This window comes from Engystomops pustulosus, chromosome 3 (assembly GCF_040894005.1).
Source record: "Engystomops pustulosus chromosome 3, aEngPut4.maternal, whole genome shotgun sequence".
Taxonomy (NCBI): Eukaryota; Metazoa; Chordata; class Amphibia; order Anura; family Leptodactylidae; genus Engystomops; species Engystomops pustulosus.
Window position 1 is genome coordinate 106,338,254 of NC_092413.1, and position 233,965 is coordinate 106,572,218.

The 233,965-nt window shown below is 41.2% G+C and overlaps 3 protein-coding genes and 1 long non-coding RNA gene across 6 annotated transcripts in view; 2 read left to right on the forward strand and 2 right to left on the reverse strand.

The window, feature by feature from the left end:
* The window catches only part of DSE (dermatan sulfate epimerase), a 22,100-nt gene extending 5,788 nt beyond the window's left edge, over nucleotides 1–16,312 (reverse strand). Inside the window, exons 1-3 of one of the 3 annotated variants that reach the window (XM_072141738.1) lie at nucleotides 16,155–16,312; nucleotides 2,022–2,490; nucleotides 1–172 (exon numbers count right to left, since the gene is read on the reverse strand). The exon at nucleotides 1–172 is cut by the window's left edge and continues 82 nt beyond it. In XM_072141738.1, the coding sequence (XP_071997839.1) occupies nucleotides 1–172; nucleotides 2,022–2,437 (588 nt within the window). In that variant the 5' untranslated portion in view covers nucleotides 2,438–2,490; nucleotides 16,155–16,312. Of the gene's footprint in view, nucleotides 173–2,021; nucleotides 2,491–5,117; nucleotides 5,259–16,137 lie in introns of those variants that run through there. The other 2 variants (XM_072141737.1, XM_072141739.1) reach the window with 2 other exon arrangements.
* Nucleotides 16,313–48,670: 32,358 nt separating this feature from the next.
* NT5DC1 (5'-nucleotidase domain containing 1) lies at nucleotides 48,671–217,300 on the reverse strand. The gene is made up of 13 exons (XM_072141741.1): nucleotides 217,160–217,300; nucleotides 216,596–216,834; nucleotides 211,092–211,183; nucleotides 209,349–209,420; nucleotides 208,393–208,502; nucleotides 204,449–204,528; nucleotides 202,816–202,897; nucleotides 88,458–88,632; nucleotides 88,121–88,218; nucleotides 85,992–86,110; nucleotides 75,560–75,721; nucleotides 56,427–56,592; nucleotides 48,671–50,793 (listed from the first exon to the last, which is right to left on the reverse strand). Exons 2-13 carry the CDS (start codon nucleotides 216,686–216,688, stop codon nucleotides 50,678–50,680), a joined length of 1,365 nt encoding a protein of 454 aa, XP_071997842.1. The 5' UTR covers nucleotides 216,689–216,834; nucleotides 217,160–217,300; the 3' UTR covers nucleotides 48,671–50,677.
* Nucleotides 142,769–186,612, forward strand: COL10A1 (collagen type X alpha 1 chain). Its single transcript, XM_072141740.1, has 3 exons — nucleotides 142,769–143,143; nucleotides 181,703–181,859; nucleotides 184,179–186,612. Exons 1-3 carry the CDS (start codon nucleotides 143,087–143,089, stop codon nucleotides 186,041–186,043), a joined length of 2,079 nt encoding a protein of 692 aa, XP_071997841.1. The 5' UTR covers nucleotides 142,769–143,086; the 3' UTR covers nucleotides 186,044–186,612.
* LOC140121748 (uncharacterized) lies at nucleotides 217,280–218,624 on the forward strand. The gene is made up of 2 exons (XR_011854173.1): nucleotides 217,280–217,500; nucleotides 218,350–218,624. It is a non-coding gene; the product is annotated as an uncharacterized lncRNA (long non-coding RNA).
* Nucleotides 218,625–233,965: the final 15,341 nt, after the last annotated feature.

Sequence of the window (233,965 nt, forward strand, 5' to 3'; positions counted from 1 at the left end):
TCCTCGCCTGTATGAAGTGTCATACATATTTGCTGAAGCATTTGCAATCACTTCAAGGAACCTCTCTTTTTGGTGTTTGGTTAAAGAATTGTACAGAAAATCATAAGCAGTGGCAAAGCCAACAAGCGAGTGCGCCAAGGGAACCTCATCCCATGGGGAACCTTTTACCAACCTGCAAAACAGATAATACATAGGTTAACATTTTCCCTCATTACTAGAACTTGCATACATTTTTCACATATAGTGGTAGTCACGCAAGGCCACTCATGACTTAGAGGTGCAGAGTAATAGTTTACGCCACAATCTGGTGCAACTTTGTTATGACAAAGGGGCATGGCCTTCCACGAGTGTCCAAAAAGCAGGTGTTGTAGGTCTCCAAGGAGAACACAGCCAGGTGGAGTGTACTCCTCACCCCACGCTTTCCATGGGAAGCATCACAAACCAAGCCAAAAATAGGACCTGCTCTATACTGTGCAACCACCTGGCTTGGTCATTGTGCAATAGACCTCTACAAAGGCCCCTTGATCTGGTCACCTTTTATGCAGCCAGATCACACAGTCATGTGAATGGAGCCATAACTGAAAACTTGCATCTATGCTGTGTGTGACTTCACCTGATCTACCATCAGATTTACTTCTCATGGAAGGTTTCCTTTGTGTGCCTCTGCCCTAACCTGTAATTAAATAACCCTGGAACCCAACCTAGCATGTTAATTAACATGTTACTAAAATACATTTTAACTGCAGAAGCTGCTGGGACAAGGATAAGTCTTAGCTCCCAGTGCTGAGTACACGCCCAGTAGCCTCTGCAGTTAAACTTACTTAAGTAATATGTAAATTAACATGTTAGGTTCCAGGGTTAATTTAATTACAAATTAGGGCAGATGCAGACAGAAGGCTGTCTGATGGTAGGTTTCCTTTAATAACCTGAAGACATAACAGGGGAGATGTGGATTGGGCCAAATAAAAAAAAAAAATTTAAAGAACAAAAACCAAACCACACTCAAGACAGCATCTTAATGATGTAGATTTCACAGCAGCTTTCAGCCTTTGTAGTGCAAAATGCCAAAAGCAGGGAACAAGCAAATCAACACAGCGAAACGGACAGGAAGTCAACAGCAGACACGCCTTATGTGGGCCCAGACAGAAATTCAGCCATTTTTTTATATGGTGCTTCAAAATGCCATAAACAAAAAGGATTGTTCAGATAAAAACTGAAGAATTTAAATATAGAAGCGTCCATACCAACACATTTTCTATCATGAAGCAAATCTATTTTGAAGAAAGTTCATCCAAAAGAAAAAAAAAAAAAAAAAAAAAAAAAAAAAAAGGAAAGTTTTGATTAGATGTGATCCACCGAGAAACACTTTGGGGCTTTTGACATGGAAATTTTTCTCAAGGAACACAATTTAAGAAGAGTCCATATGGTTAAAGAACCTTAACTCAATTCAGGACATCTGGACAAGGCAGGATGGCAGATACATGCAAATTTTATTCTAGACTGCTCTTCTATAATCTGTATATTCAGTAGTGTAATCCAAATGCAAAACCCTCTTAACAAACAAGGAGACTTAATAAAAGTAAGACATGCTGTACATCAACAGGCACCTTATTTCTATGTACCCTCAAAGGAGGAGGTGGGGGAAGTTACCCTTCGAAATGCTTTACTTCAATGGGCTGAAACTCTTAACATTTACAGACTGTGCAGGAAAGGGTAACGTAAAAATTTCAAACATAGTATTGGTGTTGTATCGCTTTACAAGTTTTGCCTGCATTAGCTTGATAAATCTTCCCCATTGTATACAAATTCTTGTTCTATTCAACTGTTAGAAAAGCCATTTGCCAAATTTAAGGGCTACAGAGTTTTAAGGCACTTACCCAACTAATACAAAAAAGTACCAACTGATACATGATGCAAGTATGACCCGACATTCTAAGGAGATCTGCACACATTGCAGAAAAGTCTTCATATCTCGCAGCGAAACCATCTAAATTAAATAGTTAAAGAAAATATGAACCTACCAACTAGGCTGTGCAGCCATTCTCTCCATGTATTCTCGTGCCAGGCCTATGGCTTCAGTATCATCGGGATTTAAGACACAGTACATTGCCAATGCTCCCAGGTTGTTTCCATAAATTTCATTCCATCTGGCAGAAAAGTCCTTTGGATCCCAAGGAGGGAGGTATTCAGTGGGGTTAGTAAGCATTGTATGAGCTGCTTTAGTAATGCGGGATGCAATGTGTTGGTGGGTGCCTGCTGCTTGGGCACGAAGCTTCTCCACTTCACCCTTTGAAAAATACAGCATGGGGTAGCCATCATATTTTGCATTAAGGAATTGGATTTGAGCATCTGTACCCTTCTCTGCACCATGTGCAATGGCACAACAAATCATATATATAAAAAACACACTGGGGGCTCCCCGGGTGTGAGTCCTCATTGTAGCATTAAATCTCCAGACCAGGCACTCTTCCAGCTCATCTTTGATACACCCTGGAAAAAGGACAATATATACATTTAGGTAAGAGTTCAGAAAAAAAAAACCAAACCCACCCACACATAAAACAGGGAGAAAGTTATGCAATGGTTTTACTGCAAGAAAGAGCCAATCGATTGTGCTTGATGCCCCACCAGTAACAATGCAATAAAGTGCAGTATGCATACATTTCAAGATGAAGATAGCTGGAAAGGTATGAGGAAGTCCGCAGCTTTTACCATATTATACTACCCTTCACTCAGATATGAAATATGCCTTCTAGCATAAACCTCCTCCAGGTGAAAACAAGAGGTTAAGAGCAGTGGTTCATAAATAGAGGCGGGGGAAAGGGTTGATCATTTCAGATGCCCCATCATGGGCAAGATAGATACCTAGATTTATTGTGCGCGTGTGTAGCAGCTTACAAAATGAGTGGAGGCTGGAGTGTTTATTAGGAACTAGTTTGCCGGTGTACTATATAGTACAAAAGCAGCAAATACAGTACAACTAAGATTTTCCTAGGATTTAGCCATCTGTAAGTGCACAAAGTCTACTGCTTTCATGTTTCAGAAAAGTACAAGATTACAGCACAGCAGAATGGATGTGGGATTCACACAACAGTAATTTCACAGCAACAAACAAATTTAAATAGTGTTCACACGTTACAGTTAAAACCTGATCAACACCCAAAACCACATCAGAACCGATGATGCATCAATGAGATTTTAACCAACATGTTAATAAATGCTTATGCTGAGTTTGATTGTGAACATTGTACTCTGTAGTAGTGGATTAGCATGCTGCCAATGTATAAAAGCCACCAGACAAACATAGCACATGTATTGGATGTGTGGAAATACCATCCACTAGGCCAATACAGTTTCTGCACTAAACGCATGGGACACAATTATACACTGGTGATAACTGCGCCAGCGTAGGATGTTGCCACTGCATTTATCCAGAGGGGCCGAGCTGGCATAGAATTGCACCATAGCTCTCCCCCTTCCCCATAGCTGTGGCACAAGGGGAGAAATGGGCATAATCCCCATTTCATGGCTTGCATTTGTTTCCAGGCATATAAGGCTTGATAAACGTGGACCCATGTGCTTTTAAGGTGCCTTGAAATCTATCAGTCACGCATTGAACTTTGCCAATGAAAATGCTAAAAGAAAAAAATATTCATGTATGGTATCCCTGTAAAATAAAGATATGATTATTAGGTTATATGGTAAATGTAAAAAATCCAGTACAGAATTGATGCTTTTCTACTCCTGCCCCCCCCCCCCCAAAAGGTCATTAAAAAAAAAAAAAAAAAAAAAAAAAAAAAAAAAAAAAAGCGCCATCACATGGCCCCAATAACAAAAAAAGCAAAAATTTTATAGCCTACAAAAGGGGCCAATGAGGAAACTAAAATCCTGGCAGCTGCAGGTCCATCCTTTCCTTCTGCGCCTCACTGTGCCCCCCATAAAAAAAGAAAAGACCACATGTCGGGGGTCTCTGTACTCGGGAGGAATTGTAGAACAAATTGTATGGTGGGTTTTATCTTTTGGAAAGGTGTCAATTTTAGGGCTAAATGAACGTATAACCGACACAATTTGATCATTCTAAATTTCACCTTCATTTTGATTCAATTACTATGAAGATCTCAAGGGGCTAACAATCTTCCTAAAAGCGGTTTCTGATAGTTTGAGAGGTGCAGATTTGAAAATGGGTTGATTATATAGGGGGTTTTGATACTAAATGTGTAACATTTCATTCAAAACTGTGTTTATCCCCAAAATAGTAAATTTTGAAAATCCGGAAAAGTTATATTCGATTTGTAAGCCGCGTGATAGCAAAATAAATTAATTATCCAGAAAAAAAAAAAAAAAAAACGCTCTGATAAGTAACAGTGTTCAAAACCATATAAAGCGACGCATGTCAAAAAATAAATGAAAATCAGGCTGAGCCTTAAGCTACAAAATGGCTGTCCTTAAGGGGGTTAAAACTCTGCCCTGTTGAAAACAAATTATGCACTGTACTTACATGCTACAGAGACAAGGGAATGTCCAGTTGTAATGGCAGGGAATTGTACAATGCTCAGTTCTAAGAGAAGATGCTCCAGAATCATAAAAGTGTGCTGAAAACTGACATTACAAGCGTAGGTAATGTGTTAACAGTTGCGATTTGTAAATGCAAGTGTCAACAACTGTTTAAATATGCCAACAGCTGGAGAGATTTGCCTGAGTTTTTAAACACATGCATTAAATGCGATGTGTGACCACACCCCAAGTTGTCAACCAAGGCCAATTAGATAGCAGAAATTCAAATGGCCATTTTTTTGGGAACCCTGGTTTTGCACACAGAACTAGTTGCAAAAGCAAGTCACACAGTAAAATTCCTTTTTTGATCATTTAACTGTACAACCTTGACCAATTAGCATTTTACATTTCAAATACAAGTAGATATCTTTTGGTACAGTGAAAATGGAAGTGTAACGTAATCGCAGCACGTGCAAGCTGTGGTATGCACCGTCACCCTGTCAGTACATGATCTAACAAAGCTGGGCATTTCAGGAGAAAATAAAACAACCAGTCATATTCTAGCTTTCATTTTACACTGCAGCCTAGGGAGGGAAGCTGAGCCCACTAATCTCTACTATTACCTCTGGCATAAGGCGTCCGCTAAACATTCCTTCTATGCCAGTGCCATTTTCCTCACTTCATACAGAGCTGGCTGCCATTCCCTCAGCTATAACCTTTCCCCTCTAAAGAATGTTAAGAATTCCCCGTCTTTCCTCTAGGGGTTTCAGGCCGGTTTTAACCTAGAAGAAAAGAAAAAAAACCCTTGAAGTAACACAATTGTTTGAATCAACCAGCACCTTTCTTGGGTGTTCTGTTTGCAACAATTTACAGAGATGCGACTGAAGTGTGAAGCTATAAAACATGTCCCAAGTCTCAACTACTGAGAGATTCATCGCCACATTACAGCAAGGGACTGGAGGCTGCTCTCCTTACCATTTCAGAATGCAGGTTATGTCTGTACTACATAGAAAAAGGACAACCCATTATTAAAAGGAACACATTCGGGGGACCTGAACTTGCAGTTTGCTATGAACCCGGACTTTGCTGTACAGGTCTGCTCATCCCTAGTAATACTTCATGGATTCTCATGTTAAAATACATTTCAATTTGTGACTGATGTTTAAAGTGCAAGTCTATGTGTAAACTGCACATCAAATTCCACAGCTAAATCCCATTGTTTTGTTGTAAAACATTAGGGACAGTCCTTGACTTCAGGACTCCTGACTTAGATGACCTCTGGAAGACAGTCATTTACCGAAAACTTTACCTCCAGGCTGCAATGGTCAACATTAGACAGTTAACAGTGGTGTTTACAGTGAACATGTGATCATATGCATACATGGGGGTATATTTTGCAAGTGTCTGAGGGTAAAGGATCTTAGATGGCATCAACCTAGTCACATGACATGAAGTTCTGAATGGCGAGAGGCATAAGGAGCTGCTGACTAGGTCAAGGAGGCCACTCTGACTTACAGCTGTATACCAGGTAAGAAAACAAAGTTGATTTTATGGGGATGTGAGGGAAAATATTTTAAGCTAAAAGGGTGGCATAAGTGGGGACCTGTTACTAGCTGCATTTCTTAAAAATGTGGCAACAAGTTCTCTTGCTTTAAAGGGAATATCCATTTTTGTGTATTAATAGTTTGTGGCTCCAATGCTGTAATGCTAGAGTTCTCATTTTGAATGTGTATGAGCTATTGTACAGTAGCTACAGAAGACAATTTTGACCTTTAAGTCTCAAAAGCAAGTACTATATGTCAGTATTAGTATAGTAAGTTTTAATGCCCATTCAGGAAGCCATAGGAATTTTTTTTTCTATTCATCTTTTTGCCGCCAAAAATTACCAATTCTAGCATGGTTATTCCAATTTAACCCCTTACCAACGCGCGCCATGCAATTCAATGCGTGTCGGGTGCAGGTACATGGTGAGGGCTCAATGGCTGAGCCCTCTCCATAGCCGGCAAGTCTTTGCTGCATAATCTGTGTGCGCTATATAAATAAAGAATTATTTTAAAGACTTACCGGTAACACATGGGTGTTATCCTGCTGACGGCTTCAAAAAGATGGCGGCACCAAAGAAAGTCACTCCCCATCATCAGGGAGCGGCGACCCGTTGCTATGACAGCCTCAGGTCTTCTGAAGAACCGAGGCTGTCTAGTTATTTTAACCCATTAATTACAATGTGCTAATTGCACATTGTAATGAACGAGGGAAATCCCCATCTACTGCCATACTTTAATATGGCAGCATATGGTAGGATCAAACAGCCAAGGGTTAATGTACCCTAGGGAGTCTGAAAAATAGTAAAAATAAAAGTTTAATTAAAAAAAAATAAAAATCACCCCCCTTTCCCTAGAAGTAAATATACAGTAAAAATCAAACACATTTGGTAACGCATCTAAACATCAAATACAAGATCAAAATATAACAAGTTTTTCACTGCGTTTAACCCCGTAACGGAAAATAGCACCCAAAGTTAAAAATGGCACTTTGATCACTTATTAATTTTTTTTTAAATATTTTTCAAAATGGCAAACGGTTGTAAAAAAAAAAAAAAAAAAAAAATAGCATTGATAGCAGGTTTTTTTTTCGGACTTGCACTTCATTCATGCATGCTTGCTGTGAGCCAGCACAATCTGATAGTGAAGGAATGAACAAAAATAAAAAAAAGTAAAATTGCAGAGTACAGTGCATTTTACACAGTTCCATTGTTCCCTCTAGTGGCCAACAATTGTAAATTAAAAAAAAAAAAAAAAAAAAAAAAAATTAATATCCAAATTAACCTTAGGGCTCATTCACATGGCCACCTGCGGGGACATCCCCATAGATGGCAGTGGCGGTACACAGCAGGAAAAGATAGAGCCTGCCCGCATGGCGGGCATACCGTGTGTGAATGAAGCCTTACCCAAACAATCCCCTACCCGCCAAGGCCCGTTTACAATTTTGTGTTTTAATTTCTCTCCATTTTCAAAAATCCTACTTATTTCTACATGTACAGAGCTGTATGAGGGCATTGTTTTCCGCATAACAAATGCAGTGAAATTGGTGGAAGAAAAAATGAATGCATTTGTGCCATTTTCTTGTGGGCTTTGTTTTTATGGCTCCCACCAAAAACTCCAAATAACATTTCTTTATTTTTTGGGTGTGCAAGATCAGGGGGATACTAAATTTATACAAGTTGTGTTTTAAAAAAAATTCAAACCTTCTGTACTATAAAAAAAAAAAAGAAAACTTTTTCATTGCTTCCATTTTGGTGACTGTATGACCTTCTTGATCACTTTTTATATGTTGCAAAACGGTGTTTCAGCATTTTGAGCACTATTTTCCGTTATGGGTTAAACACGGAGATTAAGGGTGATAGCACACGTTGCATTCTGAATGCGTTTTTTGGGCCGTTTTTAAGCAGTCGTTTAAAAATGAATCTGTTTTTGTCCAGTTTTAACTAAGATAATTGGTCAAACCTGTCAAAAAAATCCATGCGTGCACTTGATGGACTGCTCAAAAACGAGTTCAAAACACCACGTGTGCCATCACCCTAATAGTCACTTTGATAGATTGGACATTTTGGAAATGCGCTGATACCAAAACAAAATTTTTACTATTTTAATATCAATTCAGGGGAAGGGGAGAAGTTTTTTTTTTTTTAAACTTCTTTTTCAGACCCCTAAGGCAGTGGTGGCAAACCTATGGCACGAGTGCCAGAGGCGGTACTCAGAGCCCTTTCTTTGGGCACCAGGGCCATCAACCCCCAGCACACCAGACAGGACTCAAAGAATCCTCCTACAGTTCCAAGCACCTTAAAAGATGCTGCTTTCAATCATATGTTAAAGTGATATTTACTTCACTGCCTGGGAATGTAAGAAGAGGGAGAATGAGTAGACAGGGCCAGAAGGACATTCTGTTGGCCCCACGATTCTCTGTGTACAGAGCGACACTGGAAAGAAGCTAAAATGATGCAAATTTCCCCCTCTTGTCCTCATGAGGCCAGTATGATTGAACGTTGAGAAACAGGGAGCAATAAGTTGCTGCTTTAATGCTGGTACCTCCCAATAATTAAGGGGGGTTTTGGGTTGCAGTTTGGGCACTCAGCCACTAAAAGGTTCGCCGTCACAACCTTGGGTTAAAATACCCTAGGTCAGTCTAATACTAACACACATAGCAAGTACCTGGACGTCAGCGAGTTACATTTATGCCTCAATCTGCAACATGTAAAAGTTTATTTGACGTTAGCTGGCAGCTTAAAGGACACCCGTCATCAGCTCTCTGTTACTAGTCGTGTTACCGCTACCTGTTGGAGCAGCTCACAAGGATTCCATCCCAGCCTTTATGTAGTCAATTCATACAATCATTGTAAAATCATCTTCTCCTCCCCCTGCTCATGTCTGTGTAATGTTTAGTAAAGCATTTCTAGTGTCTGTGCTTTATCTGCTGATATGTTCTGCTATACACGTGTGAGACAGACACCTACACAAGTGTGAACTGCTGTGCTCTGCTACGGAAGTATCTGACATGTTCTCCTATATACATGGCTGTATCCTGGAGCTGTTGAATACACACACACACACACACACACACACACGTTGCAGGGGGTGTGACTGCCAGGAAGTAGAGGCAGCCAGCACCAGGAGTGTCACATCTTTATACAGGCGGTCAGTCATGCACTGGGGGTGTGGCTGTACAGTCCACTCAAGCTGGACAGCCAAATATGCTAATGAGTCATTGCAGATCTCTCAGGTCATTTGCATACAGCTTTAGGACCTCATTGCTCAAGTTTACAGGCATGTAGATGGAAAATAAAGGGATAGGGGGCAATGCTTTCTAATGGCAGTTTACCCTGAAAACTAAATATATTTTCATAATTTGCCTGATTGGTTCTCTAATGGAGCATAGCCCTCAACAAAATTTCCCCAGCACCACGACGGCACCAACCAGAGAGGGATCCGCCCCAAGGGACAGGAAACCTGAGCATAAAAAACGTGCTCCTCCTACCCTGCCTCAGTGGTTTCCTGTCCCTGGAAGGGACCTGAGAGTGCGCTGGATGAGAACCTCTGGTTGGTTCCGCCGGGTGCCCACAGAAACGGGCTCACCGCATCGTCTGGCAGCACTGTTCGCTTCTCTGCCGTGGATATGGCGGCTCCACGCGAGCCTCTCCCTCCTGTTTGGCGCTGCTTCTCCTCCACGCTACCTCTTCAGTATAGCAGCCGGGAGTCGCGCGACCGGAAGTAGTCACGACTTCACTTCCGGGTTGTGTCGGCATACAGCTCCGGCCCGGAGCGAGACGCCAAGTAAGCCAGGGGGGACCCCGGGGGATATAGCCTCCTCCTGGGGATGCTGACCAGAAAAGTATAGAAGAATGTTGGGCCACATTTGTTATTTACATATGTGTATATGTAAATGAGCCAGCAACCAACACATCAGCAGTGAACTGGAAGGGGGTGCGGCCTGGTTTTCAATTTAAGCACCATGCAACAAGAAGCATGCGGTGCTTTCCAGTGCTGGCCAGGAGAATGGCAGACAAGCGTGAGCTCCCTGAACCCCTGAAAAACCCAACTCCGGTAATAGAGGTGTGGTGAGTTACCCGGCTGGGGTGTTTTTTTCATACTAATGTTCTGATGGAAATCCTTTTTAATGGTTTTAGGGAGAAGATACTCCCAAGAAAGCCACAAGGACGACACATCACAGGAAAATCCTGGCGTAAATCAGATTGTTTCTTCCTAAAAAGAGAACAAATAAACTAAGGGTCCAAGTCCTCCTCCGCAACCATCGCCAGATGGATTAGAGATACTATACAGTTGGCTTATGAAGTAGCCAAGAAATCTGCCCCAGAGAATATTCATGCCCACTCTACCCGGGCACTAGCCACTTCTTGGGCAGAGTTTAGACATGCCTCCTTAGATCACACTTTCTTTAAACACTATAGGGTGAATGTGGCGGGGTCTTCTGAACTTTCTTTTGGGAGGAGGGTACTCTCCTCTGTTATCCCTCCCTGAAATTTTTCTCTGAAAATCTCTGGTGCCGTCGTGGTGCTGGGGAAAACAGTAGTTCCTCACCGATAATGATGTTTCCTCGAACCACGACGGCACCTGGTATATTCCCACCCAGGGTGTTCTTTCCTAAAAAGATTTTTTTCTTGGTGTTAGTTCACAGGTGTCGCAAAAAAAAAAAAAAAAAAAAGAAATGAATTTTTACACATACATGGAAATATATATGTTTTCTGATGTACTAACAATATGGCTCTTCCAAGTCTCTGCAAGCACTGAGGCAGGGTAGGAGGAGCACGTTTTTTAATGCTCAGGTTTCCTGTCCCTGGGGGCGGATCCCTCTCTGGTTGGTGCCGTCGTGGTTCGAGGAAACATCATTACCGGTGAGTAACTACTGTTTTTACAGAAGCCAAAAGTCCTTTCAGAGGAGTCTGTGCAAGGGATTTGCATTCAACACTAATTAATTGTAATCAATCGATTACATCAGGCGATGTTTTTACCTGTGTGAAACTTATCCTATAAGATAGTGGTGGCGAACCTATGGCACGGGTGCCAGAGGTGGTACTCAGAGCCCTTTCTGTGGGCACCCAGGCAATCACCAAAGTGGATGCAATCTATCTTCATGGATTCCCTGACAGCCCAGGACTTGCTGCACTCAGTGCCATCTTAAAGCAACAGTGCTGCTTGAGACTACAGGAGGAATGGGAAGGTGTGATCCTGATCCGGATTATCAATGTAGCTTCAGTTCCAAGCCTGTAAATTCTTCCTATTCAGGATACCCTGAATTTGTCACTCTTTCTACGATATTGTTGCTCTTAGGACACTGATACGATTGATAGTAAGAGCGAAGGGAGCAAGAAGTTACTGCTTAAATGTTGGCATTTTGCAATAAATAAGTGGGATTTGGTTGTATTTTGGCACTCAGTCTTTAAAAGGTTCGCCATCACGGCTATAAGATATCAGTCTGCCTATGACAGAATTCTGGAGTAATTTGCACCTTGCACCTGCAATTACATCCCCCACATTTGAGGATTGGAGGGCAAATTCACATGTTCAGTATATCAGATGCAGGGTTTGAAGCCAAAAGCAGGGGAAGGACACATTGGGCACTGTTCACTCCACGACATGGTTGGACATCAAAAACTGCACAAGTGAAAGTACCCTAGACGTTTTTTTAGGCATTTTTGTGGCCTCTGGTAGAGGGGCATGTCCTAGACCAGGCACCAGATGTAAACTAGACAAACAACAACTACTCCAGACATCATTCAGCATGATTTATCAGGCACAGAATAAGAGCGGGGAGTCTAACTTTACACTCTTCTATTCAAGATTTTTTATATATCTCCCCCAGTGATTTCACTGATCTATTGGTATTAAACTTTTTCAGGTCTGTCAAAAACCAAAATCTTTACACTGAACAAATTTGGACATAACATTTTGAAAATCATCCATTTTTCACTCGCCAAACTGATGAAGCTGACACTTTCTGCCATGTTTGTGTAAAAGGACCCCAAGGCTATGTTTGCACTTCACAAAGGGGTATTCTCATTTTGGCAAATTTATGTTATTGCTTGCATCATGAAAAGTTATAAATTTGATATCAATTCCTCAGTTTTCTAGAACTCGGCTTGCTGTCATTCTAGAGAAAGCTTCTATGTTTAATTCCAGTGGACAGCAAACTGTCCATGGTCACAGGTGCGCACCTGTGAGACCATGGCCAGGTGACATTAGTGACATAAGTGAAAGACTAAGGCCCCTTCCACACTAGCGAGTGTGATGCGATGAACTCGCAACGCAAGCTGCCGGGAACGCACGGCCCGAACGCTGCACCGCGGGAGTGAACTCAGCATGTCAGTTCACTCCCGCGGTGCAGCGTTCGGGCCGTGCGTTCCCGGCAGCTTGCGTTGCGAGTGTGATGCGAGTTCATCGCATCACACTCGCTAGTGTGGAAGGGGCCTTAGGGTGGTGACACACATGGCACTTTTAGGCCGTTTTTTGTAGTGCGTTTTCAGATCGGAAAAAACGCATGCGTTTTTGACCAGTTTGAATTAAGATAATTGGTCAAACCTGTCATGAAAAACCGCATGCGTATTTTACTAACTAAAAATGGCCCAAAAACGCCATGTGTGTGCGTTTTGAACATGTTTTTGGGCCCTTTTTAAGCAGTCTGTTAAAAAATTAATCTATTTTTATCCAGTTTTAACTAAGATAACCTGTCAAAAACGCATGTGCCCCAAAAACAGGTTCAACACGCCACGTGTGCCATCACCCTTACCAGTCCCATACATTTCACTGCAAAGGCATTTGGGCCAAGACTCCCCATTGCACCAGTGCTGCACTTGTAATTGCAGCGCTAGCGGTACGTGTGACTGTACCCTGTGGATAGGGCCCAATTTTGAAGCTGATGGTAGATGTACCCATGAATCACTCTGCATTGCCGGCTTTTCATTTATTCACACCCACACTAATTGTATTGCCTGCTCCCGCCAGAGGAGCTGGGAACCGGCCAGTGATATCAGAGCCGCGGCTAGGGAGAGGGCAAGAGCTGCATCCTAGCTCCTTGGCCGGGAGCAGGAGGTACCATTACAGTGCAGGGTGTGAATAAATTAAAAGTCAGCAGTGCAGAGAGGCGCTCAGGTGACGTCAGCCTCTGCACCTCTGGCTAATCTGCATTTTTGTAATATTTTCTTTGTAAATGTGCTGTTTACAACCCAAGGGGGGGGGGGGAACACACTGCATTCAGGTGTGACGCTTCCCTGGCTAGATTTTGCGAACTAATCCTGTTCAGTTTTACTCTAACTCTTTGGAGCTGAATACATCTTTGCCTCTTGGAATTAAATCAAGAATCCCATTACTGCATTTGTAGTAGTGCCTTACAAAGCATAAAATCCTAACTTTTTCTAAGGTCTTTTCAGGTAAATCAAGAATCCAGATTTGAAATCATTAGATTTCAAATTGATTCAATGATTTGAATCAACACAACATGTTCACCAGCCCACAGTGCAAAGGACAGTATTTAGGGTCAGATTGATTTTCCAGGCATTTTTCACCTATTCCATTGAAGAACCCCTGGGCTTTACTAAGCTATAGCAGGCCTGGGAGTCACCTGCTTAAGAAACTACATCTAAAAAAAAACGAACTACAATGTAGCTGATAATTGTAATTGCAACACATGAACAAACCGTAATGGCTTGTCTACTAAATGAAGAAAAAGCACCTCAAATCACATGGAAACTGAACACAATTCTTTATAATGTAGGTTAACTGCAAAATGTTAACAGACCAAGGCTGCATTCACGTCATGTGTTTGTGTTGAATTTTGAAACAATAAGATAAATAATTGCAAAATGCATGAGTTTTGCCTTTTAATATTAATTATTAAGGGCTACTTACAAACCGCAGATTTTTATTGGAACACAAAGGCGTCAGTCCTTAGACCAGTGTACAGTAGAATTAGACAGTTCTCTGCTGCATCAGATTAATCCATGTCAGATGAATCTGGTGCAGAATTAAGGCGATGGCACATGAGGCGTTCTGAACGTGTTTTTGGGATGTTTTTAAGCAGTGCGTCAAAAACCGCATGCGTTTTTGACAGGTTTGACCAATTATCTTATTTCAAACTGGTCAAAAACACATGCATTTTCAAAAACCGCATGCGTTTGACGGACTGGCCAAAAACACATTCAAAACGTCACTTGTGCCATCACCCTAAGGCCGGCGCCACACAGGGCGCTTTGTCTGCGCTTGCAAACGCAAACAAAGTCGCGCCCACCGGGGCGGGCCTCGACCCGATCGCATCGGCGTTTCTATGGAAACGCCTGCGATCGAGAACGAGCCACCGGTGTTTTGCGTTAATTTAACGCGACTTTGCAAGCGCAGATAAAGCGCCCTGTTTGGCGCCGGCCAAAGGGTGGGGACACATGCCGTTTTTAGGCCGTTTTTTAGTAGTGCGTTTTCAGATCGGAAAAATGTGTGCGTTTTTGACCAGTTTGAATTAAGATAATTGGTCAAACCTGTCAAAAACGCATGAGTTTTTTTTTTTACGATCTGAAAACGCACTAACTAAAAAAGGGCCCAAAAACGGCCTAAAAGCACCACGCGTGTTTTGACCTGCATTTTGCAGTGTTTAAAACACATAACAGCTGAGAAGTGGTTTACCCAATTACATTACTGTTTACATTTGTTAACATAACATTTGCATTTACAAAACGCATAGTAAATGTGAACAGTAATGTAATTAGACAAATCACCTCTCCTCAGCTGTCGTTTCAAGCGCAATGAAAACGCAGATATGAACGCACCCGAAGGCCAGCGGCACACATGGCATTTTGAACACGTTTTTTTTGGGGCCACCTACAGGGGATGTACATCTGGCCAATATATGTACCTCATACAGTGACGTGAATACACCCTTATACTACTATTATGAAGAGACATGTCCTGAACTACACCATCATGCTGCCATCGTCTGCCATTTACTAGAAAGTCTTATACAAGTGATTTACTATCCAGCAAAACACAAGTGTATCTCCCCTAGTTATCCAAACACTAACAATCTAATGCCCTACAAACAACAGACTAGGACACCGGTTTTCTGTGAAGATGTGACTTTAGTAGTAATCTGATCAGTTAGTAATTGTTTCTAAATGTCTGACCTCCCTGGTGGGGCTGCCAGAGGTCTCGCCGGCACATGACATGCACACCCTGACTTTACACAGGTAAGGCAGTAAGTGTGTTTCTAACCCCCTGGAAGAGCTGACATGCCTACTATCTGTCCTGGGTATGGTCAGGGTGTGCATTTCTAAATCCCTGGCAAACATCCCCAGCACATGACATGCACACCCTGACCATATACAGGCCAGGTAGTAAGTGTTTCTAGATCCCTGACCTCCCTGGTGGGGCTGCCAGAGGTCTCGCCGGCACATGACATGCACACCCTGACCATACACAGGCCAGGTAGTAAGTGTTTCTAGATCCCTGACCTCCCTGGTGGGACTGCCAGAGACATCCTCAGCACATGACATGCACACCCTGCCCATACACAGGCCAGGTAGTAAGTGTTTCTAGATCCCTGACCTCCCTGGTGGGACTGCCAGAGACATCCTCAGCACATGACATGCACACCCTGACCATACACAGGCCAGGTAGTAAGTGTTTCTAGATCCCTGACCTCCCTGGTGGGACTGCCAGAGACATCCTCAGCACATGACATGCACACCCTGACCATACACAGGCCAGGTAGTAAGTGTTTCTAGATCCCCGACCTCCCAGGAGGGGCTGCCAGAGACATCCTCAGCACATGACATGCACACCCTGACCATACACAGGCCAGGTAGTAAGTGTTTCTAGATCCCTGACCTCCCAGGAGGGGCTGCCAGAGACACCCCCAGCACATGACATGACATGCAAGCCCTGACCATGCACAGATTACTACAGCACACCTATAGTGGAATTGCTTCTCTGCAGAATCCCAAGTCAGTTGTCAAGATGGAGGAAACAAATAGACAGCAAACTCTTTGCTACTACATCCATATAGCAGAGAAGTTGGGGAGTAGAAGTTTGGAGACTGTCAGTGCAGTTACTCTTAGCTCTGCCAGAAATGCCCAGTGCCCGCACTCACCCGGGTCCTGAACTTACTGAACTGAAGCCACTCTCTCCCTCAGCATCCTCAGCCAGCAGCACAGGAAGAATCCGTAAGCTCCTGACGTGCCAGCCAGGAGTGGTCTATAAGTAGCAGCGCTCCAGTCAGGGAAAACTACAAATCCCGGCGTCCCTGTGGAGGGATAGCGCAGACAATAAGGCATGCTTCAGCTGTCTGCCTCAGCCGTGTTGGCAATGAAGCTCCGCCCCCTGCAAGAATTTAACCCTAGTGAGGGAGGGTGTGGGTCTCTGGAAGGAAGAAGGGGAGTCTGTGCAACGTCAGCAGTAGTGTAGGAAGCCCCGAGCTGGATGTGGGAGCCGGGTGTCAGGGGCTGAGGGAGATGACACCACTGGGCAGTTAATATTCCAATATTCCAAATATAGCTTGCTTTTCCATTGTGGCAGTGATAAAGGAGAGACCCGTTTCACTCCAGTCACTGATAAATTATAAGGTATTTAGGTGTCCTGAGGAGAGTAAAAAGTGGGAAGAATAGTACGAAAAATGGAAGGGTTAAATCGATTGGAGCTCCTTGTTCCTCATTTGAGAAATAGATGGGGAAGTCCCACTTCAACATTCATATAAGACGCTACAGAGTAGAGTCACATTCACACCATGGATTTCTGATACAAAGTTGGGGCAAAATGTGGACACAGCCCATTTTTTGCTTTTACGATTCCATTTTTTACTCCCCATTTTAAAAATTCCAATTCTAATTGCTTATGGCAGCGTTTATGTACTGGCTACGAGAAACTAAAACTCAGGCAATTTTGATAAATCTTCAATCAGAGCTCAGCTTTCATTTTATAAACTGCTGTGGGAAAGGGAAAGCTGAGCTCTGACTGGTTGCCCTGAGCAACTAGAACAGTTTTGCTATCAATCAATCCTGACAAATCTACCCTATAATGTCTGCCATGGATAGGAATTGCCACTTTTTGTTGATTTACCAATCTGTACACCACTTTCTCTGAAAGTGGATGTGAAACAGCGCGGGCAGGAACGTGGATGCCCGCTGTATTTACTTTAGGCTGTTCTGAAAAAATTGGCAGATACTACAGCTAAAATCTTTGCCAGGTCTGACATGATTGAAATTTCATCTTGGTAGTGCAGCGCACCTCTGGATTTACTGAGGCTAGTGACACGTGGCGTTTTTGTCATGTTTCTGCTGCGTTTTCGAAAACGTATGCATTGTCATGCATGAATTTTCAAATGTTTGCTACCGTTTGCGTTTTTAAAAACACAATGCTTGATGTGCGGTAATTGCAGGCAGCTGCATTTCAAAACGCAGACCACAAACGCATGCGTGTTCAAAAACACAACCGCTTTGATAAACAGAATGGAAACGCACCTCAAAAAACGCTGGCAAAAAGACCGCAGGGGAGAAAACACCAAGTGAAGACACTTTAACCTCAAACCCATTTAACCCCTTAAGGACGCAGCCTGTTTGCAGGTTAAGGCTCGCAACTTTTTTTTGAAATTTGACCAGTGTCTCTTCCTGTGGTAATAACTTTTGAACGCTGTTACTTATCAAAGCGATTCTGAGATTGTTTTTTCCCCACATGTTGTACTTCATTTTAGTGGTAAATTTTGGCTGATAAGTTTTGCGTTTATTTACAAAAAAAGGAAAAAAATTATGAATTTTTAGAAAAATTTGCCATTTTCGAAATTCTAAATCACCGCGTTTTCAGGCAGATAGATTTACCACCTAAATAACTTGCAGAATAACATTTCCCATTTGTCTACTTTACATTTTCATAATTTTTGAAATGTTTGGATAATTTATTTTGACGTCACGCGGCCTACAAATCGAATAGCGATTTTCCGTATTTTCGGAATTGACTATTTTGGGGATAAATACTGTTTGAAATCAAATTTTACATATTTAGCATCAAAACCCCCTATATAACCAACCCATTTTCAAATCTGCACCCCTCAAACTATCAGAAACCGCATTTACAAAGATTGTTAACCCCTTGAGATCTTCATAGTAATTGAATCAAAATGGCGGTGAAATTTAGAATGGTCAAATTTTGTCGGTTATACGTTCATTTAGCCCTAAAATTTACACATTTCCAAAAGATAAAAAGAGAAAACTCACCATAAAATTTGTTCTACAATTTCTCCTGAGTGCAGCGACCCCCCACATGTGGACATTACTTGTATTATGGGGGCACAGCGAGGCGCAGAAGGGAAGGAGCACCCTGCAGCTGCCAGGATTTTAGTTTTCTGGTTGCCCCCTTTTGAAGGCTATAAAATTTTCGCTTTTCCGTTATTTGGGCCATGTGACGGCATTTTTTTTGCGGGACGAGATGCTTTTTCCAGTGTTGCCATTTTGGGGTTGGTATCACCTATTGTTGAAAATTTTCGAACTTTTTTTGAGGTCATGAGTAGAAAAGCATCAATTCTGTACTGGATTTTTTACTTTTTTTTTTTTCGTGTTCACCGTATAGCCTAATAATCCTGTTATCTTTATTCTATGGGTCGATACGATTACGGGGATACCAGACATGAATATTTTTTCTTATGTTTTACTAAATTTGCCAAATAAAACCCTAATGTGGGGAAAAATCTATCATTTTTGCATCGCTGTCTTCCAAGTGGCATAACATTGTTACGTTTTTGGCTATAGAGCTGGTCGATGGCTTGTTTTTTGCGGGACATGTTGTTCTTTGCAACAATATCATTCTGGAGTACATATGTTTTGTTGATCACTTTTTATTGCATTTTTAGTGGGATATAATAGGTAAAAATCATAATTTTTGGCGGGTTTTTAACGTTTTTTTTTTTACGGCGTTCATCATATGGGTTCAATAGTTATTTAGTTTTATTCTATGGATTGTTACGGACGCGGTGATACTATATATGTGGGGTTTGTGTTATGATTTAGACTTTTTTGAGCGTTATATGTCTCTTTATATGTTTTGGGGCTTATGGGCATTTTTAGTGATTTATAAAGTAATTTTTTATTGAAAAAATTTTTTTTTTACTTTTTTTTACATGATCCACCATGGGATATGAACAAGCAATCATCTGATTGCTTGTTCTTGATAATACTCTGCAATACTAATGTATTGCAGGGTATTATCAGTGCCAGCCTATGCAGATGCATAGGCTGACACTTTGTCTTTAAGATGACGTCACAGACGCCATCTTAAAGGTAAACCCTCCAGGCTTCTCTGGGGTCCCGATCGGACCCCAGAGGTGCCAAAACAGCGATCGGTCCCCCCGAAAACGGTGCGGGGGGGCCGATCGTGGGGTAAAGACCCCCAGAAGGCATGTTAAATGCCGCGGTCGCGTTGACCGCGGCATTTAACGGGTTAAACACCCGCGATCGGAGCCCACTCCGACCGCGGGTGATAGCCGGGGATGTCAACGGTAGATTACCGTTGAAATCCCGCGGCTAACGATGCCGGTTCGGCTGCTATACAGCGCTGAACCGGCATCGTCTCTGCGCAGTAGCTTTACTGCACTGAGCGCTATTCGCGGGACTCAGCGCAGTACAGCTACGGCGCAGAGCGGCAAGGGGTTAAGGCTGGTTTCCCACATGCCGTTTTCATTGCGTTTTTAAACACATCCAAAACACAAATGGGAGGGGGTTTGGCCAAAAAGGCAAATGCGTAGCAACACAGCCTGAGGTGAGGCTGTCAACTCTCCAGTTGACTTGCTTTTCTAAACAAGGATGGGCTTGGCCCAATTGCATATGGTTACATGCAAAACACAGAGTGCTTGTTACTGTTCAAAGGCATTTCAGTAATAACACATATGCAATCGGGCCAAGTCCTTCCCCATTTTGAAACATGTGACTGCAGCAGGAATGTCCTACAAATCAGAGGTAAACTAGCATGTACATGGCAAGCAGAGGGAATTATCACCTCATGTTCCCACAACAGGCCTTACTGTTTGGTGTAAATGGATGTTCTGCCAACAATTACTAATACTAATGCATGTGTAATACTAAAGCTTGTGTGAGAGGGCTCCTTGACGTATTGTCAGTGTTTGAAATCAGACCCTCTTTGCGTTGTGGCGCGTTTTTTGATGCATTTTTGACACATTCCAAAGGATTAAGGGGGTATTCTCGTCTGGGCATTCACCTTCTGTTCCATTAATATGCCATATATAAACATTTCTTCAATTAGATGTTATTAAAGAAATGTACCTGGGTGAAGATAATTTCTCATAAATGTAGTCATATGGTCCCTTAGAAACAAGACTGACTCCATGGATTCCGCCATGAGACACATATGAAATGTCTTGGAGTTACTACATGTCCCACAGCCGTCCTGTGGTAATGATTACTGAAGCCAGGTGGTCAGGCAGGATTCAATAGAGCATGTTTGGCCACCGCTGCCAAAATGTGAGGTGGTCGTAACCGAGGAAGCTATCTCGTTTCTAAGGGACAATATGACTACATTTATGAGAAATTATCTTCACACAGGAACATTTTTTTTATAACATCCAATTGAATAAATGTTTACATATGGCAAATTAATTAAAATAAATGTAAATGTCCAGATGGGAATACCCTATAAGCCTTGATCACATGCTAAAGTTACATTACGTTTCCACTGCATCTGATAAAACTCAATGTAACCTCAGCATGTGAGGTTGAAGCCTTTGGAATGAGTCAAAAACGCATCAAAAAACACAACACAGAGCATCGTTTGAATGCGCCCTTACAAGACACAGACACTTTTTTCTTGTTCATTTGGGGTCTTTATAATTTATTGATTGAAAATTATCCACTCATTCTGAAGAGGAAAAAAAAACCTATCATTTTGCTCTGTGTAACAAATGGCATAAAGAACATATTACCTGTATTTTGCAGGTCAATATGATTTATAAATATACTGTATATGTTTTGTTTTGCTAGTGTTATACTATAAAAGCACACATTTTTTTCTTGTATTTTTTTTTTGTGTGACATTCTATAATTTTCATTGTCCGTTTTCCAATTATCTTAATTAAGATAATTGGTAAAAACGGGCAGAAACGGATACATTTACAGAAAACACTTTACTTGCATACCTCCAAAAGCCAGATCTTGTTTTTGTTGCATTTACAGAGATGTATGAGGGCTTGTTTTCTGGGGGACAAATTGTACTTCTTAGTGTTAGCATTTAATACTCTTTGCTATGGAGTGGGAAGCAGAAACATTCCAAATGCAGTACAATTGACAAAAAGACACACATTTACACCATTTTTTACAGCTTTTGCTGTATGATGTGGCCCAAATGACACATCCCTTTATTCTTTGTGTCAGTATAATCATGGAGATAGCAAATTTATATAGTTTTTCTTATGTTTCAATATAATTTTTTTTTTAAAGAAATAAAGTGATAAGTCTATAGAAGTGGGGGCACCGGGTTGTTATAGAATAGTGGAGTAGGGCACTAGAAGATCCTAATCTATCAGAATGAGGGCACACACTGGCCCACATTTACTAAGGTCCGTGCGCCACTTTTCTGTTGGACTTTTCAGTGCAAACTGTTTGCACAGGTATTTCGGTGCTCAGTTCGACTGTGCGCCAGATTCATCATGCATAATCCGGCAGAATTTTGTCGCAAGCCCTATGTTAACCCCTTCCCGCCGCAGCCCTTTTTCGTTTTTGCATTTTTCACTCCCCACATTCAAAAATCTGTAACTTTTTTATTTTTCCATGTACAGAGCTGTGTGACGGCTTATTTTCTGTGTAACAAATTACACTTCAAAATGGTGGTATTTAATATTCCATGCCATGTACTGGGAAGCGGGAAAAAAATTCCAAATGCAGTGAAATTGGTAAAAAAACGCATTTGTGCCGTATTCTTGTGGGCTTGGATTTTACAGATTTCACTGTGCGCCCCAAATGACATGTCTACTTTATTCTTTGGGTCGGTACGATTACGGGGATAACAAATTTATATAGGTTTTATAATGTTTTCATACATTTCAAAAAATTAAAACCTCCTGTAAAAAATGTTTTTTTTTAGTTTTATTGAGTTTTTAAAATTTTCAAAATGGCAAAAAAGTGCCATTTTCAACTATTCTCCGTTATGGGGTTAAACACAGTGAAAAACTGTTATTATATTTTGATAGATTGGGCATTTTGGGAGGCGGTGACACCTAACTTGTTTATGATTTTTACTGTTTATTTATATGACTTCTAGGGAAAGGGGGGGGGGGGGTGATTTGATTTGGCAGTATATGGGAATGTTCCTCATTATTCATTACAATGTGCAAATCTGGAGGACCACACCTAAAAATTAGAGTGCTCCTTTAAGCTCATAGCATCATATAGTATGATCATTTAGGCCCAAAACAGATACAAGTCTGTGACTGCATCAAAGTGATCTTTATTCCTAGTGATTTAGCCATAAACTAGGTACATCAGCAGAAGTCTATATGGATATTACTTTATTATAACCAGTCCTATGGTGCATTATTCAGGCCAGTAGCAGACACATCTTCAGTATGTGACTCTTCTCAACCTCATGACTCCTTAGGTCATCTTTATGCAGTGTTTAAAGTTCTTTTTCTGTGTAATACTGAATCTTGCAGAATATAGAAGGACATCATTGAGATCCTGCCCCTTTCCTGGATAACAGGTTGTTGATCGTTTGGATAAATTTACATATATTTTTTTATCAAATTTTTTTTGTAATTTTATATTTTTAGTCTTAAACAGGTTATTTGCTTATCTAGATAAGCTTTGTAAATAATACATCAGTGGTATAAGGAAGTAGATTTTTTTGGTTGTGCAAGAATAAACACATTATACAAATTTGAACGTATTATGTTGCATGTGGTTTGTCTAGTGCTGCTATGGTGGATAACTATGTGTTAGTGTACTTATATAGCCTGTACTTTGTTATAAACCTCTGCCCAGATACCATAATGCATTTTGTCAACGGAGAGCAGGCACCATATTTTGGTTTGTGTGGTTTTTCCCTCTCTGGGTTAGACCACATAAGTACAGTCCATGGACTGTAGTAAATTAACCTTTTCAATGGATTAAGTCAGCCTAACGACTGTTAACTGAGCAGTTACTTTCATTTAGCTGTATTTTTGTTGATCTATACAGTAGATTTTGTGGTGCAAGAGTAAAAACCTACCACCTTTAATTAATAATAATTCCTTTATTTATATAGTGCACACAGATTATGCAGCGCACACAGAGCTTGCCAAATTGGTCCCTGTCCCAAAGGGGCTCAAAATCTAATCAACCTACCAGTATGTTTTGGAGTGTGGGAGGAAACTGGAAAACCCGGAGGAAACCCACGCAAACACAGAGAGAACATACAAACTGTTTGCAGATGTTGACCTTTTTATTTTTAAAAACTATGTAACGTATAATCCATTTGCTTAGTGTTTGCAAAAAGCTTAGCATCTCCATTAAGAGTTCCAGAAGTTTAGAAATAAAAAGTTGTCAGAGAGCATGTGTGGTATGATGTAGCAGGCCGCGCACATTCCCCCAATCCCACCATATGTAATGGCCCACTGGACGTGTCACTTAAGAACCTTTACACTTCAGATGATCCTTCATTATGTAGGTAAAATACAGTCGACTATATCCTATATTCTATGTGGTCCTATATGAAGTTGCCTTAAAGGGGTATTCCCAAAAAAAACAAAATTCTTAAATATACTTAGGATAATAAAATAATATATTCTCTAATTCAGTGCTATTAACAAAAATACAGCATTTCACAGATATAATTTCAACCTGTCTCTATCAGTCCTGTTGCTCCTGGATTTGACCATTACTCCTTTTAGATACCTCTATTGAATAGCTTTTCTTGTCTGAACACTGCAGTGCTCTCTTCCTCCTGTCCCTCCCCCTGCATTAAAAGACCAGCTCAGACACAGGCACTTTCTGCTGGTAAGCAGTGTGCAAAAGCTTACTCTACAAGCTACAGACAAGATAAGGCCTTGATCCGAGGGGAGGGGGAGGCAGAGGCATAGCAGGGCTGACTGTGTGTTATAGGTGATCTTTATTGTGTAAACATTGCTAGGGGATTCAAATTTGAGAACTTTCTTTCATGGGCAAACCCCTTTAATAATATATTCATTCCTTTTAATAATATATTAATTCCTTGGTATCAATTCATTGGCCATTTACTGGTAATGTAGCTGTAATATTATCTGCCTTGGAAGGGAGGGGATGATTGTTAACAAATCAGAACTGTTGTGTTATTTATGTCAGTCCTGATTTACGCTGAGGTCCCTTTTTGCTCTTTGCACATGGAAATTTATTTATACTCCCTATGGTTGTAAGTTTCCAGATAGTTAGGAGTTCTAACCAGACGCAAGGCCTGGGTAATCCAATGGCATCAGTCCTGCTGCAGCTCTGAATTACTGTTTCTTGTGCACTTGGAGGTTTCGGTTGACGTTTCAATGACTCGGTTCTTATAACCTCTTTCCTGGAATTTGATTTTCAGTTCTTCAGCTTATTCTTCAGATTATTCTAAGGTCTCATCAATGAAACATATTCTCTGTACTAGAAATTGTTCAATAGGAATACTGGTAATTAATTAAGGTGGGTGAGAAGATGTAGCATGCAGTAAAGAGTTGGTAGAAGTCTCTTTCCTAAATTTAGTCAGATACAAGTCGACGTCAAATCAAATGAGAGATTTCCATTTTATGACGGCCCATTTTATACGTGTTGGATACTAACTTGCCAGATCATGAGTATATAATTTATGTATCTGGCCCAGAGCTATACATTTTCCACCTCTGGGACCAGATCCGTCAATAAGAGCTTTCCCATAACCCAAGAAATGGATTTGCTTATGAGGGCGCACAAGATGCCATTCCTTGGAGTTATAAAAACAACAGATTCCTTGAACATAAAAATACTGAGGGTCAGGGCAACATCAAGACGTTCCAAAATCATCTCCCATCTCCCCATTGAGTCCTGAACACTCAATGTAGAATTTACATGCCTCAAGCTCATCATGATGTCTAATGGACATGTATGATGCTTGTACATCACATGTGATGATAATCATTGTCCTGGTCAAACTGCAATCTATCCATCTTATTGAGAATATCAGTAGTGTCCTTGTATATGAGGGCAGTGATTCACCTTTGGGCAGAAGTACCAGTCTATAAACCTACAGATGGTTTCACACAAGCTCCTAACCTCTGGGACAATTGGCCATCCAGGGGGCTTGGGAAGTTGCTTGTGTACCTTAGGGAGCATGTAAACACATTCCACCCTAGGGTATAAGGGTAGTAATCTATCCATTTTTTTGGGGAAATGATTTGTCTCTTGTCTCATTTGTCACTTGTTTCATGATGAATTCCTTTAATGCTTGAAGGGTTTCTTGTTCACATTCTGGATCCGCAACCCCCAGATTACTCCCCTGATAAAAGGTCATTTTTTTAGATAAACTTTCTGCCAAACAGATAGAAAACTTCAATCACTGAAAACAGGATGTTGATTCTTTCTCTTCAGGTAAGATCGACGTTAAGGTTCCTCTTTTGGGATCTCGTAACATAATTTTCTCTGCTTGTATGTGACTGTGTAGATTCCCCACCCAAAAAGGAGTATGATGATAATAATAATTCTTTATTTATAAAGCGCCTACAGATTACACAGCACTGCACAAAGCATGTCAAATCGGTCCCTGTCCATAAGGATCACAATCTAAACAACCTAACAGTATGTTTAGGAATGTGGGAGGAAACTGGAAAACATGGAGGAAACCCACGCAAAAACAGAGAGAACATACAAACTCTTTGCAGATGTTGACCAGGGTGGGATTCGAACCAAGAACCCCAGGGCTGCAAGGCAGAAGTGCTACTCACTCAGCCACTGTGCCGCACTATGATACTGATATTGTTCTTGACCTGCCCCTATACAGGTTTGATGCCACGTGTAGACTCTGTTCACATTCTGTGAATCCTTTTGAATTTCTTTGTCTTATTTATTTATTTTGGGACTCCCATGGTTTACAGTTCTCTTCCAACTCCATCTCAAAGGTTGGACAACTCTCCAAGGACATTTGTTGCTTCAGTTGACTCTGGAGGGTTTCAATCTCCTTTCAATATACTTTAATTTTGTCATAGCTTTTCAATGTGTGATGTATTAGTACATCACACGTTGGCTGCAGGTCTATGGAGAGGGCTTGTAGCTGAGCTCTCTCCATACAATGTGGGTATTGCTGCATATCGCAGTATACACCCACTGGTAACACCCACAATCGGTTCTGGCACTGATTGCCGATGTTATCCCTTCCATAGTTAAAAAGCCAGCAGCTCATGGGTGCCACTATGTTAGCTAAGATTGTCACTCCCTGTGACGGGAGCGACGATCTGTCTACATGACCCGAGGATGTGTGATTTCTGACTATTTGTTACAATGTGCCAGTGGCACACTGTAATAAATGGTCAGTAAAATCCCCATATACTGGCATACGGAATAGCCAGCACCAATCAAGAGAGCTGATGCACGCGTTCCCGCCTCCTGACTGCTGCACCAGGAACAGGAGCGTGGACAGGTGAGTTCGAGCTGCGGGGTACAGGGGCCCAGAGAGGGGCACGAGTGAGGCCGAGACATGGGTCAAGGGAGCACCCGTGACTCCTTTTTTTTGTACAGGAGGTTTTAATTTTTGTAAATGTATGAAAACATATATAAATGTAGTATTCCTGTGATCGTATCGACCCAAAGAATATAGGAGAAATGTCATTTGGGGTACACAGTGAAGGCTGTAAAAACCAAGCCAACAAAAAAAGGCACAAAAATGTGTTTTTACACCAATTTCAATGCATTTAGGAGTTTTCTCCCACCTCCCAGTACAGGGCATGGAATATGAAATACCGGCACTATGAAGTGCAATGTGTTACGCAGAAAACAAGCCATCACACAGCTGTTTACTTTGAAAATTAGACTTATAATTTTTGAAGGTGGGGAGTGAAAAATGGAGCTGCAAAAACAAAAGAGGCCTGGTCGTTAAGGGGTTAACAGTCAACTCCATAGTTAATTGTATAAGAGAGAGGGAACAGTAATTACAAATATATACCCACCACTTGCTGAAACCATCATTCACTTGCCCATGCAAAGGAAATTTGTACTCTCAACCCCCTAGGGATCAATTTTTTGAAGTAATCATTTTCTAGGGTTTTCCATCAAAATTTTGTACTCTTATGTACCATATTCTTCAGAGAGTTTTGTATCTATTTGGGTCCTCATTAGAACTAAAATGGTGTCTGCTGCCATAAGCCATAGCAATTTCTTAGCCCAAAAATCCATGCCTGGCTCACCAGACACTAGGCACATTTACTTACCCGGTCCACGGAGTTCACCGAAAGTGCATTGTCTGACGATAATGCACTCTGCCACGAATCTCCTAAGATTGTGCGCCCGATATCCTGCAAGAGTCGCTTCCCCGTTTCTTCTTCCTGGTGTATGTAAGTGCATTGTCTTGTGACACAATTTGAAACTTAAATCCTGCGCTCAGTCCGAATCAGTCAGATCGTCCGATGGTATGCCCTCCGATTTCTGTTGCATGAAAGCCAGCGCAGCTGTGCCAGAATACTATAGCGTGCAACACAATCCCAGCGCAAACCCCTGTTAAATACTTGTCAAAGCTGTGCAAATCCCGAAAACAGGGCACAGTCCAACAAAAGTAAGCAGCGCAACCCTTAATAAATAAGCCCCAATATGTGATATAGGAAGACTACCAAACCAAACAATCATTGAAGGTATGAATAAGGATACACCCCTAAGCACAAACACCAAAAAAATAAAGGTACCACAATAAATACCCTTAAATTATAAGTCAACAAATTTACTTAAGCAATAAAAATTGCATACTATATAAAGACATAATTCAATAAAAAAAACATAGCAAGGAAATTCTATAAACCACTATCCATAGAAGATGCACATGACCCAAGAGGCATGGAAACCGCCAACAAAATAATGGCGCCAGTACAGAAAAATGCACACACAAAGGGTATATAAAAAAGGAAAGGGTAAGTATTATAATTAGGATGGGCATATTACCATGAACATGACTAACTAGAATAAAAAGAAGTTAACACATGTGCCATAAAATAAAACCACTCACAAAGTGCAAGTGCAACATTCATAACCATGCTAAAATAATAACTACATACAGAGACAATGGCCAATTCATATACACAAACAATTATGTGCAACAACATTGACAATAGAGTAGATAAGGAATATATTTTGTTAGTGGTTACCATGTCTATGGGTCACGTGCAGCTAAGCAGTTACATGACCAGTGGGCTACACGGACTGTGTCAGTATTGTGACACTGCAACTTCGTGACTGACGTAGTTTGCACAGATACACTTGTACACAATTTTCATTTCATTTCATTTCGGTAAGTCAGGTGCTATTATTTATGATACTGCTAATGGTTACCTCCTTCTTAAGTGTTCTGTTTGCTTCTGATAGGTGCAGTGTTTTGTAAATATGGTGTGCACTAAGTCTTAGTTAGACCACTGGAAGGAGTAGCGTGATAAAACATCCTGATATCCTTCTTACTTCTTTACAATTGTTGGTCCAGGTAATGGCTAGAGGAAGCGCTGCTTAGCGATAAACGGCCCTTGCCCTTGCCGCATGTCGGTGTCCTGGATCGTCTGTGTTTGCATCCATAAACGTTGAAGAGATCCCATTCTTCTTTTATCTTCCTTAACTTTTTTGGGGGGTGTGGCCGAGCGTAAACCCGACGGATTCGGAAAAAACGCAGCATTTAAAAAAACAAAAAGTGTCACCTGGTGGACGTCAGAGGAACTACCTTACTGAATCACCGGAAGACCCGAATCCACCGCAGAGAACGCGCCACTCGATCGCGAATGGGCTGGGTAAGTAAATCTGCCCTATTATGTGCAATATTTTTTTTTATTTATAGCAAGGGGGTGGCTTATAGAAGGAGAGGTACTATATAGAAGAATACACAGTATAGAAAGTAAATGATCTGTAACTGAGGTGGACTGCTGTACAGTAGCAGGTGTTGTAAACATAGGCCAGCAGTGATGTGATGCGTGAGCTTCATAGAAATTTTTTTACATGCTTGGACAACCGCTCAGCAATCTCATTTAGCTCCATAGAGATGAATGTAGCAGAACGGACATGCGCGGCTGTCTGCTCCACTCATCCTGGTGAGCTACGAGGGGTCCAACGAAGGTACCTCGGACCCTCCATTCTCTTGATCTGTGGGATATTCATCACTGAGACCCTCACCGTTCAGCAAGTTAGGCCCTATCCATAAAGGGGTTTTGCCTTCGCATGGATCAACATTGTGGAAATGACTAAATATTTAACTATGAAACAAGAAGCTTGTAAATAAATACAACTCTTCGTGTCCTTGCTGTCAGATTTCTTATGTAAACAAGCTGTAACACATGGTGGCAAAACATGGATACAGCAAAAGATATTGAATATTTGCATATTTTTCATATTTTCAGTGCCACTTACTGGGAACTAAGTAACAATCAGCTTGAAAATATGCGAAACAAAAAAATGTGATGAAATTATGTGCAGTCTTTATTTTTTATTTATAGCAAGTTGGTGGCTTATAGAAGGAGGGCAATAGTATAGAAGGGGAGATACTATATAGAATAAGACACAGTATAGAAAGTAGATGGTCTTTAACTGAGGTAGAGTGCTGTACAGTAGCAGGTCAGGGGTTGTTGTAAACAGAGGCCAGCATTGATTGCGCTGCGGATGAATAGGAGCGGTGGAAAAGGTGAGTATAAGATTTTTATTGTTTTAATAGGCTCCCCAAGTCTCATATAGATTTTTTTTTACAAGCTTGGACAACCAACCGTTCGGCAATCTTCCACAGCTCCATAGAGATGAATGGACCAGAACACACATGTGCGGCCAGGGCCGATTCTAGGGTTTTTGCTGCCTGAGGCGAAAATTAAAATGCCCCCACTTACTTAAATTACATACAGTACCCCATATAAACCATCCTCCCTTTTAAATACAGCCCCCTCCTATATTTATATAAGATACAGCCCCCTCCCATATAATGCTTCACCCACACGTTATATTATATACAACCCACCTTGATTATATAATGTGTAGTTAAATTATGGTTAAAAGCCACCCCCAGGTTACAGAATGTCCAGCTCACTTCCCATATTATATAATATACAGCTCCCTTTATTATATAATATACAGCCCCCTTATTTTAAAATAAGCAGATACTGCCCCCCGTTTATTTAGATATACTGCCCCCCATTTATTTAGATATACTGCACCCCATTTATTTAGATATACTGTCCCCTGTTTATTTAGATATACTGCCCCCCGTTTATTTAGATATACAGCCTGCCTTTTATAAAAATAATAAAGCAATCCACTCACTGTGACTCCTGTCACGCTCCCCCGCCGGCGTTCGCGTCCTCTTCCCGGGTCTTCGGCTGGCTTGTGCTCTGTGAAGGGACGCAGGCAGCATGAAGTCATCGCACGCTGCCTGAGTCCTCCAGAGCAACAGAGTGGCACGGACAGAAGGATCTGTGCCAGCGCCGCTCTGTACTTCATTCTCTTAAAGAGACAGACGTGATTGATTTTTCATGTGGGTGATTCGGGCGGCAATCGCCACCCGAATCGCCCACATTATGGCCCCAAATTTCGCCGCCTCACTCAGAGCTCGGGCATCCGCCGCCTGAGGCGAGATTTTCATCTCGCCTCATGACAGATGCGGCCCTGTGTGCGGCCATCTGCTCCACTCTGAGATATGAGACCCCCTTATTGAGACCCCCTCCTATCAGCAAGTTAGGCCCTATCCACAACTTGTTTGGTGGGAAAACCTCTTTAATGTTGGACACAATTTACGCAACAATCTATGGAAGTTGGACTTTTCATGTTATCAAGGGATTTTTCTGATTACCACATTTGGAAGAATGTTTCCCCTAATATAGGAAAATTCTTGCCTAAAGGGGTTTTGCCTTCCTATGGATCAACACTGTGGAAAAATATAGATTGGAATTGATGGACTTTTTTCTATATTACTTAATGTGTAACTATGAAACAAGAAGCTTGTAAATCTTTGTGTCATTGCTGTCAGATTTCTTATGTAAACAAGCCGTAATACAAGATGGCAAAACATGAATATAGCTAAAGATATTGAATATTTGCATATTTTTCATTTTTTCAGCCCTAGTAACTGTCAACTATGTAACAATCAGAAACAGATTTTTGTTCCTGTTGTGATACATTCAGTAAATCAAGGTTATAGTAAAAGATATTGAATATTTGTATATTTGTTTTCTTATTGCTATCATAAATTTCTATGTAATTTCTGTTAAAGGGGTATTCCCATGAAGACAAGATTCTTAAATATACTTAGGATAAAAAAAATAGCACATTCTCTAATTTAATGTTATTAATAGAGATGAGCGAGTATACTCGTCCGAGCTTGATGCTCGTTCGAGTATTAAGGTACTCGAAACGGCTCGTTGCTCGGACGAGTATTTCCCCTGCTCGAGATCGAGCATTTAATTAAAAAAACACAGTGAAGAACAATGAAGAATAGAATAAAAACAGTGAACACAGTGAACACAGGATCATTTAAGTGAAAAACACAGTGAAAAACACAGTGAAGAATAGATTACAGATGTTCGGCACATCTGCTTACTTGTCGGGAGATACGCGCGGAACGGTGCGAACAAAATAGCATGTGAAGAACACATTGAAGAACATGGTGAGCAGCACAGAGACACCAGGGAGCAGCACAGAGACACCGGGGAGCAGCACAAAGACACCGGGGAGCAGCACAGAGACACCGGGAAGCAGCACAGGCAGCGGCAGGCACGGAGGCAGCACAGGCAGCGGCAGGCACGGGGAGCAGAACGGGCAGCGACAGGCACGGGGAGCAGAACGGGCAGCGGCAGGCACGGGGAGCAGAACGGGCAGCGGCAGGCACGGGGAGCAGAACGGGCAGCGACAGGCACGGGGAGCAGAACGGGCAACGACAGGCACGGGGAGCAGAACGGGCAGCGGCAGGCACGGGGAGCAGAACGGGCAGCGGCAGGCACGGGGAGCAGAACGGGCAGCGGCAGGCACGGGGAGCAGAACGGGCAGCGGCAGGCACGGGGAGCAGAACGGGCAGCGGCAGGCACGGGGAGCAGAACGGGCAGCGGCAGGCACGGGGAGCAGAACGGGCAGCGGCAGGCACGGGGAGCAGAACGGGCAGCGACAGGCACGGGGAGCAGAACGGGCAGCGGCAGGCACGGGGAGCAGAACGGGCAGCGGCAGGCACGGGGAGCAGAACGGGCAGCGACAGGCACGGGGAGCAGAACGGGCAGCGGCAGGCACGGGGAGCAGAACGGGCAGCGACAGGCACGGGGAGCATAACGGGCAGCGGCAGGCACGGGGAGCAGCACGGGCAGCGGCAGGCACCGAGACAGCGGGGCAGCGGCGCAGAGACATCGGGAAGGGCAGAGAGATCGGGGAGACTTCAGTGGAAGAAGAGGAGCGGATCCCGGGACAGCGTATCTACCGACAAGTAAGCAGATGTGCAGAACATCTGCAATCTATTCTTCACTGTTTTTCACTTAAATGATCCTGTGGTCACTGTTTTTATTCTATTCTTCACTGTTCTTCACATCTGCTAACTTGTCGGGAGATAATATACGCGCGGAACAGTGAAGAATAGATTGCAGATGTTTGCATACATCTGCTAACTTATCAGAAGACATTCTTTTTCAGTTAAATAACACATTTTATTCCCGAACCATGGTCCCTTTGAAAAATGCTCGGGTCTCCCATTGACTTCAATGGGGCTCGTTATTCGAGACGAGCACTCGAGCATCAGGAAAAGTTCGTCTCGAATAACGAGCACCCGAGCATTTTAGTGCTCGCTCATCTCTAGTTATTAACAAAAATACAGTAAGCCACGAAGTGAAAAGCGTAATGAAGTAGGCACATGATGGAAGTAAGGGAAACCAGCCTTCTTCTTCGGATACGCGGCAGTCAGCAGGATTGTCCAGTTCCGTTGCTCCTTGAGATCGGGTCGTCTTGACATCTGCAGCAGCCACTGCAGGTTGAGGGCACAGGAGCGTCCATGCGGCAAGGAGGAGCGGATTAAATGCTGGACAGGCTGGCTACAAGTTGTAGTGAGCTTAGTCCCGCCTCCAGTGACATAGAGGAGGTACCTGTGAATGATGATGATGGAGTTGAGGGGCGGTCACCTCCTTCGCCAATGAGAGCAAGTTCTACAAGTACAGGTAGAGCTCCCACACGGCTGTCATGGTCACTTGCTGTGGGCCCACAGATCGGCAAGCCCTCTGGTGCTCTGGAAGATGGGAGGAGGCAGAATCCAGAGCTGAGTGTTGCACCCACGGTAGCTTCAGTCACCACGAGGTCAGGTGAGGTTTCCACTCGTGGAGCAGGGGACACTTAGTTGTTTTTCTGGGCAGGTTCAGAACGTTTACTAGTGTGTGTCCAAGATTTACTGGGCGAGGGGTGTGGAGTGATAGACAGGTCCCCAGTCACTGTCAGGCAGGCAGGTGCAGGGCACAAACCAGCAGGGTCATTGATGGGGCTTAAAGATGCATTGGTTAGTGTTGGTGGCTCCAATGTGGCTGAGGGGACAGGCTATGGCTGAGTCAATGGGGGTTATGATGTTGGGCAAGGTGTGTATGGTCGATAGGGCGCATTGCAAAGTTAACATGTGCCTTTTAGAGCCCCTGGGGGTCCATTTGAAGTAGGAGGTGCAGGAGAAGGTATGAAAGGGGGAGTATGGATATATTCTCCTTGCTCCCTCTTTAGAAGTTTAACTTGGGGAAGCCAGATGAGAGGAGGAGTATTGTCACTGCAAGGTCGGCCGAGACGGTCAGTTTAAACACAATTGCTCGGGTTGTGGGGTATCACTCTGCCTCTTCCGATGTTTTAGAAAAGGAACAGGCAGGCAGGGCAAGATTTACTTGAAGAGGGGCTACTCTGGTGACTGTGGAAAGGATGGACCTGTATCTCGAGGCAACCCAAACAAGGTATTGAGGGGTGTAGGAGTTTCATATCCTATGCTCATTAGTTAGGGGGTCGGGTGAACAGCGTAATTTAATTTCAGCAAAAGGTCACTCCGAGGTGGTTGGGAAGAGTTCATTTAGGGCAGATGACAGGCCCCTCTTATGAGCTTTATTTGGGTCAGTGGTGTGCGGGGAAGTGGCCCAGTTCTTGGAGAAAGGGTTAGTTGCCAATTTAGCATTGCTTGAATTGTTCCCAATTGTGGGCAAGTGGAGATCTCGAGTGAGAACACCTCTGAGGACCCCTCATTTCACTTTGTTTAATAATGTCTTGTGTATTCTTTAGGGGATTAGGATTAGTTGGAACCACAGAGGCAGAGTTAGTGTTCCCTAGTCAAGTAAGCAACTGAGTGGACCAAAACTGTAATGCAGTAGGCGCATAACTGGGGCAATAATCGAGCTGGGTTTCAGGGGTCATTTAAAGTTCAGTTGGGAGGGGGTTATTTATTTTAGAGCAAAGGCATACATGACCATGAACAGAGGGTTTATAGTATAAACACTGTCATGTGTGAAGCATCATTCACTGGAGACAGCTGAACTGGAAAGATTGCCAGCTCATTCCACTTTATTTTGAGTGATCTTGTTGACAAAATACTGATATAAAAATGCACTAGTTGCACTTTTTATGTTATCTGTATTTTGTCACAGCAACACTGATGCAGAAACATATCTTGTTTAATCCGTGGTTTGAGTGGTTTTGCTAAAAAAAACTATTATAAAATTCAGGACTTTGGGAAAGCTGGGTTGTATGCTGGCTGCTGTTCTTAAACACATTACATGGAGCTTCCTGAACTGTCCAGACAGGACTAATAAGCCTGAGCTGAATGACTCATAAACAGCTGGGTAATGGTGCAGTGATTGATTTCTTCTGCCTGTCAGGGACATCACAGGGATAACATCATTCTGTGCAGCAGTGCATAATTAGAGTAAGAGGAGAAGCACTGAGCCAGCCACAGGAGCGACAGGGTCTCATTATCATAATTTTATGATTGTTTTTTCATCAAAACCACTCATTTCAGGGATTAAACAAGCTGTTTCTGCATCAGTGTAGCTACATCATTTTCAAGGTATGTTTGATTCACAATGCATAAAAACAAATAGTAGAATTTCTTCTAAATGACAATGGGGAAGTGGAGATCTTGAGATGACAAAGTGAGAACGCCACAGAGTTCCCCCTATTTTACTTTGTTTAATCACTTTGTATTTTAAGAAACATAAGCCCATGTGACCTTTACAACTTTATACAGTGTCTTGTGTGTTCTTTAGGCGATTAGGATTAGTTGAGAATCACAGCAACATAGTTAGTGACCCCCTAGTCAAGCATTGCACAGATATAATTCAAACCTGTCTCTATCTGTCCTTGCGTTTACAATTTTGGTTGCACCTGGATACAACTATAAATCTTTTTCCTATGTTTGGATTTTTCTCATGTAAAGCTTTTCTTATCTGCACACTGCAGTGCTTTCTGCCTCCTTCCCCACCCCCCTGCATTACAAGACCAGCTAGGACACAGGCACTTCCTGCCAGCAAGCAGCAGTGTGCAGACACTTACTCTACAAGCTACAGACAAGATAAGCAGAGCTGACTCTGTGTTTTAATGATTAGGGGAGTTAACACAACTGAGAGTGTCATTGGGGCAAATTTACTTACCCGGTCCTGTCGCGATCCCTGATCCAGACGGTCTGATGAAGATGAAGTCCGGTGCGATTCACGTAGCTCATGTGCCCGATTTTCTGCATGTGTCGCTTCCCCGCTGAAGTCCGCTGGAGTTCACCTTCTTCTTCCCGGTGTTCGTAAGTGCGTGTCTTGCGTCACAATTTGAATTTTAAATCCCGCGCATAGTCCGAATCCGTCGGCCACGCCCCCGATTTGCGTCGCATGAAAATCAGCGCCCATGTGCCAAAATCCGATCACGTGCGCCAAAAAACCCTATTAAATCATCAGGAAACCCGACAAAAAAATCTCATGGATCCCAATATTTCTGATCCGTTTCATCTCTGTTTTTCTGTGTGTCAGATGCTAGTAGAATGTTCATAAGATAAATAAAAGCACAATCTAAACACATTGTCAGCACACAGCATCTCATAGCACAGCGGAAACATAAAGGGGCAGATTTATCAAGTGTCTGAAAGTCAGAATATTTCTAGTTGCCCATGGCAACCTATCACAGCTCCCCTTTAAAATATTCATGAGCACTCGTAAAATGAAAGCTGAGCTGTGATTGGTTGCCGTGGGCAACTAGAAATATTCTGACTTTCAGACACTTGATAAATCTGCCCCAAAGTGTCTACTCAGTGTCCCTGCCCACACTCTTGAATTTTGCACTGACCATCACTGAGTGATAGGAGCTAAAACAGCAATAAAACTGAGTAAAATTGTATGGGGGGGGGGGGAGTGTTAAAAATTATTTTTATTGCGTATACATCACTAGGGGATTAAAATTTGAGAACTTTCTTTCATGGGAAAACTTCTTAAATGTTTTTTTTTAATCAAGCTGTAACTCAGGTCAATAAATGAAGGTTATAATAAAAGATATAGAGTATTGATATATTTGTTTCCTTATTGTTATCATATGTTTCTATGGTAAACTCTTTAAAGAGCATGCCAAATATTCTGCATTGACAAATGGAATTTGCCACCTATATCTCATTGATGGTTGATATAGCTAGAAATATGTCCATAGTTGGTACATTTTTGTCCTCAAGAAGAATTTGTCTTACAAAGTTGTGAGATTCCACATTCTTCTAGGTACATTTGTACGTTACTAAGTGACCTTCATGTAACATTTATTGCAGGCAACATTCCACAATAAATATATTTTGGCAAATGAAAATATGTAAGTGTCTTAGACATGGAATATACACAGAGAAGAGGCTAATAACATTTACAAATCTGTATTTTCAGAAGCTCATTGGAATCTGGGAGGTAATGTCTGAGAGACATACAGGACTTTTCAGTAAAATATACATTTGGATTTAACTTTCCATGCCAGAATTACAAGAGCAGTATCTTTCGGATGAAACTCCACCATCACATCCTATATCGCCTACAGGAGAAGTGATTTACTTTACTGATCATATTAGCTGAGTTTATCAGGATAAATATAATATTCAGAGATGTGGCAAGATTAAATTCCAATCTTTTATGTATCTCGCTTATTCTTTGTTAAATTATTTTCTAAACTAATCCTCTTTATAATGGCTTAAGGATATTACATTTTCATTTCAGATAAATGTAGGCCTAGGGTTTTTATTTAGATACAACCCAGTAATCTTTAATGTCTGAGAGATAATGTTGGGTTTCATGGTAATACATTTATTTTGCTGACAGATAAGATGGATTAGCAACAATAATGCAATGATTTTTAGGTAAAAAAAACAAAAAAACACTAGTGGTAGATATATGATCTAAATATTGTATATATTAAGTATACAAAATGTGGATCTGTTTACACAGTAATTTAGGTTATTTGTATGTGGTAATAAGACATTTGCAGGTGGCTTTCCTCTTGTCTGTGGCAGGGGTTCCACTCTTTTGTTCCTTTTATGGATAAGAACAATAAATTTTATGTAAGATCCACACGTTAAAAATGAAGGATACCAACATGACCAAAAGATCCCCTTGACTATGACAATGTCCCTCGGGCTTAAAAGGGTTGTCCAAACTATTCAAATTATCCCCTATCCATCAAGCTGAACAGTGAAGGTTCAACTGCAAGCACTGCCACATATCAGGAGAACAGTACCCTCAGCATTCTAGAGATTGCTCCACTAATGGGTGAAGTGGCAAGTCAAGAAAATGTCCTGCTTTATTCAATAGTATTGGAGCAATAGAAATATATACCGTAATTTCTGGACTATAAGACACACTTTTTTCCCCCCGAAAATGGGGAAAAAACAGTGGTGCGTCTTATAGTCCGGATGTAGCCTACTGCAGGAGGGAATGGAGGGCACCTGGCTGCGCTCTGCAAGCTGATGCTGGCAGTAAGCACAGCACTTCACAGTGCTCTCCTCCTCTCAGCCCTCCGCTGCTGGAGGGTATGGAGGACGGCAGCCTGCTGCGCTCTGCCAGCTCTGCCTTCCTCAGGGCGACGATATAAAGCTTTGTGGCAGAGCAGGAGCGCAGCAGCAGTGGAAAGAGAGGGGGTAGGAGAAAGGCACAGACTCTGGCCAATCCCCGCTCAGCTTGTAAGTAGCCCGGGAGGCTCAGAGTGAAGACTGCCGGCAGTGTGTGAGAAGAGGATCCTTTACAGTGCAGTGTCCCACGGAATCAGATAAGTGCTCCCTTCCCCCAGGTCTCTGCTCTAACACTCTCAATCCCTTGTTGCCTGGTATGTATAGGCTGCTGTTTGGTAAAGGTACCTTACCCCACAGACCAAGCTCTTGTGGCCATTGTACAAGGACTGTCACCTCCTGTGTCCTCTCCTCCTCATAGATTGTAAGCTCTTGTGGCCATTGTACAAGGACTGTCATCTCCCGTGTCCTCTCCTCCTCATTGATTGTAAGCTCTTGTGGCCATTGTACAAGCTCTGACATGTCCTTTGTCCCCCTCCTCCTCATAGATTGTAAGCTCTTGTGGCCGTTGTACAAGGACTGTCACCTCCTGTGTCCCCTCATCCTCCTCATAGAGTGTAAGCTCTTGTGGCCATTGTACAAGCACTGTCACCTCCTCTGTCCCCCTCCTCCTCATAGATTGTAAGCACTTGTGGCCATTGTACAAACACTATCACTTCCTGTGTCCCCCTCCTCCTCATAGATTGTAAGCTCTTGTGGCCATTGTACAAGCCCTGTCACCTCCTGTGTACTCCTCCTCATAGATTGTAAGCTCTTGTGGCCATTGTACAAGCACTGTCATCTCCTGTGTCCCCTCATCCTCCTCATAGATTGTAAGCTCTTACAGGCTGCAGTCATGCTTGACCATGGTATGTAAACTGTTAAGACTCACAAGACGGCATCGATCGCGGGTGTTAGAGCACAGTGTAATATACAGCTGGCACTCACTGCTTCAGGTGCCTGCTCCTTGCCACACAGACATACTATGACATCCAGGTGCAGGAAGGGGCCAATAGTCAGTAGATAACAGACAATTGTTTGCAGGCTGTGCATCATTGGGGATTGCACCTGACCTATCTTGCGCAGCCCCATAGAAGTGATTAAGGGTGTCTGCTAGCTGTAGATAGTGGGGCACATTTACTAAGGGTCCACAGCCGCAAATCCGCTGGGGTTTTCCCGAATATTTCCGCTTTGCGCTGTATTTCACGGGATTGTGGCGCACGCGATCGATTTTTGGCGCAGTCGCGCCGACTTTCACGTGACAGAAATCGGGGGGCGTGGCCACCGGCCAACCCGAAGGATTCGGAAAAATCGCGGAATTTAAAAAGCCATTTGTGTCTCAAGATCAAGCACTCACATACACCAGAAAAAAGCAGGTGAACTCCGGCGGACCTCGGCGCAGCGGCGACACCTGGTGAATATCGGCGCACGGACCTTAGTGAATCCCAGCAGAACTCGAATCAGCACCGGAGAACCCGCCGCTGGATCGCGACTGGACCGGGTAAATAAATGTGCCCCAATATGGCCAACATATGTCCTATGTGAACATGTAGGCTAATGCCTTTTGTACATTTCCCCAGAGCTACAGTCTGTCTTTATTGATATTTAGAGATGAATTCACAATTCATCTGGTTGCTAAGGAAAACAGTCAACATGTAGATGTCACTTCCCAAAATGCAAAGCTTCACAGAATCTGAGCAAATATAAGCATGATCCAGATGTGGCACACAGGACTGTTTTACATAAAAATAAAGGCTTTATTTTGGTCTCAGCTGTAGTGAAATGGCTGGTAGTGGGGAAACCTACCTGATACATAGTTATTCTTATAGCTGCCACCACCTTTTGTATTACACCGTTGCTGGTGACTAGACCATTCACACTGCATACAATATTACAGAAACTGATCAACTCTAGAGAAAATGACGCCCTATACCAGTGATGGCGAACCTTTTAGAGACGGAGTGCCCAAACTACAACCAAAATCCACTTATTTACCGTGAAGTGCCAACATAGCATTTAAGCTGTAACTTATTGCTCCCTGTTCTTCCACTTCTTTCAATTGTATCGGCCGCCTAATGCCACTAATACAGTTGAAAGAAAGAGGGCAAATAGATTCTCTCCAGGGTCTCTCTGTACAGGAAGAATGGTGGGTCTAGCTGGATGACCCCCAAAGATAATGCAGTTCTGTCATCACCTTCTCACTTTTTCCTGCAGTTCCTAAAAGCCAATGAAGTGTCGCTTTAAAATAGCGCTGAGAGCAGCATCTCATAAGTTGCCTGGGACTGCAGGAAGATTTGGTGGATTTGGTCATGTTTGGTGCACTCTGTCCTGCAGTGATGGCCTGAGTGCCCACAGAAAGGGCTCTGAGTGCCACCTCTGGCACCCGTGCCATAGGTTCGCCACCACTGCCCTATACTAATGTGTAAAACATAACTACAGTATATCCTTGCACTAACTAAAGACAGTATATGTAAAAGAACTGTCATCTATTAATAATATTATGCCACTTCGCATTTTCAGAGTAGCTTCCTTTTTCCAGATAAAACTTGAGAAGCAAACCATCTGGAATCAGTTCCCCTTGGCATCATATTTCCTGAAAGCGGATGTTTCACTTTACAAACACTATTCTAGTAAACCCACCCCCCACACTACTACAAGCTGAGGGTTATCCAGTGAAGTTCCACATTTGCCTGCTAGCAATGAAACAGTATCATGACCTTAAAACGTGCACGCCATTTATAGGAGTTCATAAATAGCAACAGGTTTGACTTGTACTTTGTAAAAAAGACGTGCAAAATATAATATCCCAAAACTGAACTATTTGTGTCCTGTCATTTAAGAAAATCTACTATCAAAATGAATCATTATAAACCAGGGACACATACTCATAGATCCAAGCACTGTTATTGTTACCCCCAATAACACTATTCAGTCACTGTTTCAGGTGAACCATGATCATGTACTTTATACAGAAGTCAGTCCTTATGGATTAACTTATAAGGACAAAAAATGTTTCCATTTAATTAGCTTGGTTACTACTTATCCGCCTCATAATGGAAAATAGCACTCAAATGTCATTTTGCAACCCATATAATGCAATACAATACAAAAATGTTATGGATTTTTATAGGTGGGGAGTCAAAAATGAAAACTTAAAAATGTAAAAAGGCTGCCCCCTAAGGGGTTAACAACCAGGCATTTTTAGCAAATTTTTTTTTTGGTATCCTAAATAAATTGTTCCAAAGAACTAGTGCAGAATCAACAAATGTTAAAGGAATATTCCCACATCCTCAGGATAAGAAAATAACACATTCTCTAATTCACTGTTATTAACAAAAATACAGCATTTCACAGATATAATTCTAATCTGTATCCATCAGTCCTGGTGTACAGGTGGTCCCATACTTAAGGACACCCAACTTATAGACAACCCACAGTTACAGACAGACCTCTCTGACCTCTGGTGAAGCTCTCTGAAAGCTTTACTATAGTCCCAGATTGCAATGATCAACTGTAAGGTGTCTGTAATGAAGCTTTATTGATAATCCTTGGTCCCATTACAGCAAAAAATGTTTAAACTCCAATTGTCACTGGGGCCAAAGTTTTTTTTTTGTCAGGATTTACAATTATAAAATATACAGTTTCGACTTACATACAAATTCAACTTAAGAACAACACTCCGGACCCTATCTTGTACGTAACCCGGGGACTGCCTGTATACAATTTCGGTTGCCCCTGGATTTGAGAACTTTCTTTTGTAGACAAACCCCTTTAAAGATTTTTCTTTACTTATTTATAGTATATTTTTACATTTTCAAATTAACTTAAAACAGCAGTTCTCAACCAGGGGGTTGAACGACCAAAACACAGGGGTTGCGATTCTATTACATTTTTGCCACGATTCGCGGCAAAAACGGAGTAAAACGTGTGTAATAAGCACTCACTGCTTGAGGACCTGTCGGCTGCTGCATGGGGAAGCTGGAGGACCTGTGGTGATGTCATCATCACATGACCCTCTGGCTTCTCTTCTATACAGACTCCTGCAGAACAGGACTGCTCTGCCCACAGTGAGGAGAAACTAGAACTTGAAGCAGCAGGGGGGGGGGGGGGGGGGGGTGCAAAACTGGGGACAGGAAGGGGGGACCAGAACTGGGGCAGGAGGGGAAGCACTAAAACTGGGGGCACTAGAACTGGGGGCAGGAGGGGGGGGGGCAAAACTGGGGGAAGGAGGGGGAACTAGAACTCGGGGCAGGAGGGGGGTAACTAGAACTGAGGGCAGGAGGAGGGGTAACTAGAACTGGTGTCATCGGGGTGGGGGGCTAGAACTGGGGGCAGGAGGGGGGGGGGCAGCACTGGGGGTAGGAGGGGGGACCAGCACTGGGGGCAGGAAGGGGGGACCAGAACTGGGGGCAGCAGAGGAGGGCTAGAACTGGGGCAGCAGGGGAGGGAGGGGGAACTAGAACTGGGGGGCAGTATTATAGTAGTTATATCCTTGTACATAGGGGGCACTATTATAGTAGTTATATTCTTGTACATAGGGGGCAGTATTATAGTAGTTATATTCTTGTACATAGGGGGGCAGTATTATAGTAGTTGTATTCTTGTACATAGGGGGCAGTATTATAGTAGTAATATTCTTGTACATAGGGGGCAGTATTATAGTAGTTCTATTCTTGTACATAGGAGGCAGTATTATAGTAGTTATATCCTTGTACATAGGGGGCACTATTATAGTAGTTATATTCTTGTACATAGGAGACAGTATTATAGTAGTTATATTCTTGTACATAGGGGGGCAGTATTATAGTAGTTGTATTCTTGTACATAGGGGGCAGTATTATAGTAGTAATATTCTTGTACATAGGGGGCAGTATTATAGTAGTTATATTCTTGTACATAGGGGGCAGTAGTATAGTAGTTATATTCTTGTACATAGGGATCAGTATTATAGTAGTTATATTCTTGTACATAGGGGGCAGTATTATAGTAGTTATATTCCTGTACATAGGGGGCAGTATTATAGTAGTTATATTCTTGTATATAGGGGGCAGTATTATAGTAGTTATATTCTGTACAAAGGGGGCAGTATTATAGTAGTTATATTCTTGTACATAGGGGGCAGTATTATAGTAGTTATATTCTTGTACATAGGAGGCAGTATTATAGTAGTTATATTCTTGTACATAGGGGGCAGTATTATAGTAGTTATATTCTTGTACATAGGGGGTAGTATTATAGTAGTTATATACTTGTACATAGGGGGCAGTATTATAGTAGTTATATTCTTGTACATAGGGGCAGTATTATAGTAGTTATATTCTTGTACATAGGGGGCAGTATTATAGTAGTTATATTCTTGTATATAGGGGGCAGTATTATAGTAGTTATATTCTTGTACATAGGGGCAGTATTATAGTCGTTATATTCTTGTACATGGTTTGGGGTCACCGCAACACGAGGAACTGTATTGCGGGGTCACAGCATTAGAAAGGTTGAGAACCACTGACTTAATAAACTTTGTAAATTAATTCCCTTTTCTGTGACAATTGTTTTCATATATATATATATATATATATATATATATATATATATATATATATATATTTATTTATTATATATAGTCTATAGGTTATATTGGGGAACTATGACGATGTTACATTTTTTTCTTACAAGTTTTCCACTCCAACTGAGGCATCTATAATAATGTCTCGGTCACTTATCTCTTTATGCTCAGTCCCTGGCTTCCCGGCACGCCCGTCCACGCCTCCTAGGGTCCGTCTGCTCGTAGATTTAAAGGGCCAGCGCACCGCTGATTGGCGCTGGGCATTTCCTGCATATGGATAAAAGCTGGCCTCTCCCAGTATTCCCCGCCGAATTTTTGTGCCTAGTGCTTCTGACAAAGCTGTTCAATGCGTTTTGCTGAGTTTTCGAATTCCCGTTGTGACCCTTTTACCATCATTGACTCCAATCCTGTGCTGCCGGTCCTGACCTACCACTAGGTCCCCAACTCCGATCCTGTGCTGCCTGTCTCAACGTCCTGCCTGTGAGTTTGCCTTAAGATTCTGTACTTCGCCTTGGCCGCAACCGCAGACAAAGTCGCGCTTGTGGAACGACCTGGTGGTACAACATATCCAATCTGCTTTGCGGCAGGCTCTGGTGAAAACCAAGTACCACTAAGACTCTGGTCCCAGTTGTCAGCCTATGTCATCATCCGCGGTGGTACAGAGGATCCACTACCACTGATCCTGACAAATAACCCCAGCCACAGGAGGAAATGACCTCTGTGGGGGAAGGTGTCTGAGCAGAGCTTTATTGGGTTTGATCAGATCTAGCGATTCCCGTTAACTCTTTCAGACCAGGTGACCACCTGATTGTCTGGTCTATAGAGGCCTACATATTGCTAATGTAGTTATGTATGCTATGTAGTTAGTATAGGAGAAGGCAGAAGTGGTAATAAACTACTTCTCCCTTCAGTCTCTGGCTTTCTCCAACAGGCCAAGGCCCAGTCATGTGATCTCTGCACACTGTTGTTGCAGACTCGGGCCTTATACCAACTAAAGACAGGGGGCAGACGGCATCTAGTATATTTCTGATATGTTGCTGTACAGCAAAGATTTTATTTTCTAAATCTTGAGACCTTATTAAGAGCATATGACTTTTAACCCCTTAACCCTTAGTAATCAGCACGCGGCTGCTGCGGTGTTCAGAGAGGGATCACAGGTTGAGCCCTCTCCATAGCCGGTGAGCTTTGCTGCATATTGCAGCAAACACCTATCGGTAACACCCCCGATCGGCTCTAGCAAAGCTGGCGATGGCATTAAAAATCTGGGGGGCCGCTCCTTGTTGGCTCGTCGTACCGCGAGACATCATCGGGGAGCGTCAATCTGTAACTATGACCAAGACCTGAGGCTGTCTCATTTGAATGCATTTATTACAATTACAATGTGGACTGCTGGTTATATACTAAGGGCATGGGCTGGCAGGCTATATACTGGGGGGGATAGGTGCTGGCTGTATACTAGGAGCAGGTGCTGTCAGTCTATATACTGGGGGGTAGGGTCTGTCAGGCTATATACTGGGGTACAGGGGCTGCAGGCTATATACTGTGATCAATGCATATCGGCTTATACTCATATACTGTAACAACGGTTGTTCCCGGCACTTAACCCTGTTATGGAAAATTGCACCCATATGAATATGGCACTTTTGTCCATTTTGCAAAATATAAAAAAATCAATAAAACGTGATTAAAAGGCTGTACAGTCCTCTAAATGATATAATTGAAAAGCTCCATACACTGAAGTATGAAAAAGTTATCAGCGCCAGAAGACAGCAAAATGAAGAATCATTTTTGTACAGGTTTTAATTTTTATAAATGTATAAAAACATTATAAAACCTATATAAATTTGGTATCCCCGTGATCGTATCATCGTGAACATGTCATTTGGGGTGCACAGTTAAAACCCAAAAAAAAGCCCACAAGAAAATGGTGCAAATTCATTTTTTCAACAATTTCATTGTATTTGGAAATTTTTTCCTGCTTCTCAGTACACGGTATGGAATATGAAATACCGTCACAATGAACAACAATTTTTTATACAGAAAAATAGCCTTTAAATGGAAAAATACAGAAACTATGGATTTTTGAAGTTGGGGAGTGAAAAATGAAAACGCAAAAATGAAAAAGGGCCAGTTCATTAAGACAACTTTTATTTATTTTTTATGTCACAGCCTTTCAAAAACTATAACCTGTTTTCTGTGGAACAAATAGCACTTTCTAGTTACACCATTTAATATTCTGTTCAACTGGAAAAAGAAATTACAATAGCAGTGGGACCAGCTGTATTTTTTATTGATACTATTTAGGGAAATATATGACATTTGATCACTTTTAATTGAAATTTCTATATGTTTCAAAAAATGACAAAAAGGCGGCATTTTGACCATCTAGGTATTTTTTTCTGCTACAACATTCACTATATGGAATTCTTATTTATATTTTAATTGACTGTGAATTTTAGACATAGATACACATAATTTGGTTGTATTAGTTTATTTTTTATTTGCATTCTAGGGAAATGTTGTTTTTGAACTTTTTTTTTAACTGTTATAAGGGTCTCAAACATGCATTTTTGATTGCTTGTAGTATAATTGTAAGCTGCATTTCCCATAAGATATGGAGCAACAGACCATGCAATTTTTGCAGTGTAGAACAGGGCATTATACTGTAAAGGAGCTGCTTCTATTAGTGAATAAAGGAATGGGACTGCAACAATGTTTATGTATGAGGTATAAATCTCCACATGAATGCAATGATCCAAGTTTTCCTCTTCTGGCTTGTCTTGTTTCCACAGTCCAGCCTAGTGTCATCACTCTGCACATGCACTTTGCCGTCTTTCATTTCTGTGGTTCTGATGTACCAACTGGATGAGCCACTTCAGATTGAGGTGTTTTAATTTTTGTGAGATTATGAGGAATTTTGGAGCTCCTCAAGGAACGGTTCTTGCTTCTTTTTTGTTCACAGTATATACCGCAAACTTTACAAACAAAACCAAAGTGACTATTTTATGAAAAAATATTCCTATTCAATGTTAGTTGTTTAAAGAAGGAGGGTGATGACTTATCATATAGGGCGACTTTTGAATCATTTTCAAGCACTTGGGAGTGTTCCTAGATGATACATTAACTTGGCAAATCAATTTTGACAAGTTTTATAGCACACAAACAGAAAATGATTAAGAAGGCTAGCTCTACAGTCGCTATGCCATGGGATAGTTGGGAGTCTGTGCTGCTGTGTCTTAGAAGGTTGAAAAAACTTGAAGTGTCCTTAGTGATGACTCTCATCCTATGTACAACACTTTTAGTGATCCTTTTATACAATTAAAATGTAGAATCAAGAGATTTAAAATTGTTATGTGCCAACAGCTTTATGTTATGCCAATCTTTCAGGATGTGTAGGCAAATATGGTAATTACTGTGAGGCATCATACAGGTTTCATACCTTTCACTGAATTGTGCTGACAGTTTTATGTATTAATGTCATTTTATTGTGTTAGTCTATTTATGGATTTTGTGTATTCTTTATGTATGGTGCAGCTTTTAATTTTCCCGATGGGGATAATAAAGTTTCTTATTTATTCTAGAAATTGGAATTTTCCATTGTACTACACAAAATTTCCATTTATGAGAGTAGAGACCAGAGACTAAGAGTTAAGTTTTGTAGTTGTGTATACAATTAAACACTGGGGCTCATTTATCAAAAGTAGTGCAAACTTCACTATGTGCAGTTTGCCTGTGCAGTGTGCACAGTCTTCATTAATCTGGTGCCGCCTGCACTGCTCGGGAAGTTTGCACCCTAACCATACGGTGCAACACAATTCTGTCGCTTCACTGTATTAAATGTGGTCCTCTACCTGAACTTTACTTTAGGTGCAGAATTTTGTGGCGCTTTGTTCACAGTGCAGTCACAACACAAAACTGGAGCAAACACTTTTATAAATATATCTGCAAGTTCTTTTAAGTGCAAAGTCATACAGAAAACTGGCGCAGGCGCTTTAATAAGTGTGGGCCACTGTGTTAATACAGGCGGTCCCCTACTTAAGAACACCTGACTTACAGACGACCCCTAGTTACAAACGAATCTCTGGATGTTGGTAATTTACTCTATTATAGCCCTAGGCTACAATAAACAACTATAACAGTTATCACAGCTGTCTGTAATTAAGATTTATTATTAATCCTGGTTCTTATGACAATCCAACATTTTTAAAATCCAATTGTCACAGAGACCAAAAAATTTTTTCTGAGGTTACAATTATAAAGTATACAGTTCCGACTTACATACAAATTCAACTTAAGAACAAACCTCCAGGAGGTTTGACAAAGCGCTATATGCACGAAACAGGCTGTTACCTTGTGGACCCCGGCGTCCTCAGATGTCTGCTTTAACGCTTGAATAAAGGAATCGTGGATTGAGAAAAGTGAGTGCCGTTCTGTTCTTGGACTTTCCAAACCTCCAGGACCTATCCTGTACGTAACCCGGGGACTGCCTGTATCTCACTCCAGTTTTGTATTCTATATGCTGTTAGAACTGGGCATCACATCTGTTGCTGGAACTGTGGAAATCTTTTGCATAAAGCTGTCATTTACATGATCCATTAAGTACTAACAAGGCTGAATTAAGTGTAAATTATTGTGACAGATATATTTTCAGTAACTTCTTGATATTTTTAGATTTCCCAGTTTAGGGTGGAAGGAAAAACATTTCCTGTAATGAAGCTGTATAAAACACGTTTTTATAAACAGACAAAAACAATATCAACTTGTTTATTGTGAAAACACTGCCGTACTGTGAAGAAACTCAAGCCAAGGAAGAACTCAGAAGTTTTGTATGTGGGGAGACATTGTAAAGGTCATAGGTGTGGATCCTCCTCTATCATGTTTATGAATAAAAGAATACATAGTATGCAAATTATCAGTATACGATGTAGTTTTATTTTGACCATCAAGCACAATGAAAATTAACACCATCAAAAACAATTTTGTTCTTGACATCACAACCACCTGGTAAACGCTGATATTGGTTACATTTATAGAAAAGTATACAGTATTTTACACCGATTTCTGAAAATAATATACCACTCGCCATTACTAGTCCAGTTACACTGGAGTCTACAACTGCTGCTCTTTGCTAACACACTTGTATACATCTGTCATTGGCTCCCTCTTTGTAACACTGTAAACCATGTAGTATATATATTTTTCTGTCGTATGGAACTGGGGAAAGGGTCTGACCACTGGGAGTCTCAGTGTGAATAAATCCTGGTTCCTCTGCTTGTAAAAAAGGCAGTGCCTATAACAACGCCCTGTGGGCCCCTGGGTGCCTCTTGAATGGAATAAAAGGGTGACGGCTCAATCAACACTCGATTAAATAATGTGTGAATAGACAAATCTTGCGCTCATAAATTATTTTATCTTGCACCTAAATTGGATGCTGCCTGGTGGATTCAGTGTGCCCCTCCTTCTATCCAAGAATACATATGGCATATGGATCCATTGATTCCTATGGGTCTGTTCACATGTCCATTTTGTTCACTGATGTGCAGACTGTAAGAAAAAAATTGTAGTATGGAACCTCAATAGAAGTCAATGGATCTGCAAAAAACGGACTGCAGGTGACTTTCTTCTCACATGACGCTAGGCAACCAGTTGAGCTGGGCAAAAAATACAATAGCAAAGCATCCGTTTTTTTTGAGTATGTAAAAAAGTGGATAACATACGATGTTAAAAAAAACAGATGCGAATACAATACAGACTTTTTGCAGACACACAACTGCCAATCTGAATGAGCCATTAGTTTCAGCTATATGATGCTGCTAACCGATGGCTGATCCTAAACATGTGATATGTGATATGTCTGTAATTGGAACGTTCCTATTCTTGTACTTCATTTGATGTTGGCACCATTTCTTCAACACTGAGCTACTTTCCTAGCACATACATGGAACCTTGGAAGTTGGGTCTGTATCCCTATTGCCTGCCTAGTTCGTTTGGGGAGGGGTTATATGTAGGTGTATTTTTTCGACAGTACCTTAATAAAAATTATCTGATTAAAAAAAGAAATGCTGTGTGACTTGGGGAGAGCAGTCACAGAGGTCCCACAGAATATAATATCCTTTGAGTGAGCATGAGGCACTTAGGAGCACTAGGGGACCCCTATTTTCCTGATTACTGGAGGTCTATGTAAAGGTGATACGTTTCTACAATGAGAAAACAACTATAAGACAAAAAACCATACAGGCATACTACAACAAAATACACTTTATATTGCCAAACATTTGGAGAATGGTAGGTTGTACGATTACTAGATGTAAGGGGCACTACCAAACTCACACACTGAATGTAAAGCTGAAAAGTCTGAACAGTCTCAACGCTTCTATTGCTGACAAAGAGAATGGTAGTATCTGTGATGGAACATTTCTTTTTAAAAATTGTGTACAATTTCTGCCATAACTGTAATACTGTTGCTAATTGGGAGAAAACACCAGCACTATGCTGCTACATCTGGCATTTCAGAAGTATATCGGACATTTTTGTTGTCCTGTACAAAGTCTGATACATGAGTTAATGGACAAAGAAAGCTCAAAGTCCCAACCATTTCCTTGTACATGACTAATGTGACTGTATGCGCCGCAACACGATTGTTGACCAACACTAAAAACCTTGTACTTCCACTTCAAAACTTGGATTTTTACAAACTGTGGGTCACAAATTTTCTCCAAAATTAATACAAAATACTGTTACAAAACATTTGGTTCGTCCTACTTCTTATCGACTAACTATATATGGAGTCATTTAATAAAGACACACTTGTCTTGAGAAGGCATATTCAACCAGAGTTGTTGATTCACATGAAAGTTTAGAACAGTTACAGCCATTAGAGTAGTCATGTTGAGCCTACTATTACTAGTAGTGCTATTTATGCTGCAGCACCCTCTGTGCTCTGAGACAAGAGGATTGCAGGAGGCTGGGGGTAGTAGCCATCGATGTCTGAAATGCCGGAAAATCTGGTAAATTTATAATCCAGAGGCAAATCTGGGAAAAAAAAGAATAAATATGATTAATGCGCCATCAAGTACTTGAATGTTTGTATCACAGCATACTCCAGTCCCAGAGAGATTACTACATGCTTGTAAAAAACAACAAACTATTCTCACTCCTTGCTGAACGATTTCTAAAGATATATCCCATAACCACTGACATTGCAGAAGAAGTAACCTTTTTGTATTCCAGCTATAAAAACCATATTTAAATGATTGTTACCAATGGTTGGAACTGTGGTTTGTAGCCTGTTATGAGGTTTTCTATCATGCTACAATTCTATGGTGAATAAATATTACTAGCTCAGTTTTAGACTTCAAGTATTTGGCATATTAGAGGGTAGGCCTTAAAAATCTGATTGATGGAGGAGCGTGGCTTATGGCCTCACACCAATAAGCTGTTCTGGTTGCCACTTGGTTGTGTATGGAGGGGCTATTGCTCCATAAATTGGTGATCACTGGGGTCCCCAGTGTTACTTCTACTGATATGACTGTGGTAAAAGGGGACCTGGAGTAACAGGAACTCAGATGCTGTTATTACTACAACTAAAAAGTGTGGGGTATCTTACTGAGAGAACATTTTAAGACAGGGTAAGATTTGTACTCAATACTATCACACAGGAAAATGGAAAACTGTTATGAAGGGGAGATAGAGAAATGTATATGAAACATGTTGCAATTGCTTTGCATGAAGTTGGCCTTAGAGAGTCCTGCAATATCGCTAGCTCACAAATTTAAAGGAGCTGGACATGAAAATAAATATAATTTGTTAAGGAGGAACTCCTCCCCTCTATCACATGGAGTGATGCTATTCTGTATTTTATGGCACATTTATGATATGATATATTCCAGAACTGTTTCCGGACAATGCATATGTAACCAGCATGACTATTATGGCCAAGTATCAGAAGAAGATGCGCTATGAGGCACCATGTCTTTCATTAATTTTAGAACAAAGCCTTGGGGTTTTGTTCACAATACATTTCATTTGAGTCTTTCCTTTGGTGGGGAGTCTCAAGGGAAGAACAGCTGCAGCCGGTGTCTGTCTCCTCTTCTTCACACTCATGTAGCTGCGCCCCCCTCCCTGTCATGTGCATTGGGAATTCATGAGGAGAAACATGCACACACAGGCTGCAGCTGCCCTTCCCCCAGGACTCACCACACACTGCTGGCAGGGAGCCAGGTTATGTGAATTAAACTTATATAAATTACTGAAATGATTCAGAATGCTGAAAAAGCGTAGCATAGGCTATTGGGATCTGTCACCAGCTACAAATGACATTCCTAGTGACAGTTCAGTTTTACATTAAACTCCTGGTCCCCACTACAATATATATTGGGCCACTTTCTTCATTGATAGAGGGACATATGTGTCCCATCAAGCGCAAAACCAGATTTTTTTTAAATCTTGAAATAAAATAAGTAATTACACATTTTCCATTGTAGTTCTATATATAACTGGAAAAGGTTTAAGTTGCCACATAAAAACACATTCATGTTGTTGAAAAGGCAAAAAAACTAAATGTTTCCTTGCATCTAAAGTACATTCTCTGGCCCAAAAAACTTTAAATGACTCCCTGCGACTTCCTGGAAACCACGCCTAGACAAAACATCTTGTACCATAGTTGTTGAGCATTGTCATGGCATTGCCTAATTTTGTGACAGTCAAGATGAATCATTTGGATTTTATCAGCAGGATGAAATGCATTTCTGAGCTCGCATTGATAGAGCTTCTTGGTTACGTAATTTTGCTTTGCAGACTCACATCTGTTTTAGAAATAAGCCCACATGTTTTAGACATATGTCCACTCTCCACATATTGGTAACTCTGCTTTTATGAGATTAATGAAATTATTGCTCCACATTCCTCATAATGGAACAGGTCTGAGATGTGTCAGTTCATGGCCCAGACACAGAAAGTTATTGTTGTCACCATGAGCAGATGTAACCACTATATGTCTATTGTATATATGGATTGCAGTCTGCAGGTTACTGACAAAAAACACTGTGTAGGTTCTCACAGCCGAAGGCTTCTGAAACAAAGAAATCAGCCTAGTCCCAGGTGTCGGATCCCACAGATCACATACTGGGGGCCTATCCTTGATTATTATGACCACCATCACTGACATCAGGGGCACAGAGAAAGCACAAATGCATGTGTCATGTTCAAATTATGCTGCTATATAAGGTGGGGTGTCAGCATGTTGCAATTATTTGGAGGCAATGCCCAATTTACTTGAGGTTAAAAAAAGCTTGTTCATCGAATCCGATTTGGACTGGAGTACTGACATTAAACTAGCCTTACCTTGGGTTGCTTTATCTGATAAGTTATGTTTGAAATGGGGTAAATCCTACAAAAATAAACAGCCAGCATCCAGTATTATAGAAAATCAGAATGGTGGCGTCAGTTATGATATGGGGAATGTTTTTTTTATGTGTTATCTTTTTCCTCTGATACCTGGGACATATACCAACAGGGAAATATAACATGCCATGTCATGAATTGTGTGCAATGGTTTACAGAGCAGGACCAAGATTTCCAGCTTCTTCCATGGAATTATAATTTCCTGATTGAGCACATTTTATGACCACCTTGATATCACAAACCAATCAGGAACTTTCAGACGCACTGCAGTCTACATGGCTTCAAATACCTATAGTTGGCTTCAACTATTGAGCATTTTACAGAATCACTCCCAGAGTGTCTGACTACTAGCCATGCTGTCACGGACAGTCATTCTGGATCTTAGATGGTGGTCGTCATAATATAACTCAACTAAGTAGATAATTCTCTTATAGTAACAAAAAACATCCTAGAAACCATAATCCATAAAGTTGCCCAACTGTATGTATCTGCACAAACAGTTTGGTAGAAAATATATTTTCAACTCGTGAAATTCAATCCATACTATGTTAAACATTCCTAAATTGTACACAGATGTGACATATGTAAGGTCTGGGACCTTCATCAAGGGCCATAGTGATTTCATTTCGATGGCATACATAAATCTCAAACTGAAGGTGAATCTTCTCCCTTTATTGTGGTATGTTGCACACTTTTGCTTGTTATTAAAATCGTTCCTATTTTTGTGATACCATAACTAGGGGATGCAGTGTAACTTTCACAATTATGATGTAAGGGTGTGCAAAAATTTAATTTCTACTGCTTACTTCTAATATATTTATTAAAAATGGCAGGAAATAGGATTTCATGTAATAATAACCCTTTCATACAGCTATATTCGTCCTAAGTGCACAAGCCCTGTGCAGGGACGCTTATAAACGTCATGAAAGTGGCCATCTTCAAACGACTATATCTCCTGGACCATGGCGCCTACAAACATTTTAGAGTTATATTAAACAAAGAATCTCCCCTTTAATATGATATATGGATATGCTTAACAGAACCAGAGATACCCACTCTTAAAGTGGTACTAAAACATTTGATATTTATGTACAGCTTTCTATTCGCGATTGTAACTTTGAGAGTGGATATCTCTGGTTCTGTTAAGCATCTGAAACCTCCCCCACTGGGGCCTAGCCTTTTCTTGTGACCTGGAGGCAGCCGAGGCCCAGAATAACAGTGTGACTGGCTAGTGCGACCTTGTGCACGCTGTGGTCATGGTGCTTGGTATGGACCTGCCTACAGCCTGGCAGGTCTCCAGCAGGTGGTGTGTGCAAGAAATATGGAGGGAAAGGCGGATACAATGGTATCTCCCTGGGGGAACCCCTGAGTGTCTTTAAGATGAATCCCTAGGTGATGGATGAGGAAGCCTGTGGTGTTAAGCAGCCTGAATCCAGGGATTAGACGTAGGCAACGTTGTGCAAATCAACTTACAGCAGGTTTAGCAACAGATTCCGCAAGCTGGGTGAGTCAAGGAGAGCTAGTTCACAGGAAGGTTACACACAGTCTATTAGCAGCTTCAGGCTGGGCTTGTAGAACATGGAACTGAGTCCGGGTGGTGGATCTCAGCTCTGGGCTTAAGTCGCTGGACTTGCCCTGGGTGCTAAGCAGGGACCTGAAGCATCTGTGGTTCCTGGTATTAGGACACTGGCTGTTGCAGCACTGGCATGTGTTGCTCATTCCTATTCTCACTGCTCAGACAGACCATGAGGTCTGGTTCTTTCAGAAGACCATGACCTAAGATATCTGACGTTCTGACGACATCTGTGCTTCCACCTACCAGGGGTTTATATACTCCTGGTCAGGTGGTAGCACTTATCCAATCAGCTTTCAGCTTGCTTTACAAGAACATCATTGGACAATAACATTCCACAGTTTTAACTCTTGCCTTTCCAGGCAGTGGCTACAGCTGCAATCACTAAGTTCTCCAGTACTTCCTAGAGAGGTGATCAGTCTCCCTAACAGCTCCTGACATGGAGGGCGCTATTCGCAACTACCACCTTGCCTATGCATTGGCAGGGTGTTGCACATCCATGCACAATCCATTCGCGTTCAGGAGATATAGGTGTTCGAAGTGTGCCCTCCATCAGCTTGTCAGCTGGAGGCAGAATGTAGAAGAAGTTGCAGGAGACTTTCACTTTGCAGAAGCATATGCACCCTCTGCATCTCTAGCTGAACCTGGGAAAGGGTGATGGGATGCTGTACCTATTCATAACATATCTTGGTAAAAGTTAATACTTATTAAAAAAAACCCTTTATATTCTGCGCATAGCAGAATATAAAAAATTCAGGCACCAATGACCATCAGTCACAAAAGGGGTTGAAGGGGCCCCAAGTTTAAATGTTATCTAACATCCACAGGATAGAGGTAACAATCTGATCTGTGGTAGTCTAAACACTAGGACTTCCACCAATAGCGGGAGTTGCAATATTTCTAGTTTCAGGTTCTTCTGCATTATATAGCTAACACTGTTATGTATAGCTAATTGGCAATAAGCCACAAGTCTTTTCCAAATATCCAATTTCAACAGTGATGTAATCCTAGCGCACCCTGCTGATGCCAGCTAGTCTACGGATAAAGATGGTTAGGGGTGAAGGCTTCCTACATGCCAATGTACCTGCTAAACTGTTAGCAGAACTGCTGACACGTTTATAAGGAGCTTCATTTCAAGTTTTAATTTTGTGTCCCTTTAAAAGAATTGTAAAATGTTCGAACACATGGCTTTTATCACAATATTTTTTATTGTAGAACGGAGTGTGCATTAAGCACATAACAGAGAAAGATTTTGGTCCAGGACATTACCAACAGTAGTGAAAGGATGAAAAAATGTCCTTTGGGGCACTAATAACTAACAAAGATATACCTACAACACAGAAAATAAAATAAACCATGTCAGAACAACGGAAATAATGGGGAAACTATAGGTAACGTGAAATGCAGAAGTGGGGGGCGGGTGGATGTCACAATGAATATCCGATACATAATCCCAACATGGAGACCGTATTGCCAAAATTTGTCATACCTATCTTTTAGAAAGAACACATGAGAAACTTATATAATCACCAACACCTATGTTGGGCACTTTTACATGCAATTTCCCAGATATGTGCCCATTGAGGGTCAGTGAGAGTGGTTCCTAAATACATTTCCCACTTAAGCAGCCATGTTCTGTTAACATATACAACCTCTTTAACTTGGCCATCATGAAGATGAAAGTACTTACCTACAATTGCCATAACACTTGGGATAGTTATTGTGCTGTAATTCCTAATACTGGAACAGCACCACGTAACACATGAGGTATCTTGTGAGCTCTTAGATCCGGCAATGCAATCTGCAAAGTATGATCCCCATTTTCTGGATATAGAATAATTTTCTTGTGATGGGCTCTAGAACAAAAAGAACAAAATAGCACAGATTACGTGCTGTGGAATGATACATAACCTCTCTAAAAACCAAGTTTCACAAATAAATCCACACCAACTCATTTTGTAACAATACAAAATTCTCCTTGAAACAGAACAGCTGAAGTGTTATCATGGCTAACTCGTTGTTCCACTGCAAGGAGGGACTATGATTCAAGGAGTTCCGGCACTGTGCCTGTTCCGTGGAATCCGGCCAGCGCACAGCCCGGTTTTCTTGGGCTGAGTAAGGCCAAGTGCACCAGATTTCGCTCTGTGTTTCAAGTGTCTTTCACAGCCAATTTGCGTCAGTCTGGCATCCGTTTTTCACAGATCCTTATGAACATTAGTCTGTAAGTGACATGTAAAAAAACTGGTTGTGACTTGGACATAATCTACTTTTTAATGGATCGGTCACACATTCTGTGGGCTGTGAGCACTTATCCATTAAGAAGTATTGCATTTAGTGCATCTGTATACCGTCAAAAAAAGACGCCACACGAATGATTCTTCTGTGCATAGAGGTCGCTATCAGCACTGCCAGCATGAACACTGAACACAGCCACTGGAGCAGGAGCTTAGCAGTGATGATCACTGGGACATACCTTTACAAGTATGTCCATTTGAGGTTAATAAAACAAACTAAGATCTTATTATTTTTTTCCCTGAAATAATCTGTATAAATACAATATAATATACAGCTTTGCATTCTTACTAGTTTACAAGGTTATATGTAGTAATGCCATATGTCACACTGAAATGCAGTCACATGTGTAGCCAGCAAGAAGTTCTGTTAATAGAAACCCTCCCACATATCACTCCGTTCTATTAACTTCACCCCTCACACTATTCAAAACAGCAGGTAGGAAGCTTGTTAACCCTTTATGTATTTTATAGAAATTCAAACAAAATGAAGGAATATTGTGCAGAGGACACCTCATATGTGGGTGTAACCCACTGTCAGGGCACATGGCGGCGTGGAAGGGAAGGAGCCATTGAGCTTCTGCAGGGCAGAATAGTTTTTAGTTGCCATGACGTGTTTGTAGAGCCCCTGAGGCCACATTCACATGTGGCATTTTGGTTGCTCCACCTGCGATCTCACATTGAGGTAAGATTGCTTTTCCTCCCTGTTCAGTTATTTTGTTGATTCTTAACTAGGATCTATATTTGGCAGGTAATGTTCAAATCTGAGGATATCACTTGGAATAATAAATATTGTCTCGTCTTTTATTTTAAACAGAGAGTCATCCTACAAAGGTTACCTTTCTAGAATGGCACCTACAGTATATTTCATCATTATAGTGTATACCTAATACCTATAGGAGCACTGATATAGAGTTAGTTACCTCACGCATGCGCGTATTGTTTTCAGCGTCTATTGCTACACAAGCGCATAGTGACTTGTTCAACAATGAGGAGTCCCTCTATGGCGCATGGGTCACTACAGCCTATTGGTAATATGACAGCTATTGGACATGGACGAGTGACGCATTAATGTTTCACAGTGCTGTCGATAGGAGGAGGAGCTATCTGCATCATCAATGACGTGTAGTGTCATACCTCCGGCTACGCTGGATCTGACTGAGTTATTGACAGGGGGATGGTACCTCTCAAAGTTTATACATAGAAGCACTAGACGCCGCATGCCAGCATAAGCCCAAACCCCTTATGAAGCAGAGACCTCGGCAAAATATGTGAGCGCGAGTGGAGCCTTTCGATTGAGTTTCAAAACGCAACCAAAATGTCATATGTGAACGTGGCCTCAGGTACCACAAACCTTTATCCCATAGAATTTATAAACTTTTTATCGTATAGTGGGCATTTTAATCCCTTGCCACTGATGGGCTTTTTAAATTTTACTGTTTATTGCTCCCAACTTTCAAAATGCAATAACTTTTTTATTTTTTCATGTACAGAGCTGTTTGAAGGCTTGTTTTCTGTGTAAAAAAATGTTTCACTTCCTAGTGACCACATTTTATATTCCATTCCGTGTACTATGAAGAAACCGCATTTGCGCCATTTTCTTGAGGGCTATGTGTTTACGTCTTTCACTGTACATTCCAAATGGCATCTTTCATATACTTTTTGGTTTGGTACGATCACAGGGATACCAAATTTATATAGGTTTTATTTGGTGTTAATAGATTTTACCAAAAAAAAAATTACTTTTACCATATTCTGACTCCAATAACCTTTTCATACTTAGGAGTACGGAGCTGGCTAAGGTATTATTTTTTTCCAGGACAAGCTGATGTTTTCATTGCTATCATTTTGGGGACTGTACGTACGATCCTTAGATCAGTTTCAATTACATTTTTTATGTGTTGCAAAAGGGTAAAAAAGTGGTGACTCGGACATTTGAGTGCATTTTTCCGTTGCGGGGTTCACCGCCGGGAATAACAGTTTCTATATTTTTATAGATTGGGAATTTTGGGACATGGTGATACTCAACATGGTGTGTTTTTTACATTTTTTTCCACTTTTTTTTATTATTTATTGTTTTATATGTGTTAGGGGTTTTTGGGACATTTTAATGAATTTTATTTTTACTATTTATTTATTTTTTTGTAGTTTTTTTTACAATACAAGAATATGAACTAGTGATCATGTGATCACTAGTTCATACTAATGGACTGCAGTAACCATGTATTGCAGTGCATTAGAAGCGTCATAAGAAGTGCATAGGCAGCTACTTGGTCCAGTCAGGGGCGTGAATGTATTACCATTTTACTCACAAGTCCTAAATTAGACATAAACTGTAATTTATTATTAATCTGTCAAAAATCACCCATTACGCCTGTTTTTCCCTTACATTGATAAATCTGTCCCTACTTGTTAAATCATTTCCTTCCATAAATGTAGTTGTCCATTTAAAATGTTATATTTAGCTGTGTGAATCTTCCCTGCTATTACCATCAAATAGCGCTGCCTTTGCTTTTACAAAATTGCTTACTCCAAGGAGACACACTCATTTTTTATATTAAATATCTTCAGGAGCTATAGTAGTTGTTTTTGTTCACTTTGGCAAGTACATGTCTTGCAGCTGCAAGAAATCAGTTTCTGCCCTGTGTCTCGTGGGCGTAGTGCTATACTTGAAATAACTAGGAGAACACTATTTTGTATTAAATTTGGCTAGAAAACTCCACTGGAATGCAGAAATAATACTAGCTTTATTGTCACAAAGATGACACTCAAATTTTAATATTTGGGTCTCTAGCAGGTCTTAAAGAGAAACGGTCACTGGCTGTATTTGTGAAAATGTGGGGACAGGTTCTCTTTAAGTCCCCCTAGAGCCCTATTAACTGACACCCTTCCTTTAACTAAAAATTGTCTCTTCACATCCTCATAAATCAATTTTATCTTATATTACCTTACATCAGAGGGGGCTTGCCCTGCTTGAGCGGCCCCTCGTATGTACAATTCCCTTATCAATCAGGAACTAGGAGGCAGAGCAATGCAAGTAAGTCATGAACATGCATTGCTTCATTGGACTCACGTCAGGCGAGTTGCATACAAATTTACAAATTGATTTTGTAATATTGAATCTATGGAACATTTTAGGGATAATGGCGATGCTTTTTAACCGGTTCACGACCGCCCACCGTGTATTCACCGTCCCTGTGAATGGAGAGGGCTCAGCCCGTGAGCCCTCTCCATAGCCAGTAAGTCTTTGCTGCATATTGCGTGACGTCATCGGGGAGCGGCGATCCGTCGCCATGACAGCCTCGGGTCTTATAGTATGGCAGTATACGATAGCATCAATCAGAGAACCTAGGGTTAAAGTACCATAGGGAGTAATAGTAAAAAAAAAAAAAAAAAAAAAAAAGGTTAAATAAATAATAAAAAAACCTAAAAATTCAAATCACCCCTTTTCCTAGAACTGATATAAATATAAATAAACAGTACAAACCATAAACATATTTCGACGCGTCCGAAAATGCCAGATCTATCAAAATATACTGACGATTTTTAACTGCGTTTAATCCCGTAACAGAAAATAGCGCTCAAAGTCGAAAATGGCACCTTTTTGCCATTTTGAAAAATATGAAAAAAATCTATTAAAAGTGATCAGTCATATAGTCCTAAAAATGATATAATTGAAAATATTATCAAATATCCCAAAAAATGACACCACCCAAAGCTCCGTATAACAAAGTATAAAAAAGTTATTAGCGACAGAAGATGGCAAAAAAAAAAAAAAAAAATTGTACAGGAGGTTTTAACCCCTTAAGGACGCAGGGTATTTTTGCTAATTTCTCGCTCTCCATCTTCAAAAATCCATAACTTTTTCATTTTTCCGTGTACAAAGCTGTGTGAGGGCTTATTTTGTGCGTAACAAATTTTACTTTCCCATGATGTTATTTATTATTCCATGCCATGTAGTGGGAAGCCGCAAAAAAATTCCAAATGTGGAAAAATTGAAAAAAACTGCATGTGCGTCATGTTCTTGTGGGCTCAGTTTTTACGACTTTCACTCTGCGCTCCAAATAACAACTCTACTTTATTCTTTGGTTCGGTACGATCGCGGTGATACCAAATTTATACAGGTTTTATTGCGTTTTAATACATTTTCAAAAATTAAACGAATGTGTACAAAAAAGAAAAATTTTTTTTTGCCATCTTCTGACGCTAATAACTTTTTCATACTTTGGCGCATGGAGCTGTGTGAGGTGTCATTTTTTGCGAAATGAGCCGACGTTCTCATTGCTACCATTTTGAGGACTGTGCGACATTTGGATCATTTTTTATTACATTTTTTATGTCATCTAAAAAGGTGTAAAAGTCGCGTTTTGGACATTTGGGCGCCATTTGCCGTTCCGGAGGTCACCGCCGTCAATAACCGTTTTTATATTTTGATAGATCGGGCATTTTGGGACGCGGCGATACCTAATGTGTCTGTGATTTTTACTATTTATTATATTTTATATCAGTTCTAGGGAAAGGGGGGTGATTTGAACTTTTAATATTTTATTATTTTTTTACATTTTTTAAACTTTTTTTTTTTCTTTTTTTTCCCACTATTTCTTAGACCATCTAGGGTACATTAACCCTAGATGGTCTGATTGCTCCTGCCATATACTGCAATACTACTGTATTGCAGTATATGGCATTTCTGCTCACTATACATTACAATGAGCCACAGGCTCATTGTAATGAATATGCAGAAGCCATGTATCCTCGGGTCAAACGAAGAACCGAGGTTACCATGGCAACCGATCGCCGCCCCCCGATGACGTTTGGGGGAGCGGCGATCGGAGGTAAGATGGCGGCGCCCATGCGCCGCCAAATTTAAAGTGCCACCGGCGACTTTGCAGGCGGCAAAGAAAAGGTTAACACCCGCGATCGGTGCAAGCACCGACCGCGGGTGATAGCGATGTGTCTTTGCTGCGATATGCAGCAAAGCCCATCTCTGTATGAAGAAGGCTCAGCCCGTGAGCCTTCTTCATACACCCTTCATAGCTCCGTGGCGGATATATCCGTCACGGAGCGTGAAGGGGTTAATTTTGTAAATGTATGTAAACATTATAAAACCTATACAAATTTGGTATCCCCGTGATCGTACTGACCCAAAGAATAAAGTAGACATGTCATTTGGGTCACACAGTGAAAGCCGAAAAATCCAAGCCCACAAGACAACGGCACAAATGCGGTTTTTCACCATTTTCACAGCATTTGAAATTTTTTTCCCGCTTCCCCGTACATGACATGGAATATTCAATACCATCACTAAGAAGTGCAATTTGTTACACAGAAAACAAGCCGTCATACAGTTCTTCATATGTAAAAATAAAAAAGTTATACATTTTTGAAGGTGGGGAGTGAAAAATGGAAATGGAAAAACAGCTTAAAGGGGTTTTCCCATCTGGCCATTTACATTTAATTAAATTCTTCTGCCATATGTAAACATTTCTTCAATTGGATGTTATTTAAAAAAATGTTCCCGTGTAAAGATAATTTCTCACTAATGTAGCCATGTTGTCCCTTAGAAACGAGATCGCTTCCTCGGATACGACCACCTCACACTCTGGCTACGGTGGGCAGACATGCGCTATAGAGTCCTGCCTGACCTCCTGGCTTCAGTAATCATTACCACAGGACGGCTGTGGGACCTGCAGTAACTCCCTGACATTTCATATACAAAAACAATTTGTTTCTTTGTGCAATCTCTCCAGCAAAGGTGGTCGTATCCAAGGAAGCAATTTTGTTTCTAAGAGTCAACATGGTAACATTTATGAGAAATTATCTTCACACAGGAACATTTTTTTAAATAACATCGAATTGAAGAAATGTTTATATATGGCAGATGAATAAATCTGGATGTGACTGCCCAGACGAGAAGACCCCTTTAACCGGTTAATAGTGATTTTTAATGAAGTCTTTATTTTGGGTGGCTTAATGTGCATGACAGATTTTCTTTACATAAAACCAGTCACCATCACCATGTATTACCCCACTAATACATGGTGATTAAGTGAAATCTCGCCTGTTTATCTATATAAAATATCCCCCAAAGTCACGTATGATTCTGTGAGCTACATAACTGGACATACAGGCAGTTAAAATAGTGAAATCTGTATTTCCTTTTCTTTATATCACAAAGCCATAAGCCTGATGTGGATATGTCAAATTTTTACAAAACTGCCTCTAGGCAGACCAAATGGCCCATATCCGAACAGATAAAGAATAAAACATCACTTTTATTTGAAAATACCAAAATAATTCAAACTAAAGTGGCGTAAACCACTAGGTGCAGAGGACATGAGTGATTTAAAAACATTTGGGTAATATTCGGGTAACACGTCGGGAAAACGTGAATCGGGCCCTTCGTAAATGACCACCAAATCTCATGTGAAAACTGGGTGAGACTTGGGGGAGTTTTTTTTTTTTTTATAGGTAAACAAGTGAGATTTCACATAAAAGAGGGAATTCTAAAAAGGGCATTTCGTACACAAATCCTGGTGACAGGTTATTGTTAATGAAAATCTGACATCAAAATCAAGCATGATAAACGAGGAACACTTACTCAAATATACAGGCGCTGTGATCTGTGGTAATCTTCTTACATTTGTTATCCCTGGCCTGCTTTTCCTCTAAAATCAATTTTTGTAATTATGCTAATGAACCTCAAGGGATTGGTGGTGTTTTCAGAGACCCTCCGTGCTGTAGATTCACATGCTGTTACAATATGCAGAACAGATCTCACCGAACCTCCTTTTCCCTCTGCCTGTGTGTCTAACAGCAGCAGGATGTAGATGGGGACATGCTTTGCTCATTGTAATAAACATAATTATAAAAGTTTATTTTAGAAGGAAGGAGGCCATGGATAATAAATATAAGAAGAATGCCACAGTAACTGTGCTTGGATCAATGATAAGTGCTTATGGTTTATCATGTTTGATTTTGATGAAAGATTTCCTGTAACCTGTTAATTTCCTCAACTGTAAGTACAAAGTAAGTTCAAGGGTGTAGCATACAGCCAGCCCCCTGTAGTATACAGCCAGTGATCCCCCCGCAGTATACAGCCAGCCTGCCCCCCGTAGTATACAGCCAGCCTGCCCCCCGTAGTATACAGCCAGCCCCCAGTAGTATACAGCAAAATCACAGCGCAAACCCTTGTTTAATACCTGTCAAAGATGCTCAAATCCAGAAAACAGTTAACAAACCGACTCAAGTGTGACCCGCGACCATTAGTAAATAAGCCCCTGTAAGTTTTAAAGATGTAATGCAGCGATTTATGTAATAAATGGGGAAAACAAATAGCTTTACTAGTGAATAGTAGAGCTTACATATACTGTGGGGCACCGCAGAAGATTATCTGGGCAGCCTTTCAAATTCATGGAATACCCAAAAACTGACAAAGGGAGTTTCTTGGTATCGCTAATTCGAAGCAAATCTGTCACCAGAAATATCATTTTGTAGCTGGTGAAAAGTTCCAATAGCCTATGCTTTGCTGATTTTAAAAATGCCTTTGTCAGTATTCTGAATAATTTAAGTAGTTTATGTAAATTTAATTCACTAATTTCCTCTCTTCCACAACCATGCAGCTGCCTCATGTCCATTGAGCAGGCAGGGGAGGGAGGGGGATGGTGTGGATAATGCATAAGAAGACACAGGCTGCTACTTCTAAAACCAGCATAGCAGAAGCTATTGGAACATGTCACTAACTAAAAATGACAGGTGCACTTTAAGCCCAGTGGGTATTTTCTCCCTTCCCCTGGCTCGTGCACATGCTAATGAAACTGATCCCCCCTGAGTGTTATGTACGAAACTTCATAACTTTTTACAGGAAAATGTTATGATTGTACAATTGCCTTCAACAACTGGTTACCACGTTACCTCTCATGACATAGCAGAGGGTTTTTATGGGGTTATGTGATTTAGTGAGGTTCCTGGTGGCCTACCTACTCAAAAGGGTTTGCAAGGGTTATTGGGATAACTACCCTGGTAGTACTAGTAGGTGCTACTAAATATGGTTCATGTCTATGTTATTTGGATAGATATGTTTTTTCTTTGTTTGCAGTTGCTCTCCAAAAACATAACACCTTACCCTCACTGATGTACTCAGAATATTAAGGAACATTCCTTTGATCCTATGTGCAGGATTTTGAATCTACGCTGAGTCTTTTGAACTCCATGCCATTACCCCTGTGTTCAAGGAATATGGAAGAGGTCTTGAACTACAACAATAATAGATGATGCTATTTCTGTAATATTACCCTGCAATACTTTGGTACTGATGTATTATAACTAACAGTTTTACTTTCACATCAAGCCGACTAGACCCAGCTAAGAAAATGTAAAGTTTTCCCCAATTCAGTTGGCAGGTCAATAGGTATAGGGGACAGTACTGGAATCACTGGCTATGGTAATAACATGTAAAACAACTCACAGAGTGTCAGTGAGATAAGTATGCATCCGAATGCATGGGGTTTTCATTGATTATTAACTTAGTCAGCATTTTTGGGTGGGTGTGAGGGTGTTTTTTGTGATTTGCATGGTAATTTTAGTGAAGATGACATAGTAGATGGATCAAGGTCAGGGGGTTCAGCTAAACTCTTGCAGTGCCCACAAGCTTTTATGTTCCTAATTGTACATAATGTAGTAGGTGCATGTAGTTAAAAAATGTTTTGAGATGTAATGGGTCCTATACTTTTCACTGAGCCTACATTTCATTGTAGTTTTAATCCACCTCTGTGACTAGTTAATATACAGAAATACACATTTGTAATGTAGTTTCTGCATAAGCGGCGAACCACCATGTGACTTGTTAGGGTGTAGATATCTTTCTGTTAGTATGGATACTGAGATACGGGAAACCAGCAGTTATCAGTGCAAATTAAAAAAAAAAAAAACTGCCAACTGAGTTTTATCTATTACAGTTAAAGGGGTATTCCAGGAATAAGAGTAATTCATATTCAAATGGATCATTAAAATATAAGCTAATATGTAATTAGTTATTTAAAATTTTTCTCCCCTTAGAAGAAAAATGTTGTGGTCATACACTATGATGGAGAATTAGAATGCTACTGCCCCTTAAATCAGTCCTCTGACTTTGTCCCTTTGGAGGAGACATTGGACATGGACATGTCCCCATCACCTGTCCTGCACCTGCCTGGGCAGGTCATGTGATCACCACTATGTTGGGCTGTAGTCAGTTGGTTGCAGTGCATCCAGTATGACCAGTGTTGTGGTGAGACGTCATCTCAGTGAGACAATGTGCAGTGATGGCAGTAATTCACATCATTATTATAGTAACAGAGTGGGACAGTCAGTTACATCATCACTGGGAGCAGAGGATAAGACGGAGGAGCTGTTACTGAAAACAGAAGGATCATGGGAGTTGTAGTTGTAGAGGACCATCTTGGATATAATTCTGCCTACTTTAGAAAGCTCATAACATTTTGTGAATCATAAAAGCAAACTATTTAAGCTCTGTTTTGTGATTAATTACATCAAGTTTTGCTGTACTTATTAATAGCATTATGCGTTTTTGTATCAGACATTCATATCCCAGGAATACCTCGTAAAGGCTGAAATAGAAGTGCACAGTCTCCCACGATCACTGCTTCCAATCACTGGCCTTTGCAGTAAAATGAGCAAAGAAAGTGATATTCAGCAGTGTTGTCACCATGCCACACCAAAGCAGGGAGACTTTCTCTTATTGCTTTTACAGTGAGCCCAGATAATGTTTGGAACTAATTTTTATGAAAGTAGTGGAACTATATTATCCCCTTAATGACAAGCATCAAGTGTACTTCCTCTGATGTGACACCTTTCTACGGCACCACATCAAAAGAAGTTCGCAGGACCTAGTGTCCTGCTTGTTCTGGGGTCGGGAAGTGTTATCACAGCCCAGCCCCGGCCCTTACACCCAGGATTGGAAAAGCTCAGATCCCAGGTGGGTTTAGCCCCTTTGACACTGCGGTTGAACATAGACCATGGTGTCTAAGCAGGTGCAACCCTCTGTCATCCATCAGCAGCACTGATTGAAAAGAAATACACAAAAATTGCCCAATCCTTTAAAAAAAAAAATTATTCACATTTTATGCCTCCACACCCGTTCCGACCTAAGATACATAACTATTATAGCAGTGATGGCGAACCTTTTAGAGATCGAGTGCCCAAACTAGAAACAAACCTACTTATTTAAATGCAAAGTGCCAACATAGCAATTTAAGTGGTAACATGTCGCTACCTGTTTTGTCAAGGCTTTTAATTGTATCAGCGTCCTGGTGACACCAAAACAGTTGCAAGAAAGAGGAGTAATTCAGATTATCATTGTAGCTTCCTTCCAGGGTCCCCTGAACAGGAAGAATTTTGGGGCCCAGAGCAGGAGCTACAATAATAATGCAGCCTTGTCTGCACCTCCTTGCTTCTCCTGTAGTCCCAGTCTGCTAAGGATGTGTAGCTTTAAAATAGCCCTGATCACAGCAAGTCCTGGGTGGCCAGGTACTTCAGGAGGAGGTTTGGAGTCCTCTCTGGGGTGATGGCCTGGGTGTCCCATAGAGAGTGCTCCGAGTGCCACCTCTGGCACCCGTGCCATAGGTTCGCCACCAAGGTATTATAGTATTTTTCCTGTATGGCAAAGAACTTTATGAACAAAAAATTATGTCCACATTGACATTTTTAAATATCCATCACACAAAGTATATTAATCATTGTCAAAAAACTTTGTGTGTACAAAGTGTGTACAAATGAAATCTACAGGTCTTATCACAAAAAATAATCACACGGCCACATTGTCAAAACATGTCAAAAGTCCTATAAATGTGGTATTGCTGTATGCATATTGACTTTTTTAATAATATTTAGGTTAAGTGATAAAGTCAGAAAAAATCTTCTTAGGAAAAACAGAAAGGGTTAATAAAAGTTCACCGGTAGGATATGTGAACCTCAAAATGGTGCTATTAAAAACCACATTTTGGGGGGCGTGGCCTAGACTCTGATGAGAGCGGACGTGTGAGCCTGCAGCTCTGTCTCCTCACCTCACATTGCGGACTACCACCACCACCATCCGCCGCCTGATGGGTCAGAGGAGACCTAAGAAGGCACAGAGCACCCCCTCCGCAACTCCGGTGTCTGTGTCGGGAGGCGGCATGGAACAATTCCTGACTCGCGCCATGCGGTCAGGACGTGGGCCGGCGCCATCTTCCCCACCACGTGGCGCGGACCTCCAATCCTCCGCAGTGAGTCGCGGCAGGCCGGGCTCCTCAACGGGGGCGGAGGTTCGCTCCCGATCCTCTCCGGCTACCCACCGGCACCCTCAGCTCATGCCGGTGGAGACACAGACGACCCCGCAGGCCCGGGATACCGGACCCCTGGAAGTGTTGGCCGACAGGCCGGAGGCCCTGGAAGGACTGACAAGCTGCGGCATGGAGTGGCCTACGCTCCCGCCTCCCTCAGCCCCTCTTCCCCAGCGGCGACTGGGAAAACCAGGTGAGAGGGCTCCCTCAGCTACTAGCACATCAGCCACGAAACAACCTCCCCAGAGTCCCACCACATGCAGGGGGCCAGAGCAGAAGGGGGATCAGTCCCTGGCAGGGGGTGCACAACCCCCCCCTACTACCATGAGCCAAACAGGGATATGGGAGGAAGAAGATTCAGAGGAGGACCTGGGGGCATCCCCATCTATGTCCCAGTTTGCACACTTTACTCTAGAGACGGGGGCCACCTCGGCGATTCCTCCAATGCCGCCTGCTGATAACGGCAACCAACTCCCTGATTCTATTATTCAGTTTATGCATACTCTTCCAACGAAGAAAGACTTTCAACTATTAATTGCAGAGGTGGTGGAAACGTGCCGCGCTGAGATATCTGCGGTCCGACAAGATTTACAACATATAGGTGCTAGAGTGGAAACTCTAGAAGGGGACCACGATAATACCAGGCAATATGTCTCCCAACTACAAACTACAGTAACTGGGCACTCAGAGGCCATGAGGAGTATGCAACGACACCTGGAGGATTTGGACAATCGAGGGAGACGCAATAACGTCCGAGTCAGGGGTCTGCCCGAGTCTGTACTGGACCCGGAGGTCCCACAGGCCCTGGAACACATTTTCAACAAGCTACTGGGCAACCCAGCGGGGGAAAAAATTAAGTTAGACCGCGCACACAGAGCACTTCGCCCTAAAGGACTTTCCTCTCATCCAAGGGATGTCATATGCTGTATACATGACTTTGCACTAAAAGAGGCAGTAATGGCGAAAGCAAGAAGGGCTAAAGATTTAGAATTTGAGGGAACCCGTGTACAATTATACCAAGACCTATCTTGGATCACACTGCAGAAGAGGAGACACCTGCGCCCCCTCCTGGCTGTTCTTCGCGAAGCACATTTGCCATACAGATGGGGATACCCGTTTGCCTTGACGGTTAAGAAAGATGGGACTTCAGCGATACTACGATCCTTTAAAGATTTGCCCCGTTTCTGCAAGGACTTAGGAATTATGGAACCCCAGCTAACTGATTGGGAGGTGGAACTCCCTCCTCCGTCACCATCTCCGGCTTGGCAGCCAGTACGCCAGAAGAAGAGGCGCCCAAGGGGGGCTGGCTCTCCACCGGAGCACTCCCCAACAGCCCATTCGGAGGGCTAAATGATGTCGTTGTTGGCTGTGATATATCTTACTATATAACTTTATGCTTGTCATTTTTTGCCTGTACTGTTTCGATCTTATATTGAAAGTTTCAACTACATGGTGGTGGATTAGCACGAATAGAGGTTTCCTCTTTATCTTAGGCGTTAACATTGTGAGGGGGGAGGTTAGGGGGGGCTGACGGTCGCCTCTGATCTTGTTGGGTAATGGTTCACCCCCCACTTCTTGGGAATTGGGTCACTGTCGTTTCCCCTTATGGGACACTGTTAGTCCGTTGTAGGACATTTGACCCTTGGAAAAGTTTCCTGAAACCGGGTGCCCGTGACCTGGGATACCTAATGATGTTCTATGTTTATTTTTGTCAAATCTCTGTCTTTGTTTCCCCTAGCCTTTTGTATCACTCCCCCACTCAGAGCTGTGAGTATGATAGGTCGCTACATACTCCCCAGGCTGGTCCGGTGAGTAATGGTGGGTGCCAATCACATCTTCACATTATGGTGAGTAAGCATGACCTTAGCATTAACAATAATCCTATGTATTTATGGTTAACTGTGTCACGTTTAACGTAAAAGGCCTTAACTCCAATGTTAAGCGCCGTCTGCTGTTGAGAGAACTCCGGCTCCTAAAAGCAGAAATAGCCTTTATACAAGAGACGCACTTCGACCAAGCAGGGAATTTCAACTTCGCCAGACATTATTTTCCACAGGCCTACATGGCAAATCATGACCGTAAGAGGGCAGGGGTGACAATATTATTATCAAGCACATGCCCAGTGACAGTGTCCAAACAACATTTAGATCCGCAGGGGAGGTATGTTATTTTAGAGGGGACCTTGAGGGGAAACCCAGTCATACTATGCAATATTTATGCACCTAATACGGCCCAAATCCCTTTCCTACGGAGAATGTTACGCAAAATACAGGCGCTCCCGACGGCTGCTGTAATAATAGGAGGAGATTTCAATATGATCTTCTCAACAACGGCAGATCGCTTGACCTTGACAGGTAGTTCGGCTACTACAGCACAAGAACGAATGGCCAGAGAATTTCGTAAGCTTATTAGACTTCACTCCCTATATGACCTCTGGAGAATTGATCACCCAGGCGAGCGCTCCTTTTCCTTTTTCTCACACCCTCACAAATGCCATACACGTATTGATTATTTCTTTGGAAATATCACGGCTTTAAGGCTGATGGGTTCTGCGGAAATTGGCTCTATCTCCTGGTCGGATCATGCGCCAGTCTCTATTGCCCTTACACGCTCCCTACAGACCTCTAAAGTCAGTAGATGGAGATTGAATGAATCGCTGATTAAAGATCCGGTCTTGAGAGAACAGATTAGAGCAGCCATCCATACCTTTCATGAAAGGGAGGAACATTCCCCACTATCGGAGGCGGCGTTATGGGAAGCGCATAAAGTTGTAGTACGAGGAGAGTGTATGGCGGTCTCCTCTAGGCTGAAAAAAACAGCCTCAGAGTACTACCAAAAAATTCTGTCCACAATTAGGGATTTGGAGGCCAAAATGTTATCTTCCCCGAGCACGGTCCACTTACAAGCGCTAGTGACAGCGCGAGCCAAATTACGGGACTATGCCTATAAAAAAATAGAAAAGCTACTTACATTCACGAAACAGCGATATTACGAGAAAGGCAATAAAGCCCACACGCTGTTAGCACGACTATTATCAGAAAGACACACCAATGGCACCCCCCAAGCTATAAAGGACACAGGCGGAAACCTGAGGTATCACCCTCAAGAGATTGCAAACCTTTTTAAGGCTTACTATAACAAACTATATGCGTTGCCGAGTGGACTCCCACAGGATGCAAATGTAAGACGTGATTTATTGGATTCGTATTTGTCTTCCTGCCACCTACCAAGGCTATCGGGAGAGGCAGTAGCCAGTCTTAATGCCCCTATTTCTTTAGAGGAGTTAACTGAAGTGATTAAGGCACTCCCGGCGGGTAAATCCCCGGGGCCAGATGGGCTTACTTATTTGTACTATAAAGTCTATCTAGATGACTTAGCCCCTTCTATGCTAACATTGTTCAACGCTTTCCTAGAAGGTTCCCCGCCTATACGTGATACGCTGTCATCCTATATCTCATTGATTCCTAAACCAGGGAAAGACCCGACTGATTGCGGCAACTATAGACCCATTGCATTGCTCAATTCTGACCTGAAGATTTTTACCCGCGTCCTGGCTAACAGGCTTAATGAATGGCTCCCACGATTAATTAGTAAAGATCAAGTTGGCTTTGTCCCGTGGAGACAGGGATCAGATAATACTAGACGTACCATTGATCTAATTGATGTGATAAATGCAGAGTCCAGATCTGCATTGCTTCTTGGCCTGGACGCGGAGAAAGCATTTGACAGGTTAGATTGGTCATTTATGTTCGCTGCTCTGCAGGCCTATGGTATAAAGGGAAATTTTTTGAGAGCAATAATTGGGTTATATAGTGTCCCCACTGCAGTGGTTCGCTTCCCCCATGCAATGTCGGGCCCTATTACTATACACAATGGCACTAGACAGGGGTGTCCCCTTTCCCCGCTATTATTCACCTTGTGTATAGAGCCCTTAGCGGCAAAAATTAGACTTAACCCAGATATACGAGGAGTATTAGTAAGAGATAAGGAATTCAAAATATCACTATTCGCTGACGATATCTTATTGACTTTAACATCCCCTCATACCTCCCTCCCAGTACTGCATGCGACCATTCAGGAATATGGTAGATTGGCTGGGTATAAGGTGAATACGACAAAAACAGAGGCTTTGCCCCTGAACATATCCCCCACGGACCTGTCCCTTCTACAACGGAATTACCGTTTCCAGTGGAAGACTAACTCACTGAAATATTTAGGGGTGCAACTTACGACTTCCTACTCATCATTGTATGGTGCAAATTACCCACCCCTATTTAAGGACTTACGGGCTATGCTAACTAAGTGGAAAGGGCATCATATTTCCCTGCTTGGTCGAGTAGCTGCAGTAAAGATGACATGGGTCCCAAAGCTCTTGTATTACTTTAGGACTTTACCGGTTAGAGTACCACAGAAGGAACTTAAGGCGCTACAAGGAGCTATCTTTAATTTTATTTGGGATAATAGACGACACAGAATGCCTAAATCGGTCATGCTTGCTCCCAAGGCCCGGGGGGGTCTAGCGGTCCCACATATCGTAAACTATTATTGGGCAACGCAACTGCGATACTTACCATATTGGACAGCTTCAGCAGCATACACCAAATGGGTTGAGATCGAGAAGCTCTGGCTGGCTCCTGTACACCCAAACTCCTGCTTATGGGGACCTAACCCACCTCAGCCAGCCCACCTGCTATTGGGTCCCATAGCTTTCACACTGTCTATGTGGCAAATATGCCAAAAGAGGTTCAACCTTGCCTCTGAGTGTTCCCCAATGCTGTCAATCCTATATAACCCTGCTATACCAGACAGCTTGACGGCTCACATGGTGAGACAATGGTCTAAGGCTGGTGTGTTCCACTTGGCAGACTTGGTTGACCCTTTCACCCTAGAGTTAAGAAAGTTCGACTACCTCTCAAATGAACGAAAGTTACCTAGAAGTGAGTGGTACCACTATATGCAAATAAGACATTATGTCACTGATCAATATGGTTCAACACAAGTATCTAGGCCTACTGACTTTGAGCATTTATGCAAGAGGGGCACCTCGTATCGAGGTTTGATATCAGATATTTATCGCATTTTGATGATCCCCTCAGGGGATCCTCCCATTGCCCATAAATATATGGCTAAATGGGAAACAGATATCGGACGAACTATTTCGCCAGCCCTATGGCAGATAATCTGGAGTAGGGCGGCCAAGTCATCTATTTGCACAGCCTATAAAGAAACACAGTATAAACTATTAATGCACTGGTACCATACCCCGGCTCTCCTACACACATTAAACCCAACAATTCCCGCTATGTGCTGGAGATGCCATGCTGGAATGGGGACGCTCTATCACATCTTTTGGTCATGCCCCCTCATTGTGCCATATTGGCAGCATGTAATGGAACTGACAGGGAAATTGTTTGGCTTTGAGGTCCCGTTAGACCCATTGATATATCTCCTTAACGTACCCCCAAATAATATGCGTAAACGTTGTGCGAAACTGTTTTTACATGTATGCATGGCATCTAAGAGTCTAATAGCAAAAGCATGGAAGCAGACTGTCTCTCCATCCGAGCTAGAATTGTTTACCCGTATTAAAGAAATCTGCTTACTGGAGAAATTGACAGCCTCAATTAATAACACCATAGATACATTCCTATCAGTGTGGGAACCGTGGGACTCTTTTTGTGCTCAGTCAGGTATATAACCCCCCCCGGGCCTCATATTAATGGACACCGACCAACACAGCTTTAAAACTCACCTCTGAGTCTTTTCCATTCCCTATTGTATCTATTGTCTTGTCTACCCTAGTCTTGTTTTTTTTTTTTTTTTTTATGTTGAGTTCTTGAGTTATACATGGTTGATGCACAGTTTTAATTATTTCCTCTATTAGTTATGTTTAAAGGCCTGACAACAGTTGGGCGTGGTTGGGCAACCCAGGAGTAGGAAAAGGAAGGGCTCAAAAGCAAACTAGTGCCTAAAGATCGAGCTAATATTGATTTCTGGAAAGTACATATAACTTCAACGGGCTATGGCGTAGACCTATGCCGTATAAAGAGGCAACACCATATTCCATTTATATAATGAGCATTTTATTCGGTATTTTATGTATCTTTTGCCCCTCTTACAAATGTGTTTGTTAATGTACACAACATGAGTGACCTATGTACTGGTATGCCTATTGTTCTGCTGTAATAGATGAAAATATAAAAATTTTAATAAAAATGAAAGTTTAAAAAAAAAAAAAACCACATTTTGACCCCATTCAGTTATAGCGACGGAAAAATAATACATTAAATATATAATTAATTAATTAAATTAATTTACTTAATTAACTTTGTTACAGATTGCAGAAGACATTGATGACAAAAACCTAAAAAATGGTCCGAGCATTAATGTGGAAAACATGTACGGAGAATAAAGGGGTTAATATCACAGTGCAAACAGGACATTATATCATTTTATGAGATGGAAATGGCTGAAATGTGGTGATCATATATGATAATTTGCTGATGTTTATTTTTGTTGCATCCTGTATATTTCTTAGAAGAAATTTACTTGCAAGGGTTACACTGAGATATTCTGTGAATCTTACCTTCAAAAACACAAAAAAGGAAGAGAAATCAGATTGTAAAGATTGACTGTTTGTTCTCTGTTCTAATTTATATGTAAAGCATATTATCCATATAATCTGTAGGAAATAAACAGGAAGCTGGGGGCTGTTCTTCTAGTACAAATTCTTAACATCTTTTGAGAAAATATGTGTGGGGTGACTAGTCCTGAAATGCATGTTCTACATAAATGTTATACAAAGTCATATTCAAGTGCTTTGCCTTTTACACAAATCCCTTCTTTCTTGGTGAAAAGTTCCCATAAATACCCTTGGAAGTGGCTCTTCATAGATTAATCCTGTAACCAAACAGTACAACAACTTGTGAGCAGCTCAGGTCTGTTTGCTGTGCTGGAGCCTGTTTATTGACTCTGGTACACATGAAAGTGTTATACTGCACCGCAAACTGTCTAACGTCTGTACAGTCACATAAACCAGGGAATTTCCGGAGTAAATTACAGCTATGAAGACATTAAAGAAATAAATTATTTGATTTCACTCATACGTCAAAATAGAAAATAACATATTAGTAAATGTTTATGCACGTTTCTAGAGGACTTCCTTAAAGTGATGCAGATTCTAGAAGGAAACACCAGTAAAGATCACTTACATCATACTTTCCTTTCTTTTTTAAGGAGGATCCGAAATCAGTCATGTCTGGCTCTTGGACTTCACCACCTTCTAACTCCTCAAGGATGAGGACAGTCTCCCAGTTGCTATAGTGACGGGCTGAGAAAATATCTGACCGCATGCTGTCCCCAAAATACACCACCTGCAAGTCAGGAAACACTTCAGTTATAAGACTCCGTTAGACTTTCACTAAGGTGCTTAATTTTAACCTACGGAATGATAAAAAAAAATGTTTTGTTAATGATATGATTTGTGACCAAGATTATTCAAGGCAACTATAAAGTACTATTAGCTCAATGCTAATGAAATACACTCAGTACAGGCGGTCCCCTACTTAAGGACACCCGACTTACAGACAACCCATAGTTACAGACAGACCCCTCTGACCTCTGGTGAAGCTTTCTGAATGCTTTACTATAGTCCCAGACTGCAATAATCAGCTGTAAATTGTCTGTAATGAAGCTTTATTAATAATCCTTGGTCCCATTACAGCAAAAAATGTTTAAACTCCAATTGTTACTGGGGCCAAAATTTTTTTTGTCTGGATCTACAATTATAAAATATACAGTTTCGACTTACATACAAATTCAACTTAAGAACAAACCTCCGGATCCTATCTTGTACGTAACCCGGGGACTGCCTGTACATCCATGTACTGAAATGAATGAGGAAACGTCTGTTTATGTCTGATATTATCACGATGTACATGATGTAGCTTCCAACCGTCCAGGATTTGGTGGGGCAGTCCTATTTTTTGGGCTATGTCCCACTGTCACTGGCAGCTGGGAGAATGTTCCGAGTTCCTCCCACCTCCCCCGGGTTGTCCCGTCTCCTCCTGATTCGGTACATTAGAGCTAAAGAACAGCCGAGGAATGGAGACCAGGAGGAGGTGGGAACAATCCCTGCTATCTCCTCACATGATGAGGCTGGCCCCGCCCCCCTCTGTATTTATGTGCTCCTGGGGGAGTCTCCTATATGTGTTCTCCATGGGAAGTCTCCTGTATTTGTGAACTCCGGGGAGTCTCCTGTATTTGTCTGCTCTTGGGGAAGTCTCCTGTATTTGTGTGCTCTTGGGGAAGTCTCCTGTATTTGTGTGCTCCTGGTTGGGGAGTCTCCTGTATTTGTGTGCTCCTAGGGGAATCTCCTGAATTTGTGTGCTCCTAGGAGAGTCTTCTGTATGTCTGTGCTCCATGGCGAGTCTCCAGTATTTGCGTGCTCCATGGGGAGTCTCCAGTATATTTATGCTCCATGGGGAGTCTCCTGTATTTGTGCGCTCCATGGGGAGTCTCCTGTATTTGTGCGCTCCATGGCGAGTCTCCTGTATTTGTGTGTTCCATGGCGAGTCTCCTGTATTTGTGTGTTCCATGGCGAGTCTCCAGTATTTGTGTGCTCCATGGGGAGTCTCCAGTATATTTCTGCTCCATGGGGAGTCTCCTGTATTTGTGCGCTCCATGGGGAGTCTCCTGTATTTGTGCGCTCCATGGGGAGTCTCCTGTATTTGTGCGCTCCATGGGGAGTCTCCTGTATTTGTGCGCTCCATGGGGAGTCTCCTGTATTTGTGCGCTCCATGGGGAGTCTCCTGTATTTGTGCGCTCCATGGGGAGTCTCCTGTATTTGTGTGCTCCTAGGGGAATCTCCTGAATTTGTGTGCTCCTAGGAGAGTGTTCTGTATGTCTGTGCTCCATGGCGAGTCTCCAGTATTTGTGTGCTCCATGGGGAGTCTCCAGTATATTTATGCTCCATGGGGAGTCTCCTGTATTTGTGTGCTCCATGGGGAGTCTCCTGTATTTGTGCGCTCCATGGGGAGTCTCCAGTATATTTATGCTCCATGGGGAGTCTCCTGTATTTGTGCGCTCCATGGGGAGTCTCCTGTATTTGTGCGCTCCATGGGGAGTCTCCTGTATTTGTGCGCTCCATGGCGAGTCTCCTGTATTTGTGTGTTCCATGGCGAGTCTCCAGTATTTGTGTGCTTCATGGGGAGTCTCCAGTATATTTATGCTCCATGGGGAGTCTCCTGTATTTGTGCGCTCCATGGGGAGTCTCCTGTATTTGTGCGCTCCATGGGGAGTCTCCTGTATTTGTGCGCTCCATGGGGAGTCTCCTGTATTTGTGCGCTCCATGGGGAGTCTCCTGTATTTGTGCGCTCCATGGGGAGTCTCCTGTATTTGTGCGCTCCATGGGGAGTCTCCTGTATTTGTGCGCTCCATGGGGAGTCTCCTGTATTTGTGCGCTCCATGGGGAGTCTCCTGTATTTGTGTGCTCCATGGGGAGTCTCCTGTATTTGTGTGCTCCATGGGGAGTCACCTGTATTTGTGTGCTCCATGGGGAGTCTCCTGTATTTGTGTGCTCCACGGGGAGTCTCCTGTATTTGTGTGCTCCATGGGGAGTCTCCAATATATGTGTGCTCCATGGGGAGTCTCCTATATTTGTGTGCTCCATGGGCAGTCTCCAGTATATGAGCGCTCCTGGGGGAGTGTCCTGTATTTCTGTGCTCCTGGGGGAGTGTCCTGTATTTGTGTGCTCTTGGGGGAGTGTCCTGTATTTGTGTGCTCTTGGGGGAGTCTCCTTGGGGAAATCAAGAAGGGCCTCCTCACCTGCAGTCCAGATGATCAGGATATCTTCAATGCAATGGAAGTAGATCATGGGTTTTGCGGTGCATTTATTTAATTATGCACCTTCCTTTTGAAAAGGTTACCATACTGTAGTGCACACCTTGAATCCACTGATGTGCCCATACGGTGTAGGTACAGGTCTTCTCCAAATGCAAAGTAGTTGTTGGTGAGCACAAATTGCATAAGTGCTGTGACCAGTTCTGTTGGTATGTTATGTTTCACCATGTTTGCCCAATAGGATTGCACAATGCATCGAAATCACGGTACTTATATGATACAGGCGGTCCCCTACTTAAGAACACCAGACTTACATACGACCCCTAGTTACAAACGGACCTCTGGATTTTGGTAATTTACTGTACTTTAGCCCTAGGCTACAATAAACAGCTTTAACAGTTATCAATGGTGCCTGCAATTAAGATTTATTGTTTATCTTGGTTCTTATGACAATCCAACATTTTTAAAATCCAATTGTCACAGAGACCAAAAAAATTTTCACAGGTGTTACAATAATAAAGTATACAGTTCCGACTTACATACAAACTCAACTTAAGAACAAACCTACAGACCCTATCTTGTATGTAACCCGAGGACTGCCTGTACTTTCAAATCCAGAACGGTTCAATACCGGGTTTCTGTCACGTGCGGTACTGAATGACTTCCACAGACTCTACATTATTTAACTAAGAGCTTCACTGTTACACTGTGACACAGGCTCCATCCACTGGTATATAGAGAGCGATCTTCTCAGAGATTATTATTTTTACCAGTAGTATTATTATTATTGAGAATATTATTATTATTAATATTATTATTAAGATTATTATTAAGGATATTATTATTGAGATGATGATGGTGATAATGATGATTATTTATTATTATTATTATTATTATTATTATGGAGATTATAAAAAAGACAAAAAATAAGGGGTCATCCAGATGGGCCTGTCCACTACTCATCACATTCCTACGCCATCCGTTTTTTTTTCCCATATGCAAAAACAGATGAGGGGTTGATAATCTACTTCTTGCCCTGCCCAGTTGCTTGCCTAGCAACATTTGAAGAAATAACAGTCTGGATACGGATGTCATGCATGTGCCGTCCATTTTTTTGCGAATCCATTGAATTCTATGGATGTACGTGGTCTGCATACTGCAATTTTTTCTCACTGTCTGCACATCTGTGAAAAAAATGGACATGTGAACAGACCCATAGGAAACAGTGGGTCAGTTTGCCATCCACAAAAAAAGGATAGCACATGGACATCAAAAAACGCCCGTCTTCATGAGCCCTAAATTATACTATTTAATATAGTATTTTATATTAACATTACCAGGACAGCCTTTATAATATATATAGTACACTGTCATAAAGCACTAAAGCTTCTCCTGGCTAATCACTGGTCAAGCATTACTGATCGCATGTGTTTCAAAGGAAATGCAAATACAATCAGGCTGAGCCCGCCCCCAGACGTTTGCTTGTAAAGGCCCCATGTGACCCAATCCTTAACATTTAGACAATACTTTTTTCTTTTTTGAAAGTATTGTATCGGTATTGAGTATCACAATACTTTTCTGGTTATCGTATTGCACTCAAAATTCAGGTATCAGTGCAACCCTAGTGCACGACATGCCGCTTTTCCAACTTTGTGGGGAATGTTTGTGTACAAAGATTGCAGGTAAAGAGGCCCTTCTTCAATTCCATGCGGGTTACAACAACTTTCATTCCACCATGAATCTGAAATTAAACTATCCAGATAATGAAATACACTTTCTGGACACCACTATACATCTTGAACAGCCTTTTAACCACGTCATTATACCACAAACCAACAGATAGAATTTCCTACCTGAGAAATTACAGCTTCTACCCCAAACACATAAGACAATCCATTTTATACAGTCAAGCTATAAATTTTAACCTTATCTGCTCAGACAAGACAGACCTGGAAAAACACCTCCTTGAGCTAAAAGGTCTGAATTTCTCCAGTTGGGCTACAGACCAACCGATTATCAAATAAGAAAAACAGCAGCAGCCATCAACAGAGATAGCTTACTCACATATAAGGAAACTACTGGCCATTTTATTAATGAGGAGAGACTACTGGGAGACTACTGGACATTTTATTGATGAGGAGAGACTACTGGACATTTTATTGATGAGGGGAGACTACTGGGAGACTATTGGACATTTTTCTGATGAGGGGAGACTACTGGACATTTTATTGATGAGGAGAGACTACTTGACATTTTATTGATGAGGTGAGACTACTGTACATTTTATTGATGAGGTGAGACTACTGGACATTTTATTGAGGAGAGACTACTGGGAGACTATTGGACATTTTATTGATGAGGAGAGACTCCTTGACATTTTATTGATGAGGAGAGACTCCTTGACATTTTATTGATGAGGTGAGACTACTGGACATATTATTGATGAGGTGAGACTACTGGACATATTATTGATGAGGTGAGACTATTGGACATTGTATTGATGAGGGGAGACTACTGGGAGACTATTGGACATTTCATTGATGAGGGGAGACTACTGGACATTTTATTGAGGAGAGACTACTGGGAGACTATTAGACATTTTATTGATAAGGTGAGACTACTGGACATTTTATTGATGAGGAGAGACTCCTTGACATTTTATTGATGAGGTGAGACTACTGGACATATTATTGATGAGGTGAGACTACTGGACATATTATTGATGAGGTGAGACTATTGGACATTTTATTGATGAGGGGAGACTACTGGGAGACTATTGGACATTTTATTGATGAGGAGAGAATAATTGACATTATATTGATGAGGTGAGACTACTGGACATTTTATTGATAAGGAGAGACTACTGGACTTTTATTGAGGAGAGAAGACTACTGGACATGTTATTGAGGAGAGACTACTGGGAGAATATTGGACATTTTATTGATGAGGGAAGACTACTGGACATTTTATTGATGAGGAGAGACTACTGGACATTTTATTGATGAGGGGAGACTACTGGGAGACTATTGGACATTTTTTTGATGAGGGGAGACTACTGGACATTTTATTGATGAGGAGAGACTACTTGACATTTTATTGATGAGGTGAGACTACTGTACATTTTATTGATGAGGTGAGACTACTGGACATTTTATTGAGGAGAGACTACTGGGAGACTATTGGACATTTTATTGATGAGGAGAGACTCCTTGACATTTTATTGATGAGGAGAGACTCCTTGACATTTTATTGATGAGGTGAGACTACTGGACATATTATTGATGAGGTGAGACTACTGGACATATTATTGATGAGGTGAGACTATTGGACATTTTATTGATGAGGGGAGACTACTGGGAGACTATTGGACATTTCATTGATGAGGGGAGACTACTGGACATTTTATTGATGAGGAGAGAATAATTGACATTATATTGATGAGGTGAGACTACTGGACATTTTATTGATAAGGAGAGACTACTGGACATTTTATTGAGGAGAGAAGACTACTGGACATGTTATTGAGGAGAGACTACTGGGAGAATATTGGACATTTTATTGATGAGGGAAGACTACTGGACATTTTATTGATGAGGAGAGACTACTGGACATTTTATTGATGAGGAGAGACTACTGGGAGACTAATGAGGAGGGACTACTTGACATTTTATTGATGAGTCGAGACTACTGGACATTATATTGATGAGGTGAGACTACTGGAGATTTTATTGATGAGGAGAGACTACTGGACATTTTATTGATGAGAAAAGACTCCTGGATATTTTATTAAGGAGGGGAGACTGCTGGACATTTTATTGATGAGGAGAGACTACTTGACATTCTATTAATAATGGGGAGACTACTGGACATTTTTTAGAGAGTATTGCCATTTAGTGTAAGTAGTGGAAACGAGCATTATAAAAACTGCAAGATCCACAGCTTTATCAAAAAGATACATTTTGAAAACCAAAATTAAAAAAAAAAAATCAAAAATCAAAATTCCTAAAAAAAATGTTCAAAGGAAATATACTGACCATTAAAACTAAGCATCATAAGCCAGGGACACTAAAATGCTCATGAGCCAGAAAGCCTCTTGGGGTTTGTTACCAAAATCTCCCTGTGCTGCATATACACAGATTGTCCCAGGACTCCCACTGTCTGGGAAGTTCAGTGGGAGCAGGTAGAGGGGAGCATAGATGGGTTCTGGTAATGCCCTCCAGTTCCCTTCTAGCTCATCAATATAATTTTAAAAGTTAAATTTAAGAATTAAGGAGGCCATGGATAACAAATATAAGATTACCACAGGCACAGAGGATTTATGAGCAAGTCTATGGTTTATTCATGTTTGATTTTCACGGTAGATTTCAAATGTGTTCAAAATAATGTAGATTGTTTTCTGGGGACCCCAACCTTTTAAAAGGGCAAGATAATATTTAATTTTCACCAATAAAATACATTTAACTATTAAAAAAGGAATAGAAACAAGATAATTCATCAAAGTGTTAGAAAGGCAAAAACGCTCCATCACAATATGGTTCATATTTCTTCAAGGACAACTTAGTCTTTCATGTTAGAAAGCACCAGCAAGTTTATATTTCCCCTGTAATAGTTGGCTTTATTAATTTCACATGGGTCTTACCTTCTATACTACATAGAATAAAACATCTGCATGCCATCCATGTGTTTTATTCATGTTATCAGGTGGGGTCTTAGGGTCACAAATAGAGATGAGCGAGTATACTCGTCCGAGCTTGATGCTCGTTCGAGTATTAAGGTACTCGAAACGGCTCGTTGCTCGGACGAGTATTTCCCCTGCTCGAGATCGAGCATTTAATTAAACAAACACAGTGAAGAACAATGAAGAATAGAATAAAAACAGTGAACACAGGATCATTTAAGTGAAAAACACAGTGAAGAACACAGTGAAGAATAGATTACAGATGTTCGGCACATCTGCTTACTTGTCGGAAGATACACGCGGAACGGCAGCAGGGAGACATCGCGCACCAGGGAGACATCGGGCGCAGCAGAGACACATCGGGCGCAGCAGAGACACATCGGGCGCAGCAGAGACACATCGGGCGCAGCAGAGACACATCGGGCGCAGCAGGGAGACATCGGGCGCAGCAGGAAGACATTGCGCGCAGCAGGGAGACATCGCGCGCAGCAGGGAGACATCGCGCGCAGCAGGGAGACATCAGGCAGCAGGGAGACATCGGGGAGACTTCAGTGGAAGAAGAGGAGCGGATCCCGGGACAGCGTATCTCCCGACAAGTAAGCAGATGTGCCGAACATCTGCAATCTATTCTTCACTGTGTTTTTCACTTAAATGATCCTATGTTCACTGTTTTTATTCTATTCTTCACTGTTCTTCATATCTGCTAACTTGTCGGGAGATAATATACACGCGGACAGTGAAGAATAGATTGCAGATGTTTGCATACATCTGCTAACTTATCAGAAGACATTCTTTTTCAATTAAATAACACATTTTATTCCCGAACCATGGTCCCTTTGAAAAATGCTCGAGTCTCCCATTGACTTCAATGGGGCTCGTTATTCGAGACGAGCACTCGAGCATCTGGAAAAGTTCGTCTCGAATAACGAGCACCCGAGCATTTTAGTGCTCGCTCATCTCTAGTCACAAAGCTAATACCACAAGAGCCAAACTCATCTTGTGAGAAGAACACTCATGCTCTACCATGTGGTCCTGGTCACTGATTGAAGATTTACCTTTCTATCATCCACAAAGGCCATATAATATCTTTCTTCACAATTAGAATCAAATGCTAAACCCCAGATGATGCCAGCACTGGCTTTCTACCATTTGGTCTAGTTATTGATGAGAACTGTTTAGCTTATTTGTTGAACACTACTGTGAGCAGGAAAATCACCCCAAACACCACAAACACCACTGTGGGATGGATGAAGAAATTGTATCATGTCTGAAAGAAATTCATTCTTATATAAAAATCTCAAAAACCAAAAATAATCTTTTGCAAAATTAAAGGAGACATGCATGCATTATTGGGTCTTTGGAACTATACATTTATATATTGTGAGAAAACAACTAGTGTTCTTATCAGATTGCTCTTGTATGTAGAAACTGTAAAAAGAGGGATTACGTGCTGGTGAGCTGGTTCTGTGTACATGTTAAAGAAGAGAGGGAGGAAGGGAGGGGGTGCCACTACGGTCTCTTTTTTATAGTATCATAGTATATAAGGCTGGAAAAAGACGCAAGTCCATCAAGTCCAACCTTTAAGAATTAAATAAATGTTTTATCCCCATAACCCGTGATATTTTTTCTCTCTAGAAAGTCATCCAGGCCTCTCTTGAACATGTACATAGAGTCCGCCATAACAACCTCCTGCGGCAGAGAGTTCCATAGTCTCACTGCTCTTACAGTAAAGAACCTTTGTCTATGTTGATGGTAAAATCGCCTCTCCTCTAGGCGTAGAGGATGCCCCCTTGTCCTGGTCACCGGCCTAGGTATAAAAAGATCTTTGGAGAGATCCTTGTACTGTCCGTTCAGGTATTTGTACATTGTAATGAGGTCTCCCCTCAGTTGTCTTTTTTCTAAACTGAATAATCCCAAATTTTGTAATCTGTCAGTGTATTCTAATTCCCCCATTCCCCTAATAATCCTGGTTGCTCTCCTCTGCACCCGTTCCAGCTCTACTATATCCTTTTTATACACTGGTGCCCAAAACTGTACACAATATTCCATGTGTGGTCTGACCAGGGATTTGTATAAGAGCAAAACTATGTCTTTATCATGAGAATCTATTCCTCTCTTGATACATACCATAATTTTATTTGTTTTAGCAGTAGCCGCCTGGCTCTGGTCACTAAAATTAAGCTTACCATCCACCAATACCCCCAAGTCCTTTTCAGCTCCAGTTTTACTAAGTAATTGACCGTTTAGAACATAATTATACTTTTTTTTTCCATGGCCCAAGCGCATAACTTTACATTTATCTACATTAAACCTCATCAACCATTTCTCTGCCCACTCCTCAAGCTTTCACAAATCCCTCTGTAATGCTAAACGATCGACCTCAGTATTTATTACTTTACACAGCTTAGTATCATCTACAAATATTGAAACTTGACTGTGTAAACCCACTACAAGGTCATTAATAAAAATATTAAAAAGAAGTGGCCCCAATACTGACCCCTGTGGCACTCCACTGGTAACGTCAACCCAATCTGAGAATGTGCCATTAATGACCACCCTCTGTTTTCTATCACTAAGCCAATTACTTACCCAAATACACAGATTTTCTCCTATTCCCAGCAGTCTCATTTTATATACCAACCTTTTATGTGGCACGGTGTCAAATGCCTTTGAAAAGTCCAGATATACAACATCCACATCGTCCCCCAGATCCAGTCTTGAACTTACCTCCTCGTAGAAACCAATCAGATTAGTCTGACAGGACCGATCTCTCATAAACCCATGCTGACGCTGGGTTATAAGGTTGTGCACAGTGAGATACTCCAGGATAGCATCTCTAACAAACCCCTCAAATATTTTCCCCACCACAGCAGTTAGACTCTTGCCTCTGCCTATGAGACTGACAGTGAAGGGAGCAGACTTTAGCTTGTTCAGAGCATGTGGTTTCCTGCTCTAGCTCCACATCAGGTAGAGCTACCTGCTCAGCACCAATAGAGCAAGAATACATTGAGGAAAACTTTTGTATAGGTAGGTAAACTTTAATGTTTTATGAAGACCTCTAAACAGCCGATTACTGTTCTTGAGGACTATTTCATAAAAGTAAGTTACCATCATTATTATCTTACCTTGGGTTCTGGCTTTTCAGTCATTTTTTTCAACAGGTCATATAAATGCACCCAGTTACCCTGAGAGTACCAGCCTGCTTTCTCCAATCCTGGCAGCATGTCAACTTCCACATCATTGTCTACAAAAAAAAACCCAACATATTATTATATTATAAGAATTATACATACATACACTACCGAGGAAAAAGTCCCAGCAGCACAATCAAGCGATTCAAAATGGTGGGTCGACGTTTTTAAGAACTGGGCCTTAGATCCTCCAAAGTTATCCAAAGGAAAAAACAGCACTAGCACAGCAGATGGTGAAAAAAGTTGTATCTTAATTCCATAAAATGAGGCTTTCTCAAGCAGTGTACAAGTGATAAACAGGGTTGTTTTAATAGTAATATTCAAGGGTCACATGATCTCAACAAACACACTCTCTAATTAACGTCGGCAAGTGGCTGACGTCATTGTGTGTGCAGGCCGTATGCGAGGAGCTAAAGAGGAGCTGAACGTCTCGAAGAGGAGCGGAAGGACCTGAAAAGGCACCGGAGCATCAGAAGCAAGAAGAGGATCTGCGGGGGTGTTGGAAAGGTGAGTACAGTGTTAATTTTTTAATTAAAAGCTTGGCATGCTAGGCGCAGGGACTGGCCGGCTAGAGGAAGATAGGCTGGCAGGATATATATGGGGGGGGAGGGGGGAGTCAGTAGGGGCTGGTAGGCTATATGCTAGGGGGGTAAGGGCTGGCAGGCTATATACTGGGGGGGGGGGTTGGCTGGCTATATACTGGGGGGGCTTGCTGGCAATACACTGGGGGAGTGCTGGTTGGCTATATACTGGGGGGTGGCTGGTTGGCTATATAGGGGGGGCCTGGCTGGCTATATACTGCAGGAGCTGGCAGTCTATATACTGGTGGCAGGGGCTTGCTGGCTATATACTAAGGACAGTGCTAGGGACAGCACTAGGGACTAGGGACAGTAGCTACTGACTATATACTGGGGGGCAGGAAGCTGGTCAGTTTTATACTGGCTGCAGGCTGTGACCAATGCATTTAACACCTTAGGCTTATACTCGAGTCAATAGGTTTTTCCAGTGATTTCAGATACTTTAAAAATGTATAGGAGTGTGGATCTTATTTAGTCAATGTGAAACCAGCCTAATACCACTCATACAGTGATATTAGTATTCAAGCCTTTATAAATTCATCCCCTATCCAATCCTAGGTATGCATGTGTGCTTTGTAGGAATTGAAGTAACTACAGCACTGATTACTCCTGATGGCCTAATGTAGCACAGCAGTGTCAATGTTAGTGGAAGGATCCATACCCAGTCTATTCAGAGGTGTAGGGTAATGAAGGACATGGCACTGGGATTAGTGCACAGCTATGTTTTCTCTGTAGGTTACATGGCTAGCAATCAGCTCTCTGTAGAGACAACTAAGCTGTGAGACAGATCCTTTCTTTAATGTAGTATATGAACAATTATCAATACAAAGGGAAAAAATATGTATGTGTCTGTGTGTGCTTTTTTTTAGTAGAATATGTTCCCAATGAGATTATTAAAAACCCATTTAAACTATTTTTTTTCCAAGATTTTCATTGTAACATAGGGATCAATAAGAGTCCCAGTTACAGAAGGAAAAAATTCTTTGGACTAGTAGTAGTTAAGTTTTTAAAGTGGGGTCCCTTTCAGCCCTAAAAGATGGCTACATTTTCCTTTTTTTTAATGCCACAACAACGGAATGTCTATAATTTATTGTCAAAATTATTAATAGAAGGAGCTGGCCACTTTAAAATAAATCTTTTTCATTAGACGCATCTCCGCGTGTATATTTATATAGGACACAGTGAATAAGTTGTTTGATGAGATGATCTCTCCCTCACCATCATAGTTATAATGTAATTGTCCTATTTTTGGCAGAAGACAAACTTGGTGCAAGGGAGAATAGGATAATAGGCAAACTACTGTACTTGCAGTCTAAGCAGATGGCAAGGCTACTGAGCAAAAACAGTTATCAATGAATAAAATTAACATTTTTTTTAACCAAAAAGTAGTTAGACTTTCAGCTGTTATGGTTGGTATACAGGGCTATTTATAAATGTCCACTTCTTAACAGCGCCAAGAAAGAAAAGAACTTAGTACAAACTTACCAAGAGTCCAAAATGGTCTTTGTTGAGGAGTAAGAGAGAAAAATCCTGGCTTCAAGGCATTAGTAATTATTATGTCAAAAAGCTCTTCAAAATCTTTCCTATGGACAAAATAGAACATCAATGATGCACAAATATTCCTTCTTATAGACATTTCTAGATATGATACAAGATTTAACTTTGCAACATATTTTATTGGGCATTTTAATATACTGCATTTGGTGTCACTAAATCTAGTACAGATGTGGGATTCAAATACTAGTGATAGACTATAAGAAATGGAAATTCAGTAAGGAACACATCTGAAAAAAAGAAAGAATCGTAATACATAAGAACTTACCCTAAAATGTGCTCACACAGAAGGCGGCAGTAGTCACTGTGGGAGCTGGTGATTAACAAAAGGGTTTTCCCAGCATTTTTCAGACTGCGTATCCAGTTTTTCAAAGATTCTGGACATGACTTTAAATATCTGCCAGGGTCCTGCTTCACAGTAGGGAAATATGTTCCACTATTTTCTACAGTAACAGAAGAAAGAGTGACGTATGTTAAAGAAGAAGTTGTTCTTTTTTTTTGGTTGCTTGACACATTATATAAATAATAGATTACTACTATTAGAACCAAGAATCTTACTGGACTAACACTACCGGATTCCCCACCTGTCTGGATGAGGTTATGCACTATGACTTACTGCAACTATATTGATAAGACACTCATAGAGGTGTGTGAGCCCCAGGGCAACTGAAACTGATAGAGACAGGTGGAATTATATCTGTAAAATGCTGTATTTTTGTTAATAACAGTGAATTAGAGAATGTGTTATTTTGTTACCCTAAGTACAAATAAGAACTTGTCTTTGTGGGAATACACCTTTAACCCCTTCCCGACATTTGACGTACTATTACTGCATGGTGGGAGGTGCGTTCCCGCAAAATGCAGTAATAGTATGTCATGCTTATGACGCTGGCTCCAGAACGGAGCCCGCGCCAGAAGCTGCGGGTGTCGGCTATGTATTATAGCCGACACCCGCCTCTAACACCCGCGATCGGAGATCGGGGCATTTGACTGTAATCAGACCCCCCCGCGGCGCTTACCGGGGGGTGTAAGTGCCTCCGATCGCAGCCCCGGGACTGCGCAATCTCCTTCCGGCTGTGACACACTGAGCATGCGCAGTGTCACATAATACAGTGTAATACATCTGTATTACACTGTATTAGGTGAAGAATAGCTTGAACAAGCGATCAGCTGATCGCTTGTTCAAGCTAACCTGTAAAAGTAAAGAAAAAAAGTTAAAAGTACTAAATCAACACACTTTTTAATAAAAAGAATTAATTAAATAAAGTTAAAATCCCCTAAACACAAACATTCCCTAAACACATCTAATAAAGTAAAAAAAAAAACAAAACAGAAAATCACCAAAACCCCACATATTTGGTATCGCCGCGTCTGTAACAATCTTTACAATAAGTCAGAACAATTATTGGACCCGTACGGTGAACACCGTAAAAACAAAACCTGAAAAACTCGCCAAAAATGTAAATTTTCAGAAAATCCCTTCACAAAAATGTTCCAAAAAGTAATCAAAAAAAAGTTATGTGCACCAAAATGGTACCACTGAAAACGACAACTCAACACGTAAAAAATAAGCCTTAAACTAGCTTTGTTAACCAAAAAATATTAAAGTTATATCTCCGAAACAATGGCGATGCAAAAACAAATGAGATTTTCTTTATATTCGTTTTTTCCTGTAAAATTGTAAAATATATAAAAAACTATATAAATGAGGTATCACCGTAATCGAAGTGATCAATAGAATAAAAATATTATAGTATGTTTAGTGTACGGTGTACGACCCCCAAAATATACAAAAAAAAAAGAAACCCAAATTTGACAATTTTGTTTTCCTCCATACATTAAAGAGTTAATAAAATCTCATCAAAAAGCTACAGACCCACTAAAATATTTTTGTAAAGTGCATCTCATGTCGCAAAAAATAAGCCCTTATATGTCCAAATTGTCAAAAAAATAAAGATTGTATAGCCATTATAAAGTGACAATGCATAATCTGCTCTGAACGGCGCAGCTCCCCCCTCAATGCCCTGGGCATATGGGGTATTGTTATATGCGGGAGGGATTGGGTATCAAATTTTGTGGAGCGTTTTGGTATTTTATCCACTGAGAATTTGTACATTTTATGAAAAACACATTCATTTATCCAAAAAAAATTTAATTTCAAAATTGCATCCGATTTTGTTTTAACCCCTGTAAACCAATTAAAGGGTTAACAAACTTCATAAAAGTTGTTTTACGTACGTTGAGGGGTGTAGTTTCTATAATGGAGTAATCTATGGGGTTTTACTTTTATTTAAAGTGACTTCAAACCTGAGCAGGTCCCTCAATGGCAGGATTTTGCTTTTTTATGAAAATGTGAAAAATTGCACCTGACGTTCAAAGCCCAGACACTTCCTAGAGTTCGGTCATAAATTAAATCAGCTCAGATTCTGCATCATTCTGCATCCCACCGTTGAGGAGAGGGGGCGACAGACAAAAAGTTCTCAACAAACGGGAAACTGAATGGATATATAAACTGAACTCATTACAACCGATGGGCCTCAATGTAGAATTTAATTTGAACACCCTGAATCGAGTCTCCCTCGGCCCAACAACCAATGTTTGCGATTACACATATATTCATGTTAGGAAGTAGATACTTTATATCCTATGGGATTATGTACATATTATTAATTGTCTTATTTTTTTCTTTTGATCTAGATCACGTTCTGCACACTACTGAGCGCCAACCACCACTGTGATCATATCAACCTACCACAGCTGGGGGGCATCGTCATTTTTTCCCCCTGCATTTTTAGCCATGTCAATATTACATATTTTGTGCCCACCACAGCCGTTATGAACAAATACCTGGTGCGGAAGTCAACAGCGCTGACGGCCTCGTAGAAGTGTCCGGACTCTGTGGGGCCTACATAGCCATATACCCGTGTCTTGGGTATGTTTTGGCCGCAGACTGGCCCCTCTGGACTTGCTGCCATGGGAGTCCTGTACCTTATTTTGTTGGCCCGATAATGTGCTGTGCCCGAACACCATGGGGATATACCCCTAACTTCATTTACCTATGTACTGGCATATTGGACAATTTTCCCTCACTTAAGATGGCCACAACCGTATGAGTATTGCTCTTGTGAGACAGAGTGTCACATGACGTGTTCATGGCTACACCAAGATCGCGCAGTCCTGGAGCTTAGTCTCCTATATTTGGACTACTAGCAACAATCGGTGACGCCACACAGTGTGCACTCACTGCGTTTATCAGGCATGGCTGTCACATAGTGTTTTGGGAATTATCATCGTGCCGTACACCCTCGTACGTTTTGCGGTGTGGTTTAGCTTTTATGGTTGCTATGCAACCAATTGACATGTGCTTTTGTTTCCAACAAATGGTTGTGTTGCGGTGGTTGTTTCTCAGTATTATATGTTCATATGCACTTGTAAGTACCCACACGTTAATACACTGTACCGTTTAACACTTTGTGCTATAATTTGTATAATACCTTTTGTGACTATGTTACCGATTACTATTTACACTGATTGGTTGTTATATATGATGTCACGTCCTGCGGGGGATTTAAGCCCGCCTTGTACCACTACTCACTATGCTTGAGAATGGCTGCATAGAGCCAGCCGAAACGTCGCTGTATCCACTTGTGAAATAAAAGAACCTTTTTTTTCACGGAGTGTTGCCCGCCTGCCTTTTTCCTTTGAAACTTCCAGGGTCCCTGAATCAGACCCTTCGAGCCTGCACCCACTTTGGATCTCAATCCGTTATCTCACTGTGCCGCCCTTCCCCGACCTGTGTTCCTGACGTTCAAACCCCATAACATCTTACAAAAATGAGAGTATGCATAAAAAAACACTGAGGCATAAAGTAGACATTCGGTAAATGTTAGTTATTACGTTTTTTGGTGTTATGACTTATGTGTGGAAAAGGTAGAACATTTTGAATTCCGAAAATTGCGAAATTTTCTGATTTTCTCATAAATAAATGCAAAACATACCACCAAAATTTTTTAACTAACATGAAGTACAATGTGTGACGAGAAAACAATTTCAAAATCACTTGGATATGTTAAAGTGTTCCAAAGTTATGACCACTTATAGTGACACAGGGCAGATTTGAAAAAATGGGCCGTGTCAGGAAGGTGAAAAGTGGCTTCGGCGTTAAGGGGTTAAAGAAAACCTGTGTAGATGCCACACTATTCCTTTATGTACAGGGGAAGAATGTTTTTTAATTATTAAAAAATGTTTTTTATATGTAATCTGCAGACTAACAAAGACGATATTCATTTTTAGCTATATACAGGAGGTCCCCTACTTAAGTACACCCGACTTACAGACGACCCCTATTTAAAGATGGGACCCCTCTGCCCACTGTGACCTCTCTTGAAGCTCTCTGGATGCTTTACTTTAGTATTCACTGTATGAAAATATATTGTTGTTCACCTTTCTGAAATAGAATATTCACTGAAAATAGGGGAAAAAGAGAGTATAAATAAAATATAACCTTTATTTGGTATGTATTAAAAAAGATGGAGGAGTGTGAAAATGAGGTGTAGGCCTTACACCTCACTAAATCGTGTTCTAAAAACTTTATCCGACCTTAGTTACCGCACATGCGGAGGTATGTAGTTTGATATGTGGAAAATAGATCTCACTGTCTAGTGGACGGGGGGCACACAATTATCGCATGCCACCATCCTCTGACTATCTAGAAGACTCTATTCCCAACTACCCTCCACAAGATAATAAGATAAATATTGATAAAACATAAACCAATCTTACACTACACAGGGTTTGCTTTCAGTTGAGATAGTGAAATAATGTGGAGGCTACATGCTGAAAATAACTGGATAGAGGTAACCTGTCTAGCATAGAAGGATTCTATACTCCCAATGACTGATACACTCCAGCTATAAACTACGCTCTATCTCCAGCTAGATCTCCTAAAGATAAATTGATCCGACGCGTTTCTAATATCATTCATCACGGATCTGATACATTGTGTCTAGATTATTTCAACATGTATAGATACAAGCACACATTCAAACAGCGTGTCCCCGCATAGATGTCAGCGGCCGTGACTAAGCGACCATGACTAAGAACCGCATGAAACACGTTGGTGAAAACAGGATTTACACTGTGGATGTAAGAATTTTTTTGGAATAAAGATTGAAGTCATTTGGAATCTGGCTGGACCATCAAATTAATTTTTGTTGCCGGTACCTTCTCAGACAAGGTGGGTGCTCGAAGTGAGCTGGAATCTATGTTTATTTTCCGTTTTCTTTAGTGGTCTTATTTTAGAGTGTGTAACAATTTTAAATCAATTTTTTAGAGCAATTTTTTCGGAACCTTTGTTGAAATTTTTTTTCGCGGCGTTCACCGTGCGGGCATATGTGAGGACATGTTCTTGGTGATAAAAGGGTTGAAGGAAATTTATAAAACAAGAAAGCATTTATACTTTCCTTCCTTTGCCGCTCTGGTCCAGCAATGTGCCTCCCATCCCCACTGGTCTCTGTATGTATACAGAAGCACAGCGGTGACATCACAACGTGGACCTGCTGTTCCGGTTAAAGGATGTAAAGAAATGGGGTTGCAAAATGGGGACACATAATACACCCTTTCAATGCAACATTAAACACAGTGGGGGAGATTTATAATAGTGTCAGTGAAGAAACCAGTGCAGAGTTAGACTTTGGAGTTGTATTCTGGGTAAAGTATCTGGGGAAGTTTACAACTGAGGAGTCTACTTTAGATCAGCGATTAGGAGGGTGGCATGGCTGGCTAGGCATGGAGGAGTAAAACAGAACTACCGATACAAAACACACTGTGGAGCAAGTACCTACAGGCAACAAGTATGGGGAAAATGAGAAAAAAAAAAGACAGGGCCGACTAAGCTCACGGAGTTCTATCCATCCATGAGGTCACAGTCTCCTCTACTCGTTCCTCCAGAGGACCGTCTACGGTAAATGGAGAACAGGGTATGTTGCAGACCCTTCTCTACGGAGATACAGCACATGGCAGGGGCATGTATGGAGGCAAGGGGGCCCACTCTATGACCACAGCACATGCACCACATGGTGCCAGCCCGTCATGTGTGAGAGCCACTGAGAGCCCCAGGCCAGTGTCAGAAGACATATTAAAGGCTTTGCAAGCTTTTCATGCAGAGGTTACAGAGTAAGGAGACCGCACCGACCACGTGGAATCCAAAATGGCAGAAAAGACAACTGCTCACAATGAATTGGTGGATGTGAAAAATATTCTAGAGGAGGAAGTGTGGGAGTTAAAATTAAAAAAGGGAGACATTGAGGATCGATCTCACCGTAACAAAGTCTGCTTTAGGGGAATTCGCTGACCAGTTAGTGGAATGCCTCACAGATTTCTTTGTGGCAGCTATACCAGATGCACCCCAGGAGGATCTTCTAATTGATAGAGCACATAGGCTCCCCAAAGACAAGACCGCACCTCCCTCAGCATCCAGAGATGTTATTGCGAGACTGCTTTTTTATCACTTTAAAGAAAAGCTAATGCGAAACACAGTAGATCTACCTGAGCGGTTTCCAGTACTCTTTTTGCACACAGACCTATCTGCTGCCTCATTGGCAAGGCACAGAGAATTACTAATGGAGTGGAACTTACAGGGTAAAGAAGGAATTCCCTTAACCAAGAAGACTCATACGTAACCTAACTGGAGGAAGAATGGGAGATGATCGGGAAGAAATTATATGTATGGCAGAACTTTGACTATAACTACCAGGTAATAGATTCTATAGCTCAAAGGGGCTTTTATGAAAAACCCTCCTGTCCTAATGCAGTAATGGCTCAGGTCGCGGCTTAAATTTTTTTTTCTTGTTTTCAATATCTTAATGAATGGAATATGGATGTTACATACCCCGCTTGCTTCCCTGATAGGGAAGACACTGTACACGCTAAGATATGTTTATTTCTAGAAAGTTCATGTTTAAACAATGGTTTATGGGTCTAGGAAATACAGGGCGGGGTATAAGGGATTATGCAGCTGGATATCCCATCTTAAACCATGGTAATAAGGGTAAGCCCCATGAATGCTAAGGGACTAAACAGTCCATTTAGGAGGTCTGGGATTTGGAGGGAAGATGAAGCCACTAATACGGATATATTCTTTGTACAGGAAATGCATCTGAACCAAGAAGACGTAACCTGTGTTCATCATAAAAGATATCCATAAATTTTTTGCAGCATTAGCAATTCAAAAGATAAAGGGGGGATTTTGTAGCAGTCAGGAACACATTGGCTGTTTCAAAAATTGATGTACATTGTTTATACACTGGTATCTCTATATGCCCCCAATGTTAAAGGTAACCTGTCACTACATTTGCACATATACAGCCAGTGTCTGTACATCCATATAAATCACTATTTATCTTATATTACCTTGCATCAAAGAAGGTGTGTCCTGCTCTTCCAGCCCCTCCCATCTAATACTCCTAATGCCTTATGCCTCCTTACTGGTCACAGTTCATGTCATGTGACCAGATAAACATCATCTCAGGTCCTTTAGCCTCTTGACAATAGTAAAATGTACCCCATGCATGCGTGTGGCCGCATGAAATCACAGCAGCCTCTATGGACTTCTACTTCTCCTCATCCTCCATGGAGGCTGCTGTGATTTCATGTGATCACATACATGGTGTACAGTTTGCTATTATTAGAAGGCTAATGGACCTGCAATTATGTCACTCTGGTCACATGACATATTTCCCATCTGTACATAGAGCTTTACATGTCTGTAGTTGAATATTAGCAGACCCTAAGTATAAGGAGGCAGAGCAGTGATTTAAAGAGACAAAGAGCTGTCAGTCAGAATAATGGGGCGTGGTTCACAGCCAGCCTAAGAGAGAGAAGAGTCACAGAATCCTGACATAAGCCAGAAAAGCTAATTTGCATATCAGAAAAATGACTGTACAGTGCCCCACTGGCAGCTAATTTTAGGTGATATGGGGAGGCATTAACCCTCTATCTGAAGGCATTGTTACCTACCACCAAAATCTGGTGACAGGTCCTCTCTAAGCAAGAAAAATTCTTTAAGAAACTGTTTGCGGTCATATCAACTATATCAGTTAGATTCTTACAAATATGAAAAGCTTTAAGTAAACAGAAAGCTAAACACTACAGTTTAGGTAATAAGGCGGGAAAGGTCTACTGATAAATAGGTATATATGGTCATATAAAAAGCACAGGGTCAGCCGAGATATTATATCTCTCGGTCACCAATGGGGGGCTGGAACTACCACAAATAAGCAGGGTAAATACAATGCTGCAATAATGAATAAGGCTAAAATGTGGTTGTCAACACTCTGAAAAACACTGGATAACAATTCAGTCAGAGAGTCAGACAGGGATGAACCTCTCAGGACAGCTGTGGTCTATGACTGTTGAGAAGCCGCAGATGAACGCAAAGCTCCCCAAAGCAGGGATCAAAGTGTGGATCAAGGCATGGGCAATGGTTTCTAATCTTTCATTTTCATCCACATTTTCGTTGAAAATATGGGACATGCCCTTGCATAGGATACAAGACTATGGGGCTCATTTATTAAGGCTATATTCACACTAACGTATGGGGGACGTATATACGGCCGTCGTATATACGGCCGATATACGTCCCCCATAGGCAGCAATGGGCGCACGGCACCCTACGGGAGCGGTACAGTGCCGCACACGTGCGGAACCGTACCGTTCCGTACCCGGGAAAAAGATAGGACCTGTCCTATCTTTTCCCGTAATACGGCGCGGTGCGCCATAGGTTGCTATGGAGAGGGGCGGGGGTGAGCTGCGCTCACCTCCTCCTCCTCTCCCCGTACACTGCCGTTGTCCGCTACGGTACGGTACGGGCGGGCAACGGCAGTGTGAATATAGCCTAAGAGTCACGGATTACACTTTCGCCAGACTGTTCGCCGTTTTCGGGGATTGCATGGCTTGGACAGGTATTTAGGTGTCTGCATCACGATTTTGGTGCATGCGATTGATTTTAGTCACACCTGTGCTGGCTTCCATTCAAATTGGGGGGGTGGGGTGCCGTTGGACAATCCGACTGATTCGGACTGGAGCACAGGATTTAACATGTAAATTGTGTCGCAAGCCATTGCACTTACATGCACCACAAAATAGATGGTGAACTCTGTCGACCTGAGCGGGGAATCGACACATGCAGAATATCGGGCGCACAATCTTAGTGAATCGCAGCACAGTGCATTATCGTCGGACATTACACTTTTGGTGGACTCCAGGGGCAGCGTAAGTAAATGAGCCACTATATCTTAGATATAGATGTAACCAACTGGAGGAAAGCTGGCATCTCCACAATTGGTGATATGTGTAATAAAGGTCATTTAGTAGCGTTTACAGAACTATGAGAACAATTTAAGAACCCCAAACAAGGCTTTTACAAATATCGACAGATACACCATTTCATATCAATTCCTATTAGATGTACTAAAGTAAAGACAGTCTTTGAATTGTTGTTTTTTAATCACCACAAGTCTGCGAAAAGGTGTCTCTGGTATATAAACATCTGAATTCTAAAGAGCAAATAGACATTATCCTGTGTATGTCAAAATAGGAGAAGACTTAGGTATTACAATTCATGTAGACACCTGGGATACAATGCTTAAAACCACAGCCAACATCTCTAGATGCACTTTACACCTGGAAACCAGAAGAAAGTTATTTTACTGCTGATACTACACCCCGGACAAGCTGGCTAGAATCTATTCAACGGTATCCAATGTGTTTTGGAGATGTGGATTGGCTACAGGCACCATAATACATATATTTTGGTAATGCCAGGGACTACGAGGATTTGGGGAACAAATAGAAAGGTTAATTGCTAGTAACTCCAAACTGCCATTCCCTTATACCCGGTGCTTGTTCTCTTATGAATTGGTATACGTCAATACCTCCCAGAAGTCAGGATGGTGGTGGGACACATTTTTATTAAAGCCCTAACAATGATTGCAGGGTAATGGAAATCTATAACTTTTAGTGAAGGCTGCATATATCGGTATAAATGAAAGATGGGAAAAATGGCTAGAATCATCTTACTATAAAGCATCTTCACACAATTTTTTTCTTGAATCTACCTTACAAGATAGAAACTGCAAGGTTGACTCATATGAACAAATTACAGCCTAAAAATCTAGTATTGAAAGGTCCTGTAGTGCACCCTACTGGTTATGTTTTTGTTAGTGTTTCTGTTATCAGATTTTATGGAAGTTTGTAAAAGATAATGTTATATGTGTCAAAATATGAAAATGGAAGCCTGTTTAGTAGATTATGAACTTTGTATAAGTGCATGTTGTGCAATGGCTTCAATAAAAAATATTCAAGTAGATCAACAATATGTTGGTTTATGGAATTTCCTGGTGCACAGATTGAACAATCTGTGCACAATTCTATGCCACTTCCCAAGATGGTAAACTGACCAAAAATGCTCTAAAAGCAAATGTGTTTAAAGCCATTCAAAATGCCAATTACTGGAATTGATAAATCTCCCATTTAGATTTCCTTGCATTCATTTAAAAAGATTCTTTTTGATGCTGTGTATGGCAAAGATCTACTACTGGTCCATTACAGTACTGTAATAGTATGCAAGTCTAAAACAACAGAAGATGTGAAGCTATAATTTCATTACTAAAATTACAGCTAAGGTGTCAATTAAGTTGTCCTAATCAATGATGATTATCTACTTCTGTACACCTACTTATACAGAAAAGGCTTTTCATTATTAAGTTACATTCTAAATGATCCAGTTGCCCCAGATAGTAAATAACAGTTCTTAACTATAACAAAACAAAATAGAATGGGTTAACAAAAAATATTTTATTTGTATCCATCTCTCTCTCTCTCTCTCTGGCACTGACCTTGTCCCGACTGTCTCTGACTGCTTCTAACCGGGTCTGTATTTGTCTCTGACTGTAACTTTGTCTATGGGGGGATTTATCAGAAGTGCCTGAGAGCAGAACTGCTCTAGTTTCCCATGGCAACCAATCAGAGCTCATGTTTCTTTTCCCCACAGCTATATATAAAATTACAGCTGATCTCTGGTTTTCATGGGCAACTAGAACAGTTTTACCTCAGACTTTTCTGATAAATGTCCCCCTATCTCTATCCAGCTTATCTCACACATAAGTTGTCTTCTACTCGTTGCCTGTAGTAACCAATCACAGCTCAGAGCTCATATTAATGACCTGTGGTGGAACAGCAGCCAATCACAGCTCAGCTTCCAACTGCCACAGCAGCAGCAGACAATGACTCCTGTATATGGTGGGTAATAAGTCGGTTTTGGAAAGTGTGGGGTAAAAATTTCAGCTCAAAACCTAGTTCCCTGAATCACAGGCAGCTACTGTGCAAAATTTAGTGATTGTAAACGCAACAAGACAGATTCCTTTAGCGGACATACATACATACACACACTCAGCTTTATATATTAGATGAATGTATGAATTATATTGAGAGGGGAAACAAATTACAAAATGTCTAGATTACAAACATTACTGTTTACATTTGATTTGCCCCCCAAAAAGCAATAAATGTCAAGTTGTTTTCACAAGTTGTAATAGAGCAACAGTAAATAAACATATGGTACACATGTAAATTTACCTCGACATCACCGTCACATTGCAAAATTCTGGTCATAGTTTTTCATCTGATTTTACATGGCAGAGGAGGATACGATACATGCAAGAGGTGTAAATCTTTCCATTATACTTTTTTTTGCTTATGCTGTTGCACTGGTTTGGACTTACAAATAGTGATTAAAAATACTGATGAAAAAGAATAGTAAAGCTAGCAAACGAATGATATCAAGAGGTTGTCTGGGATGTGATAAATGCATAATAAAAAGTATATATTTTTTGCAGGAGAAAGTTTACTTTCTGTTTTTTTACTACAGGTCTCAGCATATATGCACTTATTTTAAAGAAAATTCACACGACTTCCGTGAAATACGAAAAGCTCTCTTTTGTCGTCACCCAATGTAATATATAAACACATATCTGGTTTGGTATTCAGCGCACCCGGTAAACTGCAGAGCACCTATTTACTCCAGTCACTGTAATCTCCTGATAGCTAAAAGCTGAATACTGTGAGGCACATTTACTAAGGGTCCGTCGGACGCATTTCCGTCGGGTTTCCTGAATATTTCCGATTTGCCCTGAATTGCACAGGAGTTTTTGACGCACGCGATCGGATTGTGGCGCATCGGCCCCGGCTTGCATGTGACACAAATCGGGTGGTGTGGCCGTCGGACACAAGATCAGCACTCACATACACCGGGAAAAAGAAGGTGAACTCCGGCGGACCTCAGCGGGGAAGCGACACATTCAAGAAATCGGGCGCACGCTGTAAGTGAATTGCGGCAGCTCCGAATCCTCGTCGGACATTCCTGATTGGTGGTCGCAACGGGATGGGTAAGTATATGTGCCCGTGTATGTTTTAATATAATGCTTATAAAACTAAGTAACTGCCATTGAGGTTTTTGATTGGAGATTCCATGGTAATGAGACAGATTGATAATGTATGCTGTGACCATGGGTTATTCTGTGTTTCGGAACCTATGCTTCCTGCCTTAACCCCCTGTCTGTCACTTGACATTGCACACTGACACTGTACACTGCCAGTCCTGACTTGTTGATTGTTAATAATAGCATTCTTCAGAAGATTAGTATGCTTTATGCTTAGGTTTATCTTTTAGTCTAAATGTGATGACAGGATATTATTAACGTTATTGACACTGTACGCAGTCACAGACCATTACTCTTTACAACCACAAAATACATAGTATAATACTATAAAACAAAAAAACGACAAAACGAAAAACCATCAAGAACCTTACGAAATAAATAAAGTGGCCACAAGAGGGTGCTGTATATTTAAGAATTACGATCATCTGGGCTTTCTTTATAAAGACACTAAAGATAGACACAAGATAAAGACACTAAACAGTAGAATGAAAGTACAAAAATTGTAGAAGATGTGCATACATAATAACATAGAGCACGGAGAATCAGAGTGTACTTTTGGGACTATGATTAGGAGGGTCTTCACTACTGCTATACATTTTCTTTTTTTTCACGTTCTATATATTTTCCATGGTCCGAGTATAAAAGATTAATAACCTGGTTGTGGTATAAAACGACCTCAATAAGATATTAATGAAAGAGATAATCTTCAATTTACTCTAATATATTTTAATGCTCATAAAGCAATACAAAGCTTTTTGTTCAATGACAACAATTGCTTTGTACAGTACAGCTCTGTGACAGACAGTCAAAACATATTTCAACAGACATAACATACATCCCAATCAAATGTAAAAAGGAAAGGAAGAAAAAAAAGGGGACACAATTTCACAGCTGCTTGTTACATAATTGCAGATTGTACTATTCAATTGTCTTTGTATGACCCGAGGCTGTCATAGTAACCGATCGCCGCCCCCCAATGACTTTACAGGGGGAAGCGATTGAATTCAATATGGTAGCGCCCACACGCCATTTAAGTGTCCCTGAGGCATTTACAGTTTTAACACCACCGATGGGTGCCAACACTGACTGTGGGTGTTACTGGATGGGGTTTGCTGCAATATGCAGCAAATGCTAACCTTGTATGGGGAGGGCTCAGCCCGTGAGCCCTCTCCACACAGGGGGACCCGACATGCAACTTACAGATACGTCACACGTCGGTAAGGGGTTAAATGACCTTAAAGGGGTTGTCCACTTTCAGTATATAATTGATTGATGATTGATTGTGTATTGAGAGGTTCTACAATTTTCCAATATACACTCACCGGCCACTTTATTAGGTACACCTGTCCAACTGCTCGTTAACACTTAATTTCTAATCAGCCAATCACATGGCGGCAACTCAGTGCATTTAGGCATGTGGACATGGTCAAGACAATCTCCTGCAGTTCAAACCGAGCATCAGTATGGGGAAGAAAGGTGATTTGAGTGCCTTTGAACTCGGCATGGTTGTTGGTGCCAGAAGGGCTGGTCTGAGTATTTCAGAAACAGCTGATCTACTGGGATTTTCATGCACAACCATCTCTAGGGTTTACAGAGAATGGTCCGAAAAAGAAAAAACATCCAGTGAGCGGCAGTTCTGTGGGCGGAAATGCCTTGTTGATGCCAGAGGTCAGAGGAGAATGGGCAGATAGAAAGGCAACAGTGACTCAAATCGCCACCCGTTACAACCAAGGTAGGCAGAAGAGCATCTCTGAACGCACAGTATGTCGAACTTTGAGGCAGATGGGCTACAGCAGCAGAAGACCACACCGGGTGCCACTCCTTTCAGCTAAGAACAGGAAACTGAGGCTACAATTTGCACAAGCTCATTGAAATTGGACAGTAGAAGATTGGAAAAACGTTGCCTGGTCTGATGAGTCTCGATTTCTGCTGCGACATTCGGATGGTAGGGTCAGAATTTGGCGTCAACAACATGAAAGCATGGATCCATCCTGCCTTGTATCAACGGTTCAGGCTGGTGGTGGTGGTGTCATGGTGTGGGGAATATTTTCTTGGCACTCTTTGGGCCCCTTGGTACCAATTGAGCATCGTTGCAACGCCACAGCCTACCTGAGTATTGTTGCTGACCATGTCCATCCCTTTATGACCACAATGTACCCAACATCTGATGGCTACTTTCAGCAGGATAATGCGCCATGTCATAAAGCTGGAATCTTCTCAGACTGGTTTCTTGAACATGACAATGAGTTCACTGTACTCAAATGGCCTCCACAGTCACCAGATCTCAATCCAATTGAGCATCTTTGGGATGTGATGGAACGGGAGCTTCGCATCATGGATGTGCAGCCGACAAATCTGCGGCAACTGTGTGATTCCATCATGTCAATATGGACCAAAATCTCTGAGGAATGCTTCCAGCACCTTGTTGAATCTATGCCACGAAGAATTGAGGCAGTTCTGAAGGCAAAAGGGGGTCCAACCCGTTACTAGCATGGTGTACCTAATAAAGTGGCCGGTGAGTGTACTTTCTGTATCAATTCCTTAGTTTTCGAGATCTCTGCTTGCTGTCCTGCTATAGAAAGCTTCTAAAGTTACTTCTCATGGATAGAAATCTGTCTATGGTTATGTGATGGACACGCAGGTGCAGAAGCCATTATCACATGGCTCCCATTACTCCCTGTGATAATAACAGCTCGTGCACCTATGTGACATCAATATCAATTATTTGCTGAAAGTAGACAACCCCTTTAAAGATTCACCTATATTGCCTTTGGATAACCATTCTCATCTTGAATTTTGAAATTTTTTCTTGTCTTTTTCTTAATTAGAACCTCCAGCTGATAACAGCGGAAAAGATATGCTGGCAATGGTTGTGTCATAGAACTATTTTAGTTTCCTACAGAAATAAATCCTCAGCATTGCCTATGTGGGTAATTTGGCGCCAATGACCGTCCAAGTCCAGTCTGTTGTCCTAATAGGTTATGTGTTTACACAAAATTAATTGAGCAATTTAGCAAATAAAAACACTGATTTAAATGAAAATGATATGCAAAAATTTTATTTATTAAAAAAGTAAATGTATGTTATTTATTTAACAAATTTGGAAACCTTCAAAATATTTCTGACAGACATGTCAAGATATATCAGAGATTTTTTAACAAATATTTCAAGTGAACAAACATCATACGAACATTTGTCTTGAAAATGTGACACAAAAACATAGTATACAAAAAAATAATCATGTAACGTTATGGTGTCATGGTGGGGAAGCAGAGGGGGGAACTATGGTACTGAACTGTGTAATTTTGCGAATTACAGTCCCAAAGTTTGCCGTGGGCCTGAGTGAGCAGGCTCAGAATAGTTAGAATTATATTATAATTGCAGGTTTTGCTACAGAAGATACATTTGCCAAGAGAATTAATTATATATATTAATATATATTCACAGCCATGATTGACCTGTGCTGTAATTTGGACAATTCATGAATGCATGCTATGGCCACCCTGAAATGATCAAACTGATCTTTTCAACAGTTTGTCATGACAGAGGGCTCACTTTCCACAGGAATTGCCAGATGAATGGTGGTTCTTTTCTTCTTTCATGAAGTTTAGTTTTGAAGAGAGTGACGAGCCCGGCAGCGGTGGTTGTGTCAATGCTTGCAAGGGGAAGTACCATACTTGATGGTGACATAGCAGAGAGACATGTGGAGGGATCGTCAATTGATTTATTCGGTTCAGAACTAGCGTTATTCAGTGGCTGGCCGTCATCAGTATCAGAAACATCAGCAGGAGCAGCTTGGGATGATGAAAGGCGGAATATTACTCCTGGATCTGGAAGCGAAAATGAAATCAAAATAACCAAAAAGATTTGTACTTAGGTCTCCAAGAAATTCATTTGTAAAATCATAGAAAAATAATTATGTTTATAGTGCAAACATAAATTCTGATATTAGGTTAACCTAGTGTATTAAACCAAGAATGCTTGTTTAACTATATCAACATTTATTTTAATTCACATGGTTAACTTACGGGAGAAGCTCTTGGTTGCTAAGTGTAGATTGTAGCTCGGTATACAAGGACATATGTTACTGGAAGGAAACACTACTTTTTCTCCTTGTTATTTTTCACATTTCTTGAAATGATCACATACAGATCCCCAACGACTCCTGACATCAGCATCTGGTGTAAGGTAAGAACAAAACACTACATCAAAAACAAGATCTTAGATGATGGGTAAAAAAAAAAGGTAAAGCAAAATCACTACTCACAAATCTTTTTGTGTTTTGTAGATGTCGCCAAATCCCATTCAAGAAAATGACTGAAAAACTTGAGAGCATTGGTCTGCTATAAATAATTGGTTGCCGCTTTATTCTAATTCCATGAGCTAGAATGGCTTTAAACCTTCACAAGTAAAGAAAAAGATTAATTCATGCAGAATTCACAATTGCAGAATGTGTGTTTATGAATCTTAAATACATTAATAATAAAAGAAATCATCTGCAGTTATGAGAAATAAGCATGAAACAAAACCCACAATACTGGTATTGTACTATAACAAATCAAAGTTCACAAAGTCCATAAAACAAAAACACAAGGAAAACTTTGCAAAATATATATGAAAAGAACTGACAACTGTGCAATGTACATAACACCAACTAAGAGATCATAAACATGCATAGCTTACAAGAGAATCCAGATGGGGTACATTGATACCCAAGCGATAGGAATGTTCTTTGAGGAGCTGAGGACGTTGACACACTTGAGAATTCATGTGGATTACACGCAGAGTTCATATGGATTTAAAGAGAACCTGACAACCTGAAAAACGGCAATAGCGTCTGCTTACTAAAGTAAGCAGCTCCTAGTGCTAAAACAGACGATGTAAACTACAAACGCGGGACCTCTCTCAAAGCATTCTGGTGTATTCATGGAGGTGGTTCGCATGGCAGTCATTGCTGCCCTATGGAGTGAGCGGGGCGGTCTGGGGAAGCGGCAATGCAACGCTTTGAGATCCAGCGTTTGTAGTGAACAACGCAGTGATGTTTGTTTGGAGGTTTCCGCTAACGGTAGTGCCGTTTTTCAGGGTGACAGGTCCTCTTTAAAGTCTTCCAAGGGAAAAAAAAATGTGACCAAAGTCACATGATCAATAATTTATTTTCGGCTTTGCAAGACAATTTCCGTGTGGAAAAAGAACGCAGATTTTCCACAACAAAAACCACATTGAAAATAGGCAACAAATATGTCACCTGTGCAGTTATGGTGATAGGTTCAGATCACAAGTATTGAGTAAATCCACCTCACAGTCCATGTCAATGTCCAGGCAAGTGCCACGACTGCTTTACAAGTTTGTCGGGAGCTTTATTGTGAATTAGTAGGTTAAACAAGATCACAGACAGAAAGTGTAACAGATCTGGACATAGGACCTCTGCTTCATACACATTAGAATTTTAATTTAATTACTCTGACTATGAAATGACACACAATCCACTACTCATTCCCTGATACTTAAAACCCACATCAGACTAAGCAACAGCAAGTCTGCATGGCTGGGCGCCATCATAAACTAAACAAAATAATAAGCTTTCTTCTCAAATACAGAACTTTCCTCAGTAATTTGCATCACATGTAATGACATTTAATAAGCGTACACTGTCTGGGAGATGCACGTCCACATTTTTCATTGGCCATATTTATCTTGGATGCATCGGCCCAGTGTGTAGTTTTTGTTTTGTTTTTTTAAATTTATTTTAACAAAACAATGAAGTTACATACAGTAATTTGTGTTGCAACCTAACAACATACTTAATTGCATAGTGATCAATGGACATATATTTTGAACATTACAATCGAGTTGATCACTTATGGATATGACAAAGTTTTAGCTTATAGAGCAATATATGTCTACAACAGGGGTGTAACAACTGCAGTAGCAGCCATAGCAGCCGCTATTGGGTCCGCAGTGTCAAGGGGCCCCTGTCATCCGACCTGAAACAATAAAGAATGGAGGATGTGCACCATTTTATCTATATTGTACTGCACATGTCCAGCATAATATGTATATAACATATACTGTGATGTATATATGCAGTATCTGTGATGTGTATATGGTGTCTGTATACACTATATGTGAGTATGTTGCATATGGAACTTTATAAACATGTGTATTTATATGTGATTGTAACTCGCATGTGTGAGTATACTAATATGTATATTTTTTAAGTGGGAAGGGGGGCCCCATGCAGTAGCCTGCTAAGGGGCCCTGTCTCTCCTAGTTATGCCACTGGTTTACAATGTATGTCTACTTGATACCTTATACCAAATAAAGTTTTGAACTCAGAAATGCCTGTTAAACATTCCAGGGATCGTTTATGTTTTAAAGGTTATATCTTTTGAGATGATTGAAGAAACTTTTCAAAATTTCTATACACGGAAATAGATAATTTCAAGAAAACTAGTGGGCCAAGGTCCCCAGCATTGAGAATTACTGGCTCTAAGGCAAGGACAGCAAAGGAAAAAGATAAAAGGTTCATAGCTCATTATTTAGTAAGATGAGACCCTTTAGTGTTTGAGAAAGTAGTGGCAGCTCATTCAACTTTTTTTGGTTAGAACTTCTTAGAAGATTTCAAGTTATCCAGTTTATGTACTGTATGATATTTTAGCTGCGTGATGATACCTTTCCCAGAGAGAAAGACCATATATTCACTATTTTCAGTTGTCGGTTGGGAGTGTACTAGTATATTTTGGAGCATATTGAGGTTGGCCAAAAGTTACAACAAAGAAGCCCTGTCAAAAGTGGTCTACAGGTATGATTGACAAGAAGTGCTCAAAATGTACCAACTTTTCAATACGAAATAAGATTTAGAGAAAGATAAGACAGTTCATTTACCACAACATCCACAAAGCAGCAGGAAGTTTGAGAGGTTGCTTGGGGGACTGAAACTAAAGATCCAAAAGGCAATAGTGAAGACTGGGAAACCATGGGTTGAGGGGCAGTGAGATATAGGTCAGTAAAAATTCAGGATTGAGTATGGTAGACTTACAGACAACATGATAACCTTAAACGTGCATTGTACTAAAGTAGGTTTTCGAGTTTTCTCTTCCATTCTAGATTTTCTTTTAGGCGCTCACCAGCTGCAACCTGGAGACTGGTGGGTGATAAAGAGACATGTCAAGAAGAGATATGACCCTGGATTTGATGATTCCTTCTAGGTTCTGGTCACAACAAGTACTTTCGAAAAGACCTAATCGGATTTTTGTTACTTTTATGCCTGATTAAAGATTTGACAGGGATTAATAAACTTTATAGGTAAACAAATTCTAGTATTGACCACCCATGGGATTTTTAGGTTTGGGTGGCTAAATTATTCACAGTCAGACCTTAACCCCTTAAGGACGCAGGGTTTTTCCGCTCATTTCTCGCTCTCCAACTTCAAAAATCCATAACTTTTTCATTTTTACGTGTACAGACCTGTGCGAGGGCTTATTTTGTGCGTAACAAATTTTACTTTCCCGTAATGTTATTTATTTTAACATCCAGTGTACTGCAAAGCTGAAAAAAAATTCCAAATGTGGAAAAATTGAAAAAAAAAAAAAAACGTTCTTGTGGGCTCAGTTTTTTCGACTTTGACTGTGCACTCAAAATAACAACTCAGCTTTATTCTTTGGTTTGGTGCGATTGCGGTGATACCAAATTTATATAGGTTTTATTGTGTTTTAATACATTTTCAATAATTAAACGAATGTGTACAAAAAAGAAAAAAAAATTTTTGCCATCTTCTGACGCTAATAACTTTTTCATACTTTAGTGCACGGAGCTGTATGAGGTGTCATTTTTTGCGAAATGAGGCGACGTTTTCATTGCTACCATTCTGAGGTCTGTGCGACATTTTGATAATTTTTTATTTCATTTTTTATGTGATGTAAAAAGGTATAAAAGTCGCATTTCGGACATTTGGGCGCCATTTCCCGCCTCGGAGGTCACCGCCGGCCGTAACAGTTTTTATATTTTGATAGATCGGGCATTTTGGGACGCAGCAATACCTAATATGTTTGTGATTTTTACATCAGTTCTAGGGAAAGGGGGGTGATTTGAATTTTTAATATTTTATTAATTTTTTTTCTTTTTAAAAATTTTTTTTTTCTTTTTTTTCCCACTATATCTTAGACCATCTAGGGTACATTAACCCTAGATAGTCAGGTCGCTCCTACCATATACTGCAATACTTCTGTATTGCAATATATGGCATTTTTGCAGCACATTCATTACAATGAGCCACTGGCTCATTGTAACGAATCTGCAGATGCCAGATAGTCTCGGGTCAAATGAAGACCCAAGGCTACCATGGCAACCGATCGCCTCCCCCGATGACGTTCGGGGGCACGGCGATCGCAATAAAGATGGGGTTAAACGATTAGTAATGTTTCTCTTGTGTGTCCTTATAATTCTATTTTGTTTTTCATAGCATTTTGGTCATACTTTGTGTTAAGAGGTTAATGTCCAAGGCCAATGAGGATATATCTTACATCCAAAGAGGATGAAGAAGGTATGGAGTCAAAAGTACAATGTGAGGTCTACTACACCATCCAATCAACATATATAAACCCCTGAAGGCATAGATAGAATCTGACCTCTATCTCTGCAAGTTCAGTAAGAAGGTGGTTATCCACTAGGGATAGGTTGCTTCCCACCTGGTGAAGAAGAGATCCACACTTTGGGACAGATTGTTAGGTTATTAGATAACTCTTGAATTTCTTTATAGCAGGGACTGTTATGGATAGGACTATATTTTCTGGTTGAAGTTAATCAAGAAATCATAGACATAACTCTGTTTCACATTCTGAATCTATGCAGGTTCGCGTCTGCATGCTATAACCTCAAAGACAACATTATCTCCAACATGGCTTTGAAGAGGGTACATTGTGTTCCTTCTCCATGTTCCATGAGAAAGACTGGAGACTCATGAATATCAATATCACATGAGATGTTTTTCTGCTATTTGGTTTAAGAGAGTCTTTGGAAGGGTAATTGGAATCCTGGAGGAGGTTGGATGGCAGACAAGTCCAAGAACAAAGGGGCGTTGAGCACAAGGCTCTACACATCTCAAACTGGTGAAGAATCCTTCCCCCCCCCCTTTTCCGCTGCTGGTCAGCCTAAGAAAAATGCCATAATGTAGGGAATGGCCAAAATAAAATTTTGAAGTATTACTGTATGATTAATAAAAATTATTTTATCTTACACACTTGCTAAATGCTGGAACTAAAATGATGCAAGTCTGTTGAATCGACCTCCAGTATGTGCCTTATACTGGCAGCACACTTCCTGGAATCAATCCTTGTCTTGCACACAGCAAGTTCCTGGGAATTAAAGAGAAGTTCTGCTACCAAAGTCACAGATCCACTGAGCATGATTGGAACTATCACAGCCATATTTGGACTATGAGGTAAATGATGCTACAGTGGTACGTGCCTTTGCAATGACCATGTGATGATGAGACAACCAATCATATATGTAGTCATCCTACTAACCGTGAAGTCCCCCTCCCCAAAGTAGTTTGTATATAATGTTATGTGTCGTCAATAAAGCACAGAACTTCTTCTTTTTGTTGGTACCACATCCTACTGAGGAAGATCTTTATACTATACTCCAGTTTTTGTGTGTGTGTTTCTTTGAGGTCACTTAGCAGCCTATGAAAACTGTTAGAATACCTGAGGTTTTGTAAGAAGGGGGAACCTGACAGTTTCATAGATGTATTTTACAAATTAAAACTGTGCAGTGGCCAGGGCTGTGAGCTCTGGGCCCTTTAACCAGTTACTAACAAGGCCTTACCTAGAATAAAAAGGATCCCTGTCAGAAAACAATAAGCCCCCACATGCCCAAGAAAATTAAAGGAAACCTACCATCTCGGATCTACCTGTTAAGGTTGATCCAGTGACAGTTTCCTCTAACAAATGCCATTGGAACCCTTTTTAGGGCTATGCCACACCAAGATGCCCCTTTCAATCCTGCTACGTTGAGATCTTCAGCACTCGTCACACTCGTCCGTACCCTGCATAGAACATGTATGCAGAGCTGGCAGCTGCACAGACTTGGCTCCGAAGTCAGAGCAACTGCGCATGCGCATTAGCTCTGGCTTCGGAACCCAACATGTGCAGCCACCAGTTCAAGCACAGATGAGTGCGCGCAGCTACCAGGAGCTGTGCGCTGAAGATCTCAAGTTAGGAGGAACGAAAGAGGCTACTGGGTGTGGAAACACTGAACCCCAATGTCAAAGGCAAACATACTTTTTCAGTTGAGATATACACTCAAAATTCCCAACTTTCACCCAGGTCAAAAGATAAGGTACATGCAGCAGAAATATTTTTCCTATAGGCTACATTCTTTGTAATGCCCCTTACCCTAGAATTCCCATACAGTATAATACCACCTCTAATACTCCCTACATAATATAATGCCCCCTTGACTATGGTACACCCAATTGTTTAATGTCCCATTTGATCCTATTAATTTTTTTCCCCTATCCCCTACTTATGCCCCATCTTTCCCCCTCCCCCATACATTGTGGCCCCACTTCCTTCATCCACAATTGAGCCCCGCTTTTTGAGCTGAGCCCAAATCTGAGTAAAATTGTAAGATAAAGTGGATTAATACTGTATCGAGTCAATCGACTCCCACCTGGAATCAGGTTTACTCTTGCTTATACCTGATTAACTTCTAAACATGGCCAATACCTTCAAATCTTGCTAATACTGATACTTTACAACTGCAACGTTACAATTATAAACAGAGATTTCCTTGATCCAAGATGTAGGTACACTGTGTTCTTAGATCCAAGTGACAGGTGCTATTTACGTGTCTAAAATGTCATATTAAATGGAATAATTAAATAATATTTTATAGGTCCAGATGCGGTTTTGACAATATTCCCCTTTGGCATTGCTTGCAAAGCTATGGAACAGGTGCCAAAAGTGGCATTCAGAGCCATCTCTGTGGGTACCCAGGCTATCACCTCAGTGTAGAGTTTGCCAAACAGGTTTAGTGACTAAAGGCCACCTCCTGTAGTCCTGGGTAGCCCAGGATGTGTTGCTTTCAGGAGGTGTGGATAGGGCTTGATTATCATTGGAGCACCTGCCCCACAATTCTTCCTGTTCAAGGGGTCCCTGGTAGGATACTACTATAATCCAAATGGAAATTGAATTTACAACTAGCACTTTATATGTCTATAAGTCACACAACCACAACCCTGTATATCGATAGATGAGATTATCATCTTCAAAATGACTCTGAACCATGCTTATAGCTGCTACAGAGCCAAAGATCGAGTTAATGAAGTCAGAAGACTTTACTCAGCTAATTCCCATATCAATGCGGAGACAATGTTTATATGTAAATGGTTTTTCCATAAAAGCAGGAATTTTAAAAGGCATATTTCATAGCTTACCTGTAAATGCTATCAGTTTAGTGAAACCTATACGCTTATGTTTTTGCCAAATGTCACCCAAATCTCAATAAATCTGTGTGAGGGTAATTTTAGGAGGTGTATCTCAATTTCAGGCTCAGCACTTTATGCATCTGCATCCTAATCAGACGCCAAGTCTGCATTAGAAAGATTGTTTTGTGAATTAGTCCAATGAGCGCCTTGTCCTCCACGGTCAATAAAGGTTGTTACAAAAGCAGATGTCTTTGTTTGAATATTTCACTGTTTATCTGTAGCATATTATACATTTATAAACCACAATCTTCCTTTCCCAGACCATAATCACTGAATTCCATTCTTAAAGTAATGGAAACATTGTGTGCAAGTATGTTTTTGTCTATTTTCCTAAAAAATCATTCTATCCTGCTTAGACGGCAAACATCAAATTTGTATCTATTACAGAAAATTGATTTTGTTTTGAAAGTTAGACATTTACCTGCGTCTGCCAACAGACATTTCAGATTGGCACAAAACATATAAAGTTCCTCCAGCAGCAGCTAAATAGTATGGTAAAATATTTCATCAGTGAAAAACAACCAAATAGAATTTTCTGAGGAAATATGACATCCTGTCCCCAATGAATGAAATCAGAGTCTTGTCAGTAGATATTGAAGAGGCTCCCATTCTTAGTACAGTCATGGCCAAAAGTTTTGAGAATGATACAAATGTTAATTTTTACAAAGTCTACTGCATCAGGTTTTATAATGGCAATTAGCATATACTCCAGAATGTCATAAAGAGTGACCAGCTTAACAGCAATTAATTGCAAAGTCAATATTTGCCTAGAAAATGAACTTTATTACAGGCCTGCCTTAAAAGCAGCAGTTAACATCATTTCAGTGATTGCTCCATTAACACAGGTGTGGGTGTTGATGAGGACAGGGCTGGAGATCAATCTGTCATGATTAAGTAAGAATCACACCACTGGACACTTTAAAAGGAGGCTGGTGCTTGGCATCATTGTTTCTCTTCTGTTAACCATGGTTATCTCTAAAGAAACACATGCAGTCATCATTGCACTGCACAAAACTGGCCTAACAGGGAAGAGTATCGCAGCTAGACAGTTTGCACCTCAGTCAACAATCTATCGCAGCATCAAGGAATTCAAGTAGAGAGGTTCCAAGAAGGACCAGCAAGCGCCAGGACCGTTTCTTAAAAGTGTTTCAGCTTCGGGATCGGGCTACCAGCAGTGCAGAGCTTGCTCAGGAATGGCAGCAGGCAGATGTGAGTGCATCTGCAAGCAGTGTGAGGCAGAGACTCTTGTAGCAAGGCCTGGTGTCAAGGAGGGCAGCAAAGAAGCCACTTCTCTCCAGAAAAAGACATCAGGGACAGACTGATATTCTGCAAAAGGTACAGGGAGTGGACTACTGAGGACTGGGGTAAAGTCATAAATCCCCTTTCCGATCATTTGGAACATCTGGAAAACAGCTTGCTCAGAGAAGACAAGGTGAACAATACCACCAGTCTTGTCTCATGCCAACTGTAAAGCATCCTGCAACCATTCATGTGTGGGGATGCTTCTCAGCCAAGGGAATCCGCTCTCTCACAGTCTTGCCTAAAAACACATCCATGAATAAAGAATGGTACTAGAATGTCCTCCAAGAGCAACTTCTCCTAACCGTCCAAGAGCAGTTTGGTGATCAACAATGCCTTTTCCAGCATGATGGAGCACCTTGTCATAAAGCAAAGGTGATAACTAGAGATGAGCGAGCACTAAAATGCTCAGGTACTCGTTATTCGAGACGAACTTTTCCCGATGCTCGAGTGCTCGTCTCGAATAACGAACCCCATTGAAGTCAATGGGAGACTCGAGCATTTTTCAAGGGGACCAAGGCTCTGCAAAGGGAAGCTTGGCCAAACACCTGGGAACCTCAGAAAAGGATGGAAACACCACGGAAATGGACAGGAAACAGCAGGGGCAGCATGCATGGATGACTCTGAGGTTGCATAATCGCACCATTATGCCAAAATTATGGGCAACAGCATGGCCATGACAGAGTGACAGAATGAAGCTAGATAGCATCTAAAACATGCAATAATTGACCCTGACACTATAGGGGACGGCATGCAGAGGCAGCGGCAGCAGGCTAGAGAGTGGCATGGCGACATACCCTAAATGGACTCAGGCTTCAAACCAATGGGTGGCAGAGAGGAACCAAAGGAGGTGAGCAAGAAGCGCTCAAATAATATCGGTACATGATAAAAGTTTGCCAGTATATTTTGTGGATTACACAGCAGGGTGGCGACAAAGTTAACATGGAAGCCATGAAAACAACCCAAAATTCTGCCTGACACAGCTCGTTTGATAAGGGGACCATGTATGGAGGCAGTGAACTAGTAGTAGATTAAAGGTGCTGCAGTTAAAACTATGTTAGTTGGATCTTGGCATGGAGCTGGCGCTCCGCTGCCAGGCGAGCTTTCGCCAATCCAAGCCCCTGTCTCTAGGCTACTCCCCAAACAGCACTTCTAAGAACCTTTTGTATAAGATCAAGTGTAGTAGCGTTCTTATAAGTTTAGGATATGCCGGGTGAGGGGAATGTAAACAGATGCGCAAGAAGCGCTGAAATAATATTGGTAAATGATAAAAGTTTGCCAGTATATTTTGTGGATAACACAGCAGGGTGGCGACAAAGTTAACAACTTTGATGTGGAATCCATGAAAACAACCCAAATTTCTGCCTGACACACCTCGTTTGATAAAGGGACGATGTATGGAGGCAGCTATATGGACGACTTTTGGAGGTAGCAATGGAGACAACGTGTGGAGGCTGCTATGGAGACAATTTAATTTGGATAGTGCCTGTATGTGGCAGTCCAAAAAAATTTTCAAACCAGAGGAGCAGGTAGGTGGCCCTCCAGAAAAATTAAATGCATAAAGTACTATAGCTAGAGCCAGTGGGCCCTGTCAAAAAATAGCCAGTTTCCTCTGCTTTACTGTACAAAGAGGAGGAGAAGGAGGAAAATGAGGAGGAGGAGGAGTGGATCAATTATTCAGGTTGAGCTTCCTTCACCTGGTGGAGATTGGAAATTATGAGAAATCCAGGCTTTATTCATCTTAATAAGCGTCAGCCTGTCAGCGCTGTCAGTCGACAGGCGTGTACGCTTATCGGTGATGATGCCACCAGCTGCACTGAAAACCCGCTCGGACAAGACGCTAGCGGCAGGGCAGGCAAGAACCTCCAAGGCGTACAGCGCCAGTTCGTGCCACATGTCCAGCTTTGAAACCCAGTAGTTGTAGGGAGCTGTGTGATCATTTAGGACGATGGTATGGTCAGCTACGTACTCCCTCACCATCTTTCTGTAAAGATCAGCCCTACTCTGCCGAGACTGGGGACAGGTGACAGTGTCTTGCTGGGGTGACATAAAGCTGGCAAAAGCCTTGTAAAGCGTACCCTTGCCAGTGCTGGACAAGCTGCCTGCTCGCCTACTCTCCCTCGCTACTTGTCCCGCAGAACTACGCACTCTGCCGCTAGCGCGGTCAGAAGGGAAATACTGTTTCAGCTTGTGCACCAGGGCCTGCTGGTATTCATGCATTCTCACACTCCTTTCCTCTGCAGGGATGAGAGTGGAAAGATTTTGCTTGTACCGTGGGTCCAGGAGAGTGAACACCCAGTAATCGGTGCTGGAATAAATTCTTTGAACGCGAGGGTCACGGGATAGGCAGCCTAGCATGAAATCTGCCATATGCGCCAGAGTACCAACGCGTAAGAATTCACTCCCCTCACTGGCCTGACTGTCCATTTCCTCCTCCTCCAACTCCTCTTCTTCTGCCCATACACGCTGAACAGTGAAGGACTCAACAATGGTCCCCTCTTGTGTCTCGCCAACATTCTCCTCCTCTTCCTCCTCATCCTCCTCCACCTCCACCTCCTCCGATATGCGCTGAGAAACAGACCTGAGGGTGCTTTCAACAAGGGAATCTTCTTCCCCCGTCTCTTGTGACGAGCGCAAAGCTTCCGACTTCATGCTGATCAGAGAGTTTTTCAACAGGCCAAGCAGCGGGATGGTGAGGCTGATGATGGCGGCATCGCCACTGACCATCTGTGTTGACTCCTCAAAGTTACTCAGCACCTGACAGATATCAGACATCCACGTCCACTCCTCATTGTAGACTTGAGGAAGCTGACTGACCTGACTACCAGTTCTGGTGGAAGTTGACATCTGGCAGTCTACAATCGCTCGGCGCTGCTGGTAAACTCTGGATAACATGGTCAGTGTTGAATTCCACCTCGTGGGCACGTCGCACAACAGTCGGTGAGCGGGCAGTTGGAGGCGGCGCTGCGCTGCCCTGAGAGTGGCAGCATCTGTGCTGGACTTCCTGAAATGCGCACAGATGCGGCGCACCTTCGTGAGCAAATCTGACAGATTGGGGTATGTCTTGAGGAAACGCTGAACTATCAGATTTAACACATGGGCCAGGCATGGCACATGTGTCAGTCTGCCGAGTTGCAGAGCCGCCACCAGGTTACGGCCGTTGTCACACACAACCATGCCTGGCTTCAGGTTCAGCGGTGCCAGCCACAGATCAGTCTGCGCCGTGATGCCCTGTAATAGCTCTTGGGCGGTGTGCCTTTTATCGCCTAGGCTCAGCAGTTTGAGCACCGCCTGCTGTCGCTTAGCGACGGCACTGCTGCTGTGCCTAGAGCTACCGACTGATGGCGCCTTGCCCACGGATGGTAGTTCGGAGGAGGAGGAGGGGTGGGAGGAGGAGGAGGCATAGTAGGCCTGAAACACCTGGACCGAGGTAGGCCCCGCAATCCTCGGCGTCGGCAGTATATGACCAGCCGCAGGGTCAGACTCGCTCCCAGCCTCCACCAAGTTAACCCAATGTGCCGTCAGCGATATATAGTGGCCCTGCCCGGCAGCACTCGTCCACGTGTCCGTGGTCAGGTGGACCTTGTCAGAAACGGCGTTGGTCAGGGCACGGATGATGTTGTCTGACACGTGCTGGTGCAGGGCTGGGACGGCACATCGGGAAAAGTAGTGGCGGCTGGGGACCGAATACCGAGGGGCGGCCGCCGCCATGAGGTTGCGAAAGGCCTCGGTCTCTACTAGCCTATAGGGCAGCATCTCCAGGCTAAGCAATCTGGAGATGTGCACATTAAGGGCTTGGGCGTGCGGGTGGGTTGCACTATATTTGCGTTTCCGCTCCAGCGTCTGGGGTATGGAGAGCTGAACGCTGGTGGATGCTGTGGAGGATCGTGGAGGCGACAATGGGGTTTTTGTGGCAGGGTCCTGGGCAGGGGGTTGACTATCAGCTGACACAGGGGAAGGAGCAGTGGTGTGCACGGCCGGAGGTGAACGGGCTTGTTGCCACTGAGTGGGGTGTTTAGCATTCATATGCCTGCACATACTGGTGGTAGTTAAGCTAGTAGTGGTGGAACCCCTGCTGAGCCTGGTTTGGCAAATGTTGCACACCACAGTCCGTCGGTCATCCGGTGTTTCCTTAAAGAACCTCCAGACTTCTGAAGATCTAGCCCTCGCCGCAAGAGCCCTCGCCACGGGAGCTTCACTAGTTGACACATTTGGCGCTGATGCACCAGCTCTGGCCCTGCCTCTCCGTCTGGCCCCACCACTGCCTCTTCCAACCTGTTCTGGTCGAGGACTCTCCTCCGTCTCAGAAGCACTGTGTTCACCCGGCCTCTCAACCCAGCTTGGGTCTGTCACCTCATCATCCTCCGATCCCTCAGTCTGCTCCCCCCTCGGACTTCCTGCCCTGACAACAACTTCCCCACTGTCTGACAACCGTGTCTCCTCATCGTCGGACACCTCTTTACACACTTCCACTACGTCAAGAAGGTCATCATCACCCACAGACTGTGACTGGTGGAAAACCTGGGCATCGGAAAATTGCTCAGCAGCAACCGGACAAGTGGTTTGTGACTGTGGGAAGGGTCCAGAAAACAGTTCCTCAGAGTATGCCGGTTCAAATGCCAAATTTTCCTGGGAGGGGGCAGACTGGGGGGGAGGAGGCTGAGGTGCAGGAGCTGGAGGAGTGGCGATTTCGGTGACATGGGTGGACTGCGTGGAAGACTGACTGGTGGACAAATTGCTCGAAGCATTGTCAGCAATCCACGACATCACCTGTTCGCACTGTTCTGGCCTCAACAGTGCTCTACCACGAGTCCCAGTAACTTCAGACATGAACCTAGGGAGTGTAGCTCTGCGGCGTTCCCCTGCTCCCTCATAAGCAGGTGGTGTCTCACCCCGGCCAGGACCACGGCCTCTGACCCCTGCAGTAGTTGGACGCCCACGTCCCCGCCCTCGTCCTCTACCCCTAGCCCTCGGGTTAAACATTTTTAAAATGAGAGTTATAGCTTTAATTTTTTTTTAACTTTTTTTTGTGTTTTTGAGTTTTTAAAACCAAACGATGCTATTCTATTGCTATGGCTATTTTCTAGCCAAGTATGAAAGCACACTACTATGCCAGATGAGATGACACTGAGTTATTAAACAAAATAAACGTAAAATAAAAAAGGACAAATGGCAGACTGTGCCTAATTGAAATCCAACCCCTACTAAATTTTCCCACTTCGGTCTTTGCAATGGATATGTGCGTCACTAAGCGCAAAACACAGCGGTCGCAAGTCTCACTACAAATTGCTCACAATTGGCTAGTAGATGCACTGCAGCAAGTACAGCCACCAGCAGATCAACCAGAAATCAAATATATAACGCTACTGTAGGCGTAAGTAAGCCGTTTGGATTCTCCAACCCCTACTAAATTTTCCCACTTTGGTGTTTGAGGTGGATATGTGTGCCACTAAGAGCTAAACACAACGGTAGCAAGTCCCCCTGCTAATTCCTCACAAAATGGTACTAGATGCAAATAAAAAAAAAAAAAAGTAGAACGTTATTGTAGCCCTAAGAAGGGCTGTTGGGTTCTTGGAGAATCACTCCTGCCTAACACTATTCTAATAGAACAGCCTAACGCTTTCCCTGACCAGCAGCAGCTCTCTCCCTAGCGGCATCCAGACACAGAATGATCCGAGCAGCGCGGGCAGCGGCTAGTCTATCCCAGGGTCACCTGATCTGGCCAGCCAACCACTGCTATCGACGTGTAAGGGTACCACGTCATGCTGGGTGGAGTGCAGAGTCTCCTGGCTTGTGATTGGCTCTGTTTCTGGCCGCCAAAAAGCAAAACGGCGGGAGCTGCCATTTTCTCGAGCGGGCGAAGTATTCGTCCGAGCAACGAGCAGTTTCGAGTACGCTAATGCTCGAACGAGCATCAAGCTCGGACGAGCATGTTCGCTCATCTCTAGTGATAACTAAATAGCTCAGGGAACAAAACATAGAGATTTTGGGTCCATGGCCGGGAAACTCCCCAGATCTTAATTCCATTGAGAACTTGTGGTCAATCAACAAGAGACGGGCGCATAAACAAAAAACAACAAATTGTGACAAAATGCAAACATTGATTGTGCAAGAATGGACTGCTATCAGTCAGGATTTGGTCCAGAAGTTGATTGAGAGCTGCAAGGGAGAATTGCAGAGGTCCTGAAGAAGAAGGGTCAACACTGCAAATATTGACTTACTGCATTAATTCATTCTGTCAATAAAAGCTTTTGTTACTCATAATATGATTGCACTTGTATTTCTGTATGTGATACAGAAAACATCTGACAAACACACATAAAAACCAGAGGGCAACAGGTCATGTGAAAATATAATATTTGTGTCATTCTCAAAACTTTTGGCCATGACTGTAGGGTTAGGAATGCATCCAAAGATAACTATTGTCTTACCAAAACCCTCCAAACCACAGATACATAGGATATAGTCATTCCCGATCTTCTGAAAAGGTATTGCCGTCAGAGTTGCCATGAAGCGGTTAAAATGGAATGCAACAAGGGTTGGAATGCCAGGACTCAAAGTACCCTAGCACAAAATTGCCCAGAACATCACATTCATTGCCGATGCCTACTCCCTACAGTGCATCCCGTTTCTATCTCTCCCATGCGGTAAACATGCAGCCATATATCCACAAAACATAAAAGAAAATGTGATAATCAGTCCAGGCAACCTTCTCACAATCCTCCATCGTATAGTTCTAGTGCAAATGTGACCATTAAAGACCCTTTTGTGGGAAAACTTTGAGTCATTGGGACAGATTTATCAAGTGTCTGAAAGTCAGAATATTTACAGTTGCCCATGGCAACCAATCACAGCTCAGCATTCATTTTACCAGTGCTCATGAATATTTTAAAGGGGAGCTATGATTGGTTGCCATGGGCAACTAGAAATATTCTGACTTTCAGACACTTGATAAATCTGCCCCATTATGTCCACTCTGACTGGTTTGTGGGATGATTTTCTGACACTTTATCATCATCAGAATGAACATTCCAGAAATATGAGCTATTCTTTTGTGGTTGACTGCCACCCTTTGCTCTGGGCATATCATTGATCCATGGTAACCCATAAACCTATTACCAGATTATTACAGATTATTGTTCCTAATACATGTTTTGGTAGGTAACATACACTGCATACCAGGAAAAAGTCACGCTATATTGTTTATAATCCAATGCTCTTGTCTTGATACCACAATTTTGGCATTGTTCAAGTCACTCAGATAGAGAAATAGAAATATATGGTTAAATATACATATACAAGTTGTCAGAATTCTCTGAATGGCTGCAGGGTTCTGACCTTGTGAACCAAATACAGGGCTGCTTTGCTTGTGGCAGTGACTGACAGCTTGCCCTGTAGGATTTAGTTACTTTGGCTTCTGTTAAAAGCTGGGTGTTTTCATCCTGGAGCTTAGTGTGTGTGTCAGGTGTGGGTTGAGCAATGGACAGCGAACCAATCAGCAATGGGGTGGCATCCAGGAACTTCTGTGATTCCTGTTCCGCCCTTCACCTAGTTGCTGGTCATACTTTTCTGTTGATACCCAAGCTTCCAGTTGCTATTCAGCTACGGCTACATTTTGACCCTTGCTCTGTTTTCTGACTACTTAGCCCCATGATTCTGTACTTTGCCCCAATTTTTTTTTGACTGGGTTATCCTTACTTCGCTTTTGTCTGTCAGTCTCTCTATCTCTCCATTTGTCTTTTGTTCCGAGCACTTACTCAGAGAAGAGATTGGTGTCCAGTTGTCCTGGGAGTTAGTGCAGTACAAGCAAGTAGGAGGAGACCAGGGTTGTGGGTTAGCTCAGGGTCTGCACCTCTTTCTCTGCTTTGGCACAAATATTCTGGGCCAGTGATGGCGAACCTTTAAGAGACCGAGTGCCCAAACTATAACCAAAATCCACTTGATTACAAGTCCAAATAGTTCTGTTTTTTGTGGTTGGTTTTTTTGTCTTTTTTTGACATTTCAATGATAAACAAGTTTAAGTGGCAATAAAAATGAACAACAGATATGCTCAGACTCCAAGTGACTTCTGTTTGAATAAACAATTCATAGTAATTTATGTATTTCCCCACAGGTAGACGCAAACTGTCTTTTTATTGTTTTGTTCCAGTAATACAAAATGTCATGAACATCACAATCCTTAAGACTGACCACTAGCTTACTTGCACTGTGAAACTCCTTTGTGCAGACTTATTGGCAGGTTCTTATATGTTAAGATCCAGCCGTGCCGTCACTGGCTCCTTAGTAAAGCAATTCTTTCCAGCAGTTTCACATACCACAAAGGTCTACTAGTTCAACTGTCACGCTCCCAGAGACCACTGAATTGTTGGCAGTCTGTTTGGTCTCAGATCTTTCCTGTTTGAATTTATTCAAAACTCGCTAAACCAAAGAGATTTTATAAAGAACCATGAGTAAGACTGAGACTGAAAATTGGCGAAATATTATTTTTACCTACAACATGTACCAGTAGAAACCAGAGCCAAAGTACTGCACTTAATCCATTTCTTTTCCCAACGCACCTCCCTGTATTTAAACTTACTGAGAACATGTGAAAATCTATGTTTTTGTAGCTGGAAATATGCAAAATCTGACACATTTGACACTATGCTTGGAATCGGTGTACATATTTTATGAAATTAAGCAAAGGAAAATGGTAACAGAAGAAAATCCTAAATGTATAAAAATGATGGTGAAGAATGATGATTAGAGTTAAAAGCATATCAATGTGATAAAGGTAAACTCCATTAATTGTAACCTAGAACTGCATTAACACATTGGTGGACTGAGCTCAAATGTTACAAAAGGTTGAACCAAATGTTGACTGCATTTCATGCACTGATAGTAAGTGATAAAAGCCTTGTCTGCTACTGTATATTATTAACATCTAAAGGCGTCCCTCTCTATACTCAGCACCCTTAATACGAACCTGCTTTTTGCAACAATATGAAGAGAAAGTGACACAGGAAACTCTTAATACTCTGATACTCTTAATACTGAGAGGCGCTAAAAAAAACTTCTGTCCCAAGATAAGTAGATTATATTGCTTATTTAAAATTTAAAAATGATTATTCTCAAAGGTGGAACCAGTTAGTTTAGTCTAATGAAGTGCACTCAGCATGGGACGCCCTAAAAGACCCAACAGCAAAAGAACAATACTATTGCAAGTTTTCTACAAGCAAAAAAACACAAGAAGCAAAACAGAGAACAATGAACCAAGATGACATATAGACAAAAAATACATTCTATGTCTCCCAGGATTCAATAAAAAACATCAAAATCATGAAAAATACAAAAACATTTTATATAAGCACATTTCACCTGGTAACCTGAATCTGAGACTTGAATTTAACCGTGTTACTAATGTTCTTAAGAACAAGAATATACGCTACTCGTGGGGATTGCTGCTTAAAGTCCAGTTTTAAAAAATTATATTCACTATTCTTGTCCGACGGTGAAAATTGTTGTAGATCTATTGATAAGATGGGGGTGGCTAAAAGGCAAAAAAGACCTGTAACCAGAAAATTTTTCCTCACACCAGTAATACCTGATGGTAAAGGGTTATAAGTCCTCGCTGTATCACCTAAAATTATATGCCACTGAGGCCCTGTTTCTTAATTACTGTTGTTTTTCTGATATGCAAATAAGCAGGCAAAGAGTCAATTCTGAAGAGAAGAGTCACGGTTTCTCCAGACTGCCAGTGAACCAGACCTTCTTCCTTTGATTGACATCTCTGTGTCTCTTCAGATCTCAGGCTGAGCAGACAGGGAGTCATCTCTCGGTCCTTACTAGAATGCTATTCCTCTCACTGCATGGTGAATTTAGCAGTGAGCACTGTGGGGGAAACTGCAGATCTCGGCACTATTTCATGCACCCTGTGATGAGCTGAGTCAACCTACCGGGGCCGAAGCCAAGTGGCAATGGGCAGAACCAACCTAGACAAAGGCAGAAGAAGTTTGGAGAGTAATTTTATGGGTGAGATTTGGTTGTAGGAGGCACTTTTCATCTAAGGCACAATGTGGGGGGGTTATTGGGCCTGTTCTTGATGACAGGTTCCCTTTGCTCACTGTGGTCTCTGGTGAATCTCTCTGGAAGCTTTAATTTATTTTTATAAAATATACCTGTTCCAACTTACATACAAATTGAACTTAAGTACACACCCAAAGAACCTATCTTGTACATAAACCAGGGACTGTCTGTATATGTTCTGTATCAATTCCTAATGATTTTCTAGATCTATTCTTGGTGTCCCACTACAGAAAGCTTCTATGTTTATTTCCAGTCAATATAATTCCATGGCCTGGTGATGGACGTGCAGGTGCAGTAGCTGTTAGTATCACAAAGGTCTGCTTAAGCTCTGTGATAATAACGGCTTGTGCACCTGCTTGTCCATCACAAGACCATGGACAGATTTCTATCCACTGGAGTAAACATGGAAGCTTTTAATCGCAGGATAGCAAGCAGAGATCTAGAAAACTGTGAGAAAGTTATACAGAAAGTATATTAGAAAATTGTACAGGCCGGGCCACTTATATGGATACACCCAAATAAAATGGGAATTATTGGTTAGATCAACTTCCTGTTTGTAGCACATTAGGATATGGGAGGGGGAAAACTTTACATGATGGGTGTTGATCATTGCAGCCATTTTGAATACAGCCATTTAGGATTCAAAATGTAACTTTATTCTTTCATGATTTATTTACAAGTTTCTCTTTGTTTACAGATATTAATATGTTGCAGAGGTTAACAAGTGAGGACGGATAGAAATTGTGTTGATGCCTGGTGAACACACTATGAGACCATCCAACTTCCATGCTACAGTTAGCAAACTGCTTGCCAAATTTCGTGAAACAGGTTCAGTGTTGGATTTGCCAAAATGTGATCAGTGACACACTGATAGCAACACTGCAGAAGAAATGCTAGCACAGGCTTCCAGTATCCGATGTTTCAGATGTTGCACAGCATAGACAATTGCCTTCAGATGACATTAAAGTCTAAGCGAGTCAGAGGGGAGACCTTGCTGGCTATTCAACTGGCCCAGAATGACCAATTCATTTTCCAGGAAACTGTTCATGTAGGAATTCTAGGATCTGACACCCTTAATGTGGTGGTCTGCCATCTTGCTGGAAAAACTTAGGGAACATGTCATCTTCAGTGCATAAAGAGGACAACACATCATCATGTACAAATTTCAGATATCCAGTAGCATTGAGGTTTCCATTGATGGAGAATGGCCCCACTAGCTTTGTACCCCATATACCACTCCAAACATTATTCAATATCAAACAGTGTTAGACAGGGGTGTCCCCTCTCCTCCCCATTGATCTTTAACCTAGCAATGGAGCCACTTGCACAGGTAGTTAGACAAAGTATGGACATCAAGGGCACTACTTTCGGTAATCATGAGCAGGTAATTGGTCTCCCAGCGGATGACATTATGGTCTCATATATATAGACCCCATTGCCTCTCAAAGGATACAAAACACATTTTTTCAAAACACTCAAATTATAAAAATAAATCAATCTAAAAGCAACATTATACTGAGGAAAGAATCTTCCATAATTAAGGCTGCTTTAGTTAACAACTATGCCTATCAGTGGCTCACTAAGGGATTCTCATATTTGGGTATTGCTATTGGCCCTTCATTAGAAAAGACCATAGTATACAACTGTACAGAGCTGCTGGATAAGGTTCAAAGAATAATGAGAAAACTACTGAAGGATTCAATATCGTGGCTTGAAAAAATTACCATTATAAAGAAATATCCTTATATTATACTTATATTATATAATTTACTATCTGAGAAGTATTTTGTTTCTTTTACCCCCCAAAAAAACATTAATACCCTGCAGAAATATATAGCCGGATACTTATGGTCTAGGAAAATTACAGCGAGTAGCTAGGGAAATATTATTCGCTCCAAGAAGTTATGGTGGAACAGGGCTTACAAACTTAGTGATGTATCAAAAAGAATTGTTAATAGAACCCTTGAGACTATGTTGGTCAGGCCCTGTTAGTGAAAATTGGATCAATATTGAAACAGAGTTTGCTCATAGTATACAAAGACCTTCTTATTGTTCGAGTTGATGTCATAAATGGGATATTTTTATTATTACCAATGATAGAGTTAATGATTGATATCTGTTTTTGTGATCTGTGGGGGTCACCACCGGATAGGGCATAACTTGAAGTTGTGGCATTTAAGCATTTCTTGAGGAAGCTGGACCCACTAGATAAAAATACTCTGTATGACACATTAGGTTTCATAAAACTTTTTGAGAAACCTGGCAAAAGATTAAAAAAAAAAAAAAAAGGGAACATCAATAGCTTACTTGGATTGAATAAAACATAAATATGTCAAAAAGTTAACATACGGTATATGGCCGGTTGGGAACAAGATAATGGGACATCAACCTGGATATAAGAATGGCTGGAAACAAATTGCAGAGTCTTTAGAAAAATGTATTGCTTTAATCAATGTGAAACGTTCATTAAAATTAAAACAAGTTGGTATTTATCTCCTGTTAGACTCGCTAAGTCATATTGTAAGCAGTCCAACCTGTGCTGGCAGGGATGCAATCAGGTAGCGAACTTATACCACATTTGGTGGGAGTGTCACCACAAGTCAATATTTTTTCAGCATACAGCATTGCCAAACTTCATATAATTAAATGGGCAAATGTTTAGGTACATTCTTGAAAAAAATCTGCTGTCATCTACCAGGCAGAGTGTAATATTGATCTTAGTAATGCCCCATGTACACCCAGAGGTTGTGATAACACAATAACACCGATTAAAAAATTTAAAGAGCTCTTTAGTAGAGATGAGCGGGATTGATTTTTTCTGTTTGGGTCCAGGTTTGGTACGTCCCATGCAACCCGGTTATATTGGCGGATAGGTTCCCCCAACTGCCAATCACAGCCATGGCTAGTTGGTAAGGGAATCAACTTGCCGGATTGGTGGCATGGCCGCCAGTTATGCAATATGTTTGAGTTGTATCCGGACCCCAGACTTAAAGATGAAGTTGGCTTATCTCTACTCATGAGGTTCACCACAACAGATCATTCACCATGGCCCACAGAGCCTCAGATTGCAATTTTATAGCAAAAATGGAATTAAACATGTGTGCAGTAAGCACACAGTACTTCGGCACCTTCTGCTGCAGGCAGCAGCTCAAGGACTTGATGTCATCATCGGGTGACCCTCCGGCTTCTCCTCTATGCAGCTGCCAAGGAACTGACAGCTAGAACAGAAAACTAGCCCCGGGGACAGTGGGTTGGAACTAGCTGGGGGCAGGAGGGAACTAGATCTGAGGACAGGGGGAACTAGCCCTGAGGTCATGAAGGGGGGAGGGGGACTAGCCCTGGGGACATAGGGATGGGAGGGGGAGACTAGGAGGGGGCAGCAGTGGGGGGCTACCGGAGTGAGAAGAGAGACTAGACTTGGTGGAAGTAAAATTATAGTAGTTATATTCTTGTACATAGGGAGAAGTATTATAGTAGTTATATTATTGTACATAGGGGGGCAGTATTATAGAAGCTATATTCCTTTACATAGGGGGCAGTATTAAAGTAGTTTTATTCTTGTACATAGGGAAGCAGTATTATAGTAGTTATGATTCAAGTGCAAAAAATGGCTCAGCATCAAAATCCACTCTTTTTTATTTCATTTAGATTAAAAATCATTTACAGTAATCTAAATTATAAATAATTTGATCTAAATGAAATAAAGAAGAGTGGATTTTCACCATTTGATGCTGAGCCATTTTTTGCACTTGAATCTTCACTATTTGTGTCCGTGGCTGGTGGACTAGGCTCTCTTGCATCCCAGAGGAGTGGAGACAGGATTACAGACTACATGTCCAGGTGTGTGAGCACTTGTACCGGTTTCTCTTTCATTAAAGTAGTTATAGTCTTGTACAGTACAGACCAGATGTTTGGACACACCTTGTTCAAAGAGTTTTCTGTATTTTGATGACTATAAAATTTGTAGATTCACACAGAAGGCATCAAAACTATTAATTAACACATGTAGAATTATATACTTAATATAAAAGTGTGAAATTACACAGATAAGGTTCAGGTCTGTGGACTTTGGAGACCAGGTCATCTGGCGTAGCACCCCATCACTCTTCTTCTTGGTCAAATAGCCCTTACACAGCCTGGAGGTGTGTTTGGGGTCATTGTCCAGTTGAAAAATGAATGAGGGTCCAACTTAACGCAAATCGGATGAAATAGTATGCCTCTGCAAGAAGCTGTGGTAGCCATTCTGGTTCAGTATACCTTCAATTTTGAATAAATCCCCAACAGTGTCACCAGCAAAGCACCCCCACACCATCACACCTCCTCCTCCACACTTTACAGTGGGAACCAGGCATGTAGAGTCCATTCATTCACCTTTTCTACGTTACACAAAGACATGGTAGTTGGAACCAAAGATCTCAAATTTTGACTCACACTAAAGTGCAGATTTCCACTGGTTTTATGTCCATTCCTTGTGTTCTTTAGTCCAAACAAGTCTCTTCTACTTGTTGCCTGGCCTTAGCAGTGGTTTCCTAGCAGCTGCTGCACAGTCTCCTCTTAACAGTGGTTGTACAGATGTGTATGCTGCTGAACTCTATGTGGTACTGACCTGGTCTCTAATCTGAGCTGTTGTTAATCTGCGATTTCTGAGGCTGGTGACTCGGATGAACTTATCCTCTGCAGCAGAGTGACTCCTGGTCTTCCTTTCCTGGGGAAGTCTTCATGCGGTCTTCATCCGCAATTGCAGTTGCGAAAACCATCAAGCGCTACAAAGTTTTCCCAATTTTTCAGACTGACTGACCTTCATTAATTAAAGTAATGATGGGCACTCATTTGTCTTTACTTAGCTGCTTTTTTCTAGCCATAATACAAATTCTAACAGTCTAATCAATAGGACTGTCAGGTGTGTATCCACCTAACCTCTGATGGTCCCAACCCCATTTATAAGACAAGAAATCCCACTTATTAAACCTGACAGGGCACCTGTGATGTGAAAATCTTTTCTGGTGACTAACTCTTGAAGGTCATCAAGAAATGCCAAAATCAGTAATCAAAGGACAAATATGGCTACCATGAAGAAGCTAGAATATAAGACATATTTTCTGTTGTTTAACACTTTGTTAAGTGTATAATTCCACATGTGTTAATTCATAGCTTTGACAAGACAATTTCCATAATCTTTTTTATCTTTTGTCAACTGTATTGTAGTCTGCTATGGGGTCTATGTTACTTATTGTACAAATACAGTAATAAGCAGTAGTGGTTTCTGGGGGGAATTTGCAGTGGTTTTTGACGCATCTAGGGCTTTGGTTAATAGAGCGGCCCCCTGAAGGGTAGCGGTATGACAAAGAGGCCCTCCGACTGAAACAGTTTGTGCACCTGTGATCTAGGGAGTTGAGTCTTCCAAAACAAAAAAAAAATATTGAAAGAATGCCCCTCAAAATTAATATAAAACAGCCACATAATAAAATATGGATTATACCTATAAAAGAAGATGCTACCATTCTGGTAGGGTCATATAACATCAAGAATGTTAGCAGCCACACAGAATTAATATTGAATCTATTTCTGGCTGACATTGCAAATGGATGAAAGTAAGGCTCTAACCTAAGGCTTATTCTATACATGTCTGGAGATCATTTTGAATTGAAAAATTTTGATTGAAAAGTAACACTCACCAATGAATATATGATCTGAAAACTACTGGACAGCAGATTTGCTTTAAACATGCTTCTAGACACGGTTGTTATTTTAGAGCATGATTTTTATTGAAGTGATATTTTATATCATGTCTAAGTAATAAGAAACTCTTACAGGATTACTTTCGGGTCATAGGATGCTTTTGAAGAGTAGAAGGGTGTATGTCAAATTTAAACAGAATGAAAATAAACTACAAGACTTTGAACTATGCTCCAACATATCCTATTTCTTTAGGAACGTCTTGACAACCAAGCAAATCTCTTAACTTTAAACTGTTTTTCCTTTTGGCATTAACATTGTTGAACATTTTTCATATCTAGCGCCTGGAACATTCAATCATTATCCTCAAGCCAGTAAAGAATGTAGAACTCACATTATCTTTAATTTAGCTACACACCATTTCCATGCAATAATCCAATTTTTTAAATAATGATTTATGTACAGTATTTCTAATTCTATTAAAGAATTTAAAAAAAATCAACACTGATATCATAATAAAACCTGGGTAACAGTGTGTAACTTATAGCCAAAAGCTTACATTTATAAACCTGGATGATAATCAAGTTCATCCTGAATAACTTGCAGGTTAAATTCATGCAATCTGACATGTATAACAATCACAAATTGAGCATTCTCTTTCCATTTTTATTGACAAAAATAAATTCGTATTTACATAGTTTATGCGGTTGAAAAAAGGACACATGTCCATCAAGTTCAACCAAGAGAAGAAAGGAAAGGGATTGGAGATTTAGGGGCAACAATTCTATATAATATAACCATCAATGTTATTTAGGTGTAAAAAGGCATCTAGACCCTTCTTGAAGCTCTCTGCTGTCCCAGAGTCTCTGCTGTGACCAGAGCCTGAGGCAGGCTATTCCACAGATTGACAGTTCTCATAGACTGAGACAGTGCCCTGTGCCTTTTGATTTGATTTAGCCAGAAAAAACTTTCTACTATAATTTTTGTATGGACCATTCATAGATTTATATAAATGAATAATGTAGTCTCTTTTCCAGACTAAATAAATCTAGTTGTTGTAACCTATAATAATAATTCCTTGATTTCTATAGATTTCGCAAATTATGCAGCACTGCACAGAACTTGCCAAATCATTCCCTGTTCCCAATGGGGCTCACAATCTAATCAACCTACCAGTATGTTTTGGAGTGTGGGAGGAAACTGGAGGACCCAGAGGAAACTCACGCAAACACGAAAAGAACATACAAACTCTTTGACCTGGATGGGACTTGAACCCAGGACCCCAGCACTGCAAGGCTGTAGTGCCAACCACTGTAATCTTTCCTCATAATTAAGACCCTCCATAACCCTTATTATTTTTGTGGCTTTTCGTGGCTATCCTTTTTATGAACTGGTGCCCAGAACTGGACAGCATATTCTAGGTGAGGCTGAACACAGTGGTAATATTACATCCTTATCACGAGAGACCGTTCCACTTTTGATACATGACAAGATCCTGCTGGCTTTCAAGGTAGCCTATTAAATAACAGCATGCATTGTCAATCTATAATCTACTAGTACACCCAGGTTCTTCTGAATGAGAGACTCTCCCAGATTTAATCCACCAAAGGACATATGTTGCATGTGGATTATTAGCCCCTAGGTGCACAACCTTATATTTATCCACATTGAACCTCATTTGCCAAGTTTATGACCAAACACTCAGTTTGTCCTAGTCATCCTACAGTCCATGAGCATCCTCCATAGACTGTATTACAATATGTATTACTTATAAATGGTGACCATTTGGAGAAGGAATTATTGACAACAACTCTTTGGATACCATCCTTCAGCCAGTTTTCAATCCAATTGAAAATTATTCCTTCCGAAGCAATAGACCTTATTTTACCCAATAGGCATCTATGAGGGACAGTGTCAAATTCCTTTGCAAAGCCTAAGAATATCCACAATATCCACAGCAGCTCCTCCATCCAGGCATCTGCTCACCTTTTCATAGAAGCAGATCAGGTTGGTCTGACAACTTCTATCCTTAGTAAATCCATGCTGGCTGTCACTGATTATACTATTTGATGTCACATACTCCTGTATGTACAACGGGCCAGGGGGCTTCCTGTATAATAAGGCAGGGGACCCTGTCGCAGGGGGGGTTGGCAATATACTGGGGCAGGGGGCTGGCTATATGTATACACTGGGGATGCAGGGACTGGTAGGCTACATACTGGGGGGGGGGGGGGCAGGGCCAGGCGGGCTATATTACTGGAGGGAGGCTGTGACCATTGCACTTTCCACCCTCGGCTTATACTCGAGTCAATAGGTTTTTCCAGGTTTAAACTTGGGTTGGCTTTTAATATATATACTTATACAGTATATATGTATTGCTATGGGTAACAAAGTATAGATGGTTTAAATTAACTGTAGACATAAGCCAAACGGAGTGTAAAGGGGCAATAAATGATAAAAAGACATCAAAAAATATAAATGTGAACAGTCACCTGAAGCCTTTAATAATTACAAGATGCTTACCAAGCTCTGTAACGAATAAATTAAATAACCAAATTACAAAAAGAAAGAAAGGTGGCCAAAGATCCCACAGCAAATCCTAAGAAATTTTTTTAAGTATATCATTGTGAAAAAAATGAGTCAAAGCAGGTTGGACCCTTATATTCTGAAAATGGTGCCTTGGTGATTGTAGACCAAGAGAAGGCAGAGATACTAAATGGTTTTTTTAGCTCCGTATATACAATAGAAGAAAGACAATCTGGCGTGAGTGGTGCCAGTGTGGGTCATGCATCTTGAAATATACAAGACTGACTGAGTGTATACATATAAGGAGCATACAGATAAGGAGAGGAGGCTAAAGTTTAACTCTGTACACACGTATTGCTTTGAAAAACAGATCAGATGATAAACAGATGAATAATCAAATGACTTACTATTAGGAGTTAAGTTAGTAGAAACATTTTCTTCAGCAAAACATAGGACAGAATGTATTATCATTTGAACTATTCATTTCTTAAAGAAAAAACATTGTTTAATTTAGTTACGCTTTTTGACATCCAAAGAGCTTCTATTTAAGTCTTATTTCAGAAAATTCTTAGTAAAAATTTCTATACAAATTGCATCACAAAAGGATTTAACTTAATAGTAATTTTATACAATATGAAGGTTTTTAGGAGTTTCAGCTCCTTAACATGTGGCATTAAAGGGACCAAAAGTAATTGGACAATTGACGCAAAGTCTGTTTTATGGGCAATTCTTTTATTACGTTATTCTCAACTAAGCAGATAAAGGGTCTGAAGTTGATTTTAGCAAATTTTCATACTATTGGTCTGAAGGCCAGGTAGCAGTAATGTTGGAGGATACTTCGGTAACAGTTTCTAGGCAGGAAGAAACAGCTTCCTATGTGTAGAAAAGAAGCTCTGCCCACTAGCCATGGTCTACTCACTTCAGCAGAAGTGGAGACAAGCTCCTAGTGGAGAAGGAAGGGGCAGCTTTGAAGTGCAAGTTAGAAGATATCAATATAGTACTTTATCAATATAGTACTACATACAAGAAGAAAGAAAGAGCTGGCACTCTGGTTTGTTGTACACTGTAGTTTTTAGAATATTATTTTTGACCTGTACTAGTACATCAAGAAACTCAATCTGACTGGTGTTAAATTTGTAAGTTAACATGTTCACCGCATTATCATTAAGGTAGGCAATAAATTGCAATAATTTTATCGCTATTCTATTAACCCCTTAACGACTTGGCCTTTTTTAGTTTTTTCACTTCCATTTTTCACTCACCAACTTCAAAAATCTATAACTTTTTTATTTTTCCACATAAAGAGCTGTGTTATGGCTTATTTTCTGCGTAACAAATTGCACTTCATAGTGACGGTATTTAATATTCTATGGCGTGTACTGGGAAGCGGGAAAAAAATTCCAAATGCAGTGAAAATGGTGAAAAACCACATTTGTGACGTTTTCTTGTGGGCTTGGATTTTACAGCTTTCACTCTGCGTCCCAAATGACATGTCTACTTTATTCTTTGGGTCGGTGCGATCACGTGGATACCAAATTTGTATAGGTTTTATAATGTTTTCATACATTTAAAAAAATTAAAACCTCCTGTACAAAATATTTTTTTTTTATTTTGCCATCTTCTGGGGCCAAAAACGTTTTCATACTTTGGTGTACGGAGCTGTGGATAGTGTCATTTTTTGCTAATTTTGATGGCGTTTTCATTACTATCATTTTTGGTACTGTGCGACCTTTTGATCACTTTTTATTAATTTTTTTATATTTTTCAAAATGGCAAAAAAATGCCATTTTCGACTTTGGACGCTATTTTCCGTTACGGGGTTAAACGTAGTGAAAAAACATTATATTTTGATAGATCGGGCATTTTCGGACGCGGCGATACCTAATGTGTTTGATTTTTACTGTTTATTTATATTTATATCAGTTCTAGGGAAAGGGGGGTGATTTGAATTATTAGGTTTTTTTATTATAATTTTTTTTTTTTAAACTTTTTTTTATTTTTACTTTTACTATTTTTCAGACTCCTTAGGGTACTCTAACCCTAGGTAGTCTGATCGATCCTACCATATACTGCCATACTACAGTATGGCAGTATATGTGGATTTTACTCCCCATGCATTACAATGTGCAATTAGCACATTGTAATGCATGGGTTAAAACGAAGTAGCCTCGGGTATTCGGAACACCCGAGGTTACCATGGCGACGGATCGCCGCTCCCCGTGACGTCACCGGGGAGCAGCGATCCACAACAAAATGGCGGCGCCCATGCGGCGCCATCTCTTTGAAGCCACCGGCAGCATTGCCGGCGGCGATCGAGGTGAGAACACCCGATCGCAATATGCAGCAAAGACTTACCGGCTATGGAGAGGGCTCGGCCCGCTTGTAGCGCTAAACGGGCCGTCGCCTCTTGCAGGCTCCTGCAGCAAAGTTTTAAAGCGATATGGAATAAAAGACCGTTTTTACTTCGCCAGCGGTGAGTGCCACCTCTTTCTTCTTGTATATATTGCTTCTTAACGATCGTGGACTATGTGAGCAACCCCCCACACAGTCTGTTTCCAGATCCTCATTGCCTGGACCGATAGATTTCAATTTGACGTCTCAAAAATCTGTTGTTGGATGTTTCTTAGCGCTGTGCCCCTCTAATTTCTTCTTGTGGTACAATATAGTACTATAGTCACTACATAGAATAACCTACACAACTAGTAATAAATACTCAATAGTAATAATAAATCTAACTGGGGAAAGGGTATTGGTGACTTAGAAATAGATTCAATATTATACTTTATTTGATATGCATTATGCAGGCGTCACACTTCTCTGTACCATCGCTTTCCACCTTTCGCCTCATACAATGTGCAGTCTTTCTGAAAGCATTCTCAACTCAAGGCATATAAAGTACAGGAAGAGAAGGATTTACTCATTGCATACCTAGAGACCATTTCAGTTCTAATTCAGCTTTGTATGGAGATAAGACCACCACTGTTTGTAAGGAGTTAAATTGTAACTAACCCTAAATTTTTAATTAAAGAAATTAATAGTGCAGGAGATAATAGAACTCTGTAATACACTTCAATAAAGAGTAACTTTAAAGTTCCTGAAAAAAATATTTTTAGCACAACTGGAGAGACCCTTTGACAACAATTTCAATGATACCTGTATGATGCTTGCTTATTCGAAACTGTAGATACAGCCTGATATATCTATCATTCCTTCTTATAAATCATATGCAGCTATGCCTGAAGTGGGCAGGACTTCCTGGTTGTGACATCAGCAAAGGGCACTGAGACCAGGGGAATCAAAGCATTCACATGAATCAGGACAGCAGGTTCGTAATTGAAGGACCTGAAGCATGTGATGAGTCACATGCTTGTGACATTGATCACAATTTTTGTTGCCGGCAACAGTAAGGACTGCTATTCTCCTGTACATAGTAGGTTGCAGATGGAAGTATGCCTCTCCCAACAAGAACCGCCCTTCTCTCATCTCCATAAGTTCTGAATGGATTCCCAAGGTTACCAGGAAGAATGACATAAGGTTAGCAGAAGGGGGGACAAGGTAAAACCTCTGCTAGCAGCCAAACGCCTGCAGACAGCCAATTACGGTAAATGAGAGAATTGCTTATTTTTGCTTAGTGCAGAGTTAGGCTAAAGATTATATACTATAAAGTTGTACATTGAGTAAACCAACTTCTCTGTACCTTTTACTGCTTCTTTCTCCTGTGGTAAGCAATGTGTGAAAGCAAAGTGTGATGTATGAGGTCGGTGCACTTCAGTTTCTTTAACTCTTTACATACCAAGTGCATGTTTCCCCTGATGATTCAGCTCTCTGAAGCAATTACACTACCCAAGGACTGTCTGTAAAAAAGGCACTTTATTAGATTCTTTTAGCGTTATCTATATTTATTTTTTTTATTTATATTTATCCATAAGTTTGCGCTTTAAGTCACCACAAACATTATCTGTATTACTTGATATCAGCAGTCACGTGTAATTAGGGGGGCGAGAAAGGATTTAGACACACTGCTAAATGCAGAAAGACTGGGAGGAAAATATGCTTAAAAATTCTTTAATAAAAAATTGATCAGAGTTTACCATTATCAAACAGACTATTGATTTATGCAATTTGGCCTAACAGACTAGTTACACTTTAATGATGCCACAAAGTTGTGCGTGAGATACTGGCAGCATGAAATACCCTCTGTAATTGAACATTTAAAATAGTTGCCCACTTTGACAGTAAAAGGCGTTAGAAGTATCCCGAACACCTTGTGCTGATTCAGTTGGTCTCACGATGTGCAGACCGTTACAATTAGCCTGTATATATACACAGCTTCATGTATTTCCAAATGAAGATTCACACCATCTAATAGAATGTAAAAGTTTATTCTGGATACAGATGTAGACATGATATTAGACACTTAAACCACACAGCATTCCTGGCAAAGGCGTTCTCACACGACTTTTTGAAAAATAAACTTAAGAAATGTTGTTGGCATGGATTTGCTCTGACTAGCCAGATATTTTATGTACTGTACGTTTCTCCATAAAAAGTGATTTCTGGTAATGAGACATTTACATACAGCAGGCCTTTTCCTGTTAAGTCAGTTTAAATGTGGGCTTTTTTAGATAAAACTGTGCCCCTGGTAGTAAACGAAAAACTGTAACATATTTACCCTTCTTAACTTTGGTATAAGCGGCCAATATTAAAAACAATTTTGCTTTTAACCCCTTAGCGCTCTGCGCCATACAAGTACGGTGCGTTCTCCCGCTCAGTGCCGTACACGTACAGCGCTGGGCAGATTCCGGTTCGGCTCTGCACCGGAGCTGAACCGGCATCGGGAGTCACGGGTTGTCAGCAGTAATCTATTGCTGACATTCCCGGGTAACACCCGTGATCGGAGTGGGCTCCGATTGCAGGTGGTTGACCCGTTAAATGCTGCATTTACATTACCTTTGGCGGGGGTCTTTCCTGCACAATTGCCCCACCCGCACCGATTTCAGGGGGCGCTGATCGTTGCTATGGCTGCCCGAAGACAGTGCCATTAAGATGGCGTCAGTGACATCATCTTAAAGTCACAGTTTCAGCCTATGCATGTGCCCATGGTGGAAACCATAAAAAAGTTAAAAAAAAATAAAAAAGTTATTCAATAAAAAAAAAAATACACTAATAAATCAATACCAATACCCATAAGCCCAAAAACATATAGAGACATATAATGCACAAAAAAAGTCTAAATCATAACACAAACCCCACATATATAGTATCAACTCGTCCGTAGCAACCCATAGAATAAAACAAACAAATAAAACAAATTATTGAACCCGTACGATGAACACCGTAAAAAAAATAATGTAAAAAACCAGCCAAAAATTCAATTCAATGTGCCTCTGGTGTTTTCCCTGATGAAAGGAACGGGGAAACATGTTGGTGTGTATGGAGCCTTACAACAGGATTGGCAATGAGAAACTGACCAAAGTAAATGTAAAAAGTCAGAATGGTTCTGCTTCCAAATGAAAAACAGAAATATTTCTGAAGACACAAGTGTGATTTCCAACAGATGTTGAAGTTTTTATTGGTAAGGTTTTAGACATTCATGTTGGTTTAGAATTTGTTTCCACCTTTAATCCATCAACTGAACTGAATCATGGACTGGCACAGTAAATCACAGTCATAGGAAATATCACATGATATTAGAACTGTAGTAGAAGTTGGATTATGAAGCCTGAATGACATATACTATAAATATTTCTGATTGAGACACATACAAGACTTGGGTCTGATTAAAGTATAACTTTTTATAGACTGTAAAAGTTTTATCATATTTCATGAAAGAAAAAATGTGCACAACTTTTTTTGCAGGCATATTAAGCAGGCTAGAAATTCAACACACCACTTTAGGCATATCACCTTAAGCAGACTAAAAGCAATTCTCGACACACATTTTCCATGCTCTCATAAAATTCCCAAGTTTTAAGAATTCTGCTATTCTATTGCAGTTTGCCGGGGTGTTGAAGAGAGTGAAAGGAACAAAGAACAGGATGATGCTGATAGTAGTAGTAGCAAATTCTGTAGGTTTAGGCTTCTCATCACTGTACATAAAGCGCTGAGCTCTGAGTTTAGGGGATACAACGAGATTTAGGGTGAGAGTGGCACTGCTACTTTTCGGATGGCTCGGCCTACTCACTGGCTTGTCAAGGTCTCAGGTGGACATAAGGGCTGCACTTCTGAGGGTAGCTGTAGAGGTTTTATGGGGCTCCACCGATGTTTGTTGTGGTCAGTGGTGTGGACCTGTGGTTCCCCTGGGGCCAACCGCTGACACTGCTGTCTGGCAAGATGGCCCTTAATAAAGGTAAGGTGCAGGGGGACCAGACAACAGGTAGACAAGGAGGGAGGTGGTGTAACACTAACTTTTTTACTGATAACTAACAGGCACTTGTGCAGTCTAGTTACATATAGATCTTAATACTTGTGGCCTTGAATAAGTTACTGTACTTGTTGGTGGAGACATCGATGGCTTTCTGAAACCCTAGTTTATCACTAAGAGTGGGAAGCCGGTCAGCCAGTAATCTTTGGCTTTCCCAATGGTGCTTGTGTTTTTTCCCTCGCCATAAGTTAGGGAGCTTTTTGGTTAAAGAGGTATTCCAGGAATAATCATTATTCATATACAAATGGTTCATTAAAATACAAGCTAATATGTAATTAGTTTCGCTACACTTAGCAGAATGTTGTGGTCATATACAATAATGGAGAATTAAAATGCTACTGGCCTTTTAATCAGTCCTGTGACTATGTCCCTGTGGAGGAGACACATAAGATGTCTGCTGGTCGCATGTCCACATTACATGCTCTGCACCTTCCGGGGAGGGTCATGTGATGATCACTGTGTTTGGCTGTAGTCGCTTGGTTGCAGTGCATCCGGTATGACCAGTGTTGTGGCGAGACACATTTCATCATTGTACAGCACCATGGAATTAATGGTGCTCTATAAATAATAATTATAATGATAATAATAATGAGGTAATGTACAGACAAATCATTACTATAGTAACAGAGCAAGACAGTCTGTTAGATCATCATTGGGAGAGAATGAGGAGCTGTCATTGAGAACTGAAGTATCATATGAGATCTAGTATCCTGTGTTGACCATCTTGGAGATAACACCGCCAACTAGAAAGCCCATAAAAATTTGGAAATCATAAAAGCAAACTATTTACATTTTTTTGTATTTCTTTATATCATTATGAGTTTTTGTATCAGACGTTTATATTCCCAGAGTACCCCTTTAAGTATCTAGGCTGATCCAAAAGCTACTACTTGCAGTTCCTAGAATAATCCAAAGGTCCTTCTACAACTTTTGAATCCCAGAAAGATATGCATGTGCAGATGTGATATGATGTGCAGAGGACTAAGTTTACTCAGCTACCCTATATGCTCAAATCCACCTGGGTTGAGGATTTCCCACTAACAGTAGAGGTACCTTTCGTTTCTGTGGAAAGCACACCTGGTGAATTTTATCCCACACATGCATCTCTTGTCCTTGATCTCCATTTCCCCCTTAGCAGTAAACAGACATGTCTGCCCAAAGCTGGTTTTAACCGAACAACCACTCATCGCCCCTCCTATTACAGGTAGGGTTTGTGGTTGGGGCCCACATTACCATATCCCATCTACCCTCTAGCAGTAGCAGGTTCTAGAAAAAAAATGTAAAGTACTTACTAAAGCAGTTCACACGACAGTCTGTGGTGTCACTGTTGCCAGTTTGTGTGTGTAGTGTAGTTTCAATGTAACCCATTCCTACCAATTACAATGGCACAAGGAATACATTGTACAGTGTACATAATAACATGTTACCTCATGAAAACATCACTTGCGCACAGATGCCATCCTAGGCCCAGCTGCAGGAATTGCGCTCTGGTACACTACACCAGTACATGGCATAACCATTTTATGGAAAAGTGGGCATGACCAAAGCATTGTTAACTTAAAGGGGTTTTATCGGCAGTAGACAATCCAGAATCAGGAAGTAAAACTGCACTCACTGTAATCGGGTACAGGAACACTTTATTATGACGAAGGTAACAGGGCAAGGGTGATGTGCGCCACGGAAAGGCGACGGGCCGTTTTGTGCTGTAAGCGGTTTCTCAAGCCTCGGACCTTGAGAAAGCGCTTACAGCGTGAAATGGGCTGTACATTTATGACATCACTGTGTACTGTGTACTGTTGATATATGGTCAGTATGTTTATATACTAGTTGAGTAATTCATGCATCAGAGTCTCTGTCATGCATAGCGCAGACCTGACAACACAAAGACAGATAGATTTCCTTTGTCTCATGTATTAAAAATATTTTTTCCTGCGGTTTCGAAGTAAGAAGTGTGGTCGGTACATTACTTGTCCTCTGGAACACCATCTGAGCTTCCTCTTTAAGGTTTAATATGAGAGATATCTGTGATTAATTTCTATTATATCCCTTTATATTCCCAGTTTATTGTCATTTTTACTTTCTGCATACTTACCCTCCGATATCGGTACATTGCGATGCATCATCCTCTTCAAGGACCCGGGGAGCATCACCTTCCTTTTGGCTCTTGCGGGCGCCGTGTCAGAGGAGGTGTGTCAGGGGCGGAGCTTAGGCTCCTCCTCCTGTTATGCCTTTGGTTATACACCTGTGACATCACGGGAGGAGAATCAGGGGAGGCTCGTTGGCCTCAAGCACCCTGATTGGTTCTGCTGTATCGCTACCTCAAGGAGGAGAGAAAGGCATTCTTTCTATAAGCCCGGCATCCCTCGCGGGCGAGAGACTTTAATATCACTGCGGACATGCGCTAACATATGTGAATATTATCTGTGTATAGTCCTTGTGACATATTAGATAGGATCCCTGATGAATTCTAGTGAAAGAAACGCATCAGATCTGTAAGAATAGAGAGGGAGAGCTAGCTGAGAACTGTGATACGAGAGAAAGCTGTATGTGCACAACTAGGTATATTGTGTGTGATAGAATACACCCAGTTGTTAGGCATCCCATCCAGTCCGCACATTTCAGCATATAGCGCCCTAATCCCATCAGCCGGTCACTGCTCCAAAAGAGAACACCTATATGAGCAGTGTCAGCACAGTATTTTACAAGTTACTGTGGTGGAGGGACCCTTAACGTCACGGTTTTATTGGTGTCTTATGATTTTACTTTTTATCAATAAAGGTTACGTTTCAACAAGATATACTCCTGACAGAATTGAGCAGTGAACTAATCAATTACAGAGAGGTCAACAATAGGTCATCATGAACCAGTGAACTAGTACCTTCAAAGGTTCTAGTGTAATCAGTTCTTGGTCTACTCTAGTCTTTACCCTGCCACCTGCAAGTCCTCAGACTACTGTAATAGATGCTACCAGTGAGTGCTCAGTTTAGTCGAAATCTTGCCATAAGTTAGTCTAGAGTCTAGAAGAACTACAGACTGACTGTTGGCAATGATTATGAGTCTAGTGTAATCCCTGAGACCAGTTAGTCCTTCAACTGGTATAATCCCTGCCACCGCTAACTCCTTAGTCTACTTTCATTGCTGCCACCAGTCAATCCTAAATCTAGTATAGTCCTTGCCACCAGCCAGCCAGCAGTCCTCAGTTTAGTTCAAACACTGCCATAGGTCAAACCTCAGTCTAGTTTAAACCCTTTTACTCAGCAGCCCTAAGTCTAGGGTAAATCCATCAATCAGTCCAAAGTCTAGTATAATCATTGCCACTAGTAATTCTGTATTGCTCTAGTGTAATCACTAGCATGCAATCAAGTGTAATCGCTGCCACCGGCCATTTGACAGTCTAGTGTAAATCGCAGCCACCAGTAAGTCTCAGTCAATGCTCAGTCTAGTGTAATCACTGCCACCAGTCATACTCCAGTCTAATGTAAATCACTACCACCAGTCAGTTTGCAGTTTAGTGCAATTGCTGCCACCAGCCTAATGTTCATCTAGATTAAATGATGCCCCCAGCTATTCAGGGTTGTGTGATAGTGTTGTGCCATATCCGGAGGTTCTAACTTACAGCTCCAACTTACTTTCTGCACCTTCCAGAACCCCTGCCTCTATAAAACAATAATTCAATGACCTTGTGTACCCTTTAGGGGTTCGTTTCGCAACCGTGTCCATTGCCAATTTTTACAGAATTGGTAAACCATTTAATGTGTGTTTGGGTCTCCAAACTCCATTGTAGTAAAGTACCAGGCACTTAGTTTTCAACAAGACCAGGCCTTTTGTTCTCAAGTGACACGTTTCCCAGAGCTGTTTGGAAAGAGCTTTTCCCAATTTCCTTTTTCAGAAAACATGTACAGTAGAATAAGCCATGTCCATGAGGAGCTGTAAGAGAAAGGGTAGGCAGAACAAGCAGCAGCTTGGACATCCCAGCATTTATATCACCGCTACAGGTTGTTAACTAGCACTCAGTTCATAGTGTAATAATATATATCATAGTATATAAGGCTGGAAAAAGAAGCAAGTCCATCAAGTCCAACCTTTAAGTTGTTACTGATATAACCTTCATATAAAGAGGGAGAACTGCCCTACTGAATCAGTAAAAAATTCATGCCATAAGTAAAAAATATTTAGACGTTATTGATGCAGTTTCACACAGTGCCCCTTTGCAGGGCATACAAGCACTCGTCCACTGTAAATAAAAAGAAGGCTTGGATAAAGAAATGTAGACATTTTAAATGTCAAATAAAATACATGTGAATCCTATCTATAGGTTTTACTCCAGAGAAAAATCCCTTCAAAACCCTTGCAAATCTTCTTAACTTTTTGTATTTGTTTTGACTGGATACTACTAACCATAAAATATGAAGATAAAATTAAAGGGATGAAGAATTAAACAAATGGAATAGGTTTATGAATGTCAGAAGATAAAATAATCTCCCCATCATTTTGCAAGATATATAAATAATTTTGATTTATTAATTAGAAACACTTAGGAATGTATTTTCTAAGCCACACTGATCCAAACTCAGTATAAAAAGACTGCCAAGATAAATGTCATAGCCTTCCTTAATTTAACACATGGGATCAGATGAATGAAAATCCAATTCCCCCTCCACTTCTCAAAAAAAAAGTGTGTCTAACTGCTGGGAAACAAAGAAATGATTTTCCTCTGGAAACGAATCAAAAGACACACCACCATTCAGTAGCCAGAATATAATTCAGCTCAGTATAAAAAGCAAAAAAAAGTTCAGATCCTTCATATAAACATTGTTTAAGGAAAAACGGCATTCCTTAGCAGATCAGAGTTTTCCAGGCTGTGTTGATGTTCACATCTGAGGAATAGACAGACCCAATGAGCGTGGACTTGGTGATGACCTATGGAAGCAAGTGCTAACAGGAACTGGACAAGAAAATTCCTCTCCATTCAGCGAAAGGTAGGATCATGTCTGCTCTTTACTGATTGATGTAGATTCTGCAAAAGTGAATGCTGATGATATTTCGGCATACTTTACAATTTTCTTTTACTTGAAGGCTGGCAGAACAGCTTAAATTTATGTGTGGTGGCAAGATGCACATACGGCTGAAATAGGTCATTTAAAACTTCCTAATTCCATGAAATAATGACAAAATATGATAAGCAAAAAGTATGCCTACATTTACAAAAATGACTTGAGCTACTCTTTATGTTTAGTGAAATAAAAGTTTAGAGAAGGAGATTTGGCAAGTTCAGTACCTCAGCTGAGAGTAAAATATTCCAGCAAAAAAGAGCTTGCATACTTACTGAAGTTCCCTGTGTCTAGAGGCCTGAGGAATGTTTAAATGACTTTAGCATGGGTTGTATGAAACTCAAAAGAAGATAAAAGAACATTGTTCAGAATATATGGATAAGATCATAACTGGGTGGTAAAACTATGATCAACTATAGCCAATCATTGTGTTTTAATTGCTCTGCTATAAAGCTGTAATATATTATCCGATACAATTACTGTAGTGTGAATTGATACCGGTTTTAAATCATTATATAGTCAGAATTCCCTGCGGATGTTGACAAAGGGAATATTTATATCTATAAACACTACTAAAATAGAATACATGTGTGATTGCTAAAACATGGCTACTTGAAAACTGTTGGGTTTATTTTATTTTGCATTGAGATACAAGAAATGCATGTCTGGAAACCTTATAAAGTGGTTTTGAGGGACAGGTGGTACATAGTAGACTACATTTAACTAAATACATTATTTTGATGGTGTAAAAGTAATTATATGGGCAAAATCAAGCTTCTCTTTATATAAATGAAGTATTACCAGAATAGTTACATAGCTGTAATAAAAGAAGTCTAAAAAATTTGTCCCACTAAGAGTGAATTGGGTTTTGACTGTGTTGTAGTCACCTCAAACTAAGAAACAATCTGCCTTTACAAAGTAACTTTTTTGTCCTCTCAACTTTCTGAATAATCCACAGCAAGACAGGCTATGGTAGCCTTTTTCATAGTGCCAAAATGAAATCAGATGAAGAAGGATTAAATTAGATGTATTTCCAAAGTTCAGTGGTGTAACTTGACGATTTTGGGAATGCCTTTGGTTTTCTACTGTATAAGTAATACAACAAATACATAGCAGATGCCACTAGCCAACGCAAACAACTAAAAAGCATGTTTTGTGCAGTTTGACCAATATTTAATATGTAATTTCATTCCTTAAAACTACTCCCCAAAAATCGAAAAATTACAAATATAAAAGGAGTAAAGGAGACCGATAGAATCTACATAGCAACTACATTGAGGCTTTACTATTATTGCTTTCACAAGTATCTTCTGTAGTTTAACTGGTTGTTTGGTTCAGGGTCATTTAAGGTAAAGGAGGGGTGTAACAGTCTCTCCACTCATTTTGCCAAAGCAGACTTCAAGTAACCACAATATTCCACTCCCTTATGGCTCACTAGAAATGGCTTTTGAAATGGCTACAGAGGAGGATTCTAGTGAGGAACACACAAAGCCTATTCTCCTTTGTGTAAATAAATCAAAGCAATTAAAAATATGAACTTAATTTTACTGCTCCAGTCATCACAGCACCTCTAAGTTTCCAGGTAAGCACCTTAGCAATAATCAGTGCAGTCCCTATGTTGTCTGCCATAAAGGCAGTTTATCCCCAATAACTTTCATTCTAGTCAAGGCAGACCTCCAGAATTCTTTTACATTACGGTGAGCGGGGGGAAAAAAATGCTAACAATCCAAAATAAAAATTGATGATTTTGTTTGTGTCCCCCTTGAAATAGTTAATAAAATCTCAAGAATAAGCTTTAGACTCCCAAAATAAATTATCTATACATTGTATCTCATCCCATAAAAAATAAGCCCTCATATGTTTGTATTACCAAAAAAAATAAAAATGTATAGGTCGTATAATGTGACAATACAAATCTGCTGTGAATGGCGCCTCCATTCATTCTATACTTGGCCGTGCGCCCGTACAGCAGTTTACCACCACATATGGGGTATCAGTACACTCGGGAAGAATTGGGCATCAAGCGTTGCAGTGCGTTTCATCATTTAATTTACAGGCAGTCCCCGGGTTACATACAAGATAGGGTCTGTAGGTTTGTTCTTAAGTTGAGTTTGTATGTAAGTCGGAACTGTATATTTTATCATTGTAATCCCAGACAGAACTCTTTTGGTCTCTGTGGCAATTGGATTTTAAAAATGTTGGGTTGTCATAAGAATCAATATTAACACTAAAGCTTCATTACAGACACATTTGATAACTGTTCCAGCTGACTATTGTAGCCTAGGACTAAAGTACAATAAATTACCAATATCCAGAGGTCCGTTTGTAACTATGGGTCGTATGTAAGTCGAGTGTTCTTAAGTAGGGGACCGCCTGTATTATGAAAATTTCAGTTTTGGCCTAAATGAATGTATTTTCCAAAAAAATTCCATAGTTTCTAAATCGCAGGTCCATATTTTTTAACCCATGTGAAACACTTAAAGGGTTAATAGACTTAATAGAAGTTGTTTTACATACGTTGAGGGGTGAAGTATCTATAGTGAGGTAATTTATGGGGTTTTACTATTATTTAGGCCTCTCAAAGTCACTTGAAAGCTGAGTTGTCCCTCAAAATGTGAGTTTTGGCAATTTTCATGAAAATAAGAAAAATCGCACCTAAAGTTCTGCACCTCATAACATCCTAGAAAAATGACCGGAAGCATAAATTATCATCCCAACATAAAGCGGATATTCTGTAAATGTTAATTATCAAACTTTTTGGGTAGTTTTACATCTTGTCTGGAAACCAGAACATTTCAAACTTGGAAAATGAAGAATTTTTACAAACTTTTGCCAAATTTTCACTTTTTTTCAGAACGAAATGCAAAACTTATCACTTAAATTTTATAACTAACATGAAGTACAATGTATCACGAGAAAACATTCTCAAAATCACCGGGATATGTTAAAGCGTTCCGAAGTTATAACCAATTATCGAGTCTGGTCATTGAGCTGAAAACTAGTGTCGGTGATAAGGGGTTAAGGGCACCCTTGTCACAAGAGTCAAGATGAGCCTTCTGTTGTTCTGAATTAATAATCAGAATGAAAAATAGAATGCTTCCATTATTAATTATTGTCACTGCTTAGCTGTTCATAGGGATTTCTTCATGAAGGCAACCCTGCCTGTATGTCCTATTAGGGTATGTGGACAACATAATGGGGAATCCGCCATCAATAAGCAAGAATAGAACTGCTGTGCAATGACTTTCTTGAGTTGGGTTACAGATGTCTTACTGAACCATTCTTTTCAATGGGCTTTTTCACACTTCAGTTTTTCTACTAATCAGTAGATAAAAATAGATCTTAGCTAGAGATGAGCGAGCACTAAAATGCTCGGGTACTCGTTATTCGAGACGAACTTTTCCCGATGCTCGAGTGCTCGTCTCGAATAACGAGCCCCATTGAAGTCAATGGGAGACTCGAGCATTTTTCAAGGGGACCAAGGCTCTGCACAGGGAAGCTTGGCCAAACACCTGGGAACCTCAGAAAAGGATGGAAACACCACGGAAATGGACAGGAAACAGCAGGGGCAGCATGCATGGATGCCTCTGAGGCTGCTTAATCGCACCATTATGCCAAAATTATGGGCAACAGCATGGCCATGACAGAGTGACAGAATGAAGCTAGACAGCATCTAAAACATCCAATAATTGACCCTGACACTATAGGGGACTTCATGCAGAGGCAGCGGCAGCAGCGGCAGGCTAGAGAGTGGCATGGCGACATACCCTAAATGGACTCAGGCTTCAAACCAATGGGCGGCAGAGAGGAACCAAAGGAGGTGAGCAAGAAGCGCTCAAATAATATCGGTACATGATAAAAGTTAGCCAGTATAGTTTGTGGATTACACAGCAGGGTGGCGACAAAGTTAACATGGAAGCCATGAAAACAACCCAAAATTCTGCCTGACACAGCTCGTTTGATAAGGGGGCCATGTATGGAGGCAGTGAACTAGTAGTAGATTAAAGGTGCTGCAGTTAAAACTATGTTAGTTGTATCTTGGCATGGAGTTGGCGCTCCGCTGCCAGGCGAGCTTTCGCCAATCCAAGCCCCTGTCTCTAGGCTACTCCCCAAACAGCACTTCTAAGAACCTTTTGTATAAGATCAAGTGTAATAGCGTTCTTATAAGTTTAGGATATGGCGGGTTAGGGGAATGGAGACAGATGCGCAAGAAGCGCTGAAATAATATTGGTAAATGATAAAAGTTTGCCAGTATATTTTGTGGATTACACAGCAGGGTGGCGACAAAGTTAACAAGTTTGTTGTGGAAGCCATGAAAACAACCCAAAATTCTGCCTGACACAGCTCGTTTGATAAGGGGACCATGTATGCCTACAGTTCATGCCAGTCGCTGCTCTGGCTGCCAGTCTCCTTTCGAATACAGTTTAAAATAATAACCCTCATCCATAAAGCTCTGTATAATGCTGCACCCCCCTACCTCTCCTCTCTTATCTCAGTCTATCGCCCAACCCGTTATCTTAGATCCGCCAGTGATCTTAGATCAACCTCTACCCTAGTGCGGACCTCCCACTCGCGTCTCCAAGACTTCTCTAGAGCTGCACCAATTCTATGGAATGCTCTGCCCCGGACTATCAGACTAATACCTAACCTCCAAAGTTTCAAACGTGCTCTTAAAACCCATTTCTTTAGGCAAGCCTATAACACTCATTAACTGCATGAAGTTTTAACTCTTCTACTAACCCGTCCTGTGTCGTCCTCCCATCTGTTATCCAGCAACCAACAGGCACCAGACTTCTATGCAGTCCCATTCACCCTGGACCTGGTGACGGCTGAGTGGTTCAAGCGACAGCAATTCCATTTATTATATTTTGTTCTATTCCCTAAGAAGAATGGCTTGACCATTAAAAATTCTTTTACCTCATGTTACCCCATCATCTTCATAAACCGTAAGCTCTGGCGAGCAGGGACCTCACTCCTGTTGTTCCATACAAATGTTGTGCTCTGTTACATTACATTTGTATTTGTTTCCTATGATTTGTAAAGCGCTACGGAATATGATGGCGCTATATAAATAAAGATTATTATTATTATTATTATGGAGGCAGTGAACTAGTAGTAGATTAAAGGTGCTGCACTTAAAACTATGTTAGTTGTATCTTGGGATGGAGCTGGCGCTCCGCTTCCAGGCGAGCTTTCGCCAATCCAAGCCCCTGTCTCTAGGCTACTCCCCAAACAGCACTTCTAAGAACCTTTTGTATAAGATCAAGTGTAGTAGCGTTCTTATAAGTTTAGGATATGGCGGGTGAGGGGAATGTAAACAGAAGCGCAAGAAGCGCTGAAATAATATTGGTAAATGATAAAAGTTTTCCAGTATTTTTTGTGGATTACACAGCAGGGTGGCGAGAAAGTTAACAAGTTTGATGTGGAATGCCCTGTAATAGCTCTTGGGCGGTGTGCCTTTTATCGGCTAGGCTCAGCAGTTTGAGCACCGCCTGCTGTCGCTTAGCGACGGCACTGCTGCTGTGCCTAGAGCTACCGACTGATGGCGCCATGGCCACGGATGGTAATTCGGAGGAGGAGGAGGTGGAGGAGGGGTGGGAGGAGGAGGAGGTATAGTAGGCCTTTGAGACCTGGACCGAGGTAGGCCCCGCAATCCTCTGCGTCGGCAGTATATCACCAGCCCCAGGGTCAGACTCGGTCCCAGCGTGCACCAAGTTAAGTGTAGTAGCGTTCTTATAAGTTTGGGATATGGCGGGTGAGGGGAATGTAAACAGATGCGCAAGAAGCGCTGAAATAATATTGGTAAATGATAAAAGTTTGCCAGTATATTTTGTGGATTACACAGCAGGGTGGCGACAAAGTTAACAAGTTTAACAAGTGCCATGAAAACAACCCAAAATTCTGCCTGACAAAGCTCGTTTGATAAGGGGACCATGTATGGAGGCAGTGAACTAGTAGTAGATTAAAGGTGCTGCAGTTAAAACTATGTTAGTTGGATCTTGGCATGGAGCTGGCGCTCCGCTGCCAGGCGAGCTTTCGCCAATCCAAGCCCGTGTCTCTAGGCTACTCCCCAAACAGCACTTCTAAGAACCTTTTGTATAAGATCAAGTGTAGTAGCGTTCTTATAAGTTTAGGATATGGCGGGTGAGGGGAATGTAAACAGAAGCGCAAGAAGCGCTGAAATAATATTGGTAAATGATAAAAGTTTGCCAGTATATTTTGTGGATAACACAGCAGGGTGGCGACAAAGTTAACAACTTTGATGTGGAATCCATGAAAACAACCCAAATTTATGCCTGACACACCTCGTTTGATAAAGGGACGATGTATGGAGGCAGCTATATGGACGACTTTTGGAGGTAGCAATGGAGACAACGTGTGGAGGCTGCTATGGAGACAATTTAATTTGGATAGTGCCTGTATGTGGCAGTCCAAAAAAGTTTTCAAACCAGAGGAGCAGGTAGGTGGCCCTCCAGAAAAATTGAATAGATTGAGTGCCTGTATGTGGCAGTCCAAAAAAGTTTACAAACCAGAGGAGCAGGTAGGTGGCCCTCCAGAAAAATGGAATAGATTGAGTGCCTGTATGTGGCAGTCCAAAAAAGTTTTCAAACCAGAGGAGCAGGTAGGTGGCCCTCCAGAAAAATTGAATAGATTGAGTGCCTGTATGTGGCACTCCCAAAAATTGTTTAAAACAGAGGACCGGGTCGGTGGCCCTCCAGAAAAATTAAATGCATAAAGTACTATAGCTAGAGCCAGTGGGCCCTGTCAAAAATAGCCAGTTTCCTCTGCTTTACTGTACAAAGAGGAGGAGAAGGAGGAAAATGAGGAGGAGGAGGAGTGGATAAATTATTCAGGTTGAGCTTCCTTCACCTGGTGGAGATTGGAAATTATGAGAAATCCAGGCTTTATTCATCTTAATAAGCGTCAGCCTGTCAGTCGACAGGCGTGTACGCTTATCGGTGATGATGCCACCAGCTGCACTGAAAACCCCCTCGGACAAGACGCTAGCGGCAGGGCAGGCAAGAACCTCCAAGGCGTACAGCGCCAGTTCGTGCCACATGTCCAGCTTTGAAACCCAGTAGTTGTAGGGAGCTGTGTGATCATTTAGGACGATGGTATGGTCAGCTACGTACTCCCTCACCATCTTTCTGTAAAGATCAGCCCTACTCTGCCGAGACTGGGGACAGGTGACAGTGTCTTGCTGGGGTGACATAAAGCTGGCAAAAGCCTTGTAAAGCGTACCCTTGCCAGTGCTGGACAAGGTGCCTGCTCGCCTACTCTCCCTCGCTACTTGTCCCGCAGAACTACGCACTCTGCCGCTAGCGCTGTCAGAAGGGAAATACTGTTTCAGCTTGTGCACCAGGGCCTGCTGGTATTCATGCATTCTCACACTCCTTTCCTCTCCAGGGATGAGAGTGGAAAGATTTTGCTTGTACCGTGGGTCCAGGAGACTGAACACCCAGTAATCGGTGCTGGAATAAATTTTTTGAACGCGAGGGTCACGGGATAGGCAGCCTAGCATGAAATCTGCCATATGCGCCAGAGTACCAACGCGTAAGAATTCACTCCCCTCACTGGCCTGACTGTCCATTTCCTCCTCCTCCAACTCCTCTTCTTCTGCCCATACACGCTGAACAGTGAAGGACTCAACAATGGTCCCCTCTTGTGTCTCGCCAACATTCTCCTCCTCTTCCTCCTCATCCTCCTCCACCTCCTCCGATATGCGCTGAGAAACAGACCTAAGGGTGCTTTGGCTATCAACAAGGAAATCTTCTTCCCCCGTCTCTTGTGACGAGCGCAAAGCTTCCGACTTCATGCTGGCCTTTTTCAACAGGCCAAGCAGCGGGATGGTGAGGCTGATGATGGCGGCATCGCCACTGACCATCTGTGTTGACTCCTCAAAGTTACTCAGCACCTGACAGATATCAGACATCCACGTCCACTCCTCATTGTAGACTTGAGGAAGCTGACTGACCTGACTACCAGTTCTGGTGGAAGTTGACATCTGGCAGTCTACAATGGCTCGGCGCTGCTGGTAAACTCTGGATAACATGGTCAGTGTTGAATTCCACCTCGTGGGCACGTCGCACAACAGTCGGTGAGCGGGCAGTTGGAGGCGGCGCTGCGCTGCCCTGAGAGTGGCAGCATCTGTGCTGGACTTCCTGAAATGCGCACAGATGCGGCGCACCTTCGTGAGCAAATCAGACAGATTGGGGTATGTCTTGAGGAAACGCTGAACTATCAGATTTAACACATGGGCCAGGCATGGCACATGTGTCAGTCTGCCGAGTTGCAGAGCCGCCACCAGGTTACGGCCGTTGTCACACACAACCATGCCTGGCTTCAGGTTCAGCGGTGCCAGCCACAGATCAGTCTGCGCCGTGATGCCCTGTAATAGTTCTTGGGCGGTGTGCCTTTTATCGCCTAGGCTCAGCAGTTTGAGCACCGCCTGCTGTCGCTTAGCGACGGCACTGCTGCTGTGCCTAGAGCTGCCGACTGATGGCGCCATGCCCCCGGATGGTAGTTCGGAGGAGGAGGTGGAGGAGGGGTGGGAGGAGGCATAGTAGGCCTGAAACACCTGGACCGAGGTAGGCCCCGCAATCCTTGGCGTCGGCAGTATATGACCAGCCGCAGGGTCAGACTCGGTCCCAGCCTCCACCAAGTTAACCCAATGTGCCGTCAGCGATATATAGTGGCCCTGCCCGGCAGCACTCGTCCACGTGTCCGTGGTCAGGTGGACCTTGTCAGAAACGGCGTTGGTCAGGGCACGGATGATGTTGTCTGACACGTGCTGGTGCAGGGCTGGGACGGCACATCGGGAAAAGTAGTGGCGGCTGGGGACCGAATACCGAGGGGCGGCCGCCGCCATGAGGTTGCGAAAGGCCTCGGTCTCTACTAGCCTATAGGGCAGCATCTCCAGGCTGAGCAATCTGGAGATGTGGACATTAAGGGCTTGGGCGTGCGGGTGGGTTGCACTATATTTACGTTTCCGCTCCAGCGTCTGGGGTATGGAGAGCTGAACGCTGGTGGATGCTGTGGAGGATCGTGGAGGCGACGATGGGGTTTTTGTGGCAGGGTCCTGGGCAGGGGGCTGACTATCAGCTGACACAGGGGAAGGAGCAGTGGTGTGCACGGCCGGAGGTGAACGGGCTTGTTGCCACTGAGTGGGGTGTTTAGCATTCATATGCCTGCGCATACTGGTGGTAGTTAAGCTATTAGTGGTGGAACCCCTGCTGATCCTGGTTTGGCAAATGTTGCACACCACAGTCCGTCGGTCATCCGGTGTTTCCTTAAAGAACCTCCAGACTTCTGAAAATCTAGCCCTCGCCGCAGGAGCCCTCGCCACGGGAGCTTCACTAGTTGACACATTTGGCGCTGATGCACTAGGTCTGGCCCTGCCTCTCCGTCTGGCCCCACCACTGCCTCTTCCAACCTGTTCTGGTCGAGGACTCTCCTCCGTCTCAGAAGCACTGTGTTCACCCGGCCTATCAACCCAGCTTGGGTCTGTCACCTCATCATCCTCCGATCCCTCAGTCTGCTCCCCCCTCGGACTTCCTGCCCTGACAACAACTTCCCCACTGTCTGACAACCGTGTCTCCTCATCGTCGGACACCTCTTTACACACTTCTTCCACTACGTCAAGAAGGTCATCATCACCCACACACTGCGACTGGTGGAAAACCTGGGCATCGGAAAATTGCTCAGCAGCAACCGGACAAGTGGTTTGTGACTGTGGGAAGGGTCCAGAAAACAGTTCCTCAGAGTATGCCGGTTCAAATGCCAAATTTTCCTGGGAGGGGGCAGACTGGGGGGGAGGAGGCTGAGGTGCAGGAGCTGGAGGAGTGACGATTTCGGTGACATGGGTGGACTGCGTGGAAGACTGACTGGTGGACAAATTGCTCGAAGCATTGTCGGCAATCCACGACATCACCTGTTCGCACTGTTCTGGCCTCAACAGTGCTCTACCACGAGTCCCAGTAACTTCAGACATGAACCTAGGGAGTGTAGCTCTGCGGCGTTCCCCTGCTCCCTCATAAGCAGGTGGTGTCTCACCCCGCCCAGGACCACGGCCTCTGACCCCTGCAGTAGTTGGACGCCCACGTCCCCGCCCTCGTCCTCTACCCCTAGCCCTCGGGTTAAACATTTTGAAAATGAGAGTTATAACTTTAATTTTTTTTTAACTTTTTTTTGTGTTTTTTGTTTTTTTTTGTGTTTTTTAGTTTTTAAAACCAAACGATGCTATCCTATTGCTATGGCTATTTTCTAGCCAAGTATGAAAGCACACTGCTATGCCAGATGAGATGACGCTGAGTTATTAAAAAAATAAACGTAAAATAAAAAAGGAAATGGCAGACTGTGCCTAATTGAAATCCAACCCCTAATAAATTTTCCCACTTCGGTCTTTGCGATGGATATGTGCGTCACTAAGCGCAAAACACAGCGGTCGCAAGTCTCACTACAAATTGCTCACAATTTGCTAGTAGATGCACTGCAGCAAGTACAGCCACCAGCAGATCAACCAGAAATCAAATATATATAACGCTACTGTAGGCGTAAGTAAGCCGTTTGGATTCTCCTATGGCTATTTTCTAGCCAAGTATGAAAGCACACTGCTATGCCAGATGAGATGACGCTGAGTTATTAAAAAAATAAACGTAAAATAAAAAAGGAAATGGCAGACTGTGCCTAATTGAAATCCAACCCCTAATAAATTTTCCCACTTCGGTCTTTGCGATGGATATGTGCGTCACTAAGCGCAAAACACAGCGGTCGCAAGTCTCACTACAAATTGCTCACAATTTGCTAGTAGATGCACTGCAGCAAGTACAGCCACCAGCAGATCAACCAGAAATCAAATATATATAACGCTACTGTAGGCGTAAGTAAGCCGTTTGGATTCTCCTATGGCTATTTTCTAGCCAAGTATGAAAGCACACTGCTATGCCAGATGAGATGACGCTGAGTTATTAAAAAAATAAACGTAAAATAAAAAAGGAAATGGCAGACTGTGCCTAATTGAAATCCAACCCCTAATAAATTTTCCCACTTCGGTCTTTGCGATGGATATGTGCGTCACTAAGCGCAAAACACAGCGGTCGCAACTCTCACTACAAATTGCTCACAATTTGCTAGTAGATGCACTGCAGCAAGGACAGCCACCAGCAGATCAACCAGAAATCAAATATATATAACGCTACTGTAGGCGTAAGTAAGCCGTTTGGATTCTCCTATGGCTATTTTCTAGCCAAGTATGAAAGCACACTGATGAGATGACGCTGAGTTATGAAAAAATAAACGTAAAATAAAAAGTAAATGGCAGACTGTGCCTAATTGAAATCAAACCCCTAATAAATTTTCCCACTTTGGTGTTTGAGGTGGATATGTGTGTCACTAAGAGCTAAACACAACGGTAGCAAGTCCCCCTGCAAATTCCTCACAATATGGTACTAGCTGCACTACTAGTGCCAGCAAGCCCAGCCACAAGCAAAAAAAAAAAAAAAAAGTATAACGTTATTGTAGCCCTAAGAAGGGCTGTTGGGTTCTTGTTGAATCACTCCTGCCTAACACTATTCTAATAGAACACCCTAACGCTTTCCCTGACCAGCAGCAGCTCTCTCCCTAGCGGCATCCAGACACAGAATGATCCGAGCAGCGCGGGCAGCGGCTAGTCTATCCCAGGGTCACCTGATCTGGCCAGCCAACCACTGCTATCGACGTGTAAGGGTACCACGTCATGCTGGGTGGAGTGCAGAGTCTCCTGGCTTGTGATTGGCTCTGTTTCTGGCCGCCAAAAAGCAAAACGGCGGGAGCTGCCATTTTCTCGAGCGGGCGAAGTATTCGTCCGAGCAATGAGCAGTTTCGAGTACGCTAATGCTCGAACGAGCATCAAGCTCGGACGAGTATGTTCGCTCATCTCTAATCTTAGCCTTTTTGTTGACTGTGAAATTAATTTGATACATCTCAAATGGGTGGGTGGGGGGGATGGTGTTGTAGCCTTTTATGACCAGATTGTTTTCATTATGCAGTTGTGATGGATTGACATTCATTTGATTGCATTTATTCAATATTTTCCTGCAGCAGTCACAGCAGGAAGACAAATCAGTGTGAGATATAAAATATTAACAAATAGAACATGATCTAGCACATCTAAAATAAGATATAAAAATGTAATAATTAAACAACTAAAGAGTTCCACCAAAGGTGACTGGATTTATACCTTGGACATGTTGGATCAACTTCCGTTTGGCAAAATTGTTCTTTGCAAGCAAAGGGAGATCATGTAATTTTCAAACTCATATATGCCATAAAATATATGTATAGGAGTTATATGGGGAGCAAATAATAGATTCATACAAAGCAAATATTTTGCAGAAGTTTCTGCAACTGCTCCATTTATCTGAATTCAGTAGCAAAGTCTACTGTAATATTATGCATTTTGTATGCGATTCTCAACAATCATCCCCCAGACAAACACACAAATAAACATGCGTTACAAACTGAACCTACATAGAGGCAAATCATATTGTTGCTAATTACTATTCTTAAATGTAGTCATATAAAATCATATATAGACAAAACCCCATTGCTAAGCAAGAATACATGACAAAACAATGTTAGATCACAAAATATCAGATGTGTCAAAAACAATAAGGAGGAACTACACTTAAATTAGTAAAGAGCTGGGCACATGAAAAAACTAACTAGACAAAAATACAAAATAACCATGTGCTATACCAAAATTCATAATCTTTATTCAATATAAATACAACAAACAACATATATGTAACACACCAAACCAAGGACAAATAAAAACACTTAAAAAGGAGCAAAACGTCCTCTATACAAAACCCAAGGGAGGGTAGGGCCCATAATAAGGCCCATAAGGGAAACAACCCCTCCCTGTCCAGCCCCAAAACCCTCAGCCTGTCAAGTAACAGACAAAATATCAGACAAAATAAATATATCTATAGCGTAATGACAATACACATAGTCAGTATAATTACCAAGCAGGCCAGACAGGAGGGTAAGGGGCACCCCTGAGGAAGCCACAGTGAGTGGCGATACGCGTGGGGCTCTCCCAGCCCCTTACCCTCCTGTCTGGCCTGCTTGGTAATTATACTGACCTCCGCTATGTGTATTGTCATTACGCTATAGATATATTTATTTTGTCTGATACATCTTGTTACTTGACAGACTGAGGGTTTGGGGGCTGGACAGGGAGGGGTTGTTTCCCTTATGGGCCTTATTATGGGCCCTACCCTCCCTTGGGTTTTGTATAGAGGACGTTTTGCTCCCTTTTAAGGGTTTTTATTTGTCCTTGGTTTGGTGTGTTACATATATGTTGTTTGTTGTATTTATATTGAATAAAGATTATGAATTTTGGTATAGCACATGGTTATTTTGTATTTTTGTCAAAATATCAGATGTGATCTCCTCTGCCCATGAACAATCACCAGTTAGGATCACATGACCCTCCATTTGCAGCCATTTTATGGACAGGAATCTCTGGCTGCTGAGCTAAAAATACAGAAGGCTTTGCTTTACATATCAAGAAAGCATAGCCGAACCTGCAAGTCCTGCCTGCTCCCACCCAAAGAGCTGGGAGAGAGCTGGGGCTTGGAGAGTGCGGGGCAAGAGCTATCTCCTAGTTCTTCGGAGGGATCAGGCAGGACTAGCAGTGGAGGGCGTGCATAAATTTAAAGACGCTGATGCCAAGAGGCCTTCGGCTAATTTACATATTTTTTAAAACTCTTTTTCTCATAAATTGTGCTGTGTTTCTTTTCTCAATAAGAACAGGTTCACTTAGTACATAAAGAAGTGCACTGTGAAACTGATGGCAGATGTCTTTTAATTTGTTTCAAGAGTGAAGATTGGTTTGTAATTTCATCCAAGTCTCGCTGTATTAAATGATTTCAAGGGCATATTAAAACAACCAAGTTAGAGTTAAGACAGATTACACATAGCCGAAATGTTTTTTTTTCATATGGGCATTTCTTTTACTATAGTCTTCAGGCCCCATCTTTGAAAATGAATAATACTCAGTTCATTTGTATAAACAGTATGAATGCTAACCATTTTACATTGCATCACATTTTACTTTATAAAGAGAAAATTGAAGTGGCAGAAGCCACAGATTGAAATGTTTTGCTTATTTGTCTTTTGCCAGTCAAATATCAAGTTCCACTGTTGTTACATTGGGCAAAAAAATAAGACATCTGAACAGGTTTGTTTCAAGATTTTGGAAATCTGTGCTAGCTGCATATTTCTAAAGTGCAAATTAACACCGGCAAAAATTTCTCAAACCAAGATGACACCTGGGGATCATTGGCCTGGATAAGGGCTTTTGCACATTCGGGATTTTTTTTTCACTGAAGACATTATGAGTGATTTGTCACAGATGCCTTACTCAACCATTCTTTTCAACTGGCTTTTTTTCCACTGAAAGTTCTCAGTGAACAAAGAAGGATACAATCAAATAAGTTTCTGCTTATAACTAGAGAAAACTGAAGTGTGAAAAGGCCCTTGAAAAGAATGGTTCAGTAAGGCATCAGTAACAAATCACGGAAGTCAGGAAGAGAAAACAAATCTGTAAGCATCCATAAGGCAATAAGGCTGCAGATGAAAAAACACCAGATTAAATCTGCCCTAAATGGAATGAGCAATGATTAGTTTGGAGCTACAATTCTTGATGCGGTGAATGTAGCTGTCTTGGTTACTAAAAAATGCTACTGTGAACAAATGCATTAGAGCAGACTAAAAACAATGGCTGGCATTGTACATGACACCTTTGTTGCTACTGAGGTCATTGTGAATCCCTAGCAGTAAAATAGTGAGTTTAAAACATCAGAGTTTTAAGATCTACACTAAAAGCATCACCCCTAATCCCGAGTTATGTGTCAACAAAATCCTCCACACACAACAAAACAATATAGAATAAAAACAAAAAATTGTGGCTATATCAGGATGAAAACTAGACATAAAGTAGGAAAATGTACCATCTTACCAGTCTTCGGTATCCATAATTGGGCATTTAGAAGAATGGGAGATAACACCTATACTTTGCCTTAGGTTCCCCATGGATCATCCTGACAAGGGCAGCACCATGCACTTACCCTAAAGCTAGTTGGATATTCAAAGGGTAAAACTAGAGCTTGATTATAAAGGAGGTGCTAAACTCTGTTGGTGTGAATGGGATACGGTTAGTAGAAACAGTGGAGTTCCAGTGTTCCACTGAGGTTCTTTCGTTAGGAAGATCTCTCAAATGGCCAGATAAGGATCCATTGCAGTGGCCTTTCTGACTAAAAAGACCTCAGTGGAACACTTCACTTTACTGTTTTCACTAACAGTACTAAGGCTGACCTGTTGTAAGTTCACCGTACTGCCCTTGACAAGGTAGAAGTTATGGACAGTATAAAGAGTGAATAAAATGTAACTTTTAATATTGATAGTTAAAAATTGTTGATAAAAAATATGTGTTGAAAAGATTAGGGCACTCATAAACAAATAGGCTGTCTAAAAAGAATAAAGAATAAACCAAATGTCTGGTTCTACCATAGACTGAAGAGTCCTTCAAGGGTATGCCATGTTTGTGTTTGTTTCAATGTTTCACAAATAATGGTATTAAAGGACTCACCACTGAGATGGTCTATGGTTGAGAAAAAATGTTGGCAGAAGCGTCTCTTGTTCACCCGTCTTAGTGTGTACCTGGATTCTGATGAGGAATCTGGATCCTGTGTCTCAAAATACCGTTCAGCAGGTGGTGCGTACACAGTGGGGGCGTTGTGTGGAGGCGTGTGTCCAACAGGATATAGTCAAACTGTCAAAGAAACGGGGGATTGGGTAAAAGTACTAACCCTATTAACCCCTAACCAGACAGATTGCTATTGGTCCCTAAATATCCTAACCTCGGAGCCGCAGCCCTAATTAGCTGCCACCCCGACTGGAACCTTTCCCTATAAACACTGGCCCTGTTAAAGACCTATGGAGTCCAGGGAAGGTGTATTATATTGCTTTACAGTAGTGATGTCAGGTAGAGCATGTCCCTACATGCCATGTTTCGCCCTGCTTAGGCTCATCAGGGGACATTTCAAAAATACCATAGTCACCTAACAAAACAAAACAAACAAAAGTAATATGGAGTAAAGATTAGTATCTACTAAAAAGGGGCATTAGGGAAAATATCCAATAAACAGTGTGTCCCTTACCTTTGTAATTTGATGACCAAGGTTTTAGGAAGGGTGCAGGTTAACTCATAACAGGCATAAAGGTGGCCTATACGAGTAATTCCTGTGTCGGGAGCTCGTGATAGAGAGCTTCCGTGGGTGATGTGAACCAGTGGGTCCATCACTGTGGTTACCTGGTGAGGTCTTTATAAAGGAGTGCTTGCTGGTGCTGCGCCGGAAGTGCTCGCCCTCTCATTCAAACCCAAGGAGAACACCGCGCGCTGAAAGTACCGGCGTCCCGGCATGTGTACTGCGCATGTCATAACAAAGATCTCGCCTGTGAGCGAGATCTCGCGTTAGTTGAATCGAGATGCGATAACTAATCGCGCATGCGTGCGACACATGACGGGGTGTAGCAGGCAGTGTAAGGTATATGTAGGGAGGTGTATCTTTTATTGTTTAAAAGATGCATCGAATGAGGCCCCTTATGTTTGGTCGAGGGGGGTGTCCATAAAATATGTGGACACAGGCTCGATCTAAATGATGTAGAACTAGATGAAGCGGTATAGGGGCAATGAGGGAGAAAATGACCGGCGGGTCGGGAATGTGTCATCCCGCGTATTGCACAAAGATTTGCACATATAGAATGTGCGCATGGAATCCATGTAACCTGCCGTAACTAATAGTAAATAACTTAAGGCTTCTGTGTACTGGAACCATAAAGAAGAAAGAGATTTGGGGCTGGTGACTTGACATTTCTCAAAGTATGGTAGAGGCAGCATAATGTAGGAGTCCCTGAATGGGCTTAAAAAAGCTTAAAAAACAGAAGAATATATAAGAAAGGAGAAAACATAACATAAACGTGAGGGACCAGGGTGTCAGAGGAAACAGGCAAAGCTCAATTGTTCATTTAATCCCTGTGTTGTTGTTGTCTTGAGTCTAAAAATCCATTTTGTTTCCCTCTGTCTTAGAATACGGTCCCAGTCACCTCGTCTTAGAGGGGGTTTTACAAGGTCAATACCAATGAAAGATAGCCCTCTCATGTCACCGTTATGTTCGTTGTGCATATGTCTTGCTAAGATCTTGTCACAATTGTTGCGAATGTCCCCAAGATGGCCCCCTACCCTCCTACGGAATTCCTGATATGTCTTGCCTACATATTGTTTCTGGCACACGCAAGTTGCCAGATAGATAACACCTTTGGAGCGGCAGTCAATAAAGTTTCTGATGGAATATGTTATTCCAGTAGCATGACTTGTAAAATCCTTCCTACTCAGAATAACATCACAGGCTACGCAGCCACTGCATCTAAAACATCCCTGGGTTTTGTTATCAAGCCAAGTGCCTACCGCCTTTGGTCTAGTATAGTGGCTATGTATGACACGGTCGCGGATGTTTTGCCCTCTTCTATAGGTTATATTAGGGTAGGTTGCTATGACAGGTAACAAATCTGGGTCCATTTGTAGAATTGACCAATGTTTGGTAAGTATATCGCGTATTGTTGAGGCTGAGCCATCGTAGGTACCTATAAGTCTAATCTGGGGTGTCTCTGGTTGTTTAGGTTTGGGGACTAGTAGAGTAGTTCTATTCTGTTTCAGAGCCCTCTGATATGCTGTACGTAGGACAGCGTCAGGGTAACCCCTCGTCCTGAAGCGTGTTCGCAAATCTCTGGCCTGGATGAAGAACAGTTCCTTCTGAGTCTCAAATACTGGCCGAAGGGGATACCCCTTTTGAGTGGAGGTGGGTGGTTGGACTCCCACCTTAGTAGGGAGTTAGTGGCTGTTGGTTTTCTGTATATTGTGGTACAGATCTCCCCTCTCTCATTTTTCTGGATAAGAATGTCCAGAAATGGCAGCTGTGCCCGCTGTATCTCGTATGTGAAGTGGAGACCTAGATTGTTATGATTGAGTTCCTCTATCAGGCCAGTAAATTGTTCTGGGGTACCATCCCATAGTATGAAAATGTTGTCGATATAGCGGGCCCATAGGCCCGCCATACCGACGTTCAGAGGGTTGGCTGATCCCTCACCAAAGACATACAGGTGCTCCCACCAGCCCAGGAACAAGTTAGCGTATGCGGGCGCGCATGAGCTGCCCATTGCAGTGCCCCTGAGCTGGTGGTACAGCCTGCCGTCAAAGGTGAAGAAATTGTGGGTAAGTGAAAATTCAAGGATCCGCAGTACAAATTTACTATGGGCTTTAAACTGATTCCATCTAGAATTAAGGTAAAATTCGACTGCCTGCAAGCCAAGAGCGTGTGGAAGTTATGATCCACAGAAAACCTAGGTCAAAGGATAGGTATCAGCTCATACCATTTTAGAGATTACAGTATACCCCATGTTTTCTCACCTTCTGAATATATTCATTCATCGCTCGTTCTTCTAGAGGCTGAATATAGAAGACTGGTAAGGCATTGAATTTTACTTCTTTATGCCTGGTTTTCATGTTGACATAGCAAGAGTTATCGTTTTACCCTCTATTGTTTTGTTGTTTGAGGAGGATTTTGTTGACAGAGTTGGAATCTCTTACTATTGCCTATAGCTGTGTTTTGAAGTCTATGTAAAGAAACATGCTGGAATTCCAGTCACTCATGGGATTTCCTGATTGTCATTATTATGAGATATTAAATCCTCCCAACAGTTGGACCCCTATCGGTCAAAGTTTTTTATTTTTGGACCACCAAGAACACAGTAATTTAAAAAAACAGTATTATTTATTATTAACTTCTAATCGAAATTGGCTGGTATACGCTTGTAACCGTAAGTGGCATTATTGGCAGTAATGTTATTACTAAGCTGGTTCTATTACTGATATCATATGTGGACTGTGGTTAGCATTGTGAAAATATATATGGCTGTTTGTACCAGTGTTACAAAAAGACGTTAAATATGTTTGCTCTATGGATTTGGTTGATTTTATCAGAATGATAATGTTTATAGTGTAGATGTTCTTTTTCACTGCACTGTATATACCGGTAATGCTTTATTACAAAGCAATAGTTAGAATTATTTTTACAGTGTACTGAAAGGCTGGCTATAATAATGTTATTCCTAACATTTGGAAAATACTATTCCATTTGGAATGAGGTCTGGTACAGTGGTTAGGGAGTTGGTCTTGTGGGTTTCATGAATGCCTGGATATTTTACGATTTTGATAATATTTTTATTATTTTAAATTTCCTTTTAAAAAGGCAACAATTATGCATTATATCATCTCAAATTTCATAGCTTTTAAATTAAATACAAATCTTAGTTTTAATGAAAATTGTGAAAATAATAAACAAGTTTAAAACAAGTTAAATATTGACATCATTCTAAATCAAAAAATTATTTCAAGTTCATCTAATGGCATCAGATTCTCAGAAAGGGAAATGCTCTCTAGGAAATGCAATGCACATGAAGCACTGTTTTCATGTTCCCTCGACTCTTTGCAGAAATGCTCAGCAGCGACTCGCCTTTCTTTTAACCCCTTACCGACATGTGATGTATTAGTACGTCACATGCCGGTTCCCGGTGCATGGAGAGGGCTCGCGGACCCAGCCCTCTCCATAGCCGGTAAGTCTTTGCTGCATATTGCCAATCAGTGCCGGCTTAAAAAAGATGGCGGCGTATGGGCGATGACGTCAGGGGGAGCGACGATTCATCGCCATGGTAGCCTCGGGTCTCACGAAGACCCGAAGCTACTGAGGGTTAACCCATTAATTACAATGTGCTATCAGCACATTGTAATGTATGAGTAGTAAAATACACATATACTGCCATACTGTAGTATGGCAGTATATGATAGGATCGTACAGACACCCTAGGGTTAAAGTACCCTAGGGAGTCTGAAAAATAGTAAAATAAAAAAAAAAGTAAAAAAAAAAAATATTATAATAAAAAAACCTAAAAATTCAAATCACCCCCCTTTCCCTAGAACTGATATAAATATAAATAAACAGTAAAAATCATAAACACATTAGGTATCACCGCGTCCGAAAATGCCCGATCTATCAAAATATGATAACGGTTTTTCACTGCGTTTAACCCCGTAACGGAAAATCGCGTCCAAAGTCGAAAATGGCACTTTTTTGCCATTTAAAAAAAATTTAAAAATTCTATAAAAAGTGATCAAAAGGTCATACAGTCCTAAAAATGATAACATTGTAAGCGCCAGAAGATGGCAAAATCCGCCAAAAAAATTTTGTACAGGTTTTAATTTTTTAAAATTTTTGAAAACATTATAAAACCTATATAAATTTGTTATCCCCGTAATCGTACCGACCCAAAGAATTAAGTAGACGCATAATTTGGGGCGTACAGTGTAATCCGTAAAATCCAAGCCCACAAGAATACGGCACAAATGCGGTTTTTACCAATTTCACTGCATTCGGAATTTTTTTTCCGCTTCCCAGTACACGGCATGGAATATTAAATACCACCATTTTGAAGTGTAATTTGTTACGCAGAAAATAAGCCATCACACAGCTCTGTACATGGAAAAATAAAAAAGTTACAGATTTTTGAATGTGGGGAGTAAAAAATGAAAACGCAAAAACTAAAAAGGGCTGCCGCGGGAAGGGGTAAATGTTCTAGCAGTCTCTGGTTTGGTCATTAGTATTATAATTATATCAGAGGAGAGTGGCCCTGGAGAGTTCAGTACAGAGAGCTCTAGGTACTGTGAATGAAGAGAACAACCCCATTGCAGTTCCAGTCATGCCACCAAACACATTAAAACCTCGATTTTTCAGTATCATGCAAAAAGAGTGACCATGCACATTGGAATGTGAAAACTACCATTCTGGTCATTGATGTAGTTTTTAGGGGTCAAAACTGTTGACACAATCCCTTTAAGTGAACATTCTTAATTCCCCAAACCTCTTTTGATTGTAAAAATATGTCCATCCAGTTCCATGAATTTTTTGAGAAGAGTATAAACGGTGTTACTTTTAAAGGAAATCTACCACTGATTTTATCATGCTAGCACACCAGCCTTTAGGCCAGTGGTGGCGAACCTATGGCACGGGTGCCAGAGGTGGCACTCTGAGCAATCTCTGTGGGCACCCAGGCCATCACCCCAGCACAGAGTTTCCAGACAGAACTAAAACCTCCTCCTGCAGTCCCTGGCCACTCAGGACTTGCTGTGATCTGTGCTATTCTGAAGCTACACATAATTGGCTGCCTGGGACTACAGGAGGAGCAAGGAGGTGCAGACAAGGCTGTGTTATTATTGGAGCTCCTGCTTCACAGTTCTTCCTTTTCAGGGGACCCTGGAAGGATGCTACAATGATAATCTGAATCCCTCCTCAACTGTATTGGTGTCCTCAGGACGCTGATACAATTAAAATCAGTGACAAAACAGGTAGAAACATGTTCCTGCTAAAATTGCCCTGTTGGCACTTTGCATTTAAATAAGTGGGTTTGGTTGTAGTTTGGGCACTCGGTCTCTAAAAGGTTCGCCATCACTGCTGTAGGCTATTCAATAATGATTACGACACATACTGTGGTTAGGGATATCAGCTTTTAGCTTTAAAAAAAAAAAAACAAACGATTTACTCACATATGCAAACGAGCCTTCAGTGCTATCCCTACGTCACTGGCCCCAAGCACGCCTACATCTTCTTTTGTGACCTCCTTCTGGTGCCGAGAGCAGTGACAGCACACCGCTCTCAGCACTTACCGCCAAACTATTGTGCAGCTGGCTTGAGAAGTGGCAGACCCGCAATAGTCAGTCAGTCAGTCAGTACTGAGAGCGATGTGACGTTATGGATCTCGGCATTAGAAGAAGGGCGCAAAAGAAGATTGAGGCGTGCATAATTGAGGTTCGCAAGGAAACAAAAGACAGACGGTGACGTAGGGGTAACACCGAAGGCTCATTTGCATATGTGATGAAATACATTTTATTTAACTAAACTATAGGTTGATGTCCCTAACTAAAGTATGTGCCATAATCAGTACTGAATAGCCTACAGGGTGGTGTGCTTGTATGATTTCATCATGTGAGCACTGGTAGAATTTCTTTAATTTTCTTTAAATAAATAAAAACAGAGGTATAATAAAATGTGAATAATATACCATACATAATTGAGTATAAGCCGAGGTACCTAATTTTAACACAAAAAAAAAAACTGTGAAAACCTATTGACTCAAGTATAATCCTAGGGTGACAAATGCATCGGTCACAACCTCCAGCCAGTATATAGCATGCCAGTATCTCCCCCCGCCAGTATATAGCTAGTAGATAGCCAAGGACCTGCGGGATTACAGAGTTAATTTTTTTTTTTTATACACTTGAGTCAGGTTGTTTTTTTTTGTGCTGAAAAACTCAGACTATACTTGAGCATATATGGTATATAAAATAAATCATTAAAATGTATACACAATCACATAAGTGAGGAAATATTTCGCCAAGAGAGTCCACCGACTCATTTCCATCATAAAGGTGGGCACTAAGACACTGTGCTCTCCCTTTTTCAACATCTTTTGATACTTGCCACTGCATTTATCTTCTTGGGTAGTCGACTACTCACCATTTGTGATGTCACCTAAGACTCTAAACACTATTAATTAGCTCTTATGGTTACCATTTACTCTATATTCCCCTAAAAAGCCTTATATGCGCGGTAACATGGCATGCCTTTTACTAGACTTTGTTTATGCATATTGTTGCCGATGGTGTATTCATTTTAGTTTGGCTAAATGAATATAAATTTTTTATTTCATCTATTGAAATCTTTTATTATTAGCTTTTTTTATATGGCTAAAGTAGATTAAAAGTTACATTTTATACGCACCATTATACTCTCCTGTTACGTTTCGCATTGGTGACTCTGGGTGGGAGACCTTTACATCCAACTATTTGTACTTACTCATTGATACAGGAAATCCCACAAGTACACAGAGTGAGTTTCTTGGACTACACTTGCCCGTGGACAACAGGCTTAAGAAGTTAAAGGAAATAAAAAAACCTTAATTTTTTTTTTTATTGGATTGAGTTCAAGGTTGTACGTTTTGAATTTCCGCCTATTACTGCTGTATTATCCAACTTCTTCACAGTTTGAAGGAAATCTACAATCCAAATAAAGCATGATAAACCAAGGACGCATACTGCTATATCCAGGCTCAGTGGCTATGGTAATCTTCTTACAGGGCTTCAGCCAGCAAAGAGCATACCATACATAAGGAATCCATGAGGGTGAGATGGGCTGTACCTAGGAAATTCATGGGAGTGAAGGGGGCTGTACGTAGAATCCATGAGTGTGAAGGGGGCTGTATCTATTGAATCCATTGCGGTAAGGGGTGTATCTAATGAATCCAAAGGGGAAGAGGGGCTTTATATAAAATTTATAAAAGGGAATATATATTTAGGGAACAGGACTGTTTTAGTTTCTGAATTTTTAATGCCTCCACATGAGTCTACTGCAAAGGGGCCTACTGAAACTTGGAGCCAACCCCGTCTTCTTATATTGGTTATCAATGGCCTCAACCATTAAAATTATGCCAATAAGCCTGAACACCTCCTGGGGGTGTTACCAGAGCCTCTCCATGCTAAAGCTTGACAGGCTGTTAGAATGTTTCACCCTCCCCCATCTTCTTCCTTAGCACTTCCGCACTCCCTCTGCCTGAAGCAATCTCACACAGTGGGAGGCGGGGGGGGGGGGGGGGAGTACTCCTGCCTGTGAAGCTACAGCATGGAAAGGCACTGGAAACTCCCACAAGAGCCCTTCAGGTTCATTACCATCATTTTAACAGTTGATTTTAGAAGGAGGCAGGCAGTGAACAAATATAGGAAGATTACCAAAGTCACAGTGCCTAGATGTAGGAGTAAGTGTCTCTGGTTTATCATGGTTGATTTTGATGGTAAATTTCCTTAAAGGCCTCATGCACACGACCATGGTATTATGCCTTGCACTAGCCATTGTTTCAATAGCCATATTACAGTGCCATACCTTTCTATGAGCTCATGCACATGGCCATGTTTTCCACAGCACCGTGAGCCAACAGCCCTTGCTGTAAATTATAGGGCAGGTTTTGTGAATGAGCCCATGGTCCCCTGTTTGCAGCCCGAGAGCACACCACAGTCGTGTGCATGGGGCCCCAAGTCCAACCAAGTGTGAAACATCAGCTTCCAATATGGTTGGTATCAATCCCTTTCTCCATTTATCCATTATTCCAGTATCAAACCACCATAAAATATTACAAAACCACTCTCAACGTTCTCAACAGGAAGCATTTTTTAAAATCTGTGGTCATAACTTAGGAATTCTTTAACATATGCAAGTGATTTTGAAATTATTTTTTCGTGACACATTGTGCTATGTGTTAGTTGAAAAATTGTTTTGTGTTTATAAGTAAAAAAAATTATATTTGAAAAAAATGTGGAAAAATTCTCGATTTTCGAAAATTCTAAATTTTTGACTTTTTCGATACATAGTCATAACAGCAAATTAACTTGATAACTAACATTTACCGAATGTCTGCTTTATGTCGACATGTTTTTTTATGCGTTCCTCTCATTTTTGTAGGATGTTGTGAAGTTTATGTGCAATTTTTCACATTTTCATTTAAAAAAAACCAAGCCAAATCATACTTTTGAGGGATCTGCTCAGATTTCAAGTCACTTTGAGAGGCCTAAATTATAGTAAAACTCCATCACCGTATGCAAAACAACTTTTATGAAGCTTGTTAACCCTTTAATTGTTTTACAGGGCTTAAAACAAAATCGGGTGCAATTGTGAAATTTCAATTTATTTAGCTAAATGAATATATTTTTCAATAATTTTACATTGTCAGTGTATAAAATACCAAAATGCTCCCTAAAGTTTGATATCCAATTTCTCCATAGTATGCAAATACCCCATATGTGGTGGAAAACTGCTGTATGGGCACACACCAGGGCTTTGAAAGGAAGATTTGCCATTCAGAGCGGATTTGCATTGTCCCTATTTAACCCCTTAAGGACCAGGCCCTTTTTCGTTTTTGCGTTTTTATTTTTCACTCCCCACCTTCAAAAATCTATAACTTTTTTATTTTTCCGTGTACAGAGCTATGTGATGGCTTATTTTCTGCGTAACAAATTGCACTTCATAGTGATGGTATTAAATATCCCATGCCGTGTACTGGGAAGCGGGAAAAAAATTCTAAATGCAGTGAAAATGATGAAAAAACACATTTGCGCCATTTCTTGTGGGCTTGGTTTTTACAGCTTTCACTGTGCACCCCAAATGACAGGTCTATTTCATTCATTGGGTCAATACGATCACGGGGATACCAAATTTGTATAGGTTTTATAATGTTTTCATACATTTACAAAAATTAAAACCTCCTGTACAGAAAAAAAATTCTTCATTTTGCCATGTTCTTGCGCTAATAACTTTTTCATACTTTGGTGTATGGAGCTGTGAGTGGTGTCATTTTTTGCGACTTCTGATGACGTTTTCAATGCTTCTATTTTTAGGACTGTGCGACCTTTTGATCACTTTTTATAGAATTTTTTCCATTTTTCAAAATGGCAAAAAAATGCCATTTGCGACTTCGGGCGCTATTTTCCGCTACGGGGTTAAACGCAGTGAAAAACGGTTATTCAGACTCCCTAGGGTACTTTAACCCTACGTTGTCTGATTGATCCTACCATATACTGCCATACTACAGTATGGCAGTATATGGAGATTTTGCATACCATCTATTACAATGTGCACATCGCACATTGTAATAGATAGCCTCGATCATGACAGCCTCGGATCTTTGTGTGATCCCAGGCTGTCATGGCAACGGATCGCCGCTCCCCGGTGACGTCACGGGGAGTGACGATCGGAGCCAAGATGGCGGCGCCCACGCGCCGCCGACTCTTTAATGCCACCGGCGATCAAGAGGTTAACACCCGCGATCGGTGCAAGCACCGATCGCGGGTGTTAGCGACGGCCGTTTGCTTCATTATGAAGCAAATGCCCGGTGAGTATGAAGAGGGCTCAGCCCGTGAGCCCTCTTCATACTCGCCCATGCACAGTAAGACGTAAGGGTACGTCTTATTGCGCTATGGGGTTAAAGAACATACAATCTTTATTATTTTGGCAATTTAGACATATAAGGGCTTATTTTCTGAGATCAAGCTCTCATTCACCTAACAGTGAAATACAGATGTAATACACTGTGTTATGTATGCTCCAGTTTATACAGAAAAAAGGGAGGTGGGCACTGCACCGGTAAAAGCAGTCACGCATGAATAAGTATACCAATGACCACATGGGGGAAGGCGGATCCCACATGTTTCGTCACCAATGTGACTTCCTCAGGGGTAAGTGACTGACCTATATGTGGGTTTATTGACGGTTTACATAGGCAGGGTGCAGGGGAGCTTTTCTGGGACTCTGCTTTGTACTTTTATGTGCCCAGTTGTGATATAATATTGGATTACGTCTTTTTAAGTGTTTTTATATATGGTGTGTGCACATTTGATATAAAGATTTTTTTAGATTTATTTTTGGTCGATTGATGCATCTCTTTGTTCTTCATGTGGTCATTGGTATGCTCCATTTTGTTATAAGTGGGTTCTGTCTAGAGGCAGGACCCGGCATCTGAAGGATATTGTGCAGCCCAGGGGCACTCGCCAGACCCTGGAGCTGCCATCAGAGGATCGGACCACCATGGTTGGCGTGCGGGGGGTCCAACCCACTTCTGGAACCCCTTACATGCGTGGTCATGCTTGACATCTGCGTGTAAGGGGATGAACCTGCGTTCAGAGATTCCTCCATGTCAGAGGTGGGTGTCACCTGTAATACAGCTACAGCCAGATACTCCGGATCTGGAAATACAGTAAATTCTTTATTTTTTGGCAGCTCAGTTACTTGTGGATGTCTCTGAGCAAAGAGGTGGACACTTAACTGCTTTCCCATAGCTTCTTCAATGAGGTAGAGCTTCTATGCAAACTGACAAACCCTGAGCTTTGGAAATTCTCAAGATGTAATTCAGTAGATTTCAAAGTGACACTCATTTTATCTGGAAGGTAGGTCGCATAAGAAAAGGCAAAGAAAGTGGAAATAGAAGCAAGTTTCTAGCAGTTCGTTGTACTATCGATTTCAAAGTGACCATTTAAAAAAAAGAAAAAGGCAAAGGAAATTCACATTTAAGTCAATGCTTAATCTTTGAATTGTATGCAAAACTTCAAAATTGCAAATCACAACCCTATGGACTAGACATCAAAATAATACAATAAATCATTTCCTGAGGAGACCCAAAAGGATATGGAGCTCTGTTGGACAAAATATAACAAGATTTAAGAAATGAATACAGTGCTTTACATTTGCTGTTTTTTAAGGTGAATGGAAACACTTTTCTTCCTCCGAAAGGATGTGTTTTCTTTACACAGCTGCAGAGGCAATGAAAATGTATTGATGTACTTTAACGGAAACCTTCATCCAAAACCAAAAAATAAATTTTTGAATAAGGTTATACTCAATAATCCACTCCCTGTCATACTCACAGGGTTCCAGGAAGCAGAAATCTGGACTACTCTATGTGGATTCATTACTGTGAAAAACAATGGCAGCACAATGTACAGGCAGCCCCCGGGTTACATACAAGATAGGGTCTGTAGGTTTGTTCTTAAGTTGAATTTGTATGTAAGTCAGAACTGTATATTTTATCACTGTTTGGTCTCTGCGACAATTGGATTTTAAAAATGTTGGGTTGTCATAAGAATCAATATTGATATTAACACTAAAGCTTCACATTAGACACCTGTGATAACTGTTACAGCTGTTTATTGTAGCCTAGGACTAAAGTACAATAAATTACCAATATCCAGTGGTCCGTTTGTAACTAGGGGTCGTATGTAAGTCGAGTGTTCTTAAGTAGGGGACCGCCTGTACAGAAAACACAAGTTTCTTTTTATTCTCTAAGAAAGAATTGTAGTAGCATATATGTGTAATGATGACCTATCCTATGGTTGTGGAGTGCCTCTTGTTATCACGATTTTGGGGAGCGGATTTATTGTAGCTTTAAGGGGTTTTACCACCGAGCAAGTTAGCACCAAGCAAGTAACTTGATGATCTGTGAGTGTCTCAGTGACGAGACCCACACATATAACGAGAATGGGGGGTGCGATGGGGTTCAAGTTACCTCCATTAGACCCTTTGCCGTTGCGACAGATGAATGGAGCAGACGGTTGTGCATATACAGTGACATAAAAATTGGCATCATAATTATTATTTGATAACCTGCGAAAAGTGTGACCGATACTGACTCTAGTAACACTTAAATATGAATGATTAAATTTCACTGAAAAAACATGGCTTGTACTCGAGTATATACGAGTATATATATCGACAAACGTTTACATACATTTCATTAGTATTGTGTACCACTGACCTTTAAAATGTATGACTTGGATCAAACGTTTTGGATACCCTTCTCAGGCTTGCAAGCCTCTCCTTTTTTCCTCCATACGTAACAAGTAATATCTTTATTCTGGCAGAGGGGCCATTCAGCCTATGTCAATACACTGTACACTGTACCCCCCGCAGTGTTTGATAGCGTTACCGGAAGTTTCCGGTAACGCTATCACTCTAACACTGCGGCGTTTGAGCAAGCACTAGGAGCTGCTTATTTTAAGAAAGTTAACAAAGCCTTTCACCAGGGACCTCATTTTCACTAGACAGTTTGAAGCCCATTACAGCTAGCGAAGATGACTTTCTGCTTTTTCTGGCCATTAGCATTACAATAGAATTGTGTACTGAGTTCCAGGTTTGTTTTGGATTGGATGCATTTAACCCCTTAAGGACGCAGGGTTTTTTCGCTCATTTCTCGCTCTCCACCTTCAAAAATCCATAACTCTTTCATTTTTACGTGTACAGACCTGTGTGAAGGCTTATTTTGTGCGTAACAAATTTTACTTTCCCGTAATGTTATTCATTTTAACATGCCGTGTAATGCGAAGCTGAAAAAAAATTCCAAGTGTGGAAAAATTGGAAAAAAAAAAACGCACATGCGTCACGTTCTTGTGGGCTCAGTTTTTATGACTTTCACTCTGCGCTCAAAATAACACCTCAGCTTTATTCTTTGGTTCGGTGCGATCGCGATGATACCAAATTTATACCGGTTTTGTGTTTTAAAACATTTTCAAAAAATAAACAAATGTGTACAAAAAAAGAAAAAAAAAATTTGCCATATTCTGAAGCTAATAACTTTTTCATACTTTGGCGCACGGAGCTGTGTGAGGTGTAATTTTTTTGTGAAATGAGGCGACGTTTTCATTGCTACCATTTTGAGGTCTGTGCGACATTTTGATCATTTTTTATTCCATTTTTTATGTGATGTAAAAAGGTCTAAAAGTCGCATTTCGGACATTTGGGCGCCATTTCCCGTCTCTGAGGTCACCGCCAGCTGTAACAGTTTTTATATTTTGATAGATCGGGCATTTTGGGACGCGGTGATACCTAATGTGTCTGTGATTTTTACTGTTTATTATGTTTTATATCAGTTCTAGGGAAAGGGGGGGTGATTTGAATTTTTAATATTTTATAAATTTTTTTTCTTTTTTAAACTTTTTTTTTTCACTATATCTTAGACCATCTAGGGTACATTAACCCTAGATGGTCAGATCGTTCCTACATTTTTGCAGCTCATTCATTACAATGAGCCACTGACTCATTGTCGGCGGCAATGAAAGGGTTAATAGCCGCGATCGGTGCAAGCACCGACCGCGGTTATTAGCGGTGGGGGTTTGCTGCAATATGCAACAACCCTTGTTTGAGTGAAAGAGCAGGAGAGAGTTGTACAGGAGCACAAAGTCTGAGAGCGGAGGAATGAGTGAGCAGCACAGATACGTCACATATATATATATATTTTTTTTTAATGCTGCAAATCCACAACAAATGTGAGACTCAGAACAGGATTCTGTCAGGGTGCAAGGCAAGTTAAAATACAACCTGTCTTTAGTAAAAATGAAGTCCTTGCTGACAGGTTCCTTTTAAAACCCTGCAGTAGAATTCCTTTTAGTCATAACTAGACTAGATCAGCTGTCAGTGTGAGTATAGCAATAAAAGTGGATTTATATATATTGCTCAAAGCAGTATTCATGCAATTTCACTTTAAAGTTTAATTATGCTTTATGTTTTTTTTATAAAAATCTCTCCACAGTGTTACATAATGGCTTATTCTCATTTTATATATAAAAAAGCCAGAATAAATAACGGTGAACAATTTTTCAAATCAGCAGTTTTTAAAAAAGAGCACCTCCCTTTTGACAAAATATGAGAGCTGACATTTCAAATGTGAACAGGGCACGTATTTAAACCTCTGGTTTCCTGCACCTACCACTATTATTACCTGGCAGCAACATTCCAGAAACACTGGACCCAAACTAGACTAAAAGGAAAAGCGCTGCCAAAGCGGTTTAGTCACAAAAAGGAAAGGATTATAGCCAATTGAGACAAGCAGACATCAGTATGAAGCCAAGTCTGGAGCGACAGGCAGCTTTGGCATGTAACTTTAGCCAAGTCAGTGTGGCCATAGAATTCCAGAAAACCACTTCAGGGTCAAGTGGTAGAACACAGATTATGTCAGAGAAATGTTCAGGGCAGTAGTACTGAAAGTAATGAAAAAGTGGTAGAAAAAGCGAAATGCCTTAGTATATCTGTTTAGTGGATTTTAGCCATTTGTAGTTGGGAGCAAACATCAGCAAGAATTGCTAAAAAAAAAGCTTTTAGAAATATTTTAACGTTTATACTAGAAGGCTCCTTGCACATGAACGCACTTTGCCTGTGGAAATGGATCCCTGAGCAGGGTGCACAAAGCAGTGGATGGGAGTCCTTGCATCACAATGAAATATGTAACAACATCCATTTCCAGAGGCCGAGCACATCTGTGGGTAAGATGGGTATGCCAGCTATTATGGACACAGATCAGCAACAGCAAATCTGTTTAAATTTGCTATGACTCTCTAGAATGTGTTATGTAGATTTTGGATTTTTTTTTTTTACTGTGAATTGCAAAAGTACAAACACCTTATGTGACAGCTGCGGTGTACAAAGAAAATAGAAAGATTGCTTATTTTTAGATTCATCTACCTATTCAAAGAATATGATCAATAGAGGTTTGTGAGAATTGAGTTGTCTATTTCAAAGCTGTGGTATTTCCATACAGCAGAGCATACACAAAGACACATTCCTGCAGAATTAAAGGTTTCCTCACCAGTGGCTAGTATGACCCAATTCCTATATACCAGTGGTGGCGAACCTATGGCACGGGTGCCAGAGGTGGCACTCAGAGCCCTCTCTATGGGCACCTGCACCATCACCCCAACACAGAGTTCGCGAGATAGGACAAGGCCTGCAAGGACTGCAGTCCCAGGCAGCCCAGAACCCTAGAAGGAAGCTACAAACTTCTTCTCCTTATTTCTACTGTATTTGTGTCCTCAGGGGCCTATACAAATTAAACATGTAACAGAGCAGGGAGTAATAAGTTACTGTTTAACCCCTTCCCGACGCGCGCCGATCGATCGCGGGTGCTTTCACGGCTATCGCCGCCGGCAATGCTGCCGGAGGCTTCAAAAAGAATCCGCCATCTTGCCGCGGATCGCTGCTCCCCGATGACGTCACCGGGAGCGGTGATCCGTTGCCATGACAGCATCGGGTCTCACGAAGGCCCGATGCTGTCTCGTTTTAACCCATTCATTACAATGTGCTATCAGCACATTGTAATGAATGAGGAGTAAAATCCCCATATACTGCCATATTGCAGTATGGCAGTATATGGTAGGATCGATCAGACAACCTAGGGTTAAAGTACCCTAGGGAGTCTGAAAAATAGTTAAAATAAAAGTAAAAAAAAGTTTAAAAAAAAAAAATTATATTAAAAAAACCTAAAAATTCAAATCACCCCCCTTTCCCTAGAACTGATATTAATATTAATAAACAGTAAAAATCATAAACACATTAGGTATCGCCGCGTCGGAAAATGTCCAATCTATCAAAATATAATAACTGTTTTTCACTGCGTTTAACCCCGTAACGGAAAATAGCGTTCAAAGTCAAAAATGACATTTTTTTGCCATTTTGGAAAATATAAAAACATTAATAAAAAGTGATCAAAAGGTCGTACAGTCCTAACAATGATAGCAATGAAAACGCCATCAAAAGTTGCAAAAAATGACACCACCCACAGCTCCGTACACCAAAGTATGAAAAAGTTATTAGCGCCAGAAGATGGCAAAATAAAAAAAAAAATTTTGTACAGGAGGTTTTAATTTTTTTAAATGTATGAAAACATTATAAAACCTGTACAAATGTGGTATCCCTGTGATTGTAGCAACCCAAAGAATAAAATAGACCTGTCATTTGGGGCACGCAGTGAAAGCTGTAAAATCCAAGCCCACAAGAAAACGTCGCAAATGTGTTTTTTCACCATTTTCACTGCATTTGGAATTTTTTTCCCGCTTCCCAGTACACGCCATGGAATATTAAATACCGCCACTACGAAGTGCAACTTGTTACGCAGAAAATAAGCCATAACAGAGCTCTTTATGTGGAAAAATAAAAAAGTTATAGATTTTTGAAGGTGGGGAGTGAAAAATGGAAGTGAAAAAACTAAAAAAGGCCAAGTCGTTAAGGGGTTAAATCGTTGAATCGGCACTTTGCAAAAAATATGTGGGTTTCGGTTGTAGTTTGGGCACTCGGCATCTAAAAGGTTTGCCATTACTGCTATACAAACTTACAGGGGTAATATCTATTAAACAGTTAGACATATATTAAAAAAAACGGGCCCCTCTGTCCACTGTTACCTCTGGTGAAGCTCTCTAAATGCTTTACTATAGTTCCAGACTGCAATGACCAGCTGTAATGTGTCTGTAATGAAGCTTTATTCATAATAGTTGGTCCAATTAGAGCAAAAAAATTTTAAACTCCAATTGTCACTGGGGCAAAAAAAATATTTTTGTCTGGAACTACAATTCTGGAATATTCAGGTTTCACTTGCATACAAATTCAAGTTATGAACAAACCTATGTTTTCGATTTTTTCATATATCCTCACTATTGTTTTGTAACTTGTGGATCTCTATCTAACAACTGCCTTACTCCCCCATTCACTGCTCCATTCACCACACAGCAACATAGCTTACCCACTCTCTGACTTGACTACCCCTTTAGCCTCTTCCTTTTTCTCCTCTACACTATTTCTCCGATTTTCTTACCGCTTTTAACATACAAATATATGAAGAAGTAACAATCTAAGCCTATATTAATCTGTATAAAGTGATTACTATGAAAAAAAAGAAATCAAAAAAGGACTTTTATGGGTGGGCTCTCACGTAGGTATTCTAAAGAAAGAGAGAAGGGCCACACACAGGAGGAAAGGAAGAGCTCTTCCTTTCCCATAAAACAAGACCACCCACTGATGTGTTCTAGTTCTGTTCTGATATTTACATAAACCTTTACAGGCTTATTATTTTAAAAATATTTCCGTTTACTATGGTCCAGATATCTATGAATACATTTAAAATAGTAAAACAAAACAAATAAGCTTAGCAAACAGTTACAGTTAACGCTCCGAGACAATTAGATAAATACCCGTTACTGTGTTTCCATATGGAAATTAATACAGAGAATAATAAAATCTTTAAAGTAATAAAATAACAATGTTTGGTGTCAACAAGATAAAAGCACCCAAAATTTAATAAAATGTCACTTAAACCATATGGTGAATACAATAAAAAAAAAAAATTAATTAATAAAAAGTCTAGAAACCTCAACCTGTGCCCAGGCGGGTGGTAGAGCACCTCCTAACTGGGTCAGCTCCAGGACCTTGGATGAATTTAACTGAAAAGGACTTCATATGACCATATGGTTCTGGTGCCATCAGCCCATCCGGACCTCCAGTACCATTTAAAACAGAGCATAACCCACATACTATGCAATCAGAATTGACCTAGAACCAGGCACTCATTTTCTCCGATTCCCAAAAATATGGTATCTGGCTGGGACGGCAATAATTTCATAACATGCATATAAAGTTATTGGACAAAGATTATTTTGAAGCCCCTAACCCCTTCCTGCCGCAGCCCTTTTTCGTTTTTTCGTTTTCATTTTTCACTCCCCACATTCAAAAATCCATAACTTTTTTTATTTTTCCCTGTACAGAGCTGTGTGACAGCTTATTTTCTGTGTAACAAATTACACTTCAAAATGGTGGCCTTTAATATTCCATGCCGTGTACTGGGAAGCGGGAAAAAAAATTCCAAATGCAGTGAAATTGGTAAAAAAAACGCATTTGTGCCGTTTTCTTGTGGGCTTGGATTTTACGGATTTCACTGTACGCCCTAAATGAAATGTCTACTTTATTCTTTGGGTCGGTACAATTACGGGGATAACAAATTTATATAGGTTTTATAATGTTTTCATACATTTAAAAAAATTAAAACCTCCTGTACAAAAATTTTGGGGGGGGATTTTGCCATCTTCTGGCGCTAATAACTTTTTCATACTTTGGTGTACGGAGCTGTGGTGCAGTTTTTTGCGGATTTTGATGACGTTTACAATGTTATCATTTTTAGGACTGTACGACCTTTTGATCACTTTTTATAGAATTTAAATTTTTTTTTAAAGTGGCAAAAAAGTGCCATTTTCTACTTTGGGCGCGATTTTCCGTTACGGGGTTAAACGCAGTGAAAAACCGTTATCATATTTTGATAGATCTGGCATTTTCGGATGTGGCGATACCTAATGTGTTTATGATTTTTACTGTTTATTTATATTTATATCAGTTCTAGAGAAACGGGGGTGATTTGAATTTTTAGTTTTTTTTATTATAATTTTTTAACTTTTTTTTTTAAATTTTATTTTTACTATTTTTCAGACTCCCTAGGGTACTTTAACCCTAGGGTGTCTGTACGATCCTATCATATACTGCCATACTACAGTATGGCAGTATATCGGGATTTTACTCCTCATACATTACAATGTGCTGATAGCACATTGTAATGAATGGGTTAACCCAAAGTAGCTTCGGGTCTTCGTGAGACCCGAAGCTACCATGGCGACAGATCGCCGCTCCCCGATGACGTCACATGGAGCAACGATCCTCGGAAAGATGGCGGCGCAAGGCAGCACGAGCCCTCTCCATGCACAGGGACCCGGCATGTGACGTACTAATACGTCACATGTCGGTAAGGGGTTAAGAGCTGTGAATACTAGATTTCCATAACTTTGAAGCGCAGTATTCTGGGGAGATAATCACAAACAGGATAGTGAAACTAAGAGCTTGAGGGAAGCGGTGTTCTGTGAAGAATGCACATGGAAAACAAGCATATGATCGCCCCTCTTGCTATATTATTCACCCCAAGTATGCATGTATGCATGAGGATGCTTACATGTAATTGTATACATGCATGTACAGTGGGTACGGAAATAATTAAAATCACTTAGTTTTAATAATAATAATAAATAATAATAATTCTTTATTTATATAGCGCACACAGATTACGCAGCGCTGCACAAAGCATGTCAAATTAGTTTTCTAGTCTTTGCTTTATTGTAGTTAATTGGTAAGATCAACACATTTTTTTTTTTTGCTCAGTAGTATAACTCCCATCTTAACAGAAAAAAAACAGGCATATTTTTGCTAATTGATTAAACAAGAAAAACTGAAATGTATTCAAACCCTTTGCTTAGTGCGGAGTAGAAGCACCTTTTGAGCTACCCTATATACTCAAATATAAGCCGACCTGCCCCTCAGTATATAGCCTGCCAGCACCTACCCCCCCCCCCCCCCCCAAGTATAGAGCCTGCCCATCCCTCAAATTATATAGCTGGCCAGCCCCTGCCCCAAGCGGTTTTTATAGACTCTAGTATAAGCAGAATTAGGATTTTTCAGCACAATTTTTGTGCTGAAAAACTCGCCTTAAACTACAGTATATACGGCCGTGAATCTTCTTGGGAAGGATGCAACAAGTTTCTCACACCTGGATTTGGGGATCCTCTGCCATTATTCCTTGCAGATCCTCTCTAGTTCCCTCAGGTTGGATGGTGAATGTTGGTAGACAGCCATTTTCAAGTCTCTCCAGAAATGCTAAACTGGGTTTAGGTCAGGGCTCTGGTCAGGCCAGTCAAGAATGGTCACAGAGTTTTTCTGAAGCCACTGCCTTGTTATTTTATCTGTGTTCTTAGGGTCATTGTTCGGCCCAGTCTGGTGTTCAAAGAGGTGTTCATCCAGGATCTCTTTGTACTTGACTGCATTAAATCTTTCCTTCAATTGCAACCATTTGTACTGTCCCTGCTGCTAAAAACCTCCCCACAGCATGATGCTGCCACCACCATATTTACTATTGGCATTGTATTTGGCAGGTAGTGAGCGGTGCCTGGTTTTCTCCACACATACCACTTAGAAGGGAGGCGTTCATGTGATTTTTTGCAAGCTGTTTGCAGCTTTCATATGTCTTGGGGAACAGTTGTGGTCCTCCCAAAATTGTTCCATTTAAGGATTATGGAGGACACTGTTCTATTAAGTACCAAAGGTGCTGCAGAAATTCTTTTGTAACCTTGGCCAAATCTGTGCCTTGCCAAAATTTTGTCTCTGAGTTCCTTGGGTAGTTCCCTAGACCTCATAATTCTTATGTGCTCTGACATGCATTGTAAGCTGTGAGGTCTTATAGAGAAAGTTGTTTGTCTTTCCTAAGTAAGTTCAATTAGTTTAATTAAACTCTGCTCCAATGAAGGAGTAGTACCATCTCAAGGAGGATCAAAAGGAAATGGACAGCATGTGAGTTAAATGAGTGTCACTGCAAAGGGTCTGAATACTTACAACCATGTGATATTTCAGTTTTTCTTATCTAAAAAATTAGCAATAATATCTACCGGGTTTTTTTCTGTCAAGATTGCGCGCAGAGTGTACATTACTGAGCAGAAATTTTTTTTTGATCTTACCAATTGGCTGCAATAATAGAAAAAGTAAAAAAAAAATTAAAAGGGATCTGAATACTTTTCAAATGTGTAAAATTTGCCTGAAAAGTATCTCTAGTATTTAATCACATTTATTGTAGCATGTACTGAGTGTTTCCAGAGAAATCAAGTTTATCACACTCTGTGATCTGGCTTTACAGGTTGTTACAAGTCTCACACTCCCCTCTGCTCCTTCAACAGTTGGAAGTACACACTGCATAGGGAGTGCTCAGGGAGCGGGGAGGGGGGGGGGGGGGTAGAAGGGTAACAGTCTTTAAAGCCAGACCACACAGGCAATGGATAACAAATAAGATTACCACAGTCAGGGTGGATCAACTAGTAGAAAAATATGAAAAACCTGTGAGTAGCACATGAAGAAGAAATAGTGTAGTAAAATCCAAATAGAAGCAGCACTCTACCATAACAGTGATACAGCACACACAGTTGTATCACTGTTATGGTGGAATAAAGAAAGAAAAGTTTCATTGGAGTGCTGCTTCTATTTGGATTGATCTATGAGTAAGTGCCTCTGGTTTATCATGATGGATCTTGATGGTAGGTGTCCTTTAAACATTTGTAACAGTGTAAGAACATTTGCATCAAACAAATGCAACTTTAAAAACTATGATTAATAAGATTGTTAGTATGTTTTGCAAACATGCATTTTTTTAAAAAGAATTCTTCTTTTTTTTTTTTTTTTACAAATTGCAGTAGAGTTAAGTTTTTTGTATTTTGTTTTGGCTGATGCACTTTGATTACCAGCTATGTTAACCAATTCCACATCAAACATGACTAGCCACAGCAATTGCCCCAACCAAACATCCTGCATTTAATAAGTGGACAATTAGAGCTGCCATTGTGATGGTTGAGTTTGACTGTTGCATACTTTTATTTTTGCTTTAAAGTATAAATAAATTCATCTAGCAATGTGCATTGAAACACTCTGCTCTTTCACAAGCAATGGACATAACTGAATTAGCAATCAAGAATGTACTGCTAAGGTTTTTTTTATATGTATAAAAAAAAATAAACATGCAAACATAGTCTCTACAAACCACCAGCAGACAGCAGCAAAGTACATTTACAACTCATTACAGAAACAAACGTGGGTTATATTATATGGCTTGCTGCATTTTAGAGGTTCTCTTTTGTAACTTCATATCAGGACATATTAAACAAGTCTCGGGAAAATGTCAGTTATTGGTCCGTGCTTTGTTGAAATTTGCAGTGACTTTGTTTTAGAAGCTTTATTTAGTCATTTAGTACCCCACACAAGAGCTATGTTTGCAATTAATTCTAAAAAGCACACATTCAGATCAATAGTGACTCCATATAGGTTTCTCTATAGGACTGAAATTTGGATATATTAGTTTCATATCAGAAAATGGGATTAAGGAGATTTTTCTTTTCCTGTGCAGTCCAAGCCTGGGGACATGAATTCAAAAACCAGGATCTTCTTGTTCATGCTGTTTCCAAATTTTGTCTTCACATCTGGTTATTTCCCTGAAAGACACCCCAAGCAACCCAATGTAAAGGGACCACCACCTTTCCTGCCATTTAATGCAAAAAGTCAAGGTAAGATATATTTGTGTCCATATGGTTTCAGACTTAACTATCAAGCCATTACTGTACCTTTCTTTAATTTTACAAAAAATATATAGCTTGTGCAGTTCCATTTCATACAATGTGACCTGGTATATGATGTATGCAAAGCCCATGGAGGCATTTTAATAAAACTTAAAAAAAAAAAGTTTAAAATATTTAAATTTGGACATTTCAGATGACAACATTTTGAGGGGTTCATGGAGTTTCATACGTAATAATGGATTTCCCTAAATACAGCAAACACTATTTTTCCCTTAAAGTAATTACAAAAAAGGTATAAAATATGTAAATAGCCTTTAATCCAAACTACAGCTATGAAATTTTCTTAAACTAACATTTTACTATGTAATTATTAAAGTGTTATCATTGACTCATTTATAACATGCTAATATGAAAGACAAATTTAGTTATTTGTATAGTTTTATAAAAATAAAAGGGTTTATGCAAGAACATGAACTATAGCTTTTAAATGAAAATGTTGTTAAATATATTTTTTATTGCTAGTTGCAGTAATGACTAACCTCCCATTACTCCATTTTTTTCATGGTAATTTATGTAGAAAGTTTTAAGAAAATTTACAGATACAACCAGGAAAATTCAATGAACCATTGTAATACGTTTTATCAATGTGTTTTATTTATTAAGAAAATAGTGATTAAAAAACTAGCCGGCTGCACTAGATTTTCAATTCATATTTATTATGGGTTTTTTGCTTCATTATGGCTTCTGCAGCTGAAATTTTATTACCATACACATCCAGGAGTAGAATATGAAAGCCAGATAATAAAACACACACACACACACATATATATATACCTTACCCACATATCTAGAAGGATCATTGGTTGAGCGCAGATTTCTAATTCGAAGACCTAAAGTAGATTTATTCTAAAAATAAATTAATGTTTTGGCTCCATCCTCACTCCTTAAAAAACAAAAAAAGGCTGAAGTTGAAGTTAACTACACAAGTAGTGAATAAATCTACTGTGATCTGTCAACTGGAAGTCCAAGTGCTGTATCTGCTGACCTTTGGTTTACATGGAGAGCCAATTCATTTACATGGCAATTTACACTAGTAATTGTAGAAATCTGTGTTTATATACAGGTACACATACACACTTTTAATATAGAATGTACAATTTCCTAGCACAGCATACATATATTGTTTGTTTATGCCATTACAGATTGTACCATTTCTATTAAGCTCTTGTATTATTTTACCAATAGCAGATTTCTACACAAAAGATTTCTGGACAGTTTAAATCCAACTTAAAAAAATTCCTGATATTTTAAAGTCTATTTTAATACCATAAATCAATAATGCAGGCAATAATACAATGTAATCCTTTAATAGCCATAGCTCCACCGATTCTGGCAGAGCTTAAATTATTTATGTAGGTAGGACATACAGCAGGAATATAAGAATGCAGTTTTAAGAGAACCGGCAACAGCAACAATAAATCGAATAAACCACTATCAGTACCCTATCAAGCAGATTAAAATCTTCCTAACCCTGTCCATGGTATGGAACAGCATGGGGTCATTAAACTATAAAGTAATGGAGATGGAGAGCCCAATGCCGAAGTAAAGTTCCCTCATTTGTGATCGATGTCTTTCAGGAAAGCTGGCTAATGGTACATTGGAAGTTTATTTGTGCTGACAATTCAAGTGAGAACAAAATAATATAATTTGTGATAGAGAATCACCCCAAAACATTAACCCTTCAAAAGAGGTTTTTCTGACAGAAATTATTTGTGCATACGTCTTCGATCATTAGGGCTCAGATACTATTCCAAGTATACTGAGATACTGAAAGCAGTACAATGGATGAAGCTTGAAGCAGAAGGCTCTGTTCCTTCTGTATGCCTCTACTGGGTCCCTGAAGCCCAGGTCACATGCACTTAACAAGAGCTAAAGATCTCCAAAACAAGTGTTATATAGTCGATGGAGCCTTCTTATTCAGATACCAAAAAGTGCCTAGAACAACTGATTCAGGCAGATTATGGAATTCTAGGTCAATCTGGTGAAAGAGCACCTTGTGGTATGACATTTGGCCCTCAGGTTCCTATTTGAGAAGGATAGGTCATCAATATAAAACAGAGGATAGGCAATTTTGAAAATTGGTCCCAGCCCAGGGAACCAATGAGCCTGTAGAAAAATTAGATCTGAATAAACTGATTGTTAGCCTAGCTTGGATTTATAAGATCTTCATGAGGCAACAAAAGTAAAGTTTTTACATAAATAAACACTTAATAACACATATTTGTTTCCTATTTATTTCTATTCTAGTTATTCCAAGTGCGCTAGAACAGGGACCCCCAGGTCCCCCAGGACCAATTGGTCCAAGAGGTTTGCCTGGACCACCAGGATCCCCAGGAAAACAAGGCTATGGAACACCTGGTCCACAAGGTGCTCAAGGAATTCCAGGGCCACCAGGATTCTCCTCCATTGGAAAGCCAGGGCAACATGGTATGCCAGGAAAGCAAGGGGAGCAAGGAGTACAAGGAGAAAAGGGGGACATTGGACCTATTGGATTGCCTGGACCAAGGGGTCAACAGGGCTCGCCTGGATCACCTGGTCCAGTTGGAATATCGGCTACTGGAAACCCAGGTCCTCAAGGAGCAGCAGGAAACCCTGGGGCAAAAGGAGTTCCCGGATTTAAAGGCGAACCTGGTATGCCCGGTATAAATGGACCCAAAGGACAAAATGGCTATGGAATTCCAGGTCAGCCTGGCGAGAGAGGAGCTCCTGGTATGCCAGGCCCACCTGGATCTCAAGGTCCCATTGGAATAGGCAAACCTGGAATGAATGGTTTTCCTGGGCAACCAGGAAAAGTAGGTGAAAGGGGTTTACCTGGTGTACCAGGAATACAAGGTCTACCGGGGCCCCAAGGACTACCCGGACAGCCTGGACCAACTGGAATAGGCCAGCCTGGAATAAATGGTGCTCCTGGTCTTCCAGGACCTTCTGGACCTAAAGGGCATCCAGGACTACCAGGCATGCCAGGTCCTCAAGGGATGCAAGGCTTTGGAAAACCAGGCTTACCAGGGGTAAAAGGGCTAAGAGGGCCTGAAGGGATTCCTGGGATTGCTGGTATAAAGGGAGATCAGGGAGACATAGGCCATCCAGGACAGCCTGGGACATCAGGTGTGCCAGGAATTACAGGCTTACAGGGACATAGAGGGTTTCCAGGAGAAGCTGGTTTGCCAGGACTTAGAGGGGACATTGGTCCAAAAGGTGCTCCAGGAGCACCTGGGCCTGTAGGTGAAAGGGGTTTACCTGGCTTAGATGGAAAACCAGGCTATCCAGGTGAGCCAGGACTTGCCGGCCCCAAAGGAAATACAGGAAATACAGGACAGAAAGGAGAAAAGGGTATTGTAGGACCACCTGGGGCACCTGGAATAACTGGTCCATCAGGCCCCAGGGGAGAATCTGGTTACAGTGGAGAACAAGGTCAAAGAGGAGCTACAGGGATACCAGGTATGAGAGGGCCAGCAGGAGCACCAGGCATCCCAGGTTTTCCTGGTCAAAAGGGTGAAAAAGGTTCCGTTGGTTTACCAGGTCCCGCTGGAACTGCAACAAATGGCATGCAAGGGCCAATGGGACCACCTGGAAATCCTGGTTCAAGAGGGGTGAATGGTGAGCCAGGATTACCAGGACCCCCAGGTCCACCAGGTCAACCTGGGCAGATAATAATGCCACATCAAATGCCAGATGGCTATGCAAAATCAGGGCAAATTCAAGGACTAAGAGAACTTCGAGTATCAGCATTCACAGCTATTCTCTCTAAAGCATTTCCAATTGTTGGAGTACCTATAAAATTTGACAAGATTCTTTACAACAGGCAAAATCACTATGACGTCCGAACAGGAATTTTTACATGTAGGATACCAGGGATATACTATTTTGCTTACCATGTACATGTGAAAGGTTCCAATATATGGGTGGCATTATATAAAAATGGTACACCGATTATGTATACTTATGATGAGTACAAGAAGGGATACCTTGACCAGGCATCTGGAAGCGCTGTAATAGATCTTACTGAAAACGATCAAGTTTGGCTTCAGTTACCCAGTGCAGAATCTAATGGTCTATACTCTTCTGACTACATACACTCCTCTTTCTCAGGTTTCTTATTTGGCCTTACATGATACATTATTGCTAAGTTTTTTAATCTGATGCTTGAAAATTGTTATTTTAACATTATTCTGTTGATATGACTACATTACAGTGCATTGTAATTTTTTAAGTTGCATGGATAATTGTTGTAGGTTTAAATGAATTTCATTTTTTTCAATTTGGATCAGACCAAGAATCCAAACCTAGCACTTTACTTCAATAATGTCAGCCATATAAGATATTTTAAATGTGAAGCGGTGCTTTCAAGATAATTTACTTTTTCAATGTATCTATTATTCAAATTTCTCAATTGGATTGTTTACATTTACACTAACGCTTCATGGTTGTCTACATTAACAGTGGAAGGTAACCTCTGCAAAATGCCATCATTCTACAGAATGTCATACAATTGCCCTCACTCTCCCAAGGATCTGTCAACATGGGGGGGTAATGGGTTGCTAGTGCAGGCAGAGGTCAAATAATTGCGCCCAGGTCTACTATGTTAGTACACCTTAGGCGCTAGTTTTTCTAGAGAGATTAATGAGACTAAACCGAGTTACTGAGGTCTTTTAGAGGGTTTTCTACACATGCTCAGTATAGGATGGGAGGAGATAAGCTGTGACATCTATGGTAAATAAGACAATAAGCTTGACTGAAATTACAAAGGGCATGTAGGGTTTTCATGCCCTTTGTAATTTCAGTCATCCTATACTGAGCATGTGTAGAAAACCCTCTAAAAGACCTCAGTAACTCGGTTTAGTCTCATTAATGACTCCTCTCACTGTTGGGTTCTGTTTGTTTACCAAGGCTACTATAATAAAGTCATTTTACATCACCACTACAGACCATCACTGGCCTCTTTGGTTAAAGTGTGATCATACCATTCCAGAAAAGTGTCTTATCACTGGTTTCCATTGGAAAATTTAAAAATGTTTTTCACTTTTACATCAGCATTTTGTTTGTCTAACACAATCTTTATTTTATTTAGGTAAATGAGCTTTAATCATAGAAATATACATTGGTCTATTAAAGGGAACCGATCATCAGGATTTCATATTTTTACCCAATTTTTCCCATAGCCTTTTTAAATACCATTTTCCACTTCAGTTTAAAAATCGATTAAAAGTATACCTTGTCCCTTGCCAGCAAACTGGATTGTGTCACATGAGCATCTGGATAAGGCTTTATTCACAGTTCCGTACAGGGGGCGTACATATGGAGGCGGTATGGTGCAGCAAACGTGCGGCACTGTACCATTCCGTAGCCGGGAGAAAGATGGGGCATGTCTTATCTTTCCAGGGAATACGGCACCGTGCCTCATGTTTCTCTATGGAGAGGGGTGAGGGTGAGCGGCGCTCATCCCCCTCCTGCTCTCCTCGGCGCCGGGTGTGCCAGCCATGCTACGGAACAGCGGGCACCCGTTAGTGTGAATTTAGCCTAAGGCTTCGAGTACCTGTGTCATCGCTGATCTCCAAGCTCTTCTCCCCCTCCTGCTCCCTCCTGTAGCTGTTAGCTGTCCCCACGCTCCAAGCAAATCTCGTCCGCAGGTGGGAGGGAGGAGCAGTGAGGAGATAATGATACCGGGATTGCAGCCTTGCACAGATGGCCCCATGGCTGGATCCAGTTGGCAGGGAGCTAGGTGTATTGTTATATACTTTTAAAAGTCAATGGAACGAGTAATGTTAATTATAAAAGAAGATTGGGAATTAGTATTAAAAAGGCTATGGGAACCTGTAATTAGGTGAAAATATGTGATCCTGATAACAGGTTCTCTTTATAAGAGATTGGAAACTTAAAAGTGTTAAAGGCATTGTTATAGGTATATTTATATATTTTATATGTTTTTTTCTTTCCAGGCCCTATAATAGCATATATTTCCATAATCAACTAAGTGCCAAGCAATATGGCGCTACTTCCTATCATTGTAAAATTGCACTGTAAAGCCATGCATCCAACTTAAAAGCTTTCCAGAATGATGGAAGTTATTTTAAACAGATGGCTATTTGAAAATAATGTTATCAAATATGATAGTTGATATGCAAATAGTTCTCAATAAAGTCTCAAATTCTCTAAAAATCTCCCAGCATTTCTTTAAAAGAGTATGTTTTTTTTTCCAATAAATTTTATTACAAACATTGCTGCTACCAGTCTTAGAGCTTACTCAAATACAGCAACGCTAATATTGTTGCTACAACCTGATCATAGAATCCAAGCACATCAGAATGCAAATAAAAAAGGTAGTATTTATTTTCGGCCAAGATCAATATAAAGCATGACACTTTGGCTTTCACAGCAGCCTTTGTCAAACACAATAGCTAGGTTTGGAGTCGAAAAACTGTAGTAATATGGCAGTGGGTTGCCTACAAGCTGAGGATTGGTACCTCAGTACCCTGTAAGGAAAGTGTGCGAGATATCCTCAAAATGTGACAGTCTACCAACCCAAGTGTGTTCATAAATTCCCCCCCACTTAAGAACAAACCTATCTTGTATGTAGCCCAGTAAATGCCTGTACATAGGCTTTAAGAGGAAAGATCGTAGATTACCAAATATGATTTCATATGTAACTATTCAGGAGTTTTGATAACTCCAATCGTAACTAAAATGATTGCCACTGCAGGAAAACTGTTTATTATACAGCTCATGGTCACTAAAAGCGTGTGATCCCAAAAAATTTAAGCTCTCAAGCAAATGTCAATATCAACTCATATAGCATTCACTATGGAGGTTTCCTGGTGATCCACTATTTTTCTATTGTCATCCTATGGAGGTATGAACACCAATAATTTCACTTTCTAGCTTTTAACATTCAGTGACCTGTGACCTTTGGTGATGCTCTCTGGATGCTGGTGATTTATGAACCCTTAGCCACATGCTGCAATGGTCAACTGTAAGAGTTATCAAAATGTGTCTACAAAGATTTAATGTTATTCCTTCTAACAGTTATACGAGTTAAATGTGGAAATTCCTATTGTCACGGGGACGAAAAAAAAAACAGTTTGTCTGGAGTTGAACTTACAAAATATACCTGTTCCGACTCATGTGCAGATTTAACGCAAGAACTAATCTACAGAGCTCATGACCCCCTGTATATGACAATGTCTACTAGTGTCTGGGTACATGACAGATCCACAGATGTTGTAAATCACCAAGTTCTACAACAAACCATATATACTCGAGTATAAGCCTAGTTTTTCAGCACAAAAAAAATGTGCTGAAAACCCAAACTCGGCTTATACTAGAGTAAAAAAAAATATAGGTTTTACCGGGGTTTTATGGTAAAATTAGGGGCCTCGGCTTATATTTGGGTCGGTACATACGGTACCTATCCTCATATTTTAAAATGTTATCTTTACATTAATGTTTAATAATTCCATGCAAGCAACTCTAGTTTCACCGACATTATTTATAGACAATTTAACTGTAGTATATGGAAAACTTGAAGAAGTGCAGATTGAGGTCTCTTCTGGACAAAATCCATGCAAAACAAGTTAGATTTTTCTCTTTTGCCATGTGCATCTGGTATGATTCAAAGGGTCTTGGTTTTCTCGCTTTAATAATAAAAAAATTTAAAAAATAAAAAAAACTGAAAAACCCATCTAAAGCAGGTTGAAAAGGTGGCATTATCCACTATATAAAAATGTTCAAATACTGTATATCTACATACAGTGGGTCACAAATATTCATACCCATTGATTTTTTTTTCCTAATTTTAAAGTGATTCTTCATTAAACTTTAATGGATTTTACGCTATTTTCTGTGATACAAAAAATAAAGTACAGGGTGTTTCTGATTTGTAAAAAATAAAAAAAATAAATGTGCTTTTACACGTTTTTGAAAAAGTTAAAACAGAAAAGTGTGGGTGCATATGTATTTCCACCAAAAAGACAATACTTTGTAGGACTGCCTTTAGCTGTTGAAGCATGGCTTTGCAGAGTTTTCACATCAGAAGACTAAGTGCCTAAGTGTCAAAGAGGGGGAGTAGATATGATACAGTAACAACCCCTCTTCCTGTCTACTAACAGTCTCAAGTCCTTGTGTTTCTTCACCCTAGTAGAACAGGTGAGTCTTAAGGAGCAAAAGGACCGAAAAGTACTAAGCTAGAGAATGTAGATTTCCATCTAGCTATTGGAGACAGTCAGACACTGATGGTGTATCTGGCTGCTCAGAGATATGTAGCTGACTAGTTAAGGTTATACTAGAGCCCTGATGGTGGATTCCAGCAGTGGTGTACAAACTGCACACGGCGGCCCATACACTGGCTATTCATTAGAGCTAGCTTCACCTTTTCCGGCCTGCCTTATGACATCACACACTGGGTTGGAATTCCCACCCAGGGTGCCAATGTCACACTGAGGGGGTGTCTGTAAGACAGAGCCTGAGCTGGAAGTGTAGGAAGGAGAGGGGCATATACAGCATCCATTATTGGTTATTGCCAACTTTAACCCCTTCCCGACATTTGACGTAATAGTACTGCATCGCGGGAGGTGCGTTCCCGCAAAATGCAGTACTATTACGTCATGCTTCTGGCACCGGCTCCTGAACGGAGCCGGTGCCAGAAGCTGCGGGTGTCAGCTATATATTATAGCCGACACCTGCCTCTAACACCCGCAATCGGAGTTTTCTCCGATCGCGGGTGTTAACCCCTGAAACGCCGCGGTCGCGCTGACCGCGGCGTGCAAGGGGCATTTGATCAGAATCGGACCCCCCACATCGCTTACCGCGGGGGTCCGCTGCTCCAATCGCAGCCCCAGGACTGCCGGTGCCCCGGGGCTGCGCGATCCTCTCCTGTGTGCCGGGTCCGTGCCTTCTGGCAGGACCCCGCTGTAACACACTGAGCATGCGCAGCATGCTCAGTGTGTTACATTACACAGTGTAATACAGTTGGGCATTGTAAAAAATGAAAATCTGAAGGTGTTATTAACCCCCTCTTTCAAACAAAAGTACACCTTTCAAACAAAATGGAGAGGACATTTAGAATGGTCTAAATTTGTTGGTAATACATTCATTTAGTATGGCGTATGGAGACACCCCACATGTGGACGTTACTTGTTGTATAGGCGTACAGTGAGGTGCAGAAGAGAAGGAGCACCCTGCAGCTGACAGTTTTATCCTATAGAATTTAGTGGATTTTAGTTTCCTCATTTGTGCCCTTTTGTAGGTTATAAAATTTTAGTTTTTTCCGTTAGTAGGGCCATGTGTTGGCAATTGTTTTTGTGGGATGAGATGCATTTTCCAGTGATACCATTTTGGGGTTGGTAGGCCCAGTTGTTAAAAACATACTTTTTGGGGGGTAGGGGAGGAGTAGAAAAGCATCAATTATGTAATTTATTTTTTACAATAAAACCTAAATATGGGGGAAATCTTTTTGCATTGCCATCTTCCAAGTGGCTAAGCACTTTTATTTTTTGCGGGACATGTAGTACTTTGCAACGGTATAATCCTGGACTAGATATGTTTTTTTTAGCACTTTTTATTGCATTTTTTCGTGGGATAAAATATGTACAAATATGGTTTTTACAGTTTTATTTTACGGCATTCATCGTCCAGGTTAAATAATGAACTACGGATGTGGTGATGTTATATGTGTGAGGATTCACATTATATGTCATTTTATGTGTTAATGGGGATTTTGGGAATTTTTATTGAATAACATTTTTTTTACTTTATTACTTCCACCATGGGACATGAACAAGCAATCATCTGATTGCTTGCTCATGATAATACCTGCATGGTATGATGTATTGCATGGTATTAGCGAAGTCTGTCTATGCACATGCAAGATACCCTCACAGGCAGAATCTAATTGGACCTCCATCCCTGAAGATGGTGGGGGGGGGGGGGTGGCAATTGTGTGGGAGAGACCTTTGTCAGGCAAGTTAAACACCTGTGATCGCACTCCGACCGCAGGTGTTACACTGTGGTTTCAGCTGTTCGTTAAAGTCATCTGAGCTGGGCTGGCATCAGCTCTGCGTCGAACATATCAAACCCGCCAAGTTTTCAGCACAATTTTAAGTTTGCCATATATATGACACCGATGTTGAACAGAACTTATTTTTAATTATAATGATTATTCTTGGGTTAAATTTTAAAACAAATGATTGTAGATTCAGCCATGTTTAGAATAGGTAGTTACAATACGGTAGTTGCTATACCCCTACAATTCTCAGAACAATTGCCTACCCTTTACCTTGTGCAGTCAGACATTTACTGTAATGGCCAGAGTGATGTACGTCTACAGCTGTTCAACCGTCTGTACAGGTAGTTTTATTCCTCAAAAAAACCAGAGGCTTCTAAAAACTAACAGAATTTCCACATACTTGCTGGGCAATAAGGACAGCAACACACTACACACACAAGCACTGTAGAGGAAAGTGAGGAGCTGTGGTGTGGAGATGGAATGCCCGGGCAGTGCAAGGTCATGGTGGGCAGATCAAAGCTAAGCCTAGGGACTGTAAAGGCTACACAGCTAGGAGGCTGGAGCAGTCCCTCTGGAAGATGTGTTAGCACAATCACCTTCACTCACTGGGGGCTGAACACTACGGTGAGGAGTCACAACCAGGGCTGAGGACAAGTTCTGAACACTACCGTGAGTGACAGATCTGCAGCATCCTGCTGGTCAGACAGGATTGTGTATAATATATATATACATACATACATACATACATACATACACACTCAGCGGCCACTTTATTAGGTACACCATGCTAGTAATGGGTTGGACCCCCTCTTGCCTTCAGAACTGCCTCAATTCTTCGTGGCATAGATTCAACAAGGTGCTGGAAGCATTCCTCAGAGATTTTGGTCCATATTGACATGATGGCATCACACAGTTGCCGCAGATTTGTCGGCTGCACATCCATGATGCGAATCTCCCGTTCCACCACATCCCAAAGATGCTCTATTGGATTGAGATCTGGTGACTGTGGAGGCCATTTGAGTACAGTGAACTCATTGTCATGTTCAAGAAACCAGTCTGAGATGATTCCAGCTTTATGACATGGCGCATTATCCTGCTGAAAGTAGCCATCAGATGTTGGGTACATTGTGGTCATAAAGGGATGGACATGGTCAGCAACAATACTCAGGTAGGCTGTGGCGTTGCAACAATGCTCAATTGGTACCAAGGGGCCCAAAGAGTGCCAAGAAAATATTCCCCACACCATGACACCACCACCACCAACCTGAACCGTTGATACAAGGCAGGATGGATCCATGCTTTCATGTTGTTGATGCCAAATTCTGACCCTACCATCTGAATGTTGCAGCAGAAATCGAGAGTCAGCAAACCAGGCAATGTTTTTCCAATCTTCTACTGTCCAATTTCGACAAGCTTGTGCAAATTGTAGCCTCAGTTTCCTGTTCTTAGCTGAAAGGAGTGGCACCCGGTGTGGTCTTCTGCTGCTGTAGCCCATCTGCCTCAAAGTTCGATGTACTGTGCGTTCAGAGATGCTCTTCTGCCTACCTTGGTTGTAACGGGTGGCATTTGAGTCACTGTTGCCTTTCTATCAGCTCGAACCAGTCTGCCCATTCTCCTCTGACCTCAACAAGGCATTTCCGCCCACAGAACTGCCGCTCACTGGATGTTTTTTCTTTTTCGGACCATTCTCTGTAAACCCTAGAGATGGTTGTGCGTGAAAATCCCAGTAGATCAGCAGTTTCTGAAATACTCAGACCAGCCCTTCTGGCACCAACAACCATGCCACGTTCAAAGGCACTCAAATCACCTTTCTTCCCCATACTGATGCTCGGTTTGAACTGCAGGAGATTGTATTGACCATCTCTACATGCCTAAATGCACTGAGTTGCCGCCATGTGATTGGCTGATTAGAAATTAAGTGTTAACTAGCAGTTGGACAGGTGTACCTAATAAAGTGGCCGGTATACAATGCAGCACATACCAGGCATCTTTGGTCACTTTTAAAAATCAGTGCAAGTAATGTATGAAGTGTAAGGCAGATATAGATAATAAAATACTAAATTTTCAATGTAAATTTGGTGAAGAGCTACACTGTATTCAGGTACATCTTCGGCCTCATGCACACAACCATGTACACTTTGTGAGCTGCAAACAGGGGAACACGATACTCTGTTCGTGGCCCGTCACACATTGTTGTGCGAGCACTGCTGACCGCAAAGGAGGAATAGGACCTGCTCTATCTTTTGCAGAATCTTTTTGGCAGCAAGCTCAGCGCACGTAGTTGATGTGGATGTGAGTGTAGGCATATATTTTATATTTTAACATCTGGGTAGGAGAGTACATCTATTACTGCAAGCCTGAGCCATCACTATTGCTGCCATCAATATTGTCAATGTCTGGCTGTCTCTGGGCCACAAATCTAATAAAGGAGGTTTCATCTCTGGAAGAGAACCAAGGTTGTCCTGGATTATTAACTGGTTGAATGGTATAAGGTGATCTGGATACGATTCAACATCATCATCATCACACCTCATATTAATTTATCACAACAGTGTGTTATCCAGGAAAAGAAATGGCTAGCTCACGGTCATGTGCATGAGGCTTGTCGGATACAAAATCTAATCCATATTCTGCGTTAGAAACCTTCAATGAAGCAGAGTTCCACTATGAGTTGTAAATGTGAAGCTTGTTAATTTTTGATAAGCGATTCCAAGCCAATTTTCAACCTTGAGAGACTGACATTAATATGCATTTCTGTTGACCCATCTGAATTATATTTAAAAGTGTCCAGTGAAAACGCTCCACTGTTTAATTGAACGGACACACTGTACATTTAAATAAAAGCAACACCTATCTCAAGAACAAGAAAGCCAATTTACCCATAACGTGTGAAAAAAGTTCATCTTTATTAAATAAATAATAAACAAAAAACTGTAAACAGGCTGGTCATATTAAAGAAAACAAGGACACTATATGAAAGCAGACAGATAATGCAGGGTGATACATGGGGATGTGTATTGCTCTACATGTCATAGGCAGGTATATGGAGCAGTGCATTATGGACTTGATAGATAATGCTTATATAGTAGCATGGGACAGGTATCAAATATTTAAAGTGCACAGTGCCTATAAGTCCCAAATGCAATCTTGCAATTAATCACATAATAAACGTCCAAAAAAATACACATAAAAATAACATATTGCACATATCCATTATCAAGATTCCACCTGTCATCTGATGCAAAATTTAAATAAAAGTCAATATCTATTCAATATTACATGCAGCCAACCCCTTAGCGACAAGGCCCTCTTTTGTTTTTGCATTTCCCTTTTTCACTCCCCAACTTAAAAAAAAAAAAATCTATGATGTTTTTACTTTTCAAAGTAAAGAGCTGTGTGACGACTTGTTTTCTGCATAATAAATTGCACTGTATTTAATATTCCATGCCATGTACAGGCAGTCCCCAGGTTACGTAAAAAAAAAAAAAAAAAAAAAAACAAACAAACAAACAAAAAAAACACAAAATTGATATCAACAGAAAAGATATCAAGAAAAGATAGATTATTGCAGAGGGGAACAAAGTAAGGAAAAAAGAAAAGAGTAAAGAAGGGGGGCTACAAGTGGAGGACACAATTGAGGACCAATGAAACCAACGTTTCTTAAAGTGAAATGTTTTCAGGTTTGTGTTAAACCTTTATCCAGTGAAGTTTATGAACTTGTCCCAACCATTGGTACAATAGATGGGGATCAGAAGAACATCAGCTAGCAGGAATGCGAACCATAGCGCCATTCAAAAGCTGCCAAACAAGAGACATTTTATAAGTGGCAAGGGTAATATCATGATAGCGTTGTAGAACTCAAGCAGGGTCATTGTGTAAAGATCTGCCTGCCACCTCAAACCACCATTAGAGCCAACTCCCAGGACTTTCTCCAGAAAATATGGAAGAGAGTCTCCTACTCATCCTCACACCACAAGCAGCGCAAGGATACCTCAAGTAACATTTTGTTGAGCACATGAGGTACCCTGTACCATCTGCTTAGTTTGTCTCTTGATAAGACATGCTCAAGGACAGTAGAGGGTGATGTCCAAGTCCTGTTCCCATTTAAACATTATATGGTGGAACATAGTCCTCAGGTGGAGAGATAAGGAGTCACTAAAAAAAAAAGCAACAGCATTCCCCCAACAGGGTCTCTTTGTGCAAAGGCGCACTCAAACCCCATTCTCAACCTAGAGAACAAGGACGGCGGAGCCAGAGTACTCATGTAATGGGAGAGTTGGAGGCTCTGCCAGGGGAACGTCATTGAGAGCAATCAACAACCTGCCCCATGCACCAGTCAAAATCTACTATGAAGTGACCATGACCTATAGCAGTGGTGGCGAACCTACGGCACGGGTGCCAGAGGTGGCACTGAGAGCCCTCTGTGCGCACCCAGTACATCAACAGAAAAGTCCATCTTCCTGCAGTCTCAGCCTTGCTGTGCAGAGAACTATTTTAAAGTGACAGCTCTACCTGGGACTACTGGAGGAGTGGGAAGGTGTGGACAGACCTGGATTTTAATTTTAGCTCCTGCTCCGTCCTGACAATTCTTCCTGTTTATTTTCCTCTCCTATTTTCTGCTTTATTGGTGTCCTCAGGGTGCTGATATAAATGAAAGCTGTGATAGAGCAGGGAGCATAAATCACTTATTAAATTTCTGTGTTGGCACTTTGCGATAAATAGGTCGGTCTTGGTGGTAGTTTGGGTACTTGGTCTCTAAAAGGCTTGCCATCACTTCCCTATAGCGTCCAGAGGCAATCCACTGCTTGAAAACCAGTAAGGAAAGACCTGGAGTAAAGATGGATTACCCAGGATTAGAGTAAGGGGAGACTCAGCAGGAGATATATTGGTCTTTGACTTAGATCTATGAAAGGCTAGCTGTGTGGAGTGTATGGTAGGATGTTGGGATACAGAACTCCACCATTTGCTCTGCCCCCAAGGGTGGTATGCCAAAAGGTGTCTGGTAAACATCTTGCTCCACTGAAACCCAAGCCTTGGTACTGATGCCTACACCAGTCAGCTATCATACACAAATGAGCAGCATTGTAGTATTGTGCAACATCAGGGAATTCTGCTCTATCCAAAGAGACAAATTTATTTACTTTAACCCCTAGGCGCACCAGGACGTTATAGTACGTCCCCGGGGCTAAATGCTTAGCGCACGGGGACGTTCTATAACGTCCTGCTTCTGGCACCGGCTCACGAACGGAGCCGGTACCAGAAGCAGCGGCTGTCAGCTGTCTAGTACAGCTGACAGCCTGCGCTAACACCCGCGATCGGAGCCGGCTCCGATCGCGGGTGTTAACCCCTTACACGCCGCGGTCAAACATGACCGCGGCGTGTAAGGGTGTTTGCGCTGTGGATCGGATCCCCCGTGCCGCTTACCGGGGGATCCGATCCACTTCTGGGCAGCTCCGAGGACTGGCATGTGCCCCGGAGCTGCCCGGTCTCCATGGCAGCCAGACCCCTTCCGGGTCTGACTGTAAACTGTCTGAGCATGCGCAAGCTTGCTCAGACAGTTTACACTGCTCTACAATAAAATAGTATTGTAGAGCAGTGTATTGAACTTAAACCAGTGATCAGAGCATCACTGGTTCAAGTTCAAGTATGTATAAGTAAAAATATGCAAAAACACTAAACACTACACATTATAATAAATAAAAAATAAATACATAAAAATATAAGCCCCTAAAATGTCACTTTCCCATAAAAACACTTAATAAAGTATAAAAAACACAAAAACACAAAAAAACCCGCATATTTGGTATTGCCGCGTCCGTAACAATCTGTATAATAAAACAGAATCGTTACTGGACCCGCACGGTACACGCCGTAGAAAAAAAACGCAAAAACGTTCCGAAAAAAGATAATTTTTAATTAATACCCTATAAAAAAATGCTCTAAAAAGTAATTTAAAAAATGTTATGCACTCCAAAATAAGCCCACTAAAAAGAACAACTCTTCTCGCAAAAAATAAGCCCCTAACCAGATTTGTCAGCCGAAAAATAAAAAAGTTATGCATATGAAAAGATGGTGATGCTAAAATGAACAAGATTTTCTCCAAATTGGTTTTTATTCAGTACAATTGAATAAAATACACAAAACCCCCACATATTTGGTATCCCTGCGTCCGTAACAATCTGTATAATAAAACAGAATCGTTATTAGATCCGCAAAGTGAACCCCGTAAAAAACAAAACAAAAAAAAGCTCCAGAAAAAAGATCATTTTCAATTAATACCCTATAAAAATGCTCTAAAAAGGGATTTAAAAAATGTTATGCACTCTAAAATAAGACCACTAAAAAGAACAATCCTTCTCGCAAAAAATAAGCCCTTAAACAGATTTGTGAGGTGAAAAATAAAAAAGTTATGCATATGAAAGACGGTGATGCTAAAATTAACAACATTTTTGCCAAATTACTTTTTATTCAGTAAAAATGGGAAAAAATAAAAAATCTATATAAATGAGGTCTTTTTGTAATCGTGGCGACCCATAGAATAAAAATAATATACTATTTTTATGGTATGGTAAACAGCCAAAAAAAAAACCCATAAAAATCTTCCTGAAAAGTGATGATTTTCATTTCCTCCACCAACAAAGAGTTAATAAAATCTCACCAATTAGCCTATAGATTCCCCCAAATTACGTACCAGAAAAGTGCATCTCATGTGGCAAAAGAAATAAGCCCCTATAGGTCCACAATAAAAAAAAGAAAAAAATTATAGCCTGTACAATGTGACATAGCAAATCTGATCTGGATGGCGCCTCCTTCCCTTCTATGCCCGGCCGTGCGCCCATACAGCAGGTTACCACCACATATGGGGTATCCGTGTACTCGGGAGAGATTGGGTAACAAATTTTGTGGAGCCTTTATTCATTTAATCCATTGTAAATGTTTAATTTTCCACCCAAAATGGGTGTATTGTGAAAAAATATTACAATTTGGAGACTGCACCTCCATTTTGTTTTAACCCCTATAAAACACGTAAAGCGTTAACAAACTTCTTAAAAGTGGTTTTTCATACGTTGAGGTGTGTAGTTTCCACAATGGGGTAATTTATGAGTCTCACTATTATTTAGGCCTCTCAGTGTCAATTAGAAGTTGAGCAGGTTCATCTAATACAGGTTTTGGTGATTTTACAAAAAATGTGAAAAATGATACCTAAATTCTGAGCCTCAGAACATTCTAGTAAAATATGTGGAATCTTAAAAAACCATGCCAGCATAAAGCAGACACTTGGGAAATGTAAGTTATGAATTTATTTGGGAGCTATGACTATCTGCATCAAAAGTAGAGAATTTAGAACGTTGAAAATAAAGAATTTTTCCAAATTTTTGCCAAATTTTGTTTTTTTTCATAACTAAACACAAAAGATTTCATCCAAATTTTTAAACTAATTTGAAGTACAATGTGTCACGAGAAAACAATCTCAAAATCCCCTGGATATCTCATAGCGTTCCAAAACTATAACCACTTATAGTGACACAGGTCAGATTTGAAGAATGGGGCCGCGTCCTTAAGGCCAAAAGAGGCTGCGTCCCGTAGGGGTTAAGAGACTTAAAGAAAGTCATGGCATATCACTAAAATTATTATGTGACCTTTAAGACCCTCACCAATACTAGCCTCTTTACTGTAACCTGAAGCACATTTACAGAATAGATTATGAGAAGCAGATTTTATGGATGTTCACACCCTGACATATTTTGAAATAAATATGGATTTTTTTTTTTTAAACCCTTTGTGGAAGCTAGCGAAAACCTCTTGAAATGTTTTGGATATTACAAGTGGCTTATTGTAGTTTCTCTGTGCACCTTGCCTTACAACGGAAAGGTATAACTTCATGCTACAGTTGAAAAGCTGATCATGTGTATATCACATGGTGTACAAACAGTATGAAATGGTTAAGTCTTCTAATCAAATTGGTCAGTATACAAAATTACTCCCCAAATATAACCTACCCTTTGTCATTTTCCAACAATTATCTAACAAAATGAAATTTACATAGTCAAACAAGGTTATGCATCAAAACTAATAAAAGTAAAACTGTGGGCTGAATTTTGCTCCCCTCAAGTAGCAGTGCCCAACAGATTGCTGTAAAAAAGAAAAATTCACACAATGTGCTTTCCAAGTAAAAATGTGCTCTGTCAGCTCCACTTTCCATCATTATCCAATATTTATGTAGGCAGACAATGCTGCGTTACACCATGTGAAATGAAAGAACATCAAAATTATTTGGACTCATATATGACATTTCTTTAAGTGTACAAATTTTTGGTTCCTGTCTAGCAGCAGTTATTCAGCCCAAATGCAAAAAAAGAAGGAATCGTGAAGCATCAAAACATTTTCTGTACATCACATGATATACTATTAACATGGAATTTCCAAGTATGCATAGTAAAGTTTAATATAATGCTTCAAGTGCACACAGTCATTTAGAAGACTAACATTTTAATGTTTTGATTAATAAAATACCCGCCAATATTAAGGAAATGTTCTACTTTTTGCTGGCAACACCAATAAAACATTTTTTATGGAAACGTCTGCCCATTGTAAACCATTAAGCCTGAACTAATCAAAATACGGCATAATGTCTTTGGTCTGGTATTAGTGACAAGCAATTTTAGAGACAATAGCAAAAACAGTGAGGCAAGAAAACATTGCTTGATTTTGCAATTTTATATACAAAATGGGAAAACAGAATATCAGTTTAGTTATGCATTTGATGTTTTTCCATTCGGGAAACTGGAAATGTAATTTCTGGAGGATGTACTTATAAACCTATTTGGACCTGCAGATCCTCAGCATGAGACGTCAATACAGCATTAGAAAAATTAGAATGATAATTATTAGAAGTGGTCAAAATGGATATGCAAAATGACTTGTCTGGGTAGCTTTGCCAACGCCATTTACAATTTACACATTTCCAAAAAAATAAGTATTCTGCATTCCCAACATATTTTCTCCATGTTAGCTTTATGAACAAATACAGCTGAAACTAAAAGTTTACATACACTATGTAAAAATACACAAATGCAAGTTTGTCTCACTGTCATGAAACCAGAATAAACCTTTCCCATTTTAGGTCAATTGCGATTATCAAAATCCTAAGAGAGAATTTTTTACGGTATTTTTACCACTTTCTGCTAAGCCAAAAGTTTACATAAACTAAGATAACTATGCCTTTAAACTATATGGGGCAGCTTATATGATGATATCATGTCTTGAAGCTTCTGAATTTTATTGGCAACATCTGAGTAAGTTAGAGACACACCAGTGGTTGTATTTTAACCCCTACCCGCACATAATATTAAGTCCTTTCCCGCACCAAAAAGTGCCAATACATCCAGCTGCTGGCACCGGCTCACAAAAAAAAAAAAGTCTCTGCATCCGTAAACAGAATCGTTATTGGACACGCATGGTGAATGCCGTAAAAATAAAACCCGAAAAACTTTGATTTTTTTATTAATACTCTTAAAACAATGCTCTAAAAAGTGATAAAAAAGTGCTCCAAAATAAGACTGCTAAAAAGAACAACTTTTCTCACAAATATAAGCCCTTAACCAGATTTGCCAGCCAAAAAATAAAACTGTTATGCCTCCGAAAAAAAGATGGCGATTCTAAAATGTTGTTTTATTCATTAAAATTGGGTATTGAGGTATTTCCGTTATTGTGGCGAGCCACAGAAGCAAAATAGCATTATCATTTTTATGGTATGGTGAACGGCCAAAAAAAGCAAAAGGATCTTACCAAAAATTGATTTTAATTTCCTCCACCAACAAAGAGTTAATAAAATTTTATCAATTAGCTATAGATGCCGCAAAATCATGTACCAGATTAGTGCATCTCATGTGTGAAAAAAATTAAGCACCTATATGTCCAAATTAAAAGAATACAAAAATTACAGCCTGTACAATATGACAATGCAAATCTGCTCTGAATGGAGCCGCTTCCATTCTATGTCCAGCCGTGTTCCTATACAGCAGGTTACTACCACATATGGGGTATTCGTACACTTCGGAGAATTTGGGTATCACACTTTGTGGAGCTTTTTGTCATTTAATCCATTGTGAATGTTTACTATTCTGCACAAAATGACTGTATTTTCCAAAAAATATTACAATTTGTAGACAGCATCTTCATGTTGTTTTAACCCCAACAAAACACCTAAATATTGCCAAACTGTTACAATGCGGCTTAAAGGAATCTAACATCAGTATCAGTGGAGTCCTGTGCCATTTCTTGATATCCAGGAATGCCTTGCAATTTACAGAAAAAAAGCATTTTAGAAGATATGTAAATGGGCCTGAGGGGCTCTGAGGATTTCAATAGAGCCCCTCCACAGTCCACAGGGGTTTACCATTAGTGCTAAAGTCGATGTTTTGGAGTGGTCATCACAAAGCCCTAATCTCAATCCTTTTGAAAATTTATTTTCAAAGCTGAAAAAGCAGGTGCAAGCAAGGCAGCCTAGAAACATGGATCAGTTACACCAGTTCTGTCAGGAGGAATGGGCCCAAATTTCTACCAATTTTTGTTAGAATATTACACAAAACCCAAGTAATACAGTTTCAGGGCAATGGTACCAAATACTAGTGACATGTATTATAATTTTTGACTTCACAGATAAGTAATAAAAAAAATGCAATTAAATAATTTTCTCCCATATATTATTCTGGAATTTAGAAAATATAAATAGTTTTGGTAATCCTAATTTACCTAAAACAGGAAAGGTTTATTCTGATTTCATGTCAGAGAGAAAAACATGCGCACGTGTCGTTTTATGAAGTGTATTTAAACTTCTGGTAAATTCCTAGGAAGATGAACATGTAATTTACTGTAATTTCTTACCTTTATAGGCAGATGTTTTGTAGTTGTATTCTATTGCAGAAATAACATCTTTCCAAAAATCATACTTTTTCTGTCCGTCAGTCTATACGGTAAAAACAAAAATATGACATGTCAATATTGTATATTCCATATCCTATGTAAAATTACCCCTTCTAAATGGTGGTTGTGAGGTTGACAGATAAGCTTGTCCAGAGTCATGTACAGGAACATAATAATGGTCACAAATCCACACACTGCTTTAGAAAATTAGGAACTAAAAATCTGTGCAGCTCTCACTTTTGTACAATATTTATATATATATATATATATATATATATATATATATATATATATCGATATCGCTGCCTAGGTAACACAGCTAGTGCCACAATCATATGCAATACCTACAGAAGCCATACCCTGACATGATGTAAGCATATTTTTCACTATTTCCAACCAAAACTGGAAGAGGATTCAATGTGCAAGTAGTAAACAGATCCCTTTTGTATTTTCAATGTAGTTTCCACTAGTTTATGCCAGGGAGCTTGCATGGATGGATATACATTGCAGAACTTTCCCACTGATATCCATCGGAGTAAGATTGAGACAGACAAAACCATCTCTCCCTTTATGCACAAGCCTATCCTACAAACCCCAGCAGCCAGAGAGCCCAGCCATGCCACCTCCCCTCTAATCTCACAGCAGACAGCTCATTTGGAAACAGCCATTTATTGCTACCTACCTCCATCCCTCAGCATTACCCATCTCCTCACATCTCACAGCAGACAGCTCAGTCTATTACAGCTCATTCTTCCTGCCACCCACCCCTTCCATGTGTAGCACACACTGTCCAGTCCCTTCTTCCAGAAATTGCTATATAATCATATGTAGAAATAGAGAGAGATATAACACATTTATACTGTAGAAAGGAGTACAAGGGAAAGGTCCAGTACATTATCTCTCGGCATAGTAGCTATGCAGTGTGAATGGAGATCAGAAGGTGAGCTGAGTGCTGGTCCAGTTAGATACAAACAGAAAGGAGATAACATGTGACCTGTGCTAGGGTAACATGGCGAATTATAAATGAAAAGGCAGCTGCAGTTTGGAAATAAGGAGTTAAGAATAGGTGCACCATACAGCTAAGTATCATATTTTACTATAGGAACCACAGTACCATATGAGTTTAATGAATTCTCTTTCACAAAGGTGTTAATAACCATTGAAAGTTAACGCAAAGATTCTGAGAATATGGTCACTTTTTCCAGTTTGCTTTGTTCCATTGTGAGCAAGTAAAAATCTACAAGACCAGCAAAAGGTAAGCAGATTCTGCTGTGCCTCAGCAGCAACATGAAGCAACATGATGCTTTCCAGCACAACTTCATATGTGGCTTTACTAATACATTGTCTCAGAATCTTGTAACTATAGAGAACTATCAATCAATATCATTTCCTAGCTGAAATTATGAACATGTGCACTCTACAAACACATGCCAAGGAGGATGCACCAGCCATGTGCCCATAGAAAATAATGGGACTGTGAGTTGGTTCGTGAAAAAACTGCTAGCACACAGCACTATTGTTTGTTTGTGTGCATGAAGCCTTCAACCAATATTTGAAAAAAAAAAAATAAAAAAAAATCTTACATTTTACTCACCATTTCTAATGAATCAACAATTTTAGCACACAGAAGAGCTCCAGGTAGGTCAAAATAGTTGTCATAGAAGTAGTATTTAGCTGTAAAAGGAGAAGACAACAGGTTAAAGTTCAAGAACAAGTCTACTAACCCCACTATGGGGACTTTAAATGTAGTGTTTGGGGACAAAGTGCAAAAAACTAAAACAGCAAAATTAGTTCAAGGTAGTAACCGTAAAATAGTAATATAAAATATTAAATATAAAAAGGCTTGTCTTTTAACCTGCACTCCAAATGCAAACTGGTGACTTGATAAACTGGAGTTACCTCGCTTTTTTGGGTGATCCAGGGATGCACCTTATGTACAGCTCATGGTGTCTTGTGCAGCAAAAGACACCTGTCCACTACAACTGATCAGTGACTGAGCAGTTAAGTGCCATAGACCGGCTGAGAAACTAAACTCCTTATGGAACATTTTCCTTTTGCAAAGGCACAGAGAGTTAGAGGATTTTTGGAGGCTTAAAAACATGGCTGCTTTCTTTCAAAAACAGCTCATCTTCTGACCATGGTTAATGTATGGTTTTTCAATTAAGTTCTGTCAATTTAAATACAGCTGAATTGCAATACCAACAAAACCATGGTCAGGTGTGGCATGATTTTTTGGAAGAAATCAGTCATATTTTCCAAACTCCAGAAATCCACTTGGCCATGATTGCTCCAATAGAGATTCTGGGGAGGAAATATGCTAATAGATTTTTCTGAGTGGGATAAGTAAAAATTGCATCAGTGCTGCCTTGAAAGGCAATTTCATTACTTACATCAATACATGACTTACAAGAAGTCTAGTGACATGATGTGTGATAATAGCCAAACCAGTGTATTTATTCCAAAAGGAATGGACTCCCAAATGTGAACAGCGCTGTTTCTATGTTTTTGCACAACATCAGCACAGAGTAGGGAACTAGTGTGGCTAAGTGAGAGCCATAGACTCCTATCTGGTCTGGCTATTAATCCATCATATAACCCCCAGTGGAGAATGCATGGCCTTTAAAGGGGGTTTTCCATTTCAGCAAATACAATACAATTTTCCAATAGGCTTTCCATATCAATTCCTTACAGTTTTCTAGATCTCCGCTTGCTGTCATTTTATAGAAAGCTTCTAGGTTCACTTCCAGTGGACAGAAACCTGACCATGGTTACACAGGTGCATGGCTCTGATTACTCTATGTATATGCAACATCCCCCCACCGGGGCCTAGCCTTTTCTCGGGGCCTGGAGACAGCCTGGGCCTGCAGTACCTGAGTGGCTGGCGGTTGCGGCCTAAGCACGCTTGTGTCACGGTGCTTGGTATGGGGAACCGGAGGGCTGTCCTACAGCCTGGCAGGTCTCCAGCAGGGTGGTGTTGGCAAGAAATGATGAGGGAGAGACTGCTGTAGCGGATCTCCCTGGGGCAACCCTTTGGTGTCTAGAGTATGAGTCTCTGTGTGGTGGACAGGGTGCCCGTGATGGTGACAGCCGGAGTAGCAGGGACCAGACGGAGGCAGAGGTTGAACAGAAACACTTACAGTTCTTTATTGGAACCGACAGGAACATCAGCAACGTGCCTTTAACAAGATGGTGGAGTACTGGAGAGGTATTTGGAGGGAGCCACAGGATGTAGATCACCAGCCTGGATGCAATGGCAGGCTGGGAGGTAGCTGTGTCCTGGAAGGATGCTTCAGCTTGTCCTGGATTGCTTCAGGTATCACCCTTGAAGGTAGGATGATACTCCTTTCCTCTCTCTCTCTGTCTAACTTGTTCAGACTCTCTGGTCTGACTGGAACTCCTCTAAGAGTCTTCTTTAGAACATTCCTGGCCAGGGGTTTTATTATCTCCCCTTGGTCAGGTGGTGGCTGCTCCTCCAATTACCTCTCAGCTCACAGAGACAGGATGCAATACATGTGATTGGCTGACACATATGACATCACATAAAACAATTAACTCCTGCCTTACCAGGCAGGATCTACCACTGCAAAGTTCCCCTGTGTCCTATAAGGACTATGTAGTGTGATGTAGTGACATGCTGTGGGGCTGACTAGACCCTACACAGACTGCAAGCTACATGGTGGGACGTATTCGCAAACACAGCTCTGCCTTGCATCGGCGAGGGTGTTGCATATATAACAAGCCGTGAACCTGTGTGACCATGGTCAGATTTCTGTCCACTGGAAGTGAAGATATAAGGTTTCTATAGAGTGAGAGAAAACAGTCGAATTGATTCAGAAAGTATATTGGAAAATTGTATAACCTTTTATAATACTAACAATAACACTAATTTGCTGAAATGGGAGTACCTCTTTAAGTCAATCAAGCTTGCTAAGGGTCGCGCTCGCACTTTTGTCAGACTTTCCGCCGTTTTCGGGATTTTTTTTTGTGCAGCTGCGCTAGCTTTAATGCGACACAAGTTGGGGGGGGGGGGGGGTCGGACGATCCGACTTGTCTAGACTGAGCGTGGGATTTAACTTTCAAATTGTGCAGCAAGACAACGCACTTACATGCAGCAGGAAGAAGAAGGTGAACTCCGTCGGACCCAAGCAGGGAAGCGACACATGCAGGATATCGGCGCAAGATCTTAGTAAATCGTGGCAGAATGCATTGTCAGACAGGTGCACCTTCGGTGAACTCCAGCAGCCGAGTAAGTAAATGAGCCCCAAAGACTTGGTAACCACACTGTTTCCAGTTGGGGGTCATCCTTATCGAATAGATATACTGGTCTGGCTATTATCCCATATCATGTCACTAGACATGTTTGATAGTAAGGGGGCTGCCTTAAAAAGTATCATTGATGCAAAGTTTTCCTTATCCCAACCTGAATAACTTATTTGCCTATTTCCTTTCTAAAAGCTATAGACACAGTGCTGCTTCTAGTACTTGAGGTGTCCACATGTTTTAGAAAAAAAGTCGGACTTTGGCTCCATCTACTGCTCAAAACATAAACTGCAATAAATATAAGCATATTGTTATTAACATCTAGAAGAAGTTTCTTATGTCTCCATTTACAGACCCATATAACGGCTTGATTACTGAGAGACAAATTTTACCTCCTATTGGCACCATTTAATATTCCGTGCAAACTACTGGGATGAGGAAAAAATGGAGTTGCCCCAAATTATTTTCGATTGGGTTTCACTATGCATACAAAATGGTGATAACAGATTAATAGTTATTTTTAGGTTTTACTCAGAAATAAAAGGAAGGACATGTGTACATAAAAAACGCTCAGTTACATATAGTAAACTTTGTTATGTAATTCAACAGGATACAAAAAAAAAAAAAAAAAAACACACCACACAAGCCCAACCATTAAAACAACTGTGGTATATTGCTTCCTACCAGAGACTAGAGAAGTTACAAAAGCAAGTTTGCACATAAGCATAGTCCCATAGGTAAAGTGAGCAAAAAAAACAAGCAAGTAGTTCGTACCTGTAAACAGAAGGGAGTGAATCGCCAACTGCAACTCCATCCCTCTCCGTAATGTACATGTACCGCTCTCTGTTACTGTTCAGAGAGGAAATAACCCTTAAAGAGAACCTGTCACCTATAAAAACGGCACCACGAGCAGCTTACTAAAGTAACCTCCAATAACGCTAATGACACTGCCGCGCTGTACACTGGAACCACGCTGGAAGCGGTCCGACGTATTCATGAGGGTGCGGGTTAAAGTGTGGTGACTGTCGCATGAAGTGTGGCTGTCACCGATGGCCTATGGAGTGGGCGGGGCGGTGCAGGGAAGAAACAGCGCCTCGGACCACCTCCTCATAAATATGCCAGACCACTTCCAATGCGGTCCGGCGTTTCTAGTGAACAGCACGGCAGTGTTTGTTAGCATTATCATAGGGTTCCGATAATGCAAGCAGTGTAACACTGCTTCGTTTTTATAAGTGACACGTCCTCTTTAAGATATAATGTGGTCCTGGCATTACCTACCTGATCGAGCGTATGTTCCATTGATTGTTTTAAAATGTTTCCATTCCCTTTTTTCACCATAAACCTCTTCAATCATTTCAGCAGTCATTGTCTTGGTACCATGGCAGGCTCTGTAAAGAAAATTAAAATTGAACTAATAAATGTGTCTCTTTTCCTGCAGCCTATTAATTTATGTGGCACGTGTGAATGTCTCATAATACATTGCTTTTTGTAGGATTTGGCGTTCACATTTGCAGCATATAGAGAACTGCTCAGGTTGTGTTCACTATGAATGGAAATCACATTATATGAATACGGACATCATAGGGAAAGGGGAATCTGTTACCAGCATTTGGTAAGGTAGAAGCCATCATTTTTGCACATCATCTTAAGTTTAAAAGAACTCAATTAAATTACAAAAAAGGGGAAAATGCAAAAAGTTGAAGAGAGTCATATATTACCTGATACATGTCAGACTATGAGATTGCATGGAAAATGCAACAATGCTGGACTCTACAGAACCTACAAGCATCAACTACTGTCATTTTAAAGAGCAGCTTTTAAATTCAGAATTTAGCTTATCTGTGTCTATATAACCAGAGACCCTTCCTGTTGATGTGTCACAACACAACAATCTAAAAATCATGAAAGTATGTTAAAGCAGAAAGCAGGTGATATTGCCCACTTACTGACAGCCCTATATGCATACTTATCATTGAAAGGCAAGTCCATCAATAAAAAGGGACAACCTCAGGAAGCCTAAGCTCAGAGAGAGGAGGGAATGAAATTCATAGCTTACAAATCCTTAAATAATCTTTGCCAAAATATGTCAATCTATATGCTAGTTCATCCACCAAAATGCCGGTTTGTGAGTTATGTAGTGACTCATGTAACTGCTCTAGACGCGTAGTAAAATATGCTTGTATTGTTCACATGAATTTGAAATTTTCTAAAAAGTAGAAAAATGTGGAGGATACCTGAGAATAGTTCCATCCGCTGCAAGTTTAAGAAAGTTTCCCTCTTCCAAATCCAAGACCAAGCCTTTGGAGCTGAAACAAGCAGCAGAAATATGTATTTATAGACAAAGCTTCATTGATTTCATAATCAGGATGCATATTTGTAAAACTTTTATTATATAGCAGCTGCATTACTTGAGTAGTTGGTGCTAAACACACACAAAAAATAATTCTATCAATATTGAAGTGCCGTTATGTAGTTCTATGGACAACAATTTTTAATCGGTTCACAATATGTACAGCGGCCGTCAAAGTGAGATATTCTAATGTGCCACCTATTTACGGCACTGCTTAAAATGGAGATTACATGACATCTAGTCATGCAATTAGAAATCTTGCTCATTTTGCATGGTCCCCACGATACCAGTTTTGAGCCCCTGCATACAAATGGAAGCAAACAGTAAAAGTAAGGCCCCTTTCACACTTGCGTTTTTCACGCACGCTTTTGACGCGCAGAACTTGCATTGCACTCTGACCCATTGTAACCAATGGGTCTTTTCAGACTTGCATTTTTTTTAACGTGCGTTTAAATCTCGACATGCTCTACTTTTGCAAGTCACGGGCGTGAAAAACGCACCATACAAGTCTATGGAGATGCATCAAAAACGCATTGCACTCTGAGACACTTGCAAGTGCAATGCGTTTTTCACGCATCAATTGCCATAGAAAAGATAGAGCTCAGTCCTGAGTCCATTTCACTCGCGTTTTCTGCGCGTGAAAAACGCATTGAAATTGCATCAAAAACGCGCGTGAAAAACTGAGACACTGAACAAACTGACTGAAAACTGATTGCACTCTGATGCAAAATGTGCGTTTTTCACTGACCAAAACCTGATCGCACCCTGATCAAACTCTGATGTGATCTGCAACGCAAGTGTGGAAGGGGCCTAAGTGAGGCCCTAGACCAGAGCATCGGAGATCACGGGAAAGTTTTTGGAGTTGTGTTATTTTTGCACCCTCTGGGGGCCTCTAATGTAGAAGATCAAAGGGCAGCACTGGAGGCATTAATATATGTTCTTTTTTTTTTTCTTTTTTTTTTTTTTTTTTAAAGCAAACCTGACAGTGTTATTTCACATATGAGGTTAATGGCCTACTGCTACAGCTCACATTATAAAGAATTTGACAAAGATATCTGAAGGTTTGTTTTTGGGAAATCACATTTAGAAAAGGTTCCTATCGCTATTAAACGTTTGGAGCCCCACGTCATGTTGGCATGTTTTCAACATGGACTAAATGACTCAAGCTGCTGCTTGAGATTCCCACATAATTTGCCCCAGAAGTTGAATAGATATAGATACCTTATCAAACGTGATTTCTCAAAAACAAACCAGTAGTTATCTTAGACAACTACATTGTTTGTGTTGTATAAAATGGAACCTTCAACAACATGCCATTGACCCGATATGTGAATTCCTTCTGAGAGGTTCCCTTTAAACTGCCCTCTTGCAGACATATTAAATTACATACTGGATATAAGAGAGTATTAGAAAGACAAAAATCAGAAAACAAATTAAGGTCTTTTTTCCTGGATCAGTCCTAAAACCAGAGTAGTCAAACACACAGAACAGATTCAAGTCTTTCCATTACGACTCGTATCTCCACATGTGATTTGTCTGACAATATCTGGTGAAACAAAAACTGATGAAATAATGAAGGTGTGAACGGGTCTTGTTCAGTTTGGAGATCATAGAGAAAAAGGATTACCAGAAATCCCATTCTTCAGCTGTAACTGTTAGCAGATCTTCTTTATAACCTTTTTCAGCCACCAGGTACTGAGCAAAACTATGATAAATTAACTGTCGAAGACAAAAGAAAGAAAAAAAAACATTACACAATCTAGACACTCAACATTTCAGTTTATAAAGAAAGCTGAATAAATAAGACTCACATTGTGTCTGAAACTTCGCAAGAAGGGATATGTTCCATCTACTTGACTCATGACAATCGTGATATGTAGTGATAATTGGATCACGTTATTAAAAAGTATTCTATGTGGTAAATTATTCTTTTCAAAGTACCTTTGTGGAGACCATTTTATATCAAGAAATAAAAGTTATACCAACAATGCCCAAAGCATACCCTATAGATAAAATGAAGTGGACTGTAATGCAGTAACTACAATGAATAAGGATGTATGTGTGGATAAATTACTTTAACCCTTAAAAAGACTCATTTCTGTGTTTTGCTCCCCTCAAAATGTCAAAATTTGCCATTTTTCCATTTACAGAGTTGTATGCTTGGTTTCAGTGTAAGAATTGAACAATTTAGTAACGCCATTTAATATTCCTGGCGTTATATAAAATGGGGTGAAAATGACAAAGGAAAAGGGACTGCAACATTTTTTCATGTCCTTTGTAAGTGTGCATTTCTTTGTGCTGTCAAGGTGCAAATTCCACTTTTTTGGGGTGTCTTAATAGTAAAAAACAAAAAACCATTATCCTCATTTTCCTAACACCTGTAACTGTATTGGGCAAGGTGTAATTTATTTGGTTCAAAGATTTTATAGAGGGCAAAATGGGAAAAAAGCAGGGCATGATACATTTGTAAGTCTTCCATGACATCATTCACCGTTTGGGATAATTATATTTTATAATTTAGTCAGATTAGGATTTCTTTATTTATTTACATAGGTGCGCCAATCAGATCCACCCAGCACCAGCAATCAGGTTTGACTAGCACCTACTGTAGCAGTACCTACTATATTATACAGCATATACAGTGGGAAAAATAAGTATTTGTTATACTGTATTGTGAATTTTGCAAATCTTTCACAGAATGGAGAGGCATGTCATCATTTGAACAGATACAATTTAACTGAGACATCTAAATAAAATGATAGTACCAACTCCACTCGCTGTGTTTTGAAGCAGACAAGGGGAGAGAACACTGTGCCAACCATAAAAGAATGGCAGTGCAAACATCATACTTTGGTTGTACTGTACTGCAAAGGGATGGATGGGGCCAAGTATAGCGACATTTTGGCCAACAACCTCCTTCCCTGAGCAAAAACATTTAAGATGGGTCATGTCTTGGACTTTTAGCATGACAATGACCCGAAAGACACAGCCAAGGAAACGGGCTCCACAGGACGCATTTCAAGGTCTTGGAGTAGTCTAGACAGTCTCCAAAGCATCTCTTCTATTTATATGACCAGAATTGTGTTTCTATGTGCCAAAGTTCGGGAGATAGGACCTTTTGAAGTAAGCCCCCTCCAGCCGGTCAGCTGAAGGCAGAAAGTATAAGGAGCTGCAGAAAATTCATGCACCCTTTGCATCTGAACCTGGGAAATGGTTATGGAGTGATGCTCTACATCAGTGGTTCTCAACCTGTGGGTCAGGACCCCAGTGGGGGTCGAATGACCAAAACCGAGGGGTCGTCTTAAGCTATCGGAGCCGAAATTCTATTGTGTGTTTACTGAAAATTGCATAGTTTGGAGTCACCACAACATGAGGAACAGTATTGCGGGGTCACAGCATTAGAAAGGTTGAGAATCACTGCTCTACATATGTATAACATTCTTTGTCAGTTTCTCTCACAGTAATAGAGACTTCTCAATTCTTTGTAGGTGAGAAATCTAGGGGACTGTAATGTAATGTGCCCTGTACAACACACAGCAGCGCAGGGGACTGTAATGTAATGTGCCCTGTACAACACACAGCAGCGGAGGGGACTGTAATGTAAGGTGCCCTGTACAACACACAGCAGCGCAGGGGAAGTGTAAGGTGCCCTGTACAACACACAGCAGCGGATGGGAAGTGTAAGGTGCCCTGTACAACACACAGCAGCGCAGGGGACTGTAATGTAATGTGCCCTGTACAACACACAGCAGCGCAGGGGACTGTAATGTAATGTGCCCTGTACAACACACAGCAGCGCAGGGGACTGTAATGTAAGGTGCCCTGTACAACACACAGCAGCGGAGGGGACTGTAATGTAAGGTGCCCTGTACAACACACAGCAGCGGAGGGGACTGTAATGTAAGGTGCCCTGTACAACACACAGCAGCGCAGGGGACTGTAATGTAATGTGCCCTGTACAACACACAGCAGCGGAGGGGACTGTAATGTAAGGTGCCCTGTACAACACACAGCAGCGCAGGGGACTGTAATGTAAGGTGCCCTGTACAACACACAGCAGCGGAGGGGACTGTAATGTAAGGTGCCCTGTACAACACACAGCAGCGCAGGGGACTGTAATGTAATGTGCCCTGTACAACACACAGCAGCGCAGGGGACTGTAATGTAAGGTGCCCTGTACAACACACAGCAGCGGAGGGGACTGTAATGTAAGGTGCCCTGTACAACACACAGCAGCGCAGGGGACTGTAATGTAATGTGCCCTGTACAACACACAGCAGCGCAGGGGAAGTGTAAGGTGCCCTGTACAACACACAGCAGCGCAGGGGACTGTAATGTAATGTGCCCTGTACAACACACAGCAGCGCAGGGGAAGTGTAAGGTGCCCTGTACAACACACAGCAGCGCAGGGGAAGTGTAAGGTGCCCTGTACAACACACAGCAGCGCAGGGGAAGTGTAAGGTGCCCTGTACAACACACAGCAGCGGAGGGGACTGTAATGTAAGGTGCCCTGTACAACACACAGCAGCGGAGGGGACTGTAATGTAAGGTGCCCTGTACAACACACAGCAGCGGAGGGGACTGTAATGTAAGGTGCCCTGTACAACACACAGCAGCGGAGGGGACTGTAATGTAAGGTGCCCTGTACAACACACAGCAGCGCAGGGGACTGTAATGTAAGGTGCCCTGTACAACACACAGCAGCGCAGGGGACTGTAATGTAAGGTGCCCTGTACAACACACAGCAGCGCAGGGGACTGTAATGTAAGGTGCCCTGTACAACACACAGCAGCGCAGGGGACTGTAATGTAAGGTGCCCTGTACAACACACAGCAGCGCAGGGGACTGTAATGTAATGTGCCCTGTACAACACACAGCAGCGGAGGGGACTGTAATGTAAGGTGCCCTGTACAACACACAGCAGCGCAGGGGACTGTAATGTAAGGTGCCCTGTACAACACACAGCAGCGCAGGGGACTAATGTAAGGTGCCCTGTACAACACACAGCAGCGCAGGGGACTGTAATGTAAGGTGCCCTGTACAACACACAGCAGCGGAGGGGACTGTAATGTAAGGTGCCCTGTACAACACACAGCAGCGGAGGGGACTGTAATGTAAGGTGCCCTGTACAACACACAGCAGCGCAGGGGAAGTGTAAGGTGCCCTGTACAACACACAGCAGCGGAGGGGACTGTAATGTAAGGTGCCCTGTACAACACACAGCAGCGCAGGGGAAGTGTAAGGTGCCCTGTACAACACACAGCAGCGGAGGGGACTGTAATGTAAGGTGCCCTGTACAACACACAGCAGCGCAGGGGAAGTGTAAGGTGCCCTGTACAACACACAGCAGCGCAGGGGACTGTAATGTAAGGTGTCCTGTACAACACACAGCAGCGCAGGGCACTGTAATGTAAGGTGCCCTGTACAACACACAGCAGCGCAGGGCACTGTAATGTAAGGTGCCCTGTACAACACACAGCAGCGCAGGGGACTGTAATGTAAGGTGCCCTGTACAACACACAGCAGCGCAGGGGACTGTAATGTAAGGTGCCCTGTACAACACACAGCAGCGCAGGGGACTGTAATGTAAGGTGCCCTGTACAACACACAGCAGCGCAGGGGACTGTAATGTAAGGTGCCCTGTACAACACACAGCAGCGCAGGGGACTAATGTAAGGTGCCCTGTACAACACACAGCAGCGCAGGGGACTGTAATGTAAGGTGCCCTGTACAACACACAGCAGCGCAGGGGACTGTAATGTAAGGTGCCCTGTACAACACACAGCAGCGCAGGGGACTGTAATGTAAGGTGCCCTGTACAACACACAGCAGCGCAGGGGACTGTAATGTAATGTGCCCTGTACAACACACAGCAGCGCAGGGGACTGTAATGTAAGGTGCCCTGTACAACACACAGCAGCGCAGGGGACTGTAATGTAATGTGCCCTGTACAACACACAGCAGCGCAGGGGACTGTAATGTAATGTGCCCTGTACAACACACAGCAGCGGAGGGGACTGTAATGTAATGTGCCCTGTACAACACACAGCAGCGCAGGGGACTGTAATGTAAGGTGCCCTGTACAACACACAGCAGCGCAGGGGAAGTGTAAGGTGCCCTGTACAACACACAGCAGCGCAGGGGAAGTGTAAGGTGCCCTGTACAACACACAGCAGCGGAGGGGACTGTAATGTAAGGTGCCCTGTACAACACACAGCAGCGGAGGGGACTGTAATGTAAGGTGCCCTATACAACACACAGCAGCGGAGGGGACTGTAATGTAAGGTGCCCTATACAACACACAGCAGCGCAGGGGACTGTAATGTAATGTGCCCTGTACAATACACAGCAGCGGATGGGAAGTGTAAGGTGCCCTGTACAACACACAGCAGCGCAGGGGAAGTGTATGGTGCCCTGTACAACACACAGCAGCGGAGGGGAAGTGTAAGGTGCCCTGTACAATACACATCAGCGGAGGGGAAGTGTAATGTGCCCTGTACAACACACAGCAGCGCAGGGGACTGTAATGTAAGGTGCCCTGTACAACACACAGCAGCGCAGGGGACTGTAATGTAATGTGCCCTGTACAACACACAGCAGCGCAGGGGACTGTAATGTAATGTGCCCTGTACAACACACAGCAGCGCAGGGGACTGTAATGTAAGGTGCCCTGTACAACACACAGCAGCGGAGGGGAAGTGTAAGGTGCCCTGTACAACACACAGCAGCGGATGGGAAGTGTAAGGTGCCCTGTACAACACACAGCAGCGGAGGGGAAGTGTAAGGTGCCCTGTACAATACACAGCAGCGGAGGGGAAGTGTAAGGGAGTGTGCACAACACATGAAGACATCTAACAATCAGTAAACATCATTCACTACAATAACAACCATCACAAGTACACATGCCACATGTGTACTCATCAGGGCCTGCCTGGAAACCTCTGAGTAACCCTTTCCTTGCAAACAGTGATAATAAACATGTCATGCGATGACAATGGAGTACTTGCTCATGTCATGTAGTCATTTATATTCAGCATTACAGAGTGCCTGTGACAGGCTTGTGGACTTTTGAGGTACTGCACACTTCTAAAACCACCTCCCTGTTTATATATATTATATATATATGCTTACCTTGCAAGATTCCTGCAGCCGATATCGGCATAACGTGTGGTCCAGGTCAAAACCTATGACATCGCAGTCGGAGAGTGAAAAATGCTCACTCATTTTGTTGTGGGGAAGAAGTTATTGTGGTGTAAGCAGCACAGAAACTCAACACTCCAAAAGGTTTCTTATGATGTAAGAGAAGTTTTATTATATGATTGATGCAATCCAAATTGTAACGTTTAGGTCAAAAAGACCTTCCTTAGCCACTGTAAAAATTACAAAACAGACTAAATCAATTCAAAGCTGCAATAAAATGTAATAATACGATACTCTTATCTAACATGGTTTATGCATTGGGCTACAAATAGAGTATAAATGATGTTGTACTATAATATGAATAGCAAATCCAAAAGCTCATTATGACTGGAATATGATAATAAACTGATATAAAGCATATACCAAAGAGGATAATTACTCACCCATAACAAGCAACAAAAGATACAAGGATAAAAATGCCATAAATATTAGATTGCAGTGCAGAAGAATGTGAGACAGAGAAAGATCAGGCAAGATGTTACATTTTATACTCACCTGATTGCAGCAGTACAGAAGATAAGAAGCATGTGTAGAAATACTGTAAATGCTGTCTAAACTAGATGGCATCATAACAAGGCGCCTCACCCGGAAGTAGAGCGGCGGCCATATTGGGACACCTAAATGTTGTTATACATCACTTCCCCCGGAAGTTGACTGGCGTCCATATTGGAACACCTAGGATGGCGCAGGGACCATAGTGAAACACCTGCGTTGAATAGGGAGCCTGAAAGTGGAATAGATTGTAATAGTGACCATATAGGAACTCCTAGAGGGAGCAGTGCACGGCCGTAAAGCTGTATTTCTTCTATAGAGAATAAAATAGCAAGTTGGTACATGTAGGTTTTCGAATATTCATGTTAGTATATCCACAAGATTATAGGACTTCTATTTAGCTTTGCAAGGCATTGCATGTGCCCCTCTCCACCCCTGCTCTCTCGGCTACAAAAATTCCCTACCTTTTTTCCTAAAACACGCAACCTGTCCAGCCCCCAAACATAGTATAATATCTTATAATGCCCCCTGCCTGTGGCCATCCCCACTATATAATACCCCCTTATGCAACTCGGCAACATATAATGCCCCCTCTTTCATTCCCTAGTTTTGTGTACTCCTATCCCCCTCCCCTGTCCTCCCTCATATTGTGGCCTCCTTACCTCCCTAATATTGTGGTCTCCTGTCCTCCAACCTCCCATCCTCCCTCATATTGAGATCTCCTGTCCTCCATCCTCCCTCATATTGTGGTCTCCTGTCCTTCATCCCTCTCATATTGTGGCCTCCTTACCTCCCTCATATTGTGGTTTCTTGTCCTCCATCCTCCCTCATATTGTGGCCTCCTAACCTCCCTCCTCCCTAATATTGTGGTCTCCTATCCTCAATCCTCCCTCATATTGTGGCCTCCTGTCCTCCATCCTTCATCATATTGTAGCCACCTGTCCTCCATCCCTCTCATATTGTGGCCCCCTGCCCTCCATCCTTCATCATATTGTAGCCACCTGTCCTCCATTCCTCTCATATTGTAGCCCCCTGTCCTCCATCCTCCTCATATTGTTGCCTCCTGTTCTCCATCCCCTTTATATTGTGACCTCCTTTCCTTCACCCTCCTTGTATTGTGGCCCCCTGTCCCCTTTCCCTGAGTATTAAACAATAAAAACGTTGTTACTTACATTTCCTTTGTCCCCCCGCAGTCCTACTTCCTCTTCTACGTGGGCTCTGAGATGACTTGGAGGAGCTGGCGTAGCCAGTCAGGAAAGGAGCTACCTCCACACATCTCTGCTAAAGAGCAGGAACAGATGTGTGGATGCAAACAATGGCATCCACCAGAAGTCAGAAGGACATGGTCCTGCAACCTGGAAATCACTTTTATTTCAAATTTGTATGGCTGAAAAAAAGCACTGATTAAGACTAATATCCACCTTATTTTCTCACTTTGTAACAATCAGCATTAAAAAGGGTAAATTTATTTTTTTTGCTTGATTTTTTTTGTTGCTCAAAAAAATTCCCCACAAGACAACAGAAAGTATACGGCCCCCAGCCATTGTTTTTGGTACGAAAAGCGCTGCAGTGTTTAACTTTTTATTGCTATGAGATGTCAAAAAGCCTTTAACCACATTGATCATCTTTCCCAAATCTTATTAAAGCCATCTACCATGCCTTTTTATTATAACGATTGTCTCCACACTTTGCAATGGCTCCAGTGTGAGAGGTTTACTGTGTAGAAGATTCCTAATGTTTTAAAGCTGCCGAAGATATATTAGCTGTGTGTTGGTTTCTCTAATCATGGTTATCTGCTGGATTTCAAGCACTTAAAGAGGACCAGTCACCCCAAAAAAACCCTCCTGGCGCTACCCAATTTTTACCAGTGATAAACTACTAGCTTTAATGGAACCCTACGATAAAATTAGCAGATACTGCAGCGCCGTAGGAACGCCGGACCAAGCTCACAGCAGTCCGGCGTATTCATGAGGGGGCGAAACTAGGAGGGGGACTGCCGGGCTTCATGCAGCTGTCACCACCAGCCTATGGGATGGGTGGGCTGGGGAAGAACCAGCGCATTGGACCTTCCCTTCATGAATTCACTGGACCACTGTAAGCTTGTTCTGAGGCTGCGGTGTCTGCTAGCTTTATTGGAGGTTTCCGTTAAAGATTGAGGTTTAACACTGCTAAAAATTACTTTAGTAAGCAGCTCCTTGTGCTTTTATTTTTGGGTGATAGGTCCTCTTTAAAGGTGTTTCCTGGGAATAAAAAAAATTATATATTGCTGACAGGAGTGGTAGGGCTGAAAAAACAATAAACTTCTTGTACTGTCATCACTAGCAGAGTATAAGACATATATTGGGCCATATTTACTTACCCGTCCCGTTGACGCTGCTGATCCGGAATGTCTGAAGAGGATTCGGAGCTGCCGCGATTCACTAAGATTGTGCGTCCAATTTCCTGCATGTGTTGCTTCCCCCGCTGAGGTCTGCCAGTGTTCACCTTCTTCTTCCCAGTGCATGTGAGTGCTGATCTTGCAACACAATTTGGTTTTTAAATACCGTGGTTTGTCCGAATCAGTGGTGTTGTCCGATGTCCACGCCCCCGATTTGTGTCGTATGCAAGCCGGCATCTGCTGGCCATTCCACACAGTGAGAAGGAGATCCCTGTCCTAAAGAAGTTGGGGGTTCTCGTTCTTGTGGTTGGTGGGCGTCACAGCAGTCAGACCCTTACCATCAGTTAATTATCATCTTGTTATTCTCTAGATTTTTCAACTTGGGACAACCCCTGTAGGCAAGCATATGTCACATTGGTTCAGAAAATGCTGTGGGCATTTGTAGTGGGACACCTGGACCTACACATCTTACCTTGGAGCTTTACATGATTTTCTTCTTTTTCTCTGAACCATGTCACTTTTAGTAAAAATAAAAAAAAAACATAAAAATATCAATATATTCTGCAATCAAGAATTGAAAAAAAAAACACTTTACAGAGAAATATGTGTAGATCATTTTAAGTGTCTATATTTTGCTGACATGAATAAAGAAGGTAACTGTGAATAGCATTTTATTTGGTATTTCTGTTTCTTTCCAGAGCCTTAAGCATTTAAACCCAACTTCTATGTGGCAGTATTTAATTTTGCATCGATATAGGCATTCCCCAACTTGAAGGGGTTTTCCCATGAAAAAAAATTCTCAAATTTCAATCCCCTGTTATTGTTAGCACAATAAAGATCATTTTAACCCTTTACTTCACAATTGTACTCAGTTTTATTGCTGCTTTAGCTTTTATCACACCCTAGACTGGTCAGTGCAAAATCCCAGGGTATGGGTGAGCAGACACATTTGGGCTTATTTACTAAGGTTCTGCGGATCGGTCGGATTTCCCGTCATTTTTGGGATTTGTGCCGCTGAGGCAGGTATTTAGAAGGGGATTGCGACGCCGGCTTTCATGTGACAGAAATAGGGGGAGGGGGGCGGCCGTCTGACAATCCGACTGGTTCGGACTATACAATATTCAAATTGTGTACATATAACGGGAAGAAGATGGTGAACTCCGGCAGACCTGAGCAGGGAAGCGACACATGCAGTTCATTCTCGTCGGACAACGCACATCGGGGAATGCGCCAGGGACGGGTAAGTAAATGTGCCACATTATGGTGCAGCGCCGTACATGGTGCTAGAGTGCAGAGAGCCGAGACAGAGAAAGTCAGCACAGAAATTCAAGATGGTGTCCCTGACCCCAAGTCACAAGTTACAGGGTTGTGTCTAGGAGCATCTGAAATTGTGTGCACCGGGACTTATAGAGACTGGCGGAATTATATCTGTGAAATGCTGGAGTTTTGTTAATAACAGTAAATTAGAGAATGTGTTATTTTTTTATCCAGAGTACACATAAGAAACTTGTCTTCATGGGAATACCCCTTTAAGGACACCCAACTTACAGATGACCTTTAGTTACAAACGAACCTCTGTGCCTCCTGCCTTGTGAAGTTCTCTGGTTGGTGGTAATTTACTTTACTTCAGCCCCAAGCTGCAATGTTCTGCAATTACGCTTTATTGTAAATCCCTGTTCCCTTGTTAACACTAATTTTTTTTAAATCTAAGTGTCACAGGGACCAAAAAATTATTTGAATGGAGTTGTACTCACTAAAGATACCTTCTCCAACTCTCATACAAATTCAACTTAAAGGACATTGATCACCAGATTACTGTTTATTAACGAAATATTAACTTTGTCAGAGTGCGGGAGGCGCTCAGGCTGACGGTGCCCAAGCACCTAGCGGCTTCCCTGGCTTTTAATTTATGCATTTCCCCACTGCAAGCCTCCTCCTAGCAGAGAGCACACAGCAAGAAGTCCTTTAAAGTAATAGAAGTCCTTTTAAGGGAATCTACCATCAGGTTTACCAATGGTAGTCTAGTACTTTACACATGCTCCTTAAAATTTCTTCTACTATGCTTCCCTGAAAATTAGACAGTGACACAAGTTTTGTTATTTTAGCTGTTTACAAAAACATGTTCAGAAATACAATTATATATATAATATGGGCTGAAAGTGCACACTCCCAGCTGCATTACGAAAGATGAGTATAGATTTCTTTTTATCCCTTTTCCCTCCATGTCACACTTTTACTTTCTCCCTAAGATCCACAAAGATTGCGAAACCCCACCCGGACGTCCCATTATTGCTAGTACGGGATCAGCAACTAGTAACATTTCCCATTACGTGGATCTACACCTCCAACCATACGTTGTAAAACTCCCCAGTTACCTAAAAGATTCCAACCAGCTTATTAGTGAATTACACAGTCTAGAGCTACCGGCTGTATTTTCCTTCCATACGTTAGACGTTACAGCCCTCTATTCTAACATACAACATAAAATCGGAATTAAATGTGTAGAATCGTATCTTAATGCAGACACATCCCTTACAGCTAACTTTAGGTCCTTCCTTCTTCAACTACTCATTCTAGTCCTAGAGAACAACTTTTTCGCATATAACACCTCTGTGTTTCACCAAAAATGTGGAACGGCCATGGGCACAAAATTAGCCCCTGCCTATGCGAATTTATTTATGGGGGCCTTCGAAACTAAGTATATATTATCTGACCACCCTTTTAAACAGTATATTCATTTTTACCGACGATATATTGATGACTTGATCTTAATCTGGACGGGATCAGCAAATGACGCTATTGCCTTTTCCAAATACCTCTGTGAAAACGAATGGGGAATCTCTTTTTCTGCCGAACATCAAACAGATTCCATCACATTTCTTGACCTGACCCTATACATCAGTAATCATTCTATCTATACGTCTACCTTCTTCAAGAAGGTTGACACAAACAGCTATTTAAATAATAACAGCTTACATTATAGAAAATGGAAAAATAACATACCATACAGCCAATACAAGAGGGTCAGAAAAAATTGCACTGACCCTCTTGTATTTAAGCAACAATCCATTATTCTAAAAGAGCGTTTTCTGGAAAAGGGATATCCCATGTGGATTCTTAAACAGGCCTATCAAAAAACAGTCTCTCTCACCCAACAAGACTGTTTGACCACGAAATATCCACCACAAACTGAACAAAATCCCATTCTGACGGTAGATCACTCCTTGAATTTTGTCACCCGTTACAATGACAAATTTAGGGAAATAACTAATATACTTAACAAACATTGGTACATTCTGCTAAAAGATCAGGTTCTATGTAAAGTACTGCCTGCCAAACCAAAGGTCACCTACAGACGTGCATCCACTTTAAAAAATATTTTAGCACCCAGCTTAATAAAACAACATAAAACAACAAGTGGGACACAAACAAGTACCAGCATTGATAGTAGTCCTATGGTCAGAAAATGCTCCCACAAACTATGCTTATGCTGTTTAACTATTAAAGATAATAGCACACACTTTAAATCTAATGTTACATCGCAAGTGTTTCCAGTTAAAACATCCATGACATGCAAGTCCTGCTATGTCATCTATTTAATTGAGTGTCCTTGTGGGTTGCAATATATAGGGAGGACAACTCAGGAATTGCATGATAGAGTCACCGGCCATAGGCTCAATATCAGGAAAGGGTTCCTCAAACATGGGCTCTCTAAACACTTCCTCTTTAAACACCAAAAAGATGAGACTCTGTTTACCATTATGCCAATTGATCATATTCCCCAAAGTGAAAATAATAGATATCAGACCCTCTGCCGTAGAGAAATCTACTGGATCTATAAAATGCAAACCTTGAGCCCAAACGGACTCAATGAAGTATCTGAAACCATTATGTGATCCCTTCGGCACATTAATCTTTTCCCAGTATTTATAGACTTACAATCCACGATCCTGGGTTTGCTCCTCCGTAGGACTGTTGCAATGTATTACACCTGATCACACATCCCCCGATCACATGACCATTCCCTTAATCACGTGATCTGATCATGTGATCTGCTCAGTATGACCACTTCCAGTCAATTGTTTGTGTTCCACCACAGCGATCTAGTGAGTTCTCATTATATACAATTTCTTTTTTTAAAAATTATCTTTGGGTTCCTTAAGAATAGCTGATATTATGTAATATTGATTTTATTATGCCCCAACAGGCTTTTTTAGACTGTTTAATGTATTATGCTAATTTGTATACTGGCTGTGACATCACTTCCTCTAAGGGGATATATATATATCACTCTATCAGTAATGTGAATTTAGACCTGATGAAGCGTCCGATTGAGAGGACGCGAAACGCGTTGTCTGTATTTTAATCGGTTTTATTAGATTAAATACCAAAATCTTGGATCGGTGTGCGCCCTGGAAATAGTCTTTTTTTCGGACCTGCGAGGAAGGTAGTGTATCCCAGCCTTGCGGACAATTTTTACTCTTGTCGCCCGTGGCATACGTCTCTGGTGTGGACTAGGCAGCACCCGATGTGCTCTACAACAGTGTTGTGCCTGCATGCACAACTACTAAAGGTGAGCGTGATACCTTATCTATAAAGACGCACTTGGGGTATCCCAAAATTTATTGCACCAGGGAGCGCTTGTTTTTCTTTGTTTTAGTATCTGCTGTTTGACGGCCTCCAGAGGAGTTCCCCGTCTATTTGTGATCCGGGCCCGGAATCACAGATCTATAGCTGCACCTGGTACCACTCCACCTTTATAACAAGATGAATTATTTTAAAGACCGTCAATCAAACAGGCTTAGTTTGATTCAACAACTTTCCATGAGTAGCAAAACTCCAACCTCTGACCCCACGGGGAACTGTGGAACTTTTGACGAAGAAGAGACGAGATCTATGTTAAAATTATTCCACAACCTCGAGGATGCTCTGAAAGAGGAACTCCAACACTCTGTTGACATTATGTTTCTGGAGATTTATATCCAGGAGAGACTTGCCCCTCGGGGCCTAAGACCCTGCTTTCTATCTACCTTCCCAGATGATCACGAGTTCTCCCAATGTTGGGAAAATTTGCTAAATAAGTTTTCTGAAAATATCATAACCCTTATCAAAGATAAAAGGAGCTCTATTTGTCATGATGCGATTAAAAAGATTCACATTCTTTCTGCACAACTCGAATATTACAAGACACATAAGGATTTTATTAAAATTAATAAAAATATTAGTGATAGGCTGCATAAAATGGAAAATGATTTGATCTATAAGAAAGCTAATAAACTCAATCGTGATAGACATGACAAACTTAATCCAGGATATAGGACCTGGCATAAAACTACAAAAAATACTAGAAACTACCAGAGAGACTATCCACCTAACACACATCAGCCCCATCCAAACAATGAGTCTACATCTCCTAGGACCCTACCATCTAAACCACATCATCCCACTCATTTACGAGGGAGACCGCATTTTTCCAGACATCAGGGTAACAAAGAGAAAGCTTCATCTTCACCCTCACCTAACATTCAAGGAATTCTGGCTACCATCCCTACACATAGTAATAGATACGAAGGGTTAGAAGTGGACACTGACAAAATAGATTCCGGTTACAAACCCACTACAACGATGTCAGTTCTTCACCATAATGCACCTCAGGACCCGACTGTTGTAACCAGAAAACAAAGAGATCTACTCTTTACCGATACGGTCCGCCAGCTCCGACAAGACATTCACAGTCTGTCTGACCCGAAATCTCCATCGAATACGCCGAAAAAAATCAGGGAGAGCCTGGACACGCTAGGAACCCTGATCAAAAGGCCCCCCCCTCCCCACAGCCCGCCACTTGCCAGCACACAGGAGGATTTGCTGAATATCAGCATTCATTCTTGTACACATCACCCTGCCCCCGCAGACCCCAGCCCTCCGAGTGCCCCACTTCCAGTTTCCACCGGCAGAGATGCGCAAAACACTAACCATGTATTGCCCTCTAAGCCTTCAAAGACCAGGAATATAGAATCTTTTTTTCAGCCCCTCCATCAGCAAAAGAAAAGAAAAAAACCAAACGGGGATCAAGAGGAGGACGAAATAAAGTAAAAAATAAATCATCTCTCCCATCAGGGAGCACAGTAAAGATCTTTAATCTAACAGATCTTACTTTGACTCCTGATGACATATCGCTTCTATCAAAAGGGCTATCATTTTGCCCTAATCAGGCCCCAAATGATTTTGAACTATTTCTTGACATTAACACATTTATTAGAAAGCTGACTATTAAACGTCATTTTACTTTATCTGATAAGCAAAAAAATTTAGCAGCGGAACAGCAAGAGTTCCCTACTAACAAACCCCTATCTGGATCACCTGATACCTCTATCCATGACCCCATGTCATCTGAGGCCACTCCCATCCCCACCTCCACTATAAAAAATAAATCTAAATTCTACCCTTTACATAATCAGGGACATTTTATTAAAGTTTTTCAGGATATGGTACAAGATGATTTTAAATCCCTTACGAATAACAAGAACACAACGGTTGCTCCGTCCATGACAGCACAAAATATAAATAAAAATAGAAACAAAAATCTGACTAAAGGGGAAATGTTGGCCCTTAAAAAACTTGCAGCTAACAAAGATATTGTGTTTCGCCCTGCCGATAAAGGTGGAGGACTGGTTATTTTAACCCATACTTACTACGAACAAGAATCTAGACATATCCTATCTGACTCTAATTATTACGGTAAGATCTTTGTCGACCCTATCCCCCCTCTAAAAAAGAAGATTAAAACTATATTAGATATTGCAGTTTCATCAAATATCATTACGAAAGATGAGTATAGATTTCTTTTTATCCCTTTTCCCTCCATGTCACACTTTTACTTTCTCCCTAAGATCCACAAAGATTGCGAAACCCCACCCGGACGTCCCATTATTGCTAGTACGGGATCAGCAACTAGTAACATTTCCCATTACGTGGATCTACACCTCCAACCATACATTGTAAAACTCCCCAGTTACCTAAAAGATTCCAACCAGCTTATTAGTGAATTACACAGTCTAGAGCTACCGGCTGTATTTTCCTTCCTTACGTTAGACGTTACAGCCCTCTATTCTAACATACAACATAAAATCGGAATTAAATGTGTAGAATCGTATCTTAATGCAGACACATCCCTTACAGCTAACTTTAGGTCCTTCCTTCTTCAACTACTCATTCTAGTCCTAGAGAACAACTTTTTCGCATATAACACCTCTGTGTTTCACCAAAAATGTGGAACGGCCATGGGCACAAAATTAGCCCCTGCCTATGCGAATTTATTTATGGGGGCCTTCGAAACTAAGTATATATTATCTGACCACCCTTTTAAACAGTATATTCATTTTTACCGACGATATATTGATGACTTGATCTTAATCTGGACGGGATCAGCAAATGACGCTATTGCCTTTTCCAAATACCTCTGTGAAAACGAATGGGGAATCTCTTTTTCTGCCGAACATCAAACAGATTCCATCACATTTCTTGACCTGACCCTATACATCAGTAATCATTCTATCTATACGTCTACCTTCTTCAAGAAGGTTGACACAAACAGCTATTTAAATTATAATAGCTTACATTATAGAAAATGGAAAAATAACATACCATACAGCCAATACAAGAGGGTCAGAAAAAATTGCACTGACCCTCTTGTATTTAAGCAACAATCCATTATTCTAAAAGAGCGTTTTCTGGAAAAGGGATATCCCATGTGGATTCTTAAACAGGCCTATCAAAAAACAGTCTCTCTCACCCAACAAGACTGTTTGACCACGAAATATCCACCACAAACTGAACAAAATCCCATTCTGACGGTAGATCACTCCTTGAATTTTGTCACCCGTTACAATGACAAATTTAGGGAAATAACTAATATACTTAACAAACATTGGTACATTCTGCTAAAAGATCAGGTTCTATGTAAAGTACTGCCTGCCAAACCAAAGGTCACCTACAGACGTGCATCCACTTTAAAAAATATTTTAGCACCCAGCTTAATAAAACAACATAAAACAACAAGTGGGACACAAACAAGTACCAGCATTGATAGTAGTCCTATGGTCAGAAAATGCTCCCACAAACTATGCTTATGCTGTTTAACTATTAAAGATAATAGCACACACTTTAAATCTAATGTTACATCGCAAGTGTTTCCAGTTAAAACATCCATGACATGCAAGTCCTGCTATGTCATCTATTTAATTGAGTGTCCTTGTGGGTTGCAATATATAGGGAGGACAACTCAGGAATTGCATGATAGAGTCACCGGCCATAGGCTCAATATCAGGAAAGGGTTCCTCAAACATGGGCTCTCTAAACACTTCCTCTTTAAACACCAAAAAGATGAGACTCTGTTTACCATTATGCCAATTGATCATATTCCCCAAAGTGAAAATAATAGATATCAGACCCTCTGCCGTAGAGAAATCTACTGGATCTATAAAATGCAAACCTTGAGCCCAAACGGACTCAATGAAGTATCTGAAACCATTATGTGATCCCTTCGGCACATTAATCTTTTCCCAGTATTTATAGACTTACAATCCACGATCCTGGGTTTGCTCCTCCGTAGGACTGTTGCAATGTATTACACCTGATCACACATCCCCCGATCACATGACCATTCCCTTAATCACGTGATCTGATCATGTGATCTGCTCAGTATGACCACTTCCAGTCAATTGTTTGTGTTCCACCACAGCGATCTAGTGAGTTCTCATTATATACAATTTCTTTTTTTAAAAATTATCTTTGGGTTCCTTAAGAATAGCTGATATTATGTAATATTGATTTTATTATGCCCCAACAGGCTTTTTTAGACTGTTTAATGTATTATGCTAATTTGTATACTGGCTGTGACATCACTTCCTCTAAGGGGATATATATATATCACTCTATCAGTAATGTGAATTTAGACCTGATGAAGCGTCCGATTGAGAGGACGCGAAACGCGTTGTCTGTATTTTAATCGGTTTTATTAGATTAAATAAAATCGTATCTGTTTTACCAAAATCTTGGATCGGTGTGCGCCCTGGAAATAGTCTTTTTTTCGGACCTGCGAGGAAGGTAGTGTATCCCAGCCTTGCGGACAATTTTTCCAGCTGCAATATGAGAGTTACCACATCCAAATCGGAGAAAGGGTTTAGGAACCATAGCTCTGTAATGCATAGCCTCCTCTTTTTCAAGGAACCAAAAGTAATTGGACAATGGACTCTAAGGGCTGCAATTAACTCTGAAGGCGTCTCCCTCGTTAACCTGTAATCAATGAAGTAGTTAAAAGGTCTCGGGTTGATTCCAGGTGTGTGGTTTTGCATTTGGAAGCTGTTGCTGTGACCAGACAACATGCGGTCAAAGGAACTCTCAATTGAGGGGAAGCAGAACATCCTGAGGCTGAAAAAAAAAATCCATCAGAGAGATAGCAGACATGCTTGGAGTAGCAAAATCAACAGTCGGGTACATTCTGAGAAAAAAGGAATTGACTGGTGAGCTTGGGAACTCAAAAAGGCCTGGGCGTCCACGGATGACAACAGTGGTGGATGATCGCCGCATACTTTCTTTGGTGAAGAAGAACCCGTTCACAACATCAACTGAAGTCCAGAACACTCTCAGTGAAGTAGGTGTATCTGTCTCTAAGTCAACAGTAAAGAGAAGACTCCATGAAAGTAAATACAAAGGGCTCACATCTAGATGCAAACCATTCATCAATTCCAAAAATAGACAGGCCAAAGTTAAATTTGCCGAAAAACACCTCAAGAAGCCAGCTCAGTTCTGGAAAAGTATTCTATGGACAGATGAGACAAAGATCAACCTGTACCAGAATGATGGGAAGAAAAAAGTTTGGAGAAGAAAGGAAACGGCACATGATCCAAGGCACACCACACCCTCTTTAATGGCATGGGCATGCATGGCTTTCAATGGCACTGGGTCACTTGTGTTTATTGATGACATAACAGCAGACAAGAGTAGCCGGATGAATTCCGAAGTGTACGGGATATACTTTCAGCCCAGATTCAGCCAAATGCTGCAAAGTTGATCGGACGGCGCTTCATAGTACAGATGGACAATGACCCCAAGCATACAGCCAAAGCTACCCAGGAGTTCATGAGTGCAAAAAAGTGGAACATTCTGCAATGGCCAAATCAATCACCAGATCTTAACCCAATTGAGCATGCATTTCACTTGCTCAAATCCAGAAAGACCCACAAACAAGCAAGACCTGAAGGCTGCGGCTGTAAAGGCCTGGCAAAGCATTAAGAAGGAGAAAACCCAGCGTTTGGTGATGTCCATGGGTTCCAGACTTAAGGCAGTGATTACCTCCAAAGGATTCACAACAAAATATTGAAAATAAAAATATTTTGTTTGGGTTATGTTTATTTGTCCAATTACTTTTGAGCTCCTAAAATGTGGAGTGTTTGTAAAGAAATGTGTACAATTCCTACATTTTCTATCAGATATTTTTGTTCAACCCTTCAAATTAAACGTTACAATCTGCACTTGAATTCTGTTGTAGAGGTTTCATTTCAAATCCAATGTGGTGGCATGCAGAGCCCAACTCGCAAAAATTGTGTCACTGTCCAAATATTTCTGGCCCTAACTGTATATTAATTTTTGCTCCAAAAGAGGCAATCAGTGTTATTTTCAGGGGATGTATTTTACCATAAACAAGAATTTACGCTTATTGTTGAACAAAAAAAAATCAAGATTTATTAATATACTGTAGCCTGGCCATCACATAAAGTACATCAGCATAAACATCTGTATAGAGTCTCGTGGCTCTATTTCCATGTACAACAATCAGTCTCGGATTATAGAGGGAGCGGGGGGCGCACGGAGCGCACACCCAGGGGCCCCCACCACTTTGCCGAATCGCCAACAGGGTGCTGACTCACGCCAATGAGCCCTTAATCAGTCTATGGCCATGGCATGCGGCAATACGCGTGGGGCGACTCTCTCTGAGCCCCCATCCCCTCACGGCAATATTTTATTAAATTGGCAGCTGTCTATTATATATGCATCATCTTTCATCATTCCAGTTTGCTTTGGTATGGATTAATACGGCGCACATTGAGTTTGCAGCTACACACCAGCTGTTGCTGGTCATGTTGGCCACATTCTACCTTACATGCATCTGCCATCTTATACATCTTCCTTCTGTTTTGGACTTTGTTTTGGGGGCTCGAGGACTGGGTGTCCTGACATTATTAGGTGTCAGGCTCCAGCTGTGATTCAGTACATGGATGCACTGTGTTTGCATCCTTTTTAAATGTTTTTATTGCTTGTTTTGTCCGATTGATGTTTGTGTTTATACATGTATTGTAATAAAGAATTATAGTTTTTTGCTACATGTGTTCTTCTTTGCTTTTTCATTTAACAATAAGTTCCCTGCTCTGCCATAGACGATCGGATATAAACAAAGATAGAGGCGCAGCATGTGACGTCGCAGTGTATAATATCACAGCAACGTCAAGGTGCTGCCTGTAGAAGGACGCCGCAATCTTTGTGTACATCCAATATGCACTAGTATCCTGACACCGCGATGGAAGGGAAGGAGGTCGGCGCGCATCGGGGAAACAATGGAAGGTGAATACAATTTTAGTATTTTACCTTGGACTGTATGTAGTTATTATAGGGGGGTTGTATATATTTATTAAGGGGGGTGTATATAGTTGCTTTAGGGAACTGTATATAGTTATTATAGGGAGGCTGTATAAAGTTATTATGGGAGGACTCTATACTGTTATTATAGTGGGGCTGTATACAGTAATAGAGGGCTGTATAGTTATTATAGGGGGCTGTATATAGTTATTATAGGGGGAATGTATATAGTTATTACAGGGGGACTGTATATAGTTATTATAGGGGGTTGTATATAGTTATTTTATGGGGAATGTATATAGTTATTATAGGGGACTGTATATAGTTATATGGAGGCTGTATATAGTTATTATAGGGGGCTGTATATAGTTAATGCTGTGGGACTTCATTTAGGTAAAGTTGGGGGCAGTATATTGTGATTACTGGGGGCTATATATAGTGATTACTGGGAGCTGTATACAGTGATTTCTGGGTTAACTGTTAATAATGATTGCTGGGGGAGCTGTATATAGTGCTTGCTGGGAGACAGTATATAGTGATTACTGGGGGAGCTGTATATAGTGATTGCTGGGGGAGCTATATATATTGCTTATTGGGGAGCTGTATACAGTGATAACTGGGAGCTGTATACAGTGATTGTTAGGGGAGCTGTCCACAGTTATTGCTGTGAGCTGTATACAGTGGTTGCTGGGGGGCTGTATGTAGTGGTTGCTGGGGGAGCTGTATATAGTGATTGTTGGGGGTGCTGTATATAGTGATTACTGGGAGCTGCATACAGTGATTGCTAGGGGAACTGGATTCAGTTATTGCTGGGAGCTGTATACAGTGGTTGCTGGGGTGTGTATATAGTAGTTGCTTGGGGAGCTGTATATAGTGGTTGCTAGGAACTGTATATGGTGATGTCTGGGCGCTGTATAAAGTGAATACTGGGCACAGTATATATTGATTACTGGGGAGTCTGTATATAGTTATTGCTGGGGAGCAGTATATAGTGATTGCTGTTCCTTGTCTGGACTACATTCAATGTAGTTGAACATATTTTGCTCCCAGGGGCCCCCACAAACCTTAATCCGGCCCTGAAAACAGTGTATGGTACATTTTACAATCCCAGAATTTTTTAACAATTTTTGTGACTTCATTTTTATTAATATCATTAGCCCCAATTTCTCATGTATAGCAAAAACACTTTCCATCAGTGAGCCCTTCTTGTCCAGGTAGCCTGTGTATAGTGCATTTGCAACATAATAGTGATTTTATCCCATGAATTCTTCACCCATGTCACAACCTTGTGCAGATGCTAAATGATCTACTATGTATGGCATGGGAGGAGCTGTTGTAGTGTCTACTGCTAGGTCTTCTTATATTTTGGGGGAGTGTCTTATTTTAGGAAAAAACATCCTAGTAGGAACTTCTTTTATTATAATCCGGAATGGTGCACTTTCGGCAAAAAAGAGTTTAGAAAAATAAGCAAATCAGTCTGAGACTTATGTAACTGGAGGTGCCTCTGAGCGCCGTGACTTATAATTAAGTTACTTGTCCAGTCACGCCCGGTCAGTGGCGTCACCAATTCTCTTCAGTCTCGATGTGCAGGACCAGGTAGGACTGGATAAGTGAGGGGGAGTGGATAAATTAGAAGCTGAGGCGCTCAGAGTTGCTTCCATGATATAAATCGAAGGGCTTTAGACTAATTTGGATAATTTTTAAAACTCTTTTCCTCAAAATTGTACCATTCCGGATTATAATAAAAGAAGTTACAAGTAGAAGAAATCGTAAGGAGACATCTGAGTAGGACTAGTCTACCATCTGTCAATCAGCTTTATGAGCAAACCTATACAACCTATCTTGTGCAAAACATGGGGAGCGTATACATTTAAAAGACTAAACCACATATGGGCGTAAAGGTCTCTGCACATGAAAGTGTGCATTTCATAGACTGCAAAGAAAAGATCAGTGATTCATTGTTTGTAGCCAGTGTGTCATGAGCTTGTGAGGTCTGCTCAGCTGCAAACCCAGGCAGGAATAGCACCTGCTTCACACACAGGGTTGTGGAAGCCATGTGTGAACCCATAGAAATGTTTTTCCTTGTTTTTTCTTGTGCATTACGTTTGTCTAGACGGTAAGAAGTAATAGGCCCCTTCCACACTTGCGTTGCAGATCACGTCAGAGTTTGATCAGGGTGCGATCAGGGTTTGGTCAGTGAAAAACTGACATTTTGCATCAGAGTGCAATCAGTTTTCAGTCAAAATTTGTTCAGTGTCTCCGTTTTTCACGCGCGGTTTCAATGCAATTTCAATGCGTTTTTCACACGCGTTTTCTGCACGTGAAATGGACTGAGCTCTATTTTTTCTATGGCAATTGATGCGTGAAAAACGCATTGCACTTGCATTGCACTTGCGTGTGTCTCCATAGACTTGTATGGTGCGTTTTTTACGCGTGTGACTTGCAAAAGTAGAGCATGCCGAGATTTAAATGCGCGTTAAAAAACACATGCTTGCGTGCGTGAAAAAAAATGCAAGTCTGAAAAAGCCTACTGATTACAATGGGTCAGAGTGCAATGCAAGTTCTGCACGTCAAAAGCATGCACAGAAAATGCACATGAAAAAACGCAAGTGTGGAAGGGGCCATACTCTTTATTCTCTGTGCCCCTTCTATTTCTGGTTTTGTTTTACACATACTTATAGATACAGTTTTAAATTAGCTCAGCTTACTATTCTGTATCCAAATCTGCAACTAAATTATCATGTTTCATTGATACATTACATTGACTAGATAGAAATCTTGACCAAATCTGCTGAAGA

Bases quoted from the DNA above. Each gene is read 5' to 3' on its own strand.
- COL10A1 (XM_072141740.1), top strand. From the start codon at position 143,087: ATGGAAGCAAGTGCTAACAGGAACTGGACAAGAAAATTCCTCTCCATT. The intron at 143,144-181,702 runs GTAGGATCATGT...TTTCCTGTGCAG, and splicing joins TCCTCTCCATTCAGCGAAAG to TCCAAGCCTGGGGACATGAA. The intron at 181,860-184,178 runs GTAAGATATATT...TTTCTATTCTAG, and splicing joins ATTTAATGCAAAAAGTCAAG to TTATTCCAAGTGCGCTAGAA.
- NT5DC1 (XM_072141741.1), bottom strand. From the start codon at position 216,688: ATGAGTGAGCATTTTTCACTCTCCGACTGCGATGTCATAGGTTTTGAC. The intron at 204,529-208,392 runs GTAGGTAATGCC...CTCCTTTTACAG, and splicing joins TGGAACATACGCTCGATCAG to CTAAATACTACTTCTATGAC. The intron at 88,219-88,457 runs GTAAGTTCTTAT...TTTTGTCCATAG, and splicing joins CTGTGTGAGCACATTTTAGG to GAAAGATTTTGAAGAGCTTT.